At 33.1% G+C, this 288,358-nt stretch overlaps 1 protein-coding gene and 2 pseudogenes across 18 annotated transcripts; 2 read left to right on the top strand and 1 right to left on the bottom strand.

The window, feature by feature from the left end:
* Positions 1-51,704: 51,704 nt before the first annotated feature.
* Positions 51,705-255,636, bottom strand: GULP1 (GULP PTB domain containing engulfment adaptor 1). 18 transcript variants are annotated; one of them, XM_039844217.1, is made up of 16 exons: positions 255,102-255,616; positions 182,507-182,639; positions 179,047-179,140; positions 137,965-138,039; positions 128,943-129,004; positions 95,387-95,458; positions 88,346-88,444; positions 82,885-83,022; positions 74,236-74,352; positions 73,962-73,985; positions 73,466-73,558; positions 64,650-64,874; positions 62,850-62,988; positions 58,730-58,824; positions 56,915-56,925; positions 51,705-53,487 (listed from the first exon to the last, which is right to left on the bottom strand). In XM_039844217.1, exons 4-16 carry the CDS (start codon positions 137,990-137,992, stop codon positions 53,466-53,468), a joined length of 1,125 nt encoding a protein of 374 aa, XP_039700151.1. In that variant the 5' UTR covers positions 137,993-138,039; positions 179,047-179,140; positions 182,507-182,639; positions 255,102-255,616; the 3' UTR covers positions 51,705-53,465. The 18 variants fall into 18 exon arrangements, with proteins under 18 accessions (XP_039700151.1, XP_039700142.1, XP_039700133.1 ...); XM_039844208.1 differs by lacking the exon at positions 64,650-64,874 and having other exon boundaries at positions 73,962-74,042; positions 255,102-255,609; XM_039844199.1 differs by lacking the exons at positions 56,915-56,925; positions 64,650-64,874 and having other exon boundaries at positions 73,962-74,042; positions 178,962-179,140; positions 255,102-255,608.
* Positions 201,002-201,120, top strand: LOC120587758 (uncharacterized; annotated as a pseudogene).
* Positions 219,546-219,664, top strand: LOC120587852 (uncharacterized; annotated as a pseudogene).
* Positions 255,637-288,358: the final 32,722 nt, after the last annotated feature.

Raw genomic sequence — 288,358 nt, 5'->3', positions numbered from 1 at the left:
GTGAAGTGGAGCCAATGACTGTTGGAACAGACCATTTGTAGAGAAAGTAATCTGGTATATGACAATAAAAAATGGGATAATATCCTTTGAAAAGGGATTTTGAGAAGCACATGAGTCTGAGTCAGAGCTGCAGAAATAATCCATCTAAGACAAAACCATAACCGCACATTAAAATATATTTTTATATGTCTGAACATCAGTTTTTCACGATCTCAGTTGCTGTAAGAAATCACATCTTCAACATTCTTACCTCTCCTTTCTTCCCTTTCAACCAGTGCCCCACTGATATGTTTACTCTCAAAACCATTGAAGTAAGTACAGTAACTTGATATTTAAATACCAAACATAAAAAAAGAGAAATAAATACATAAATGATTTTTGGTCTACTAGAGTTAAGAAACTATCATTTATTTATCTAAATTACAGGGTTCAGGCCCTGGTAAAATTATCTATCCCAACAGTGACAGAGTGACTCAGATTCTTCCTCTAGCTCCATAAATTCACATGTTGCTTTGAGAGAATGACTAAGGGTCTTTTCCTAGTCATTTAATTGTATAGTATGAGTGAAAAAGACAGGGAGTTTTAATATCCTCATCCAAATATTGTCGGGTTGAGTTTTTCAAGCTAAAATACAGAGATTTTCGTGTGTCATACTTATTTCTTACTTTAAAATGTTTCTTTTTTCTATTTATTTCTTAATTAGAGATTGGTAGAATCTACAAAATTTTAAAAAATATCTGAAGATTTCAGAAGGAAAAAAAAATAAATGTGTTCTCTGTGTAAATTTCTCCTAATTGTACCAGCTGAGAAAGAGCACCCTATTTGCTTCTTCTTGTACCTAAAGTGAATCTCATCCATCAACATGCCCTACACATTTGCACATATTTCTGTTACCCTCAAATTCAGGAGAGAGGTCAGACAGACTGCAAAGAAATCTATGTCATCTACTTACTGTCAACATGGTTTTTTATTAATAAATATCAATGAGTGATCAAATATCACCAAATATTTAAGACCAATTAAAGTAAGAGAAAGAAATTGGTCAAAAAAAATAAAGATAATTCAAGAAATAAAAAGAATTTTAATATAAGTCTATATCCATAATAGAATCAAGGGAATATAACATTCATAAAATAAGACTGCACTGAATATAAACTGGAGCAATCAAGAGAAAAAAATGAGTGCTTTGGAATTAATTACACCATTTAAACTAAATAGAACAATAAAATAATAGAATAAACTTTATTGAAAACTTAGTCATATGGAAAGTAAATTCAAAGAAATATCTTAAAACATACAGCAAAATGACTTGAAATCGTGAAAGAATTATATAGAGGAAATAGAGACAATGGAGAGCAAGGGTGATTTTCAAGGAAATAACAGGGGATGATTTTTATTATTGTCATGAGTATTCTTCCTCTCTCTACCATTGCACTATACATTTCTGCCTTGATAAACACAGGAGTTGCAGGAACTCTCTTTAGTAAATTAACTGTTTGTGGAAGTAATGTGTGCCACTTCTGAAGAGAGGTTTAAGTCCATTTTTCTTTCCCCGCTCTACCATGAGACCTGCAATGTTCTAGTTGGAAGCTATGTCTTAGCTTAAATACTGGGGTGAACACTAGGAGGTTACTATTTTACAGAATATTTTGCCTTTGCATATTATTCCAGAATCTAATAACAGATTTCTCATCATTTTGCCTGGCTTAACTCTTGATGGAGCTTTATATACAGTGTGAGATAATAAACATTTTTACACCACTGTGTTGTGAGAGATTTGCTGAAGATTAACTGCCGCAGGCATAACTTTGTGTTTCCTGATTGATACACAAATTAGGTGTTAGCAGAGCAAAAAACCTCAAACATATGTCACTGGCCTCATGAGCAGCCAGTGGACAGGGAGAAAATTGTTACTCAAGTGATGGTATGCGGTGGTAAAACAGTCTTAAAACTGTCACCAGCTGTCATTTTGAAAGAAGATAATGTACTGACTGAGTTTGTGCCTTTGGACCATAGAGAAAGTGTTGGTTGCCTAGTATAATGTGGTTGGTTGCATTTAATAAGTTTCTTTAAGACAGAGATGAACTCAGAATTGAATTGGCTGGTTGGCAAGCAAAATTTAAGAGGGACAGCAAGTCAAAAAATGGACCCTTGTAGGGTTGGAATATTAAATAATTAAATGTTTAAAACTTCTAAATTATCAGAAGATAACATAACATATATATACACACACATACATATATATGTATTTATATACATACACATAATTTATATATATATATAAGCTCTAAGTAGAAGCCATAAAAGAAACTATCAACAGCTTTGACCACATGCATATTTCTTTTTAAAGATAAATTTCATAAACTAAGTTAAAAAATCTAAAACTGACTGGCAGAAATGTTTCACCATGTAAAAAAGACAAAGAATTAACACTAATCTTTATAAAACTGCTTCTACAAATTAATTCCAAAAAATATTTAAATTAATGGACTCATAAAAGAGCAGGAAATTCAAATAATAATAATAATAATAGTCAATAAATGTATAAAAAGATGCTCAATGCAAGCATTTACTGGTAAGATAAATATATTATAATCAATGTAAAATTATTTTATAATGCTTGATATTCTTAAATTGTAGAAACAGGAATATTCACATTCAGTTTTGAGGGGAATAAAAATTTGCATCATTTTTTAAAAGTATTTTGGCAATTTCAATTTCTATCACTTAAAAATGTATATGATCTTTGATCAATATTATTTCTATGTATATATCCCAAAGAAAGGTTTTGAATGTAAATATATTATATGGTAATTAAAGGCAATAATATTTGTAAAAGGAAAAGATGGTAACAAGCAGGATAGAATTGCTAAACAAATTATAATACATTCATATGAAATGACACAATGAGGCAGTTAAAAAATGGCAGGATCTCTTAAGGAAACATATTATCTATCTCTTCATAATAATAATGCCAAGGTATATCTGGACAAATAACATGAATTAAAATACAAAAACAATGGAAAATTAGAATGCTTCACCATAACACCAATTCAAAATCACTAGAATAAAATATATAATAAATATTTGCTTTAATAAAAATGCAGTTCTTTAGGATTATTTCAGGACTTACTTGATTCAATTTATTATAGATATGGCACACTAGATTTGACAGTCTTTTCTGTAATATTTTAGAATTTACATAGTTTTTGGTATATTTTAATTCGGTAATAATGGCAGTTAAATATATCACAAGGATCACAAAAGTGAATGGAAACACAAGATAAAATATTGCTACACATATATTGTAACATTTCACCAAGACTCAAATTGAATTGTGAAAAAGAACATAATTTTTTTTCTGTTTTTAATCAATTTCAATTGCAAAATTTTAAGTAGTTGTAGTAGTTTATTTATGTGTTAGCCGGAATACTGAAGTGACCATTAAATAATCTTTCTTTCTAAGACTGAGATCATAGACAGGCTGATGTTTAGATTCCCAGTGGAAATTTTCTTTCTTTCTCCTTTTTCTAGTTCAGTTAATTATTATATTTAGCTGTAGGTAAAGCAGAAACCTGCAAGATATAAAAGGGCCAACCTGGGAAAATTGAGAGAAGCTACATTACATATCTGTTTGAGCTACTAAATGAATTTCCTAAAATAGTGTCCATCTTTCTTTCTGTAATTTCTAACACATACCTAATCTTTGTAGGTGTTCAATAAATGTTCAATAAATTACTGGATAGATTCTTAGGACTAGACGATAGTGCATAAGCATATCTGTCAGCAAGTAACAATAGAAATTTCAAAGCTCAAAATTTCAGGAAGATATGGATCGCCTTACCTAAAAATGATCTGTATCCAACAATTAAATTATCAGATTGAAAAGCAATTTTTTAAACCTCATAATTAATTTTTAATTTATTATACTACTATGAAATAGTTATAAACTTAATTTTTTTAGTTGCTGGTCTAAAATTATAATTATGTCCAATTTTCAATTTCAATTTTCTTTTTTCCCCAACCTTTATAATCTTTTTAGTCATTATCATATATGTTCGTCAACTTATTTATTCATTCAATAAACATTTATTGAACTCTTTTGTGAGCAACATTATTTATGATTACATTCACAAACTTTCATATAGAAACCTTTGTTTACCAGACTTTTATATTCTTCACAAATAAAGAAGAATGCAGATGTTCTTTCTGTTTCTCTTGAAGCTAAAATGGGATTTCTTTCCAGAGAGTAAGTCAGATAGGGATTTTAGATGCATTCATAGCTACTCAGATGGAAATCTTAAACTTCGCTATCCTCTTTTAATCATTTATTTATTTTTCAAATTATGAAGTCATCTTCATTACACAGGTCACATCTGATGATTAGTAGTATAAAATTCAATCAGTCATGTAGATATTACTGTCTACACAATTTATCAGTCAGCTCTTTGGAAATAATATGACTGATTGATTAACTTCTTTATTCAAGATATTCAATAAATATCCTGGAACTGGAGTACTTTCCCCTAGGAAGGAAATGAAGTGTTAAAGATCCAACTCTTCTTTCAAAATTTCTCATGTGTGTTACAGGTGGGAGCAAAATCTAAAATAGGACATGTCCTGTGAGAGACTCCCTAATGACAGATGTGTACCTAGGGATTTTCACACAGTTTTTATGCCAAAACATTTGCATCTATTTGATTGTGATTTTAATTCAGAAAGTTTTGCTTTTACCTTGAGATTTTAATTCATACCCCTCAAGGTTTAGCCATAAATGCATATGTTTAAAAATAGTCACAAGGGATCTAGTTAATCCCTTGAATTCACAACATGAATAGTGTGGTACTACCACTGAAATTCCTCCAAGATTTTCACCTTCTTATCCCAAAAAGGTCATTGCTATCACTTAGACACTAAACAAATCAAATACTTGAAATGCCCCACAGCCATTTTTTTCTTTCTAGAAATACATCTACCCATGTTTTCATTTATTTCTAAACTGACCTTAGAAATTATAAAACACAAAGCTATTTTAAGATTATCTACCAAATCTGTTCTGAAATAAGAAACATTATTTATATACTAAAAAGTTCATTGTTATAGTATATTAAGGAAAATGGACCTTTTCTTAACTAAAATTATACATAAAAAATGACTTCTTAGTGTAGATTTGACAGCAAATGATATTAATTAACAAATCGTCCCCACATATATAGAGTTGTTTATGATGGAGATTTGTGACAAGATATGTTAACTTCAATAATATTAATAATAAAATTATATTAATTAAATAATGAGGATCATGCTAAGAAGTATTATGAATATAATCGGGTTAAAAATAAAGTGCACACAGGATTTGAGTTCTGATGTAATCTAAAGTTAGATCAATTGAACTGACATGCCAGAGATTTTGGACGTGATTTTGATCACAAAGGGAAACCATTAAAATATGCTAGGTTTTAAAATTTCCAGAGATTTGGGAAAATTTCCTGCAGTGGTTAAATTTTAAATCTGAAAATAATTGGCTTGACAACTATAACATGAAAAGGGCTGAAAGATGAGTTTGGATGAATGGATGGTTAATGGTTAGAGAGATGATTTCATGCACAGTAAGAGTGTTCAAGGAGCAATTAAATACTATATATAGTATATACGTATACTACACATATGTATTTTATATATATTATATATGTTATATGTATTACATTTTACACATACACGCACATGCTTAGAAGTACTTCTTGGTGAGTGTAAGTTGTCTAAACAGTAGAAAAATTCTATAATTTTATTGATATATAAACAATAGTTTTTGAAATTCCATCTTGCAATTTATTTCTTCGTTGAAGATTTATTGAATATCTACTATGTGCTAAGCCCTTTGTCAGAAATGGTGAATAAAGTAGACATAATTTTTGCCCTCATTGGGTTATATTGAGAAAGATAGATATTAAACAGTTGTACAAACAAATCAATGTAACATTGCAAGTTTTAGTAAGTGATCTAATGAAAAATAAGACGTCTGGCAAGTGAAAATGGATGAAAATTTTTTCCTTAAATAAGTTGCTAGGGAAGGTTACTTTGGGAAACTGACATTTGAGCTGTGTTATAAATAAGAGAAGCCAGATATATAACAGTTTGAAGAGTATTCAAAAATGCAAATTTTATATGTAAAGATCATAAAGAAGTTAAGAATATTTTAGGAATTCAAAGAAAGTTAGCATAGCTAAGACTGTAGAAAAAATGATTGGCATAACATGAAATAAGAATAGTAATGTAGAAGATAAAATATAGCTCCTAGATTTAATTACATTTTGAATTCAGTGAATTAAAAAGTTTAACTTTTTTGTGCCTCAGTTAATTTATTTTTAAAGTGATGACAATAATTGTACATCATAATGTTTTCATGAAGGTTAAATTAGTGGAAATGAGTTAACTTAAAATCATACCCAGTACAAAGAAAGCGCTCTAATATTTTATTATTATTAATTAATTAATTAATTAATTATAATAATAAACTATTGAAAGCTCTAAAAATATGTGTCAGTAGTCATCATTATTCAAGAAAGAAACCAAATAGAATAGAGACCAGATAGTAAATATTTAGGCTTTGTGAAACATATGTTCTCTATCACAGCTACCCAACTTTGTCATCATAGCACGAAAGTGGTAGGAGACAATATATAAACAAATGAGTAAGTTTGTGTTCCAATAAAATATTTCTTTACGAAAGCAGGTGGTGGGATGGGATTGGCCTGTGAATGGTAGCTATCACTTTCTGAATTAGAGGATTATCCAATTTAAATATCTGTAAGCATCACAAGTCCCCCAAAAGACTGAAGATCTGAGTCAGTCAACTTGATACTAGGAGGTAGATAGGGTTGGTCAAAAATAAAAATGAAAACTATTGGTTGAATTTATAATTTTTAAAAATATATTTTGGTTGGTAGCAAGAAATAACCACGAGTTTTTGCCCTCCTGAGCTGTATCTTGTAGTACCTAACCATTTTTGATTAGCAAGCTCGTAGGTAACCTGGCAACTCACTATAGACATATGATAAATCTAAGCCAAGATCAGCAGGGCCTGCCCAGGTCAGCATAATTGGCCAGCCCTACGGAAATTGGTGACCTACAAAATTCTGAGCTAAATAAAATTTTGTTTTAAGCCACTATATATTGGGATAGTTTGCTACACAGCGGAAATCAAATGACATAATAGTTAGATTCTGTACTAATTATCATTGCGTTAAATAGATGATCTGTGTTTCTTAAATGATAGCAAAGCATATAAAATGGAATGAATACCAATAACAATATTTACTGGGTGCCAACTCTGTGTAGGGACCATGCTTGAGTTGTGAGATGCATCAGGAATCAAAAGAATCATGTCACCTGCCCTCAAAGTTTTACACTTGCTATGTTCAGATATCAGATTGCTAGAATGGTCTGGTCTATAGTCAAAGATTAATTGTCTTTAGTAACAAAAATCAACAATCATATGAAATGAAGAAAAAATTACTTAATGTGGCTCTAATCAAGCTGAGCCAGAGTGTTTATGACATTTTAGATTTTTCAGAAAGTAGAAAATTGGGCTCCCCTTTTCTGGTTGCTTCCTAAATAATGAATAATGCCATGACCCACCCTTCTTTAGTTTTGCTTTTGTGGGGCGGTTTGTCTCTACATGTATTCAACTAAGCCCATTTTTTTCCCCTGTGAGTTTGTTGCAAGTGGAAGTTGTAGGTATGTGGGACTTGAACATCTTCAAAAGAGACTTGGCAGATCTCCAGTCCTTTGAAATTTAGTTCTGCTATGTTGTAATAGTTTCCATTTTGAATCAGCTTTAATATTTTGCATCTTATATTGTTTGAGGTTGGATTAGTTAAACTTAAAAATGTATCCACTTAATAAACAATGCAGCTGTGTGCATAATAAAAGTTTAAATGCATTTTGCTTACATACTCTTTTAAATTAAAAGTTGAGAGAGCTAAATGTCTTTATCTTTGTCAACTACCTAATAATAACCAATATATTAAAATGTGTCTGATAAAATATGCTTAAAATTATTTGTGTTTCTCATTTCCCAACTCTACAGAGATTCTCCAGCACATTTTTAACTGGAACTGAGCTTTGCTGCACACTTCCTAAACTTGAAAATCTCTGCTGTTTCTGAAGTAAAGAAAATAAGAAAAAGACAAAGCAGCTTGTCCATGATCATAAGAGTATATTCAAAGTAACTAAATCGTTTCCACAAAAATTATTAAATTTAATATTAAACACAAAGAAACAAAAATTTATAAGTATTTTTAATGCCTAGTATCTCATGACATCTATCTTTAGTAAAAGGAAAGCTTGAGTTTTTTTTTAATTTGAGAGTAAAAATCAACATAACTATAATTATGTTTAAAATAGTATTAAAAAGCCAAGAGTAAAATTTTTCTGTTATATAAACTACATAAATAGTAAAAAATTAATTTTAATATATAATTAGCACTTTTATTTGTATTCATTTAGAATACTGTTAACAGAAGTTACCCAATGTATTAGGTTAACATTATTTTTAAAGTTATTGTCCATGGGGTTGTGCATTAATATAACATCTGTATCATTCTAATATTTTCTCAAATCCTTCAAAACACTCTAAATTTCAAGCAATGAAGACTATTGCTCACACTATCAGTCACAGGTGCAGACTAGAAAGAAACAGACTAGAATCAAATCACATTAACTGTCCTATCTGCCTGTTAGTCATCTTGAAAAAATATTCAAAAAAATACTCACTGTGAGAACTGATTATTTATGAGTTCAAGCTCTTCGATCTATATCTTTCCCCACATTTTTGTATTTAAAAAAATCCATATTTTTTACTTTATTTTACCTTAGATAAATGGTCAAGGCTCATAATAGGCAAATCCAGTCTATTAAGACAACAAAAAGTATTAATTAAATCTCATGCCTAAAACCTAAATATTCATGTCACATATATTGTTTTATATTCTCAAAGTTTTGATCTAAAATATTTTTGTTTTACATTAAGATCTTGATTTTAAATTAGAAGTTCTGCATCTTAGGTCTATGACTCCTAATAGCACACAATATCTTTGAGGTAGTTTTCTAAACCACAGACCAGAGAAAGAGAGTCCAAGCAGAGAGTGGTCTTCTTTCTAGGAGGAATAAACTGAGATTAATATTTGAGTCTGCTGAAGCAGCGGGAATTGGGTGGTAGTACTAAAGAGGAAGGACCACAGAAAAGCAACCATAAAACCTGCATAAAATTTCCCTTCTTGTTCCTGGCTAACCCCTGAGCTGCAAATTCATAGGGTGAGACTCTAGGAGACCAACCTAGAAACAGCTACTGTGAGTCTGAGAGCTGAACAGAGATTTCAGAAGTTGCACAATGCAGGAAGACCTTGGAAACTGGGTATGGACAGAGTGAAGAGACTTGGCTGAACACTCTAGACATTTGACTGAGACAAAAAAGCCACATCTTTACTCCCAGAATTATGCCCTAGAAGTAAGTGCTAATTCCGACAGGACAGGTAGGGGCACATCTGGAATAGACCAGCCCGACAAAGCCGAAAACCAACTTTGCAGGAATCGAGTCATCATCCAGGAGGCTAATTGCTCACTAGAGCAGAACTCAACATCTTTGCAATGTGTAATTTATTAAAATTGCATGTTTTGCTAGTTATATAGAAAATAATCTCAAAATTTGCAATATGTGACAGGTTTTTTTTTTTTTTTACTGTTCTAGTTACACAAATATGAGTTAAAAACTTTTTTTTTCTTTTTGAAAATGTTTTCTCTTCAGTCATTCCAGCTAACCCCGCTTACATCAGCCTTCAATCTTCCCACTTCCCTCATAAACAGTAGTTTGTGCATAATGTGGTCCTCTTTGTTTTCATACATATCATGCATTTTTCATGAATCCACATTTTATATTTCTATAATTAGAATGCGCCTTATAATCAATGGTGATCAATATTTACTAGATAGCTTTTTTCTTTCTGATTGGTACATAAAATGATGTTATATAGTGCTATCAATGGAGTCTGAGAGTCAATGAAATATGATAAACATTTAGAAATGCAATTAGTTACCTGGTAGTAAATATATAAAACAAAGATAAAGATAAAGAAACTGCTTTAGAGGGTCATAAGAAAATAATTAACGAAGGATAATATATCAGCATCTCAAAGATCTAGATTTGACTCTTATGGCTCTGTCATTTGCTAGCTGGCAGACCTTGGATAATTTATGTGACATTTCTCGGTCTTGGTCTTATAGGTAAAACTACCAATAATAGTAGTGGACACCTCATAGAGTTGTGAGCATTAAACAAGAAAGAATATGTAAAGTGTTTAAAATAGTGCCTGGAATAAACTAAGTGCTCAATAAACCAGTAGTAACCGTATTTATTACTATGATGACAATGAAGATTGTGTTTTATTCAGTTTTTTGCATATATCATCAAAAAACATATATAAATCTTTCATTCTTGAATAAAAAAGATGAATGAAGAAAGGAAGGCAAAAAAGACAGGCAGGTAGAAAGGCAACAGAGGAGAGAAAAAGAGTTACTATTTCATTTATGAAGGAAACTTGGCACTGCTGCTGAGTATGAGAGTCTCTGGCTTGTGGATAAGTGAAAAATCATGATTCCCAATAGATTGTAAGCTCCATGAAGGTGGAGATATGTCTTTTTTTATTTTAAGTCAACAGCAAGATTATAATAAAAATGGAAAATAGATGATGAATGTTATGCATTATTAAATTATAATTTCTCGATAGAGGAAAAAAAACTTCCTTGTAAAACTACTGGTTATACAACTTAATAACAGAAATGAAGAAACATCTTTGACATGACAATATTCAATATATTCAGTTTCAGGCTTCTAAACACTGTTCTGAAACAAATATTTAAAAAAAATGAACATAATATCTAATGACAGGCAAAGTTGTCACAACTAACAAACTAAAGATTATTAGCAAATTTCAAACTCAAAATGATATCCACAAATTTTCATAATTATCTTTTAGGATACTTGTTGGTCTTCTTTGCAGGTTAGAAACAAAACTACAGGAAGAATAAAGAGATCACAGAATTACAGACATAGTAGCTATGAGAGAAGGAATAGGTGACTATCAGAGAAGTGAAAGAAAAACTACACCAGAAACAAACAAACAAACAAATAAACAAACAGAAACCCTGTGATATTTAGTGGTCACAAGGCAGGCTCTGGGGTCGGGAACAGCCAAGTTGACTGGGGTTCACATCCGGGTCCCCACTCCTGATAATATGACCTTAGGCAAGATCTCTTCTACCCCTTAGACATATTCTAAGATTTAGGAAGTGTAATCTATGCAAAGTGCTTAGGAGAACCCCTGGCATAAATTAATTCTCAATCAATAACAGCTTTAATTATTATTACTATTTTGCTAAATATGATTAAAAATACAATTTAGAAAAACATACTTTATCTTCTTCATTCATTGTTTTATTAAAAAAAAAAAAGCAATAAATTTTAGAAAGATTTCCAAGATCAAAGATGTTTAAAAACGATGAAAAGATTTTGTGCTTGGAAAAGCATATTTTGGTCACTTGGAAAATATATTTATTTAGAACACATTTAGTGTCTCCTAAAGACACTAGAAAAACAAGGACAGATTCAATTCCAGTAATAATAAGTGATAGTGAAGGAATATTTTGATTTTTGCAATTTGAAATATTCTTCAAAGTAAGTGTTTCAGTTTTACCAATTAGTATAAACAATATGAAAATCTATAGAGAGATGGAGAGTCATCCTCCCTTTTTTGCAAGGGGTTCAATTTCCTTGATCATTATTTTTCATCCTTACACAACCTCTGTGAAGTGGGGATCTGTGATGTGGCAAATTGGCTCAAGAAAGAGAGAAAACTGACCAAGAATTTGGACGTTTCTTTCTCCTGTCTTCAGAAAAAAGGCTCTGTCTTTTATGTTTTCCCCCTAAAACCACCCAGTTACTTTGCAGCCACTCCCCTTGGCTCCTAACAACAAGAATATGTCTTAACTCCCAAAGAGACAGCTGCATTTAGTTACTGTGCTCAAGATAGGCACACATCTCAAGTTGACACCTAATTAAATACTGAAATCATAAAAAAAAAAAAAAAGTTCAAGCTCTGTATGCTTTGGAAGAGACCAAAAGTAAAGTGACCACCATACATTATTTACTCATAAAATGAACAGTTTAGAGGAAAAGTTCACATTGAAAATGAAAACATGCACATGCATAGCAAGAGTTTCTCAGACTCCATCCTGTGAACCACTGAAGGGTAATAGCTAAACAACAATGCAACTGGTTAAATTTGGCTTTCTAATATATTATGAAATCTTTACTGTGCTTTGCTTAAGATCCTTGCTCTCCAAATGGTTTTAATTTTGTTATTCTTAATTTTGAAAGTGACTTAATGCAAATACCATTACATGAAATAGATACTAAAAAAAGAGTATTTACTAAATCATTTGAGTTGATCAGTGAATAAAGGGCGTATGATTCTTCAGCTATATTTTTTCAAAAAATAAAATTCAACAAATATCAATATATATATATTTAAAATATATTTTAATTTCTGTTATATAATAAACAATCTACATTTGTATCTATATATTATCATTTTTATGCACTCACATTTTTGTTATTTTCAATTTTAGTAAAGTCTCATTTGTTATTTGCTATTTACTCTGAATTGCTTATCTTGTGAAATCTATTACTGATCTCTTTGTTTATTTTCATGTTCTTTTAAAAGTGTTCAGTTTTAAAATTGAGGACCAGTCAAAATCTATTTCTGTGAGGTTACCCATCATCCCACATGTGGAAATAAGCAAAAAAAACAAACAAACAAACAAACAAAAAAACTTAGAAAGAAGTATGATTATAAGTATTTTGTGTGGAAACTACATTTCAGAACATTTTTTAATGATATCTTTTTCCCAAGCAAAGTAAGTATACATGCAAAATTATCTTTATGGGCTCCAGATGTGTTGTCAAATAAAAAGCATCTCTAGGGTTATTTGTTGTATTATATTCTGTTTCCACATTTATCAGGCAGAGCAAAACTTGACCTCACATTATAAATCTTCTTTCTGAAACTGTTAAAACCATCAGTGCAGCTGCTCATTCTATGGATTCTGTTTACTAAAAAGATTTCTCTTATAGGAAATACACTGACAGTGAAGACCCACAGGATCTCTAAGTGCATGGATACAGACCTTTCAAAATAAGCTCCTTGGGACCTTAAACTCTATCTTTAAGAATAGAGACCTACTAGTATCAGAGTGTGAAGTTTAAGCTATAGTTAAATGAAGACAAGTGTACCTATTCTTTAATTTCATTCTTTCAATGTGGATAATATTAAATTTGCTTAACACTGCTTATAATTCAATTATATGAACTAATGTATTTGTGTTAGTACTTCTTTATGATATGTAAAAGAGTATGCACAACCTCACTCACGTAAGACAGGTGTTAGATCTCTCCAGAAAACAACGTGAACAATTTGTTAAGTTTTCCAAATATTAGAACCCATTGCCAAAATACAAAGCAAAAAGATGGGATGTAGTTTTAAAAAGTCATTTTTAAATAATAGAATGTAAATTTTAAAAAGTATACTGACCATTTCATTAACAAGCTAACAAGGAAGAAAGGTACTTAATATCGAAGTTCGATAATTCAAATTTTACTTCACACATTTTTGTACTCATAAATTAGATTTTTATTTAACAATGCATGGGAGTGTTATATAATAAACAAGGGTAAACTAATATTAGCAGTAGTAATCACCCACAATTACTTAGGAAACCAGGAAGGAGATTGATGAATGGTATGGCAGAATATGTTCACTGTGCCCAGATGTGTTCTCCTCACTTTATGTTAATAAAATTTGTAAATGAAAGAAGAAAAATTAATTAGGAGCCAATTGCCAAAATATTTTATTCTCAAAGTTGAATTTTGAATCACGCCTGAATTTTCTCAAGGAATAACAGTGGCCTTTGTCTGGAAGGAGGTTCAAGAGGCTTGATTAATTAATTATTATTCATCATTAAACTCTATCTCTAATAGTAGAGACCAAGAAAAAGTTTCAATATATATGGAAAGATTATGACTATGTGCACTATCTGACAAAATATTCACAGTGAGTAAATTTAACTTCTAAATATTGCTTTTGAGAATTGTACAACATTTTATTTATATATCAAGTCTTTAGTATCTTAGTAAAATAATATGCTGTTACCCTCTATGAGAGTTATAACAATAAACCCAGAATCTGGTTTAGAAATAAGAGGAAAAAAAATCTATGTCAACTTTAAATAATGGTTGCTTTCCCTGAAAACATTAAAATATGCGTAACACCATGCAAGAGGTTTTAGGAAAAGGAGCATAAGGACTTTGGAATCCTAAACAGTTTTGCTATTTAAAATATGCATGTGTTTAAATTCTTCAAAGAGCAGTCTTTGCACTATCTTCAGCATGCATATATCTAATAAATTATAATCATATGTATAAGTCTGGATTTTTAGAGTTTATATATACTATCATTCTCTGCATTCTTTAAAAAGTTGTTTTAGTTTTTCACAATACACTAGTATTTGGTTTTAGAGGATGTGGTGAGATGGAGGACAGAATAAGTAATATACCAAGAAATCTGAAAGATTCAGGAACTCAAGGGTCTATTAACTCATAAAAATTACTTACCCCAGAAACACTGGGTGACTTATGGAACAATCTGATCAGTGGACACTATAGTGAAGCATACAAGGGCCTAGGATGCCGAAATTATCTATTCTCTTTCATCCTCATATCATTTTCATCATCCTTTAGCTAAGAACTTAATCTCAACTTCTTAATCATATCTTCATATTTTGTACTCTATTCAAGGATTAACATTTTTTAAGGCTCTAGAACATAGGAATTATTGTTTTGGATCACAATGTCAAAAATGAATCTATTAAAGTAATGTGTTCAACTTTAATTGGTTAATCTTCTATGAGTGCAAAACTCCAAAAATCATGTACCAAAATAAGCAAAATGAAAAAGCAACTGCTAACAAGTCTTTACGATTTTGTATTTTAGATTACTTGCTGTCCATTTAAACAAAAATATCTATAAATATATTTAAATTTAGATAAAATATAAACATTCGTATTACAGTATTTTTGTCAGTTTTTTTTTAAATTTCACTCTCATTTTGAAAAAAACACTTTCTTAAGAAGCATTATCTACAATTTTCTTTTCTGTTGATGTCTGTCTCATTTTGGTTTCAAGGTATTGCAGGGTCCCAAAAATGGTTTGGAAAGTATTTTATCCTACTTTCTGGAAGAGATTGTGTAGAATTGGCATTATTTCTCCTTGAAATTGCAAATGAAATCATCTGAGCTTGTTTTTCTTTTTTTGAAAGATGTATAAGTAGGAATTCAATTGTTTATATGTATATAAATATAATTATTCATATTATTATTACATATTAGTTTGTGTTTTTGAAGAATTTGGTCTATTTGTCAAATTTACATTCATAGAGTTGTTTGTGCTATTATTTTTTTTTCATTATCTGTGGGGTCAGTAATAATATTCCTAATTTTATTTTTTATTAGATAATTTGTTTTTTTTTTCTTGGTTAGTCTGTTAAGAAGTTTATCAGTATTAGTAATTATGCAATTATTTCCTGCACTTCTTTGCTCCTGCTTCTATTCTTAGTATAAACTCATATTTAGCTGACTAAACAAAGCCCATTTCTGTTACAACTGGAAACATTCTAATGTTCCTTATTTTAAGCAGTCTGTGATATGATAAATGAAAATCTATAAAGAATTTTGGAACAAGACTCCTGAATAAATGAAGCACAAAGAAACTAACTTGCATAAAGAAAAGAAAATACTTTGGGTAGAATAACTGCTATCTCTGTTTATCTTCTAAGCAATAATAATAATAATAATAATAACAACAACAACAACTCTGGAATTTTTTTCTTAATAAAAGTTGACAGTTTTTTCACAGAATTCTGTGATCTCCAAAATATGTACATATAAGAAAACTGATTTCTTAATTCTTCAAATTTTAGGTCTTGACCCATATTTTTAGAGGATATTCTCTTTTAAATAAAGCTAATTTATTTAAAATATAGCATGTTGTTAAAACAAATGAATAATCTTTTTTGGGAGAATGTTAACTTACTCTAGAAATATTAGGAAAAGTTTAGCGAGTCACAAGAATAGAAGACAGCAATGCCTTAATTGGTAAAGAGACTATATTTCGATATAGAATACTGTCCAAGTTGATAAACATTTATCCACTTAGTTTGGTAAAAACTACATTTCACAGTTAAAAATTGATAATTTACTTTCCTTTCACACAAAATAACAAATGCAACTCTTTTCAATGCCACTCTATATAACCTCGATGTGTTGATGACATCAAAAACATTTTAATAAAGAAAGCATTTTTCTTCCTATGGTACCATTTTTCTGACATGAAAACACAATTTGCCATCCATAGTTTCTGCTCTCACAACATGTCCAAATCATTATGATTTCCATAAATCGGATTTAAAAATAACAACTACCTATTGTGGCTACAATAAACATTGGACTGTATATATTTCTTTCAGATTCTGATTTCATTTTCTTAAGATATATATCTTGAAGTCAGATTGCTGGATCCTATGGTAGTTCTATTTTTAGTTTTTTGAGAAACCATACTGTTTTTCATAGTGGCTGTATTAATTTACATTCCCACTGACAGTGTACAAAGGTTTCTTTTTCTCCACACCCTTACCAATACTAATCTCTTCCTTTTTTGGTGATAACCAGTCTAACAGGTATGAGGTAATAGTTCATTGTGATTTTGATTTGAATTTTTATGATGATTAGCTTTATTGAACATCTTTTCATGTACCTGTTGGCCATTGTATGTCTTTGGGAAAATTCTATTTAGTTCCTCTGCCCATTTTTCAGTCAATTTTTTTTTTTTGCTATTAAATTGTACAGATTGTATTGAATTTACATATTTAGATATTAACCCTTTATAAAATTTATGATTTGCAAAACTTTTCTTCCATTCCATAGGTTACCTTTTCATTTTGTTGATGATTTTCTTTGCTGTGCAGAAGCTTTTTAATTGATGTAGTCCTACTTGTTTTTTTTTTTTTTGCTTTTGTTGCCTTTGCTTTGTGTCAATTCTAAAAATCATCACTCAGACCAATGTCAAGGAGCTTATTACTGCCTACGCGTTCTACTAGGAGTTCAATGGTTTCTGGTCTTATGTGCACGTGATTATTTCTGGAGTCTATATTCTCTTTTGCTGATCTATGTGTCTGTTTTTATGCCATTAGTATACTGTTTTACTATAGCTTTATAATATAGTTTGAAATCAAGAAGCATGATGCTTCCAGCTTTGTTTTGTTTTGCTTTGTGTTTTTTTCCCCCTCAAGATTGTTGTGGCTATACAAAGTCTTTTGCGGTTTCATACAAATTTTGTCATTTTTTTCTTTCTGTGAAAAATCTCACTGAGATTTTGATAGGGTTTACTTTGAATCTATAGAAGGCATTGGAAAGTATGGATTTCAATATTAATTCTTCGTGAACACAAAATACCTTTTTTTTTTTGCATCTTCTTTAATTCTTTTCATCAAATTCTTACAGTTTTCAATGTACAGATCTTTTACATCCTCAGTTAAATTATTCTGAAATATTTTGATGTTTTTGATGCTAGTGTGAATGAGATTGTTTTATTTTTTTCAGATATTTTGTTGTTAGTATATAGAAACACAACTGATTTCTGATGTTGATTTTGCGTCCTGCAACTTTACTGAAATTGCTAAATTAGTTTTAATAATATTTTGGTGGAGTCTCTAGGATTTTTTATAGATAAGGTTATGTTATCTGCAAACAATGACACTTTTACTTCTTCCAATCTAATTTAGGTGAATTTTTTTCTTTGTCCTGCCTAAATGCTCAGACTTGGACTTCTAGTATTATGCTGAACAGGAGTGATGAGAGTGGACACCTTCGTCTGTTACTCATCTTAGAGAGAAAGATTTCAGTCTTTCACCACTGAGTATGCTGTTAGCTTGTTATATATGGCCTTTATTATGTTGAGATACTTCCCTCCTTTACCAAGTTTATTTAGAGTTTTTATCATGAAATGATGTTGTACTACATTAAATGCTTTTTCTGCATCTATTGAGATAATTATATGATTTTTATCTTTCATTCTATTAATGCAGGGTGTCACATTTATTGATTCATGTATGTTGAACCATCCTTGCATTCCTGGAATAAATTCCCCTTGATCATGGTATGTGATCCTTTGAATGTGCTATTGCATTCAGTTTGCTGATATTTTGTTGAGAATTTTTCCATCTACATTCATCATGGATATTGGCCTGTAGTTTTATTTTCTTGTACTGTCCTTATCTAGCTTTGGTTTCAAGGTAATTCTGACCTAATAAAATGAGTTTGGGAGTGTTCCCTCCTCTTAAAATTTTTCAAAGAGTTTGAGAAGGCTTAGCATTTACTTTTTAGATATTTGGTAGAATTCACCAGAAAAACCATCTTGTCCTAAGAGGTAAAGCTCAAGTTTGTGTCTCTTCTTGGCCCACAGATTTGGCAGGCTTTCTGCACATGCTCACTAGCTGTTGGCCAAAATTTGCTTTCACCATCACAATGAGGAATGGGCACAGGGAGCTGGCTGCAAGAGGTTGTGTGTGGGTGAGGCATGCTGAGTGTTAGAGGTGCCTGTGGGCCTTCTGAAGGGATCTATGGGCAAGGCATCCCTAGAGACTTGTGGGCAAGCCTCTTGATATAGTCCATGGTATAGTTGGTAGTAATCAAGTCCCTTTAATGCCCTCCAAGAATTCTAGCTGTCGCTCTCCCAGCTCCCAACTTCTCCCCACCCCTCAGTCATTCAATTCATGATTTAGTATTCTGGATAGGGTGAGAGAGAAATGAGCCTTTTTAACAGTATCCTGCACAGCTGGAGAAGCCAGGCATTCATTCATTCTCATTTTTTGCCATGGAGAACTTACTCACCAAGAAAGATACCTTTTAGCCCTAAGCCATGACTCCTTGGAGGAGGAATGATGCAGGTATAGTCAAACTGTTCCTCTTATCCTACCCGTTGTGTTCAAATTCATCCTTTTTGATTCCAACAGTGTGTTGGAAACTTGGACTTCCACGAAAGCTCTTTCATCTGTAGGCGACTGTGTAAGACAATGTTTTCCAAGGGCTTCTGGATTATGGCCCAGAGGAGCTGGAGTTGGTTAATGGGCCATTGCAAGTTCTAAAGCCAGGGCCAAAGTCTGTATGCCTATTACCCAATGCACAGGTGAGTGAGACCCCTCTCGGGTCCCTTCGTATGTGTTAATGGATCTCGCAGCTTCCACAAAGGCATTACTGTCCATGAATCAATGCCAAATTTTTGTGCTTGGGGTATGGGAGGACATGAACGAAGGATGCTTTATTTAGCCATAATGCTGACATTACTAGATTTATCTGATAGTTGCTTTTCATTTCTATTTGAGGAAGTATTTAATCTAATATGTGTGTGTATGATGAGCTTGCTTTGACTAAACTATTTATGCAAATTTTGTAATTTCAAAATTGAAAAGATTGATACCATTCCAATATTTATACATATGCATCTGTCATCCTAAGAATTTTTTTTTCTAAGCAGTTTTCAATAATGCTCTTACCAGATTTGTTTTTCTTTCGCATCTGCTTTTTCACTGAGACTGTGCCTTGGGTAGCCACTGGTTCAAGGTGGAATAGACCTATATCTAATTCACAATTGGAGTCAAGCCCAACTGAACCCAGCCTTGATGTGTTAAAGCTCCGTAAACTCAAGAGTCATGCAAGCATATCATTTATGCCTCTGAGTTGGAGATGATTTGTTGCATGTATTGTTTTGACGATAATTAAATGATCTACAGTCCTCTGAAGGATAAGACCCTCTAAACTGGAGTGGAAGATAGGAAATATTGAAGAAAACAACATGTTAGAGGAAAAAAAAAAGGTTGGATATAAGTGGAAGTTTTCCTACTTATTGTAGAAATAGAAGTTTCCTATAATATTGTCCTGCCCTACGCTGATTCCATGGAAAAGTGTGGTGACTGAGAGACCCTTCTTTAAATTTAGAGATCCAAGATGAAATATACCTGTGCAGGTACTTTTCATATAGGGTTCAGGAAGATGTCAAGTCATTTAATAATCTCTTGCAATAACACTGTATGACTACTGTAGGGGAGAAATGGCAGCATACTATTTCCAAGTGTGAGAGGACAAGACCAGCACCCTCTCCTCACAGTAATAGTAGTGCAGAAGAGCATTCAACAGTTCTGCTCCACCCTCTTTCTGCAGAAAGAAGTGGAGTTTTCCTAAAAAAGTGAGGTTTAGGGGCCTGGACAAGGAGATGCCATAGCAGGAAATGCAGACTCAGTATCTAACTAGGGAATTAATAAGGATCTCTGTGAATGCCAATAAGGGATAAAATTATGCCAGAGGAGATGTCCTGTGTCCCAAAGGATGCCAGTGTGAACCCCGCTCCACAGTAGCATTTGCCTTTTCTTCTACAGCTTATTATTATTTTCAAGATGAGGATCTGAACTGAAAACTTCTTACATCAGAGCACATTAATTTGAATTTTAGATGTGAGATGTTACTAGGCCATAAAAGGGATCCTAGCAAACACCCCTCACACTAGAGTTTCTGTCTATCAGTTTATTTCCAGTCATCAAGGGAGGTTTCTTCAGTCATTTCAAGAGAAAACAAAGGGCTCTCTACCATTTTCTTTAGGCTCAATAAGAAAAAGCTAGGACAGCATATTATGTTTGGAAAGGAGCCAAAAATCTGGCATTAACACCATGAGGAAACCAGAATCTGAGAACTGTGTTGTACTGAATATGATAGTTTCCCTTCCAAAAAAGGTCTTAAGAGATTCACAAACCATATTACAATTAAAAATGCCTAGGCATGGGATCACCCACGTAGCAAAGCTGGAAAAAATTAAGCTATTTAAAACACACACAGAATTTGTTTTAAAAATTATTTTTAAATAATATACTGTAGGTCGACAGGAGAGAGAGATTTTTACATATATCAACTTCTTTAATCCACACACACACACATACACACACACATGTACATCTATGTGATGGGTCTGTTTTGTGGATGAGATAACTGAAACAGGCATCATTCAATGATGTACAGAATTGAATTTGAACCTGCAAGATTATACACCCGCAAGATAGATTAAGATCCCTTTTTACTTTATAGCTTTGAAATTCCTTGTGGTTGACCCTGGTGTTGTTTTTAATAACTGAAATTTGATTCCTTTAAAAGTCTAATTTTTTTAGGTCTTGTTGACATGGAGCTAAGATTAGTTCATCTATAGGATGGCATTTTTTTCTGTCATAATTTTGCAAATGAATCTACAGAAAAACATTTTAAAAATATTTCCAATTGCTTTGAAAAAGTACATAACACTTAGTTGTGTGCTCCAAACCCCAGTCACATCCTAAATTCAATAGGTAAAAAAGTTAAAATAATTTTTTAAATCTGTATTAAATGTATAAAGTGGAGGTACATGGGCCAATATTTTATGTCAAAGCAGATCAAATATACACTCCACATTTGATGAATATTCTTCCAACTATTTTAATGTAATATAAAAATAAGTACATACAAAAGATAACCTTTATTAAGTTCTGATTTAGTTCCAATTATTATAGTTTCAATTATTATAGTTCCAACATAAATGTTAGAATTAATGCTAGTGATAAAGCACACCTTTATCTAGAGAATAGCTCCATTCAATTTTTTTTAACGTAATGTTGACTTCATTGTATGTTTCTTAAATGCAAACCAATAAAAAAATAGTCTGCTAAATTTAATTTCAAGGGAAAAGTCTTAGCACACACTAAGTTATCTTTTAATTTTTTAGATAATAAAAACTACATGCATTAATATAGATTCTCTTCTCAAAGTTACCCAGAAACTTTAAATATTTTTAAATGCTATCATAGGCTTCAATTCTTAAAGAGGTGATGAATTTAATTTAATCTTATTGTTTCATTTTATTTCTATTGTTTTGTATCCCTCATACTCTTATTGTGCATTATGTTTAATTTTATAAGCATCTCTAACTAGTTTTAGAGATGAACAGAAAAATATAAGAGCCTGAAGGGGAAAAAAAAGCAATAAAACAGAGGGAGAGGGTATATAGGAGGAAGGAAAGAGGAGAAAAGGGGGTAAAAAAAATGGAGCAAGAAAAGGAAGCAGGGAAGAAAGAAGCAAGGAAAGAAAGAGGAAGGGAGAGATAGAGGGAAGAATGAAGAGAGGAAGGAGTAAGTTTTTATACAAGGTATGAGAAAATTAGTTTTTGTAAGAGGTGTGAGATAAAAGTCAAGTTTTCTTTTCTTTCCTTTTTTGGCATATGATTGTCTAATTGCTCCAGCACCAATTGTTGAAAAGGCTATTTTTTCTCCATTGAATTGTTTTTATACATGTGTCCAAAATATGTTGCACACATTTGTTTGGGTCTATTGCTTATTTCTTGGTTCTCTATTCTGTTCCATAGATATACTCTATCTCTCTGCCAATACCACACTGATTTGAACTATAGGCAGATCAAGACAGTTTTCTAAGTCTTCAAAAATAGTATTCTCCTTTATTTTTTCTATTCAAAACAATTCAAGTTTCTTTGTATTTCCATTAGAATAATGTTATCTATATCTAAAAAAAGTTTTTCTGCAATTTTTATTGGCATTACTATATCTTATTTTTTACATTGATTTGTCTTTTATAGCTCTACTTATTTGTCAGTTCATTCTCTCTTATATTGAATAGTGGTCTCTTATTATTGGTGTATTTCTAAAAATATCTTCTTAAATCTACCATGCTTTTTAACTTATAAAGATGACAACTATGTTATTTTGATGTGTGACTATATATAATTATTATATCATCATAACAAATTGTGATAGTTTGCATAAAAGTGTCCTTTTTAATACTGAATTCTAAATTTTTGATATTAGGATGACAGCCCCTGTTTTTTATATTTTATATTTGTCTAGTATAATTTATCTTTGCCCTTCCTTTTATTTTTAACCTGAAGCATGTCTTAGCATTTAATTAGTTTTGCTTTTAGATTCAAATTGAAAACATTTTTGAAATATGAACTAATTTCATTCACCTATATTGATGTGATATTATATTTGAGCTCATGTCTATAATGTTATTTTATGTTATAATTTTTATGAGAATCATGGCATATTTGTTGTGTTTATTTCTCTACATCTTGTATTCTCTTTGTTCTTATACTTTTTAATGTTTCTTTGCTATATAGAGAAGTTTTCATTTTTGTTCTAGTTGTTATTTTTTGTGTGTATACCTTCTTTAAAAGCTCTTAATTCAGTTTTTAAAAATAGTTTATTAACTTGTTTGTTAATTATTGATGATATCCTTTGATTTTCACTATTGCCTGTGCAAACAATGAGCTTATTCTATTGTCTTCCTTCTCTCTCCTTTATTCTATAATTATTTGCATTATTTAAATTCTGTTAGAATATATAACATTTGTATGTCATGCTTTCATCTTTGTCTTCACATTTACTTTAGTCCAAGATCTATATTTAAGTATACTAAATGCTTGCCATGAGGCCCCTGTCTACCTCTTCAATCTCATCCCATATGACTCTTTTCATTATATGCTATCCTTAGTGGCCTTCTATCTATTCTTCTACCACCACTGTCACTCTATGTCTCATTGCCATGATTTAATATTTTCTTTGTGTTTATCATTATCTGAAAATATCTCATATGTCAATTTATCTTTCATTTTCTGTGCCCCCACCCCTCCCAGCCCCAGACACATACGATTGATCTCTAGAAGAGTGGTTTCATCTGCCAGGTCCTAGCACATTGACAATCACATAATTGGCAGCAAGTATTTGTTGACTAAATGAATGAAGAGGTACTGGAACATGTTTGGTATCAAATTTTATTGTCAGCACCATTCTATCTCTTAAAGAAATGATTCTCCATGCAAGAAGGGGATGGTGACATGCCTCTGGTAACATTTTTTCAAACTAGACAGGACCAACCTTTTCGCTCTGAGAGCATGCCCTCCTTCAGAATCACTACTAATTGTTCACTGTTTTTAATGGAAATATCACAATGTTGTAAGTTAAGTTGAAAAATTGTTTTGAACCATTGTTTTACAGTGTACTTTAATCATTAGACAGTCTTCACAGGGAGATGATACTGCATCTAGAAAGAGAAGCCTGTAATTTGCATTGAATAATCTTTTTCTGTCATCACATCTTTCTTCACCTTCCCATACCTTACTTAAGTATAAGAAAATTAGATTAAGACTTAAAGTAGAGGTGAAACATTAAGGAGAAAACAAGATCATTAGCTACAGCGGAATGTACGCAAGGTCAAACAATGGTTAGTCTCTTCTCTGCAAAAGAATAAGAAGGAAAAGATCCTCTGGCAATGTTGAAATGGCTATAGCTCAGTTTTAGTATCTTTGGAAATAAGTCACACATTTTCCCAAAAGGAAATTCAAACCCATGAGTCCAGCTGCATTTTCATCTCTTGTACTAAAAATGTATAAGAAGATTTTTTTCCCAGAGAATTTAAATATGCCGTATTTACAAAAGAGAGCTAACCACTTCGATATATGAGGTGGTTGGCTCTCTCTGTCAAAAAGAAAAAAGAAAAGAAAGAAAGAAAAGAACCCCTCTCTTCTGAGGCCTCTGAATATAGTTTTCTGAATTCAGACAACACACACAAAAAGTTCATTATTTCTCTATTAACTTCTATTCAAAAAAGATCTACTAATTTAATATGTGTGAAAAAATGTGATAAACTAAAGAATAACACAAATTTATGGCAATATCATTTTTAAAACAAAGTTTCTGCTTTTGAGTAACAGTATTTTTTAAAAGCCTGGATTGAAATACTATTTACATTAGTAAATATCTAATAGAAATTAGGTAGAAGATTTATTAGGTCACATTTTAGTAAAAATATATTTGGGAATTAGAAAAAAAATAAAAGAGTCTGAGTAAGGCCTAAAGAAGGGCAAATATGTTCAGTGAAGTTTGGCTCTCAAAGTCTTATCATAGCAAGAATAAAGCAATCTTTAACATTGACCTCTGCCCACATTCATGACTACCTAAAAATAGGTGTTGGTTGCAATATAATAAATAGTAAATGCATTTTATGTAAGTTTATGCTTATAATTATATCTTATAGTTGCTAAATTTTGTCAAATAATCGTCATTGATAAATAGTATACATTTCTACATAGCTGTCAGTCTGGCCAAATCTCTGAATAAAGAAACTCTCAAACTTTGTAACTCTTGGGCCAGATGTTACCCTGATACCTAGTAAAGATTCAATAAATAAACATCAAATTAGTAAATAAAATATATTGATGAATAAATTAGTAAGGATTCTTGAGAGAAACAGAATCAACAGGGTATATAAAGATATATGGAAAGAGATTTATTCTGAGGAGTTGGCTCACACAATTATAGAGGCTGAGAAGTCCCATGATTTGCCTTCTGTAAGTTGGAAGCCCAAGAAAGCTGTTGAGGTAGTTCTAGTCCAAACCCAAAGGCCTGAGGACGAGGAGCACTGAAGTCCAAGGGCAGGAGGAAATGGATGCCTCAGCTCTAGAGAAAGCAAATTCATCCTCCTCTGTCTTTTTGTTCCATTCTTGCTCTCAATGGGTTGGATGATGTTGCCCACCTTGGCAAGGTAGTCTTTAGTCCACTTATTCAAGTGCTAATTTCTTCAGGAAACACCCTTACAGATACCTTCAGAAATAAAGTCTTACTAGATATCTGGTGTATCCCTTAGCCCAATCAAGTTGATGCATAAAATTAACGATCACAATGACTATCAACTATTACTGAAAATGACTCTAAGTAATTGTGTCACACTATTTAATCCAATATTTTTTGTCTAGAGATCTGTATATCTAAAACATATTATTAAGCCTACTTTAGTCAGCTCAAAAGGATAAGCTGAATTTTAAAATTCATCCCCATTTACAGAGTTGAGCTAATGAGAGGTAATAATTAAATTAGAAAGATTTGTAAAATCGGTGCAACAAAATATTAACTCAAATACAAACTTTCGCATGAACAGCTTGGTAGATTTTAAATCATGGCTGAAAGCATAAAGGAAAGGCAAAATAGAGTTAAATTCTATTAAACAAAATGAAATTTAAAAAGTTGTGCTTGACCTACTTATGAGAATATTTAGAATAATTTGCTCTTCAGAAAGGAATTAACACTTTCAATTTCCTAGAATGACACTTATGAGTTAGATCTATTTAATAAGTAGACAAAGCTAATGAAGTACAAAAAGTGAAATTTCATTAACTAAGCAGTCATTATTGAGATGTTTTTGTCATAAAATATATCATAAAACTATAATAAAATATTGCCTTATTTTTTGTATTACCTATATTGAATTCTAAAGTGTTATTTTTCCAAGGATATTTACAAATGTACCCCAAGAGAGTTTCCTTGTCCATGTGAATCTGATATGTAGACATATCCATAATATATTTCCTTTAATACAACATACAGATTTTATCTTACTTTTCAAATATATACAACTTTGATGGCAAGAGTTGTGTCTTTAAACTTTTTACCTCCCAAATACTCAGCACAATGTTTTGTACATAATTAGGTACAAAATAAATAACAGCAATGTTTGCAGAGAAAAGTTAAGGAAGGAATAGTTGACTCATAAAACTTAGAACATACTGTCATATTCTTTTCCACACTTGCATATGCCACTTGCATAATTAGCTCCTGGAATGTAAAGTTAACATTACATTTCAGAGAAAAAAATAATAAAGCAAGATGCTTGATTGAAAATCGAATCTTTGGTTTTTTTTTAACAGTATTGGAGAGAATTTTTATATCAATTTGCAAAGCATTGCAAGCATGTTTCAATAAAATTAAGAAGTAGCAAATTTAAACAACATGAAATGAATAGCTTACATTAATGCAAAAAAAATGTTTTAAGTTTCTGAAAACTTCAATTTAATGTAAAATAAACTTTTTGGTATGTACATATATGACACGATGTACATTTAATTACTGGTCATTAAATATCAGAAATTCACTGCTACTTATTACCTACATTGCCTATTTGTTCTCTGAATACATTACTTAAATATGTGTAAATTCATTGAAAATAATCCTCCAAAATAATAGACATTTTATTATTTCGTTTACTAGAAGCATATTATGTCTGACTACTGAAAACCATCTGTAAAAAACGGTGGTTAGCACTAAAATGTCCATACAAATTCAGCTTTCTAAATTAAGTCAAGTCTTGTGGATGCAAACAATAGACTTATGCAAGAGGCAACCTAGTTAATTTATTAAATTCTTCCTCTTAGATAATATCGATCAATAGTATTTCAGTATTGTCAAGGTAGAAGGATAGAACATAATTTTCTTAAAAATTTTTCAATTTGATTTATAACTTTAAATACTAAAACGTACGGTATATCAGTCTCCTTTTGAACCCATGCACTAAGCCTTATAAATAACAAATGATAAGCAATCATAGTCCAAATTCTGCCATACATATATTTATTTATAAGCAGACACAAAACAGTCGCATAATCTGTTGGATAAGCTCTGGTTTAGGCACCCAGCCAGTGCCTTGCATGAAAAGTTCTTTTGAGGCATATTCAACATTATTTCAAGGCAGGATTCTGCTAATCTAATCAAAGTCAGAGTAGAATTATCTGTACATAGCTTTGCACAAGACCAATCAAAATTCTTAGCCTAGGACATTATCCCACTGGATTCTTCCTTTCTCTTGATACAAGGGCTGAGCTGCCTGTCTGTTCTTTCTAGCCCATCTACATGGATTTCTATCATCTCTTATGAAAAAGTAATCAACTCTCGAAGTCAGTTTAAAATACAGTTATTTAAAATTCCTCTCTGTTAACTCCTGCAGAAGTAGGGATTTGTAATTAGGGTCTTTAAAATGCTAACTATCTAATCCTGAATTATATACTCCCAATTAAGGTACTTGTCATAGTGTATAGATTGAAATTTATTCACATATAGCATTATATATACTGAAACTTTACAATGGAAATTAAATACAGTATAATACACTGTTTTGAAGGACCTCACTTGGTTTCTCCTAAAGTTCTACTACAGAGCTGGGGCCTGGAGACCTAGAGCTTCATGTCTCCCTTTTCTTTCCACAGTCCCCTGCCCAATCAGCCATTGACTCTCCAGGTCTAGAACAGTACTTAGAGAATTCTCGTAGGAATCTTGGCCAAGAGCCATCTGTAAAACTAATCGAAATTGGCTGCCTTTATGTCAACACTAGACTGCTAAAGTATGACCTTTAAGGTCCATTTTTGCTTGCTCTCAACAGAATTATAAAGATGTTCTAAGATTCAGGAATGGAATGAATGCTGACTTTAACCTTCTTCACCTTCCGCAGTTGAAACTGAGAAAAAGTTTTCACAGTCTGAATATCAGACTTTTTTTTCTCTTTTCTTCTTTTTTTTTCTCCTTTTTTTCCCTTTCTTTTCTTCTTTTTATTGAAACAGATTCAGGAGAAAAGAGTTTTATAAGAACATCTCTTTTTAGGCCTTCAGGAGTCTCGTTGCTAGCCCTAATAATCACAGAATGTCAAAAAGAATAACGGTGCATTTGGTTCCCTGCAGAACCCATTGCCCTCAGATTCCTGCCTCCCTTCAAGGTTTTTCTTGACCAGGAGTTATACAAAGGATTGTGAAATGAGTATCAATCTACTGAGTTTATCCTAAACTCTCTATGCCTCTTTTCATTTATAGTCAACCCTTTTGAGTAGAACAAGGCCTTACAGGCCAGAACTTATGCCAAACTTCAAGAATACTACACCTCATGAGATGCAATAAACAAAGAAACAGCAAATTTTATTCTTCAGTTCACTGGCCTGGCTTGGCTTTCACTGTGTAGAGTTCTCAAAGTAGCTAAAATATTCAAAAGAAAAAGAACATCCTGCATTTTCTCTAACATTTCCCATCCACACCCTGCTTTCCTATACCCAGATGTCAGAAGCTGTGAAGAGAGGTAAAAAGGTCTTCATTTAAGGACTCACTTCTGTGCCAGCTGCTGCTCCAGAGAATGAAATCTTGGTTCACTTGGACTCCTCAGACTGGATCTCTTTGGCCCTCCCTTTCATTGCTCTGCTCTTGGCTGAGGGCACCTAACACTTGATTTGAAATGTTGGCCAGTAAAGACTTTGAACCACTCACAGTGTTTTTTCTTGCAGAACTGTTCAAATCCCTGAGGCCAGGGATGGAATAACTGATTTGTAAACAGAAGAGGAAAAACTGCCAGATTCTGGGGTCCGGTTACAAGGATTAAACTATGGAAGCTTAGGGGATAAGAGATGTTTAAATTCTGAATTTCATAAAGTCATGGAATGGGTAATGCCCAAATTTGAGACTTTTTGGTGTCTTTACCATTGGTTGTGTGCCATGTCTCTTGTTCCTGGTGTTCTCTGCCAACCACAAAAGAAACATTGCATGCTTCTGCAGTATTCTTTTCTTCCCCACTCATATTTTCTCAGACTTCTGGCTGATTGATTCTGTAACATTAGACTAGAGCCTGGAGATTTCCCACATCAGGAATATTTTCAGGCTCCTTATCACTGGGACTTTGAGGACTCAAAATGAATGTCCCTGAGATAAATGGCCCCACCCCTCATTTCTTTCCTGTTATGTTCCTTAAGAGGCAACATGGATTACATAGCTTATGAGACAAACAGAAATTATTATCTATTTTAAATTTAGAACATACATACATATATAATACATATACTTATATCTGTATATGTAAATATATACGATCAGAACTTAGAGTACAATTAGATTTCATCAACTGAGGAGTTTGTGTAATTGAGCTTCGCTGTGTCCTCTGGAAACTAGACAGTGGTTTTAGCAAATGACTCTAAGTCTCTGAAATTGGGACTTTAAGTTTTACTGTAATATAACATGACAAGAGATATATATGTATTTTTTTCTTATTTGTAATGGGAATGTGGGAGAGTGGGGTATTAGAGAGGTAGAGAAGATGAGGAAAGTGGGGTCAGCAAGAACCTGGAAAAGATGAATGTGAAGGCTGGGTACTCAAACTCAATCATGATACCTAAAAAAGTATAGAAATTGCAGCCAAGAAAAAATGTCAAACGTGAGACCAAGTAAAATACTCCTTCAAGGGACATTGGTGTAATGCTTGGTCTTACTTGAGCTTTAGTCTTCTTTTACTGACTGTCCATCCTTCACTCCAGTAGGTACACACAGTCACATGTATCTTGGAGCTATGGCAATTGACCAGCTCACTCACACTAATGAATCCCTAACTCTTCATCAATGGCCTAGCAGGAGTAACTCTTGTCTGTGCCACAAAAAAAATAGATAACCCCATAAAATCTCACAGCATCCATATGCATCAAGACTATAACTAATATGATGGTATATTGAGGTTAAGTTTGAAGGATTGAACTAAACAAACAGGAAGCCAATCAGCTGGAAGTGATTTGTGACATCTCCACCACATGCAGACAATTTAGAGATGTCTTTCACCCTCCAGGAACTTGAGCTCAATAATCTGGCAATAAAACCAGAAGAGCTCTGTCCTAAACACATAGATCCCAAAGGATGTTTAACTGTTTTCTGCCAAAGTCTTAAGGAATATACTATTAAGAGACTTTGTGAACACTATGGACTCAGAGCTGCCTTGAAAATGAACCTTTAGAAAGAATCCAATTTATTTTCCTAAAGATTCAGCCTTCTTGTGCATGGAGATGCAGGAGGAGACATGATTGAGAAGGCTGGCTTTGGAACTATGTTTTAGAAGGCACTGAATGTTAAAGATCGGAGGGGGCAAAGATATTGAAAGGTTTGAGCAAGGGGATAAATTCTATAAAAGAGGAGAACAAGGATTCCAAACTTAGAGAAAAATTCAAATGTGGCCTCAAAATAAAGTTTAGAACACCTATAGACGAGCAAAACTTCAAAATGATTTGTTTTATTGAGTGAAAGGTCTTATATTTGATTTCAAAAATAACTTACCCACAAGGAGAGTATTAGAACAAAGAATATAATGATTTTTCAAAATCAGTGTATATGACCTGTATTATTGAAATTGGGGCTATCCTTGAAAATTCACATATAGTTATAGACAAAGTATTTCTAATTTCTCTGAATGGAAAAAAATACCTGGAGGATAAATACATTCATGGCCTTATGACCTTTCAAAATCCATTCTATTCTAATTTTATTTAAGAGAAAGTAAACTCTCGTTAATAATAAAAGATAAAGTTCATAAAATTCAATACTAAATTTATACTAAAATTTATACTAAGTTGCTGTTTCTTTCATAGATATTTTAATTATTCTCTACACTATCTTATGAAATCAGTTTTCATTTTATAAAAGATTAAATTCATCATTTTTGTTCTTAAACCTGAATAGTAGGAGCTCTGCTAGCTGAAAATTTTTTTCTCTATTTTCCTTCCCACTAGGAAAATTAAGATAATGAAATATGAGATACAGAAATTCAAGTTATAAGGCTGTCACTTTAAGACCTTAAAGATTAAATAGTTTTTTAAAATACACATTTTTGTTATTTATGGATATCTTTGGTTGTATGCATCAGAAACTTGAATCTACTGGGTTAACCATTCTTCCCTCCAAGATATTCAGGGGTAAACAGCTTAGGATTTGTATGTGGGGGAGGGGGACAATGCCATTAAAGAAGGTTCGGTGTGTTTTCTGTTATCCTCAGTGTCCAGTTTTTACTCAGGTAATACAAACTTGGTATTGCATATCTAGGCAAAATGCCTATATTTCAAGATAGAAAATGGGGAAGGGAAAGATTATCTGACTGACTCTTTTCCTTTATTTTAAATATTAATATAGACTCTTCCATTAATGTCATATAAGGCGCATGAGAAAGTAATTTTCTTCAGGCATGTTACCATCTTGAACAGAATCAGAGCTCTTTTAGTAAGAAGGGGTGGGGAGGGAATGAATAAGCCAAAAGTAGTATACTCCATAATACTTCTTCTTAATATTTTAATAGCTTAAACTTTTGTTCAATTTTAGCTTTTATTGAAAGCTCAAGGGACTATTACATGTGCTGCTAACAAAAATCTCTTCATGTATCCATTTATTCACCTTTGAGATATACGAATAAAATGTAGGCTCTGTCCCAAATAGTACAAATAGTGTTTGTGTGTATATTATCTGGGTGAAGACAAAAAAAAAGTAAACATATTTCTATACAAATGATTCATTAAAACTAGTTATCAAGTGCTACTAGCGTTATAGTGTAAGTGACTAACATGGAGATAAGGAGGTAGCACACACGTAGAGAAGAATTTATGGACGAGCTGACAGGTAAGATTTATCACGTCTCCCAGGATTTGAGCTGATCTCCATAACGTCACCAAGAACTAAAGGCAGAATGAAAATAAAATTAAACAGCAACTCACATTGACTCTTTACCTTCAATATCTGGTCACAGAAAGTCGAATGTATGCTACACACTACTGATGAAATCTGCTTTTTGGAATTAGTTTCAATTTATTTAACTTTAATATCAGATAAGGACAATATTAAAAAGTTATTCGATGAAATTTTAACCTAGAGGGATTTTTTTTTTTGGTTGTTTGTTTAATTTTTTGATTATCAGATTTAAAAAACGGGCTATTAAACTGTTTGAGCAAGTGTCAGTGATGTTGAGATATAGGAAGGAAAATAAAAATTAGAAACACTACAGGTCTACAGAGTTACTTCCAGGAAAGAAAATACTAAATTAAAGTTTGCAAGGGAAAAATCTATTTCTTAATGAAGGACTTTTTATTTATATGCTAGGCAAGCTATATGCCTTTCATGTCAGAACTGTGGAAAAGCAGAGATTGATCAAGGCATGAAAATCACCAGATTCACGTCAATAAAACTCAACGGTTTTATAAGAAATAGACAGCTTACAGAAACTCAACGGTTTTATAAGAAATAGACAGATATTTTATAACAGCACTGTCTGAGGCTTACGAACCATACACAGAGGCTTAGATCAAAGCCACAGGACATGTTGAGGTTTAGCTTGTGCTTGAGCTTATCCAGAAACAACAGAAACATGATATCATGTCACAAAGTGGAAACAGCACAATTTCAGTAACAGGTTCAGTCTGTGGTCTGGCCACGCAAGAAAAGGAGGAGAATATATTCACTGTTCTGCTACAAAACTGTATTTCTCCTTGTAAAAAAAGTAACATAGAATCGTGATCCATAAGATCAGAGAGACATTACCAGAATAAGAAAACCCAGCTGTTAAAATATATTATATGCAGTGAGGTAGTTAGAATTTTATTTTCTCTTTATTTCCCAAATCTTATCTTTTGATATGAGAGTGTCAAGTTGCACATCAGGCCAACATGTATTGGTAAGGATTAAAAATGTGAAGTCTGCTGGAAGGAAAGCAATGTATTCTCTAGTTCTTCCAGATAACTATACAAAGTCTAAAAGACTGTTTTGATAATAAGCACAATTTATCTCTCGCAATCAAAAGGCAAAATCATTCTTCTTATACTTCCAGTGAATGACAGTTATACTATTTTGTACATTTTTAAAATTTTCATACAGATTTTCATTTTACCCTAAGCAAACATATTTAGTGTTCATTGAGTCAGATTCATATTTATTAATGAAATTTTATATTTAAATTGTCTTGATTTCTTCATAACTTAAAATGTACAAGGACAGTTTCTTGTATTTGATAGTTCTTTACAGTTTTAAATGTTTTAAGATCCATTGCTGTACTTATTACTCATCATCACCTTCTCGACTAAATACAATCTGCAACCCCCTCGCTCTTTTTATTAAGAAAAAGAAAGCCATGAAGAGGTTAAGTAACACTCCTAAAGTGACACATCAAACTAACATTGGACTTGAGACCAAAAGCCTATTTTCTTTCCCCAGACCCAGAAAACAAATGAGGAAAATTTGTAAACTTGTCATCTACATGCGTATACTGGGTTAATATGGCTGATCTGGGGTTACTTATTTGACTGCTCTATTAAACCACCTAGAACTAACTAGAATGTTTTTAATTGAATTGTACCAAATGTTTCAGTAATTTCCACCCAAATCAAAATTGGAAATATTTACAAGTTTCACCAAGAATCTCTTAGTTTCTCTATAATTGTTGGACACAACATGAAAATCAATGATTAACAAACTCCCTTTACTTTTCTTTATATGTCATGTCTTTTTTCCTAATCTTTTCCCCCTTCTACCTTATTTAAAATTGTTTCTTTCACTAAGAGAGTGATCAGATAAATTTACTCAAATTAAGTGCTGAGAATTGCATTTTTTTTAGAATGGAATTATTTTATTTTTAAAAAGTGAATCCTAGAGAAAGCAATGAACTAGTTTGAACATCAGTGATTAGTGGGTTACAGCTAAGAACCTACAAGTTATGTTTATCTGAGATTCAAATTTTATTTGATTAAAAAAAAACAAAACTCAAATGTTAGAATCTGCTTAAAAATGTAAAACCTAGAAGTAATTCTGAAGCACTAGAGGGACAACTGGGAAACTCCTGCTAAAATAATCTGAATAAAAATTGAACCATCAGTAAAATTAGCACTCATTCTCCCCAGCATGTTTATAAGTTACTTTAATTTCTTCCCACTACTGTTTACTTCACCTGATAAATTAAGTCTGTCTTGTGTCACTTGGACATCAGGAACAGAGTTTCTTTCATCTACCTAAAAATATGTCACAATACTTCAAACATATTAAAAAGAATAATAAAAGGTTATTGAATCAATTTTTTATCATAGCAAATACCTACAAGGTAGTAAATTTTACTAAGACTTTGTTACATATAAAACTGAAGCACAGAGAGTTGAAATAAATTCATATGTGGCAGAGATATTTCAATGTAGCAATAAAGCGAAATCCATTGAAACTATAACCTCCCACTCTCTAGATAAGAAAGTAAATCAAAAGCAATAAGTATCAAATTCCAGGAGAATGGCGGGTGGCAATGGCAATAATCAGTTTCATTCTTAAAGATTCAAAAGATGCAGGATTGGTGAGCCCATTAAATCCTCTTTTAATTCAATAATCTGGCCCTTACCAGATAGATCCTGGAAGTTGACAGTGCCTTACAACAAATTCAACCAGTCTCAAGTGGAGCTGCTATGCCAGAACAGATGAACTGAGTCTCAGGTAAACAGTATATGTTTTTATCTGGAGAATAGATGCTTTTTTACTCCACTGTCTAGCAAGAATATCATGATGGGCAGACATTCTACCCAAATGGGCAGATCTTTTATAATGCAGTCATCCACTTTATGAAGAGGAGTGACCTCTGGTAAGAGTATATACAGACTCATAGGCAGTGGTGAGTGAATTGGTTGGTTGGTCGGAGTCCTAGAGAAAGATTGCGAGATCAAGAACAAGGATATCTAGGTTTATGGTATGTGGATGGCACTATGTGTTTGAGCATGAAATGTGGACATTTTTGTATTACATGTTAACACTCATCAGAGATCAGCCACATGTAAGTAACAATAAACATTCACATCAACAAAACGACTTGACAAGTTTCTGTAGATGTAGGCGACTTCTGTCTTCAGCATAATGAGTACAAAAAAAAGTGGCATGGTGACATAGATATAGGCAATGCATACGTCTGGCAGCCTAGGCTCTCATTCACTAAGACCTATCTAGGCACTGCCGTTGCCCAATGTTCAACCTGCTAATAATGGAAAACATCCTAAATTCCCTGAATTGGCTCAATTTCCTAAGGAGAAAAAGTAGCATTTGATGGCAAGTTGATTATATTGGATCACTTTTACTATGAAAGGCATAACAATTTTCTTTACTAAAATAGATGTGTGTATGTATACATATGATATGGTTTCACCTTCCCTGACTACAAGACTTCAGAGTTTAAAAAGAGTTTATTCTATTGACAAAGAATTCCTGAGATACATCACATCAGACCAAGGGATCTATTTTATAGTGCAGAAAGTACAGCATTGGGCACATATCTATGGGATTTACTGGTCCAATCATATAGTATATAATCCAGAAACACTCCTGATAGCATGAAGGCCTTTTGACAATGCACTTAAGGCACCAATTTCAAGATAATTCACTGTGAGCATGGAGAGTCATCCTCCACAATGCAATATATATCTTCAATCAATGACCATTACTAGTAGTGTCACTGATAAGTAGAATATATGACACTCATAACCAAGGAGTAATGGTGGTCCTGTTTACAATTACTCCTAGTCACCCACATGAGGAATTTGTGCTTCTAGTTCCTGCAATTTTTGGCTCTATGGCTTCAGAGGTTTTGGTGCCTGGTGCAGAAGTGCTTCCATCAGGAAAATAGCAAGAGTTCCATTAAACTTAATGTCACCCATGCCATCACTTCCTTCCTGCTCCTTGTGCAAGAGATCTTTAGGCATGGAAATGAGTTGCTATCCTGGCACAAATAATTGGCCCTTCTCATCAGGTGGAGGTAGGACTGCTGTTACATGATGGGGTTAAGTGATCTACTGGAGCACTACTTGGTTATTCCCCTGCTATATTTGATGATAAATAAACAAATGTAAAAGCCATAACCTAGAAAAACATGGCACTCAGAGGCTCAGTCTCTTCAATAATAAGTGTCTTGCTCTCTCCACGAGAGTGAACATTTACATGGAGATGCCAGCTATGATGGAAATTTAGAATGGGTGGTTGTAGAAGATGATAATTGGCATCATTTGTTTCCTAAATCCCAGCTTCAGTGGTAGGAGTTTTAGTTTTTTTTCCACTAATCTTCCTCCTGTACATTTCTTCATGAAACAAAGACCAACCAAAATCATGGAGGAATTGTTCCCAAGTAGGTTAAACATATTAGACACTCACATCCTCCCATTAGGACATTCCCAAGGCACTCATGCTCCCAGTCACCAGAATTGTTGCCTTCTAATGGCTCATAGTCAAGTTCCTCCCCAGGAGTTACTTCCATCTGAAGGGAGATGTCACACCTAAAATAACTGTGGTCCCCAAAGCAAACTGCATATAATTACTAATCTATGAGAAGGTATAGAGTATCAGCCCCCTTTGCTCAATTCAGATTATCTCTGAAAGGTCGTCCCAGGCTCAGAGTTCCCAGTTAGATGGCTAAGGTCATTGTTGCATCACAGTTCAACATCTCCCTCTGCCCGAGCCTGCTTCTGTCACTTCTGCATAGATGTTATTACCAAGAGCAATCCCCAGCGAACCAATATTCCTCTCAGTCTTTTTCCTAGGGAACTCATGCTATCATATTATATCTCAATTACTTTAACATACCTTTAAAACATTAATCAGAACTTTCCCATTGTCAATCTGACTCTCACTTTTCAATGCCCCACTTTTCAAAGTGTAGGTCTTCCCCTAGGTGCTGATTCTTAGAATTGCCATAGGCTCCCTGTGTCATGCTTTCTAGCCGGGACTCTAAAGAAGTGAGGTCTTTTCCCATTAGGCTCATCCACTTGTAAAAAGTCGCTGCACCATTTATCTTTTCTTCCGATTGTGGGTGCTCATGAGAGATGTCTATTAAGTTAGGGCTCAAACTGCTTAAATTCAGCAGCTTCTCTTGTATTCATCCTCTTTTATTTCTCTGATCTGAAGCCCAGTTTGGGATTGTTTACTGCAGATCTTCCATTTTGGGTAATTTATCTTAATAATAATTCTCAAGTTTCTTTTACCCAACCTCCCACATTTTTGCTAAAAGTATCTGTGCTCTACTTTGACTTCATGAAAGGAAAGCAGCTTAGTGGTTTTAACCCCAGGAATACCTCTAATACACATTTTTAGGAAATTATATAGGACAAATGCAAATTTAAACTGTGCCTTTATTAGCAAGGTCCCACATCAACTGATTTTGAAATATTTGAAAATGATTTTGTTTCCTCAAAATTAATCAACTATTTCTCTGAGTCAAGCTTCAAATCATAATTACTTTTGAGGACAAATATTTTTTGCAGATATGATAGCAAAAAAAAAAAAAAAAAACCAACAACAGAAAAATGACAAGCAGGCAGATGAATTTATAAATAAAACACATGCTTATTAATGTGTTATGTTTATAACAGCACTGTGCTAGACACTGAAGGGCATAAAAAAGTGTACTTTATAATTGTTAACAAGCTTTAATAGTTAGATGGGAAGATGAAAAATATCACATAAAATAACAATTAATGTTAGAATTTAACAATAACAAGTAGAAATGGATAAAACTTTAAGAATGTGAAAGGAGACTTATCAATGAAAGAGAAAGAATTTGTACTTGTAAAAAATGGAATATCAGAACAATTTAGAGTCATGAAAACCAAATATTTAAATTTTCAAGAGGAAAAACTGTAAGGACAGTACACTTAAGCAATATGTTTACTTTCTATTCCATTTCCTATCATATTTAAGAAAGCAAAATTGGACAGACACTTTGTCAGCAGCCATTTACAGTTCAGCCTGAGTTGCCTAAGTGCTCATATTTTCTAAGAATTTTAGCCAATTTTGGTTTGGGTTTGAATTTTTCCTTGGGATTCATTTCAAACCATAGAAAAAGCACATGTTTCTTTGGCTTACCAGTTAGACAACCTGGATTATACTTTGTGGGACTATTGGTTCCGTAGCCATGCTCAGCACAAAGGCTTCTGGCAGACACAGACCCATTTCAAAAGCCATGCCAATGGCCACTATTGCAGGGGTAAGCCTTTCACTAGACCAACATTCCTGTTTCGAATTATGTAGTTCTTATGATTTATTCAGTTTTGGACATCCAATCCTGGAAAGATTGAATCTTTCAATAAAGATATCATATGGAACAAATAGGCAGCTCAAAGTTTTAAAACATTTTATGGGGCAGACAAAATGAAACTATTCTGAAAAAATATATTAAAATAATATTTGTTATTAAATCACTTAATGATATGTAAATCAGTAAAAGAAATACAAGTTTAAGCTCTTTTATATTAATTTCCTTAATGCTTTATTATTGCTTAAGACTTATTTGAACTATAAGACTCTTATGACTCTACATTTATTCGGTATTTATAATAATAGCTATCATTTAATTTCCTATCTAACTTTAAATGCTTTACATATTAATTTTCATTTACCCTTAACTTCATGACTAAATATTGTTCCTATTTTATAGGTAAGGAGATGGAGGCTTAAAGATGTGTTTTTTTACGATCACAAAGTCAACAAGCAAAAGAGGCATTTAGTATCAGGGATTACATCAATGCTTGCAAAGTTTTGTTTCCCTCCTTGTAGTTCACATTCTATATCCCTTTCCCGATGAACTCAGGAATAGGCTTGTGACTTTCTTTGTCCAATGAAACAACGTGTGCTCATTCCTGAGCAGAAGTGACCTGGGCCACTGCCAAGCAGAAGTGCTAAGAGTCAGCAAGTGACTTGTCATGCCTTTTTTCTCTTTACCACAAGATCGGTAATGCCTCAGTCAGACAGTTTCTTTAGCCTGCAGTAGAAGAGCAGCATTTTATAATGGACCTGTAGTGTAGGTGAGAAATAAACTGTGTTGTTTGCCACTGATACTTGAGGGTAACTTATTGACACATTATATCCTCGCCTGGATTGATTTACTCAAAGGAATTAACAAATGGAAAGTCACTTTGACCTTTTTCAATAGGCCTTTTTATGACTGATATATTAATTCCCTTTGAGTTGTTCAAATATAAACATCTGAAATCTCCAACTTGATTAAAATATTTTTGAAGACAAATATAATTATTATGTTTACATTTTCAAATTCCAACAAAATATTGCTCTACTCAAAGCATTTACGTGGCATATGCTATAATGAGATTACATTCATTTACTATCACTGGTTTTATTTTTTACATTTTTAATCTGTGATCACAAAAAAAGTGTATATGTCTTTTCTTGTGCATAACTATTATATTATATTATTCATTATATTATTAGTACCATAACTATTTTTCATCTCCCATGTTGTCTTTATTTACCTTTGGCAGACAATAACTCTTGAAATGAGGTAAGCAGAATCTTTGAATGGCATTGGAAAATACTATTTTGTAACATCTCTACAACTTACAAAATCTAATATTTCTATAGAATACTTGAAAATTAATGCCCACTTAATTCTGACTTGATTATCATCACTTCTCTCTCTATATATATCTGATGCACAGTTTTCTAGTATTATTTTTTTAGACTTAAATGGCCTTTCTTTTAGTATTTAGGTCTAGAGAAAAACTGGCACTTCTACAGTTAATCTGTTATTCTTATACATATATTTTGCTTTTTTAATATTTTGAGTGTTATATTAATATCAAAAAACTTTAGCCAGCAAAAATATAGGTTACCATCTCTCAAGAAGCCGATAAAATTTTTTTTTAAAAAAATTTGAATTTAGAACAGTGTTAGATTTACAGAAAAATCACATAGTAGTAAAGAGTGTTCCCATGTACCCCACGCATATGTCCTATTATTAATATATTTTATATAGTGTGCTTGTTACAGTTAATGAACAAATATTGATGCATTATTATAATATAAAGTCCATAGATTATTTGTATTTTCTTAGTTTTTACCTAATGTCCTTTTTTCTGTTTCAGGATCCCATTTCACATACCACGTCACATTGAATAGTCATCCCCTTAGGTTCCTCTTGGCTGTGACAGTTTTTCATACTGTCCTTGTTTTTGATGACCTTGACAGTTTTGAGTAGTACTGGTCATCTACTTAGATTTGTCTGATGGTTTTTTTTTTCTTTTTCATAATTAGAAAGGGCTGTGGTTTTATGGGAGGAAGTCCTCAGAGTAAAGTGCCATTTTCTTCACATCATTTCAAGGGTACGTACTATCAACATGATTGATTATTTTTGATGTGAATCTTGATTACCTGTCAGAGGCAGTGTCTATCAGACTTCTCCACTGTAAAGTTAATCTTTTTCCTATTTTTGATTATTGTACTTTTTCTCTTTTCATACTGTTTTGTACTTCTTTATACGCAGTCCACACTTAAGGAGTGGAGGGATATGCATCATTCTCCACATTTTGAGGGTATGTATCTACTACATAAGTTATTTGGAATTTTTCCGTATGCAATATTTATCGTTTCCCCATAATTTGTTAATGTATTTAATTACCTATTTATATCAATATAAAGTTGTGGATATTTAATTTTAACTTTGGCTCATAATCCAATTCTCCTTTATTTTGTTGCTCAAATTTTTCCATTTTTGGCCATTGGAAGCTCTTTTAATTGACTCCTGTGTCCCTTTGCTACACCTCATTATTTTGGTTTCCTTTCCTTTTCTTCCCTACCATTCTTTTAAGTCACTACAAGACATTTGAGGTTCATCTTGTATATTTCCTTCCCAAATTTTAGAAACAGCCAATTTTTCAAGTAGGAGCTCAGGTTTCTTTAATTGAAGAATAGTATTAGAAACCAAGATCTGGGAGACATGTGTGCTCATTATTACTAAGTTGTCACTGCTTCTAGATTCTCTCAGCTGACAAAGCTGGGAACAATATGTGTGTATACTAACCAGTACATACATGCATACCTGTAAATATTTTTATATGTAATTATTTCTATCTATATTAAGCTAAAATTTGTATTTATTGTCTCCAAATCTAATCCATTTCCACAAAGATCGTTCTAGCCCTCTTCCCTTGCTTGTCTGTAATCTTCCACTCCAACAGTGAGAAAACTTGTTACCACCATTGGCCATATGTTTTTTTAATTGTTCAACCCCAATATACATATATAGTGGTAGCAGAATTATTAATCTATGCTCCCATGATAAACAATTTTAACAACTAGCATATATTGCTATGTATAGTTTCTTTTACCTTTAGTTCTGTAGACCCCGTTCAATTCCAAGGTTACTTAGGTCATTTACTGTCACTCCTTTCAGTGAATTTGTTTTATACATTTGTATTAGAGTTAGATTATCTTGCTACATCCTGCATTTTATACTGGGATCTCCCAGTTTCTTATATAGTTTTTAAATTTTTGCATAGATAAGGTTCACTCCTGTGCTGTATGGTATCATACAAAATAGTTTCACTACCTTAAAAAATTTCTTATGCTTAATCTATTAAATCCTCTCCCCTTTCCAAAACCCTTGGCAAATCCTAATATTTTTACTGTTGCTCTAATTTTATCTTTTCCATAATGCCATATTCTTGAATTGATATAGTATATAACATTTTCAGAATGGTTTCTTTCAGTTAGATTTATGAATTTAAGATTCATTCATGTCTTTTAATGATTCAATAGCTCATTTGTTTTTTCTCTTAATACTATTATACAGATGTACATTGCACATATGTACCACAGTTTATTTGTACATTTATCTGTTGAAGGACATCTTGGTTGCTTCTAGTTTTCAGCAATTATGAATAAAGTTGTCATAAACATTCATTCACATGTAGGGTTTTTTGTAGATGTAAGTTTTCAGATCAGTTGCATAAATACATAGGAGAGTGATTGTTAAACTGAATGATAAGACTATATTTAGTTTTGTAAGTAGTTGCCAAACTGTGTCCCAAAGTCACTGTACCATTTTACATTCTCACCAGTAATAAATGAAAGTTTTAGTTGTGCTACATCCTTGTCTGCAATTGGTCTGTCGATGTTTTGAATTTTATCCAAATATTTTATTTAACATGGAAGTTAGGAAGAGACAGAAATCATAAAGAATAGCCAAAGCTCTAACATTTTATGCTATTTTTTTTTTGAGAATTATTAATCCAAGTAAGTTGCTTCAAAGTCCACTTCAGAATATTCTAGTTATTTTGGGAAACTCAGCACATCATTAAGTTATCTCTGTGCTTGAATGCAATTTTCACTATAAAAGCAGCTAGATCCAAACTTGAGATTAGCAATTAGAGGAATATGCTTTAACACATTATCAATGTCAAAAAAATCTCCACAATCTAAAATATGTCACTTGATTTGATATTAGAAATGTTTATTTCCATAGAATATCTTCAACTTATAGATTTTAAGGTATCTATATAGAAATCCACTTATTCCATGTTGCACTTTAATATCTATAGAAATAAAGGGTTATAACCTAGTAATCAGAGATTCTGACAAATTATCCATACTATTTCACCTATACTGTGAAAAACTTAAGCCAGAACAGTTAATAGTAAATGATCATAGGACTCATAAGATTTCTGTTCTATAGAATTATCTCAAAAGATACTAGATAAAGATTTTTTTTTTTTTGTCAATAATACCATATGTAGGGCTAAATTAGTAAGAGGTCAAAAAAGAGCATCATTTATGTGGATAAACTAATTTAGAAAAATTTTGTGTAGAACAAATTAGCATTATGTAACATTAAGAAATGTACCTGAAACAATGAAATGCATAGAAAAAGACATAGGAACTAAATTCAAGGACTTTGGACTTAAAGAGAATTTTATGAATTTAACTCAAAAGCAAGGGAAGTAAAAGCAAAAATAAATGAATAGGACTACATCAAACTAAAAAGCTTCTGCTCAACAAAAGAAATTGTCAACAGGGTAAAGAGACAACCATTCAAATGGGAAAATATATTTGCAAGCAATGCCTCTGATAAGGGCCTAATATCCAAAATATACAAAGAACTCATACAACTTAATAACAAATAATCTAATCAAAAAATGGGCAGAGGACTTGAACAGACACTTCTCTCTAGAGAACATACAAATGGCCAACAAATACATGAAAAGATGCTCAACATGGCTAGCTATTAGGGAAATGCAAATCAAAACCACAATGAGATACCATCCAACACCTGTTAGAATAGCTATAATCAACAGGACAAGTAATAACAAATGTTGGAGAGGATGCAGAGAAAAAGGAACCCTCATACACTGTGGTGGGACTGAAAATTGGTACAGCCACTATGGAAAACAGTATGGAGGTTCCTCAAAAAACTAAGAATTGATCTACCATGTGATACAGCAATCTTTCTACTGGGTATTTACCCCAAAGACTTGAAAACCCATATCCGAAATGATATTTGCACACCGATGTTCATAGCAGCATTATTCATAGTGGCCAGGACATGGAAGCAACCGAAGGGTCCTATGATAGGTGACTGGCTAAAGAAGCAGTGGTACATATATACAATGGAATACTACTCAGCCATAAGAAGAGATGAAATACTGCTATTTGCAACAACTTGGATGGACCTCGAGATAATCATGCTAAGCAAAATAAGCCAGACAGAAAAAGTTGAAAATCACATGATGTCACTTATATGTGGAATATAAACCTAAAAGCAACAAATGAACAGGACAAACAAACAGAGACTCATGGACATGGACAATAGACTAGTGGTTACTAGATGGTAGGGGGAGGGGGAAGGGGAGAGGTAAACAGGGTAAAGGGGGTCAAATATGTGGTGACAGAAAGAAATCTAACTATGGGAGGTGAATACACAGTGTAAACATATATATGCCTTACTGTTAAAGTGTACACCTGAATCTTATTGGATTTCATTAACCAATGTCGCCATAAAAAATTTCTTTTAAAAAAAGGACATGATGAAACATGAAAAATCAATAACAGAATTGAAAAGACTTTACTGCAAAATACAAAATATTTTAATACAAAAAAGAAATGTACATAAAAATGAAGAAATAGACTCATTTTGTGAACTTGTTTTTATAAAATCTTGATACAAAAACAAACATATTCCAAGACTATTTTGTTTTTAAAATTTGAAGTTCTTATAAAAGCTTGAACAACATTGGCTTGTCTGCCTCTCATCCTGAATCTGTCTGGAATATTGCTATAAATAAATAGAAATCACATTTTTGAATCCATAATTGCCTTGGCTCTAACTCATATTAATTTACAACTATTATGAAGTGTCAAATAATAAAGTCAAGAATAACTTAGGAAAAAATCTAATTAATGTGTACTTTAAAATAAGAAAAAATGTTTTCATATAGTGATCTATATTCTATACAAAGAAGACTTTCACGTTTTGTTATTAAAACTCATTTAGGCAGAACAGAGATATTTAGATGCAAAGCTCAGTTGACTAAATGTATAATCAATGGTTTTTGCAACTGTCTTTTGTTTGATACCCTACATCAAAGAAAAAATGTCATTACAAAATTGCTGTTCAATACTGTCTACTGTACTTTAGAACTACATTTCTGTAGTTTGCTAATAACATTTCTGTATTGTGCTGATTTGCAATTCTTGACCATATTTTTAACCCAAGTAGTTGGCAAAATTTCTAGAGTAACTGCTTTATTCTGGGAAATCTGGCTGCCATGATTAGTGGTTTGACTGCAGCATTTCCATACGAGTAAGTTCCCACCGACGTGCTTGCGGTTTCCCATATACCAAAAAATATTCTATGATGAGTAGTGGATGGAAAAGATTGTTCATCTCACAATGATATTTCTGGCCACATAGACATACCACAATCTGTATCAGTAATCTTGAAATTCTGGCAGTTATAAATATACATTAGTCTCACCAATATATATTCATTATTTATATCATTTTCTTTTGATATTTTAGCCTTTATAAAATGAAAGAAAAAAAGTCACTAAAACATCTTCAAAATTTTCATTGAAAACATTATGCTACTTTAATAATTGGCTTAAGCCTAATGGAGAATAACATTTCTAGAAACTTCTGTATATATATATATATATATATATATATATATATATATATATATATATATATATACAAAGAATTGCTGGAATGGGAGCATAGTTAGAGTGGAGAGGTAGCTTGGGTGCAGAAATGTCAACGGTCCCTTCAGAATATGAACAGTTAAGGCACATAAAAGAATCAGTGAAGAACAATAACTTGTTTTTCATCCAGTCTATACCCACCCAGAACACAGTCTAGTCAGCACAAAAGGACCGCATCAGAGAAGCTTTTTAACATAAAGCATCTGTCTTAAGTATTAAAAATGTGACTTCAGTTTTCCTCTTAAATACCATCACAGCTGACCTTTTGAAACAGCTGAAGTTTCTCTCTGTTTGAAATTGCTCATTCTCATGAAGAACAATAATCAATTAATGCATTTATTTTAATCTTGTTTGGCCTTTCTTGAGAGCAAGCACATTCCAAAATAGCTGTGTTCTTTAAATCCTAGTTACATTGTTTCATTTTATATCCTAAAAATGAATTTGCTATAGCAATTTTCCTGATAATTGTTAAAGAAAAAATTGCATTACATGACAGTTAATATTAAATATTATGAAATGAAAGCACTATTAAACGGCTTTTTGCATACAGAATTCAAAATGTTAAAACATAGTCTTCCTTTTACTTTTCCATTTATGTTGTTTTGTTAGTTGTTAGACAATTTTTATGCATTGCTTTGTGGAATATTTTTGTCCAATTTTCCCTTTACCTTTTAATTTTTAGCTGTGGAACAAACAGTGCAAGAAACAATCTGGTTTTGATGAATCCCCAACATTTGCGTGTGTGTGTGTGTGTGTGTGTGTGTGTGTGTGTGTGTTCTAAATAAACTCAACTAGGTCATATGACTCGTGCTTTCCATGGTCTCATTGAGTTTATGTTTACAAGCTTTCTGATTTTATTTGATCACATAGACACTCAGATTGCTTCTTAAAAAAAAACTGTTCAGAAAGAAGTACTGCTTTAGCTCTTTTTTTTTTTTTTGGTAAGTATCTTTTAAAGGTGTGTAGAAATTTGATCAATTTGCATAGCAGAAATAAATACTTGAGCCTCATGTGGTTTTCAAGGACAGCTGTTTCCTTTAGTTTTGGCTCTATGATTAAAGCTTAAGGAAGGGAAACAGAGTGATGAGAAATATAATTGTTGACTTTGGAAGATTTAACAGGTGTGCTGGAGCTTTTTACGTTTTCTGCGTTTTCTTTTCTTTATAGGTACAGCAAAGAGATAAGATTTACCAAAAAAGCTTTACAAATGAGCATAACTCAACATATGTCAAATTCAAGTTTTATTTGAATACATTTCGAGAAAGTCTAATATTCACATTCTCACATGAAGCTTCATTATAAAATTTAAGCACAGGCAAGCAGGATCCACTAAAATCCAAAAATATAACGAATTTTCTGTGAATCTAAAATTTTCTTTCCATATAAACATATTTAGGGACACTTGCATTTTGATATTTCAATACAGTATTATCTTATACATTTCAGCATTTCTTTGTTGGTATTTTCAGGATTTAATATTTATTTGTAAAGAAGGATGCCTCTGAATTCTTTTGAAGCATGCATTGTTTATCTTGAAGTTATTTTAAAAATGTGGCAAACCATTAATACTTTTGACAAGCATAGGCCCCATTTCTCCAGTGCAAATACACTCTGAGGTCTTTCGAAGTGTCATTAGGAGCAGGAAATGTTGAGAAAGAAGAGAATCTTAGAATCATGCTTTTGCCTTGTGTCCAACTTCATTATCAAAGGACAAAATTTTACATACAGATTTTTAAATAATAAATAGACACAAGGCCAGGATAGTTTTGTGGTGTTTGCTGTCCTCTTTAACAGGACTATTGCCAGCTAGATGCACTATTTATTTCTCTAGGAACCAATGAGTCAATATTTATTTATAATTAGTATATAAATAAAAGATTAATTATGTAGTTTCTATGACAATTTTAAAAAAATCTTTGGTTTAATTAGAGGACTTTCTTCTCTTTTATGCCAAGAATAGCTAATGTTCATGAACTTCATGAACCCTATTAAATGACTTTCCCCAAGTCAAAGATCAGACTAAAGCTGTAATGGTAACATCAAAGTTGGAAGTTTTAAATCATAGTTCAGTGGTTCTCTTTAGATCAAACTTAGATGTTCTAAAGCAAATGTAGTTTATATAAGTAATCTTTTAAAAAATTACTTAAACATTCAAGTAAGGTATGGTTTAGAAATTTTAAACTTAAGTGATTCTAAGAAAGCAATATTTATTTTTCTAATTCTCACTGATGGCAGGAAGTCATGAAACTAGTGGCCTGTTTATCTTCAGGTATTTTCCTATTTAATTCCTTTTATGTAGAAAAGATGGCATTACCAAAGAAGTAGGAGAAATTAAAGAGGAATCACTGTAGAGACAGCTTTTTACATAATTGCATCATACTTACTACTCCCTACCCTAGCCTGCAAATGGTCCAAATTGTCTGAAAAAATGAACAGGTCAAATATCCATGCACGCAGTTAGCCAAGTGTGGGTTAGTTGATATCTCTGAATATTTATGACTATCCTCTGACTGCCTATCTCCTCCCGTTCCCTGTCTAGTACAAGTTATTTGTTTTTTTAATTAAAGCAGATAGCAAGAATAAAATAAAGAACTAAATAGCTAAATGAATTGTGCATATGTGTGAGAATTTCGTGTATGCTGACTCTTTGCCAAAATTACTTTGCTTATACTTTGTATATATACTTAGCTATTTAATACCAATTATTTAATCATACTGATAGTAAACAGCTGATTTTTAAAAGTATATAAAAAAGCATAATGACATAGAGCACTGAAAAATAACAATTTTAAGTTAGTCTTAGAGTTATATTATTTTTATCAAATATTAGTTGATTTAGCCATAAAGTTCTTTTATTTTTTTTTCTTTTAAAATGTAGCCAAGACACAAACATCTTTCTTTGCTTTCTTTGCAGGAAAGAACCAGTATTTGGATTATTTCCAGGCCATCCAGACAGCTATTTCAACTGGAACAAGTGACCTTTGGAACAGACTAGAACATAGCAGCCTGGCCAGACTGAGGGGAGAGAGTAGTCAACTGGGAAGGGGCCCAAAATGTTCTTGTAAAATGTCATTTGAAGTAAGAGGACAATAAAAAGTTAAGGACAAATAAATGAACTTAAAAATATTTAAAACCAATGTAAACTGTGTGAACACAATATGAGATTCAAGGAAAGATACCGTTTGAATCTTTAGCTATCATCCTTTTATACACATGCTCAACAAATAGTTCTCCACCCCTTTGAGTACAAAAAATGTCCCTTAATTATACAACATTCATTTTTGAATCTCACTGCCTCTTTAAAGCTCAAGGATCATTTGTTTTTTCTTGCCTCAGTTGGGCTAGATTTCCTTAGTCTATAATACTATGGTGGTTGACAGATGCTCCTAGAGAATGCGAAGATCTTTATTTAGCAAGTTATTGCTGCAGTATGATAAAAGTTAAAATAATGGTAAAGATTTCATCAGAGAAGACAAAGTGATTATCTTCTAACATTTACTTCGAGGGCATGTTCTTTTCTTTCACAGAGAGCATAAAAAGTTTTAGTTCACATCATTAGCAAGAAGCATGCTATGAGAATTAGTCAACCTTTTACTGAACGCTTATGGATAAATGTTGTGATTGGCACCAAAGAGGATACAAAAATGTCAAGACAATCTTTCCCTTAAGATTTTTGGATAATAAATAAAAAAGTTTTTTTTTTTTAAGACACCATTAAAAATATTTTTTAAATGTTTACAAGACAGTATTTTATGGATTTTTGAAAAAAATACGTTAATAATGATAAGTTGATAAAAGGCAAATTTACGAAGAAAATTCTGTGGGATTTCAGAATGTCCTTCTACAGAGAATTTAATTAGGCCCAGCATATACTGGGGAATCCTTTTAAGAAAGTAACTCTTACAGCTTCCATCTAGCTTTCCTTTAATGAAAGCAACATTTAAAAGCCTGAATGCATGTTCCAAAGCACCTATAGATAGAGTTGCTTGCAAACTAGAAAAGCTTGGCTCAATTAACTTTGAGTGTGCATCTGAATGAATGCCAAAAATGTGGCTAAGGTAAATAAGATCAGTTTTTGCAGATTTTTAGTTATACTGTTATGATAGTAACTGACACAAAATCCAATGTTAGTGATATAGGAAAAAAAATCAGCCGTTTCAATTTATCATGTAATGTCAAAAAAAAGTGAAACGAGACTTTAACCTCAACCCCTTCTTAATTATGCCATATTTTCTATATTATTTAACTATGACATTGAAGTAGTGTGTCTTAGAACTAGAATGAAAACAAGTGAATCCAGGAAAAGGTCAAATCTTTTGTTTTAAATATGCATATTTTTAAAAATTCACTTGAAAGGGAAACAATGGAAAACCATAAATTATTTTAAGAGGTGGTCTCCTCATTAGAGTAAGGACATCCCACTTTGAATGCATTCCAGACAAAATATATTTTAAAGGAGGGATTTCTAGAAGCGGGTTACATTTGGACTTTAACATGAGATCAAGACATGGGACAAGCGTATGAGAATTAAGGTTTGTGTCAAATTTACGAGATGGGTATTGGAGGAGGAAGTTCTTGAGAAATGTCTGAGGTTATCTAGGAAGGAGAGAACACTTAAGTTAGGCCCTCCTTGCGTGAGACTGAGGAGTCTGAGGGCAATATTAGCCTTGCTCATCCCAACAGCGCGTTAGTGTCCTTTAAAGGGTGTAGTTTACGTGGAGTCGGAGATTCAGTTGTCAAAATTGAGTCCAAGATTCTTCAAGTAATTTAACAGAGGCTGAAACCCCAAATCATGAATAAATATTGAATTTGGAAGTATATATGGAAAAACTGGAAGAGAAAAATATTAACAGCCTTTTTTTTCTCATAGTTATAAGTAACATCTAAAAAAGTAAAAAGGTCAGTATTTAGAAAAACAATAACACAAAATCTATCAGAAATTCTATTTGAAGATGAATTACTATAATGTGACTAAAATGTTTTGAAAAATTCAAATCCAAAAAACAAGAAACAAAAGATGAAGAAAATTATTGTTATTTGCCTGTCCTGACAGGCTTCACACTGAATAATGAACATTACGCCAGCCAGTGCTATGTACCCAAACTTAAAATAGTTAAATATAAATGTTCTTGGGGAAGTTTTTGGTTCACAAATTACTTTAATACATATTGGTTTTCATTTATTAATTCATGTATTTGCCTTACTTTTCTTTTCCAACAATAAACTAACTGAAGACAGGGATCCTGTCATCTTCAATTTAACAATGTCTGTTAGCAAAACGACTAGACGTTTTCTTACCCACATAACACATGTTATTCACATAGAGTAATAAATAATTTTTTTGAATGGATTGATGAGTTATTCATTGGTGTGCAAAGGCAGTAAATGTGAGTCCTATGTGTCTTTTTTTATGGGCAGGTTAAAAACTTTTTCATGATATTCCAATTAGCCGTGACTCGAATCCTGTTATCAAGTCTTCCTTTTTAAGACTATCAGCCTAGACATGATTTGTATCATTACTAGGCTAAAAAGGCTCTCAGTTTTGAAAAGGTGTATTTATATAACACAGTTATCGCACCAGATGCTTCTGGTGAAAAGAACCAAACTATGACCTCTCTCACCAGCAGGATCAAGTCCATTGTTTTCACAACTGAATGATATTTGCTCATAAAGCTAAAATGTGTGTGGGCTGTAAGAAGTGAAGTTAAAGTCTTTTCTTTTACTCTTTTTCTCTCTCTTTCTCTCTTTTTCTCTCTCTTTCTGTCTTTCTTTTGGCTCCAATTTATGACCAGAAAAATCTGGCACATAATTAGCTTCAGAATGTGTCTAAGTTAATCAGAAATTATTTACTGAGTAAATTATACAATTTAATTTATTTAAAATCATTTATTCTCAGCAAAATCAAACATATCATTGAGTTTACATAGAAATACAATTTTCAACTGGATTTCCATAAAAATGCACTGGTGAAATAAATGTCCATAATTAATGACCAATTATGTATTATTTAATCATGCCAGTAGCAGAATTGATTTACCATTAAAAATTGGTAAAGTAACATTTAAATGTGCAAATATCATCTCAGTACTCTATTGTATTACCATTGATAATAAATGGCCACTAAATATATACCTATTACATAAAGCTTTTTAAAGTACAATAAAAATACAAATTCTATCTGTTAAAAAAAGCCATTGATATGGCTTCTAAACATCCTCATTATACAAATTCCAAAATACTATATGACAAACAAAATTATAAAGACTCTTTTTTATGAAACATATGCTACCCTCTAATTAAGGTACAACTTAGCAGATAACAGACAACAAACAAGGCTATATATACCATAGAACATATGGAAATACATACAAATATAATATTACATAAGCTATTTGACTTTTTTCCTACTGGTAATGTACCTTTAGCATTTGAAGAAAATTCCCATAAGTAAAAAAAAAAAGAAAAAAAAATCTATTTTTGAGATCTACTCCTAGTCTAAACTCAAATATTTTCATTAATTTATTTTTTCTTAAATGAGATGAACCAAATTATAAATTTTGAGCATAAACTTTTTTTTATGTTAAAAGATAAATAGAGCAGCAACTTGACTTTTGTGGAAAATGAGATTCTAACTTTGATTACAACAAAAAAATTAATTTGCTAAATAATATTGATTCACAACTAATAGAATCCATAGATTTTAAAGTATCAATGGGGCATCTCAATTATTTTGAGAAAAAATATAATTGGTAAAGTAAACATGGGTAACAGACATTGTATATGTTCTAAATGTTCTTTTAGGAAACATCAGATTAGATGATGTTTATACATTTAATAATGTAACATCTCATTAGAAATTAAATTTTAAGCATTTTGTAAACAGCAAATTTTAATTTTCCTCACAATATTTATTTATGAAATAAAATATTTAGAGTATAACTGACAATAACAATATTATCTTGCATTTACTAATACTCTAAATACATTTCATTTAATTATTATTGGAATTTATACTTTTATTTCACCTGCTAAAAATGACGTGGTGGCATTATAGCAAAGTTTACATTTTCTCAATTCTATGAACAACATTTCAGACATAAAATGATATCTGTTTAATGAATAGTAACATGTTTATTAGTTTGAATATAGTATTTAGTTTGGTATTGGTATATCTCTTTAGGACTTTGAAAGGTATCATTAAGGTATGGCTTTTGAGAAATCAACATAAACTAGCAGCTTGAATATGACACAAATTTCAAGATGTTAACTATTTAACTCAGACACAAGGCAGATATTTGGATAATTTGTCTTTTGATTACAAGTTCTTCTACAACAGAAACAAAAAAGAACATAGAAGTATGCTTTACTTTACAGTGAGTTGTTTTTAAAATAAAATGTTACAGATCAATAGTAAATGCATGAGGAAATTTTACTAAAATAATTTTCGGAAAGTGAAGATATTAAAAATATATATTGGCACATGTATAATACCTGTCATAAAGTAATAATAAATGATACATAAGTAGATTAAATAAATTTAACACGAGTCAGGATCTCTTGTTCTTGACATCAGCACCTGCTGTCTAATGGGTCGAGACAAAATACTGTGCCTTCAAGAGTTAGTCCCATTTTGAACCCCTCCTGTGAAACAGAGTAAAATCATTAAAATAGAAAAAGCTCATAGCAAAATATTAAAAAAATAAAAATCAGTAAATCAAAGAGTCTATAAACAGAGGTTGCAATCTTCATGCTTTGATTAACTAAAAAATACTAAATGTCAAATGTTGGCTTGTCAATTTTTTATACAGGTGTATGCCCCAGGCAGATCTTTATACCCATTAGCATTTTAATTGTTTTAAATTTATGTGAGGTTAGCATGCATGAGAGATAAAATAAAATAGAAATATATGGAAGTAAGCAGTTTCAAGACAAATATTTTTCAGTAAACTCTATACGTCACTCTTAAATCCTCTTGGCTTTAAAGATTGATATTCATTTAAATATGTCATATTTAAATAAAAGTAAGATAGTTAGACTTCGAGTTGATGAACAGTTCAAGATAACCTGCTAGTTTTTACCTTTTCTTTCTGTTACCACTATCCAGAGTCTGGTAACATATGTTTAGTAAACGCAATGCCATATTCTACGTGAAACACAGAACTGTAGACCACTTTGCCATGGAGAAAGCTTCCTTTAATAGTCCTATGGTTGCTTGTAGCTGCAAGTTTTGCTTTGAATTCCACTACGCCTAGCATGTTTTAGATGTTTTTGGAAATTAAGTTGCCTTTGATTTATTGAGAGCAAGTACACAATTACTGTGAAAGGTTATTTTTGTTTTTTATCCCTAAAATTTTGAATTAAAAGTTAACGGCAAAAAAAGCTCTCTTCTTTTTTGCATATGATAGATAATTGAACAATGGGCTATCTCCAGTCTTACCAACTCCCCCATCTCTACGTTTGCTTTTAATCTTTGTACAATGGCCTACAAAGAGATGAATTCCATTGAAATTGATCAATGGAAATGAATTAGAGGCCACATTTTAGGTTTTCTTGTTTAGAAGCAGTGTGACAGTCTCTCTTTCTCTTTCTCTCTCAGAGAAAAACCACTCATATGTAAAAATTGTGAACATGTTGATGAGAAAGAGAGAGATCTGTGTACTATGTCATCTAGTGGTGTATATTAGATGATAGATGACAGACAATAGATAAATGATAGATGATAGATGATAGATAGATAGATAGATAGATAGATAGATAGATGATAGACAGATAGATACTAGACAGACAGATAGATAGATAGATAGATAGATAGATAGATAGATAGATAGATAGATATAGGTTAGGTAGACAGATAGATGATAGGATATATATTACCTATGGAAAGGTTTGATAACTCACAGTGTTTTTTACATTTTGTCAGTTCATTCTGAAATTAAACCAGTATCACATCGATGACCCCGAAAATACTATTTATCAATGTGTTACCAGTATTTGAAAGGCTGAATAGTAAATCGAAGTAAAAAAAAAAGGCTCAATCATTATTTCAATACAAAAAAAAAAGTTCATATATCACTTATAATGTTATTGCCATGGTGATTTTAAAGGATCTTTAGATTATTAATCATCCCAATTAACAGACACATTGTTATATGGCACCTTGTTTTCTTATCTCCTAAGATAAAATTTCCCATACATTTTTCTGACCTTCTCTCCTAGGTCTCACTTTATAAATCAAGATTTAATAAACTCTTAATTTAAGATTTCCATATCTTCTGGATTTTTAAACTTTTAGATGAAAAGGAGGCTTAATTTATATAGTGATGAAAATTATCATAAACTAAAATCACACAAAAATGATTTTATTATTACTATATTATTAATATGTTTTTTTGTGAAATATGTTGCCCAGTTGCATTTTCTTAGTTTGAAATAGGGAGAAAAGCATATCAAGAAAGGAAAAAACCACTCATATGTAAAAATTGTGAACATGTTGAGCTATCTATAAATTTTTAAAATAATTTTGATAATATAAATAACCATATTTACATAACTTTCCATTTAATATATTATATATATTATATATTTTCCTATTTTTAGTCATAGTAGAATAAATTTTCTATATTATTTTGAGTCCCCATAAAACTAATTTAATGACTATATAATGTTCTATTAATTTTTAATATGATTTAATTGTTTCCAGTATTTTACAATTACTAATAAGGTTGACAGGATTTTTTTGTAAAGATTTTTCACATTTAAAATTATTTTCTGCTCAGAATACATTGTATTAGTTTTTGATGAAAAATAGAAATGCAAGTATAAATAACAAATTACCCTCCAAAAGAACGAACCCTGGCACAGCAATGATTTAGAGTGCTTGTTACATCACACTTGTACTAGTACTGATAATAAGAAAATAATACTTATAATTGGCTAGATAAAAAGCACTTATAGTTCTTTACTCAATTTCTATCTTTTCTCTGATTAGACTAAACATGTGTACATGTATATTAGTGACTTGCGATCTTCTGTTGTGAACTATTGTTTTTTTAAATTTATCTGTTGATTATTTAGTTTCTTAATCATTTGTCTACTTACTTTAATTATGTATATGTGATATATTTATATATTTTTAAAGAGAAAATTAAAAACAACTTTAGAAGTTTTTCTATAAAAGACTATATGTCTATATAAAATATGCCCTTAACAAGTCTGGTAAATATTCAGTTATATTTCAAATAATTTAAACTGCCTAATGCTTCTGAAATTTATTTGAATATTTGCTGTAAGTTTCAGCTGTACACTGATTTTTCTCCAAAATTATTGTCCAATTGACTTAACACCACTTAATGCATAATTCTTTCACTGTTCATTGATTGCCATGCTTTATTTTTAATATTTTAAAAGTTATTGTAACTTACAAGGTACACTTCTGGGTTATTAATACTATTACACTGTTTTTCTTGTTGGTGACATATACCCAGAAGTTTAAATTATGTCAAATGAAAAAACTAATTTATTGATTTCAAATAAATATCTAATTTGCTAACAATTCATAATAAAATATGGCTTAATATGTCTGCTTAAATTGTATGTGCAGGAGATATTTCTGTGATTTCCTCTGTAAATGAAAAATGAAAACTAAAAATCTCACTAAGCCTATTAACTCTGGTTTATATAACCCATTAGACTATGTAAAGTTTTTATATTATATGCAAAGTTAAAAATAGCTAGATGTGTGCAGGAGATTAATTAGGCTAACAAGATTAATAACAAAAGCCATCAAAGACTTTAGATAAAAATATTATTTTACTTTAGTTAAAGTGACCTTGCAAGTAAATCCTAGACTCAAAGAAACAGTCAAGCAATGAGGTAAACAATGCAACAATGACCACTTGAAAAAATAACTTTAAAATATGGGTTATGAAATTTCTTTAAACACAACTAATAATCAGACACATCCACATGAAACTGCTGCTTGAATATTTGTTAAAACATGCAAATATTAAGGTTTTAGCTTTGAGAAGTTATAGTTTGTTTAAAATTTTTATGAAAATATTATACCAACCATCTCTGGCGCTACCCACCATGAAAGCAAAAAAGAATAAAGAAGACATTGAGAAAATATTAGAAATGGCACTAACTAAAATAAAAGCAAAAATACACAGCTTAACATTATTTGACTAACATATCACTAAATTATTCCAATACAGTGTTTCTCAAAGTGGGTTCCTACAAAAATCTAAAGATGTAGGCTTATCTTCAAAAATCTATGAAAAAAATTTTTATTTTGTGAAAATCTAAAAAACATTAATAGAAAAGTACTATTTATGATTTGTATAACACTTGAGAACATCAGTGCCCATATTTGCATTTGTCCTTACAAAAGGATTAGTCCTAAGTAGAACAAGTCTAATTGGTAAAAACTAATAAAAAACAAAAGTGATTGATTTCATATGTACAAAATAAAGCATTCCCATTAAATTATCATGCACTCTTTGAGTGCAAGTTTCACAGTATTTGAAATATAGCAAAGGGATGGAAAAATTGTGCTATCAAGCAGAATACATGCTGAAATCAAAAGAAGTTTGATATTAGTGGTTTTAGTTTCAAACAAATAAAATCATCCATCCTGTTAGATTAAAGTTCTCAATCTGAATTTTATTAGGTGTTGTAATTTTGCTTTTATTTAATTTGTGATGTTTGAATTAATATTTGTATAAGAGCTTCAAGGATAAGTTGTTTATAATTTGCTGTAAATATCTAAGAAATGCTATCATAACAACTTAAATCAATATTAAGAATTTAAAATAATTTTTTTATGTGAAAAGGAATTATGAATTACCCATCAGGAGAAATATTATTTGAACATATTCTTTGAAAATCTCAAGGCATATGCTAAATAATCTAACTTTTAAAGGGCAGGCATTACTAAATCTAGAACAATAAGAAAAATCATATTATAACTAGAAAATAAGACTGCTTCATGGCTACAGTCCAAAATGAGCAGCAGAGTATTTTATTACCTTTTTAGGGAGGAGTGTTTTACCAGTGTTAGAAGATCAGAATACAACCATTAATTTTTCTTTTTTTCCAGTAAATGAAGCACAGAGAGGCCTAACAAATAGAAATGACTCCTCTACCTCTTCTCAATCAGCTTGATATAATTTGTCTCTCCCTTCATTCTACTATATGTAGTCTCTGATCAAAACTAGGATATAACTTAACCAAAATGTTAAGAGAAAATATTAACAGAAAACTTTACTGTTGATAAGACTCTTTATAATTGTCCATCTTACAAAGCTTTTAAAACTAATGTCTTCAAACTTTCAGAACAATTCACAATTGAAAAATAAAAAAGAGGGAGAAAAAGAAATGAAAGTCCAACTGAACTACATTCCTAAAGAACTTGTCACTGGGTGTCTGCTTTTTCAATAAGAGCCTCAGAGTTATGAACTATAGCTACAATGCTTCTTTTAAGAGAGACTGATTTTAGTCTTACAAAGATTTTCCTTCATCTACCCATTCACAATTTTGAAATTCATAATTGTTAAAACTGAGACCAAAGCTTAATCAACCTCGTGTAATGAGGTTTTAATTCTTGGATTTCAAAATAATGAAACATTAGAATCCATGTAATTTTGTATAAAAAAATGAGCCACCTTATTGCCATTGAAATTGAACCATGAAGAACAAAACAAAATAAAACCTTACCCTTAGCATCTGTTTGAGTATTTTTAAGACTAAGTGTATATTATAATTTTAAAGTAATTATTTTAAGTACGTTTTTATAGTGATAATAATTCAAGGAAAGGGTAGTGGGTATATAACATCCTATATTAAAAAGAAAAACTATTTATGGGTCAATATGTTAAATAGTCACCTGCATTTCTTCTAATTTTGATTGAATATCTGGAGGGAAATCTCCTGCTCCACAGTTAAATGGGTCAAAAGGTTCTGCTCCAAATAGGTCCCGTTCTAAATGGAAGAAAATAATTTAGTAAGAAATGACAAGATATGAGTTGAGGTAAGTTAGATTTTAAAGGCAGAATAGTATAAAGAAATACTTGTATGACCAAATAAGCTCCTATCCACACTTTTTACTGGGGTTTCCTGAGTTTAGACTAGTTAAATACCAACAAGGAAACAAAGACCCATTTTTTGATATTAAAAACTAGTTACAAAGAATTATTATCCAGAGAGGTTTCTGTGCCTTTAATTAAGACTTTTTAATATCAAATTCATCGAGTATTTGATAATCAATATATTACAATACCTACATTTTATTGAAGCAATTCAAATATACTAAAATTAAATGTCACTCATCATTGAGACTTTCCCATTGCATTTACCGATGACTTTGCAACACAATAGTGAAGCAATATGGAGGACTGACTAGATGAGTAAGTAGCTTTAATTCATAGTTCATGTACTTTAATCTCATCTTTTAGCCAGAAAAAATTTAGGAACACCATCTCATGTAGTATAAAATTATATCACTTTCCTAGATAATTACAATGAGACAGGTTGTTTAAAAGTGCCTACATCAGAAACAAATTTCTTTTTAAAAATATCAGTAATGGAGTGTCAAAAGCTCTCTGTATATATATTTTAAAGTATGAATTGTTTTTATACCTAAAAAAGTATCCAAGTTAAAATTAATGGCTGTAATTGATAAGACTATGGCCTATTATATGATTTAAGAAGTTTTTAAAAATGGTTGAGATTTCTTTTCTCTGAATCAATTCAAATAAAGCCCTAACTGACACACACACACAAAACTTTTAAATTATAACCTTTTTTGTTGTTGTTCAGACTCATATATTAAAGAAGTTAATAAATGTAAAATGCTTAAAAGTTCCTGGTGCTGGTAAGTATTGTATAAATAAGAAGGACATGTAATTTATCATCCAAATAAAGATACTTTAAGAGTGAAAAGAGTGCTACCAATAGTTAATCAGAACAAAAGGAAATAAGCCAGGACTGTCCTGAACAAGTGGGAATTTGTTGCCACCTTATATATAACTTATGGGTTTTATTATTGGGTTTACAATTTATTTCCTCCGTCTGATGCTGCTCAGGCAGTAAATGAGACTTTAGAGAGAGGGATTTTTCTTTAGAGGAGTATCCTGGTTACCGCCATTCAGCAAGCACATGGAACAATGCTTTATATGTGTTAGATGTTTGTCAAAAGAAATGAATTAATGAAGAAAAGGGAGTGCTAATGAGAGGAATAGATATTCATTACATAGATTTTTCTCAAGTTGGAACTCAAAATCACCAGAGATTTCACATGGGCTTAAAGGGATCTTTGACATTCCTGAAATGTAATGTGAAATTTTGTGTAAGTGGGTATATTGTATTTTTCTGTAAAGAGTTTTCCTAACTTTTATCACATTCTCAAATGTTCATGACTCCCACACACAAGAAATCACTACTATTACATATTATGATATTAATACCATGTAGATGAATAAACATTACAGAGCTCTTTGGCATTACAGAGCTCAGATAAATCTAAAACTCATAACAAAAAAAAATCATATTAAGTCAATTTCTAATGAAAAAGGTTATGTAGTTCACATTAATATTATTCAAGTCTAATGTAAGAGGTAAAAGATGAAAAACTAACAGGTAATAATTCATTCAGTCATTCTTTCTTTTATCCACTAATATTTATTGAATACATATTATAGGCCATGCATTTTGCTAGGAAATTTTTGCTAGGATTAAAGTAGTGAAGAAAGGACCAAGTCCCTTCTCTCATGAAATTTTAGTCAAATCAGGGGAAATACTATTAAACCAATTAATTAAAGTATGACACATATTCAAAGATCAAAAATATGTTCTTGTAAACTAGTAGGGTTCTCAGACAGTAAGGAGAAAAACTTAACAGCAATCTTGTAGGTTTCTGCTTTTATTTATTTAGTATAAAATGAAAAATAAATGAATGGATACATTTTAGATTTTATTTAAAGAAAAATTCCTATTACTAAAATCCCACTAGATTAGAGTTTTAGAAAATTTTACATTTAAAATTAGTTGAACAATTTGCCCTTAAATTATTAATTATTAATATAGATATAGTATAGATAGTATAGTGGTAACCAGGACTATCTTTCTATCTATCTATCATCTATCTAGTCTTTCTATCTACTGACATATTATTATATTTCTTAAACTTTGGCACTCAGGAAAGGAAAACATTTAAAAATGTTACTTCAGTTTCTTTCTCATTAATAAATCCCATGAACTAATAAAACTATTTGACCATCTCTGCCTAGATTTTCCAAAGGCATTTAAAACTCACTAATGTCTAAAGCGGAACTCTTTACTTTTTCCCTTTTCTGCTTCTAGTTTCCCCCATTAAGAACATTTCATCTAAAATCCAAACCATAATTTATTTTGAACTCTCAGTCACCATCCTGATAGATTATTCCTTCTAAATACCTTAAAATCTATTCACTCTTCTCAATTTATATTTTGACTTGGATTAAAATCCTTCATTGTGAACACATTGTTAATTTATATTTCAAGTTCCAGAATGAAATCCAAGTCTAGTGTATATGCTAAACAAATGCCCATTGAATTCAATAAATGAATGAGTAAATTAATGATGAAGTCCAAGGAAGTAAAAAACAGCAGTAAAGGAAGAGATGTGGGACACTTATAAGTACCAAAAATACTCAATTATGATATTAGGATATTGGCAGTACTTTGTAAAAACACACTGTCATGTGTATGCTATAGATTATTTCTTTAATTTTGCATTGGCACAAAATATATTCAGAGGAATTTAAATATATATTTCAACTTATGTATGAAGTAATGAATATTTCTGTAAATTGATTTAGAAAGTTCTAATGTTATTACTTTCTATTCACAAATTAGTCCTCTAAAACTTAATGAATCCCTAACATGTGCAATATACTTTGTTAAATTCCGCAAGGGGGGAAACAAATCAACTATAGGCCCTGACATGCTTTAAAGCCTTAAGCTAAAATTTCAGCGTTATATTGAAAATGTATTAACGTGAACCAGAGAAGATGAAATAAAGCATGTGTAAAACTCTCTTCTTCAGTTTCCCTTTGGATATCATGACTGATCATGGCCATTGGGAGCTATTCTTTCAGTTTCTGTGTCAGGGCACAGATCAACATACAGTCAAGATATTAACAATGATGGTAGTGACAAAATAGTCACAGGAATGTGAAATACAGCACAAGAAATATAGTCAATAATATTGTAATAACTATGTCTAGTGCCAGGTAGGTACTAGACTAATCCAGGAGATCACTTTGTAAGTTATATAAATGTCTAACTACTACCCTGTACACTTGAAACTAATATAAAATAATGTTCAATATCAACTCTAATTAAAAATAAAATAAAAAATATTGACAATGAATATCTGTTGGATGCTTTCTAATACATCAAAAAGAGACTCTTATGTTTCTTCTAGATATTCAGAAGGTAAATCATAAAAGGAATGCATTTTGACATTTTAGATATCAAAGAAAAAACACTTATATAGGGTTAATATAAATTCATGGACTTCATAGGTTTATATATTTCTCCAGCTAAGATTATCCATATACCTCATGATAACCAAAAATTTAAACTGAGCTCTATTAAACATGTGAAAAATCATTAAAATAATTACCATCGGAGTTGTTTTTAATGATCAAATTATTAAAACATGAAAAATATAGCCCTAAACATGATAAAAATATAATGAAATCTTTATGTAAATAATCCTATACCAAATTATTGTTTTTCATAACATAGTTTCAAATACAAAGTGATGTCTTTAGTAGTATACTCTGAATTATGAAGTAAAATATAACTAACTGAATTTGGCACATATATATATATATAAATGTTTTTAGTAATTAAAATTTTTAGTTAGCTTGTTAAAATATATAATTTCACATAAAGTATTAATTAAACATTTAAAAGTACACAAATGTAGTAAAGAATACTGATTTGGTTAGAAAGCTTACTAATCTCGGTAGATCTACTAGGTACTGGAGGTGGCTGTGTGCCATTGCGTGTAGGTATTGAAGATTGGTGTGATATTGGAGAAAATGGAATCATATCAAAGATGTCAGTGGAGGGTGACTTAGGTGTCACACTGCCTGCCTGCAATGAAGATAATATGAATTAGGGTATTATTTCATGTAGACACATTATAATGCTAAATATTTCATATATCTATAAAACATATATAAACAACAATAAATTCAGTTGAATCAAAGTAGTTAAATACTGGCAATTTCATATGGTTCAACCAGTTATGCAAATTGTCACTGGCAAGGAAGCAATAGAAAGTATCTGCAAAAATGTTCTCCAAGATGATGACAAACATGATGATGATATTATTCTAGATAGATATAAAAAATGTTATTGGATTTTTTGTATATCTAAAATAATTGCCATTTATGTCAGAGAATTAAAAATGTTAGAAATTATATGACATGATTTCAGTACTGGATTATAAGTTCTAAACAGAAATAATTGAATGTAAGTGATGTACCTTCTTAAATATAACTATGCAAATGTAATTGACAACAATTAAAAAATTTAAAGAGTATATTTTAACTTTTACTGATAAATAGAATGACAGCCAACAATAAAGTCACTGTAGCACCTTTTATTCCTGGATAAGATTTCATTAAGTTTTCTATAATAGCTACCTTGTAAAAGAAATAATTATAATCACTAAATATATTACCAAAATCACTAAGTTATCTGAACCAGTCTGGGCCAGGATATTATGTAAGTCACTTTGATTGTCATTCAGGGGGAAAAATACACACACACACACACACACACACACACACACACACACATACACAATCTATTAAAAAAAGAGAATTCTCATTTTGGAAAGGGATAGTGAAGTAAATTTCACTTTTCCTGTAAGAATAAGAAACACAGATTGTTTAGAGTGGTTGATATTAAAATTAGAGTACTCAAAATACACTCATTTTTCTGATTCACAGATGATGAAGGAAATGAATTAAAATACAGTGGCTCATGTGTAAAGAGTGATGGATTTGCTATTAAAATGATTATTAGTACATTTTTTCTTGCAGGAAAATTGCTGTCATCTCCCTTTCTTTGACAATCTGTTTACTTATCAATCATAAATACTATCCAAAGACTTGTAAGGCAACTTTATCCCTCAGCACTTTCCTCCTATTCAGGAATATTGTTCTCCTCATCATCCCATCCTTTTACCTCCCCTGGCTTCCATGTCTCTCCTCTTTCTCAGAATATAAAGATATTCAACCTCAATTATAGTTAAAAACAAAATCAACCAACCAAAAATGTCCCCACTCTTTTCCTCCTTACTCCTCTAGCCTCTCATCTCTCTTTCACTCTCCTTCAAAGTTAAGCCCCTTAAATAGGATACTACTACATTTCCTGCCTAACTTTTACTTCATTCGATCCTCAACTCATATCAATCTAGACTTTGTTCTTTATGCATTGAATTCTATCAAAACAATTTTTACCAATATTGCTGATGATCTAATTTCCCAACTGCCATATCTGAGGGTCCTTTGAACTGTCTTTTCTATTTTGTCTTTCTGTTCATTTGTACACCATCAACAACCTACTTGAAACCCTCTGAAATGAGGTAATCGAAACAAGCAAAAATGACACACAAAGATCCCAGATCACATCACATTTTTCAAGACATACCTGATTTTTTTCGTTACTATAAATGGCACATTTTGGCAGAATTAAAAAAAAAAATAAGTGAGATTATAAAAAGAATTTTCTGTTTAACAAATTACATGAGGTCTTGGGATGCTGCTCTCACTGACTGGCTTGGGAAGGCCACATTTAGAAGGTGGTGGTATTAACAGTCCCAATGACAGTCTGGAATCAGTCGAGTTGACAGGAGTGACAGTAATGGAAGAAATATTTAGGCAAGGAGATGAATCATCACTACTACGCCAGAAAGAGGATATGCATCTCTGAAACCCATGTTGCTCATGATCAGACATTTTGTGCAGCAGCTGTAAAGAAAGGACAGAGAAATATACTAAGGAGAAAAAAAGACATAGAGGAAAAAGGAAAAGTATACATGAAAATTTGTTTGTAAAATGATATTTTATGAAAAGAATAAGTAATTTCAAAATAACTTTACTAAAATTAAGACAAATAGTTTTAGTAGAGTTTAGTAGAGATTTTCCTATTGCAACAATCCTTAGATTCTGGATTGTCTAATTTGACCATTTTTTACTAAGATATTATATTTTTAGATATTTACATAAAATATTGCATTCATTAGAACTTGAGAGGAAAACAATGGAGGACAAAATAAGAAAAGCCTAAAGATGTATTTTGGAGAGAACCTCTGTGTAATGAGATTAAAAAAAAGGAATGAGGGTAATAAAAAAAAAAACAAACAAAATCATTGGAGTAGGAGTAAAGTCTAGTAAAAAGTTATGACTGCAGAATTTTCAAATAGGGTTGTAACAATCATTTCAGATTTAATCCTCAAAATGTTCTTTTGAATTCTTAGTGTTAGTAATGTTATATCCTTCTTATAATAAAGACAGGGAAATTAAGGCTCAAAGATTCTATGTGACTTGTTCCTACATGAGGTAAGCAGAGTCAAACTTCTAAACAATCTGACTCCAGTCATCATGCCTTTTCTATAGCTAGTGAATTTCAAATGGTAAGACCTTTCAGAGATGGGCAAGGGGAGTTGTCAAGAATGTGGATAAATCAGAGAAATAATAAGTAGTAAGATAACATGCAAGCAGAAAACTGTACTGGGTCAGAATATCAGTCTTTGGGTGACTTTTAGAAGCTATTTCTATTACAGCATGGAAAGCTACTGTTAAAAGCTGAGCTGGGGAGAGCTGAGCTGCCAGATGTCAGAGTGGTCAATTTAAACAACAAGCCAAAGTGAAAGTAATAATTAAATCTTTATCCACTTACTGTGACAGTATAAGAGGCCAGAAAGAAGGTACTGGCTCAAACGATGTCCCATTTTCCCCCAGGGAATGGCACTGGGCAAAGGTCAGGGTGTGAAGTGAGAGATTTAAGTTGAAGGAAGGGTTTGGTATGAAGCAAAATCTCTAACAGTCTAAATTATGTAATCTATCACTCTATTAATATGCATATAGTTATATACTTAATGCTTTCCCTATTGATTTACATAGTGATCTGTCAATTTATCTGTAGATATATGTATATACATGTGTGCATTATATATACACAATTTTAAGTCTATTTTATAGTCTGCATAGTTTATTATATAATTTTATGATTCATGACCATCTTTTACTTAATTATAGGTGACAACTATAAGCTTTTTGTGAACAAAATTTTGTTTCCCTAAAATACTATATATAATACATTAGAGTGCTAGATATATAATAAGCTGTCAATGACTGTTTATTATGTAATTTATACTAGAAAATTTTTTTTAAACTTGAACTATAAACTCATTAAGATGTCTGTTCTGAATAAAACACATAGTAAGACATTAAGTGGATGTTGTCCTTAGTATCATCTGGCTTTTATACCATAAATGAGAGTACTCCACATTATTTTATGACTTGTATTGGCCAAACTATCTTTACTAAGTGCCTTAAAACAAACTGAAGACCAAAATAACCTAACTTAAAAGTGCTCTAGTATTTTATTATGTCATTAATATTATATTATGCATCTACTCCCTTTGAGAAGATATACTTACACCAATTAAAAATGTATATAATATAAAAATAATATGAAAATAAATACCCCAGTTAAGAGGTTTTTTCATTTTCAAAATGGCAAAGCAGGGATATCTATCAATAGTTTGGGTATCTAAGACTCTAACATTATCTATCACAGGTATTCATCCCTAGGGTCATCAGTAGCCTAGATTTGGTCAACTGATATTCTTTCTTTTCATCACACAGGTATTTTTAAATACTGAATAAGTTGCTTGCAGATAATTATTAAGAGATTGCACATTAAAATCTAGAACTTTTCTTGAGAAGTTAGAAACACCTAAAAAGTGGGCCCCCAAACTTCCATGAAAAGAATTGTGCCTTGAGTACAGGCTCTCCAATTCATTACTAATACCATATGCCCACTTCGCACATTTATGTCACAGCCTGGTGGGCTCTGTTGACATTTGAGTTTGTGATTCCTCACTTAGAAACAATTCGAATCAAGGAATTGGATGTTTGTTACAAGAATGAAATTTAAGCCCGACATATTTAAATACATGGATATATTTTAATTTCATACCAAACTACTAGGCATATTAAATAAGAATAAGAACATGTGAATATAGCACTTAAATGAAATACAGTGGCATTTTTGGCACTTATAGTTTGAGTGGTGTCTCTAAATTTAAGGAATAAGACTTTTTTAACTCATTGAGGATATTTACTTTTTAAGGAATTAAATAGTTTAGATGAAAAGAGTTTGACATTTTTATTTTGAGCCCTCAGTCAGTATTTTGACAGATGGCTAGAAACCGAAATTTTTGGACTTTCCCACAGGAGTTCATGCACCACTGTTTAATCCCTTATGCTCATAATTCTAAGTGTTTTTGTCTTTGGGAAAATACATAGGATCTGAATTATACTAAAGGGAATAAGGAATGAGGAAATCTATGCTCAATAATTACATGTTAATTATGCAGAAGTTGTTAGGTTATTAAGACATTAATAATGGGTGCCCATATTTGAGATTCATTGTTCTTGTAGTTTTGTAGCTCTTTCTTTCAGATGATAACTTGGTGCATTTAGGCAATCATGATTATTTCAACCTTGAGCTTTGCCTAAACATAACAACCAAGTCAAAATGTCTTAAGGTTTGAATCCTATCAGTAAATGTTGAATACATTTAAAGAAAAAAAATGCATTAAAGAGTAAACATTTCTGTGGTAATAGCTATAGAAATATTAGAATGATACCAAAATTTTATTTTATGCTGTTTATTTGGCAATATATCTCCAAAGACCCCTTTAAAATATAAAACAACTTTAAGGTTAAAGTATAATTTATCATAATTATTAAAATAACAGAGGTTCAAAATTCTATTGAGAATTAAGTTTTAAAAGTAAATTATATTTATATTTTAAATATAGATGTCTAAATTAGATTTTTCAGGTTAAAAAAATTGGTAGATAATAACACTAAGGATGAAAAATATAATAGTAATGTAAAATTTTCTATAAATACTTTCTACACTGCTATGCTGATTCACGCTTTTAAAATTCACTGTTATGGCACATTTTCAAGATCACTTTTTAAATAAGCTTTAAAAGTAACAACTTCTAGAATTTAGAACTTATAGCACTCTGAATGTATTTTTTCAGATTTCTAAATCGACAGGTTGTTTATATTGGTCTTAGTTGTAAGAACTATTATCTCATGTGTCCTTACAAGAATCTTGCAAGTTGAATGGATATGATTATCTACATAGCTCAAAGAGGAAAACTGAAAATGAGAGATTAAATGATTTGAACAGGTATTCATGGTCAGAATTGGAATGAAATATATTTTTCTTCCCGTTAGACAGGGTTTACTTCTTTAGAATCATCTTTTGTGCAAGTAACAATTATAAAAGTGAAGCTGTGGACTGGTAATCATTTTTTTGTGGGCACCAAATGTTCTTGAATAGATGTTCATGTTTAAAATTTATGCCTTTGTTTAAAGATTCACAATTGGCTTGCTGTATAATTAAGAGTTTTCACAATCTACTCTTGCCTATCTTGACTTCAATGGTGTTTAGAAAACGTTAGAGGAAGATAAGTAGGCAGGTTTGTTTATCCACAATAAAATACACATTTTAGGTTATAATTGTCCTATCAAATCTAATCAGAGGCCACACAGTTGATTATGTAAAGGCAGAATTTCATCCAGTAACACTTGGTTTAATTGAAAGGGAGACACTTATTTTACTCAGCAATAGAAAATCCAGTATTTCTTAGGACTACAATTTTGTTCATTTAACTTCCTGGCAATAGTTTGATTTAGTTAAAAACTCCTATAGCCAGAAATGTAAAATGTAAGCACCCAGATAGAAGAATCAAGAGGAACAATTTGATCTAATTTGCTATGCCCACAACTTATAATGGAACAATCTTCTGGAGGCGTTCATGAGGCTAGGAGGGCAGAATAAACCCTTTTTCCTGATATAAATACAGGCGACACTGCCATGTGAATGTAATAAATGGAAATCAGATTGTTCCTAGATAATTAGTACCAAATGGTGGAAAACCCAACCTCTAATCTATTGCCAAACCACTAGAACACAGCAAAAAGCAAACAGCACAGTCAAGTAACGGAAACTTCTCAGTGTATCTAAATGACTGTATAAATAAAGACCCAATTTCTAAAACCAATGAAAAGATTTCCACAATTTCAGTATGATACAGAGGTATGTAATATGGGTACTATCAAAGGCTATTTCATTTGGCAGAAAAGAAACCTATGATTGAACCACTGGAGTGGTATTTAGAAGACATGTAAGCATTCTATTTGTTAAGTACAAGCAAAAAACTAGCTTTTTATACATGAGAAAATAGAAATGGTCTTCATTCACCATGCATATGAGGAATTGGATTTAAGTGAAAAAAGATTTGGAATATATATACACATATATATGTATATATGTATACATATATAAAAGATACACAATTTTTGTAGTTAGAAATGTCTTTTAACACTGAGCAAAAAAAAAAAAAAAGAAACCAAAAAAATGATACAGTCATTTTGTTTTCTTTAGCTAGAACTAAACTACTCTATAAACTTACACTGAGAAATTGCTAATGGGTGTATTGACTAAAATAATAAACAAAAGTCCAGACAATGAAAGAAAAAGAGAAATTTTTTTAATTCAAATACCATACGATAAGCCAAGACCTCCTCCTTGAATTTCAGATAAATATATGCAACATCTAATAAACATCTCCAGTTGGCTGTCCAGTAGTCAGAGTTAACATGAGTAAAAGTGAAGTACTGATTCTTTATTATTCACCTCCCCATAAGTTGTGTCTATTTCAGAAAATGACACCACCAATCCAGATGCTCAGAATAAAACCTTAAAAGACAATCCTCATCCTTTTTTTCTATTTTGCAGTACCCAACCAAGCATCAGTACATCCTGCAACCTCTAACTCCAAAATAGATTGATAATCAACCTATGCTCATCATCTCAACTGACAGAATTCTATACTAATTTACCCTTCTCCCTCTTCTACTCTACTGAAACAGTGTCCTAGCCTGCTTTGGGAACCTCACTTTAGACTCTTTATAGCCCATGGTACATACAGCAGCCAGATGATCCCAAAATTTCCTGTTTCGAACTTTTGAGTGCCTGCTCAGTGCAATTAAGAAAACAAAACAAACAAAATAAAACAAAACAAAAATCATCAACAACAACAACAAAAACCCTTTATCATGACCCATAGGGCCCTATGAAATCTAAACCCTGACTCTCTCTTCAACATCATTTCCAATTTTCTTGGTTCTTGATTACCATCTTTCAGGTGCAAGGTCTTGTTACTGTTTTCAGCTCTTAACTTTTATCATTCAGGTCTTAAATAAATTGCCACCTGCTCAGAAAGGGCTTCCCTGATAACTAATGCTCAAATTTCATAAGAACAGATATAAAACATTTCTAACTTAATAGAAATTTGCTTTACTGCAGATCCATTGCAAACTATTAAATAAAGGATACCTATATTTTAAATTTATATTTTAATTATTTCTAATTTTATTGTTTTTTAAAGTTATATTTCAAAAGTTTGAATCATTAAAAAATCTTCAACAGAGAAGATATTTATAAACATGGCAATATTTCATATTTACTAAATAATTATAGGTAATTTAATTTTATTTCTTAGTTAATATCAGAAAATTAAGAGTTCATTTTAACAGATGTAAAATAAATATAGATGCACTTGGTGTTATATTAATTTATTTCACAGCTATGTAACTAAAATTGAAAATAAAAGACAAAAATATTTGGTGATAGGCTCTTCAAAAATTTTTTTAAAACTTGCTAATAAAAACCTATAACAATATTTCAAAATGATTTGAGTTAATCAGATATATTTTAGCAATTTAAAAATGTTGAGTTCATTTTCTTTTAAGAATCAAATAATTTCTTATTTTTTTAAATTTTATTTTATTAGTTTCAAGTACACAGTACATTGACTAGTCTATGTTTTAATTTTTTTAATGTTTTTATCTTAATGAAGATGTGTACCCTCCAGTGTATCAGCAATTTCAAAAGTCTAATATCTTATTAGACTTTAAAAGCTGAAAAATTATGACAAGCAATTTTTTAAAAGTTAAAATAAAAATACAGAGAGAGATATTACCATGATAAGAGAATATAAGTAGATTATAAATTTATGAGTTATTTGCATAATGATCAATGATGCAATAATTTTTCTACAAGTGTATTACGTGCAAATAGTAGTTTAGAGAAAATGATTTCTCCTTTAAGTCAATCTTTTAGTTATAATCTTTGGAGCATTCTATTAATACACTTTCAGTCCTATGATGAACACAATATCTATAATAATTATTAAACAGCAACTTCAGGAGAGTTAATCCATTTTAATAACTGTCTATTTGAATAACTATCATTTTTTACATAAATGACTCTATCAATGAGAATTACTGAATAAATTAACATATTCAAAGACAGTGTGTGTTCATTTACATATCAACTTTTGTGCTCACTGCTTGTAATGGCTATCTCAGCCAGAGGGTCACAGACACTGACAGGTATCATCTCATTATTCCTCCTGCTCCTTGCCATTTTTGAAGCCAACTTGGTAGCCATGTGATATAACCAAGGCACATGCATAACCCCGCAATCTGATCCATTTTTTTTTCAGTTGCCCTAGTGCTTGTCCAGGGCAGTGTCTACTTTCAGGAGATATAAGAGGGGAGTGTTATTTTATCAACATGCCCCAAATGTCTCTGCTCCTTTCAAATCTACCTCAACATGATATCCTTAGTTTTCCTTCTAGACACAGAGGACATACAATGAGCAAGCTTTGCATTTGCAACCAAAATGGTGATAGATCTTATTTTAATCCTTTGTAAACATAAATACTCAAGTAAAGCTACTTTTCATATGTAATTAATTTTGTGAACAACTATCTTATTTAGATTGCTTGAAAAAGTAACCTCCTCTTTATTATCTCTATATTCCTAGTTATTTCACAGAATGCTTTATAATATGACTTTCAACAAAAGCCAAAAGGATATTGCTCGTTTTTGGGGACCGAGGTTAAAGAATTTTGAGCTGATGATCTGTTCCTTTGAGGTAGAGAGCCACCCCTCCACCCCCAAAAAAGTCATAATCTTGATGAGAAGCAAATAGTAATGGTGGTGAAGAGAAAAAAATAAAAAAGAATATTATAATAAGGCAAAACCTGAAGAGGATGCTCCAGTATCTCACTGTGTATAACAAAGGTACATGAGAATGTAGGAACCTCATTCTCATCCTCTCTTACCTTGGCTGGATCAGCCCTGCTGTCACAAACTATATGTCAGGCAGTGGAAATATGAACTGCTTCAGTATGGAAGATGAGAAAGTATGAGTTTAGAGGATTAAAGTTTTTTGACTCATTTCCAGGGAACACCAAATTTGAAACTCTAATTGTAACTTCTTATAGAAGCATTGCTCATAGTGATGAACTGGTGAAACATTCTAGTACTAGAGCGCTACACACACACACACACACACACACACACACATACATATATACATATGTACATATATAAAGTTTTCATTGAGTTAGCCTAGACACTGAACCCAAATGGACTTGCAAATAAAAATTTGCAACAAAAATTCTTTTTGAAAGTTTGCAAATGCCATAATTGTGTTTCAGTTTACAGTAACATGCTGTAAGTTATATATTAAATATCTTCAAAATATAAAATGAAATATACATTTTAATGGAGAATATCAGATAATTCAAAAAAGAAAAAATCTACTAAATATATTTTGCCTAGGAAAAATATTGTTTTAAATTCTATCTCCCTCCAAAAATTTCCCTTAGCCAAAATCACAAAATAATGGTATCATACATAGTACTGGGAAAGGAATTCAAATCTATGATAAATCAAAAGCAAATAATTTAACTATAAATGCTTGAGTGTTGTCTGCGAAGATTACTACTCATTTTAGTGTCTGAAATACAACTGTGTCACTCCCAGTGGGAACTTTTACTACATAGTATAAAACTGGGCTGCCTTGTTAACAGTTCAATTTCTAGAATAAAGTTCAATACTCCAACGGTAGATTGACTTAGGGCATTAAGTCTAACTTCAGTAAACAGTAATCAATAGGAATGAAAGAAAGAATATGCTACAAAGAGAAAAAGACCAAATTGAGAATTGTTCTAGAAACACAAGTGAAAAGAGCAACATGAAAAAACAACTCTGATCTGAGCTACTTATGTAATTTTAATTTATTAACTTTGTTTAGCACTTTTCATCTCTATTCATGTTTAGTTTTACTGATCTGAGTGTATTACTAGAAATATCTCAGAGCTGATAATCTAGAGATATTTTATCACCATGAACTTTTGTTTCTGAGAAAACATACACATGTTTTATACACTTACTGGAGATGTTGATACCTGGGTTGTTCTTAATTGGTTTTCCAAATCTTGTACTTTGTTTTTAAGTTCCATATTTTCTGTTTCTAAGTCTTGAATCTAAAAAGCAAATGATTATTGTATAACCTTCAGAAATTTACTCTTGGAAAATATTGGATTTTATAATGGCTACAATAATGAATTGGACTTCATATTATTTAAAACTTTAATACATTCTTTTGTGCACATGAGAGAAAATTATTTGATAAAGCTTGGGAAATAAAGAATTCTAGGTCACTTGAAAGACATATGACTAAATTTAAAGTATGTTTTCACATGTGTGCAAAATTCATGTTCCTAATACCTCATCTCTGTGTTTTCTAGTTGCACTGTGCAATCCGTACCCATAATCTTGGAGTATAACCACAAGACAGTGAAACTTGCTTATGATGATTTTGAAGAGAATGGAGAAAGGGTATAATTTAATTACAAAGGAATCTGATCTGCATGGGAAACCACTTACCCAGCATCTGCTGTTTCTGCTGCTCTGATCCCCATGAGAAGCATCAGGAAGTGAAGCAAAGTCACATGAGAACACTAAGTTCTTGTGGGAATTCAATATAAAATGGTTAAAAACTGTGCAGGGGATCAGGAATGAAAAATTATAGGAACACAGTGAAAGCAGTTCCAATCAGTGTGGGGGAAATTTAATGGCAGGCCTTCTAAATTTGTTTGATGATATGCAAGTTTCCCTGTATTTACATCACATAAATGTGAAACAAGTTTAGTTTACTCACTCTTTTCTGTAACCCTGCAATCTGTTTTCTTGTTTCAACATCTTTTCCTCCAGATTCTAGAAATTTCCTGTATGCCAGGTCAAATGCTTGGCCGATTGTTAAAGTTATCTCTTCAGCCTTTGTAAAAATAAAACAAAGATGATTTGCATTTCAATAATAATATGTCAGACTATTCTTTGAATCAAGAAAAACATTCACATGAGGTACTTCAAAAGGGCAATGGATGAGGGTAGAAGTGTAGTAATTGAACAAAGTTGGCTCTGCTAACAAAATAATTAAATGCCTACCCATGCACAACATAAAAAAAAAAAAATGTCTTGGCAATTAAATGAATAGCTGTTGAAATTGAAAGCAAGAGTCCTGTCCCACTCCTCATCTCTTTTATCACGGTATTTTTTTTCCTAGTTTGTTTTCCTCTCTTCCTCAAATACTTAGTGCCTATCAAATGAAAGCATAGTGTCAACTGCGGTTTCTCTCATTGCTTTGCTACTTATTTCCTCTTCCTAGTGAGGAGGGTCTGTTAAACCTGGCAAGTAGCTTGAATGAGGTTGTCTGGGTGGTGCTGTAGAAAACTTGAGATATGCCCTCTCTAAATGGAGCAACTGCTGCTCAGTTCCAGTTAATTGTTGGCTTGCGGAAGTAAGCAATTCTGACACAGAGCTGTCAGATTTTAAATATGCGAGATGAGGTCATAAATCTGAATCTTTATATGAAAGCTCCCAATTTTAAGTAAACATTATTTTTGTAAAACACTGTTGATTGAACAATATATATCTATCATCTGTATTTGAACTGGTAAACAATTTACAACTTGAAACTGCCACAAATATCCTAAATCCGCCTGGTCATTTCTTCTTCCTTCATAACTCAACTGATATAACAGTGTCTTACACAATGTAAACATTAAAGGTTTATTTACTTTATTAACATTATAAACAAATTTAGTAAATAAATTAACTGAATGCATCACAAATACATCACATTCAATTCTAAGAACTTGACATGACATAAAAACTGCTAGTAACATTAAATCTTGAAAGTACTATGCTTTCACTAATCTACTGCAAATCCTAAAACTTTCTGCTATGCTACAAGCAATCTAAATTAAAACTATGCTTTATTAATAAAGCTTAGATTTAATTAAGAAATTGTAATTTTTGTAGTTCACTATTTGTTTAAGACTTTTAGCCATAAAAAATATATATATATTCATAGCATTCAACCCAGTTAACTAAAAAAGGCAAAATAAACATCTAAATTACATTGCAAACTGTCTCATGAAAAAGCAGAAAAAAGAAATGTCTTTTTAATTTGTAGTTCCCTTATTGTATTAGCCTAGTTTCATGAATGACTAAGCTAAGGGGATCCATTTAAATTCAAAAAAACTTTATTTCAAAAAATGTTCTCAAAGCAAACGTGAAATCTAACAAGAATATATAATAAATAGCTTACAAATAAATACACCTGGTAAAAAAGACTGAATGCAATGATTCCTTCTAGTAATAATAATGTATGATTCTTTTGACACACGAATCTTTCTTTACAATTAGTTAATAAGAGAGAAGTTTTAAACTTTGCATTATTTTACATTTCATTTCACATAATTAAAAGAAAACATGTAGGTCTCATCAGCTTGTTGGGGCTACTATTTAAATTTTATCGAGTGCAATATCCAGTGAATAAAATATATGTATTAACATTTGAAAACAAAATTGTAAAAAATACAAACTATCAAAATAATGACTAAACAGTTGACAGTGACTATCTTTCTCTTAAAATAACCAAATCAATCACATTATAATATGTACTCATAGTCTAATTTTATTTTGTAAACTTATGAGTATAAAAATTGTGTAAATATTAAATCTTAATAATATGATATGATGATACTAATAAAGTGAGTTCCAGTTTCTTAGCATACTAAGATAAGCCATTTAAATTTCAAACAAGTTCTTAGAAATTCACAGAAATACTAACTATATCAAATACAACAAATGAATAGAATGAAGAGCAGAAGGACTCCAGAGAGGTCACAATCATACAGGTAATATAATATGACAGGAAGAATGTAAAAATAGGAATCTAGGGTCTTGGATTGCAGTTCTGATTCTGTTGCTATATAGCTTTGTGACTCTGGAAAAGGCACTAAATCACTCTGACCTAGATTTATTTAAAATGTGATCAAAGGGTTGGTCTAAATAGTTCAGAATTTATTTTCCAGTTTTTTTTTTTTTTATTAAACATTTAATTTTGCAATAATTTTAGATTTATATAGTTGTAAGAAATAATACAGAGAGATCTTGTATACCCTTTAAACACTTTCTCCCAATGTAAGACATAAAACTATCGTGCAAATCACAACCGACTTAGTATTGTCAAGATATAGAATAATTCCATCAGCATGAGAATCCCTCATCTTGCTGTTTATAGCCACATCCTCTTCCTCTCTATCCTACCCTGTCCTTAACTCCTGGAAAAGACTAATCTGTTCTCCATTTCCATAATTTCGTTATGTCAAGACGTTATACAAATGGAACATACAGTATGTAAGCTTTTGGGACTGACTTTTTTCACAACATATCTGGAGAGTCATCAAGGTTGTCATGTATATTAACAGTTCATTCCTCTTTACTGCTGATAGGAAGTACTCCATGGTTTGAATGTACCATTGTTTGTCGAACCATTCACCCATTATCTAGGGTTTTGTAGTTTATGACTATTATGAATAAATTTCTATATACATTTTTGTGTAAGTGTTTGTGTGAACGTAAGTTTTGATTTCTCTGGAGTAAATGCCTAAATGGGTCATACAATAGTTGCATGTTTAGTTTTGTATAAAAGTGCCAAAAATTTTCCTTAGTGGCTGTACCATTTTATATCCTCACCAAAAATGTACACATAATCCATTTTCTCACATTTTTACCAGCATTTAGTATTATCACTTTTTTATTTTAGCCTTTCTGATGGATATCTCACTTTGATTTTAATTTGCATTTCCCCGATGGGTACCAATGGTAACATTTTTTCATATCCTTATTTGCTATCTGACTATCCTCTTTAATGAAATGTTCCTTCATATCTTTTGTGCATTTTCCAACTTGATAAATTGTTTTTATGCTGTTGATTTTTGAAAGTTCTTTATATATTGTAGACACTAGTCTAATGTCTGATACAAGTTTGCAAATATTTTCTCCCAGTCTTAGCTTGTCTCCTTATCCCCTTCATAAGGCCTTTCACAGAGAAACTGTTTATTTTTGATAAAGTCAAATTTGTCGCTTATTCCATTTACAGATCTTGCTTTGGGTGTCAAGTCTAAGAACTCTGTCCAGCCTGAAGATTCTCCTTGTGTTTTGTTCTAAATGTTTTTTATTGTACATTTTACATTTAATCCATGATACATTTTCAGTTAATTATTGTAAAAAGTGTGAGGTTTAGGTCAGGTGTATTTTGCTTGTCCATGGAGATCCAAGTTTACCAGCACCATATGTTGAAATGGCCATCTTTTGTATTTGCATCTGTTATGTTGCTTTTGTACCTTTGTCAAAAATCAGTGGGGTATATTTGTGTGAGTTGATTTCTGTGATCTCTATTCGATTCCATTAATGTATTTATCTATTCCCTCACCAAAACTAGTCTTGATTACTTTAAGGGTATAATAAGTCTTGAAATGGGGTAAACTGATTTATTCCATTTCTTCCAAACTGTTTTAGCAATTCTAGTTCATTTGCCTTACCATATACATTTTAGAATGATCTTATCTATATCTAACAACAAATCTTGCTATGAATTTGACAGAAACTGTGTTAAACCTGTACATTACTTTGGAGAGAACTGATATATATACTAGACAGAGTTCTTGAATCCATAAACATGGTATATCTATTTATTTACATCTCCTTTTATTTCTTTCATCAGTGATTTGTAGTTTTTGACATACAAGTCTAATACAAGTTTCACATGTTAGGGTTATAAATATGTACTTTTTAAAGTAATTGTAAATTTTGTATTCATGTGTTCATTGCTAGCATATAGTTATACAATTGATGTTTATATGTTTATTATGTGTTCTGCACCTTACTGAACTCACTTAATAGACCAAGGTATTTTTTGTAAACTCATTTGGATTTTCCCTGTAAATAATCATGTATCTGCAAAAAAAGGTCTGTTTTATTTCTTCCTTTATAATCTGTATGCTTATTTTCTTTTCTTGCTTTATTGCAATGGCTAGAACTTCCAGGACTGTGTTTAATAACAATGGCTGAAGTAGAAATCCTGGCCTTTTTCTGACTTTTAGGAAGAAAGCATTCAGTTTTTCACCATTAAGTTAAATATTATCTATAGTTTCAATTTTAAATGCTCTTTATCAAATTGAAGAATTTACCTTATAATCCTATTTTCTGGCAGTACTTAATCATAAATAGAATTTGATTTTTTTCAAGCATTTTTAAAGCACTAATTATATGATCGTATGATTTTTCATTTTCATCCTGTTAATATGGTTGGTTACATTGTTAGATATTTGAATATTGAACAAGACTTGCATGCCAAGAGCAACCTCTACTTCATCTTTGCATATTATTATTTTTATATTTTGCTGAATTATATTTGCTAATAATTTATTAGGAATCCTTGCATATACATTCTTAAGGGATAAAATTTGGTCTGTAATTTTCTTTCTTTTATGTACTATGTCTAGTTTTGCTATTAGAAAAATAATAGTTTCATAAAATGAATTGAGGAGTGCTCTCACTTCTATTTTTTTGAAATAGGTTGTATAGAATGGTAATTCTTTAAGTATTTTATAGGTTCCTCCAGTGAAACTATCTAGGCCTGGCGATTTCTCTTTTAATACGTTTTAAATTATAAGTTCAATTTCCTTTATAGTTATGGGGCTGTTCAAATTATATATTTAATATTAGGTGATTTAACGTAGTTTTTGTTTCTTGAAAAGTTAATTCAATTAATCCTTGTCATCAAATTTATGTGTATAGCTATTTATAGCATCTTATTATTCTTTTGCTATCTGGAGGGTCGGCGATAAAAATCTCCTATTTTATTCCTGACATTGGTAACTTGTGTCTTTCCTTTTTTTTTTCTTTGCCAATCTTACTACATTTTTGTTACTTTTATGATCTTTCAAAGAACCAGTTCTTTGTTTCATTGTCTCTATTCGTTTGTTTTTAATTTCATTAATTTCTTTTTCACCTTTCTTATATTCTTCCTTCTGCTTACTTTGAGTTTATTTTGATATTTTGTTTTCTAGGTACTTGAGGTGGGAGCTTAAATTATGGATTTGAGACATATTTTTTCCTAATGCATTAACTTAGCTGTTATAAATTTCTGTCAGCATTATTTTATCTATAGCACAAAAATGTTATGTTCTATTTCATTTACACATAGTTCACTGCATCATAAATTTTTTCCTTTGTAAATTCCTCTCTGACAGATGGAATGTTTACAAATGTGACGTTTCATTTACAAGTGTTTCAAGATTTTTCTGTGATTATTCTGTTATTTTTTTAGATTGATTTCTTTGTTGTTCTTTCTTAGTTGCTTCAATTCTTTTAAATTTTTGAAATTTATTTTATATCTCAAGATATGGTCTATTTTAGTACTGGTGTTTTCTTTATATCTTCTACTTCTTTGCTTAGATTTTCTATTTCTTTGATAAAATTTTCTTTAAAAAATTGTTTTAGTTGTGCATATAATTTTTAAAAAATTATCTTTATGATGTCTCTTTAAAATCTTTGGTAATTCTAATATTCTCTCATCTCAGTGTTGGGATCTATTGGTCATCTTTTTTATTAATTTAGTTTAAGATCTTGTTTCTTGATATCCTGAGTGATTTTTAATTGAATACTGGGTACTTTACATATTATCTGAGACTCTAGAAATTATTTAAACTTTTTGTTTTGGGTGGTTCACTCTCATAGAATTTCAGTAGGAGAATGGGAATGGGAGAGCACTGCCTCATCACTGCCTTGTGGGAATAGATGTTCAGCTTCCTCACTTGGCCTCTCTTTATTACTGCTTGGCAAGGCTTAGTACTCTAGCTCCCCATGTGATCTTCATTGTCACCACAGAAGGAGGAAGACTCATTAACACAACATGATGCTGTTAATAAAGTAGTGAATTCCAGCTTCATGGCACATTATGATGGATGCCATCTATCTTTCAACTCTCAACAATTTTACAGAAGTACTGAAAAGATAAAATGAGGAGATAAGACAAAGGCCTCATTAAAAGCAGATGGACTCTGGAACAGGTCAGTTATGAGAATAATACAGCATAATGCAACAAAAGCTTCAATGCCAATCTAATGTCGAATTTTAATCTTGATTCTGTCACTCTAAGATTAGTTGTTTAAAATTAAAATTAAAGAAATTAGCATATCGAAAATTCTATGTACATTTCAAAATCAATTTTATAAATATAGTTATTGTTATAATTACAGCAAATAAAACCTTGAGGTGAATATAACATAACGAAACTTTGAAGAAACATGTCTTCTTTGGGCTCATGAAAGTGATGCTGACTGTAGTTGGAGAGATATCTTGGATCCTTTCAAAGTCCAGACTTCTGTCTGCCTGAAGCAGAATCACTTGGCGAACTTATTAAATGTAGATTTCCTGAGCTCCAGCCCCAATTAATATGAACTTATTTTTTGAGGGCTTTATTTTCAAGACCCTTCTTATGAATATTATGCAAAATAATGGTTGTGAGCCACTGCTATAGGCTTCAAGAAATTATTTTCAAACTTCAAGAAAAAAAAAAAAAAAAAAACACTAATAGGCTATATCCAAAGGAAATAATGGATCAAGAAGTTGATCACGAGATAATCATGCTAAGCATAATAAGCCAGACAGAAAAAGTTGAAAATTACATGATATCACTTATATATGGGATATAAACCTAAAAGCAACAAATGAGCAGGACAAACGAACAGAGACTCATGGACATGGACTATAGACTAGTGGTTATCAGAGGTTAGGGGGTGAGGGAGGAAGGGGGAGGTAGGTGGGAAAAAGAGGGTCAAATATAGTGGAGTAGGGGGAAGGTGAAGTGGGTAAAGGGGATCAAATATATGTTAGCTAAAGGAAACTGGACTTTGGGTGGTAAACACACAATAGAACATATGGATGTCAAATTATAATGTACACCTGAAAATTATATAATTGTATTTACCAATGTTACCCCAATAAACTTAATAATAGAAAAAAAGAAATAAAAAAATTGAAATTCAGGAAATCAAGTATAGACAATTATGATCAGGAGGAAACAATGTAACTACACAGTGGCAAAAGATTATTCTATCTTACACATACATCTATTTTAATTTTCTCAATCACATGGAGAAAAACATGCAAACAATCATGGTTAAGAAGCACTTGGAACATTAAATATAATGCATTCATTCAATAGGATAAATTTAAAAAACAACTTGAATTTCATATAAAATTGTTATCATGCACATAGTATTCCTTATATAAGTAAGCATATTTTTCTGATGTGTTATTCCATAATGTTCATAAAATCCTCAAAAGATATTTTGACATCAAGTAGCTTAGCACATTAGTTTGCCTTTTTAGAGCCTTATAATTTAACAGATACAGATAACTTGTTCTACATTTTGCAAATTTTTCCAAATAGTATTTTTTTAAGGAAAAATTTACAGAGCATATATTGTCTACCTGACGTGGAAGCTATATGGACAAATAAAAAGATATTTGTTTTGAAGGTCACATACCAAAACCAGAAATAAATTACATAATAGGGATAATAATATTAGTCCTCTGGTATTGTTGACAGCATGAAAAATGAACAAATAAATGAATTAAGTTCTTTTTCCTGTTTAAGCCAAGAATGTTGTTGAGGTTAGATGTTCTTCCTTCACTAAAGCCACCAATGCTGCAATGTGTGCTTAAAATTCACAACTACGTTTTAAAACAGGACCTCGGACTAGGTTATGATTAGCATTAGCTTATGCTTATAATCAAGACACAGGGTTTTCCTTAAAATTCCAGAAGATGAAAGAACTATGGCAGAACTTAACTTTGGAATTCCCTGATTGTTCTTACTTACTAAGAACTTTAGATTACATTCACAGGCTAATATGCATGCATTCATGTAGCACACAAACGCACATACAATTCTATTACCTTTCATTTAAATTAAGTTTTCTGAATAATGAAAGTTAAGAAACATATTTTCAAAGTATTGGAGATTTTTTTAAGGATCCATACACATTTCATTTCCTGGAGTTTAAAATATTTATTTTCACCAGATCAATTATATTATAGGAAAAATAGCTTTGCTCACCATTACTCTTTGCATTATGTACATATTACTAACTCATATTTAATATTCAAATTGCAAATAAATTAAAAGATTATAAGAGAAATAAATGCATAAGATAAGCAGGCATGACATTCTAAGAAGAAATTCGCATGCAAGCTTGTGCCCCCGGAACATGAGAATTTAGTTAAGGATGAAATCCTGAAGCATATTCTCATGACAGGATGGATCTATTAGTGTAGCTAAGTATTTGCAGGCTTTATTCATTTCCAAATACTTTACTAATGCCGGAAACAAGATAATTCCTGGCTTGTAAAACAGAACAAACCACCCTAAAACATCTGGCATACTTACACACTTTTCGCTGTCAAATACATAGCACAAATGTTTATTTGACTCAGAATCTTTGCATATGAAAGTGAATATCCTCTTGTCAGTTTTATCATCTGCACAAAATGATATTCTATGAAGCTGGCAATTGTGTTGGACTTCCTGTGAACACATGTAGAAATAAACATAGCTGAGTTTTTTTTTCCATTTTCTGAAATGGAAAAAAAGCTAGTGTTAAGAACATACAACACATGACTTTAAAAGCGAAACAATATTCTGTCAAATTTCGATTTTATAATTACATATACCCCAAGCTTAAACAAATACATAATGGAGATGAACCCCTTGACTTAGGATAATCATTTCAATGGTACTTAGAAAAACACGAACAAAATATGAACGATCAGAATTTCATGGGTTTTCAGAGCTTGCTGACATTTGATATATCATTCTTACTCACTTTACTGTTTATCAGACCGAAATGAGATACACAAATAAATGCTGAGAGAATTTGTCTACAGCAGTGCATTCTTTCCCTGCATACAAACCAAATTGTAAGTCATCAAAGGGTTGCTTGGCAAGCACGAAAATTAAAATGAGGAAGTATATTACATGATTGTCATTTTTTTTGTCATTACTAGATAGACTGATCCATCCATTTCAACAGCAGGAAGGAACATGCTAAAAAGAAGGGCTTAACCTACTAAGGCTTTGGATGAGAGCATCTTCTCTTTCTTGTGTTAGTGCTGAGATGAACAATGACCACATCTGTCTGAAACTGTCCTATATTTTGTCTGATCGACCAGTCTCTTCTTATTGACATATTTGTTTTAATGTTAATACAGTCAATCAAACAATAGCCTTCAGTTGCATCGTAGCTCTCAAATAGTGATAGCAGGTCTACATCAGTTTATTAATTATACGATCATGTTAATGATACATAAAGAGGAACTATCATTACTATAGGATACAGAAAAAGATGATTTTTTTTCCATGTATAAAAGGAATAAGTAATATGAAAACATACCATTCACATAGTTGGTGGTGAAACCTATGCAATTCTTTCATTAATTCACATACCAGTATGATCTCAGAAAGCCTTTGGTTATAAAAGCTGGGAATCACCTTCATTTGTTTAGATTAGCAGAAGTATCGTCCTAACAAAAGAAGACTAAGGAGCTGAAAATTACAATTTTATATTATTTGTGTGGGATTTTTGTTGTGATAGATCTTTATGGATTTTAAATGTATAGTACTAATTTTTTGTTGAGACAGGATAAAGACTTGGGAACACAATAAACTATCGTGAGAACACATTTATCCTTTAATATTGATGACATTTTATTGGAATTGGAACAAAAAGTAAATAAACCCTCATTTCACCTATAATACCTCTTCCTAGCACAGCATAATCTTCATTTGGAGGACAAGTGAGAAAAGCAGAAAGGGGAAAACACACAGAAAGCTACTGGAGCCAACTGAGATTGCTTTTTACTTCCATTTTCATCCATCCATATGGGATTGAAAAAGTCTATTTCTATCAAGTCCATGTTAGATTAATACTGAATTTTTAAATCCTACCTCCTATATATTTTACTATAAATAAATTAGTCTGAGGAGCACCATATTTTTCCCCTAAATTACAACTTTTACCCAAAATAAAATGAATGGCAGATATTTTTTGGTTCACTCACATCTCCTCAATGGTTCCTAAATGCGTATCTATGAACAGTTTGCATCAGAATCACCTGGTAAGGTTTTGTTTGTTTGTTTGTTTGTTGTTTGTTAAAATACAGATGTTAAGTCTTGTTTTGCAGATTCTAAATCTGAAAGGCTTAGGTGGATTCTAGCAATAGGCATCTATAATCTCCTAGGGGCACTGATGTGCAGAAGAGCTGCTATGGCTCTGTTTCAGAGTACCCACAGTTTTTTATGGATTCAAAAAATGGTACATTCTATGTGCACACTAAAAGTAAGATATTCTATGTTCATATGTAATATATGGGTAAAGAGTCAGTTGCTCTCTGTTCATATGTAATAAAATTGAATTTATAAGACATTTCAAAGATTTTAAAACTTCAGATAGCTCTTCAAGTTTGGTAGGAATAAAAACAGAGATGCTTTTTTCCCATTAAAAGCTTAGATAACTTACTTTTTTGGGGGAAATTCTATTGGGCCTTTTGAAAATTAGCTATCAAGTATAGAAAATAGATACTTTGTGACAAAAGAAAAGCACTGGTGTTATTGATTTGGGTAAAGCAAAATACGGTGATCAAAAGTCAGTTGTATAATTACATTGAGTTGAATCCTACCTTGTTGATGTTTTGTAAATGGGGTTTAGGTTGGGGGAGGTATGGAGATTTGACAGTAAGAGTTTAGGGAACAGAATGATGTGGTTGACAGGCTGTTTGCGGAAACTCATTATTATAGGAGACTGATGGGGAATTCTACAATCACCAGCTGATAATATTATGTTACATTTGCATTCACATGATCCATCCCTGTCTCTGCTCACCATTACTTTTTGCATTATGTACATATTACTAAATCATACTTGAGATTATAATTAAAAATAAATTAAATGATTATTAGTGTTAGTGATCTTATAGTATCTTTAAATCTTTATATTTTGTGCTTTTGTAAGGATATGCCATTAAGAAACTATCAATTCTAAACACTAAAGAAGTTTTCTCCATATACTGCATGAAATCATATTTGCACTTTTTAAATACTTAAACTTTGTATTAATTAATGAAAAAGTTGAAGCATTATAATGTTCAATAACAATATAATGTTCAATAACAATATAATGTTCAATAGCATGGTTTTATAGATTATAATTCATAGATTATGGTATTGGTGAAATTTTTATAGTTTAGGATATATTATGGGTAGGCTCAAATCAAAAAGAACAAGAACACATATAAATGATACATAAAGTGTATTATCATATTTCAAGGTGTAGTTTGACAAGTCCTAAAGATTCATGTAAGAAACTGAGTTAATAATTAATTGTACACGCATACACTCCAAAACAGTTATAGGATCTATATGGCTTAGAAGAAGCTTTAAACATGGCCTACAAATGACGTGTTCTGGCTGAACATTAGCTACATAATTTTAAAAAGGAAATGTAGGACTAGGATTATTATTATTTTTAAATTGTGCATAAGACTAGACTTTGGTTGGTATGCTTTTGGTTGCAGTGTTACTTTTATTATTTCCACAACCTACCGTTCTTTTGTAACTATCATTTGCTTAATGAATTCATCTCAGCCAACCCACCTGTTCAACAGATAATGCCTCACTTTTAACGGCCTTGTTTCCAAGCAAACTATACACATACCGCACGCACACACACACACACACACACTATATTCAATTATATGCTTGAATAGAAACCTCCACTATCCTTTCACTACTTCTTTGTCTGCTTTCAGCCACCTCAGCAGTAGTTATTTAGGGGTAGCTATAACCAAAGTAGTGTCCAACTTTTTGTTACTTAATACTAAATGTGAATAACAGGAATAAATTAGACGGGATAGTTGTGGGAGGTCTTATATTCATGGCTGGAAAGTCTGAAGGAATGTCATACATTGTTCTTTAATTTGGAATTGAACAATAACTGTGGGTGCACCCATGCCATAGTCCAGTTATCCTCAAATACATTAAAAATGCAGAATTTCCACAGAGATTCTGATTCTTTAGGCTAAGACAGGGCTTTAGAACTTAATTTTGCAAACGGCTCAGGTATTTTTAATGCAAGTACTCCATAGACTATAATTCGAAAATGTGGGCTACTGATGTAGCCAGCAGACTACGACTACACCGGAACTCCTTGAATTCAGCGTACATAAGAATCACTGTATTTCTTCTTAAACTGCAGATTCAGATTCAGTAGGTCTGGAATGGGACCTGAGATTCTACATTTCTAACAAGCTCCCAGATGATGCTGGTCCACAGACACCACTGTTAGGGATGGTATGCACATAGATGAAGGTATCAATGGCAAATACTGGACTGGTGTAAAGCTGCAGAACTGTGGAAAATAGTCTCATAATCTGTTTACAGGTCAGGGTTTCCTTGATGATTTCAAATTGAATTAATTTATCAGTAACCATGCTACAGTGTTAGAGGAAAGCACTCGCATTATGTATTTGTAAAATAATTGGAGTTGAATGTTAATCAATTTTTCCAAAGTGATGTTCATGGTCTTATCAAAATTTCTAAACAATAATTTTAGGCATTGCAAATAAAGTACTATATTAGTTTGCTAGAGTTCTCATAACAGAAAACCACAGACTTAGTAGCCTAAATAACCAAAATTATTTTCTCACAATTCTAGAGGCTAGACGTCCAAGATCAAGATGTCAGCAGGTTTGGTTTCTGCTGGAGTCTCTCTCAGCTTGCAGATGGCTACCTTCTTGTTGTGTCTTCATATGACCTTTCCACTGTGCTCATGCATCCTTCATGTTTCTCCCTTTTTAAATAAAGACACCAATCACATTGGATTAAGGCCCCATTTAACTTTAACCTTAAAGGCCCTATCTCCAAATTCAGTCATATTGGCGGTTAAGAGCTTTCACATAGGAATTTTGGGTAGGAACAATTCAGTCCATAATGAGTACATATTAATAAATGTGAAGCCAGAATAGGTTTTGTTAAAATTTTTTCATTGGATTTTTAGGGAAAAAGGCTCTTAAATATAAGAAGTTTAAGTTTATACTGTGTTAATGGGCTGAATTGTGTTCCCTTTAAATTCATGTGTTAAAGCTGTAGGCCCTCGTACCTCAGAATGTGACTGTCTTTGGAGATAAACACTTGAAGGAGGTGATTAAGTTAAAATGAGGTCATTAGGGTGGTTTCTTATCCAATCTGACTGGTGTCCTCAAAAGAAAATTGGACACACAAAGAGACGCCAGGGGTGGTGTATGTAGATGACCATGTGAAGAGGCTGCAAGATAGCAGCCATCTGCAAGCCAAGGAGGGAAGCCTCAGAGGAAACCAACTTCAACATTCAGAATAGTGAAAAATAAATTTCTGTTGTTTGAGACATCAGGTCTGTGGTATTTTATAATGGCAGCCCCAATAAAATACACAGTGATGATGTCTACAGGCAATAAGAGTCAGTCCAGGATGTTTTAAGAAACAACACACAGCTTTTGTCTTCTCTTATACTCAGTGAGCCATACTTTATGCATCTCCTTCACAGCAAGTGAAGGAAAATTCCTAAATATAAGACTAAGTACTACTGAATGCACTTAATATAAATTATTACATCTCAAACACAGGATGAAGAACAGACCACTCAGAGCATAAGTCCAAAAGTTGTTTTTCTTCCTAAATTAAATATCCTAGTTTTAAATGATCATTAACTGAGAACTAAATAGTTCCAGTTGGTAAGATATTTTATTTATTAAAATAGGAATATAATTACAATTAATTAAATATTAGAGTGCTTCTGACATTCAAAAATAAGCCTTACCTTTGTTTTGGGTTCTAGAATTTTTACTCCATAAATTGATATCTGCAACTCAACTTTAGGAATTTTCTGGCCTTCAGATTTCTTGATATGCCTTGCAAACTACAAATGAAATATTATTCACAAAACTGTAATTCTGTTTCTATGGAGAATGAACATGAACAAATATATAGAGTCTGAATTCAGTATTGAACTTTCATGAAATTATTGCCCATTATAAAATATTTTATGAACAACAAATAGCTTTAAAATTTTAGAAATCAAGTAACTTACCATTATCATCATTAAAATCAGATTACTTTTTAATAACTTTTAAAAAACAATTTTAATGTACTTCTTTCATGGTATTTTAAAAATTGTATTCATATCAGTTGAGAAAAAGAAAAATCTTTCGGGGAAGATAAGCAGAGATAAATTATTTTGTCCTGGGGATCTCTTGATTTTAATACCATTAGAAAACTTGAAGTCCATCAGTACTGGATGTGCCATCTTTGCAATTTCTAGACTCACCTTGTTTGGTATACAGTCTTACCTAACCAAACCAATGAATAAAAGGAGACAGATTACTATATTCAAACTGAAGCTAAGAAATGATGTAATTATTCCAGCTAAAATATAGTACTCAGAGTTAGACTCAGCCTAGAATTACAAATGTAGTGAGTTTCTTGAAAATGTAAACTTTTTTTAATGCTTTCATAGTAGTACTAATTGTATCTTCTTAAGTGTATGAAAATGCTTGTTAGGTTCTGTTAAAAAAATCAAAAAGAAAGTCAGAATAATCATGTACTTAAGCATATGAAATGTCTGCCTCTCTGATAGCATTGTCAGATTTAGTGCCAGAAAAAAAATTACAGGAGCCCAGTTAAATATGAATATTAAACTATGAATACATTTTTAAACTTTTATCATTTTAGAGTACACATATACATTCTATATGTATACATACATAACACATATATGCTATTTAATATAAACATATCCCACACAATATTTGAAACATACTTATACTAAAAAATTATTCATTGTTTATCTGAAATTTAAAGTTTTCTGAGTGTTCTGATCTGTCTAGCAATGCTTTTCTCCCCCTACATTCCCTCTTTCCTCCTTTCCCCACCATTTTAAGAAATGAAAAAACCTATTGAAAAGAATAGGATTTCTTAGTCCACTTTTAGAACTTCCAAACATCATTTCCTAATATAGCATCTTTTCCGCATACGATCATCTTAAACTGACTCAAAATAGATTGCACATAAGGCAGGGTAGGGTTTCAGTTTTCTTTTGTGTGTCATATTTACTTGCATTGTGCATTTCTCTCTAATTTAGGGCAGATGTGAATACACATGGTATAGTTCAATCCTGGAGCAGAGAGTGGATAAGGCCTTTTTTTTCTTTTCATGGCCTTGCTCTGACATAGAGAATAATATAATTAATGCATGTACGAATGCCTTGAAGTGTCTCCCTTTATATGCCAGGGGGAGTGTCTCCCTTTATACCCATTTTAGGTGGTATAACTTTTTAGCTTGCTGTCTGTTATGTTCTATGAATGTAGGCAGCTTTCTTTCTTTCCTTTCTTTTGTATCCAGCATTCTTACATTCTGCACATGAATTCTAGCAATATATGCCAGAGAATTTTTTTTGTCTTCAAGAAAATTGTTTTGCTTCAGTGAAAACTGTTAAAAATTATCCCGGCTCTCTCTCAAAGAAAGTGGATTAATTTTGTTTCTCTTCCCTTCATAATCTCCTTCTTGCATTTGCATAATTAAAACAATTTGGGGAAGTTCACATATGAAGGCTTAAAAAATCCATCTATGTGAATGAACATGAACAACCATTCCCATCCCGGGCTGCAGAAACACTAAAAGCTACAGTCCTAGGGGCTGTTCTTCTCCAGAAACAATGAGCACTGGCTCTTGAGGCCTTTTTCACATCTGGACACAACCACTCCTGTGACCTCTTTTAGTTTCCAAAAAGTCTATCACAAAACAACTGTTAATATTAAACTTATCTGTTGAGATATTTCTTTTCTGCCAGGAAAAATAAAGGGAAGAAATAATGGGAGAAATGAAGAAAGGAAGTAAATAGGGACTGGAGGTAGAAAAAACAAAGAGAGGAAGAGAAGAGGAAACAAGAGAAAGAGATAAAGAAAGATAAACATAAAATATCTGATCTAAGGCATGTGAAGCCTTTTTCTCTGCTTCATAGCAAGATGAAGCAATTGTGTTCAAAGATTCGTAAGTCATCCAGTCTAATACCTTGGTCAATAAAATGGGTCTGCAGCAGTCAGACCTACAACCTAGTTGTGCAGCTACTCATCACTAAATAACTCTTTTCTTTTGCACAACAGATTTTCTTTATTTAGAAAATGAACTTCCCAGTTCTATTCTCACGTGTACCAAGGTTTATACTGGTTATTGACCTTGACTGTTGAGTAAATGTTGCAAGACACTCATGCTTAAGGTTATATTCATTCAATCTGTATTTTAGACAGAGTATAATATTCTCATTCAACCCATTTTTCTGAAATTTAATATTACTGTATTCTATAGTTTACATGTTCCCTCTAACTCCAAGTCTCTTCTCTTACTTGTAGACCTCTTAACTGTATTCCAAAACACTTGTTGAAACTTCTATGTTGAAGACATGCTCATCATTCTAACTTACAGTACAGTCTTTTCTCTCCCTATTTACTATTTGAAGATTAACGCTTAAAGACATTTTTTGCAAATTTCTTTCAACTTTAGCTTAAGGGAATTCATTGTTTGATCTTCTAAATAGTGTTCTACCCTTAAAACTTGCATGTAATTATCCAATAAAAATTATTTAAAGGGGAGTAAAGTTTAAACATCTTGGAGAATAGCTGGTTACAACAAACAAAAACAAACTTATCACCATAAAATGACGGGAAAGATGAAGTATTACTCAAAATGCATAAAGTACTTAGTGAAATATATGTCCCTGGAAGTAAGCAGAAGAGCTAAAGAAAACTTAAAGGAGCACTACTGAGTTTAAATGTCATCACCACACAATTTGTATTCATTTCTCAGAGTACTTTTGAAAAAATGAAATCTAACTATATAACTAATGAAATATACATCATTAGGCAAGAAAATTAATAAATTTTTCACTTTGGGCCAAATAGTCTGAGCTATTATTCCTCTTTGTGGTTCTTATATTTAATTGTTAATTTATTCCTATAGGGAATATTTTAAAATAATTTTAAATCCTACTTTTAAATTATTTTAAAATCCTATAGGGAAATCAGCTATGTATGTATGTTTGTAATTAAATTAAGCTCTAACCATTTTATTAATTAAATGACTGTTATGAAGACCAGAGCAGTGTGTCATACCATGGGGATATAATGTACAGCATGGTGACTGTGGTCGGTAGTTAATAACACTGCATTGTATATTCAAGAGTTGCTAAGAGGGAAGGTCTTAAAAGTCCTCAACATGAGAAAAAGCATTTTCTGATTATGTATGATGATCGATGTTAACTACTAGACTTATTGTGGTGATTATAAAACTAAAACAAAACAGAGTGTCATGTTACACAGAGAAAGTGAGATCGAATGAAAAATCTTCTGGACCTAGATTTAATTGAACTCAACAGTAATCTCCAAGGCCACATTCCTTGAGGTAGCTTCAAGTAATTCTAATTTAGCTCCATCAGGGTAGGGGTCTCTTCTCTAAAACTGAGGTCCAGGAATGCTATCCCCTTGCTATCTCTCAGAGAAATCAAGAAGATTTAGATCTATGCATCAATATTTATTCACATGTAAACTTAAGCAGATTGTTTAGGATATATATTGAGTCCTCTAACATTTACATTAGTTGTATTACTAAAAACAAAACACTTAAAAATTAAATTCATTACAATTACAATGATATTAAATATATAGAAGTTGAAAGGGTGTTTAAATGATTACATTTTAGAAAATTTTGTATTTTCTTAAGTCTTAGGCTAAAACATGATCAAGACAAGAAAATATGTTGTTTTGACAAATATAGAATCTGAAAGTAAAAACTTTAACATTTATAAAAATGAGTACATGTAAGAAAAATTTATAAACTATAAATTCTCCACTAAGTGACTGAAAAAGAGTACGTAATAAAATAAATCAAATTTTTAAAATTTTTCTTAAAACATAATCAGGCATCATTGAACATAGAAGCATGAAAAACTGATTATTGAAAACGTTTAAGTTTTCCATCATATTGCATTCTTAAATTGCAAATTCTTCTTTAATGTCAGAAGCCAACATATTAATATTGCTAACTTTTGAAAAATTTAGTAAATATAAATAAAAAGTTACTTTATGTAGCAAATAAAATAAAATACTAAACTATAGCGGTTAAAAAAGCAGTCAGAATACATGTTTAAGAAAATTAAGCAGGAAATTAAAATGGGGGATGTGCACACAAAGCAGACTTAAAGAGCAAATTTCTTTTCTTTTAGTAGTGCCATAGCACCATCTTCTGGCCATTTTGACATGACAACAGAATTAAAGAGGAGAGAGGGCATGAATTATTTTTTTTAATGTAAATACTCATACTTTGCATTGTAGCCTCTGATGCACACATAAAAAAATAAATGAAAAATAGATTTTAAAAAGCATTGTTTTATTCATTAATTCATGAATAATTACCCTCAGATAGATTTTCCTGATCTACAAAATTTTTGCAATCAGTAGAGCAAAGATTGCTAATTATATATTCTGGAAGATATCTGAAGGACAAAACTACTCTTAATGAAATACGCATTTTTAAACTGTACTTTGTAATTTTTATCTTATTGGAAATCACATTCCAGACTCTGTAATTTTTATCTTTTTGGAAGTCATACTCCTTTCTTAACAAAGTATATTTCCAAACATGAAAAGACATAGGAAATGCACATGAAGTCCCACAAAAATCTATAAAATCTAGCCACTGTTTCTAAATCATTTCATTGCAACTATCTCTACATTTTATCTAGCCATTATGTAATTGAATTATTTTGGTTTTGGATCTGGTTGACTGAATAGAGAATTTTCTAAGTATAAAGAAACATTAAATATAAATACTATTATTCTTTTATAAAACATTTTGACTATAGTGAAGCTGGACTCATGCTCAAAAGTGTGAAACATTCCGAACACTTAAATAGAATCTTATTCTAAATTCTCTGCTAGTACCTAAAAATTCTGGCAAAAGAAGGGCAAGTCTGAATTATTATCTAATGAGTAGTAGAAAGAAATGGTTAGCTAGTCTAAATGGGAGTAATATCACCTTAAGACATTTTAGCATATGTACTTAAAACATTAGATAAAATATTTACATATAAAATGAATGGATAAAAATAGTATCCACTTTTATTTCTTCACCCAGAATACAAACCATCCCTCTTCAATTTTTCTCAATTTAAACACTAATAGATTAATATGACATTCTCTAAGCAAAGTAATTTTAGTGTTTATGACTTTGCCTGGCACAATCTGAGACTTAATCTTCCTGTGAAACAACTGTGTAATCTCTGAACTAAATAAAGTTAGAGAAGAGCTGTTTCTCAAAAATATTGTGAGAACAGCTACAGAGAATAACAATTAATGGTGTAAATGAAGTACAGTAAGTCCTTAATGTGTCAATAGGTCCCTGAAACTTTAGTGAAACGATTTATAATAAAATTAATTTCACCAGAGGCTAATTGATATAAACAAGAGTTAAGTTCCTGCAGCATCTTATCATTATAACAAAACAATATTGAGTGAAATGACATAATTTGAGAATCTGTTGTAGTGGTATGTTACATTACAATTTTCTTTTTCTCAATAAGAAAAAGATGAGAATTCTGATGGAAGCAACCTAAGTGTCCACTGATTGATGAGTAGATAAAGATACATATAATGGAATATTATTCAGCCATAAAAAGAAAAATATCTTGCCATTTGAGACACAGATGGACTTTGAAGGCATAATGCTAAGTGAAATAAGTCAGACAGAAAAATACAAATACCATATAGTCTCACTTATACATAGACTGTAAATAATAATAATAACTCATAGATACAGACAACAGATTTGGTTGCCAGAGGGGGTAGTGGTGGTGGGGAAGATAAAAAGGTACAAAACTTCCAGGTATAAAATAAGTAAGTCCTGGGAATGCAATGCACAACATAGTGATTACAGTTAATAATACTGTACCATATATTTGAAAGTTGCTAAAAGAGTAGATTTTAAAGGTTTTCATCACAAGAAAAGATAATTGTAACTGTGTGCTGATGAGGTTAACTAGATTTACTGTGACTGTTTCATAATACATACAAATATCTCATTATTGTGTTGTGTACCTGAAACTAATGTAATGTTATATGTTAATTATATCTCAACAAAAAAGATGAAAATTCTTGCTGAAAACAATGTCTTTGCAGATGTCATACAATTAAAATGTTAAAATCTTGCTGAAAACAATGTCTTTGCAGATGTCATACAATTAAAAAAAAAACCATTCAAAGATGTGTGATATATAAGATTTTTCTCAGGAATTTGCTAATTAGAAGTATGTGGAGTTGCTTATTAAATGTCTTTTCTGGCTCTTAATCTCACCAGTTTCCCATGCTCACTCATTTGTCCATTAGGATTTGTCCTCTTGGATTTGTCCATTAGGACATCTTTATCATACAGTGTCACTGCAAAATTCTGCTTTGGAACAACTCTGAACTCCACATTTTCAACTGGTGGGCATGATATTCTAACTATTAGAGACAGTTGTTATACCATTCCCAATTTATGAGTTAGGACATGAGTCCACATTGTCCAAACAAAGTAAAGGCAAGATACTGAATGTCAAAAACTACGAAGAGTATGCCACATTCAGAAAAATAATGATGTGTACATACTCATTATTAAATATATTTCTTTGATCTGATGATTTATTTAATAGTTCATTTTTAACATAATGAAGCCATACTTACCACAGTTATTCATGTTTTGAATTTCCATCAATCTACTGATGACTGAAGACAGGATCAATACACTAGACATTTATGTGAAGGGCTTTCCCTACCTTTAGTTTCCTTACAGCATCCCTCACAACTTCTGTTCCTTTGGGCTGCTCCACTTCCGTACTGCCAAGAAACTGAAAATGGTCATTTGTGAGACACAATGTAGGCTTTACTACATCATATATCATTATATCATTTTGAAGTATAACACCACATAACAGAATGATGTTGGTAATACAAATCTGAATCCTAATTAAATACAGGTTATTAATTTATATTATTTTAGGTTATATAAAAATGTCCACATATATTCAATCGCATACAATTATTAATCAAAGATTTTTTAAAAACACATTTTCCTAAATATTTTACTTGCAAATTTTTACTGGAAAGAAAACTCTAACTGAAAAGAAAAAACGTTTTATCATTGGGCTCAAAAGAATAAAGTTGACCTCAAATTTTAATATTTAAAACATATTTAAAATTTTTTAAATGTTATCTGTAAATTTAAAGCATATAAATGCTTTTGCTACTTTACTTAAATTTCAATGGTATATTTAAGATATTAATATGGTTTAATATACTTTATAACCAACATTTTTCTGTTTTCCAATTATAACACTCATTAGCACATAAAACTTTAAAAGATAAACTTTAAAAAATATCCAATACATACCATCCACCAAAGCTGTAAGCTAAGCTACATTAAAAATAAAACATACATGACCTATAATTTTTACTAATTTTTCAAATATCCCTGAAGGTTTTTAGTTAAAATGTGACCTATCCTCCACCAAAAAATAAAAAATAAAAAAATAACAAATAAATCATAATAATTAACATATTGTAGTAAAATCTCTATCCTGGAGAGACATTCCTCCTAAACAGAAGTCCAATATCGTAAAATGTTCAAGACGAATTAGAGTTGAAATATGAGTATTTTATTCCATAAAATTATTTCTATACAAATAGAAAATTATTAAATTCATTAAGTGTATTTAATTTTCCAAAGACTTTTGTCACATACTACTAATTATCCCAAAATGAGTCATAATTAATTAATCACCTTTTATATTTATAGATATGTGTGTGTACACTTTACACCAAATGATTAAATACAGTTTTTTTTCTGTATTAGCTCATAGAATGGAAGAGAACAACAACAAAAAAAACCAGTAATGTCATGGTATCTTTTCAAATCGCATTTTATTCCTTTCATTCTTGAAAAAAAATAACAATAAAAATGAAAGAAATTAGAGTCTTGCTTTTCAAAATAAGCTCTCTGTATTAACTGCATGAGAACTTACACAAGGAGCAGGTTAAATTATAATAATGCAGACTCCATGGTCAAATAAATCAGCATCTTTAAGGGTAGGGCTAGAAAATCTATTTCTAAAAGCATCACAGGTGATTCTTTGTACTAAAGTCTAAGGAACAGAGTTAGAAAATAGTAACAGATCAAGAAGATAGTGGAAGGAAGATACAAAAGATGAGCTGAAAATACAGGAGGTTACTGATGATCTCTGTTCTGATGAGCTCATGATGGAGAGAAAATGAAGCTCAGAAGCATTAACGCCAAAAAAAAAAAAAAAAAAGAAAAAAGTTTTACTTCTCAGATTCTATAAGCTACAATAGTTCTTTTTCCTAATATGTTCAAACTATATCAAATCGCTCGCTGCTACTAGGGCCTAGATACAATATCATAGGCACTTGGTTTGCTCAGTATGACTCAAGTTGGTTGACTAGGCCTGCAAAAAGACCCAAATCAATAGAGAAATTCTTAGCTTAAGAGGAATTGAAAACCTGAAGCTAAAATGTGGGAGATAGCCAAATCTATTCTGACACCAATAGAACCGTCACATTTCTTCTGTTTCAGATCCATGTATTCAATCTTGACTGCTCTATGATAGAATCACATAGGAGTTTCAAACTTAGACCAGTGCCTAGGAGTCTGATTTAATTGGTCTGGGGCAATGCCAGGGCATCTGTGTATTTTCAAGCTCCAAAGGTGATCTTAAATGTGCCACCAGGTTTGAAAAGCACTGTTTTAGATCATAAAGGATAAAGAGTTCAAGTGACAAAAGAGGGGTTAACACAATTGGAACTATTCAGTTCTGAGTAAATCCATGGGGTAAATTCCCATCCTCAGCATCTTTGAATTTATCATTGAGAGATTCCACATGAGTGGGTGGTCTAGCGCTGACAGGAACAGGGAGGCAAAGGTAGGCTCTTTATTAGTAAGTGATTCTTGAACTAGAAGAAGGAAGTGTCTGATATGTCAATAACAGACTGTAAGAGTTACTGGAAATATTTATGGGAAGAATAGTCATACTTTGGCAGAAATGTCATGAGTCGTAAGTATTATATGTAAATAGGACCATATGGGAATATTATGGAAAAACTCCAAGAACATTCTAAATGAATCAACCTCTTGCTGTGCTCCAGGAACCTTTTAATATATTTCTTTCGCATTGGCTTTAATTAAACCATCTGAGTAATAAAACACAGAGAGAAGCCTTGAATAATGGTGGGAATGAATCTGTATATATAACTAATAAGGAACTTGCCACTTAACTCAATTTTTCTATGTAACGTTAGATGACCTAAATGGAAATAGTTTTCAAACAAACAAGTAGATTATTCTTTATAATATTTCCTGAATTTTTAATAAAAGTCATCATGATTCTTAGATTAAATAAATCATATTTACATGCTTTCCATATGTCTACATAAAATATTTATAAAACTCTTAAATATGATGCAGCATGCGAGAATAAATTCCAGGCTTAGAATATGAAGAGGTCAGAAAAGTCACTTAATCTCTGCTTTATTCGACTCTTGAAAAGTAAGAATAATACTTCTCTTTTCTCATTACAAAATTGTTCTGAAGGTCAATTACAATGAAATGAAATAAAAAAACCCTCTGTAAAATGCAAAGTGTTTTATAAGTATGAGGGATTGCCATTCCTTTATTTAATGATTAGGGAAGACACTAGAATTTTGTGGGTACTGTTGGTGCCTACTCAGCTCTCCTTGGATCCATTTTACTAGCGCTGAGGCCCATCCACTAGCTTCCGCATGCTTTGCTGGTAATGGCTCACACTCAGGACCTTCAGAGGACTCTCCCTGGGCAATGAGGTCATGTTGCCATCACTAAAAGCTGGAAGCACCTGGGAGTTTTTGTTTCTCCCACATTCTTTAGCCAATGGCTGGTGTGGAAATACAAAGACCTGGTCCCTTTGCTTGGAGCTGGGGTAAACTCTAAGGTGTAATGTTAGCTTCCTTAGGAATCAGGCTGAGGCTGGGGCTCCACCTGACACTGTACTGTTGATTTCTATCCTTTGTCTGTCCTGATTTCCCATGCTCTTACTGGTTGGTGAGTGACTGATTATACAAATATCTGTACTAGGAATATTACTCAGCAATAAAAATGAATGAATTCTTGATACATACAACAACTCGGTGGATCTCAAGAGAATTAAGTTGAATGAAAAAAAGTGAATCTCAAAATGTTTCTGTTCTGTTGGGTATTTACATTTTATTTTTTATATTCTCTAAGAAAATGGAACATTGGTATAATTAACATTTTAAACTAAGTAAAAATAATTGCCTTTATATTTTAGTAACTTTAATGTCTTAGCTCCTCTATGTGGCAGAAAAAAAATAATGATGAGAAGAGAGTATCATATATCAGACTGTTTTTGATTTATACATGTAGATTCATTCAGTGTTATTCTTCAGTGTGGCAAAGAGCAAACGAAAAAGTTATGTTTTCTGTGGCAAGTGGTAACAGTTGGTGCCATTTTTTATTACTTTAAGTAGTCAAAATGTTATCAATTATTTTTCTTCATAGACCGAAAACGATGACACTCAATTCAGCACATATTTTTTCTTGTCTAATGATCAGGCATTAGGCTTTCCCTAAGTACAATTGTGCAAAATGCTTTGAAACTCTGCAACAAAATTTTTCAGTTTACTTGTTACCACTAGGGTGATGTGAAATTCACTTGCCCCAGTGGCATGGGGGAGGAAGAGGACAGTGGTGTTGTGTGTTGTCCCTCAGTTCTTCCCCGCCAATGTAGCAAAGAACTATAGGTTGGTGAGATTTAGAAAAAGTAAGTTTTATTAAAAGTACAGTTTAGATGGAGATGGTCCATGCTAAGGTAGGCTGCAGCCCTGTGGAATTTGGGAGGTAAAGAGATAAGACAGAGTATGCCTCAAGTAAGGAGCAGGTTTTCAGCAAAGAGAGCTGTAACAAGGCAGAAGTGGGAAGGTCTGCTTATATTTGGGACCTGATAAGTGGTTCCAAAGGGATTCCTAGGTGATTGGCTCATGAAGTATTAGGATGCAGTCATCTGTGGCCAGATTAAATAAGCCATAGCTTATGGCCATCCAGTCCTACCAATAGGGTGTTCTTTGGATGGTCTCTAGGCTGTGTCCCTGCTTGTTCCCCTGTCGCTCATGTCTGACTGGCTACCTAACATTATGAATAAATATTTGTACTTTAATAGTAATGTATGTTCCCTATAGGAAATTTTAAAACTACATAAAAGTGTATCAATAAAAATAAACATTGACTTTTATCTCACGACCAAGAGGTAAATATCATTGAAAATATTGTTTGCTATCTTTCAAATTCATGTTACAAAAAAAGTAAGAATTAGGCAAACTTCTGAAAACAAAGAAAATTACTCTTTAATTATTGTATATGATTGATTTATTGGATGTTATTGTGTGTATACATATGTGTATATATATTTTTAATTTTGACTACTAGTTGAGTTATAAAAAGGGTTAAGATTAAAACACTGAATATGACTCCTAAGCAATATGGACAAGAATGATAAAAAGCACAAAAGGGACATTTAGAATATGTTAGACTACGAAAAGTAAGATGATAACAATTTAAAAATATTTTGTGTATTATTAGTCTACGTATTAAAAGGTCTGACAACATGGCAAATATTTTCCACAGGTTATACAAACTACAAAATATCTTTTAAAAATCTTCTATATTGTCTATGGCCATGCTACCCTAAACAAGCCCAATCCTGTCTCATCTCTGAAGCTAAGGACGGTTGGATCTGGTTAGTACTTGGATGAGATACCACCTAGGAAGACCATGCGCTGTAGGTGTAAAAAATAAAAAATAAGGGATTGTAAGCTGACGAGGTCTTTGCAATCTGTGAGTCAACCAAGGGTCGCCTCGCCTAAAAGTAAAATAAACAAACAAACAAACAAACAAACAAATAAATAAATAAATAAAATTGAAAAAAAATCTTCTATAAAGACATGGACAATTATAGAGCAAATTTCTGATACTACAAAAAGCTAATTATATAGTCATACAAATATTCCAACATATGCATCTCTCCACTCAATGCAATTGAAAACATAGCAGATATACCCACAGTAGGTATATAAGAGGCTGCAGTCTGTTGAAATGAAAAACATAAAAATGTCATCCAACTCATTATTCTATACAAAATACTTAGAGACTTTTTAACTAAAATTCTATTAAGATATTTCATTTTTGGCTTAATATTTTCCACAATTCCCATAATTTTTTTCAATTAATTAAAATAATACCAACTTTTAAAAACAAATCTCAAGTGATGTCTGTATTCATTTATTTTATTTCTTTCATTGTAGTAAATAATGTCTACAATAAGCATTTTGCAAAAAAAATGAGTGAAAGTTTGAAGATTCCACCTTCATTTTCGCATATTATTTGAAATTGACTTTTTTTCACTTTTAAGTCAAGTTTGTTTTATGACTTGCTTCTTTGCCAGTAGAGAGCAGTGTTGGACATCATATGGGCATTTATATTATTTACTTTGTTTGCTTCCTCAAATGCTTTTAGAATCACTCTCTGAATAATGCAGAATGTTATTTTTTAATGCCAGATTAATAATCACTAAAATAATTAACTAAAGAGTTACTAAGCCTAAATGCTATGAAGTTTGACACTATTTAACATATGAAGCTAACTTATAACAGAAATAAATGAAATGTTTTATTTATATCAAATTCAAAATATTGCAATTTATGTACATGTTTGCTATATAATTATTTTAAAATATTAAGGGAAAATAATTTCTACTTTTTACAACATAAAAGCTTTAACTAACATCAAGGTTAAATAACTATTGGTAGCATAATGACCACTAGATATTTTAATTATAGAAAAATAAATAAAATATAAATTTAAAAATATGTAAATAAAAAGATATGTCCCTATCTTTGTAACCAAGGCTGCAGAGCCTTAAACAGGATAGGGTTAATTTTCTTGGCATTAATTTGACTGCATATGTTTAAAAAAGTATTTAAACCTTCTAGCTACTCAACTGCACCCAATAGATAAGCCATATAAGAGTAAGCCAATTTAATTTTATAGTCTTTATTTGGCTGACTTGTGATACCACAGTGCCAAGCAATACAGGAAAAATCATTTTTAAAAAGCACATTGTAACAGTCAATTGCTAAAGAAGGGTCAAAATCAATCAAATTTAAACCTATTACTTAATTGTCAAAACCATAATCTTGAAAAAAAAAAGTAGATCCATCAAAAATAAAATTTGTACTTTAAATTTTAAAATAAATACTCTAAAAGTTATCCTTTAAAGGAGGGCCAGGAAATTTTGATAAAGATTTATAATAAAAAAATCTTGGGCTCAGTATTAAGAATTCTACATTTTATATTTGATTTGGTATTTAGGTTTCTCATTTTATTATAGTAATTTTGTATTAAATTACATCTGTTCTTATTTTCCATGGATATGGAGTATATTATTTTAATAAGCTCTCACTTTTAAAATAAGACTTTTAAAGTTTAAGCCAAAACAAACCTACTTACTATAAACAAGAAACTGTGCTCATTGCCCACTGTGCAAGGTCTCTCAAATAGAGCTTTGACTCACACAGTCACAATAAAAGGCAGCAAGTTCTTGTCCTTATCCCAGGGGCTCCTCACACAGTCAAACTTTCTTCACATCTTAGGAATGAGACAGGTGGAATGAAAGACAGGGCATTCATTCGCGTTATTATAAATAGAAGTATTACAAAAATAAACAAACTTCAACTTATACAGAAAACCAGCATGGGCTTTGGAGCTAGACAGGCTTCACAATCCATTTTCTCATGGAGAACCACAAGACTGTGGACTGTGGAGACATTCTCATTCTAACCCCGTTATTTTATAGATCTGAGGACCAGGAAGGTGAAGTGACTTCTCAAGGTCACAAAGCTTCTTAGTAGCAGAGGTAGGGCTGGGAATTCAGTCCTCCTAATTTTCTGATACATATTCTTTACTTTTGCTACCTTAAATAAAGCAGAAATAGAATGAAAGATAATATAGTGTACTGGATATATAATACTTATTTATGCCATATGCATTTGGCTAATTAAGATTTATGTTGTACATTTTCTCTACTATGAGATATGCCTAAAATCTAAGGGATTGGCTTTACAGTTAGGTAACCTGAATTTCCAAATACCATTTGTTTACTGAACCTCTCAAAGCCTCAGTTTCCTCATTCATAAAATGGAGATAAGCTCAGAGTGTTTTTGTGAGAATCAAATGAGAAAATCTAAGCAGCGACTGGCACAGAGTAAATATCCCTGAATTCATGCTAGAAATTATAATAAAATAACAGTCACAACAATGAAATAAAAAGAGCTAACCCACTTGCAATAGACTGTGAAGCAAACAAGAAAAAAATCTGTCTTAAACTACTATTATTTGAATTTTGGCTCGAGGCAGCTAGAATCCTTACCAAGACACATGCAGGTGTACTTTTTTCTAAACATTTTATTGGCACTTTAAAACATATATTCTTCTTAATTCTCACTGCAATTTAATCAAAACTTGAGACAAGTGAGATTTTTAAAATATCTATACACAATATGCCTATTTGTGGATACCTCATCAATAAGTATTTATATTGTTTTTCGGAAAGGCCAAGTACTATTTTTTGATAAATATATTCCTAGGTGCTTTATAGTTTTGGTAAATAAGATGTTCTTATTCTATATAACAAGTTATTGCTCTAGAGAAAATATTTACTCTATATTACCTTAATGAGAGAATATTTACCATATTCTCTTATTAAGTCTAGTAGTTTTTGTGTTTTCTTTTTTTTAACTTTGAGTCTACTGGATTATAATTATCAAAAGTGAAATACATTTTCTTTTTTTTTAATTCTGTGACCAATTGTTTCATTTTTCTTTGCTTACTGTATTAGTTACAAAATAATGATGAATAATAGAGATAATAAGTATCCATATCTTATTCTTAATTTTTAATGGAACTTAAGCTTTTGGCAATGCAATATACTGCTATTGTTCTAATTCAGGTTTAAACTTTGACAAAGTGATTGTCTCAAATCTGCTTGTGTTCCTGAACTCTGTCCAAAAAGAATATATTTATCTGAAGAAGTCCCTAATATATCAAGAACCCTCTTATCTCCCCTTATCTCTTTTTTCTCCCTTATGAAGAGAACATTATTTAAAAGCTCTGGTGTCTTCCTAATTCAGGTATAGCATTCCTAGTAGTTCTCTTCTGAGACACTGTATTATTAATTATTATCATCATAATAATCAATAACTATCATTATTATCTCCATATTTGTGCATCATCTGTGTCAGGTATTATTCTAGACAAGGGATACAGCAGTGAACAAAACAGACCCAAATCTCTGACCTATTAATGCATTTATAGGCTACACCTTATCTTCAATGACCAGAGAGGGTGCCTGTTTTTTTTTCTAATAGGTTATTTCATTCCACTCCACCTAGAGACTCATTATTTGAGTACAATTTAGATAGACTGTAACAACAAAAAAAGCTTCCAAATAAACAATAATTCCCATAGTGGAGTTTTCTGGCTGTAAGTGATCATTATTTGTTTGAAATCATAAGCCATTTTGGAGAAGATTGCATCTTTAGCTGCGAGCTGAACTTCTCCTTCACACTTGAATATCAGTGTGAATAATCACATTAAGAGACTTTACTACTCAAATTGCTCTCCTCATTTCTTTAGAAAGGGAGAAAAATCTACTTTTCAGATCTCGCTAGGCTGTGCATAGATTTTCTGAGTGAAAAATGAGTATGAATGAAACTTATTTATTTCTTTAACAGACTTTCTGTCAATGATTAATATGGCCTGATAATTCTGTGAAGTATTGCAGCATGCAGAACTTTCATTAGTGGGCTATGACGGTGCAAGCAAAGAAGACTGGATTCGATCCCTGGGGTTTTATCTCCTAGATTTAAAGATTCAAACACAGACAAGGAAAGTCAAAGAAAACAAAAATCAAAAATCAAAAAACAAAAACCTGAGATCTGGAACAAACCGAGACAAGCGTATGTCAGTAACTATGAATGTGCTGTTCTATCCATTTCCATCAGGTGCCCCCAGAGGCACAAGTGAGAGGAGGCTCTGCTCCAGAGCAGGCCTTCTTTTATTCAACAGCTGTTTACTGAAAGTCTACTATGTGCTAGGCACTGTTCCACATATTTGGGTACAGTGATGAAAAGAAAAGTCAAAGATCTCTCTGGAAGCAGCTTGGTGCAACCATGCCAAAGGTAGAGTCACATGAACATAGGGCTTGAATTCGGGCTCTGGTGAAACTTAACACCTCTGAGTACCAGTTTCTTCTTTTATAAAATGTAGATAAATATTCCTATACTTATAAGTGGGTTATGAGCAAAAGTTGTGTGGGTAGAGTGTTTGACAAATAGTAGGCATTCAATAAACATTTACTTTTATTCAAAAAATGCTCCTAAACGATGTTTAGTTTTGATTATTTGGTTCTAGATCCTGGAGTAATGTTAGAAAAGCAGGGTTTGTGACTGATTATTTTCAACAAGGGTCAGGGCTTTTTTTTTTTTTTTCTTTCTGTCTTATTTTATAGATTCAGCATAATTCTATTAATAGGGCTTAAATAATTCTACTGGGAAGCTGGTGACTCTCTGGCTAATTAAGTGACAGATGGGGAAATACAGAAGCATCAAGCATCCGGTAGTGGCAAGGTCCCGGCAATTCCTACAGTGGAGCAGAGCAAGGAGTGAATCACTGTGTTTTTGCATAATCAATCAAGTCTGTCTACATTAAGGAGTCTGCCTTGCAATCAGATGCTGAAGTGAGCACATATGCTGTTTTATTTCATAGCTAATAGCCTAACTCTCCTTTCTCCGTTAGTAAAAGTAAGCAACTATTCTGCTTCCGTTATCACAACTCTTCTTCATGCTCTTGTTACAATTAGGGCAATCTCGTATATACTTCTAACTTCAGTTTAACAATTTATATTTTAAAGTCCATGCTTTTTTTCTTTTTAAAGACAACTTTATTTATTTTTTTCAATACTTGAAGACATTTATCACTAATTAGCACCACTTTGTCTTCACCATAATTCTTAACTGGTTTTGTTTGAACCCTACTATATGCTGATTTTATTTGATTTTCCTTGGCCTTTAAAAAAATCAATCCTCACATATTCCTGGATAGCTTTTGAGAGTATTTTTCAGCTGCCCTTTGAAAATTCTAATCCTGGTATTAACATTAACCTGTATGTTTTTACTAGACTATGTCAAAAATTTAATAACCAGATTATTATGATTCTAAATTATATAAAAACTTCCCTTTACATATACAGAATTATATTACAGTACATTCCTTTTCTAAAAAATAATTATATACATTTCCATTTCCCATGATATATTTAATATCTCAAATACTTAAATTTGTTATTTTCAGAATGTAGAGCTGGTATTTGAGATGAACTCTTACCGTACATACCTGTCATTATTAATATGACTAAAGTTTACAGTAAGCTACTTATTTTTTAACCTAGTTTTAATTTAAGCATTTTGTGATTTGCTATTTCAATTCCTTGCCCATCAGGCTTAATATAAAGTGCATATACTGACTCAATCCTGAGATTAATTTGTTTTCATTTAAAAGCGATAAATGGCATTAAAATGAACAAATAAGTGAAGTATGGGCAAGGACATGATAGCTTTGGAATCATGAGACTTATCTGCTTTCATTTCAGGGCTAATCTAGCATAAATATTGAAATCACAGTATGTCCACAGAAATTATGGATGCTGCTATAGGTAAAAATTAGGAAACAAATGGCATTCTGTCTTTGCTCCAAAAATGTACATTCTGTTATTGAATATCCAAGTTGAAACATTCATACAAACCCAGGGAGCCTCACTCTATAAAGCCCCAATATACTCCATAATGAAATTTTATCAGAGACTCTCAGAGTTACTGTCATTTTAACATGATTAATTTTTTATCTGAAGGTCAGATAGCATTTCATATAGCAGTCAGCTTGGTGAAGGGCCTTTTTTAAGTCTTTGATGACATCTCATTGGAACTGGAGGGGCCTCAGTCACTAGAATCCCATCTGCCAAGCTATGTCTGTGGAAATCCTGCCAGCAGCCCTGCAGGAAGGAATGCAAAGTGGGTGAATGATAAGGAAAAAATGACAGGTGAAGGGCAAGTAACTTTTTCTGACTCTCTCAACAATCTTGCTAGCCGCTCCTCAGAGTACTTTGACTTCCTGCTGTAAAAATACTTCCTGGGAGAAGGAATAAGTTTAGGTAGTGGTTGGTTCTTCTCTACTTTGACTGAATTTTTGGTTTGTTATTGGGATAGCAAATTTACCAACTTCCTGTACACACGATGTATAAAATACAAATCCTCATGTAAACGCTGAAGTCAAGGGTTTTATTTTTGTTAATCCTTATTGTCATCAAAGATTGGCTATTTATTGAATGAGGAGGTCAAACTTTATTTTGCATAGTTATATAGTGCTTCAGAAGAATCTATGAACTCATGGAGATTAAGATTTGAATACTGGCTCTGCTGTTACTAAGTTGTTTTTTTTGTCAATCTACTATATATCCCAAATCCACTACTCTTTATAAAAAGTGGTAGTGATACTTCTATTTAGATATTCTGAAGATTGCTTGAGATAATAAGACAATACAGGTTAGTACTTGGTATTTAATAAATTAGTATTTAATAGATGTGTCTCTCTTAATCAAGTGGGAGAACTAAAACTATATTATAATAAAAGCCAAGGAGTCTCCTTGAAATAAATCGTTCCATAGTATATGATCCAGATGTTATAGAAAACAACTATAATCAATCAGTTCTGTTTTTTATCTGAAATTATATAAATGCAAGTGAAAAGGAAAGAGTGTCACAATAGTTCCTCAATGATTTCAATGTCCCATTACAACTGCAGGAATTTTGTTAAGTAGAAATCTGAAATTAAAAAAGGCTATGAAATATATATGTATATTAGCAAATATATCCATGACACTGTAGTTTACAAAAAGACAAAAGACAAAAGGAAAGAAGTGAATAAATAGGGTATTATTTATCAATTTTAGAGATTAAAATTTGTAGGAAACATTGCACTAAAACTTTATTAGGTGCTAAGTATGTTGCATTTGATAATTTCCAGAAACTTCTTTTCTAAATTTAATAAAGTAAATAATTAGATAAGTTACTATAATCATAGCTGCAGTTACAGTAAGCGGTCTAAGTGTACTATGTAGGTGTGTGGTGATATCATCAATGAGGTTGTGCAGCTGGTCAACCACATGGTACAAGTTAGTCTGAGGTAATCAGAGAAGCACACTGGTTCAGTCACTATAAACCGGTTAGAGTCTGAAATTTGCCCTGTTAAATAATCCAGTTTATGAAGGTCAAGGCATAGCATTCAGGAAATATGTAAATGATCTCAATGTCTCTAATTTATATGTCCCAAGTTTAATATATCGATAGATAGACGTATCGATTTGGGGACAAAGTATTTAACCTATTGGTTATAATTTTCTGTATGAATAGAATTGTACACCGATAAGTCCAGTGGTAGCTTAGAATAGCACATCTGCACTTAATAGGTGACTCAGTCATAGGCCTTATCCAAAGATTTGGCATGCTGTGTCTATTTGCTTGAGAAGATTTATTCACAGGGAGATCACTACCTCACAAGAGCATGTGTTCTTATAATGACCATTCTGTATATTATAGTATTCTTCCTTGTATGTAATTATTTTGGGTAAAATGACAATAAAACAGAAGCAAAAGTACTGAAGGAATGAAGGAGTGACCTGGGGATGTAGATGACTTCAATTAGGAGAGGGAGAGTGGCACAGTTTGATAACACAAGACTCAAGGCTTGGGGATTTTAAGGAGAAAGGACAGTAAATTCACCTGCCAGGCCAGGTGTTCTGGGGTGAGTTGTACAGAGGAAATATACACCACTTGTGAAAAACGTTCGAGGGTAGGAAAGGCAACAGAAGATTAAGTGTCCTCAGAAGACAGCCAGTTTTCTTTGGAGCGAGAAGCAAAGTTCAGAGGAGAGGTGGAGGATAAAGGGGGTTTTGCTGATGACTGATCTTGAATTCCCAGAAACCCAAACCCAGGCATAGTTCCTTCTATGGAACTGTATATATATACATATTCCACTATGTAGTAAAATGATTTAAAATGGTTTACAAGGAGTCATAAAATATGTATGCCAACTGTAATTGAAACATAAAAAAAATAGAAATAAGTAAAGTAACATCAGATCAATAGATCAGCAGTTCAATGACCCTTTTCTAGAATTATTTCTTTTTGTAGTGAGTTTGGGATTCTAAACTGATTTATAAGTTAACATCCATAGTTTAACTTCAAGATGTCAAATTCCTATTTGCCTAAGTTATATTCTCTTCATTTTCTCTTTTAATAAATATAAATTCTGCTTACAAAAAAATTCATAAATAGAAGATAAAATTAGAAAAATGAAGCACAAGAAAAATAAAGCCAGAATATAGAGTAGAAATAGGTTTGTAGTCAAAAGCCATGTAATCCTATAAATTTTGCTAGAGATAAATCATAAACTAGGCTACAAGTTCTTCAGCAGCAGCATAAAGAAATAATCAGTTGACTGAATGATTCACTGTTGACAAGGTAAAATAAACGTGTTTCATATATATGATGGGACTTTGATATACAACAGGATTAATATGTGATTTCACTGGCAGAGGTGTTTGATAGTTCATTAAATTTCAAATAGCCCACTAGATTTTTTTTCTTTTACAATAACTATGAATATGAAAATCAGCTTCACAGTTATTATCTTCATTTCAACCCATCATCTTCTTTGCTATTTTCAAGTCCTTTGGATAAATATCTATCACTTTCGATCAAAATGGGATAAAACATTAACTACTTTTGACTTTTCAGTCTGTCCTACACGGTTATCTATCTAAATAACTTTCTTTATAATTGTTATATCAACATTTAATTTATTAAACCAGGAAATAATTCTTGGGTGTGAAATGCACTTTGAGGCCTTGTAGAGTATGTACTATATAGCATATATGTAACTCAAACCCTGCTTTAAAAATGATTCTCCATATAGTTCCCACCTCCAGTAGATCTGCCAAGCTTTTAAAAGCCCCAGTGAACTTCTAGAGTCAAGTTTTGCCAATAGAAAATACATGAACCATGACATCTTGTCAATTTTATTTTTCAGGCAATATGTTCTTTTTGGAGCTATCCTGATCTCACATTGTTAATGTCAGAAGTTAGAAGCCACGATGACATTCCCTTTCACAGTACAGGATAGTGGCGGCTGAATTATTTCTGCTACTTAGCTTTCCTAGGGATCGTTGTTAGCATCATTTGAGATATTCTAGAGTACTAAATCAAAGGTGGTAATTATCAGGGGAAAAATGTGTTGGGCGAATTATGATAAACATTTATAAAGATATGTCAAGGCTTTATTTTATTAAGTATATGTTAACATAAAATTAAATCCAGAGAGTTAGGATACACGTGGGTATAGATTTCTGATAATTTAAACGTATATATATTACTAAACTTTATATTATACATTATTATAAAAAAAAAACCGATGATAGCATTATAAATTCAGGGATTCACAAGGCATTAGTTGGGTAATTGTGCACTCAGTCATTTACAGAAAGGATTCAATGTGTGAATACACAGAATATATTCGGACTAACTTCTTTTGTACCATATGGTTATGAATATACAGAAAGTCCATGGCAGCTGCGTTCATGTCTAGTTATGTTTATAGGAAAAAGAGACTTTTCAAGAAAAGTCTATTAGAACACCCTCTAAAAGCTCCTTCAAGAAGTTATACTCTGCTGACATTTTGAAATACTCAGTGATTAAATGAGCTTCTTGCAGATGGCTAGAAAGTATAGAGAAAGGGACAATTTCTAATATCTATTAGCCTTCTATTATGCGCCACACACAGCGGAAACCATTTTTAATATAATACCTCATTTAAGGGTAACAAATATCAAGAAGTGTTCCATAAATTTTTAAACTGAAGGCAGATAATTTTCACCTTTAGTGAAATATTATCCACTTCTACATAAATTAAAATTATAGACATTACCTTACAGATATAATAAGTAATTTAGCATATTCTTATAGCACTAATAACAAACATGCAATAATATCTTTATTAAAACTGTGTCTAGTTTTAAGAATACATTCTGATAAGTTAGAATATAAGTGTTCTAATATGTACAGATAATCTTCCCTTAAGAATTGCCTTGCCACCCATGGGATAATCATGACAAATTAAATGCCTAATGGAGCACACCACCTTCCATGGCCATCAGATGTAGCTCTCCTCCAGCCCCCTTCTCACTGGAACTGGCCCAATGTACAATCATCCATTCGACCTTAATAGCATTTTTCTCTATTCAAAGCCTCCTCACAATTGCTTCTTACCCTTCCAGGGCTTTCTTAGAATTCTAATAAAGTGTAAGTTAGGCTTTCTATAAAATCAGGGCAAATGAATAACAAATGTACTTTCTGGATAAAATGAAGTTTATAAAATTAAGTTGAGGGATAGAAAATAGGACATATGGCTCCAAAACACCTAGTGCACAAGAGGTAAGGGGGATATGATGAGAGTTCAAGGTTGGGAACTGTGGACTGGGAGAGAAGACAGCTTCCTGGCAGGTATCTTCTGGAAGAAGGCAGTGACAATAGGATACTTGTTCTTCTCTATTCTGTTAATTTCTCAAGAATAAATCACTAGACACTACCCATCAGAAAAGCAAGAGCCTATCAAGCTATGAGACATAGGACCATCCTTTTTCTAACAAATACAAAAAGGTCTTTACCAGGAAGACATCCTCTATTTACATATAAAGACTAAAGGCTTAACGTTCTACTACCTGGTGGCTTGCTATAGTGATTAGAAGCTCAGGCTCTAAAATAATGCTGTCTGAACTTGAGAACTCTGCTGATTGTTAACTATGTTAACATGAACAAGCTATTTAATTTTTCTAAACCTAAATTTTCCTATTTGTAAAATGGGGGCCATAAGAGTAGGTAAGTATGTATAGAATTGTTATAACTGCATTACCAACTGTATAGGGTTGACATGAGGATGAAGACAATATGTGCTTCACAAGTTATAAGCAGTCAACAATGCTAGTAGGATTATTATTACTGCTAATGTATGAGCTGATCAGTCAGCACATACCAATGACCAATCACTAACTCTTACCCAATCTGATTGAAAGTAGCAGGTCAGAAGATATTAATTCATGGATAGGGAAAGACCAAGGTCACCACTGAGGGAGTGTGAAGAAAAAATGGAGTAAAGCAGGGAATTACTAAGACAAGCAACTATATAAATTTACTCCATCAAGTCTTGCTAATCAGAGATGGACATTCAGAAAACCTTGATGGTGATATGTATATGTACTATGCAAGCACATCTAAGAACGGCTTAAGAGAAGTGTTTCCACTGCATTGGAAAGTTACTCCTTATTTTAGCAATTTTATTATGAGACCTTTGTACCCAAAAGGTTTATTGATCCAGGTATCACCAGTACAACGAATTATTCAGATCCTGCAAGTCTTTTATTCTCCTAAAGCCTCACCTTTGGATGGCTTTGATGCTTATTAATGCTGCCACAGCTGGTGTGCAAGAGCAGAGAGAACTGAAACTAAAGCCACCTGATTTTGCTGCTTGTTATTAGCTTCCTATAAAGACAGGTAGGGAGCAAGGTGCATGCAAACTGATTAAATAGACTTTATCTGTGTATTTCATTCGTTTTGCTACTTTGTATCCTCCAATACAAAGAAAACACCCTCATCTTTCCTAGAGCTTCTCAAGTACACTGAAATCAAAATGCAGGTTTCTAGGCTCACTTGAGGCCTACTAAATCAGAATAAGTGGACAGGAAATGTGCATTTTTAAAATGTTCCAGTTTAAGGAACAGCCATTCTAAATAAATCCAAATAAGATTAAATCTGCATATTCAGTGATAATGTTTCTTTGTGCTACAGAGTACTGTGACACCTCTTAATCTGGTCAAGGATATGCATGCCCTACTTACTAAAATGTCTATTTGTAAGGACAGTGCAGAAAGGAAGTGTACAGGTTTTTAAGAAAAAGAATGGGGTAATAGGGTACCAAGTAGCAGCATTCCCATGGATTAAGAGTCCACCACTCTCAAAAGGAGCTTTCTCTTTTTTATACACTTCTATATAGAAACTTGCTTTAATGTAAAATTTAAAATAAAAGTTGCATAAATTATAATAAAAATATTATCTTTACCTCTTTTAAAAAATGTAAGTGTAGTTAGAAAACATATTCCTCTACTCTTGCATTTTTAAAACTAGTGAAGGCAACTTGGAGAGGAAAAGCATGACATTTCAAATAGGTTAGAACCTGAAAGAACATTATCTGCGTGGAAGACCAGATTTCTCTTTTTATATGACCTTGACAAGTAATTCGAGTACTCTGAGTTTGTATTACTATTTGTAAGATATAATGGTATTAGTTCTGACTACCTCAGTGGAATGTAAAAATATAAACAAAAGTAAGGCAAAGAGACACGGCCATTTGCAAAGGTATAGAGGCCACAACTCTAAATGACGTGCAATTTCATAGTTCACAGGAAATGGCTTTTTGAAGTTTGTGATTACTTTTTAGACATTTAATCATGAGGCAGGATGAGGTACATATGCAATATAATATTGATGATCTTTGCTATTTAGTACATGAAAGGAAATGACTGGCTCATCACTCAGAACAAAAAAAAAAAATGAGTTTTGTGTTTTTTGCAGGTTTTAAGAAATGTTTCTTTGAAAGATATTAGTCAACACAAAATAGCCAGATTTGAAAGTTGGTACTGTTTGTCCTTTGAGTTCTAAGATGCAGTAAATTCAGAGTTCTTATATAAAATGTGCACTTATATGTGTGTATATCTACACGCGTGTAAATTATGTATATGTGTACACACATGCGAATTTAACTTCAATTAATTGTTATTTCAGAAGTCAATTAAAATCCTTGGATAAAAGAGAAAGGAATGTCTCATTTGACACCATATGGTGGAAAGAAGCCATAATGAAATTTTCAAGGCAAATTCTTTCTTCACAGGAAGCCAGCTTTCACCTGATCTGCAAGTGCCTTGTTAATTGAGAAAACATTCTTTGCTTTGATAGTGTTGAAACTTGAAAACAGTAGTTTGTTCACAGCATGAGACAGATTTAAAAACATTTTTTTTTTTGTTTTCCTATTTATAACAGGTTTCTACAGGAATTATTAGAGTTCTTAAAATGTAAGCTGACAGCATTAGTCTTTTAGTTGTTTCGTGTTTACTGAGTGGTCACAAAATACTATGCCCTTTTAATTATCTCTTGGCTTTTAATTATTTCTTGGATATCCCCAACCTAGATATTTCAGAGGATCTAAAATTCAATGTCTAGAACTAAGAGATGAATATGAGGAGTTAAGACCCCTTAGAAAATGAATTTATTTAAAAGAAAAAAGTTTTGTATGCTAGTTTAGACTAACAGCCATAAGAAGGAAGTCATGCAGCATCCTGTTAACCATTACAGAAATTGCTTAGCCTTGGGCCTATTAGACGGTAGGAAAAATAAATAACCAAGATAGCAGAAATAATAACAACATATAATGAGTAAGAGTCACAAGATGTATAGTGTCCACTGCTGCATGCCAAGATAACCTAGTAACATGCATTATTAAGATGGTTTTCAGCCCAAAAAGCAAACCACCAACTAAAACCAAGGGGTCTGGTTTAATGTATGATTTTGATTTAACATGTAGCCTCAGCACTCAAATCAGTTTCTTCACAGCATGCCCTGTAAACCTCAGTCTTTTCCCTTACCAGTCAGTTACACCCTTTGGCAGCCAGAAACAGTGGCCATGCCTTAACTAAGGGTCACTAGGCATGGGTTTCTGTTAAGATAAAGATAATATCTTGGCCTAAATTGTGTTTTAGCTCCTGAGCCCTAAAAGCTAAATGACCTCTGGACACATCCCCAGGAAACTAGACTGAGGGACACATAGCCAACTTTAAGATCTGAAATTATGATTTATTGCCCTTACCTCACTCTTGACCAATCAGCAAGACCCATGACTCCAAACCCCCTACTAGTGATGACTTGTGATTTTGGCTCTATAAAATCTCTTATCTATAAATCATCAAAGAGTTTGGGCTTTTGAGCTTTAGCTTCCCATTCTCCTGGGTGGTGCTATTCATAATAAAATAGCCAATCTTTCTCCACTGCAATCTTGGTGTTTAGTATTTGGTTCTGCTAACACTGGATAGACAAGCTATTTCAGTTCAGTAACAGGTATCTCTGACCTCATTATCTCCTCTATCTCAAGTTCAAGTTCATCACTACACTACGGGTCACCTGGGAATGCAATTGAGGAATTATCCTCATAATTCTTTATCTACTTAACGTAAACACATACTCTGCACTCCAGCCATATTGAACCCTTAGACTTTCTAAAACGCGCCATGTTCTAGGATGTCTCTGATACATTGTACATGCTCCTCCTGGACTGTAATGGCCACCTCACCTCAATCCCTAAGATTATTTCTACTGGTTCTTGATCTCCATTAGGAAATTTTTGTTTACCCTTCCTGTGGATTCTCCTCAGTATAACTCAAGGTGCCATAGTGTATAAGACAGTGAGCCAGCTATACACGTATCTCTGGGACGTGTAGAAGTCTCATATTTATCCTTGGCCAAGACAAGAACAAGGTCTTCTGAAACCAAAATTCTTTCCACATATGTTGGTGATTCATAATCTGGAGAGAAGTCTTGTGTAACTAACCGAGGACTCTAGAGAGCTGTGCCTATAAGCTTCTCAGTCTCCTGATATTTTTGTATTTGTTCTTTTTCTTGCTGTAACATTTTCATCGCTTTTACTAAAATCTTTCATGAGTAAGGACACACATGAGAACCAAGGGATCTCATATGTGTCCTTCTAATCATCCATCCTGTGTGATCCTTGGATACCATCTCTTTCATGAGACTGTGAAGCAGGCATGTTATACACCTGAAGCCTGGCACCTAGGTCATGCTAAAAAGAGGTAGGCAAAACCTGTCCATAAACAATTGTAAAGTAAACTTTAAGGCAAATATTAATGTCTTTTGTTCATAAATTATTCTGGAATTACAAACTTGACTCTTGGAACTAGGTTAAAAGATTGTTATTTTATGACCCAAAATCAAACTCACTATGGATACAATTATACTTATCATCACACTATGAAATGATTCATGATAAAACTGACAACAAAATCATTTAAATCTTTAATAACCCATTAACCATTTTTTAACTACAAAGATTTCTATTTTATATTGATGGCCATTAAAAGAGCAAACTGTACTTACTTAGTCAATTAATGCCCTGTTATTTGGATCATTTACTATAATGTCATATGTGTTTGCATTCTTTGCAATTTTTACTACACTATATGGAAAATATATAGGACATTACTTATAAAATTTAAAAAAAATGATAAAAGTAATTAATATTTATTCATTAATTCATTATAAAAGTCCAAGCTAAAGTTGTCAAAGTATCATTGATAAATGCTCATAGGTCTGTGCTCTATATCACATCTCTGCTATAAATTTTTCTCTCTTATTTACTTTTCCATAAAGGACAATTCATCAATTATAATACCTGATTTTAACCTGCTATGCCATACTCACACAAACATATAAAATTATCTGTAGAATTCTAATTTCATTTCTTAAATTATTTAGCTGTTGTTTCTTCACTCTTTCCACATACTTAAAAAAAACTAACTATATTAGCATATTATCCTAATGATGCTTCAGCATATTCAATCTCATTTTACCCCAACAGTTCCTATAGCATATTATTTAGTTTGAATGCTTGCAAATGCAAATAGCTTCTCTGCTTCTAAGACTTGCTTTGTTTTTATTCCGACATCTCTGGCAAATGTTTGTGTGAGCAAGCCTGGAGCAATACCACTCTAATGAGCAATAAAAACAGACATGTAACCAAGTAAGTGGTGTGGTAATCCTCAGAAGTAAATGAAAAACCAGATGAAGCCGGAGATCTAGCTTTAATTATTTAGGATTATAACTGGGGATCAACTAAAGGCAGATCAAGCCCCTTTATTACTTGCTTGCTTACTTCCCAGGGTACCACTTCTTATCTGAACCTACAGAGTCTGGGGTGGGGTGATGTATGCTTCTGACTCTAATTAACCACTGCTGTCTTGCCTATCACCAATCACCATCCGTGAGTAATCGCAGATAAAATTGGTCTGAGAGATAGCGCAGGGAGAGAGGAAGATTGCACAAGTCTATTCATCTTGGTTCTACTATTTCATAACACTGAATCTTGGAATAGGCATGCTATTCAAATATGCAAAGAATTGGAAACTAATCTCCTAATGAATGTGCTGTGTTGTAAAAACTCCAATCTGTAAGTTGGTTGCTGGAAATGATGGAAGCTTTTTACAACAGTAACAATGTTATACCAAATCTTTGTTAAATCTAGATATATCTGAAAGAGAGTAAAGAGGAAAACATTTAGTGAGCACCAACCAAGTGCCTGTCACTCTACATGTTATCTTATTTAGTTGTCACAAAAGCTATATAAAGAAGGTATCTTTTGTATTTTATAGATGTGAAAATTGAATTAAATACTAGGCTTGCCATATTAAGTTGTAGAATCTGCTTTCAACTTACTTCATTAAGACTCCAAATCCCTTGTTCTTTTGATTACAGCACACAGCTTTCCTAGATCCAACACTATCGGTCTGTTGTACTAAATAGCATAATAGCCCTTAATCACATACATATTTCTTTGAAGAAATTGAGTTTGTTGTTATATTTTTAAGGACACGGGCCCCATTTCCTACTTACTTCTCCTCCTAGGGAGCTTCATTTTTGGGTTCTAAGGCATTAGAGATATTTGCTGAGATTTAAGTTAGGTCCTCGTGCCATGTTATTAAAATTTAATGATAAAGAATGAAGTCTCAGGTATTCATTCATCCAGAAAAAGTAAAACAACTTCTGAGGGGAAACTGAGGTAGATTCAGATATTTTTCTCAACAGGAGAATGAGGGAAGACTGTGCAACCAGAACTCATGTTCTGAGGGAAATCAAAATCTAAGATGATAAATATTCTTAAATGTGAAATATCCCACAAAATATTGGAGTCTTTGAGCTTTTTTTGAAAAACTCCTTGAAGAGGAAAACCAAAATAAAAAAAAAAGATCTCAAAAGTAGAGAAGAAATGGTAAATGGAGTGATGGTGATCTGAATCCATTTCAAAATGTAATTAAGATTAAACTACTATTATAGTTTCAGAACATAATGTAAAGGCTGCAAATCCTGGCAAGTCAAACTGAAATAAGCAACAAAAACTGGGGAGTGGAGCATGCTAGAGGGAGGAAATGTAAGTAGATTATTCACCTCATCATTCATATGTGCACACTGTCGAAAACCAAAACGTGCTATTAAGGAAAAACATAAGGATGCCAAACACTTAATGAGTTTCATAATCATCTTCCTTTAACCCTAGAGCAATCTTTGGGAGCTAATATGTCTTTGGCAAAGATATACATATCTGAACTTTTGCAACTCTTTTGATTCACTTTGATTTCATTTTTTCTTCTGTTAAATTCATGTACAGTTCAATGCTTTTTATTGTAAAGTACCATGCATGTTATAATTTCCTTCTTATAAAAGTTGATTTTTCCTATCTATTCATCCTCAGTGTTACTCTCCTTAATTATTTGCAGTTTAATGTTATGATTTTGTTGTTTAATAGTCCCAATCTCATTGAGCATTTGTAATGATAGATGTAAAATGCTTAGATAATTATTGGTATAGAGTTATTTATGTAATGTTGAATGTTATTTTTTGCCTGTATATCTAGTCATGCATTGGTATACATTCAGAGAGAGACGCTTGGATCACTGTTAGCCAAAAGTTAACACTGGATTATTTCTCTCCGGTAGGATTCTGAGCTATGCGTTAATTTCTATACATTTGTGCTTTTCTGAAGTGCTTAAATTTTAATAATTAGCATAGATCATTTTAGGAAATAATAAAGTCATTATCCTTAGAAAATAATATAGTGAAGACCCAATAATTCAGGTGAACAACTGCTTCTTCAACGCTTTGTCCTGTGTTCTCTACACTTTGAGATACATCTTTTCTCAGACTATGGTTGCATAATTATATCGGATCTTTAGTTCCCCAATGGCCTTTATTTTTACTGCTTTGCTATGCCTGGACTCTACTTTTACTTTTTAAAATATGATTTATAAAGGTTCAGAAAAAAGTACTGATTAATTCCAGCAGGAAGAAAAACACAATGATAAAAATTTCTTGGAAACGTAAGAAATAAATAGGCACACAACAGGAGGCCATTCTTAAATGTAATAATATGCATAACTGCTCTGAAGATGAAGTTACTCATAGTTCATAATATTAGAAGACAGAAAAGACTTTAGTTCGATATAAAATATATTTAGTTATGTACATATTTCTTAAGAGATGAAAGATTATTTCCTCCAAATGTCTCTTAAAATTAAGAACACAGTGATCTAGAATCTTGGTTTGCCTTCAGCAGAGATTCTGTCTCTGAAGTGAGTTGGCTACTTTCCTTATCTCACACCACTGAAATCAATGACAAAGAGAAAACTCTGGACACAACTTGATTCTACTTAACATCTATCTTTCCAATCAGTATTTGAAATGCAACTCTCTCTCCATTGATAATGTTGACTTGATGTTTAAATCTAAATAATCTGCATAACCCCGGTGTTTCCTACTTTACCTTACCTCCTATAACAATCCCTTCTTCATTCCCATTTCTCATTTTTTCTAAGTCCTTTGTTTAAAAAATGCTCACCTCTTTATAATTTTCTTATATTTAGCATCTGCTTAGTTACTCAGAAAACTACTAATGAAATGATCTTGATAAAAACATTATGTTTTTAGCTTTTTCAAACATGTCCCCCAACCCCAAACTAAAATATCCCCTACCTGTCCTTTCTGCTTAGATTCCTAAATTTCATATTCTCAGCTTCAGAATGCTACTGCTTGACCCCTTTAAGACAAAATCAGACTTTTCTTTTTTCACGAACATTTTTTGACTATGAATGAGCTTTCCTGTTATTTTACCTAGTGCCAAACATATCATGTGGAAATGTAAAATAAATTATAAATGTATTTAACATTCAGAAAATTCTCTATTTATAAATAGATGTTCTCAAGTTAAAGAAGCATTTAAATATATAGATAACAACAAGGCATTTTTACCCAGGGATTATACTAATAGAAATATCATTAAGAAAAGCAAAATAAGGAAAATAAAAGTTTAAGTTTTTTTTTTAAAAAGCTTAGACTCAGTGGCCTCTCTGTCAGGGAAGCAAATATACAGACTTTATTTAGTCTACTTAGCTCACACTCCTGGCTGGACAGATTTAAATGATGTCTTACAAATAAATTTTCAGACAGTATTCCATAGACAAACAAATTTCACATATAACATATACAAAGGACAGACATATATACGTATTCTATTTCATTTTTGGATTCATTCATCTGCTGGCTAAGTAGATTATTTCCCTTAAACCTGGTTATAGAATATTATGATGAAAGAAAAATGGATGTTGAATAAGAGACTTGATTTCTATACCTAATTTTGCTATTTTGCTGTGTAATTTTGAGTAAATCACTTAACCTCTCCTGGCCTCAATTTATTTTATCAAGAAAATGACAGAATTATGTTGTGATTCCTGAAGTGCTTTTGAACATTAAAAGTCTTTGAATCTGTAATATCTTTTTAAGGAAAAAAGTATAGTAGTACATTGCGAAATGTTATAAGGAATAATTAATATGTAGTTTTTAGTTTTTGTTCGGTAATTTCTAGCAGCTTTATTATACTTTTTTAGAGCATTCTCATATGTAGAGTAATAGTTTCCAATAATGATGACCTCCAAAATTATGTTTAATAACTATTTGAGTTACCTGGGAAAACTTAATGGGAAAAACACAAAAGCATCCTGTTTAAAATAGGCATATGTTTTTTTAGAAATTAAATTGGTTTTATAAATTCATCTTGAGAACTGAAAAGTTAGTCATGTGTTTATCATCATTTCTCTTTTCCCATTTATTCTATATTTTAAAAGCATAATCCAACTACAAAGGCACAATTCAACAAGCTTCCAGTTATTAATATTTCTTATTTGTTTTCACATTTTTTAAAATGAAAAACACTCATAGCTTCCCATTCTAAGAAAGGTAGAAAAAATAACACTTTATAGCTTTCGAATTTCCTTTTAAATATGAATTAGTGTTGCTTTGGCACATAAAAGGACAGTTTATAATGGTTACAGATGCATAATTATTATAAATACTTATAATAGTATATATCATTCTTAATTGGAAGAAATGACAAGGTTCAATGTATATGTTCATTCTTAAATGTTAAAATGTTTGGAATAGATGTAAGTTGTATGTATTAGCGTTATGAAACACCAGTTGTAAAATCTAAGAAAACTTTTCTTAAAGGTCTATATAAGATTGATTCTTTTGAAGTGGTTCCTATGCTTTGAAGTTAACTAAAAACTCATATTTGAACAAATGAAATGAATTATATGGAATGCAGTTGAGTTCTTCGTGTGTTTTATATTTTCCGTGGTATCAATAACCAGGCAAATGTTTTTGCTTGCTATTACAAAGCTACTCTAAAGAATCTTGTGAATTTGGAATTCCAATCCATTTTAGATATTTTAGCAATGCACCTCACTGACCACAGGGATGTGTCTTTTGACCAACTTTTAATGATTCCATAAGGTTCAATGTGAATGGTCTCTTTGCTGATTTCCTTTTTTCTTTGACAGTTACAGATATCTTCACTTCTAAGACTCAAGTTTTCTCCTTTTAATTCATAAACCAATATTAACATTTCAGTAAAGGGTAATTTATCATATATTCAGCAAAAATAATGTTAAGTATTAGTAAAATGATTTAATTGCATTAAAACTTTTCTTTGCCATGACTCATTAGGACACATAATGTAACTTTCTCTCCTCATTAACTTCTTACCTATAAAACTCCAAAACAGCTTTAAAAAGTTTGCATTGACTTCCTTCTATTTCTATATTTGATTTTAAGACCAAGATGATTTGTGCATTCTTGTTCCAGAATGCAGTTGTTGAAAACTCAAGGTGATAGGAAAATACTATTACAATGATATTTCGCTTCAACAACCTAAGCTTTCTTTTGTCTTTAAACCTGTAAGTTTGGCAGTACTGAGTCTGCTATCATGCTTGAAGGAAAAGCCATTCCTTCTCCACTGTAATTCTTAAGCTGGCCACTGCAGTGAGATCTTAAGCTAATCTCACTGCTGCTGATGTAAACAGAAAATATACAATACCATTTAAACCTCTTAACAATCCACTGAGTTAAGTATAATTATTAATCTCATTTTACAAAGGAGAAAACTCGAAGATAAAAGTTATATAATTCAGATATTAGTTGGAAGAGCTGAAATTTGAATCCAGATAGTTTGATGAGAAGTAGCTACTCCAAACCTGTCATGAGATACAACAACTATGTGGCTATAAAATTCTGATAGTATCAGTGGAGTTGCTGGGGTTGAATACTGTCATTTGGGGTGCATCTGAGCATACCATATATCCAGATTCTAATTTCCCTATATCAATAACTACTGACAAAGTTAAGGTAGAAGTTTCAAATTTAAGTGGCTAAGATGTGGATTTCAACTACTAAGGGTTAGAATATTTAAGTTCTAATCACTTCCTTTCATATCTGAGACTGCATCTGCTTTGTTTGCTTGTGTTCTCTGTTGTTTTCTGTTTGTTTTTTGAAGCCAAGTAGGAGCTTATAGGCTACAAATGTTGGGGAAGATTAGGTTGTGGAAGTTGAGAAAGCGGGCTAGAAACCACACAACTCACTGAGTTAGAAAAATTTTGAAGGTAACAGCTCGGTCAAGCTTTCTCTCTTACCAAACACATGCACTGGCAAACAATGCATGTTTAATGTATAAGACTCTGATAACTCTAGAAATCATTAAAATATAACAAATTTTTCTTTTAAATCTCTCTTTGACATTGGTATTTTATATTGTTGATCATCATCTACTTATTTTTTTTTCCCAAAATTCTTTATTTGTTTTATGTGCCTGTTCTCTCTTCCAAGGGAAGTCATAAGTTTTCAAGGTCAAGGTCCTTGTTCCTATTTACTTTGGAATCACTCACTTTTAGAACTTGGAACACAGTGAACAGAAAATCAAGGCATGCTGACTCTCTTTATTGCTACATGGTGCAAAGTAATGTAGAAATCTCTTAAGAATTGCATTCTTATATATTTTAACAAAGCTAGATATTTCATAAAAATGTAAACACATCAGACTTATTTGGGATAGTTATACATTTTACAGTAAAATATTTAATGAGTGTTTTTATGAAACATTTGTCACAATTCTCCATCTGGGAAATGATTATCTCATACCAAGAGAATAAATTCATTAAAACAAAAGTTTTCCAGTATTTCACCTTTATAGAAAAGATAGTTCAGCAGTCTCTTCAAAAGTTGAGGGATGGAAAATATTATACTCTTCTTTATGGGTTATCAAATATTTTTAAGTTTCTGCTTTAATGTTCTAATTATAGCCAGCAATAGAAAGCTAATGCACAATCCATCTGTAGATCCTGTCAGCATTACCTTCAAACCATACCCAGATGCCCACTACTTTGCTCCATCAGCTCCTACTCAGCTTCAAGCCACAATCATACCTTCCTTGCCTAGACTCCTGCACTGGACTCCTGATGTGTGTTCACCTTTACTTCCTTATAGTCAATTCCTATTAAAAACTTGTCTCAGATCTTGTCACTCTTTCAAAACTCTCTAAATTGAGGGCTTCTTAAATTTTACACTGGCCTACAAGGCCTTATAAGCACTACCAGGCACCTGCCATCCCACCTGCTCTACTCTATGTGTGCCTTTCAGAATGCATTTATTACTACTTCCCTGCATTCCACTGCATTCCAGGCACTCTGGAAGCTAGCTAGTCATTGCCTAGGCAAGCATGGTCCCACCCTGCACATGCCATCCCATGCTATCCCATGTCTGGAATACTCTTCTCTCATGCAGTCACATGCTTCACTCACTTTCTTCTATTAGGTTTCTGCCCTCCTCAGAGATATTCCCTGACCACTTTATGTAACATAGCACTCTCTTTCCCACTTCTCCCAATCCTCAATATCCTATTTTAATTTTTTCCATCGCAACTATTACACCATGAAATACTGCTTAGTAAATAAAATATAATGTTAATACTATACTATATATACTATATTATATAATACTAATTAATATTATAGTAATAAATACAAATATAAATATACTTAATATTTTCTTATTGGGTGTCTCTCAAAAAAGGACCATTACTCTGCTTATTATATATAAGTCCCAGGAGGGCAGGATTTTATCTATTTGGTTCACTAATCAATTCTCATTGTCTAAATTAGGACCTGGCATATATTAGGAGCTTGAGTCAAATAAAGAAGTACATGTGTGAATGAATGAGTACACAAAACTATATTTATATTTTACTCTATTCCTCTACCATTCCTAGCATGTTTACATGCATATTTCAGAAATCATTTTAAGATGTTATATTCAATGAAGCCATATGGTTAAACTTACATGTGGATCATTTCTTCTATTAAAAATTAAATTGCTCTTTCAAGCAGCTCCCCCTTTTATTATTTTATGATTTAAAATTAGTTAAACCTGGTGAAGTCTTTAGTACTATTTAAAGGCAAATTACTGTTTAAAGTCAGTGGCTTTCAAACTCTTATGACTATGAACCACAATTTTATACAACAAATTGATGTTTACCATATGCATTCTGAAAATTTCTTTCCTCTTTCTCTTCTGTTCTATTTCATGTGTAAATGCCTCCCATGACCTGCTGCATTATTTTCATGACCCGATTTTTTTTTCATGGAGCATAATCAGTTGTCTGAAAAACATCACTGTAGAGTACAAAGGATAATATGCAGAATTCTCAGTGAATTAGTATTAATGTAACCAACTATTTTATACCCGCATAATCTGAAATAGGTACACTATGAATAGTAAATGTGATTCTTTGAAACAGAATGTTCCATAAAGTGAAAGAATGTGGAATTAAAATATGTATTTTAAAAAAAGAACTAAAGGAATTATGACATTAAAGCAGAAAACTATCACCTTAAAACTGAAAACATCTAAATGTAAATGTTATTATGTATTTCCTCAGGGAGAATTATAATTCTTAAACAGCTCTCTTAAATTTATCAGTTTTTATCTGTAACCAGTAGATGCCAAAAGTGAATGAAGAAGTAATGAGAATCTTTCAGTGGTATGACCATTCTCTCCCTTTTAGCCTGAATGAAAACAGATATATTTTGCCCAATGCACAAATTATTCCTCTTCTGTATTAATTCTTCCCCTGAAATACTTAGCACATTTTTATTTTCCACTATATGTTTATCTACTACCTTATATAAACTTATGACCACACACTTGGGTCATTAAAATACAGTAAATCATCACTTAAAATTATCTATAGGTTCTACGACTTTAAGCAAAATGATATATATAATGAAACCAATTTTACCATAAGCTAATTGATATAAAGAAGAGTTAAGTTCCTACAGCATCTCATCAATGTAATTATGAAACAACATTGAAAGAAATGACATTACAGGACACGTTGTAACTTCTTAAGAAGTTTACTGTTATCCTATCTCTCTTAATCTGAATCAACTTTCAGAATACTACAGATTTATTGTCCTAAACCCTATTTGATTAGTTTGATTACTCAAACTGCTTCTCCTGCCATGCAAAGCCTTCTCAAATTATGTTTTTGTTTTTAGCCTTGTTCAGCGTTAATATTTGTGATGGTCAGTGTTATGTGTCTCGTTGGCTAGGTTATACCATCCAATTATTCAATCAAATACTCATCTACATGTTGTCATGAAGTTATTTTGTAGATATGATTAACATCCACAATTAGTTGATTTTATGTAAAAGAGGTTATGCTGGATAATTTGAGTGGGCTTGATACAATCAATTTATAGACCTCAAGAACAGAACAGAGACAGAATCTCCTAAAGAAGAAATTCCACCCATGGTCAGCTGCTGCCCAAGGGTATTTAGCCTGCCCTTTCTGATAGCCTGCCATATATATGTCAGACTTGCCTGGCCAGACCCCCACAATTATATAACCAGTTCCTTAAAATAAATTGTGTGTGTGTGTGTGTGTACATCCTACTAGCTCTTACTAGTTTTGTTTCTCAGAAGGAATTTTGGCTGATAAAGTACTTTACCATTATTAGTACTTTATGCCGCAGCCCAACTCCTGTCATATTCATTTTGTGTCTTAGACCTTACTGACTCTGCTCTCATCTTCCTCCAGACATCTCAGCTTGAAATGAGTCAAATGGTTTGACCCTTGGAAATCCTACCGATTCAAAAATTAGAGATTCTATTCTCTGAATGTAGCTTTCTGTTACGTGCCATTTGAATGGCGTAGAACATGATGTCCTTTTTATGTTAGTTATTTTTTATTAAAGTATCTTATGACAATAAGATCCATAAAAATATAAACCATGTGTCATATAACTGAAGCTTCACCAACATTCATGAAATTTTAGCAATAACACTTTATACATAACAGCCATTTAAACGCATGAATGAATAATCAAGTGTTACTACATACATAAAAAGAAGCAAAGCTTTAATTCAGATAGATTTCAGAGTTTTAGTCTGGTTTTATCTTACTAGCTTTCCGACAGTAGGCAAAGTACTAATCTCTTATGTAAAATGTAAAGTTTTCTCTTATGTAAAGATTAATAATCTCCATAGTGGATCATGGCAAATATTAAACTAGATCATGTAAAAACACACCAGCATATTGCCTGGCATACTGGGACTAAATGCAATATAAGTATTTTGTAATTACCTTGGAAAGGTTATTATGCATTAATTCATCAAATATATATATGAGATAGACACTTGGTAAGTTCTGTGAAAAATTTTTAAAAAATGAATGATTGCTAACATTTATTGAATAATTCTTTTATTCCAAATACTCTTCTAATATTCATCTAAGTCCATTACACGTCTATACCAACTCTATTTAGCATTATTCCTGTTTCCAGATTGAATAACCATAGACAGAGAAAGGTTAAGTAATTTGCCCAAAGACCCACAGCTAATACGTGTTGGACAAAGGATCTAAACCAAGGCAATCTAGATCTAGGTCTGTAGTTTTTTTTTCTGTTGTGCTGAGGTACTTCCTGTGGACGTGGATCTGATTTTTAAGTGGCATGTACTCTAAAAAACTACAGAAGTTTTTTCAAAAATAACTACTAAATGATCAATTTTAAAAGTGCCATGAAGGAGGGAATTCAGAAAAAAAATGTTCTTCAAATAGTTTTAACATTACTTGGTATACGTGACATACATTATCACCTGGGAGGCTACATTAGAATAAAAATAAAACCAACCTGCTCTTCCATATTTTACTGACTCCAGTCTGGGAAAATATTTCTGTGCCCTCTATTTCATGTGGGATGACTTACAGCTGTTATGCACCTGTGAATTAGCACAGGCAACTTTTTCATGCAGACAAGCAGATCTCCATTGTCACGTGAACTCTCAAAGTTAAAGATAGTTCTAATTAGAATCTTTCAATCCTATATAAACCACGTTTTCAAGATGAGACATTTCAATCCCATATAAAAATAAATAATCTGCGGTGGTTTCACCGGAAGGATAGAATTCTAGTACTATCGATATTAACAAAAACTGAGCATGCACTTTAAAATAGTAGTGGTTTTCTAGATTAAATTTTTTCTATATAGTTTTCATATAGTTTCTCAATAGCTAAGGAGAAATATTTGTAGAAGAGATGGATAATATTAACTCAATTTTCACCTTCAGTTAACTAAATTTTTCATGCTAAGTTATAGCAAATCCTCATATTAACTTTACAGATAAATTCATAAGCATTGTAATGGTTTCAAGTACATTAGTTTTACAAAGATAACATATTTTTTTAAAAGGAAAATATTTTAGAGCATTTTCTTTGCTGCAAAGTCAGCAAGAAAACATAGCTGCTGCACTCTACAAACTCACTGTTGAGTAACAGATGTGGGAGAACTTCTGCATGGCCTTTTAAAAAAAAATTATTTATTTAAATTAGTTTCAAGTATAGTTAGATGGCCTTTTAAATGTTTCTTCCTGCTGATTTGGACTGAGACTAGCACTCTAGAGGTTCCTTATTAAACACCAATGACTTTCTCTTCAATAACTTTTTAAATTTTTTCCTGAAATAAATCTTCATATCTAATCTCATTATATCCCAGTATATACTTTACTAATCCATGAACCCTTAGATTCTCTTATAAATAATTTTACCATTTTCTGTTTTCTCCCATGCTGTCTCCAAAGGTTAGTTGCTTAAGTCTGACCCACTCTCATATTCCAAAACCCAATTCTTTAATTTACTTTTGTCTCTTACAAATTTAAACTCAGATTTCTCTGAAATCTATTTCAGTTTAGTGCTTACTAAACAAAAAATAACACTTTTCTTTAAAGACCATTTTGTAAATTGCATTCAGTTGTTTGTCGTGTTTTCCAACAACAATGAATCAAATCTTTAAAGACACGGAAAATAGATTGTTTCTATTTCTTTATTAAAATGAAGTAACCTGAACAAAAGATTCACCAAAAAATGTACTCCTTTCTGTTTTCTTAATAATTTTAGGGGGTTTTTTTTGACTCCTTTTTTGGATGATAATTACATTCATTAAAATTGAAGCTTACTTCTTTCATATCTGGGTTAGTTTTTATGTTTGTTTGTATAATACAACATTAAAATGTTTTTAAAGAACACTAAACTGTTGGTTATTTTATTTCCTATAGGCCATGATATTGCAAATAACTTTAACAACAGCCAAAATTATTAAAAGAAATATGTGTGTGACTTAAACAAAAATTATAAAGAATACTTTTTTTAAAATTACTTATTTGGAGAGAAAAATAACTTAACATAGTACACACTACGAGATTATTTTATTTATGCAATTTTGTCAGGAATTATCTACCAGGAAATGCAAATTCATAAACTTTCTAAGATCAATCATGAATGAGTAATAATAGTATAACAAATAAAATTCAATAATATCATATAAACTATTTTACCTTTGCATTATAGGGAATGTAATGTTTTGATAAAGCTTCAGGCGTATGCATCCATGTTTTGTCTGCAAAAAAGAATACAAAGTGTTAAATTAAATTATAGTTTCCAAGAGTGTCATATTTACGTATTAGCATTTGTAAGGAATATAATATGGGTGGGAGAATTTCTAATTCTGAGATTCTTTTGCTAAAATAAGAAAGAATAAGTAGCCAGATGTAAGAACGAGGTACCTGGAAAGTGATTATAGAATTCTCTCCTTAGTATAAAAGTCTCTGCTTTTCTTTTTAAATGTCTTCAAATGAGTCAAACATTACTGAGTTTTTTAAAAATATAAAGAAATAATAACAGCAGTTGGGCTATGACTATATCAATTATGTGATTAATTATGTAATATCTTTCTCTTTTTACTTTATACTCCCATGAATTACAGGATATTTTTTTTAATTCCCTAATCAATAAAAAGTAACCTTCTCTTTACTCATTATTATTATTCTTTAGCAAATAATTAACTATTTAGTAATAGGAAATTTTAATATTAAACTAACAGAATTATGGTTGAGATGGCAGAGTAGGAAAAACATTGTGCTAGCCTCCTCCCACAACCACCTCAAAATTGCAACTAAACTTCAGAACAACCATCACTGAGGACTGCCTGAAGTCTAGCTGAACAGAAGTGCTATGACTAAGGATAAACAGAAGTCACATGGAGATGGGTAGAAGGGGCAAAGATGCGGAATGGGCTGGTCCCACACCCGTGTGGTGTGGCAGTTAAAAATTGGGAGGGATATCTCAGCTGCAGAGGTCTTCTCTGAAAAATGAAGGGTACTACTAGCCTCACATCAAGTCCCCCAGCCCAGGCTTCTAATATGGGGAAGAGAAGTCCCCATAACTTCTGTCTGTGAAAAACAGTGGAGATTGTGGCAAGTGAGATTGGAGGACTGCTGGAGTCACAGGTGTTCCTTTAAAAGAGCCCACACACACATGGACTTACTTGCTGATGGACTGACTCACTCTGACTTCCAGTGCTGGGGCAGCAGCTCAAAAGACACCAGGGATATAGGGGAGGAACTAAAGTGACTGACTTCAGAGCAAGAGTTGGGAGGACAGCTTTCTCCAAGGCAGAAATGCTGACAAAGGCCACTATTCCTTTGTTGAGCCCCCACCCCCACCCTCACCCAGCCGGCACACATAGACTGGAGCCATAATTGAGCTTCCATCAACCTCGCTAATGGTGCACCCCACCCTACCCTGAGACCCCGCTCCCACCCAATTTGTGGGCCAACCCAAGTCACATCCAGTGGCTTTTCTATACAAATGATCTGTTTTGGCTCATGCTGTGGACTTTTATAAAATCTCTCAAAGATTCACAAATCCTAGTCAATTGGCATCTGCCCTCAGTGTGATGCTTACCTCTTGCTAAGCAGCCCCAAGTCAGGCTCTAACAGCAGCAGGCCTCAGTCCACAGTTTAGCCTCTGTTAGGCATCTCCACACCTAGCACAAGTGGCCACCATCTGCAGATCACTTTGTCGTTCATATCAAGTGGCCCTAGGCAGGACATAGGCTGACTTTGGCTCCCAAGAGGCTCCAGAACCAACACATCTGGTAGCCAGCTTCAGACCACACCAGAGCACCACCCAACCACCTCTACAAACAACACATCAAAAGGGCAGATTCAGCAGAGACCAGAGCCCCACTAAAGCAAATCCTGCTCCATAGGGTCAGCACCTGCACAATAGCTCCTCCACTGTAGTCACCTACCAGTTCTTATAACAAATCAGCCCAAGGGTCAATCCCTCCCATTGACATCCCAACAGCAATCAAGGTTCAACTACAACAGGAGGGCACACACAAACCCACACAACTAACACACCTGGAGCACCTGGCTCAGGTGATGAGGAAGACTGCACCGCTGGCTCCATGAAGCACCTACTACTTAGGCCACCCTACCGAGACCAGGAGACATAGCAGTTCTACTTAATAAGTAGAAACAAACACTGAAAGGCAGTCAAAATGAGGAGACAAAGAAACATGTCCCAAATGAAAAAACAAACAAAGCTCCAGAAGAACTAAACAAAATGGAGATAAGCAACCTACTACATGCAGAGTTCAAAACACTGGTTATAAGGATGCTCAATGATCTCAATGAGAACATCAACAAAGAGAAAGAAAACATAAAAATGGAGGTAGAAAACATAAAACAGAAACAGTCAGAAATGAAGAATACATTAGAGGGAATCAACAGTAAATCAAATGAAGCAGAGGATCGAGTTAGTGACTTAGAAGATATAATAGTAGAAAACACCCTATCAGAACAGCAACAAGAAAAAAGAATCCCCCCCCCAAAAAAATGAAGACAGTTGAAGGGGCATCTGGGACAATACCAAGTGGACCAACTTTCGCATTATAGGGGTAGCTGAAGGAGAAGAGAGAGAGCAAGGAATTTAAAACTGATTTCAAGAAATAATGACTGAAAACTTTCCTAACCTGGTGAAGGAAATAGACATACAAGTCCAGGAACAGCAGTGTCCCAAACAAGAGGAAACCAAAGAAGCCCACACCAAGACACATCATAATTAAAATGCCAAAGTTTAAAGACAAAGAGACGATCTTAAAAGCAGCAAGAAAAAAGCAATTGATTACCTACAAGGGAGTTCCCATTGCAATGTCAGCTGATTTCCTAAAATAAACTTTGCAGGCCAGAAGTTATTGGCACGAAATATTCAAAGTGATCAAATCTAAAGACCCACAACCAAGATTACTCTCTATCCAGCAAAGCTATCATTTAGAATCGAAGGACAGGTAAAGAGCTTCCCAGACAAGAACAAGCTGAAAGAGTTCATCATCACCAAACTAGTATTATAAGAAATGTTAAAGGGACTTCTTGAAGGGGAAAAAAGTCAAAAATATGAATAATAAAATGACAATAACTACATATCTGTCCACAATTACTTTAAATGTAAATAAAGTAAATGCTCCAACCAAAAGACAGGGCAGCTGAATGGATAAGAAAACAAGACCCTTGCATATGCCTACAAAAGACTCATTTCAGATTGAAAGACACACACAGACTGAAAGTAAAGGTATGCAAAAAGGTATTTTATAAAAATGAAAACAAACAAACCAAAAGCTGGGGTAGCAATACTTGTACCAGACAAAGTAGACTTTAAAACAAAGGCTATAACAAGAGACAAAGAAAGACCTAGCAATCCCACTTCTGGGTATTTACCTAAAGAAAACCAAAACACTAATCTGAAAAGACATATGTACCCCTATGTTCACTGCAGCATTATTTACAATAGCCAAGATATGGAAGAAACTTAAGTGTCCATCAATAGATGAATGGATAAAGAAGAAGTGGTACATACCTACAACGGACTATTAGTCAGCTATAAAAAAGAATAAAACCTTGCCATGTGCAACAACATAGATAGACATAGAGGGTATTATTATGAGTGAAGTAAGTCAGATAAAGACAAAAACCATATGATTTCACTTATATGTGGAATCTAAAAAAAACAAAATAAATGAACAATCAAAACAGAAACAAACTCATAGATACAGAGAACATTTTCATGGTTGCCAGATTGCGGGGTAGGGATGAGTGAAAAGAGGAAATTGGTAGTTGCAGGATGGTCATGGGGATGTGGGGTATAGTGTGGGTAGTGTAGTCAGTACTACTGTGTTAGCTATGTGTGGTGTCAGTGGGTGCTGGATTTGTCAGACTGATCACTTTGTGAGTTGTATAGGTGTCTAGTCGTTTTGTTGTACATTCGAAACTAGTATGATGTTGTATGTCAACCGTAATTGAAAAATAAATTCAATTTTAATAATAAAAAAAATTTTTGTTATTAAAAATAATAAAAATTAAAAAAGAAGGAAGGAAGGAAGGTAGGAAAGAAGGTAGGATAGATATTTATACTAAGAATGTAATGCTTTTTTTCCTGTAAGTTTATACTTTTCTGTTTCCTTATACTGTATATTTATTGTTTTTGAAATCAAAAATAAATGGTCTTCTACTGTGTCCAAAAAATAAACAACTGCATTTATGTAAAATTGAAATAAGTCAATTTAAGTTCTTTTAGAAAGCAATATAATATTAGAATAATTATTTTAGTCTAAATTTAGAGAAACATTGAGGATCTATTATCAGGATTTTTTGACAGAAATAATCTTAATTTAAGGTGTTCCTTAGTTTAGTATAATTGAATATTAGAAATAAAAGTAACTAAAATGATAGAAGATATTGAAACTAACATATATTATTGAATTTTATATATTCCACATAGCTTCTCAATTATTTTGTTGAACTCATAAGTGAGAAAAAAGCAAAAAATATTGTTTACATAAGCCAAATTGTTATTTTTTAAATGCATTTTTTATAGTAAAACTTCTCAATCTTCAAATATGTTGCTTCTTTTAGTAAAGTTTTATGAATATTTTATTCCTCAAGGGAATTAACAAATTTAGAATCACTATTATAAGGAGAATAATATCAGACATATTTTACCATGAAAAATATATATCCATACTGAAAGAAAATATTAGAATACTAACAAAGTGTTTTCAACATTCGATTCAGAACATTTGAAAATGGTGTTAACAGAACCTAGTTTGATAGCATTAATATGTTCTTCTGAAACTGGAAAAATGTAAAGACAGAAAAAAATGGCATATTTTTCTGAAATGTCAATTATTTTATATCATTTGAAGGATAATGCATTATATTTATATTAAACATGATTCTGGAGTACAATGCAATATTCACAAGAATTTCTAAGGCAAAACATAAGGAATCAATGAAATCCCATGTTCACAGTGTATTTCAGGACTATTCCTGACTATGGAAGTGGATATGTGATAGCTGTAGCTGGGTGAAACATTTTGAGAAGCAATACATTCCAGACTTTGAAAAGCAATATTGACATATATTGACATTGACATTAATGTGTAAAACTTTTGTTTCTCGTATGCATTTTCATTTTAATTATCATTTTCTTTTAAAGATTGCTACTGGATAGTGACACAATTAATTCAAGGATAATTTATACTTAAATTTGGGATATAATCTTGCCCTCATATATTAAAAGAAATAAATAACAATACAATAAAAACACCAAAATAATGAGAACAACAAACACCTGCTTTTAGGAAACTTAAAAAGATAACCAATTATTTTTTTCATCTCTTAACTTAATTTTTTGTCATGTTTCCTTTTCCAGACATACCACACTTCTCGGGAAGGATGTAAAATCTGACTGAAGTCTGAATATGTTGGCTCACTCCAATCCTGAGGCGGATAGATAACTGCTTTCTCCTGTAAGCCACTATTATTTGAAAACTGATATTACCTCTGTTATACTCTTATACTGCAGTGACCAAGAAAGGGAATAGGCATATCCAACTGTTACTGGTGACAGACTAAAATAATTACAATATTAAATTACTGGTGGACAAGCAGCAGTTGTTACAATGACAAAAAAATTATATCCACACAACAAGTACTGATAGTTCAGTGGTTCTTCATTACAAACCTCTAGTATAAGTAGTATATATATAGAACATGTTCCCTTCCTTGAAATTAAACTATAATCACATATTCAATAGTGAACATTCACATAAAAGGAGATGCCAGCATTTCAAAATATTTAACAATTTTCAAACCACTTTCACTGCTAGGTCAATAAATCTAGATATTCAAAATGCATTTAGATTAAGACCTCATAAAAACAGATGCAGCAATTTCTTTATTCTTGTCCTATCAGAGTTTAATGCTTTGAGTGTATTAAATTTAAAACTATATGTTGTTGAATGAATGGATGCATATGAATGGATCACAAAAAGAAAAGTAATATTTAAATACTGAATTCTAATCACGACTATGATTATATCTACTCATCAGTATGTCAATTGATAAGGATAATAAAGTATAATTAGTTGCATTATTTAATCACATTTATTCTCATGCTATGTTTATGCTTTTTTACTAAATTATTCATTTTTATGTAATAAATAAAATATAGGATTTTTTAAAAATTCAAAGAGAAAGCTCACATAGAGAAAGGAGTTATAAAACAATGTTGATTAAAATTTAATTAATGATTATGAATTTAGACTAATTTTTATATAACTATTCAAAACTGTAGAAAATGAGAAATTCTAATACATTCAGTCTTTTCAGAATCTATGAGCAGCTCTAATACTATTAGATCATTTGCAAAGAAATCAGTGAAATACCTAGCTAATTCAATCAAATAGCAGGCAAATTACTAATTGGAGAATTTAATAAAAAGAGAAAATAAAATTACATTTAGGTTTAAGATAACAATCTCTTTTCCTTAGGCTTCTGAGGCCCTGGATGATTTAGCAATGCTGCACATGATAATTAAGTAAATTGGATACCTATGAAATAAGAGATAAGTTTTTAGTGATAGAAGCCTGTCTTACTAAACACTGTGTTTAGAGTACGGTAACATGGTGTTTGTAGATGCTAGTTATTGAAAAGATAAATTGAATTATATATTCTCTAGTGCTATAATTAAACTCCCTATTGTCAAGACATATGAATTCTCTCATATAATTCAAGTTTTCCAACTCAAATTAAAATTCAATCAAATAGTGCTATTGGTTGAAACTAGGAGCGAGGCTCTAATAATTTTTCCCTAACAATCTCACTATATGAGAGAATCAGAAGCAATTGGTGAACTTAGGGTGGAATTTCCAGCATCAAGCTCTAAACTGGAATTCGAGTAAAATATTAATAATTTCCAGATAAGGATACACAATCATTAAATCGGAAAAAATAAGAGAAGTCAAAAGAAATTTAAATACAATGAAGCAAAGTAGGAAATAAGTACTTATGCTTCTTGATTCTCTAAATCGGAGGTCCCCAATCCCAGGGCCGTGGACCGGTACTGGTCCATGGCCTGTTAGCAACTGGGCTGCACAGCAGAAGGTGAGTGGCGGGCGAGCAAGCAAAGCTTCATCTGTATTTGCAGCCACTCCTCAGCCCAGCATCCCTCCTCAGCTCCACCTCAGATCATCAGGCGTTAGATTCTCATGGAGCACTGGTCTTTGGTGCCAAAAAGGTTAAATCACTCTAATTTTCCTCATGGTTGTTATTCCCACCATCTTCAAATGAGAAATATACAATTGCTAGTTACTCATATTACCATCTAACAGTTGGAATTTCTCAATGAAAAAGCCCTCCAGATTCCCTTCAAATAAAGAGTTAATCAGAAATGTGGAATTTCAACTTTAAAACCATCAGAAAGAGAATCGTAGGAAAATAAAAAGAGAAGGTCCAGAAGGGTTTTTTAAAAATAAGATAGTGTGATTAAAGTGATAAGTTGATATGTAAGGTTTTTTATTACTTTACTAGAAATACTTCATCTATTAGATAATTGTTTCTAGATTATTTTTTACTAGTAAAAGTAATAAACAAAGAAACATTATTTTACTTTCAGTATATGTTTTAAATCAGAAGCAAGCTACAGAGCACAATAAATGTCACTTTGCCTTTCTCTTATTCAGAAAAGTAAAATAATAAATTCCTATCTTCCAAGGGTTGAAAAGTACCTGAAAGATCACATTACCTAAATCCCTGCTAAATACATTAATCCTCGGTACTACATCCAAATAAACACCTCTCATTTCAGTTACAAAAAAAGTTAATACTTTGAGTAATTCCATTATATTTTTGCACAACTTTCTTGGAATTATTTTTCCAACATTCAATCAATGACTGTATAATTTACACCTATCTGTACTGTATTAAACTTAGTCCCATGATCAAATGATGGCCCTTCAAATACTGAAAGACAACTCTTGTAGAACCATACCAAGAGTTCTCAGCCATGCTTTCCTGTTGCAGGGCTGAAAGTCCTGAAGTCATCCCAGCCTTTCTCATCTGGGCATGTTACAATGTGTCAACTAGTCCTTTAAAGAGACTAGTTGTATCTGACTTGCATGGGATAGAACACAACAATCTATTCCCTGGGTTCTGGACTGTTCACTATTCATTCATGCATTAGAAAATGAACTGGAACCTTTGATAACGACACTGTTGACTTTATTCTTCGGCTATTTTTTTACCCACATAACACTTAAAGTACATCCTCCAAATAATAACATTATATAAATAACAATAAAAATGTTAGATTTCCTTAATCCATGTTTGGCAATTAACAGTATCTTATTAAGTTTATAGTGTATAATATGACCTAACCAGTCATCTCCTCCATACATATCTGTAATCCTATCATGTCAATTATCTTCTACAGCTTTCAATCATCTAAGAACTTGAGCAGCCCTGTGTGCTTTCTCTCCCAATTCAGTGACAGCATGTTAAACAGGAGAGAGCCTTGTACCCACCAGAGATGAAAAGATACATTATTTTACTTTCACTGAACTAGATAAAACTATCCAACTTTCCTATCTTTCCTATGAGTATATCATGAAATATTTTGTCAAGTGCCATTTATTGCCCCTTAAAAAAAAATAAAGCTGTTTCTTTCATTCTCGTAATGATATTACATTTTTGTTTATTTTAAATTCCTACCTTAAAATTGTAACAAACATTTTAGTTTCATTGCTATCAATTCACCTATCATCAATCTTCACATATTATTCAATTAAAAGTAAAGCGCATGCACACACATACACAAGTGAATTTAAATATAAACCCAGGGAATTTAGTATTATTGTATGGCTATGTGAGGTGAAGTTAGGATTAGTTTCAAATCACTTTATTTTTTTGTAGTTTCACACCACAAAATAAAATTGTCAGAGAACATAATGTCACAAATGTATTTTGAACTAAGTATATTAAGTCCACTCTTTCATTAGAGTAATAACCAAAAAAAAAAAAAAAAAAGGTTAATTGATAATGTGTTGCTCTCTTTTAACTTCATTCCTGAACCACATGGTTTGGTAACAGGAAAAAACTGATTTCTTAACATCTCTGCTTGCTTTTCATAGTAGTATTCATTTTGACCACCCTGGGTCCATTAAATGGGCACACTTACCTTTCTTTCTGCTAAAAGCACGGTTCATGATGAGAATCAGCCAAATAAATGTTCAATTCAATCACGTTTTATATCCTATAAAAATTAGAAAATATCGAAACATAAATAAAAGAATGTTAACCAACCTCTTTTATGAAAATGTATTTTAATCCCAAATTCTTTTAAAATATTTTAATGTTTACAAACCATATTCCAAAATCTTCCAGAGGACACTGGTTAGGAATAAACATAAGTACTCAGTATTATGAATGGCACGACAGATAAGAATATTTCAAATGAAACTTTCGAAAATTCTATAATCTTCTTGTCCTTTTCCTATTATACATCCATCATTAATTATATTTATCTACAAATTTAAGAAGAAAAACTCTAGTAAGCAGACCAAGACTGAAGAAAGAGCTACTCACAAAGTTTATAGAGGACAGTGCTTGTATCTCACACATGAGCCAACAGAGAGGGAGAGAAATTTCATAATTCATAGAACATCAATTAGACTACTTAAGAAGTATCTTGCCTTATAAGTAGAAAAAAGCTAAAGTTAGAATTAATGATGCTTTGGCCCTACTTAACAAGTCTTAAAAACAAGACTCCCCAAATTATACTATTTCCATGTAACTTCATTGTATCTCAAACTAAGTTCAAAAGAATTTTAAGAGATATAAAAATATTCAATACCCAACACAATAAAATTCACAATATCTAGTAGCCAATTTAAAAAAATCAGGTATGCAAAGAAGCAGAAAAATACAATCTACGATGGGGAGAAAAACCAATTAAAACTGATTCAGAAATGATAGATAACAGTAGTGGTAGGCAAGGCCTTCAGACACATTCCATATGCTCGAGAGGCTAAGAGATTAAGTAGTTAATAAGAGATAGAGAAGATATTAAAAAACACCTGAATCAAACTTCTAGAAATAAAAAACCACGATGTAGTAGATTTCAAAAAATACACTAGATGACACTAATGTCATATAAGGCATTGCAGAAGAAAAAAGTACTGAAATTGAAGACACGGACATGGAAACTATCTAAAATGTAACAGAGTATAACAGGAAGGAAGGAAGGAAGGAAGGAAGGAAGGAAGGAAGGAAGGAAGGAAGGAAGGAAGGAAGGAAGGAAGGAAGGAAGGAAGGAAGGAAGGAAGGAAGGAAGAAGGAGGAAGGAGGAAGGAGGGAGGGAGGGAAGGGAGGAAGGAAGGAAGGAAGGAAGGAAGGAGGAAAGGTCACTAAATTGTGGAAAAACTTTGAGTGGTCAAATAGTCTCTGAAGCAAAATAAAGAGAGCAGAAAGACAGAAAAATATTTGAAGAAATATAGGCTGAGAATTTTCCAAAAAGAAATGAACCCAGAGATTCAAGAAGTTTAACAAACCCCGAATACCAGAAACAAGAAAAAAAACTACACCATAACACATCAAAATCAAATTGCTCAAATCCAGGAACAAAGAAAATCTTAAAAGCAGCCCAAAAAAGACACATTATGTACAGAGGAACCAGATTAGAATGGCAGCAGTTTTCACATCTGAAATACTGCAAACTAGAAGACAAAGGAACAACATCTGCAAAATATGGAAAGGACCAAAGCTTAATCAAGAAGAAACAGAAAATCTCATTACATATGAGGGAAAGTAAAAGTGATTTTTTTAAGGCCTTTTTTGAATTTCTTTACAAAACACTATTATATATTTTTGCTTTTATCTTTCTTAAAAGTCTAGAGGAAAGACCCTATATTAAATATTTATGTTGTAAATATCATTAAGCAACCTTATTAATTCATTTGATATCTATAGTAAATCTGGCTATGTTCAAAAATATAAATGAAATATTTAAAGGTGATTGAGAAAACATTTTATAATTCATAATTTATTGAAACATGATCATTCCAAGTTTAAAGCCAATTGGAAAGAATTTTAAATCTCTAAATAAAAATTTAAAAATATACCAAAAACATTAAAGGTAGGTCATTAAATGAATTATTTTAATCCCAAATTTTATTTAAAAATCAGTAACCACATTGACAGAACACTGTGAGGCCAAATGGTATTCATTACCCTACAAATTTAACCTTTTATAAGCCTAATTTTTAAAAAAGTTTAGCATCGACAATCATTTTTTTAAATAAATCCAGCATATCCACGTTGGAAAACTGATTTACCATAGGAAATCCACTGATATTTATAGATTAGTTCAGAAGAAGTTTAGTGACTTTTTAATGAATGTCAGTTTCCTGCTTTGCAACCTGCTGCCCAAACTCTTATTTAAAAAAATAATAAATTAAATCATATTGTTATGACTGAAGAAACTATATATGGTATGAATATGCAAACCTGTAAAACAGCTGGTTCTGAATTTTATTTTTATCCTTATGAGTGCATTTAAAAGCAGATGTTCCTAGAATTCTTTCAAGGTTAAAAATTTTTTTAAAAATCTGAAAATTGATTGCAACATAGACCACATTAATGTAAGTCATAAATCATTTTAAAATCTTGTTCACCAAGAGATCAGAGATAATGCTAAAATAATGAAGTCTAATCATTAGGTTTAGTTCTAGGAAGGTAAACTAGGCGAAGTTAAAAAAAAGTTGCTTTTGTGAATGCATACAAGATGTATTTTCTCAAACTGTTTGTGTGCTTTTCTGAATATTTAATTCAAAAGGTAATGAGAAAATGTCAAGACAATTTTAGATCCTGCATTAATACCTCCAGGTTGCTAAATAATAAAGTAATGGCTAACTATTAGAACTTCATTGCTTGCAATGGTTAATAAAAGCTTCCAAATTCTACTTCACACATTTCTAACACTCTTCTTGATCTAGTAAGTGTCTATTGTAAAGGTTCTCTCCTTAAATCTCCAAATTGTAAGACATCTTATAATATTCTTTTTCATTGTATTTTATGACTGTAATTTGTAAAGGTCTTTACTTTTATAGATGAATACTATCTAAGTGTAGCCAAGAAAACAGGTGCAAAAATTGAGAAATTTCACATTACCAGGAGAGGAAGCCGTGTGATATGTCCTAAAGAATATACATTTATAATTTTCTGAAATTCCCTGACTTGGGATATAAATGATTATCATTATTTTCCTTTTTTAACAATATTGACCCACATCTCATAATACTCATAAAAAATCCTTTGGTCTTTCAATAGATACATTTTGAGACCACATTATGTGACAAGCATTATAGGAGTAAAGAAGTAAAAATAAATATGATATGGTCTTTGTTTTCAAAGAATTTTCCATCTTTGAGAAGAAGAGGGAATGGATGTGGGACTCTGTGGATAGAAACAAGCCTTATAGAAGCAGTAGATACCAGTGAAAATGAGTGAATGAAGCACAGGATGACTGCTATTTTCAAGGGGAAAGCTGCAGAATAGATGTAAACAGTCATTTCCCAGAGGGATAGCGGCTAAGGGTGAGAGGAGGAAAGAAGATTTCAGGAAGAAGGGCAGAACATGTATGGTGCGTGGTTATTGTGGGCAAGGGGCTCCTAGCCACATGGCTAATAGCCTTCAGGGAGCCATCCATGGTCCTCACTGAGGTCTCCTCTAGGATGTTCTCCAACACCCTTGACTGGGAGCGGGAGAAGGTCTACGGGGAGCACTTTGGGCACCTGATAGTGTGTCCAACTCTTCAGAATGGCTTATACATGAGAAAATCTTAATATACAGGATCCAGAAATACCAAATCTGTCAAACAAAATAAAAAGGATCTGAATTTCCAGCAATGCCAAGAATGAAGTCAAAATAAAGTCTAGAATGAATCAAAAAGAAAAACGGGCACAAACAGCCTTTCTGACAATGAAAGCTATGACATCTGAATCACTTTATTCTGACAATAACATCTGCTGTAATGATGATGTATATTCAAGTCATTTCCATAGCTGTAAATCTTCTTCGTATTTATTGCACAATAAATATCTCAGCAGTAATTATGGCAATGTTGGTATACCACAAAATTCCATGCAGAGATTGGGTACTCTAGAGATACCCCTTGTTCGGTGTATTGCACTGGAGGTGGCACTACTACTCAGATAATGAGGACGAGGACATTGATGAGTCCTTTTTGTGCCCTTAGTGTTACCAGCACTGGGGTCACTGACCCTCTGAGGATCGAAATTAAGAGAGTGGGCGAAATAGTTTTGCAAGGTTTATTAAAGCGAAAGCTTGATGTACCATGCGAGCGCACTCCAAGAGCATGGATGTGGCTCCCCGAGCTCCACTGGCATTGCGATGTTATGGGTTTGGGGGGTTAGGAGATGGGTTACCTTTAATTGAGGGAAGGAATATTCATAAATCTTTCTGGACTGTGGAATGGGGTGGGGATTTCTGAGAATTGGGTTGCCATCCCCTTTTTTGGTCACATATGGACTAAGCGGGAACTGTCATGGTGCTGGTGGGTATGTCATTTATTATGGTAATGAAGAGAGGTCAAATAGAGGACAATTCCTTCAATTGGTACTCATGCAAAGGCAGGTTTTGGTCACCTGACTACCGACTACATTAAGAACAAAGAGAGTGAAAGCTCCAGGGAAGGAGACGTATTGGAATTCTCAATCTTTCTGTGCAATCTCTTTCACATATATTTGATGAGTGTCCCAATATACTTCTATAAGTGTGTATAAATATCTGAGCTAAACTTTAGCAGACTTATAGCAGTCTATTTCAACAATTAGATACTGAGATTTTTCACAAAAACTCCATTCAATGATCAATTAACTCTTTCTCACTGAGTTTTCTTCATTATCTTGTGTCCTCAATGGGTGGTCAGCTATCTTTCTCCAAAATGAGATAATTACACAGTAAATAAATTATGCTAAGAGAAATATTTTAAAAGACAAAACTCTGTATATTGAAGAAATCATTATTTACAATAGAAAACACACGACTCTCCTATGTATAGACCTAAGAGTAAGCTAGGTTTAGTTTCCTTTTGAACCTTAGATATGAAGTTCTTTGTAGAAGTCCTACTCAATATTTTCTCTAACAGTATAATTTCTTTTTATTTTGATTGTATATAATAACTGCATCTTTTTTAGACCTGTGCTTTAGCTATTTCGCCAAGAACTGTGATATCCATAACCTAACTAAGAGTGATAACTTGTGGGATTCAACTATCCAGGTAGCATTATCTTTTGCAAAACTATATGAATTTGTTTGGAAGACTACAGTAAAATAGCTTGACCGCTCAATGCTGTTAGAGTCTAAGACTCAAGACTTTATGGATTTTAAGACTAGAATTTGTAAAATATATGTTGTGTGAAGATTCAGTTGGTCTCTACAAACAAAACAATATAAAATTTTTATTTCAGTTTCAAATTTTCTGCTTTTTATTAAAGTATTTCACTTGAAAAGAATTTTCTCATTTAAATCTCTTGCTTTAATATCAACTGTTTTTAGATTGGTATTTTGTAGAGTAAGTCCCATTTTTATCCTCACATTTAATTCTAACAATCAGTAATTATAGATATGTATAGACTTACCATTTTTACAGTTTTGTTTTAAGAGTTTTAATCAAGTCAGAGAGAGAAGTTATTCCTTTCATCATCTTTTAAAGCAGCCCTCAGAAAAAACTTCTATCTCTTCTCCCTTGATATGCAGAGCATCTCACAATGTCAGTGGTCTCATTGGAAGAGAACTGATTGGCAGAAAATCTAATCTTTAAAAACAAAGCTTCCAAATATTTACACTGGGAAATCATGCTTTTCTTACTGTGAGAGGCAGTGCTGGATATTACCACCACACTTGCCCACATACAATACTGCTTAGTCACAGTTAAAAATGAATTCTGCTTCTGTCACTAAAATCATGTATGCCCTATTTTTAACTTTAGTGGGACTAAGGTATTCCTTAATTCTATGGTCTTCTTCCTGTGGGTTTCGATCAGTCTTTCACATATAGCTGCCAAAACATTTCTTCTAAATCTCTTATCTTCATCTCTATCCTGATCATGTTGAACTTTATACTAGCCCAGGGATCCTGGAAAATAACAAATGTTAAGGAAATTCCTTCACCACTTTGTATTCTGGAAATGGCTTACTGCCAAGAACCACCCTTCCCCATTTGACATAGATAAGAGTCAGAGCACTACCCTTGTTTACTTGTGACAAGGCCAGACAAAGACCCTCCAAATTCCCATTCTTAGCTTCATAAATGATTAGCCATACTGTTTGTGCCACTGACTAATCTGGACAAGAGACCTGCTACCAAAATTTAAGTAAACTTCTCTCTTTCTCCCAGGGTCCTGAACTTTGACCCACTCCTCAGTTTAGCAGACTCAACTCTTCCTTCATAACCTCTCCTAAGAATAGGCTGACCTCAGGGCAAAAAGATCTTTTCCCTACACTACAGTCCCAACTGTAACACCTCAAATCATCCTACCTTCCCACATCCTATTCTTTCTCACATTATTCATTCCTCCTTATAAAAAGAGTCTTTTTCCGCCTTGTCTTTGAGATAGATAGTGGGCACATTCTCCCTATTCTAATGGCCCTTCCCCTTATTGCAATAATCATTTCACATAAGGACTCTCCTTACCTAAATCCAGATTTGTTTTTTATTTGACACTACATTTGATCAAATTCAGGAAGATTTCTGGCAACTAACCCCAACCTACTTCACTGAACTAATTTGCAAATTTTCCTTTCAATGTACCTACTCAAGTAGAGCTAGCTAGCCCTCTTATTCTCTGGCACTAATGGGTGTTTTCATTTCACCATCAACTGAACTACAAAAGCATGTCCTAGAAAAGTAAATGAATCTGTGTTTAAAAAATGTTATCTTTGCATCCCTAGCATCTATCTAGTTCATATCTATAGTAAATATCTGTTGAATTACAAAGTTAATTAACAAATTAAGGTTTCCAAAACAATACATTTTATTGTAATACAAACATATATCTTAGCTCTCAAAATTTGTTGAAAATGTATAACAATAAAAATAAATCATGAAAATATTTTTAAGAAAATATAATGGATGAAATTCTAAAAAGCAACATAAATGGACTAAATTGCACAATAGGTATAATTTATAGATAAATTATGGAGTGCAAAGATTAAATAAATAAACTCTCCATCTGAAGAACAAGTCATAGTGCTTAAACAAACTGAATGAATGTCCATATATCCTATAATTCAGACACTCCATTCCTGAGTATTCATCACAAAGGAATTCTCATAGATCCACAAAGGACTTCCGTGAGAAATCTCATTATTGTTTGTAGTAGTAAGAAGCTGGAGGCAATCTGGTCTTCGAGCACCAGTAGAAAATAATTAAATGTGCAAACAATAACATGAATAGATCTTAGACACAATGTTGATTGCAACAAACAAGGCGAACCAGATAACTCCCCAAATAGGCAATGCTTATATACAAAAAAAATCAATATTAAAAGAAAAATTACAAACAAAAATATGTACTTTAAACAACTGACTGGTAAAGAGGGGAAAAGAGATAAGGAATGGCATAAAAGGGAATAAAATAGAGGAAAGACAGCGACTTTGAATAGCCCTAAGGAGCAGGATTATTACAATGCTGTGTACCTGCCATCAATATATAAATCTTGGCACAAGGCTGGCACTCTTGTTCTTCTTCTCTATTTAGTTACCCAGGGTACATGGAGTTTTGTGGGCATTTATGGGGTGATGTCAGAGCCCCTGCCTCTGAGTATAGGAAAAAGCAGAAGCTCATTTGAGACTGAAAAATTATACTTTCCATACAACTAAGGCATCTAGACTGGGCCCTTCCAGATACTTAGTATTCCTTTTATTCCTTGTCCTTTGATATCTCATAGCAGCTGTTTCAAATGTTTTCTGCTCTTGTCAAGTCGTATCCTAGGTGATAATCTTGTCTCCTACTTTACTGAGATGATTGATGTCGGCCCTTTAATATTTCCTCATTTTTTTTTTTTATCTCCACTAGTCAACTGGGCAATGTGATTGCCCACTTTAGACTGAAATACAAATACCAGTCATTCATCTTTTTGCCTGTTCTCTTTACCTTCTCTCTTATCTCAGAGGAACAGAACAGCTTCCTCTTCCCTACATTTTTGCTTTGTTCTATTCAATCCCAGTTTCAAACACCTGATAGCATTATCATCATCCTCACTCCATTTCTTAAATACCATTAGAGCTATAGATATCTCTTTTAACTTTTGTCACAAAGTTCTTGAAATTTTGGTACCTTTTCCACTGTGTCATATCTTAAAGACCTGTGCAGTATTATTTGATTTATATTTTGAAGGGAGAGCTGACCAGTCTAATTGATGGATGGATATTGAGAGTGGAAGAGAAAGAGCTCAAGGACAAACATTACTTTCCTTTTAACTGAATAAAGTTCCATTTATGGAGAGGGGGATGCTTCGGGAAAACAAAGTTGAAAGGTGGAATTCAAAATCCTTGTTTTAGATGTTAGTTCTGAGATACCTTATTAAACATCGAAGAAGAGATGTTGAGTGAATGGTTGGATATAGGAGTGTGGAGTGGCAGGTAGCATTGGAATAGAGATATGATTTGTGAAGTAACCAGTTTACAGATAGTGAGAACAGCTACAAAGTGGGCATAAATAGAAAAATGATAATTAAGCCCAAGGCACACTACATTTTATAAACTAGTGAGAATAAGAAGATCAAGCTAGGAGAAGGTTAAGGAACAGCCATTGAAGTCAAGTGAAAGCCAAGAAAGTGTACACTTCTGGCATCCAAATGAAGAATGTTTTCATTAAGAGAAGATTAAATAATATGGAGTTGTCTACATAGAGGAAGCCTGAGAAATGGCTATTGGTTTTAAAACATGCAGATTTTCAATGACTTCTGCATTGTAGTTTCAGGGGTTAAGGGGCTCAAACAGCTTGATTGGTGGTAGTTCATGAGAGAATAATATGTGAGGAAGTAGAGAAACTCAAGGAATTTTTTGACAAATGAAAGCAAGAAATAATGCAAGACTGAAGGGTGACACAGACTCAGGAATAGACATTTTGTTGGGTACTATTGTACATCTTTTTATGCTGATGGGAAATTAACAGGAAAAAATTGATGATACAGAAAAAAGACAGGATAAATGTGGGAACGAATTTCTTGAACAGGCGTAAAGAGATAATGGTCAAATCCACAAGCAAAATGACTGTCCTTAGAAAAAAAGAGAGGTAGTTCACTCATTATAACAGATAAGAAGTCTGAGACATTTAAAATTTGGTAGTTCAGTAAATTTAGTGATGAGAAAATATTCTCTTCTCAAGAAATTTCTCATTGCATGTATTTTATTATTTAAATAAGTATGTCATTAGCTCTGAGTGAGGAAGATGAAGAGATTTAAGGATTAGAGAAGAGAAAAACAGAGGAGGAAAAGAGATGAGAGTGGAGAGGAGCAGGCAGAAAATAGTCATCTCGAATACAAGAGTAAATTGAAGAGGCCAGCCAATTGAATTCTGGGGAATTTTAATGACCTGATGAGGACTGCAATCTAAACATATATTTAATTTGTGTGTGCATGTGTTTGTTCCAGCCACATTACCTACTTAAGTGAAAAAGAGTATCTAGTCATCAACAGAAACTGGGATTTTTTTTTCAGGCAAGTAACACAGAGAGAAAAAAGGACAAAAATGTATTGATAAATTATATTTCATATACTGAAATAAGACTTGCCTTTGAAATTGGTTCAGCCTTAGAAGCTATATCAAACAATTGTTTTGTCTTTTTCATATCCCTTTATCATAATTAACATGAATATTCAGTTATAATTTTTTGCTTTAGAATTATTTTTGAATTATCATAGTGTAAAAACTTGTTCACAAATTAACCAAAGGGGAAGATATACACATAGGTACGTTCTAATACATTATGTTTGTCATACTAATACATTTACATCCAAGAAGGCTTTCTTGAAGATCTAACAGGAAAGCACAGTTACTGATTAACTTTACACATTAGTAACATGAGTTTTAAGTTTTAGGCTCCCCCATCATTTTCACCAGTAAGTCTTCTTGCCTAATTTCTAATTTCAATTAGACATTTTTGACCCTGATCTACCAGAAGGGAGTGAGCAATTCTGGGCTGGGGAGCTGAAGTCCAGTGGTATCTGCAGCTACAGAGAAGAGAGAAGGGGCCAACCGCAGGAACTCAGGCATTTGCACTTATAATGAGCAGACCACACATTTCTAATCTAGAAGATCTTTTCCTATTGGAAATCTTGAAATCCTGACCTCTCTTCATATTTCTGGCCTCTGACAACAGAAAAATTCTGGGATGTCCTAAATTAAATCATAGTGAGTTGGAGAGTGAAAGACAAGACTGTTTAACCAGTTAATAGCTGTGGGCCAACTAACAACAGACTGCTCACAAACAGTGTATGTTGGAGCTTTGAATCAATGTCTATAGTAACTACCAAATGCCACAGATTCCTGCTTATGCATGAACTTCCAGGACTGTTGCCTTCAACCAATCAAAAGTAGTAAATAGTTTTCCCTTATGGACTGTGCATCTATCCTAGAACTGTTCCCACTGAAGCTTTTCTTGCCCCCTTATCTGTAGCCAATGTGAATTCTTTCAAAGCAACTTTTATCTTTCTTCCCCGAAACATAAAGAGCCTGTCAACTCCAAGACAAAAGACATGTTGCCTTCTCCATGAAGCCCAGATGCTGGTGGTTTTTAAATGGCATGCCCCAGGACCTAGTTCTTTTCTGGATAGCATTTAGCTCAATAAACACTTTCAGGAAAGCTTTCGGCCATAAAAGTTTTTGTTTGGTACCTCCACCATTCCATTCATGGAATAATTTCCTTTTTTCCCTTGGACTACACACTAAATGGAGTGATATCAGGTTAATTAAGAGTTATGTTTAAGCAAGTTATTCTGAGAAAAAAAAAAAAACGAAAGTCCAAACCAAATATGGCCCTTGTTCCATGTCTTTGAATATGTCAATAATTACTTAGCTATTGCTCACTGAAAAGCAAAAGTAACCCTTAGAGCTCCCAGTACTCTGAGATTTGTGATGAACATTTATATTTTTACTCAGGTCTGGTTTTGTTTTCAGTCTCAGGAAATAGAGATTTTTGAGTCATATCTCCCAATCTATGTAGATGTTAATTCCTATAAAAGCACAGATTTAATGATATGAAAATATTCTTGTAAACATTTCCTAGAAAAGTTTGTAGCAAAATATGTAGCAAAAAAATCTAGAATAATAATTTTAGTGTGAAATAGTTTTACAGTGCAATAACAATTTTAATATTTATAAGCATTGACATTTCTAAATATGTCAATATTCTTGAATTCCCCCTATTTTATTAGTGTCCTTGATGTGTGCTCACATACAAAATTAAAAGAATCGTCAGTATTTTGTGAATTATCTAATTTTAACACATAAATATTTGTTATGATAAATAAATGGAAGACATTAGTGAGTCATTTATTTATCTCAAAAAGCAAGCACGTCTTTTAATAGCTATAGCCATTTAACTTCACTGTTTCACAGGCAATCCTCTGCAAAGTTATACTTGAGTTTTCCATTGTGTTACCACTTAATTCTATAATTTCTAATAGTCTTAAAGATGTTTACTGGTATTGAAATATGGCACATTGTTATATTAATAAAATATTAACATTCTAACTATGAAAAATACAAAGACTAACTTTGGATTACTTTGGACTAGAGGTTCTCATGTGGGGAGTGGGAGGGAGGAGGACATGTCAGAATGTCAGCAGTTGGAGCAGGACAGGGCACCTAGTATTTGTTGTTTTGAAAAACATGTGAACAGTATAATAATTACGTTCATGATAGAAAATACAAGAAGCTCTATAAAATCTTGTTGAGAACTGCAGGAAATAAAGTGAGAAATACTTTTATGTAATGTGGGTTTGAAAAGTTCATACATATGTTGGGGAAAAGCACGGTCTCCTTATATTCCTTGGCATTTTTAATATCTAACAAGGAGACTTGAACCATCTTCTTACTTTGTATTTTTATATCACAAAAATGTTGTCAGGCTCAATCATGGTAGGCTGTCTCTACTTTCAGGCCAATGACCTGGAGGTGAAACACCTACTTGTCATGTGATTTCTTTATAGAAACACATACTTGTTATTCTTAATATATAAAAATAGGAGTCACAAAAGCACAAGCTTAGGATTGACAACCAGACAGAGAAGAAACTAGTTTGTCTGAGAATAATAAAACAGGTTGGTATGTAGCCTTCTTTTATTTAGAAAGCAAAGTTTGTGTATTAAGACATATTGAATGTTATATAGTATATATACTTACTTTTAATGATCCAAATTATATAAATACTCAAATAATGATAAAACAATTCACCATAACTCTACATATATTTATTTTTTTAAATTTTACTTTATTCATTGCAGAACTGTTCTACTTTAAACATAGTATTTACTATCATAAACTGAGGTCCATCTATCTTAGCTCTGAATTAAAACTTTAATTTACTGTATGTTATGAAGATACGTATTTCTACATGCATAGAAACAAAGTGCTTTAATGTATTTGAATTGCATTGATAGAATCTGAGGTTTTTTCCTCTTTCTCCTAGTACACCTTAGCAGGGAAATCAAAGAGAAGAATAAACTGAAAAGAAAGACAAGATGTAAATTTCTCAGTGACTTTCTTTACAATCTGCAGAACAAGAACACTTTGTTTTCAATTACAGTTAATAATGAGAATAATAATAACAAGAAGCCTAAATTAAAATAAGCATTTTTTTAAATTATGGGAATATTGGCAAAGTAAAAATACATTTCAAGTGCTGGAAACTATCCACTTAACTCATATTACAGAATCATAATAATTATTATTTAATGATAAAAATACAGTATATGCACCATTATAAAGAAGTCTTGTCTTGGTGGAGGTGAAATCAAAACTTTTTTTAAGAAAATATAAATATGGCGTTCTCTCATGTTTCCCAGTGCTTTTTTTTTTGCTATTAACATTCTGTTTTCATAATGCAAACCATATGTAACAATATGCAGCCAACTCATTCCTTTAATGTTATAAATGTGTTCATTCAGCAGTCCAACAAAAGTGACTAAACTGTTGTCTTTGATCACTTCTATGCCAATGTTGGCCAGGTAAAGTAAAACAACAATGCATCTTTCTCCTGAAATATATCACGTTTTATAGATCATAAATTGTTAGAAAAATTCATTAGAAAACTAGCTGTTTAAAAATTCAAATTGAGAAATCACCAAAGTACAAAATTTACTGTTCAGGCATCAGTGCTGCTTTGTTTTAAGCTAAAATGAGTCATTAAATTCTACAGTTTAAATGAGTGTATATACTCATTCACTAACAGTAATTTTCTATAAGGTAAAGGTAAAACCTTTCATTTGCTTGGGAAAAATTGGGAACTGAGAAGACAGAAATGATGCTGAAGCTTAATGATGTTCAGCTGTGACACAGATGGTGCTTCACACTGAACTGTAAACCTTTTTGAATAATAAAGTCGAGGCTCCCATAACATGGAAGAATCCTACCCTTGTTTCTGCTGGATTCCCTCCTTTGGGCAATGAAAGAGCAACTTCTTCTGAAAGTTTAGTAAGTCCAAATATATCTACTAAAGAAAACATCTTTGGCTTAGAAATCTCATGTTCTAATATCATCTATTTCTATCATATTAAGTAAAACATTCTAAATTGAAGAGAGTTAAAGAAAATGATAGTAATTCATCTGAGTCTACAGGATGCACGGATTTTAACACTTGAGGAAAATAATATAATTACACACACACACACACACACACACACACACACACATAGTGAGACATTACAAAATTTGTGCACTAGTTTCCTCCATCTGGTTATATTCCAGGTCACTGTTATTCCACTAAATCAAAATATTGACTAGAAATGATTCAAAAAATATAATATGTAGAATTTAACTGTATTATACACACTAATGCTGTAATATTATTCATCATAAGCCAATAAACAATTAAATATTTTAAATATTAAGGTAAAAAAACAGTAGACAAATAAATACATGTGAATCTGAGAGAAAATCTCTACTTTCTCTATTAAAATCAGAATTATTTTTTATCACATTCTGTAAATCCTAAACCACCTGGTATAATGCCAGAAGTACAGTGCAAGATCACTAAAATATATTTTATAGTGTTGATGACAATAATGTAATACATATTTTGGGCATTTTCTTTGTATCATATAATTAATGTTACTTGGGATAATTATCAATTTGTATATATTAAAATGTAAGCCATTCATATTGCAATATTGGTTGGATTTAGATTAAATTGAATTAGCTGAAATATAAATGGATAATATTAGAAAAGAAAGAGAATCGGATGAGAATAACTATCTGAATGAATAAAAAATGAAAAAATATTCTACAGAGGCCTTTTGAACTACTGCTGCCCTCCACTTCCTTGACAGTTCAAACAAAACCAACTTCTCACTGAATTTGCCAATAATGTGGCAATAATTCATTTTAGTCATAGTCTCCTACAACCCTTCCAATGCATTATGTCCAGGCATCATTCCAAAACTCTGAATCCTAGAGTAGCGATGAGAATTGCTTTGCAATCCTTTGCATTAGCAGAAACATTCTCATTTGGAAAATCTATAGCAGAAATATCTATTTTAATTTTCTAGCTTTACTGCTGTTCTGCTACTCTATGCTGCACACATCAGCCCTCGGAAGCAATGATGTCTCACAATTCTTGTGCCATCTGTATTCTGATACTATTATATGTTCAGTTCCATAATAGTGTTACTAGAAGTATATTTACCATCCAATTAGTATTCATTGCTACACAATTTCTTTAGTGAGAAAAATACACAGATATATTGGGGAGGCAGGTAAAGCCGAGAATCAAAGAGAGATATTCGATGGAAGAGGAGAGGAATACACAGAAAAGTTATTGATGAAGATAGAAGTGAAAATAATGAAATAAATTTCCTACCCCAAGGATAACTTTACTACATGACAAGACAAATGACAGTGGAGTTACTATAGAACTAGCATATTTTTGCAAGATAAATATTTGGATTCTCTGCAAGGCTAGGGAAAATGAGGTAAGAGGAGACAAACACTGAATTTAAGAAAGATATGTGATTCAACAAACATCTACTGTGTGCCTATTTTGTGTCAGGCGCTATATAACTAGATGCTTTCACATATGTTCTCATTTAATACAGCCATTCTCAGAAGCAAGTAATACTATCTTAAATTTATTGAAAGAGATACAGAGATCCATATAGGCTATCAATAAATATTCCCAAAATCACACAGTTGGTAAGAGACACAGTAAATACTAACCCTAGGTTTTCTAATAGCAAGTTCAGGAGACATCTACACTATATTTCACACATGCTGTCCTTTATTTAAGCTTTTCATCATAGACCTTCTAAGATGCTTATAATTTTTTACCACTATAAAAGATCAAATGTTCCAGAAATTCCACTGTCTTAGAATCCAAACCATATCTCTCTGACTTTACTTCTTATTTCCGGACCTGACAGACTACATGCTCTGATGATTCAAGTTATGTATTCAATCTAGATGTCTGATTTTTGCTTTGACTAGAAGAAACTCTATATTCTTAGAGTAGCATCAATTACTGATACTTTTTATATTTAACCATGAAAGAAATGAATTTAAATGTTTTCTCCCAAAGGACTTCTTGTGTTCACTGGTAAGAAAACAAGACACATTTAGAGGGTCATACAGTCTATGAATATAGAATAAATAAAATCAGCATGTTAACAGAGTAATAACTAGAATTCCTTCCCTCAGTCGCATTTTCAGGGAGCTATGCAAAGTTGATGTACAATATATTTGACATCTAGTATGTGCCTGGCAATGAATCAATGCTTTAAATATAGTGTCTCATTTACTTCTCAAAATAATATTCTCAGAGTGGTAGCAATTCAATATGACAGTATCCACACTAATGTAGCAAAATGATTTACTAACATGTATGTGTCGGATCAAGTGGCAGAGTCAGATTTTTACTGTAAGTTGATGTGACTCTAATGAATGTTTGAGTTTCTTAGTATATTGGGCTGAGTCTTATCTTGGATTCATTATTATAAAGCATATTTCCTCCAAAATACCACTGGGTCCAATGAAAGTGTCATAACAACTCTTATTCCTAAATGTCTAACATCTAGCAAGAAACATCAATACATCATTAAGTAAAATCATGCTTCATATATACAAGTTCAGATAAGACTTTCTTTGTATGTAAATTGAAATTTAATGTTTTAAAGTCTTGCCTGGTTATCATACAGTGGGAAGAGAGGATCTTAGAGAACAAAACAAGCACTAATACTAAAGAGATTTAGAACAGACAAGTCACTGGTGGCAGGGAAGGACAGACAAGTAACCTATAACCAGTCAGAATAGCAGAACCCAAAACACAAAGATTTAGTAAGCAGGGCTGAACTCAGAATCTAGAAAGTTAGAAGTGTATCCTATGCATAATTTTATGCTGCCGTCTTGAGTAGCCAAAAAGTGGATATAGTTTGTCTTAGGATGCTTTGGGGATGCAAGTAAGAGACTGATTAAAATTGTTTTGCATCACAGGGGTTTATCATCTTACATAACAAGAAATGAGAAGGCAAACAGTGCTCAAGTTGGTAAATACAACAACATAAAGCTGTCATTAAAGTCCATAGTGCTTTCATTTCTTCCGCTCTCCCATTATCAGCAGTTTGGCTTTTATTGTTAGGTTGCTCCTTCACAGTGGCAGCTCCTATCTACCTAAACACATACAAATGTAGCTAGAAGAGTATCTCATTTTATCACAGGAAAAGAACCCACAAAACTTTCTAGAGGCTCCCAAGGAGAAGTGGGTCTCACAGGCATGAGAAAGTGAATATCAGACATTTTAGCTTCTTCAGGTGGGCTTACTGATAAGGATGTGAGAATGGCTGAAGGCTATGCAGATTCCCTACATATAAATCTATAATCATAAACAAGTTTAAATATCTTAAATGGTCATTCCTTGCAACAGAGGCTGAAGTTAAATCTTAAAATTACCTGACATGTTCAGTTTTGTTTTACTGCCTTTCCTCACCCATCCATAAAATTCATCCAGAAGAAACTTGTTTCAACTTCTAGGATTAGTAATAATTTAGAATGGAAAAAAAAAAAAAAGAAAGAAAAATAGAAGAACTGAGCATAAATTAAATGAAAATATCCTTGGTAATGCCAAACCATCCCAACCTAAAATGAGAGACTTTGTTAAAAAAAAAAAAAAAAAAAAAAAACAAAACAGAATGGGGCATTAATGTGTGCTACAGGCCCAAAGAGCCTATAATAAGAAGTTAAAAAGAATTATGCAGAGGACTTAAATATACTTTTTTTTTATTGCTAATCTTGTCTTCCAAAAATATTATATTTATTTTATCAAAGTTAATGACTACCACGGCGTTTGGTATGAAATCATATATTTAGCAGAATGGATAAATACAGCTTTGGCCACTCATAAATGAGCCTCTCTTGAGTCTTCCCTCACATTTAATGTATCTGAATCACTCTCTTAATTATTTACAGTAAAACACATGTTCTGAACTTATGTCTTCCTTGTCTGCTTTTATGTCTTTTTAACAATTCTTAATTCAAATATTTTTTGTCACTGTTGTTTGTTTTAATTTTTATTTATTGAGAGACCAGCATAGATGATGGCAGGACAGAGTTAGCAGCTTGAGGAGGAAACCTAGAACTGAAACACGGAATCGACTTCAAGGTTTATGCACCAAACAAAGCAAAAAACAATATAGGCCTGGGATCCACAACTAAGAATATTAAAAAACTCAAAGTTCTAGCTCTTCATGAAGTGGAAACCTTTCCCTCTTTGACAATTAGAAAGTTAAATTTTATTACAAGCTTGTCAAAACAGTGAGAATATTAACATTAAAAGCAGCAGGTGACTTCATCAGTTCAAATCTGCTTTGAAATCCCTTCGTATTTTTACAATTCTATAAATTCAAAATACATTATTAAACAAGATTCTTAAAAAAAAATTTTATAAGATAATGTCAGTTTTAGGTAGGAAGGTACAGAATACTTTTGTAGAATCTGTCTAAATCCTAGCAGGCAATTTGGGGAACATTTGCCAAACCGGAATGCACAACTGCAGAATTACTGACTGCTTATGATCAAACAAGCATGGAGCTTGGCACTTTTCAACATGCCAGCTCAGTTATGTGCTGATGTGCTGATGACAGAAAGGAATGGCATACACACAAACTGCTATGTGGTCATGGATAACTGCCCCGTGCCTATGAACTAGGAATGATCCCGAAGTTCAGTGAAGACAGGAATCACTCCTGGCTGACTTTATGGAGGAGTAAGCTCTTGCAATTAAATTTAGGGTAGAAAACGATACTTTGAAAGGTATTGATATTAGATATTGATCAAGGAAAATGTATCTTACCAAGAGTAATCTGGCAGCAGAGAACAGGATAATTTGAATAAAAAGACTTTACAAGGTGGGAAGAAGAGCTAAGGGTGTACTGCAATGGTCTGGGCCAGAAGTAATAAAGGCCAAAGTAGAATAGAAAATGGGCAAGACTATCAGAAACTGACCATGGGCACTAGGAGACAAACTGGGATGCCACAGTCAATTTTTTTAAAAAAAATTCTAAAACCATCTTTTGGAAAAGAAGAAAACATGTGCACTTGACTTTCCTCTGAGAGAAAGCAAATAGATTAGAATCATTACTCTGATATATTTTGAATTTCATTCTCAGCTACGATTCAAATTAGAAATTTCATATTTTGTAGTTGAAGCTATTTTATATAATCATTTTTTAACAAGAGACTTTCAAACAACAGTATGTAGGTTTGTAATCTAAACTTCTGATAATATAAACTGATAAAATCCTGTACTAAGTGAGAAATACTCCATTTAACTTTATATTTGCTTCACTCATTAGGTCCTAGAGTTGCAACCATTACAAACGTTTTTTTTTCTTATGGTGAAATGGTAGCCATTGTGTTTAGTGTTGACTAAAATGCCATAGGGAGTTCCCATTCATTGTCTACAATATAACATTATGTGGCACTAGATAAGACGCTGGACACTCAGAGGCCTTCAAGAATCAAGAAAGAAGTAAAATAAACATGTAAGTCATGCCAACTGCATCACAGGGCAGTGGAGTTTGTGAAGACCTGGAAATATATGTCCAGCTTGAAAACATCTGGCTAACCACTATACTGGCAAAAAAGTGAAGACAGGGTGGGTCCCTCGCTTTAGCCAGTTCTTTACCACATCTCTCTGGATATTTGCTAATTCTTATTTCCCTCCCAGACCATGATACAAACCAGTAGAGATTAAAATGTGAATAGTTTTAATAGTTAAAGCTATGAATGGTTGTTGAATTTTTGTTTTTTGTTTTTGTTGTTGTTTTCTTTATAGGGCACCCAGACTTTAAGTCCCTTAAGACTGTTTCCTATCATTAAAATAGTTGACAGCTATTACATTTTAATATAAGCCAAGCACTGTTTCTCACACTTTATAAAAATTACCTTCAATAATCCTCACAATAATGCTATCAGGTAGGTACTCTTATTACCTTATTTTATACACAAGGAAACAGGTTGAGAAACTAATCCACAGTTATTCAAATAGTAAGTAAGAGATTCAGACCCAGGCTCTCTAGTCTTATTTTCCTAAAAGCAACTCAGCCTTTACCTAGTAACCAAATTAAAACAAAACAATTTCCAGGTACTTTATATATTTTCTCTGAAAATAAGTTTCTCGAAAAGTATTTTTTGTATTATTTTTTATAAATATAACATCTAAATATCTTTTTATTTGGAAAGCAAGTTGGTTATACAGCATCACAACTTTATTCTTTCACTCTTCATTGTATAAAATGCCCAGAATGTGGCTAATAAAGTTAATGACTTTACACATGACCTAAAGACTCATTGACTTAACTCCATTTACCAGGTATAGCTAAACATCACAAGCAAAGACCAAAATAACAACGAAAAGAAGCTACATTACTTTATGGGCAGAAAATATACTGTTGTAAGAGGTTCTATGTTTTATTCAAAAACATCAAAGGGGAGAAAATTAATTTTGACATTTACACATAAACTTAAAATGCCACCACCACTGTTTCCATTCCAAATGTGTCCATTATTTTACTTTCCACACAAAGAATTTAACCTCTGTAATTATTATTAGAAGAAGAATTTCACTGGCATTCTAAAAATAAAAAGACCATTTTTATTAGCTGACATTTAACATTTTTCACCTAGTTTTTTTTAAAGGCTATTTTTCATATTTTTGAAAACCAATAATCTTAAACTCAATCCATCATCGTAAAGTCTAATTCAAAACGTCTGCTTTTGTAAACAGAAGCCATTTTATATCTGTTCCATTATTTTAAACTTACAGCCAGAGTTCTTTTATTTCTAAATTTTTAAAAAAATCAGTTCTAGCTTAAGCAAGAAAAGGAAGGTCTTTACTGGCTCATTTAACCAACCATAGAAGACAGAAAGGACAGTGGTGGACAGTGCTGGGCCTGGACTCAAGGTGGACCTGACAGCACCAGGCCTCTCTGTTCTCCATCACTTGTGTTGATGTTAAGATAATATGCTTTTCCGATTTCCCCTTTTAGATATCTTTCTAGAAGACTCACTGTGGGTGGACGATTGAGCCTGAATGCAAACACCCATTGCAGAGTCTCAGCTGCCAGGGAATGGGACCCAAGTCTGAGCAGAGCACCAGTGATAGGATTCCTAGTACTGGGAATTCACTGGTGGGACACTCACTGGACCTATAGGGCAAAATATGATTTCATTCCCAGCTACAAAATTCAGAGTGTGATTTAGGCTAAATATCAACCCTCCCTGGCCTCAGTTTCCTAAACATTAAAGGTCATAATAACCACTTATTTTTTAATTAGGGTTACATGAAAGAGCATGTGAAAGGGTTTATAGAGTATCTGATACATAGCTACCATTTATTATATGTGCTAGGAGACTTTAAATAAGAAAAATCTTGTGGTTTCTTCTTAATACATGGATTCTGGAAAGATCAAACACATGGGGAAGTATTTTGTAAATATTCAAGTGCTATGTAGATGTCAGTTATATTGTATTTATCTCCAAACTTTGATTTGTGAAGTGCCAACCCAGTGTTCCACATTTGCCCTCTGTGTAAGCAAACCAGGGTGGAGGCCACTTCTTACATCTCCTTTTCCCCATCCCTCCTCCTACAGTTCCTAACATCGTGCTGAGCATAAAGTCCCAGCATATATCTGAGGACTGATTAAAAACAATTATTATATCATCTTGCCATTAATAGAAATGAAAATTCCCAATGATGGGAATTTCTATCAAAAATAATCTTTAGAGTGAAGTACTGAGTAACAAAGTACATGATTACTTATGGTTCTACTTTCCAGTTGATAACTTACAAGTAGGTCTGGATGTTTTACATACCTTCTAATTCTTACAAAAATGGCTAGTGAAAATTGCTGTTAATCAAATTTTGTAGCCATAATACACAACAAAGGTGATAAATTAAAGACAGGAGTCATTACAAAGTTGAGATACTATAATATCAAATTAAATTCTTGTGTGTGTGTAATTCTGCACAAAATACATTAATGTCCTATTTACCCTTGAGACAGAGGTGTTCCAGATTGATAACTTCTCAGATAGTTTATGTCTATAGACAACCTGGCTTTTATCTTAATTTCAAAATGGAACTTCTCTACAGTTAAGTTTAGTAACAGCGAGACTTGAAAGGAACTTCAGTAGTTACCCACTCTGCCTTTCAGCTCAATGTAAAATGATCTCTATGGTCTCCCAACAAGAGATATGTTTTTATGTAATGGACACTATGAATTATGTTTCTTTATCTGTTCTGGATTTTAGAAATCTCAGAACTCATATTCGTGGCCTAATGTTAGCAAATATGCTAGAACACCAAGATATGCATTTCATAAACCAACTCACCTTTATTTTTACATATTTTCTTAACTTATTTATTCCCTCTGTGTTATTTTCTCACTTTTGCATTCTCTTAGATTTATGGTTATGCTCTGTTTTTGGGAAAATATACGACATGGATAAAAGAATAAGGTTATAAATTTCTTTTCTAACATCTACTACTACTTGATGCAACACAGTAAATTTATTTATGGTTTTCCTATATCACCTTTCTCATAACAAATGCTCAATATAGCTGGTCTCCTATATTTAGTATCCTATTTTTTCTTTATTTTTATCATGACTGACCACTTATCCCATGAGGTGTGCACTAACATCAGGTAGATAGTATCAGAATTAAATTGAAGGATATCCAGTTTGTGTCCTCCAAGAATCAGAGAATTGTTTGGTGTGGAAAAACTCACATATCAGTTATCAGATGTGCTATGAGTAGAAGGAAAGAGTCATTTCCTTTTAGAAGGACACTGAAAATAGGCCTTGAAGAAATCTCTCCTTCCATCTTCCCTTTGTCTCTCCCTCCCTCTTGTCCTTCCTTTCTCCTTTCTTTCTTCCCTCCCTTCTTCTTTTCTTTCACAAATATTTATTGAACACTTTCTTTATTTCCAGGCATTGATTTGAGTGCTGAGAAGATATATCTGAAGATAAACTCCCTGTTCTCATGGAGATGACATTCCAGGGGAGAACAGGAAGGGAGAGAGTAATTAAAAAAAATAAATAAAAGTATACATACACATATATATATAGTGACTTTAGGCAGCGAAAGTACTATGAAACAGGTGGACGAGGCGGGGTAACATGTTAGAAAGTGATATGATGGGAAACTATTTTAAATTGAGGGTTTGCATGGGGAAGATGACTTTTGAGTAGAGACCTGAGAGAAGTGAAGCGGTAAGTCAAGATTTCTGACAAGATCAAAAGGAAAAAAACAAGCCTACAAGCATTGTGAAAAGCAACAAAGAAGCCAGTGTGCAGTGGCTGCAGGTAAGAAGGAAAGTGAAAGGGGCAGAAGTTGGAAAGGCCTGATCTGTCAGGCTTGATAAACATGGTCAAGGAGTACAAACTCTGTTCTAAGAATAACAGGGAAGACACTGGTAAGATTTAACACAAAGGTGGTATGACTTTTTACTTAAAAGTATCATTGTGACAATGAATGAAAATAGACCACTGAAGGGAAGGAATGTGGTACAAGAGTGAAAGCAAGTAGGCGAAGTAGAAGGTCTGGTGGAAATGATACAAAAAAGTAGTTTGGCCTAAGGTATTGGTCATGCAGAAGTGAAAATTGGTCAATTGTGTATACAAAATCGAGAGTGGAGCCAAAAGTTCTTACTACTGGATGGACTGAGGGGTATAGCAGATTTGGGAGAAGGTGAGAGTTCCATGATCTGTGAGAGCCTGAAGGAAAAGAATGAATGATAAGGAAATGTGAGGGTAAATTGTGAGTCAAAGTTTCTATTTTGAATACTTTCTAAGCAATTCTATCTTATAGTTCTGTACTAATATTACTATAACTTTGGAAAAACACTTTTAAAGAAATAATCTTAAAGCAAAAGCCATGTACCTGTTGTTTTCTTTATGCCTGAGCCTGGTTCCAACTAGAACGAAGGGTCAAATGCAGTTCATGTAGCATGCAAAATAATCACTGTTTTTTAAAAATATTCAAGTACACATTAAAGATGATATAATTGATTGAATTATCTGGCATTTTCAGCTATATTTGTGATAATAAGATCTAATTTACAGATGGCCTGTAAAAATATTTTTATATTATTCAATGTTTAAATTTCTTAAAGTTTTAATTTCCTACTTTTTTTACATTCTTCAGTTGATTATTAATATGTATAAATTATTAATATGTAAAGCTTCGCTTCCAGCATCAATGTGCAATCCTTTTGCTTTTAGTTAATTTTATTTTCTTGAAATAATAAAATATTTTCATTAAAGGTGGATTAAATGTAATGGTTATAAAATAATGCTAAAGAAAATCATCAAAAATATCCATATAAATTGATGTTTAATTTTAAATCTTTTACTCAGGGGGGCAAAAAACACAACATCAACATATCGTTTTTTGTCAGCCAGGAAGTATGCATGTTTGACAGCTGATCTATAGGCTTAGGACTGTGTGCATTTGGGAAATTAATACCTATTTATGGATGATAAGATACAACATACTAGTAGCTGACCTTTGTTTGATCTCAAAACTGCTAAAGATTTTGAAGGGTTATTTTTTTTAAAGTTCCCTTTAGTCTTTTATGCTGATGTAACTTACAACTCCAAGCACTTCGATTGCCAAATATTGAAGCCAAGTGGAAAAAGAAATGCTGTTTCACCTCTAAATAAAACAAACAGATGATATCAATGTATATGTGTAATGAATTCTAATTTCAACTTGATATGTGCAACTGCCAATTAGATCATGTGGGCTCTGAATTTTAAAGAGGCCTAAAGAACATTTTCAAAAGGAATCAGTAATTTTACTTAATGCTCTTCATTCTTGGGGAACAAAACATAACCTGGAATGCACAAGTTCTACATTTCTATGAAAGATTCAGGGACATTGTCTTGATAGAGGCATGAACATGTTTCTCTGAAGGGAACTTGGAAGGAGCATCTAAGTTAGTGAGGAAGATAATCCCAAAATAAATAAAGGTCTAAGAGCCTATACTTTGATAAAATAAGATCATACCTGCAATGCTATAGTATCTTTTCTTATTTTGATAGCATCTCCTGTTTAATTTTGTTAACATAAAAATTTAATTATAGAATTTCTGGAAAATGTGATAATGGTGGCCTAGTTTGTGAATTCCTTTATAAAAAGAGATAGTACAACCAGGATAGCAAAATGAAAAATCTAGAAAAAAAATCTACAACAAAATTAAGTGACAAATGTGATGTGCAAAATTTTAAGATGGACCCCAAGATTCTTTCCTCCTAGTGTACACATCCTTTTTGTGAGTGGGCAGGACCAGTGACTATAAGGGAATATCACATTCACGATTACATTAAGCAATATAGTAAATATGGAGGGATTTTGCAGATACAGTTAAGGTCCCCAAACAGTTGACTTTTAAGTTATTTGAAAGGGAAATTATCCTGGGTGAATCTGACTTAATCAAGTAGAGCCCTTTAAAGAGAGACTCTGGGCCCTTTCTAAAGAGAGAAATTCTCCTTCTGGCCTTGAAGAAGCAAAGAGCCATGTCGAAAAGTGCTTGTGAGGAGAGCCCAGCCTTTCCCTAAATTCTCTAAGAAGAACAGATGTTGTCTCTCCTTCATTGGCTTTGCCATGAATTGTATAGCTGCAAGAAAATGAATTCTGACAACATCCTGAGGGATCTTGGAAGCAGATTCTTTCCTCACAGAGTCTATAGATGAAAATGGAGTTCAGCCAACAGCTTAATTTCAGCCTTGTGATACCCTAAGCAGAGGACCCAGCTGAGGATGCCTATGGGACTCTAACACAAAAAAAGTATGAAGTAATAAATGGCTGGTACATAAGCCATCTCCAAGAATCTCATAATGCAATTAGGTTAAGGTAAACCATTGCCAGCCAGAAACACTTATGATATCAGCATTAATGATGGAGAAAGTGAAGAAAATCAAATGGCCATTTAACACACCAAAATAGCCAACACGTTCTCAATAAGAACCACAGAAATTGAGAGGGCCTTTTCTATTCCAACTCAATGGGATGGGCAAGAGGTTTTTGTGTTTAGGTCCAAAAGGGCTGTGGTAATCTGGGCCCTATGAATTTCTCAAAGCTCATGTCACAAAGATAAATTCTGAGAATAGAAACAAATTAAGATACACTAGAATAAAAGTGACTAAAGGAAAATTCCAGAAAAACTTGAGGAGAAGACAGGGCCAGGATAAATCTGAAAGTATAAAGCTATACTTTTATCTTTTATAAAGCTATAATTTTTTCTTCAGGAAAATTATAGAACAGAGAGTTTTTGAGTTCTGAAGCTAAAGAAGATATTAAGCCACTGGTTTTTTTCTTCCCTGAAATTCAGCACACCTAATTGCATGCCAAAAATTAAAAACAAAAATGGGATTGTGTTCTAATCTCATGTAAAGTTGTAATAAGAATGTAAAAGAAAATGAGGAGAATAATATCTCTGCAAGTAATGAAAGCATGCCAAAAGTCCTGCCAACAAATCAGATTAAACTTTAACCTAACTTTCCAAAATGAGCCAAAAAATTAAGAAAAAAATAGAGGATATGAAAAAACACCATGAATAAGAACTGGAGATGGTGGGGTAGGTGAATGGTGTACTCATATCCTCCCATGATCGCATCAAAATTACAGCTAAACTTACAGAAACACCACTCTTGAGAACCGCCTTAAGTTTAGCTAAACAGAAGTCCTAAGGACATACAGAAGAAGCCACTGATGAAACTGGTAGGAGGGGCGGAGACGAGGAATGGGCAGGCCGCACACCCATGGTGTGGCGGTTAAGAAATGGGAGGGGTAGTAGCTCAGCTTAGGACGTTCCATGTGAGAAGCGAGGGGTCCCAGCCCACACCTGAGAAACGAGCAGTCAATTTAAAAGCAACCATGCTATGTCATAAGAGATAATGGAGAAAGGAATTTCCCATCTTAATGAGTAAGACAAGGCAACAAAAACAACCAAATTGACACTGCTTTGACAAAACAATAAAAACAAAATAACATTGCATTTGTATAATGCTACATATATTCTGATTGCATGGATTCTCACTAACTCAGTTTTGCAACAAAATTTAACTGTTTAAATATTTTGAAAAAATTTCTGATGCAGATGAAGACTATTTTCCAGGCACCCGAAACTTTTTCAAAAACAGAAAGTATAATTCTTTTTCAAAAAAAATCAGTCTTTGCCATTGTGAATTTAGCATTTACTTGAGAATAAATAAAACTTACTCAGCTTAAAAAAATAAATGTATACTTACCCAGCTATATCTGATTAAATGCAGTAAATGTTTTCTGTGATTCGATCACTTTTTAATTGAATACTATTTATTCAAATGCTTGCTACCCTGTGGCTTGTCTTCATAAAGGGCAAATCTTATCTTTGAATTATCACCGACAGTCTCCCTTTCCAGGATATAGGACGCAAAACCCACAAATTGATATAGGTGAATTAAAGCTGTGACTGATGCCAATATTCTGATTGTTCAGTCCACCTCTTCTATCACAAGACTAAAAAGTGCAAGATTGTTATCTGAAAGGCCATACCAACTGAGTCCTGAAACTGAGTGTTTAGCTCAGTGATATGTTGTAACCAATCTGAGATAATACTAAGCTAGAGTCCTTGTACTTATGTCAGTCACCTTAGTTAAATCTCTGGTTGGCATTTTACTTTTTAAAAACAGCTTGCTTAATATGTAATTTACATGCCATAGAGTCCACCCATTTAAAATATACAATTTAATGGTTTTTAGAATATTTGTAAGGTGTACAATTATCACCATAATCTAATTACATTTATGTAGAACATTTTCATCACCTCAGGAAGAGACCTGTTACTTCCATCCAACAGAAGAGCTGAAGAAAGAAGGAGGAAAAAGAGGGAGAGAAGAAAGACAAGAAAGAAGAAAGGAAGAAGAGAGGAGAGCTGCATAGAAAAAATTTCATTTTAAAGAGTAAAATCAATACTTATAAAATTGAAAAATCACTGGAAAGATAAAGTCAGTAAAATTTTAAAAGCATATGTCCCACCTTATTCTAGATGATTTTATCTTTCCTTCCTTTTCCATTATTAAGTATTATTAATTTTTAATTAGTCACAGAATAGGCAAAGGATTCCAAGAAAAGGGCTTTGCAAATGAACAGTGTTCCTGTAACACAGCACTAAGGCATCTTGGTTTAGTTTTATCATTCTGCAAAACATGAAATTAACTGAGAATGGCTGGACTCATTCTATGTTACCTTGGGATATTTTGAAACAATAAAAGTGTTTTCCTTTAATTCTTACTCTAATACTCAGTTTCAGGACACAATTAGTATGTCCTTTTGGTTGTTAACAATCTTGTGCTTTTTAATCTTATGATAGAAGAGATGGACTGACAATCAAAAAATTGGCATCAGTTGCAGCTTTAATTCACCTAGATTCATCTGCTTCATCTTTTCTAAGGGCATATTCCAATTCTTCTACTCTTTCCTTCTCCAATTGCAAACACCTTTTTCTCTGATTTGTTCTATATTGAAAAAGGATCTGGACAGATGATAACATTTCCTCTGAACTTAACTTTTCTTTGAACTTTGCTAAGGCAGAAGAATAGGTGTCACATTCTCCAAATTAGCATAGGACTCCAAAGAGCCAACTCCCAGGAATATTTCGGTATCTGGGCTACATTTATTTCACAGATGGATATATACAGCCCTGAGGTCTTCTGAGATAAAGTTGCTTTACTACTTAGATGAAACAGATTTTATCAAAGATCATTCTAGCTAGCTCTGAGATATAGAAACCATAGTAGCCTTCATGCTATAGTCTCAAAAATAAATAAATAAATAAATAAAAATAAAGTCCCCCAAATGTGCCCTTCCCTCTTATCTGAAAATGTGCCCTTTCCTCTTATCTGTGAAATACACGGTTACTTTAGATTTACTCCTTATTCTATCAGAAGCTCCAAAGGAATATATGGAAAAAATTCTCAAGACCATATTAATAATCGACAGTAAGGAATTTTAGTTATTTGTAAACAAGTGAACTTTGTCTAAGTTATTTAATGCTAAAAATCATCTTTAAATACTGCATTTCGACATCTTAAGATTTATTCCCACATGGTAACATATTTATACTTGATATAACATTATTTCATAAAACCAAAAATTGTAATTTATTACAAAGGAGTTGAAAGGGGCCCTTGGACATCACCTAATCACTTTGTTAGAATCCTCTTTTATAATTTTAAAGCATATTAAATCCCATGTTACCTTGGGATATTTTACGAAACTGTAAATTACTCTAATTATACAAGGTTTGTTTTCTGAAGAGACCAGAACTATTTCAGTCATCACATGTGATTTTAAAATTTAGATAGATTAAATAACACGGAAATTGAAATCTTCCTGTCACAAATTATATTAGCATAGAAAACAATTATAAGCCCCTGAAATATTATAAAAACTCTTTTTAGTAATTAATGAGTTGAGTTCTCAGAGGAATTGCCAAGTTTGGACATATTGAGCTTTTCCAGTCTCAATATTCTTTTGAGCACTCTGGGAGGGCAAGCATCTTATTTTTCAAGTCCTTTACTTAGTTCTTGCTAAATTAAGCTCTAAAAAACACATAAATTTTTTTTTCCAATGAAGATGACTGAAGTGTTATGACTTAGAACAAGTGTCTATCGGCTAGATTCATACTAATAAGTCATAAAAATTGTATATCTAATGGTTACACAACTGCAGGCAATATTTCAGTTAAAATATATATTCATGCAGCTTCGATGTAAAGAAAATCACAGATTTCACTAAACTAGATATATAACAAAACCTGGTCACCAACAGAAGCATATAAAAATCAATCAATAATTCTAAACACATTTTCCTTAAAAACAACACTAACTTTATTTTAATACATTAAAATATTAGTGTAACAAGCAAACTGAAATAGGAACATCTCTCAACACATATAACAACCCACTTATGTATGTCATTTATTCCCCTAACAGTTGTTTTAACATTTAGTTGTAATAGTGCATAAGGTGAAGGCATAGATTTTTTAAATTATACATATCTTTTATTTAAAGACAGTATCAAAGAATTTGAAAAATCCAAAAGGGATAAACTTACTTCTTTCAAAAAATGGCCTATCTTTAAAAATAGCAACAAAGGTATCTTTTAATCATTCAGTCCCTTATTTAAACAATATTTAATGAGAATTTATATTGTGGCTATTGGGTGAACAAGATTGAATTAACTTATGCTCCAATGGAGCCCACATATTATCTGGAAAGGCAGATATTGGGGTAAAATGTAATTACACAGATAATGAGAAGCAAAAGTAAAAAAAGATACATAAGGTGTTATAGTGGCATATCATTAGAGAACCCTAATTAGTATAAAGACATCAAGGGGAGCTTTTCTGAGGAAGCGATGTTTAAGCTACAACTTGAAAGATGTAAGTGAAGTTTACCAAGCAGAAGGAACATTGTGTGTAAAGATTTGAAGGTGTGAAAACATGGCATTAGAAGAACTGAAAATAGACCAATATAGATGAGCGGAGAGAAAAGGGGAAGGAGGAAAAACCTGTATATAGCTAAAGAAAAACTGACACCTCGAAGAAACCTGTTGGGCCTGTTAAGCCCAACTTGCAATGAGATGCAACTCAAGTTACCTAGGAGATAATAAATCTAAATGTAAATTTGCATATTAATGTATGTATATTTTTAAGTGAATACTACAAGAAGACTTAAAAAGCTGTTATTGTAGCTCAGGCAAATATGATGGTAGAGAAACAACGCCTATCTCTGAGAATGGGAAAAAAGTGAATGCATTACATTTAAAAGAGTTAATGGACTGCATTTATTGTCTGAAAGTAAGGGGGTGGTGAGAAGGCAGACAAAGTGATTACAGAATTACAATTCTGGAAGCAGTGTGATGCCCAGGTAGATCTGGAAGATTGGCTGGATTTCTAGGAAACAGGTATTCCAGGCAAAAAAAAAAGGTTCCTTTCACGACTTGATACAATTTTATATTAATTGTTAAATCAAACTTACTGATTACAGAGCTCAAGGCTTTTGGAAAAACTGAAAGATAATTGGAAACCTATCCAGACATTCCAAAGGAAAAGGTGAAAGCCATGGTGCTTTTCCATTTAAATGGAGAATTGGGTTAGTCATCTGTAAAAACAAGATTTTGTTATAAAATATTTATTACAGATGAAAAGGCATAACGTGATACTTAATTGGGTTTTGTCAAATCTCCATCTTCTCATAAAATTGATTACATAAATCCTGTTCCAATATGGAATACTGCAGAGATGAGATAAGTGATAATCAAGATGAACTCTAAGAAACAGTAAAAAGTAGACAGAAAATGGTCATAATTTGCAATTATAAGGCTAACTGAGAATTTCGTTATAATAATTTATGAATATGAAATATTTAAATATCACAGCATCAGGCAGCTCTTAACTATTGCTTGTATCTGTTAGGTGGTTGAGGAGAGAACACATACTATTCTGAGACAAAAACAGAAACAAAACATCTCAGAAGGAAAATGCTTCCTACTACTATATTGAAGTATTGGAGAAGAATCATTCAATCATGCAAATTAACATCTTGCACATAAATTGATGTTCTGTCTCACACTCAGCAGCAATTCTACAATTCAAGTCAGCAATCTCCTGACTTGAGTTGATACAGAAAATTCATAGAAATACACAGCTATAGACAGATTAGCTGAAAACAGTGACTATCAGTGACTATAAGCAGTAAAGTCGTCCCTTCTTTTGAATACAACTAGCTAATTCTATAGAAATAGCATAGAAAGTTCAAAAATATAATCAATAAAAGTTATTGATTATGGTTAAGATACAGACGTATGAGTAACCTCTCAGGGAGACCTCAGACATAAGAGTTCTGACAACATGAAAAGACCAATCCACAATGAGCAGAAATGAACAAGTGTGAAATTTCGAGGCATATAAGATATCAAGTATTTGAAGTTAGGGATGGAGTTGGACAGAACCCAGACAGAGAGAATGGCCTAGCTACCCTTGTCTATGTGTGGAAATGAGAAGGGATTGATAGTTAAATCCACAGCTACAGTTAGAGGTGGAACTTAACTTTCATTCCATGCTTCTGAACATTGTGTGTGGACACCTGTACAGAGTCTTTCTTGTTCTGAATATATTCTTTTGTATTTTAATGGAATGTCAAGCTATAAAATGGTGGTACTTGTCTGAAAGTCAACAATTTCTACAAGTTGGTCAGATTTGTCAATAGAACAATAATTGCACAGTTATTTGATAACTTCATTGCATTTTTCATTATTATTTTATTTTTTCAAATATGCAAAAACTGAAGAGGTTCTTTTTTTTTTTTTAAGGTTTAATTCTAGGTCATGGATCTGAAGGGGCAGGAGGCTGCAATGATGCCCTCACGCTGGAAAGCAAAGCCCAGAAGGGCAGGAGTTTTTGTCTATATTGTTTTATACTGACTCCATAGTACCTAGAATACTGCCAGGCACATGAAAGATGTTCAATAAATATCTGCAGAACAAAAGAGTAAATGAATAAATAAATACAATCTCAGATCAGAACTAGGTAGCACAGGTCCACACTGAAACCAACGATTCCAGCAACTCATAGCATCTGCCTAGGGAGGCTGAAATAATATCTACAGTCTAACTCTTGAGGGCTTGAGGCCGGGAGAAAAAATCAAGACATAGCATAGGAGAAGCCAGATCTTCGACTACACTCTTAGGCATCTCATATTATTTCGGAAAACATCAGTGGTATGCATTATTAATAAGATTTATTAAGAAATATTGAAAAAGAATGACCAATTTTCATTGGAAGGCTTGAGCTGAACTGTGTCTTCAGCGTTATGTTTGCTAAGAGTATTTAGGCAAGTCACTTAATTCTCTGAACCTCAACTTTCTCATCTCACAATGAGAAGATAAATTTCTTATATAGTGAGTTAATTGTAAGAAGAAAATGAGTTACTGAATACAGCAGATGAAGTACCAATGACACCAGTACCAGAGATAAAGCAGGCACTAATTAAGTGGGGTTTTTAAGTACAGGCTAAATAATATATATTATTGTTCTGATTCCTGCATTATACCAAATCATACCTACTTGTTAGTGAAATCGCTTAGTTCTGTACTACCAAGGACATTGGTAAAATAACAATTCTGCAATTTGGAAAGAACAAAGGAATCCAAAAGATTCAAGTTTCCTCAGCATGATACTTATCGCTACCAGGGGAAGAGGAAAAAATTGTCTGGCACGTCTTCAACACAAACTTAAAAGGGTTGTTTGTAATGCGATATTAAGAGTATGACTGGGAATCTGTTAGGCTTGAGAATAATAGGTTAAATAGTGTTAAAAAGCCAAAAATCTACAGTATAACCTTGGAATAAAAACAATGAAAATATTTTGTTACTATTTGAAAACTCCCAAAGCTCAGGAAATAGAAAAATATTCTTTATGCCCTATCACACAGATAGACCATGTGCACAGAGCTCTCTATTTCTAGAATAAAAATCCAGTCATTATGAAAGCCTGACAAAATAAAGTGTCATCTGCCACTTTTTAAAGTGGGTTCAATTTATTTCCTAAATAAGAGTTGGAGTGGAGATGAAAAGGTGCACTCTTTACTACTTTGAATCCAAACACTTTCTTTTTTTTTCATCAGAGTTTATTTTCTTCAACATTGTTTATATTGTCCCTGAGAAGTGAGAATAAATAAATGATACGCTCAAACTCTATACAGGCAAAATGTTTTTCACTCTGCTATTACTTATACTTATTAGAAAATAACTTTCAGAAACTCTGGTTATTATACTATTTGAGATTTAAATATTTTCTATGGTTAATGTTGAAATATTTGACTATGTTATAACAAAAATGGGATATACTGTAATTTTGGAAAGAATTACGCAAAAAAGTAAAAAAGATGCCATGCTTAAAAAATTACTGTTTTTTTTTGAAACCACATAATGACCTTTGTCCTCCACCTTCTTTCCTGATTTTTTACACTATTTCTAACATTTTAAATATACAGCAGAATTTTGGGTTGAAATATTTCTCATTTATCCTTTGGCCTAGTTGAAATGTTAAAGGAACATGATGGAAGTTTTTAACTCACTTGATTTTTGCTTAACTCTCCTCTATTCAAGTAATATCTCTCATATCCCTCTGCTGTGCATATTAATTGCATTCTGCTTATTTTATTTATTCTTGTTATCTCAGTTCTGTAATCTCTCTTCAGTGAAAGTGGAGGAATGGGCAAGCACAATGAATAAAGGGCAATTTTGGTAACTAAGTTCCTTGATTCCCTTCATCATCACTAATCATTTGAATACATCACTGTTTTTGTCTAATCTAAGATCACATCTTCACTGTCCAGACCACAGAATATAAACAGGGGTTCTGCAGGTTTGAATGCTTGAATCCTCTGCTATATCCCAACTAAGCAACTAGTTACCTCTCCCTAGACACGTTGCTTCTCCAGGAATCTGGAACCTGGCATTTCTGAGTATGGAGCATTCATGGTGCCACACCCACCGTCAGTTAACAGTCTTCTCCTGTACATATCTTGAGTCGTGGCTTCCTTCTCAAATCTGACACTGTATCCTTCCTTCTCTGGATAGCTCACACTTTTTGGTGTAGAGTTATCTGACTTGTTTTCCAGCACAATTCTGAAATGAATTATATATATTTATTTTGTGTTCAATCCAGGGATTTGAGTTTGTAAGTGGGATATTACTGGGAGTGTGCTTAGTTTCTCATAAAGAATAGAAAATCTGTAATTTGCTTTCAAAATATGCTTTAATACTAAGTATAAACTTAAATAATAAAAGGGCTGTCAAAAGCTCTTTTAATAATCTCATTACTCTGAAAACTTACTATTGGGGTTTGCATTAGTGTCAACCTAGGGCATATAACTCGTAGACTTGTGTTTTACACTCTCAAAATAAGAGGTTTATCTTGGAATCTCTTTATAATGCTACATTCTAGGAAACATGCATATAAAACTATAAAAATGAATTTTACATAGGTGAACAGAAAAGTTACACCTATCTGAAATGATTGAAACAGAAAAAAGTGAGGTACATACAACAGTGTGGGAGGAAATAGAATATGTAACTTGTCTAGCATAGAACTAAATGTCACAGAAGATGACAATGGAATACTAAGTGTTTGATATTTTTGGATTAAAATGCTTTCTCTCTTGTTAACATCTGTTTTCCTCACATAATAGAGTATAGTAGATAAAACAAGGACTCTATCTGGGTTCTAATCCCATCTCTGCCATTTGACCTTGAGCAAGTTTACTTCCTCTCTTTGTGCCTAAACTCTCTCATCTGTAAACTACCTCAAAATTCCTCCATGAGGATTAAATGTGTTCATTTGTGCAGTGTTTGACACAAACTATACAATAAGTAAACGTTGGCCATTGTTATTAATATTATTAATGCTGCTAAGGATCCCTTGACAGATTTTTAATACTCACTCAGGAATTTAGAAAACTCTACTCAATGAGGAAGAAAAGGCCCATCAACTTCAAGCAGATAGATTTTCTAGCACAATTACTATAGTACTAATTAAGTCAAATTTTGCATGTCATTAAAATATTTTTGGGATAAACAAGTTAAATCCCCACTGAACTGAGTAAAATGTTAAGCTTACGTTCCTTTTCTATTATAATTATTATTATATTTTCTTATAAAATAATTAACCAAGAAATTTACTTCCAGTACACACCCACACACACACATATACACAACTTGAGTATATTTGAAACTATTTTTAAAGAGGATCTGCTTACTTTATAGTCATTAGAAAGCCATACTTTTGAATTTTGAATTATCCTTAAATAGCAAAATTTTTATATTTCATCCTAGGTCAGGATTAGCAAATAATTTTATTAAATAGAATCAAACAATTCTATTTAAGCAATTATCAAAATTTGAAAGAAAAAAAAAACTCCCACATAAATGTCAAATGATTTTCCCTATTGCAAGTACTAGCCAGCATTCGGCCTTTTATGAAAGTTATTAGGAGGCATAAATTACCCTGTGCTACCCTTGGTAACTCAAAAAAAAAAAAAAAAAAAAGCCTAAGAATGACTTGAGAGTTTTAACTACACCATCATATCACCCACTATGTGTTAATGGAATTGCTTAATATTCTGAAACCGCATAGAGAAAACATAACATGCAAATATGTTCTGTTCTCCCAGCATGACCCTTGGATATGTAAAGTAGATTTAATATTACAGTTCTAATTTTGCATTCCAGAAATCTAAATACCACTCGAGTCTTATAGAAATTAGTAAAATCTGCACAGGAATGTAACATCTAATCACCTTACATAAGGCAACCTGGCATTACTAATGACAACTTACATAAAAAGATCAATTTATGTGTCTTATTAAGTTGCTCATAGAGTGATAGGGTTCTCAAAATCAAGTGAAAAATGCTTTCAATCTAAATTTATTTTCTGTTTCATGTCCAAAAGTAGTAATTTTTTCTCTGATTTATCAAATACCAAATTAATCGAGCTAAGGATGCACAATCCATATCCCCACATATATTATAAGATATTTTACGAAATATCTGGCTCAGCTGGTATATGTCTCTTCATTCACAACTTCTTTCCTCTTAAGTCAAAAGATACCCAAAGCTTAAAATCAGTTACATATTTTAAAAAATACTATGCTATAAAAATCTTATTTCAAGTACATTTTACGTGCTAAAATTTATACCCCCCCCCAAAAATATTTTTTTCTGGTTATAAAAGTAGTATATGTTCCAATGATCCACTATACTTTAAAAATAAGTTAAGGAGCATAAAATTAAAATCACCTAGAAGTAACCACTGCTAACACCTAGGTGTATTTACTTTCAGTATTTAATATTAAAGGGAGTCACATACATAAGAGGTTAAGATCTTACTGTAGATACAACTGTGTGTCCCAGCTTTGTTCTTTCACTCTTGTTCTTTTTGGATTTTAAATGGCTATTTCCTATGCCATTATATATTATTTCTAAGTGTCATTATTTCAGTCTGCATAATATTACTTTGTTGGATATAGTAATTTTTCAAATATCCCTAACAATGTCATGGACAATTTATATACTAAGAATTCCTTAATCAGCATCACCTGTCCCATATAAACAACTGCCTCTTGAACATACTCTTTTGGAAGTACCACAACAACCCAAGCTAAAAATCTAAAACTGAACCCAGTATTTTGTTCCCAGGTGTGAGTGTATCTGTCTCTTTCTCTCAATCTCTCTCTGTCTCTCTCTGTGTCTCTCTCTATCTCTCTGTCTGTCTGCCTGTCTGTCTGTCTGTCTGTCTCTTTCTCTCTCACACACACACATTTCCAATCTCAGCACCTATAACCATATCAACATAATCTCAGAAGCCAACAACCTGGGCCACTATACTTAATCCCTCTGTTTTCACCTTTTGTTTTTAATTCACACAAAATCCATTCCACTTTTGTAATACATCATATTTTCTTCATTCCCACCAGCATCTCCTTCTTCAAGCCTCCATTATTTCAATCTTGGATTACTGAAGAGTATCCTAGATAGCTTCTTTCTCCAGCATTGCGTGATTATTCTTTATCTCCACATTGCACCCAATGTGGGTTTTGTAAAACATACATCTTATTTGGTTATCTTCTGCTTAATTCCTTCTAGTAGCACCTCACTACATTTAGGGTAATGTCAAATTCCTTCCATGTCTCTTTAACCTCTTCACCATCATCTCTCCTCTCCACCTCTTACCCAGCCCTATATACTCTTTACTTCAACTGCACTGAACTGCTTTCAGTTCTTCCAATAAACGATACTTCCTCAGATGTTGGGAGGGTCCCTTCCCTTCTGACTGAACATTCACCCGTAGTTTAGACATCATTTCCTTTAGGTATTCTCTAACATGCACCAAGTATAGGCCCAGGGACCCTGCTAGGAACACGAGCAGTATGGTGCAACCCCTACAGTGAGTTTAGGAAGATCTCCCTAAAATTTACGTTCACTCAGAACTTCAGAATGTGACCTTATTTGGAAATAGACATTTTACAGATGTAATTAGTTCAGGATCTTGAGCTAAATCTAATGACTGACATATTCATAACAGAAGAAGACACACACCCAGAGACACACAGGGAAGAAAGCCATGTGAAGATGGAGCTAGGGATTGGAGTCAGGCTGCTACAAGTCAAGAAACACCAGGAGCCATCAGAAGCTGGAAGAAACAAGAAAAGATCCTCCCCTAAAGTCTTTGGCGGTTAGTGTAACCCTGTACATCTTGATTTCAAAATTCTAGCCTCCAGAATTTCTGTTGTTTTAAGATGCCCAGTTTGAGGTTCTTTGTTACAGTAGCCCTAGGAAACAAATACACCTCCTATCCTAGATTTATTGTAAAATATTAATTGTTGTATTTCAAATCTCACTAGACTATAAACTCCAGGCAAAGCAAAATCAGTTCTACTGTTTATAATTTTATGTTCACTGCTAAGTACATCAATTGGTATATAACAGGCAATTAATAAAAGAACAAATATATTTTTATAATAATACATATCTATCGAAACCTAAGTAACAGTATTATTTAATCTAAGTTAATTTTACTGGCGAAATCTTTATTATTTGAGAATTTATGGCCATTAGAATTTGATGGATTTTGAATGACGATTCTGAAAAAGAGTTTTAGCAAACATCAATTGTTTTTACTTGCCCCAGATCCACCCCTATCCTGGTCCCAAGAACTTTGAAGTTTTGGGAACCTACTTTCTCTGTAAGCACGCAGTCTCAGTCTCGAGAGAATTGTTAATCAAGTGCCATGGTTCCCTGCAGAGGGCAAATGATTCAAACTCAGCCATGCAGACTCCTTTTGTGAATATGGGAGGGAAAGCATTAAAACAACTATCAGTCCAGATTTAGCTCCATGGCAATACACTTCACAGTCTCTCTCTACTTCCTGCTTTCTGGGTCTCTGGACCAGCTTTGGCTCCTAGCTTTCCCTAGAACTGTTTCGTTTGATTACCCTCTGATTCTAAGAGCTAACCCATACCTCATTTCAGCAAAATGCCTTTTTTGCTTAAACTGCCCAGAACTAGTTTGTTACTTACAACTTAAAAACTGGAAGATATTTGACAGATTCTTCAAACGTAGATGTGATTACTACGTAATATGGATTACTTGTATAAATAGGTGTTGTTTCACAAATGGTCACATGATCAGAAAGTTTTCAGTTCAGATTCTAAAACCACTTAGAGATGAACTATGCAATTTAACATTTATAATTTGCCAATTTCCTTCTCTGAGCTAGCCGCTTCCATTTCTTCAGGCACCGCACACATTAATGTAAATCCTATTCTCTCTCGTTTATTTCTGTCTTTATGTATTAAAATTATCTTTTTTTTTAATATTGTTTACTTAAAAGATTTTTATTTTTAAATTTTGTCAGTGTAAACCACATTCTAAAAGCAAGTTAAACCATTTTATAAAGGTGTTACTTCTAAGTAAAGGCTTTGGTATAATAAATGAGACCCTTATAGCATAAATAATTAGTTTATACTGAAAGAGCCACAGTTTGCCACTTTTCAGCACAGAGACCAATATATTTGATGAACATCACTTTGCTAGGTTTTACCATTTCATTCAATAATAATTAATTTATGTCGAAATTATTCATTACAATTGCATAAGTATATAGAATATTGTTTTCCTTTAAATCTCTTCAATAAATAAAACCAATGTTAATATTATATACGCAAAAATTAACTTGAATATCATTATTATAACAGAAGCACCATTTATATAGAGAGATGTGCAAAATGTAAATTTTAAATGTACAACCTAAGGTCAGTAAAGCAAAATGGCTTTCTTCAATTTCTTCAATGACTTAAAGGTTATTTTCTTTTGCATTTAAATGTAGATAAAGCATAATACATCTCCTGAATAGGTTTTGAATTTGCTCTTCACGGAGGCATTTCCCTAGAGATTCTCTTCAGATAAGAGTGTTATTAGTCTTACTCATTAAAACACAGGAGGAAGAAATTATACTTCTACTATCTTAACACTGCATCATATTTTTTTGCCATCTATTCTACTCCTCACTATCTTGAACGACTTCATCCTCACACTTTCTGCCTAGTATATTGTAATGTCCATGAAGATGTATCATTTAATAGTCCTAAAAGTTTAAAACCACGTTATAATCACGTTTGAATCTAAACTTCATTTATGGTCTAAAATTCTGTCACACTCGCTTGACCTTCTACTTCTTCTGTATATTTACATTGAACATACATTTTACTTCATCTTACCCTTAAATTTCTCAGTCTGGCTCCATGATTAGTCCATAATTTCCCTTTCTCTTTCATTTGTTTCCATTTTAGGCTAGTATGTAAAACTTTAGCTATTTTGTTGTTTCAGGTGTCTTCTGCTCTCTTCAACACATCTTTGACATTAGTTTATAACAGATGAAAACCTATTCTGTGCTGGTCATTATATTAGACATTCTCTCAGTGCTTTGGATATAAAAACAAATAAACAAACAAACAAAGTACTTGATTACTGGAAAAAGAGACTCCCAAAGACAAGCAAAAATGAAAGAACATAATATATCTGGAAAATTTTATATACTTTTTTATAGATCTATATTAAGGAATGATTAAAGATGAAACTTGGATTTCAAAATCCAGATCACAAGTGTCTTCTGTTTCCTAAGAGTGCTAAATTAAAAAAAAAAAAAAAAAGACATAATCTCATTTGGGTTACAAAAGCCATTTTGCAGGGTAAAGTTTAAAGGGGGAAAGCTCAGAAACGGGTTTGACCATTTAGGGGCTATTTTGCTAATTTTCACAAAAGACAAAGTCTGTAAAAAAGTAAGAGACAGATTGAAAAGAAAAAATTAAGTAATAAAAATTTAAGAAATTGAATAAAAAGATTGGTTAATCAATTAAAGGTCACGAACATTGAGAAAGAAGGAATTAAAATTGACTCTAAGTTTTCCAATTTGATTATCCAAATGAATAGTAATTCTAATCAGAGAGGTAGGAAATATTTTTTTTAAATCATAATTTCTAATAATCTCTGACCTGCTGAGTTTGGCCCACCTACATAGCTATATCAAACAAATGGACGTATCTAGAAATCTGATAAAATAAGTAGCCTCTTAAGATGGCTTTCAATCTCTGCCTGCTGGTATTCATGCCTTTTTGTGATCCCCTAATCTAGAATGTATGCTAGACCCAGAGAATGACTTCTAAAAACTAAAAGACTGCAGAAATGGTGGTATATTAGCTTCCTGTGGCTGACATAACAAATTGCCACAAACTGTATGGCTTGAAACAACAACAAAAAAATTATTCTCTCACAGTTCCAGAGGTCAGAAGTTTGAAATCAAGGTGTCATAAAGGCCACATTTCCTCTGAAGGCTCTGAGGGAAATTTTGTCCCTTACTTCTTCCAGTTTCCTCTGTTTCCAGGTGATCTTTGACTTATGATTCTACTCCTTGCCTTTGTCTTTACACAGTCTCCTCCTCTGTGTAGGTTTCCTAAGGATGCATGTCATTGGATTTAGGGCTCATCCACTTAATTCAAGATGATCACACTCGAGACCTTTCATTTAATTACATCTGTAAAAACTCTTTTTCCAAATAATGTCACATTGAGAGGTAACACTGGTTTAACTTGAACATATCTTTTTGGAAGTCATCATTCAACTTACTATGGGTGGGATGACCCTTCTTAGATTTGGTTACAAAAGAATGTAGTTTCCACCATAGGTGCTCACTTTTGCTCTCTTGGATTGCTTGTCCCGGAGGAAGCCAGCTTCCATATTATGAGGCAGCCTTATAAAGAGAGACCCTCCCTGGCTGAATCCGGATGTGGACCCTTAGCTCAGTTGAGTTTTGGAATAAACCATAACTCTAGCAGAGAGCTTGACTGCAGCATCATGAGAGACCTAGAGCCAGAGATATGGGGTCAGCTGTGCCCAGGTTCAGGGCCCACAGAAACTGTGAGATAATACATGAGCACTGTTTTTAGGCTGCTAAGTTTTAGAGCGATTTATCACAAAGCAATTGATAACCAATATGGAGCTCAGAAAGTGTCTAGGATAGGTCAGCAATAATTAAGACAAGCCATGGAAACGAATTCAATTTTGCATTTAAGAAATATATATGAAGTATGCTCTATAAAACAAACATGGCAATGAGTTTTATTTAGATATAAATTTACATCAGTAATGATAAATGATGACTCAGCCCTCAAGAATCTTATAGTCTCAGAGAATGATAGACAAGACAGCAACGTATCATATGACAAAGAAGTATGAATAGTGTGTTAAGGTACACACCATAAAGGAGAAGGATCTGGTCCAGATTTCAAAAGTCAGGAAGGACTTCTTGAAAAAGCTGAATTTTTAACTTCCACAAGTTTACCTACTTAATTATTAACAAAGTTCCCTTTCCTTTTAACAATGCAATATTTAAGGTACTTCTAAGTGGTAAGAACAATTTTCTTACCATTACATTAAGACTCCTATAATAAATTTATCTAAGCTCTTAGGGCAATAACATATCCGCTTCTGTGACTTCTGGAAAGGCTAAAGTTAAATTATTAATATAAGGTGGTTATAAATCAAATCAGGTCTTTACATTGTATTTCATGTTTTATTTGTTGTAACTATTTTAACTTTTATACCTTAAGTTTAAAGAAACTCATAACATTGTTAATAGTAAATAAATGAATCCTCAATTACATAGAAATTGCAATGAAACTTAAAAAAATGTTGAGTGCTCTAGCAAAGGTATGAGCAAAATACAATGAGAGAAAAATGAAGAAAATTCTGTGTTCAAAACGAAGCCTATTATTTTACTAACACAAAAATCCCACTTTTGCTGTTTTATCTATTTCTGTTAACACTGTCAACATATCCCTTCTTGCCTAAGATAAAAGACCTTCCCCTTAATCTCACACTTCTACTACTACCAAATTTCATTTATCCATACTCTGTTTTATATTTATACTACTCTCACTCTAGATAAAGTTTCTATTGCTTCTTGTTTGAATTATTGCAAAGTTTAAAAACATTGCTTCTTAGGTAACATTGATCAGACTTGATGTCTTTGGGAGACCTTATCAATTAATAACCCAGTACCTGCATCCCAAGGTCATTAGTTACCAACTGGTTTTTCATTGAATATGATCCAGTTGTTACACTGTCATGGTGTATTATATTCATCTGTTTGTCACGGAAGTCTCATCTGCTACTCTATATACTCCTCAGAGGTGAGGAATAAGTCTTCTTCACCTTTGTTTTTTCTACAGTTCTTATCGTAGTGTTTTTGTAAATAGCAAGTGTTTAAAAAATGTTGATGAAAATAAAAGGAAAAGTGTACAAATTATTCGCCCTTCCTTTGGGTTTGCTCTCTCTTCATTAGTCAAACACACATATCACTTCCACATTAAGCTTCTTAAAGGACGACACGGGTCATCTTATTCCCCTGCTATTGTCCCTCACCATATAATGATGAAATATAAATGCTTAAATTTAGGTATCCAAATCACAGAAGGTATTCCCCACCTTTCCAGTTTCCTGAATATCCCCCGTGCTGTCTTGGCTCTGTACTTTTGCTCCAACTTGGACCTCTATTTAAATGTTCACCTGCCAAAGTCTTACCTACATTAAAAAGCACAACTTAAATTGGTGTCTCATTTGTTAAGTGTTCTTAGCCTTCCAAAATGAAAGTACTTTTGTTAGCAATTGCCCTTTCCTTTTACTTATTTCTTGGCACTTAGTACATCCTACCAGTACCTAAGAAACTGAAATATGTTTCTTATCTTACTATATTTTACTGAAAATTAGAAGAGGCAGAAAACTCTTTCTGTGCCTCCTGTGCCTAACGTTTACCATCACCAACATCATCACTCAAATAATCACAGTGGTTAGGCTTAGTGTAGTAAGTTTTCAATAAATATTAATTGAATAAATGTATACTTGCTACCAGTTACAAATGATATGTTTTTAGACACTGTAGAAGATTATGCAAATCTAACATTCATTTTTTTTTTCTAGGCTTAGTTATGTAAGGGATATATTGGCTAGAAATATGTGAGTATGGCATACTACTTATAACCAAAATTTAGAATCTTAATTTGAAATTTTTTCTTCAACACAGACTAGGTTTTTTTTATTTTTTAAAGAAATTCTTTGAATGAAAAAATATGTCAATGAGTCAACAAAAATTTTCAAAAATGGCTAATGAAACGGTAATTCATTACTACCTTGTGGAGGTAAATTCAACAATAAGAATAAAAAGCCTTTAAAGTATGGTAACCATTGAATCAGTGATGCTTATTTTAGTAACACTAAAATGAGTGATGTATATGTCAATTTATCTACAAGGATATTATTCTCACATCTAAAAATATTTTTAAATTATTTGCTTATATTAACAGATACAATGGAAACTATGAAACATGAATTCATATTCTCAATTAAAACAAAAAATTTAGGTGGATGGGGGAGATAAATGGGGTAAAAAAGGTCAAATATGTGGTGACATTAAAGAATTAAAAATTAATAATTTTTTAAATAAAGAACAAAATAGATTTGTTACAAAACCAGTAAAGATATTCACAGAGAATATATATAATATTATCCCAACTTTGTGTAAAGGAAAAAGCCAACAAAACAAAAATCAAATGATAAAGAACAAAATGATAGAAGTTATTTTTAGAAAATAGGCTCATTCATGATTTTAATTTTATTATGCTTTTATGCATTTTTATTATTTTCTGTAATAAAATTATCTATTATCTTTTAAAATTCTTGGTACAAAATAAAAACTTTTTTTGTAATTTCAAATCTTTTTTTCAAAATCGTTTAAAGTAAATAAACAATCACTTATTCTTACCTGGGTAGGCTCAAATATAATTGAAAGAATATGGATACTTGACTTTGAATAGTTTCAATCATACAGTTGCCATCCAAGTTCTCTTTCAATCCCTTTCTCTCCTACGTATATCATCAGATGGAATCACATATACCTAGAAATAAAATTTTAATTGGATTTAGTAGAATTAATCGATGATTACATTTATATGTATTTTAATGTAGAGGTTACAATACATGTTCTAAAATTCTAATTATGTTTCTTGTGAAAGTTCAAGAAAGTTACCTAATAATAGCAAAACAATGGTAAAACATGTTAAATTTTGAAAAGATAGAGTAAAAGAGTAACAGATTGCTATATAAGGGAAAATAGCAAAATTGCTAAATAAGTTAGATATTTTAACTCATGGATACATTATTATTAAAATATAGTGATGGTTGGTTGACAAGATACCCCTTTCTCCCTGGGGCCATACAACAACTAGCCCAGACCTAGCTTCCTCCTTCATATACTAGTTAAAAAGACTAACCAAGCCCACACCCTGCCCAAGAGTAAAAAGGTGAAACAGATTTTTAGAGAGAACTCATCTATTTTAACTTTCAAACAGCCTTGACTGCTATAGAGAAGCATTTAGGTAGCTTATCTTTCTGTTCATTCTCACGCTATAACTAAAACAAACATAGCAATTGGTTTAGATTTTTACATTTTTATTCCAACATACAAAAAGATTTCTTTCCAGATGCAATAGCAAAAATAACGCCTTCCTTTAATTTGATATTTTCAAATGCACCTCTGACCTAAATTCAGAGTAGCAGAAAAACTTACAGTATAGTATTTCTCCTTGCAAAAAAAGCAAAAAGAGCTTCTTTTTTTTTTCTTTTTGGTAAAAATATGAAAATATATCTAACTCTTTTGTTCTGTCTCCCTCCACTCCCTCCAGACCATTGGTAAAGCTAGACCTCTATTTTTAACCTTTTTTCAAATTATAGACTAAAAACATTATCTCAAATATTTTATTTCTGCCTCTGTTGGCATCTACACTATCTGAAAACTTTTTACATCTTAACCACCATTTCCTTTAGAAGCCTGTTTATCTATTTGTTGGCCCTATTCTTTTTCATTTTCTAAAATAATTTTAGGGAGAAAGAAGAGACCTTAGTTTAAGTTGGCCCCAGGAGCAAACTCTGAAGTAATAATTCAAGTAAAGAAGTTTATCTGGGACATGCTGAAGGAGAGGGGTTATAGGCAGATCATCAATAGTATCTACCACAGAAGACAATAATTTTAAAATTTGAATAAAAATATGAGTAGGGTATATTTTAAGACCACTTATAGATATTTAGAATTTTAACAACAAAAAAAAATGTTTGTTCCAGCAATGTTATTATTTATTAAGTCATACTGTATTCTTTTAGCATTTACTGGCTCTTAAGGTATATAAATGCTATAATTCATTTATCTTACCTTAAAACATAAAAACTGAATTATCATTCTTCCATCTCTAAAAATAGATTTGTTCACCCTGGACAGGATATTTCGAACAAGACATAGTTAAAAACTAATCGTAAAACTATGTCATGATTTCTAAAGCAATTTACCAGATCATTTTTTCTTTTTTGTCTGTCTTGGGGAGAGGGGAAAAAAGGAAAGACAAAATTCAATCCATTTTTTTTTTTAGCATAATGGTAATTTCTCTATTTATTTTGTGCAAACATTAGTCTTAGAAAAGAAATAAAGAAATCACCCAAGATAACAAAAGTAACCCTGTTAACCAGACTGTTAAAAAAATAATTCCAAAATATTATGCAAAGTAAATACTTTCTCTAAAAAATTCAACTTAATTCAACATAACATTCCCACAGCTTTTATTTCTATCTCATATTGACTGAAATCCAGTCTTACTGTGGGAAATACTTTTCAACTTAGAATAGTTTATGCAATGTGACAGAATAAAAGAGCACGAAAACACCCACATGAAGAAACGAGAATGAACTTGTGCCTACTTCTATCTTTCTTTTTGCAGAAAAATGACATATACTCTGTAGTGGATCTATTATTTCATGTCTGATATGATTAGATTTGTTCATATAAAAAGCATTTTAAATATTCTTACAAGAACTGAGATGTGCTTATGAGCTGCTCTTTCAAACATATTTTTACTTTAAAATGTAAAATCTTGATTTCCAATTCAAATGATTCTTAAATTTTTAGGAGCATAATATATTCAATTTTATACTGTTTTGCCACCATTTATTACATACTCATGAAATTTAAAGATGTATATGAAATTAAATGAAGCCTATCATTTCTTTATGAAACCTTTATTTTTCCCAACAGTATTAATTCAAGAAAAAATTATTAAGATTTCAATATAACTAGGTCCTTCAATTTGTTAATGCAACATATATCTTTAAATATCCCATACACAATAAAACCAAGGTAAATAAGCCAAGCTAAAAGGTATTTCTACTTGTCATCAAATGAAAGAGACTACCATTATCATCTTAAAACCTTTTCAAAATTATTTCACTTCTTACTCTTCTTTTTTTTAGCTATCTCCAAGAATTTAGCAATATTTCAAAATGTGGCAAAAATAGTCTTCCTGAATATTCATTTAACTCCTATAGACATCTAAAATCAAAACAAAAAATCAAATCTTTTGCCTGTGATTTTCTTTTTTCTTTTCTTTGTCCTGTGATTTTAATTAAGCAAACAGTCCAATTCTTGTTCTAATTGCTCAAGTCTGAAACTGGCATTACCAATCTCTCTTAATTCCCTTATGATCTACGTGCAGTTAAATAAGAATAAATTCAATTCCACTTAATACAAAAGACTCCCTTTTGTTTCTTCTCCAAGTTTACACCCTCGCCAAATCCATAAGTAGCCAACTATGGTTTCACTAACAAGTAGTTTGGCCATATCACCTGTTGCACAATGTCCGAATGCCTTAACATGCCTTAGAATTTTAGTCCAAAGGCCTTAGCATCTCTTCTTAAAGATGTCCTCTCAAATGTTTTCACCTTAGTGCTCTAGACAAAGGGCACAAACATAGTGACTTGGGATGACTGACATAGTGGCTTGGGGCAATCATTTCCAGTGCATTCGTTTTCTCATTGAGGCAGGACCATACCTATTGTCATCACTGTACCCTTAAGCTATAAGGAAATTAAAGTTGGGAAATTAATTTAGTTCATTAAAGGGATATTTATTGAGCATTTACTGAATACCCAATTGTATCAGTCATTAGGGAGAGGAAAATAAGTCTATATCCTCCTTTGCATTTGTCAATGTTTTAAGAACTACATTAATGGCAAGGTCAGGTTTGGAAGAAACACAGAAGGTGGAAGCTGTGACTCTTTAGTTTGTAAGTTGTTCAGTGAAAAAACTGGGAGAGGCCACAGAGTTGGCACAGGAATGACATAAACAAAGGCACAGAATATAAGAAAGGGCATGCCACCTTCAAGCAGTTATGTGGTTAGATATACACGATTTGAAAATAGGATGCTATGGAAGACTGTTTTATAAGAAATTTTAGTGGTAAAGAAAGGCCTTATCGAAAAGGTTCTTGAATGCCAAGCTATGAACTTGAAATTTTACTCTAAAGGTAATAAGAGTGTGATAAAACAGGGAAGTGGTACAACAAGATACATGGTTTAATAAGATTATGTGGCAAATGTGGCTCTGAAGAGACCATGAAAGAAAGGGGAGACAGGCAAAATTGCTTCTTAGAAATTCATGTGTATTTGTTATTTTGTAATGCAAAATAGAAAAAGACTCGGGGTATTCATATTTGTGAGATGTAAAACTGGAATGATGCTTGAGATTTAATTTATGTAGGAACAGAACAAGACCAAGACCACCCTGATCCTGGGCTTTCCTAATCTCAGAGATGTCAGTCTGGACCAGGAATTCATATCACCTATTACTGTTCCATAAACATTCTAAGTTCTCTACTCTCTGTTCTCAGTGTGGTAAAGAAAAAAATGACAGTGGATGAGACATGACAAACTATTTCTGAATTAATAATTTTAAATTTACCAAATTCAATCTAGTTCTTGACTCTACATTTGACATAAAACTTTTAGCAGTGCTTTGAAGCTGTCATCAGCAGGAAATTTTCCTAATTAGAAAAAGTAGAACAAGTATCAAGTGATTCACTCTTTCTGCTGAAATTAGTGTAAAACACAAGTCACTTCTGTGAAACTTTTTGTTATTATATTTTTCAGCCTAAGTAGGTTAAGGTAGAATCTTTGTTTTCTTTTAACATTAATTAACTCTTCACAAATTCTGCCCTCTCAAATATCTTATAGAATATGCAGCCTAAGCACCAAGGTGAATCCAAAGCAGTGATAACTGGTCACGGGTTAAAAATTTACTTGGGTTAATGAATAATATATGGCAAAGTAAAACTCATACCAGGGTAGAGAAACTTTTTTTTAAAATAAATTTATTTATTTAAATTAGTTTCAAGTATACAGTACGTTGGTTAGACATTTATATTGTTCATAAAACAATTCCCCAATTGCTCCCTCCCTCCTCTGGCCCTCCACTTAGCCATCATATTAATGCTAACTGCATTCTCTGTGCCATGCTCCCTATCCTCATGCTCAACTATCAACTACTAATTTGTACTTCTTTAATCCTTCACCCAATTCTCCCAGTCCCCTAATCCACCTCCCCTCTGTCTGTCCACTATATTTGTGTCTGTTTTTGATTAATTTGTTCTTTTTGTTCCTTAGATTCCACATATAAGTGAAAGAGAAACTTTTTTAATGCAATGAGAGTTCGAAAAAGAAGATAATTCTGACTAGGGAAAAAGATGGAAATCTTAGCAATATTTGGAGAAATGGGGGATAAAAGGAGGAAAAAGCAAGGGAGCCAGAATAAATATATACTTGAATCATTCCTTCCCTCAACCCCACAGGGCAGAGTCTATGCTGTAAATGAATATATGAAACACGTATAATGAACAAGCATTATATTTTTCTCAGGCTATGAACATCTTTCTCTTAAGCCTTCTTCATTACACATTTTCCTCATCAGAAGGGAATTATTTCTGTCTTGACAAGCATCAAAGATATCTCTGTTTTCAGTTATTCTTCAGTTACTCTGTGATAAATGAAGACAGTTTTCCATCTGTGAGCAAAGAAGATTGCAGTCATCTCATTTGAGACTAATCTCCCAAGGCTCCAAAACCCAATGATATGGTTTAGCTTAGGTATAGCAAGTCTTTTCTTTATTCACAGATTTATCAGAATAATTTTTAAAATGTGGAAATGACATGACACCTAGGTCCAGTCTAATTTCATTTGACAGTTAAACATTTTATATATAAGTTAGGTCAAAGTAACCTGCAGAGCACTTGCCACATGATGCTAATAATACCATTCTTCCTCTCCCCTGGGGGTATTTTCAAAGCAGTTATGTATGAAAGCACTTTCACAAGGATAAAGTACTATACAAATATGAGATCATGTTACTAGTCAAAAAGGATGCATTCCAGAAGTCAGGACTTGTTCTGAAAAGGTAAAATTTACAACTGAGTTTCCATTTTCCAACAAGTGATGGCAGAGTCCACACTTGCACGTAAACTCTTGCAAACATTTCATAAGAATTCAACACTGAGCCATAGAAAAGTAGAAAAAAGATCATGTAATACCAAGTAGATCTAATTTTCAAGCTACGACTAGATCAAAGAGCAGTCTTTATAATGCTCTGAATCTATTGTTAAGGGGAAAAGCACTAATGTCAGCCATAGCAGGTCACTCCTCCAGAGAACTCATGACTAGATAAAACTGGGCAAGGCAGTCTTTATCTCTTTGCTATATACACAAAAGCACTTAAAACTGAAACAGTACAATACATTCTTTCAGAAAATAAAGACTTCATTTAACACAGTTACTGAAAATGATATTACCAAGAGTATATTCTCTCTGTTGTGCTGTAACCATTTGGGGGGTGGGGGCGGGAGTTGGGCTGTAGCGGGGTGGGCAGAGTGAACTAAACAAAACAAAAGCTTTTCAAAGGGAAACAATGATCTAGCCAGATGTTTGATGGATTTATACTGCTCTCCAAAATATGACTGAAAGCTACTTCACTAGTTTATAATAATAATCAGACTGTGATATTACAAAGATGTACTTTCTTCATCTCCTTCCCAGTTTTACTGATACAATGAACATTTATTGAATACTTGATCCAGTACTGTGTACTGGAGATACAGATGAAGGCATGGAACTTCTAATCTAGTAGAGGAGTCAGACAAATTAACAATTTACAACGTTATTATAAATATAAAATAAATGTCATCCTATTAAGCACTTGCATCTAACTTAATTCTTAATTTCTAAATAGAGATCTATTTGAACTAGGTCAGCTGCTGATGGTGATGAATCTATAAGTCTTTTTTTACTTTTCAAAATATTTTCGCTGTTATAATGGAATTTTATTTTCAAAAAACAACCCAGTCCCATATAGAGATGTGTTTTCCTTCTTTTACCAAAAAGAAAATCAACACTGAGAAATGAGTTAGAAGCATCAGAGCTAAGACCACAACTCAGAAATTCTGAGACTTTTTATTTCCTTTTCACAATTAGAGGATAACACTCTAGTTTACATGCTAAAATCCTGTGCACTATTTGTCATTTTGTTTCACGTTTTTTGGCAAACTATGCATAGCAATAATACTGAAAAAGAAAAATCCTCACCCATTGTGACTAAAGCATGATTTTGCAGAAAAACCTATTCTAAGCTAAGAATTGCTTATTGTCAAATGAATTAATTTTTTTTTCTGTTAGTACATGCCAAGAGAACTTACTACAGAAGAAAACAGACATAGTGTGAGGTCTGAAAGAATATATCAGATGCTTGTGTACCAATGATAATTACTGCCTAATCAAGGAAACTAACCTTTTCAACCTACTTACATCTTGCTGGCAGTATGTCTGAATTAGATAAAAATGGCATTACTTCCTCTGTGCCTGACACATGGTAAATGCTCACTAGATATTTGGAGGAGGAAAGGCAAAAAAAGCACTAGAAGGGAGAAAAATCTTATCAATAGGGTCATCAAGCTCTACTTTTCCAAAAATCAAACAAAAAATCCAACAACAATCACACACACACACACACACACACACACACACACTTAAATAGAAGCAGCACATGCATTTGAAAGCAATTCATTTAAAGACGACTCAACTCACATTTTAAAAGTTCTAACTCTAGATTTTGCCAATGTTACCTGTGTAGTCTTTGAGTACCTGCTCAGGGACTTTGCAGAGAAATAATTTATCCAAATGAGAGACAACACTCTGAGATGCGATCTTTATCATTTTTTAAAACTGAAAGAGCCTTACCTACTTATAGATGTCACCATTAACAAGTAAGTTTAACTCCTTATAGAAGCTGTTTATGGATTTTTAAGTTTCACCTATAGGTTGAAATAACCCATAAAGTAGTGAATGAAAATTAAATTGGAAGAAAAATTGGTGAATTAAAATTGGTGATTTTTTTTTTAATTGATGACAAAACATACGCAATGAGATCCAAGAAAAGCCTTGAAAACTAAGTGAGGAATAGTTATTTCTGATTCATTGATTGCTTCAAGGTTAAAATTCAGGAAGGCCAAGTATGGACTGAATGCTGAGGACCTCCAACCACTACACTTCTTGCGCCAAAGTAATTCCTCACTATACTCAAACTGGCCATTTCAAAATGCCTGTCATGCCTATAAACCCCATCTACAAGGGTCCTGCCCTCATCTTCCTGCTGGAGGAATAACTTACCTGGAGGCACTCAGCATAACCCTTTTCGTCTGAAGAGCCTACAGTGAGCACCCCAGCTAAGACTAGATCATCTAAGACTTAAGTAAAGATCTCGTCAAAATCTTTGCCTAAACAAAGCAAAAAAACTCTGACATAGAAGAAAATCAAACTATTTGTAACTGTAACAGAAAACAAAACACATAAGGAAAAGATGCTTTACAGATGTTACGAGGCAGTTGAAGTCATGAAGAACACCACGAGTGATCAGAAACTGAATCCAAAGAAGGTAGAGAAACATGTAGAATAGAGAGACTGTTAGAAGAGGGAGTGGGGGTGGCACAGAAGGGACCTGCATCATTACAATGGCAGAGAATCGACTCTGTCACTAGGAACCTCAAAGAGATGCACTGATTACTTCCCATTTCTGTATCTCAGTCCATGTTTCCCCAGGTTCCCTTAAAGGCTAGCCACATGCATAGGATTCCTGTCTTCAACCCTAAACTTAACCTAACTGAGGTAACTGAGTGGGTCTTTTTCCTCACATCAAAATAATCTAACGTCACCTCTTCTGTCTGTTCGCCTTAGTATCCACCCAAGGAATCAGTCTTAAAACCACAAATGAACAAAATTTCATGATATATAACACTGTAAAAACAATATTTTACTCTATCAAATACACTCTCAAAGAATTATACTAATTGAATGAAAAGTAAAAAATAAAAACCAAGCAAATTTTTGTCATGAATTTCAAGTCACTAAAAAAAATGTAGTCTCCAAAAAAGAAAACATACTCTTCATTTGTAGACGTCTGTTCTATAGTTAATTCAAAAACAAAAACAAACATATGCTATGATTTCTCTCTTTCTTCCTACGAACAAAGCAAATATAATTTATCCATGGCTTCTGTATTTTCTTTGTTGTGCTTGAAACTTTTTTTTTTTTTTAACTTGAGGCTAAATAAATGTATTCACAGATTATATCAATGTAACAGGAAAGAATGTATTCTTTCTCCACTTCATGGATCTCTCAACACCAAAAAGCCCAGTCATTTTCCTAGATTATTCTTACTTACATTTTATTTTCCTATAATAAAATATTAGGTATAGGCATACTTACAAAATCACACCCTACAGCTAAGAGGAAGGAAGATGAGTGAGAAGAGTTAAGAGAAGGTTGAAAGGGAGAAGAAGAAGGGATAGGATATAAAGGAGAGAAAGAAAGGAAAAGGAGGCAACAGGGGAAGGAGAAAGGAGGAGGAGGACTCATGGTCACAAGTACACCCATGGAGCACTGCCACATCCTTATGCCTGGGGTTCACATCAGACCCGTGCCCAACCACTCTGGAGACAAAGCACGCTAGGGAGGAGAGCATCTAGACATCTCCGCTTCACATTCAGTGATGTTGGTCACTGTTCTTAATGGCTGAAGGACGATGTTATCGCTCTTAGTCACAGCCTCCTCTCATTTTGGTAAAAGCATGTAGAAACCACGTTCCTAATTGTGCATCCTTCCCATGGGCCTTGGCATGTAACCACTACTGTCTTGGTACCTGTTTCTGAGTTCTTCGGATAATACTGTACTTTTGTCACACTTTCCCTCCAGAACTGAAACTTGACAAATTAATCCTCCTCACTGGCATACGCTGACCTAGACCTCAAAAAGAACACTTGTGAAAGCCCCAGGTGTGTGCTATAAAATGCCATCTGACTCTCCATGGCCATGCCATATCCACAAGCCAAAACTCCCTGTTGATTCATTCTCAATTCCCGAGCTACTCTATTTCTTCAACAACGCCCAGAGGTAGTGTAAGGTAGCCTTCGACACCAGGCTTCTGTCCACCTGCTGGAACTCAACTGTTTACCCCACAGCTGAGGCAACTCCTCCAGCTCCTGCCTTCTCCTCTATCCATCCCGGCCAGTTCACAGACACGGATAAATGCTAAGCTAAGAGAAAAACTGGAACCAATAACTAAAATTCATTCATTTACCAAATATTTATTGAGTGTCAGGAATACCTCCAGACGGTAGTGACACAATGATGAACAGACAGATATCTACTCTTGAGGAATTCATGTCCTATTTATCTGCATAGATAAACTAAAATCTGACCACATATAAAAGTAAATTCATTGTCATTTTACATTTTTTTATACTTTTATACTTCCTGGAGATAGAACATTCCAAATTAGTTGGGCTTCATTAGAACAAGGATGCCGATGCTGAGGGCCTCACACCATGAAACTGGTACTCTGACTTTGCTAGTTTGAACGTAAAATCTTCACTTTCCATTATTAATTCTCGACACAGACATCTCTATACAGACAAGCAACTGGCTAATCCTGGGGGTCAGGAAGTGGTCTCAGTGGGCACTTCCCCTCCATGTAACAGACCTATGAACCCCAATGTAGAAAGCCAAAAGGGCTTCCTACTACTTGAGTACTGTGAGAAGAATGCTTGGATAGGAAACAACAAGGATTTATTTATTTACAGTAAACGACTCTCTTGAGCAACACAAAGGGAGGTCAGCTAATTCTAAATAAGACAGATGATAAAATAGCCATAGTACATATTAAGCCCACTGCATGTAAATAAAGGTTTGTAAAATATCTTTTGAAAAACTGCAACATTAGAGTTGATAGGTTTAATAGAACGCAGTCTGTAAAATTCAGTATTACACAAACATATAAAGTGTGACTAGTGAGACTGTTGACACTGGTCAGCTCCCAAAGGTGTCATATATTAGGCCTATGTAAATAAGCCGTTACCTTCATGACTGCCAAAACTACTCTGCTTCCAAATTTCTCACCTGGGAAAATGTTGCCAACTCTTCAAGTGACATCATATTTCTTCCCCTTATACAACTTCCTATATACATCTCATTACCACATCTTGTCCATCTGACTTTCGAAAGAGCTCTAGAATTTATTCCACTTCCTCCATTCCCACTGCCAGACATTAATAACCCTTTGCCTTGAAAACTGGACTCTCTTTACCTACACTGTTTACCCCAGTCCTTGCTTTACCTTTCGGCAAGCATAGCTCAAAAATGAAAATCTTTATTCTGCCACCCAACTATTAACCATGCTTCAATGTTTTCTTGGAAACTTCAAGATAAATTTTATACTCCTCCATAATTCAGCCCCTGCAAACACTCTAAACCCAACCATAGTCAACCATTACTTGATGTATGTACATTGCTTTCAACAGTTCCCAACTGTTGGGTTCAACTCCCTGAGTGACCAAAGTTACTGCAAAGTAGCTACAAATCTACAGGTGCACTGAGTATCTTCTATATACTAAACATGTACACAGAGACATACTATAATTCTTCAAAGGTATAAAAATGAACCCTTGAATATACCAAAGGCAATTAGATGTTATAATTCTGAATTCTTACAAATACAATGGACTAAAAATAATGTTTTTTACAAGGAAAAAAAGGCAATGATATTAATAGAAAAAATATTGAGATTGTGGAAAAATCACTTTTCAAAATTTAATATTTCTATAGCTCCTAGTAAATTAAGAGTGGGAAGGGCTTTCAAGTCACTTAGACAGCTACATTGCCCACGTGTCTTTACAATCTGGTTGTACTTAAATTAGAACCCACCTCCTATTAAGCATCAGTTTCCTTTTCTGTATTCTTTTCCCTTTAACTGATTTGAAGTAAGTGGTGATAGTTCCCCAGATGCTTTAATTGTTATACATATTCAGTGGGAAAAGCCACTGTGCACACTAAAGAGAACAAAGGATGTTCCACCCTCTTGGCCAGCATTGCCTATCAGCCTTCTAAATCAGATAATGGAGAGGAAGCAGAGAGAAAGGAGCCTGGCACTGTAATGTTCGGAGCCTTTTGAAAGAGACATAACCATTTAATATCTTGGCATATGGCTAGGAGCACTGTAACCACTCTTTTAGTGAAAAGGCCTGGAGTCATCGATAAATTTAAATTTAAGACTTTAGAAGAACAAGCAAGAAACTATTCACAGGTTTATTTTTAAGTCCTGCAGGCACTAATAAGAGAATAAACTTCACATCTGTTCAATGTCAAAAAAAATCATAAGCCTTGACTGTTTTGTCTTGTTTATAAACATGTACAGGTGAGTGAGACATCAATAATACCATTTGAAGAAATAAAAGTCAGTTATATATGTAGAACAATGTTTCTAAAAATGAATTCTGAGAAAGGCTAGTTCTATGAAATATAAGAAGTGTTTTACACATGCACACGCACATACATTCAACAGGGTTCCATAGCCAAATAAGTTTGTAAAACATCTGGATAAATTTAAACAATGTTTTTACTGTGATATATCCCACATTTTTAATATATTATCATGTATTTAAATCTCCAAAAATGTATCATATTTCCTTATTTTATTTCACCAAGAAAATACTTTTTCATGGAGTATCTCCAGAGTTTTATTCATACTGCTCTCAAAAAATGAGATAGAGATGATTTCACGATTAACAGTTTCATCTCCAGATAATGAGCCTATTACTATAACTAAAGTCTTGACTGAAATGCAGATGGATATGACATGCAAGTAGTTATGAACATATTAAGTCAGGTTCATAAAAAAAGCCATGAAATCATTTTTATTTTTTTAAACTGACAATATATATCAGTAAAGAACATTTTGTCATTAAGAAGGAAATAGAATTAAATTTGGAAAGACAGGCAAGCATGATAGAAACTAGATTTTGTTACAAGTCCCTTTGATTTAAGAAAAATTTCATGGAACATAAATGACATGTACATTTTTCTTAAAAAAAAAAAAAAGTGCCTCCTCCCCATTAGAACAGGATAATTATCACCACATACACAAAAGTATGGTGAGCACCAAGTTGCTTCTAAATCTAGATTTGTTTTAAATAAGGATATCCTCCATATTTATTTCTTTAATGATATTAATGATAATCATAATGACATTCTCAAAATGCAAACAAGAGCAAACCATTTGATGGCTTCTGCTCCCACTTATAGACCTACAGGCTCTCCATGAGCTGTCTCATACAGAAACTAGTGTTTTCTCTCTCCCTCTCTTTCTCTCTCTCTCTCCCCCATCACCTTACCACCTCCCACTTTCCCTCCCTCCATCCCTCATCCTCCATTCCATCCACATAAGACTTCTTGCTCTGCCTCAAATATGCCAGAGTCATTCTCATTTCGGGTCTTTACAGGAGCCCCTTTCCCAGAACCTTCACAGAGCTCAAGCACCTACCCATCAGTCAACCCTTTCAATGCTACTACTTCCAAAAGGCTGTCCTAGCTTGACTGCTGCCCTCTCCTCTTATCCTGTTTTATTTCCCTTCTAGTGATTATCAGTAGCTTAAATTTTAATTCACTTGTTTATTGTCGGTTTCTTTCACTGAAATGAGAAAAGGGCTCTTATCTTTCCTCTCCACTACTAAAACACATGGTTTTCAAATCTAGTTGTATATTAGTAATACATTAAAGTTTTAACATGCACAAATGTCTGGGCACTATGTATTTCTGATTTAAATAGTCTGAGATCAGATGTAGGCATTAGTGTTTCTTAAAAATGATTAGAGAGAAAGATGCCTGGAACATAATAGGTGAATAAATAAATGAGTTATTGATGTAAATGAAGACATCTACTTCCTATCAAACACATTTGCAGATCAGAACATATTTTGAATGCTGCATATAATATTTAGCATTTAATATCTAATGGTCAAGGTATGTGTAATTGTCATCTGTTCAATATTACACAGTGCAGTGACATTTTAGAAAGGCAGAGCTTTAAATTGCTCATTTGTTAGAAAAATAATTAAGTGTTCAGGTTTATGCCACCATAAAAAAAAAAAAAAAAAGAAGCTATTTTTCCATGATTGTGTTGAATGATAATGGCTTTCAATTGTATGGTAACTAAACTTTCGTGATATATTAGTCAAGACTGTTATTTGAGCTACTTACATTTTGATTTTTATAATCAGATAATAAAATGAAATATTAACTTCCACAATAAAATTTTTAGAAGGCAGTTTGTGTTTTATTGCTCTGCACTAAAGTAAGCATGTCATGCCCTGCTATCCTTCTAAAAACAGCAGCCAAATGGTTTCCAATTAATCTCTTCCTCCAGCATCTCATCAGACAAGAGCACTGTCAAGGGTACTGTACACACCCTGACCTAACCAAAAAAAACAAAAGGCTCACCACTGACTTAATCAACATTAATAATTAAATCAATTTTCCTCTTAAGAAATCGGAATAAAGGTTTCACAGGTGGAAGCAGTTCTTACTGCCAAAGGGCTTTCCACAGTTTGACACATCCAAGAATCGATGCCAGAAAAAGTGATGAAAACCTTGGAATGCTTCTAGTAGTTTTCAGTTAGTAGAGAACATTTTCATTGCTTGAAAGTCAGTGCTAAAAAAACACAGAATTGTCTATGGTGCTCAGTTGAGATTCATTAAAAGCTAAGACAAGTAGATATTGACATTTTGGGCTGTGATTAAAGATCTTTCTCTTTGAAAATTATTAGCGGTTCAGAGTAAAAGTGAACCCTGTTTTGGTCAGAAGACATTCTTTTTAGTCATGAGTGACATTGTTATAGGATCATAACTACAGAATCTGAGAATGAAGTAGGTAAAATCATCAAAGTAAACCAGTGAGTCACTAACTACAGGTTGTCAAACAAAGAGAATTGGAGATCAAGAGGCAGCAGAGCATAATGCCAGTGAGAGAACAAAATTCTCCAACATGGAGTTCATATTCTGGTTACAAAATGTCAGCAAGTCTTGATAATTAAGATGTTGTTTAAGCAACTATGGTCATAAAATATAAAACAATCACAAAATAAACACCGACCCCCTCTACACTTAGCTAGCTTCCAACCTTTTCCCTAATCTATTACTTATTCTTTCCTCTCTGTGATAATGACTCATATATCACCTCGAACAATTCCTAAAGTTTACCAATGTATAAGCAATGTCTCAAATTGAGTTAACTTTTCTGTCTTAAGTATTCTTAATGTGATGTGAAAATCAAAGTATTCTCCTTCTAAAATTATAAGCAAAAAGAACAATTGACTATTTTAGACCTGTCACTTCTCTTCAGAGAAATTAAAATTAATAGTAAATGGACATCATTTTTTAATTCACCCTGCTCTCATATCCATAACTATTAAGCCACCACTTTTATTCAAAAGAATACAATGACAGCATTTTCCATGAGATAAATTTGTTCACAACCAAATTAAAGGCTTTGATTTTGCAAGTTTTAGAAGTATGAAGGAAATAAGACAACAGGAAATGCATTTATTAACCTGCTAGAAGGAAAACATTCTAGTTTAGTTAGATAAATAAGTTGAGTTAGTAGATAATAGCTTATGGCAGTGATTTTACTCTCATTTTAAGGACTGTTAAACACAATCATAGCACCATTTATTTCTTCTTCATAGCATGTAATCACTCTGAAGTCTAATTAATTGTTTGTAATGATGTCAGTTTTGCATACCATTACATCTCCAACATTTGGTGGGCTTTATCACCTATTCTCCTATTGCTTACCAATAGGAGAATCCTGATGAATAAAATTTACCAAGATATAAGGTTACAGAGAAGCCTCTGAATTTTGGTAAATAAAAAGGATTTTCTCCATATTCAGAACCATACTGTCCATGACCTAAGGTATAGCTAAAGAGTAGGAAATTCTGTTCCATCTTACAGTGTATCAGTAATGCGTAAGTTTATATGCATGAATGTAATGGTGTAAACATACAAAACTAAAAACTATAATTCATCACTGATATATATATATATTTACTACAGTAACTTTATTGTATTTCATTTTATTTTAAATAGAAAGTGAAAATTCCCAGTTACTATTTAATAAAAAGGTTTGGCAAATATTTTACTTATAACTAGGAACGAATTTCTGAAAGCTTTGCGATTATAGCTACATTGTTTTATAAATATCATTTTGAAATTATCTATGACAATGTCTTTTTTTTTAAGACTTATTTTAACTTTTTTGAAGTGGTTGTTACATGTATTTGAATATTACCACATGGACTAAAATTACTAATTAAAATTCTTATTTTAATATCTATGTTTAAAAAAGATTCCACAAATGGAAACAGAAAAATGATCTTTTTAAATAATATTTTAATAATGTTTAAAATGTCATAGAGCTATGCACTAATAGCACACAGTATTAAATGTATTCTAAATTTTAAAAAATTTCATTACTGAAAGCAACGTATTGCTCTTACTTGGTCTAGAAAGTTACTATTCATCTGAATCCCTGACAAGGTCTTTATATTTTCTGTTCTTCGTGTGGGAGGTTTTTTTGGTGTCCAAGTGGTTCACAGCCTACACAGACATGTTAAGAAGTCCCCAGATTGCCTAAAATTATATGCAATATTAGGTGTGTATATACATATTTTGATCATATTTTCAAAGGGACCTAGGCCCCAAATGTTAAGGATTGCTGTTTAGCATTTATTGCTTCTCCAGTGCACAGGCTGATGTGAATTTGTGAGTGGCCTAAATATACACACACACCTTTTTTATTTTCCTTACTCACTATGAAGTTAATGCTTAATTACGTAAACTACAGTGTATCCAGATGAAGTTTCTTCCCAAGTGCTTGTATCATCCAAAGTTTACCTAACATGTCTTAGCCCCCAAAGCTCCAGGCTGAGCTTCTCATAGAATAGTCTGTGAAATACAAGGCCAACAGTTGATTCTTTTGGGCATTGAAAATTTGTAAGTGCAAGCACACATACACACACAACATCATGACTTAAAAGATCTTAAAAAATATTTTACTGTTTCTGACTTAAATATTTTACTTTGTTATCTAGTACAGAGATAACAGTACCATAATAAGTAAAAGAGCCACAGACAAAAATTCCTTAGGGAATACCCTCATTGGCTCACCTTGCCCAGCAACAGTAATAGGCTGTATTAATGCTTTACTAATACATTACCCAAAGTCTAAGAGTCATTCTTATTTTTTGTGACAACAAAAATCTCATTGAAAGATCCAAACAAAAAAAAAAGAGCATAAGACCTATTTTTCAAAATCAAGTTTGATTGGGTATTTTGACAAGGAAGGATAGGAGGGAGGGAGGCAGAAAAAGTGGGTGGGTGGGTGGGTGGATGGGAAGGAGAAAAGAAGGAAGGAGAAAGAAAAAATAATATATTTTTTTTAATCCATGTGAATAAAAATATAAAAATAAGACCTATTTTTTAAAGAAGTTTGGCATTTTCTCAGGTTTACACAGTGGAAGAGATCTTTCACTACTGAATTTTTAAACTGTGTTCTGTTTGTACTCTTTTTGATCTTTTATTGTATTTTATTTTTTTATGAAGTAGTTGCTTATTTTACTTTTGTTCATCAGCCTTTTATGTCAGTTTTTTTAATTGTCTTTTGGAGTGGGAAGTAGTGGGAAGGCCTATCTGTCAAGGTCCCTTTATTACAGACATAATTTTTCTTATTTGATAACTTCCTGATTCATGTGATGTTTGTTCCTGTGTATCCTTTTGAACTTTCACAAATGCGTGCTTGAATTAACTATCAGAGTAAGATTTAAAACTAAAATAATGTACTTTTAAAGTTTTTAAATAAACAAAACATGAAACTTATCATCTTATCCATTTTTAAGTGCCTAGCTCAGTGGTGTTAAGCACATACATTGTTGTGTAACCAATCTCCAGAACTCTTTTCATCTTGCAAAACCAAAACCCTGTACTCTATTAAACATCAGTTCCCCATTGCCAGCCCTCCAACCCTTGCAGGCTCTGACAAAAATAATCTATTGTCAATAGATGGGAAAGTATAGACTCCTCAAAGGAAATGAATGTCCTAAAACACATTTTACATTTCTTCAAAGTATTCACTACATAAAGGTCTTTCCTCAAATATGTGTTGGTCATTGACAATATCTCTTCATAATTAGCACAAAAACAGCATGTTGTTTTCCAGACATCAGTGGCACCTGTGCTTTGGGAGCTATTTCCAGTAATCCGGATGATTTCATGCAACCTGCCCACATTTTTGAAAAGCTAGTCCTTATTAATAACCTGAGATAACAACGGAGTGCCAGAAACTGCTTTGTGTGCTTTATAAATGTATTAGGTGTTTTATTTCTCACAACAAGCATATGAGTAAACACTAACATTACCATGATTTCACAGATGAGAAATTAAAGCAAACTAGCAGCCTATTTTTTATGAGTTCATTATATCAGAATTAAAAGTTTAAAGAGCTACCTTAGGCTGATGAGCATGTTGGTTTACATTTTTATGCTGCCAAGAAAGATTGTTTCTAGGGTCCAATGTGCTGCTTTTAGTTTGTGCACTTCTGATCTTGGCAATGGAGGGTGAGATGCTCATGGACTAAAGAACTACAGTCAAACCAATCTCTGTTCCACTGCTTGGACAACTCTGGACAAACTACATAAATACATTCTACCTGTAAAATGGGGATACCCTCACATGTCCTGCTTCACTAGGGGTGTGTGTGTGCGTGCGTGTGTGTGTGTGTGTGTGTGTATGAGAGAGAGAGAGAATATGCAGACAAGGACTTTGCTAACCACAAAGTGTTTTAGAAATGTAAGATAGAATCATGATTATTATGGGTACCCAAGAACACATGGAAGGCAGTATCAGGCAGATCCAGAGTATCTGGTTTAAGTATCAGTTGAGTGGCATTGTGGGTCAACTAACCTCTCTGTGTCTCATTTACATTTTATTTGTGAGGTTAAAAGAATACCATCATGTCTACGGCCATGCCACCCTGAACGTACCTGATCTCACCTGATCTCGGAAGCTAAGCAGCATCGGGCCTGGTTAGTACTTGGATGTGAGACCACCTAGGAATACCAGGTGCTGTAGGCGTTAAAAAAAAAAAAAGAAAAAGAATATCGTCACAACTCCTTGTGTGGATAAATGAATTAGTATTGAAGCACTTAGAATAGTGCCAGGCATACAGTGAATGCTTGGTAAATGTTAGCCTTCATTTTTTACTTAGTATTTCCTATTACTCAAATTGCAGTTTTTCTCATCCCTCCTAAGTCTTTTCCTAAAACAATTCATGTAAGAAGCCTAGCAGAACATTTTCACATAGTAAATACTCCAAGTATGTTAGTTTGATGCTATGCCCCTACTCATTTATACAATCCCGTGGATTTTGCAGGTTAATAGTATATAATAAGTCTTTGCACACAAAAGTAATCTGTCTCATGTTTCTGCCAAAACTCTAGCAATCAATCACAAAGGGGGAAAAAAAGGTTTTATTTAATTGATCTTACTAAAAGTATAAATACATTATGTGTCATAAGTGTTAAATCAGTGTTGTCCTGTCTTGTGAATTACCTAAGTTCTTCACCTCTATTTTGGATTGTTTTTTTGGAAGTTCAATCTATAATTATTGTTAATTTTGGTATCTGTATACTTAATATTTTCCTATTTCAGCCCCTCAGTAATGATGCTGAAGATTGAAGGTATGCATTCATATTGAAATTTTACAGAAACATGAATTTAAATGTATTACATGTAGGGTGACCATGTAATTTATCATCCAAATTGGAATACTTTTGAGAGTAAAAAGAGAGTTAACTAGATACAATATCAGGGCAACTAGTACAAACTCAGATTATCCCTGGTCAGGAAGGATGCAATGTTATCCCAACTGAAAAGTTACGAGTAGTTGCTTTCCAAGTTATTCACAGTTACATTGAAAATGTGAACTGAAATAGATGCCCAAATAAATACAATAGTGATTTTTAGCTAGTAGGTTACACAAGCTGTCTTCTTTTCACAAAGCCTTCATTTCTCCATGTGGAGCTTGGAATGTAGAAGCCATGAAGTAAATATTTGTTGAATAAATGAAGAAATAAATGCATGAAGTATATACAGAAATTCTCACATTAAAGAATATGACATGACTACATCAAGTACACTTTGCTCCTGAAGTATGATAACCCTTGGGAGTCCAAATTCATATGACTAGGTCACATGATCCTAACAAAAACACCAGTTGTATACTATGAATGAGAACACATTCATGTAAATTTTTAATATAAATGTTTGGTCTTTTCTTTTTTCCTACTTATTGTGAGCATCTCTGATTATGACCTCTAGAATCTGTGAAGTAAGAGCTCATGCTCCTCTGTTGTAAAGTGGACTTCAGCAAAAAAATGTAAAACACTCTATTTAAGAACATAGATTGAATAAATGATACACTATTGGAGATTTGGAAGACGTAATAAAGCCCACAACCCTCTAGGTACTCCTGAAATGCAGCATGGTATAAAGAGCACATGGTTTGGGGTCAGAAGTTTTATGCTGGAGTTCTAACTCTGCCATTCATGGCTTCAGGACCTGGAGCGATTCATAAGACCTTTCTCATATTTTTAGCTGGCAATATCAGTAATTTTGTACCATTCCTTCCCCTTCATTCTGCCATAGTCAATCTTTTACGAAGTTTTATATTTTGTCCCTCAGTAGTTCTCTGCTTGTCACTCTTCTTTTCTATTTATATTAAAATTACCCTTCTCACTTTATATGTCTTAGTACAAAGTATCTTATTAGTCTTCTTTTTTTAATCTTCCTCAAACTATATAATATATCCTCTGCATTATTTGTTTTTCAGAGTTAAATAGAACTTAAAAAAAAAGAAATTCCTCTATACTCTAGTCAGTTTCTATGTAGAACAACTTCCCCCTTATTCACCTTCACTGTCGAATCTCACTCATTCCTTAAAAGAATGAGGCTGTACCAATGTACAGTTTTCAAGTTAAATCACTGAAGCATTTTTATTACTACTATTCTGTTAAATCAGGATTTTAGTGCTTGCCATCACCCAATGAGAAGTTAAGAAGCAATCTTTCTGTGGAAACTAAGAATAATCGTGTACAAAGTAGAGAAATATTCAATTATGTGGCAACCTTCATATAACAAAACTTAGTTTAAAGATTTAAAAAAAATGCGGCTGTGTTCTGTCATTTCCATAGTCTTATTTACATCAGTTTACAAAAACAGTTTAGTTTTCCTAATATCCACTGAATTTGTATGTAGCATATTTTCTTTGGAAGTATTTCAAGCATTTTGAAACTTAATTTCTCTATGAAATTAAGTTTGTGGACAGAGTTCATTTTTTTTTTTGTAACTTTCACAACATATCCTACATTCCTGGAAGTAATGCTGCATTCAGTAAATATTAGCTGAAAACTGTATTGAAAAAATGAGGACAGTTTGCTTTCTAGGTTCATTCACTGTTACATTAAAAATGTGAACTGAAATAGATACCCAAATAAATACAATAGTAGTGATTTTTAAAAATGTGTTGCAATTAAATCTTATTACATATATTATAGTATAAAAATAAAATTTTCAAAATTAGTTAAGAAAAAGAAATAAAAGCCCTTCAGATTGAAAAGTGTTAAGGATGAATGCTTATGCCCCATCCCCCCAAACTCATATGTCGAAGCCCTAACCCAAAGTGCATTAAGAGGTGGGGCCTTTTGGAAGTAATTTGGTTTAGATTATGTCATGCCTGCAGAGCTCCCATGATGAAACCAGGTGTCTTGCCACCATATGAAGATACAGCAAGAAGGCAGCCATAAGCAAGCCAGGAAAAGCATCCTCTCCAGATACTGAATCTGCCAGCACCTTGATCTTCCCAGCCTGCAGAAAATGAAATGTCTCTCATTTAAGCCACTCAGTCTATGGTATTTCAATATAGTGGCTTGAACAGAATAATTCTAAAGGAGGAACTATCACTATTCACAGATTACCAGATCGCATATGTAAAAAATTCAATGGAAACAACCAAAAACCTTTGGGAACTAATAAGTTTAGTAAGAGAAATTTACAAAAATGAATTCTATTTCTATACAGTAGCAATGAACAACTTGAAAATAAAGTTTCAAAAACAACTCTATTAATAATATCAAAGAGAGTAAAATAGGATAAATATAACAAAAGAAGTGCAAAGTGTCTACATTGAAAACTACAAAATATTATTGAAAGAAATTAAAGATCCAAATAATGAAAGATAGCCCATGCTATGGATTAGAAGACTTTATATAGATAAAAGGGCAATATCTCCCATATTGATCTACAGATTTAATGCAATCTTTATTAAAATTCTAGCTGAACATTTTTTGCAAAAATCGACAAACTGATACTAAAATTCATAAAGAAGTACAAGAAACACAGGCTAACCAAAACAATCTTGAGAAAGGAAAATGTTAGAAGACTCACATTTCCCAGTGTTAAATTTTACTACAAAGCTACAGCAATTATGAAAGTGTGGTGCTGACATAAGGCTGGACAAATAAATAGATCAATAAAGTAAAACTGAGAGTCCAGAAATAAACCCTTCTTTTACAGTGAATTAGTTTTCTGCAAGGGTACAAAGACAAACAAATGAAGAAAGAAGAGGTTTTTTCAATGAATGATGTTGGTACGACTGGCTATCCACATGCAAAAATATGATATTGGACCCCTACATCATACTACATACAAAATATCATTCCGAATGGATTATAAAACTCTTAGAAGAAAACACAGGTGTAAATTTTTGTGACCTTGATTCAGACAACGATTTCTTTGACATGACACCAAAAGCAAAAGCATTAAAAGGAAAATATATACATTGGTTTTCATCAAAATTAAAAACTTGTGTTTCAAAGGACATTAAGAAAGTAAAAGGATGGCTCACAAAATGGCAGAAAATATTTGCAAATATTACATCTCATAAGAGAACAATTCAACAATAAATAGAAACTCAATTGAAAACCAAGCAAAGGATCTGAATAGATATTTCTCCAAAGAAGATGCACAGATTTCCAATAAACACTTGAAAAGATGCCCCTTTTCATTAGCCATCAGATAAACGCAAATTAAAGCCACAAAGAGATACCACTATGCACCTCTAACATGGATAGATGAACATTAAGAAGTATTGGCAACCATGAGGAGAAAATGGAACCCTTAAACGTGGCTGGTGGGACTGTAAAATGATGTAGCCACTTTGGCTAACAGTCTGGCAAGTCCTCAAGAAATTAAACATACAGTTAACCATATGACCCAGTAATTCCGCTCTGATGAATATACCAAAGAGAACTGAATACACATGTCCACACACACACACAAAAAAAATGTTTACAAAAATGTTCACAGCAGCATTATTCAAAATAAACATAAAAATACAAACAACCTAAATGCTCATCAATGGACCAATGTATAGATTGTGGTACATTAGAATGATGCACTTTGTAGAGGCTCTATTGTCATTGGAATGTGGAAGTTTCAAAAAACAACAAAACTTGGAATACATTCTGCATTAATGTTTTTTTTTAAAGATAAAATGTGAACAAGTTTTTTTTTTGAGATAGATTTTAATATTTGCCTTTTTGGTGTATCAGAAAGTTTCAGTAATTTTCATCTACAATTGATAAAAGGTATTAATTTTTAATATTTCCAAATTTGGTTCATACTTAGGCAACTGTTGCTTTAGATTATTTACTGATATAAGATAATGCACAATAGTCATGTAAGATGTCATCACTGGGGAAGCTGGTGATGGGTACATGGATGGGACTAATTTATTTAATTTTGCAACTTTTGTGACTCTAAAGTTATTTCAAAATAAAAAAAAAATTTCAACATTATAACTTCATTTTCACTTTTAAGTATTCTGATGTTCTCCTAGCTTGTTTCAGATATGACTGAAAAACCAATTCATGACTATGCTTTTATCTAAAACCTACTCTTTTTATCCATAAATGGTGTTTACATAGATGGATGTTTAACCTTCATTAACCTTCAGTTAATCAACAGTGTACTACAGTCAAATCAAGAGGCAAGACTGATATCATATCCAGCAACCACTAAATGGATTACATGTTTCAATGGGGGAATTAGTTGATAAAGGCCACACACAGGCTGATGCCCCAGTCAACAGTGACATGTTTGACCAGATAACTTCTTGGCATTATGGGTATGACATACTGACTATTTAAATATATATCATTGCTCAACAATGAGTTTTACATTTTTCTTAGATATATTTAAAAACAATTATATAACATTGAAATAATTATATAACATTGAAATACCTCATAATATATCAATTAAAACTTTCATTAAAGTAACTATTCTGAAGAACAAGTTTGTCGATTGCTATATAAATTCATCATAAATTTATCTTGTGCTCCTCAAACGTTTCATGATCAATCACTTCTATATTGAATTTTATTTCCTTTGATATCAAATATATCTAGAGTATTCCCAGTTGAAAATAAGTTCAAAAATTCACTTCCATAGATAATATCTACTTTAATTCTCCAATTAAACAAACAAAAACATTGTGAGAAGAACCAGTCACTAACTGGACACTGGAATTACATGTTAAAAGTGGGAATATATTGTTAGTCCACTGACCTTTTTGAGGGTATTTACATAACTATATTATGTAATACACTATTTCTGACAGTTTACTGTTTTAAGAGCCATAGGAGGAGAAGAAAGAAAACTTGTGTAATGAGCCTAATGAGGTAGTACAGCATTACAAAGGGGTTCAGATTGTCCTTGGGTCAGTCAGGCTAGGTTTGAACCGTGACTGTCACTTATCAGTCATGTACACTTGCATAAGTCATGTACATTTAGATAAGTTACCCTTCTCAATTTTATCAACCGCAAAATCTGAGTAATAACAGCTATGTTGTAAAACAAGAGCAATGATGTCTACTAAATGCTTTATAAATTATAAAGAACATGTATTCCAAAAATGTCAAACATTTTTTAATACTGTGATTTATCAAATACTCACTATGGATTTCGAAGGCTGTTGTTCCCCCAAAATTCTACAAATCTGTTTTCGTTTGTTTTTGTTTAACATTGTTAATTGTTCTCATTAAAATTTTGTGTTTACTCGAGTGCACTCAATTTGTGTCCACTCCAAAATGAGTACTTTATTAAGCATTTAGGAGCATTAATTGACTCATCAGGAAGTCCTTTTAACCTGGAGATTTTTGCAGTGCCTTTGAAAGTTTTAGGGGGCTCAAGCCAACTATCCTATTATAACACAACTGATCATTAGGTGAATTTAACCCTATTTCAGATTAAGCCATATTATCTTAAACAATAGAAGCACAATAAAACACTATGAAGACTAGGGCCAATAAAATGGGGATTATTTCTGTTTTCAGTGCCAACGTTGAAAAAGAAGTTCTGCTCTATGTGACTCACAGATAGATGAATCAAACCACGACTCTCAGAAAAATAGGCCACATTAAAACTCTGCTAAAGAACATGCTGAAAGCAGGATTGATCCCTATCCACACCATGTGCTACGGCATTAGACTGTAAATTCCAAAGAGCAAGATTAAGACCTCCTAGTTCTCTTCATATAACATCACGCAGAGTGACATATTTAATATGTTCAGACAATATTAGAGATTATTACTATTAAATGCTTGAAATAATGAGGAGAAATTCTGTTTCAAGAAGAGGGAATAGGAACCAAGACATATCAATTTTCTATAATGTCTACTCTCCTTTATTGGCTTCTTTATAAATATGTTCACATTTCTTTCATCTTCAATAAAATCTTAACTCCACTCTATCCCTTTGCATTCACATCTAACCTTCTAGAAAGAGTGGTCCACAACCAATATTTGTGTTTCCTCATTTCCCACATACTGTTGAAACCACAGCAATTCAGTTTACCTCCACCATTCTGTCCCGCTTCTTGACCTCTTGAGATAGACCACTCTCACTGTTTCCTGTGGGATCGAACAAGTTAAGTGAGGGGTAGTGAAGTTTCTCAGAGGGATTTGAGAAAATCAGTAAAGTAAAAAGGTTCTTGAGAACCTTTTTACAGTGTTCTGTTGTGACAGCATGGGCAATTGGCAGACGGTACAAATTGCTTATGAGAGTGGTGTATTGCTAATGATTTAGGAAAATCAACTTGCATAACTGAATTGAGAGGAAGAGGTACATTTGCTTCACAGCTAGCAGTAAAATCAGGTCAGGAAAACAATAAAGGAGACATATTTTCAAAACCATACTTAGTAAGCAAAAAATATATTTTTGGCTGAGCCTAAAATACATGATCTGAGGTTTTTAATGTGGCAGATATGTCTAAGCATTGCTTAGAGTTTTGGCATAAAGTTTGTTATTCATGAAAATAAGATCCTAATTGTTTTTATAATAACAAAGTTATACTTTAACCTTATTTTGCAAGATATATCGATAAAGACCCTATTTAGCCAAGCTTCGTGTGTGTGTGTGTGTGTGTGTGTGTGTGTGTGTGTGTGTGTGTTAGCCGTAATAATATCATGGAATAAGTATAGCTTTAAACTTTCCAAGAATATCACATCTACATTTCATCTTTGACTTACCATGCTCAAGTGAGATGAGATTGGCCACCCAGAAAAGACCAGTCAAGCACAGCTCTACAACCAGATGACCCAATGTTCATTGAATATTCTCTCATAACCTGAAATCAATGAGAATTTCTCTCCCCTTCTCTTTCAGTCCATGATATAAATGGAATGAATAATTTCTCAACCCAACAAGACACACAGGCACTCATCACCTTATCATGAATCCTTTTGCTATCTTGCCCTTCAAAGTTGACTCAAATCTAATTTTCTCTAAATCCTTTCCCCTTTAATTTTGTGAGACTTTTGTAGCACTTTTAAAGCTCATTTAAAAGAGCAGAGGTTCTAAAAACAGAGTTCCACTTAACTCATTCGCCACTGACCAGATTTACTGTGACTCTCGGTTAAAATGTAAACCATATCAACTGGTGTCCACAGCTAAGTGAAAACCCATAGCTACTAGACTTTACTAGACTTTGTCCCACATATCTTTGCACAGTTCTGTTCCCATCATGCTTACTGTATCTATCTCACACACACAGTAATCAAAATTGCTGTCTGTGAAGCATCCATTCCTCATTCTTCTTTCCTAATCAGACCACAACTTAGTCAGTATTCACTCCCCACTGTCACAGCCATAAAAGATTGGAACTAATTATTAAAACAGAAGGAATCTGCATTAAGGTCACTTATAAGTATCCCTCAGTCCTTCCTGCCATTTGAAGATGTAATCATCAGGAGGATTTGCAATGGGTATTTTTTAATGGAACAAAGTCTGTAGAATGCCCATCAACAGACTTATACTCAAAGGAAAGGCCTTAACTTGCATGAAAAGTTTGACAAACAAATACATGTGTATAAACTTTAAGTTAAAATAAAATAGTTTAAGTAGATATGCATTTTTTTTGTAATTATACTACCTTAATCACCTTTTATTGTTACCTTATTAACAATACTCCCAATACCATCAAATAAGAGAACTTCTACTCCAACCCTGTACTTAGCATCTCCTCCCTGGTATGCCACTAAACTTTCCAAAAACAAATCTAGTATTTCTAAGTTTGTATCAAAAATAATACTGATGGGGTGGCTCCATAGTGTAGTGGTTAGCATAGTGTAGTGGTTACACACAGAGGGTCCTGGGTTCGTGCCCCAGGTGGAGCCCTGGACCATACCCTAAGTGCACCATGCCCTGGGGGCACCAGGCCCCGGGTGCATGCTGCGAGCTGTGGGAGGAGACGCCCCACCTTCAGAGATTCAGTTCTTAAGGGGAAATGGCAACATCCATAGGTCAGGGGTGGAAGGCGAGGAGAGAATTAAAGAGGGGGGGAAAAAATAATAGCAATACTGATAAAATACTGATTGCCTTAAACATGGATAGAACATCTTATCATTTTGGTTCCCTCCTTTCTTATCTTTAAAAGTATATTCAAATTTTGATGTCCACATTTCTTCATGAATCACTCTTCCCAAGGCTCTTAGCAATTTACATGCTGTGGTCATCTCTCCATTCATTTTTATTCTCTAGAATTTTTTTTTCCTGTTCCATTGTGCAGAGCGGAAGATCCTATAAACTGCTGAGAATAGAATTCAGATTTCTTGATGCCCAGTTTGGTTTTTCTTAGTCGCACCCAATTTTGGCCAATCATCAAATACATATTCTTTGCCATGTCAGTATTTTGAATTCATTATTGCTTCACTAAATCTAATACTAACCTTCTATGTCATGATGGTGTTTTGGAATGAGAATCAGAATGGGAATCAATGAAATATATAATATCTTTTTACCATTTAGAGTCTCTTAAAAATAATTTCAAATATCAAAGTTTTAAGTAATAAGAAACTACATGTGCATAGCAATAGTATATCCTGGAAATGACTGAAAGATGATGATTAGCATATATTTTTACTAATGAAGCAGCAAAAAGAAAATAAAATTTAAGTATAAAATCTTTCAGGAATATCTCTGGCAATGATATCATGTATATAAAATAACATTCTTGTAGAAAATACACTTAAAGCTAAGTAATCTATTAATTGAGACAGTCTAAAACTAAAGTTCATATTGTACTTGTGTATTTCACTTCTTTGTTTAATACAAATTTTCAAAATAGGAAGTAGGTCAAACAGCGGCTCCCCCAAAATAAGATATGTCCAAGTCCTACTCCAGTACCGATGAGTTTGGCCTTATTTGGGAAGAAGATCTTTACAGCTGTAAATAATTTAAGTTAAAATGTTCAGATGAAATCATCCTGGATTTAGTGTGGGCCTTAAAGCCAATGACTGGTGTCCTTATAAAAGAAAAGGGTGATTTGAGACACAGAGAGAAAGTCACATGGTAGACAGGGGCAGGGATTGGAATTATGCAGCTACAAACCAAGTAAAACCGAGGATTACCAGAAACAACCAGAAGCAACCAGAAGCTATGAGAGAATCATGGAACTAATTTTCCCACAGAGCTTCCAGAAGTAATCAGCCCTGCCAACATACTGGTTTTGGATTTCTGGCCTCCAGAACTGTGAGAAAATAAATTTCTGTTGTTTTAAGCCACCAAGTTTGTGCTATTTGTTACGGCATTCCTAGGAACGTAACACAATATGTGATTAGTCATGTGCATTTATAATTTTTCATTTATATCCTTTCCATTTCCAAAAATTGACTTTTTGGACTATTATAATAAAAATCTCATGTGTGTCTGCTCACACAGCTAAATAAAGAAACATAAAGAGATAGAAACACAAAAATGTTCAGACCATAGGTCTAAGAGTTAGACCTATCATTTTTTGTTATATGAACTTGGGCAAAGTATTTAACCTCTCTGAACCACAATGACCTACCTTATCCATATAATGAAAGTTAATAATACTCCTTCATTATGTAGTTGTGAAACAGAAATGTGATAATTTGTTATAAATTTTGCACATTTCTAAGCATATAGTAAACTATGAATAAACATTATGTTATTAACTGGAATTAAATATTCGTAATGAGTTAATTATCTCTAAATTGATGCTTTAGAGCAGATGAAAATTCTCATGAGACTCCTTGAGAGGCTAGCCTGGTCTCTTTTCTCCAGTGATAGTTTCTCTAATTTTAAAGAACTTCATCCACAAAACCAATATTAACTTAAGTAAGATACTATTAAGAATGCTCCCAGTTAAGAAAGTTATCATCTACCATTAACTAAGATCGCCATTGACTTCACTAACACAAAAATAAAGGGCTAGTTGTTCTAAGTTGTGCATAATTTTATTCAACCATTTCCCAAGTGACCACCTTCTAAAGGCAACACATGCCCTCTCTTAGCCTCCACGACCCTACATTACCCTGATACAAAAAAATTATGCAAATCTTTACCCAGTTCTTTTTAGGTTAATCAATGTTGAGTGACACACAAAATTCTTTTATAATTAATACTCAACATGTGAATAGTATTTTAGAGTAGAGTCTGTACTGGAATACTAGAACATTCATTTCTGGATAAAATCCTAATCATACAAATGAAGTATTTATTCCTTTATTTATGAAATCTTTTTACAAATAAGGACACTGAAGCTCAGAGAAATCTATCAAATTGCTTTAGTCACAGGGTTACACTAATCTAATATACAGCATTTTCTTTTTAACTTTGTGTTATTAAAAAAAAGACATAAACAGAATATATATACATATCTATATTACCATCATGTACCCATCACCTAGCTGTTTATTTAGAAGATTTACTTTCAATTTCTCAAAATTGAAAACACATATCTCCAGCTGAAATGCATAATTAAAAAATGTACATCATGTATTAAGAGAAAGGGGGAATAGGGACAACCAGAAAAGATATTCCAGAATGAGAATTTTCTAACAAAGGCATTTTGTCTCTAAATCCATAAAGACAAAAAGAAAATCTCTAAGGCATAACACTCAAGTGGCCGTAAATGTGTCACCAAAAACTTACTGACAAAGCAAGAACTAAACAGAATGTCTGAAAATTCACTGGCAAGGGCAAAGCCTAAATATGCATAAGCCTAACGATTATCTCTCACATAAAGACGCTGAATCAAATATCTGCTTTTCAATTGCTATTTAGAGTAAGCTGTTCTTAAAAGTGTATACTGGTATTATGGAAGACAAGACCTTTACAAAATGGAGTGCACCTCATTTTTCTCCTATTTGTAACAATGAGCAATTTCCACTACGGTAAACAAGTATTTATAGGAATCAATCATCATTTTTACCTACATAGAGGTTGGAAGAGGATTTTCTTTGCTAGTAGTTATCATGAAGGGCACTGCACCCAATTGATATGTCAATGAAAAAGAAAACAAATTCAGCTATAAATATAAGAATAAATACTAAGAAATAAAATTGCCAGGAGTTAGTGAAGGTTCAGAACTTCAATATAGAGTGGAGAGATAGCCAGAGAGGCAGAAAATGGAAAGCCATTTTAGAGAACTAGCTACATTTTTAACAACCCTTTGGAGACCAGCCCTGGCACAAGTACAGGACAGATGGGGATACTGATAATTATAAACATATTTTCACCTTACTTTTGTACAGCTATTAAGAACCACTTAAATTTTAGATGTTCTTTCCCAGATGCAGCACAGTAGACCTCATAAAAGGCTGCTTACATATTTTATTGATATTATGACTACTAAACAGATATCAAAAATGCCTCTAAAATGCATATATGCTTAGGATTGTGGCTCTTAGTGACAAAGGGGTTGTCCAGGACAAAGTACCCCTTATCAGTGATGCATCTGGGAGACTGGACCTAAAGTCTAGTGGGAAGGTCTAGTCTAGCATCTTCGTATTAGACCTTGCACTTTAAGGGAGGCCAATAAGAGGTTTCCAGAAGAATATAATTGAATAATTCATCTCCTTCCCATGAGCCCAAACAATAAAGTGGGCTTCTAAGACAGAAACAAGTTTACCAAAACTAATTTTGTAAGTAAAAATATGAGAAATAGGGTTTTAAAATGAGCAGTGTTCACATCTCCAGGTCATTTTTGGTCCCTAATTAATCTAAGAATTTAAAGTTAGAGTGAATCTCATAGATCTAATGCTTCTCAGACATAGGTAGCAAATCTTCCTGACTCTTACTTTGAAGTTCAGGGCATTGACACAGGTTTCTTAACTGCAAAGAGAAATACTTTCCAGTTATATAAGAAATTTAGAGACAAATATTAGAAACACAGAAACTCCATGATGGCCAGAGAACCAAGCTATGCAGTCAGAAACAGTACTGAAATAACAGCATAGAAATGCCCACTGTGCTCAGCACTGCTACCATCACCAGGGACTCTCACCAAGGTCCACTTTGCGAGCCAGGACCTGGGCATCAGATGCTGTGTGAGAAACTCTGCTATAAGTACTCATAGATAAAATGTATCAGCCGTCATCACTGCCAGAATAGATTCCATGCTGCCTGTTTCTTTTCAGTAAATTCCAATTTGATGTCTTACCTGTGTGCATCTGACTAACAGAGCCTGGGTCATATGTGTGTATCCCTGATGCAAAAGAAGCTCGGGAAACAAGTTTCTGGCCTCTATTCTAAGACATTACTGATCAGAAAGGATATTCTTAAACACATGAAAAGAGGCAAAGATGATGGAAAGAAGTATCAAAGGTACCTAAGATGTGAGAACATCACTGTGGATTCCACTGGAGTGTCCGCACACTGGCAATTGAGAAAACAGCCTCTACCATTGCTGTAAGTCCATTATGTGAACCTGCCAGCCTCTCTTCTCTTCTTCTACTGTGCTCTTCCCACCAGCCACACTGGTCTTTACTGGCCATCCAAGGTGCAGAGCTTTTGCAGCTTTAGAATTTCTGCCTTTGAGCATCCCTCTGCCTAGAACTCTACACCCCCATATGTATTATTCATGGCTGACTCCATGCTTTGCTTTCAGGCCTCAACTTAAATGTTACTTCCTGGGGGAACACGTCTCAGACCACCCCATCCATGGATGTCCTTACCCTGCTCTAGCCACATTCTTCCTTTTTCACCCTGTTGTCTTTGCTTCATGGCACTGCGCACTATTTAATCTTGTTTTATCTGTTTATTTTCAGCCTCAATTGCCATTATGTAAGCTCCATGGGAGTTTGGATCTTGTCTGTTCTTTATGCTGCTGTATCTTCAGCACCTAACCTTTCAAATATCTGTTGTGTAATGAATGAACTCCTGATACAGTTTAATAGGTGTATTTTATAAATGTGGAGACTGAGGAAAAGAAATTCAGTGATCTGTATATGATCACACAGAAAATTAGTGATCAAAGGCCAAGTCCTTCATTCCCAACTACACAATTTCCACAAAGAGAAAGGTGTGAGCAGTTTCAGCAGCTTCTTAAAGAAAAGGAGGCAACAGGGAAGAGCAGAAAGAACACTGATTAGGAAAAAAGTATGAGTTCTGTAATCATACATTTCTGAATTAAAATCCATGCCTTCAAATCTAATATTAGCCTTAAAGGTTTTTTTCAGAGAATTAAATGTGACCATATATGATTATTCTACATATACATTATATAGAATCTGACATGTACAGGCACTTAACAATTGGAAGCTATAAAAACTATTGTTAATTTATAAGTAGTGATCCACCTTTGAGTTCACATTTTCTTAATAATATGCTAAAAGAGACACATCCTTAACATAATCTGTAACAGAGTCTTCATGTACAAAATGAGAATGTTCATTCTTTCATGAGACTAAAATTTACTGGGAATCTACTATACGCCAGGCATGTGTTATGCACAGGTTGAAGTCTCTAAATTTCTTCCTAGCTACTAATGCTAAGAAGTGCATTTCAACAATCTCTTATTGCCATCTCTAAAGATTACCTTATGACTGTAAACTAAGGGCAAAAATAGGTTATTATTTTCACTTCTTCCATTTATTTCAAAGCATTTATTGAGTCAAACACTTTGCAAAACACCGGAGACTCAGATGACACTGAAACAGAACCCCTGCCTTTAAGTTACTGTTTCATGAGAAAAAGACAAAAAGAAAAGTTAACAATGTGACATATACTGGATGCTATAGGAATCCAGAAGAATGGTATCCAACCTACACCATAAATTAGAAAGGGCTTTTTCGAAGAGGTGATTCTGAGCAGAATCCTAGCTAAAGGACGAGGAGGAATTAATTAACCAGGACTAGAAGCAGGGGTCAGACCAGCTCAACAGAGAAAACAGTACCTGCAAAGGCCTGGTGCAGACATTAAAGTTATGGGAGAGCAGGGTCACAACAGTCCTAAGAAGACAGAATTCCATAAAAGGGCCTATCTGCAACCCCTTCACAGTGCTAATGCTACAAATTATTAATTTCTCTTAATTTCTTTGCTTTTCCCCCCAAAAGAGAAATTCTTCCATTAATTATTATAGTACCTCTCTAGTCTGGCACTAATCCTCAGTTTTGTTAAGATTTATCATATTTTTAAAATATACACGTCTATTAAACATTGTATCCTCATCAGGGCTCAGTTTCATCTTTTTGTTTTTGTTTTTTCAGTTCCTTTTATATTAGCAACTTTTCTTAAAGAATTCTTTGCATCTTTCTTTGTGCCTGGAATGCCTTCAAGGCACCTTCCTTTGGCAATGTTCTCCAAGCAGCATTTTTCATTTCCTCCTATAAAGTGACAGCACTTTCTACATTACTTTCATTATAGCTTTTAGCAAATTACCTTTTAATAAGTTTCTCTCTCACAAGACTGAGCTTCTGGAGGGAAGGTTTTGATCTTTGTATCCCAAACATTATCTTTTTTCTTTTTTCCTAACATTTTCAATTTTAGAAGAGCTTCAGATTTACAGAAAAGTTGCAAAAGCAGTACAAAAAGTTCTCTTAGAGTTCTTTTTTAAAATTCAAATTCTGATACAGTAGGTCTGGGGAAAGTCCCCATATTCTGGATTTCTAACAAGCTTCTATTTCATGCAAATGTGGCTGGTCCAGGGACAAATTAGGACAAAGGTTCTCAACTCTGGCTGCAACTAAGAATCACCTGAAAGGTTTTTGTTTATTTTAAAATGCCAATGCTCGGGCCAACCCCCAGAGATTCTAATCTAATTCATCTACCATAAATCCAGGAATTAGTATTTCAAAAAAAGGTTTTCGAGTGATTCTCCCATGCAGCCACGGTGAAAACCACTTGTTCTTCTACGTTGTTAGACTCATATCCTAGCAGGCTCTCCATTTCCTTCTCTGTTAAATAGAAATAATTACAAGTATCTGACAAGGTGTTATTGGGACTAAATGAAACAGTACAAGTCAGCACCAAATTTACTGCTTATTAAATTCTAGGTGCTTGAAAATGTCAATTACAAATTCTGACAGGTAAAACATGTAAACCCACATTCTCATCAATACACCTCTGAGAATATTCTTCCAAAACTGTCTTCTAAGAGTTAGACCGCTCCCAGATCTCTAGCTTCAGAAGAACATTTAAAGGGACTGGAGTTCACAGTGTTAAGGTGGCATCACTAGTTTTCGCTAGTTTTGGGCTCCACAGCTGATCGTGGGAGTATAGGGAGTCCCTGCCTGTGTGGGACAGAAACAGCTTCCTATGAGGTCGGTCAGCAGGGTGTCTAGTTGGGTCTAAGCTGCTTAGTCCAGAATACTGAGTGATCACATCCAAACTGCATCTGGTCTTAAGGAGAGATCTCTGAGAATCATCTGGTTTTAAACTGCATAGGCTTGAGGACAAAGCTCCTAACAAAATGCAAAGAGTGTTAGTATGGTCATTAAAATTTGAGCAAGAGGACATAGTAGTTGTAAAACTACTTATCTTCTACTCTGGCTTTTTCGGACACACAGACCCTTCTCCAAATCTAAGGAATACAAAAGTTAAAGAGTTACCTTTTCTTTATGTTCTTCAATCAATAGTTTTTATCTGACTAAACTAAGGTTAGTAGATGCTTGAGATGATTAGAAAAGAGTTTACAGATAAGAGTTTACAGGTTAAGAAATGCCATAAATAATTACTATCCCCTTTGAGTTAGGGGGAAAAAAAAAAACTACAAAGAGAATTAATCCTGGCTTAACCTAAATCAATTACTAATTATTTAGTAACAGATAAGCATAGCTGTTCAAAATATCATCACCAGTTTGAATGGCTGAAATACTACTGACAATTGAGACCTAAATTACATGATGTTTTCCATAGCTGTTAGTTCTGTTATCTTATTTCACATTCTTTGAATAATATACTTTAAGAACTAATGAGTGGGCATTTATACAAACACATATACATATAGAAGAATACTCATCAAGTTGTAGTAAATTTTAAATTTTACTTTCATTTCTATATCTTAATTTTTTTCAGAAAAGCATGTTACTTTTAAAAATGTACAATAAATTTACTTTAAAGATATAGGGCATATGTCAGCAATTTCTATTTCTTAGTCTAAGTACAAGAAAATTACTTTTGCAAATCAACAGACTAGACAGATTACATTAATCGCTACCACTAACACATGGAAAAATCACTTAAGCTCATTTAGTCTTGGAGTCTTACCCTTCATGTAAATTTATCAACATTAAGTTTTAAGTAGCAGAATGGACCACAGAGCTCATATGCATATTCTGCCCGTTTGATAAATATGCATGGATTCTAGCCATTCAAGTACAACAACTAACTAGACATTGCCATTTAAATTATCTGCCATCACTGAAGAGCCAACATTTCATGAAACTTGTCCTTGTTCTGTCATATCCCTCTCATGCATTCTTGGAGTAACTTTTTGATTTTTTAAAAATGTATTAATTACACCTCTTTCAGAGTTACCTCTATATTCACATAGTATAAATGAAAAGTTATGAAATCATACATAATGAAAACTTCATAGGCCACAAGCTTCTGAGGCCTGGAAATGCTAAAATTAAATATAGAGATGGGCACATGGGAAACAATGTCCAGATGGTGAATTCAAATACTTTATTTTCTTCTAACATGCCATGTACTTTTTGCTCATTCTATACCATGGGAGAGTGGTAATATTCCAAATTGAAAATAAATGGCATCCTCCATTCTTCTCACCTGCTAAAATGGTGCTGGAATCCAATCCACTGAGAAACTGTCTACAAAAAAACTAGAAGTCATGACATCCTCCTCCCTCTTAGTTATCCCCATGCCCAGTCAGGATATCCTGTTAATTCCAACCCCTTAACAACTCTTGCCTGTAGCTATTTTCTTAGTACCAGAATAGTTTTCTAACTGGTCTCACCGCCTCCAGCCACCCCCTCCAATCTATCTGCCACACTGCTGCCGTGATATATAGCTGATAAGTTACTCACCTAAATTCCTAAATTCTTTAGAATAGCATATAAGATGTTCCAAAATTGGACTCCTGCTTACCTATCCAAATTACCTCTTACAATTCTCTCATGGGCATCCGGCCTTCTAGCTGTATCACATTGCCTGCAGGTCCCTATTTATAACACCCTAGGTCACATTTCTATGGCTTTGCATATGCTTCTCAAGGAAAAATCTCCACCACCACCACTCCACACCTGCTTAGATAGCACTGCTCCTCACTTTCAAGACACTTCATTCAACAACTCAAAACCACCTCAGAGTTTCCCAAAGAGAGACAGCTCCTCTGTTCTTTATGCCATCTTTGCTTCCTCTGATATAGAAGGAATTTGGTATACACAATTTTTTTTTTTATAGTCTTAGTTAGTGGCACAGATCCTAGAACATAAATGTTTGCTGAAAGAAAAAATGGATGACTGATGAAATGGCCTTGGACTAAATAATGAGATGACTATTTAGAGAAGATCATCCTCCTTTTAGAGAAGATCGGAGAATCAATATATTTTACCAAAGGACCTTTCCCCTAGGGTGCCCTGAAAGGACTCAGGAGCAATAAGAATGTTGCCAGACTAGAGAGGTCTCTTTTCATCCTTGTAAGTCTCCATCTTCTATAAAAATCACTTTTACTAGTCTACGGCCATGCTACCCTGAGCGTGCCCGAGCTTGTTTGATCTCAGAAGCTAAGCAGGGTCGGGCCTCGTTAGTACTTGGATGGGAGACTACCTAGGAATATCAGGTGCTGTAGGCATTAAAAAAAAAATCACTTTTACTATAGTAGTGGGGGTGATAAATTACTCATTAAAATTTACTATTTTTAATGATAAAAGCAATATATAATCATTGTAGAAATATCAGAATATAGAGATAAGTAAAAGCATAAGTTGTCCATTTCCCAATAAGCTGAAATAATTGACCATTTATAACATTTTGGGGACATCCTCCTAAACTGATTTTTTTATACATAGTCTATTGGATACAAAAATGGAATCATATTATATGAACTATTTTATAATTAAATTTTCCATTTAACAATATTCTATGTTTAGTTAGAATAACTATCTACAGTTGTAATCACATGAAATGTTTATTAAAAATGTAGTTTGCTGGACTTCATCTCTTCATCTGTTGAAACAATCTTTGGACAGAGGGTCATGGAATATTTATCTTAACCTTCTAAGTGATTCTTATGTACAGTAAGAGCTACTTTGAGAGCCACTAACTACGGACAGTGTTTTTAAATCACTGGTATAATGACAGAAAAGTGAAGGTTTCAAAGGTATTTAGTTTGGCAGCACATAAGAAAGCATAAGAGCTGTTACAACATGGAATGGGTTGCCATCCAAGCTGATGAGCCCCTGGCACTCTGCAAATAGATTTTGAATAACTAGTCTTAAGCATGGTGGTCATTCTGTATCTGGAAAAAGGCTGAAAGAGATAATTTCTAAGGTCTACCTCAACTGTAAGGTCCTGAGTGTCTATAATCCAAAAATGCTAAGGCTAAGTTATATTTCAGAGGCAAAAGAGAACAGTTAACCTGGGAAAACAATTATGGAACTGGCTGGGAATGTTTCTTGGGAGGCAGCAGTTTGGAGGTAAGGCAGCTCTCAAGGCTGACAAAAACTTTGCAGACGATTAATTGAAAATACTTTTTTTTTCCTAAAAAAAGATGAGCAATTAACTGTTTTCTTAAGACTTTGACACTGGTGACGACATCAAAAATGTCTTCCTTGGTAGCACTAATGCAGAGCAAGGAAAAGCTGAAGGCTCTAGCTGACATAGTGAGAATCCAGACATCCTTGGCATACGCGGCTCACTGTGACCATTCTGGCCCAGGGGGATCTGTAGAACTGTGGTAATACCAGTAATCTAATTTAACTTTTTCATTTCCAAACAGAGAATCTACAGATTAAGTCTAGGGAAGTTAATAAGCCTAGAGTGTGCTATGTTGTAAATTCTCATGTGGCTAGTTGGTGACAAAATAACTACCCTAGAAATCCACGGTTCTGACTCCTTAGTTAAGTGTTTTGAGTAATAAAGATTCTTTACACTGTAAGTTGACTTTTATCAAAAATCTTAAAAAGAAGGCCCAAGTGTTTGAAATTTTTGCATGTAAAGATGCCATACTGCAAACAAATGGCTTAAAATAATTGCATTTTAAAAGTAGATTGACATTTCAAGGATAGCTGCAATAATGCTCCTTATGTTCACTTCTCAGAGTTATAATTTAATTCCCTTTTTGGCAGGAAAATCAGTGATCGCTGTCACCTTCAGACACTTAAATAAAAATGTCTTTCAAAAAGACATAATACTTTCAAACAGTCCTTGTGTTATACACACTTCATATGTCTACCAATGAGTTTACATACACGTCAGTTTTTTAATGGATATGCACATTTATGGGTGCTTATGATGTATATATGTTAGTTATAGAAAATATATTCTTTATTTTTTATAAAATATTATATCTAATCTTAATAATGCTGTTTTTAAAGGTTGACTAGACTGATCCAACCACCATATATTTACAGTGAAAATTATATTTACAAATATCTAACTAAAGAGTTTAAGAATTAACAGCCTAAGTTTATTTTAATGTCTCAATTTTAAGTATAATCTATAATGTTGAGACTCCTAAATTTGTATCTCTAACCTTGGAACTCCATACTCAATACATTTACTTCAAGACATCTCAAACTTAACAAATCTAAAATCAAATTTCCAATCCTCCTTCCTAAACTCTTCCTCTAACAGTCATGTTCATATCAGAAATGACAGATCCATCCATTCAATAGCTAAATTTGTCATGATTCTGGACTCCTCTCTTAACGTCCTACATCCATTAGCAAATCTTGTCCAAAATACATCCAGAATCCCACCATTTTTTATTATCTTTGATGCTGCAATCACCATCATCTTTTCAGTCCTAACTGACCTCTTGCTTCCATCTCTTAATTTCAGCCACCCAGTCCACCTTGCTGTCCACCCAACATTACAAGGAAAAAGCTATTGTTTTTCTATGTAGAAGGTTCCTTCTCTACACATCTTCAAGGCTTTTCCCTCACCTCCTTCACATATCACTGATAATATCAAAGCATCATGGAAGTATTCTTAGACTAGCATTTTATCAGTCAGAATCCTAGAAGGAAATGGGTTCCACAGTAAAATTAAGGTAATTTGTAGAGAATTTAATAAAGAACAATGGTGTGGAAAGGGCATAGGAAAATCAAATGAGATAATGTAGAATCTCAGGGATAATGATGGTAGGGCTATTGCCACCTCCAGCCCTGAAGGAACAAAAAAGTGGGAAGACACTGGAAATCAGAAGAAAAGTCCAATAAAGAAGGCTACCTTGAGGAAAAAAAAAACTAAGTAATGATTAGAAGAATGTAGCAGTCAACCTGAGGCCATCTGTAAGAAAAAAGCTAAGAGAATAAATAACCTAAACTTACACTTCTCCCTTGCTCAGCTCTCTTCCCAGAGGGCTTATTAATATGGTCTATATTAATTTTCCGCCAAGGACAGACAGCAGAATGGAGAAGGATGGAAAATGGACCCAAAAGAGATAATCTGAAGATACTCAACACACTACCCCATTTCTCCCTAGCACTCAAATAATATTTGTGAAATGAATCAATATGAAGCAAAGGTGATTGCTCATTGAACAAGGCTTTGAAATGTGCTATGTAAACTATATTTCCTTAAGAAAAACTCCTTTTACTCTGGCTCAGAAGTACTCAGGAAGGGCTGAGGTCATCCAAAGGTGAGACTAGGTAGGCTTACATGAGCTTGATACAGTGAATAAGTCATGAGGCATCTTTCAGCCTCATATTCTGCCTTTATAGAACCTAAGATTGGTTATCACTTTTGTTGAGATAGGGGATTATAAAGAAAAGAAGCTAGGATTATAGGTGGGCATTACATTAAGGGTCCCCTCTACCCTGATGCCTTGCAGGTGATTTATGATGAGTTGATTTATGGTGTTTGATGTATACCATAGGTGTTTCTGATAAAAGAAACAATGGAAACAAAAGTCAAACATGTTATATATTCCAAAGGGTAAGGGAGTATAAAATGTTTAAATATCCATCCTATATACTTATATCCACCACAAATAAACCAAGCAAGCCTCTCATGACACACTTCATCCCCCTGGCATAGGATTATTTAAAAAAAGCTCTTCGAAGAACAAACATTTGTAGAACCTGTGATTCCTTGGTTTTCGAAATTATTTGTGACATTTTTGTGTTCAGCAACAAGAAAAGTGTTACCTCTTTTGTTGGAGTTTTCCAGACTCCTCAGAGTTGGTGCAATTAGAGGAAATGCTAAAACAAGGGGGCAGAAGAGCAAACATCTGTTTCATTCGTGAAAACTAAGGAATTAGTATTGATGGGAAATTTATTAAAAAGTAATATATTTGTTGATTCTAATAACACCTCCCAGGCCACTCCTGATGACAAGGCAAAAAAGAAAAAGTGATCAGGGTAGCATGTCATTAGAAGAAACAGACTGGAAAATACTAACAAATATCCTTAGAAAAGGGCTTTCACACTCACTCCTGGTTTCATTAAGAGAAGAATTTCATACACTGAGGTTCCCTATGTGTCTTGATTTTTCCTAAAAGGAAAGATGGTGATAAACAAGGTTGAGAGAAGACAGAGAGAGACAGAAATAGAGTTGTTATAGTTTTTCAAATTTACTCTAATCCTAACCGTAGAAACATAACCTTATATATTCTAGTATCACTCTTATAATCTATTTTCATCCTATTACATACTTTTTTCCTTTGAAAGTCAGTTATGTTATTATAATTGATCTCCAATTTAAGAAGTTGTAAAAATAATCTCTGAAAGAGCTCTGGATTCTTGGGGAAAATGTCTTTGCTATTGGGACCCCATTCTATATGCTTTCAATTTAGGAGAAGATTCAAGTATGATAAACTTCGAAGCTTCGATGATGGGGCCCAGGGGAGCCCTTTAAGAAAATACATTTCAAAATACCAAACAATAATTTGACAGTTATCACAAAAATTACAAAATCTAGAAAAATTGCATATATTTTCAAATAATTACTCGACATATTTCTGTATACTATTTTTTTTTTGGTGTTTTGTTTTGCATGGCTCATATACTTTGGTTGCCTATTCATATTTCAAAGATTTATAATATTTTCTATGGAGAACACAGAGGTAATTCAATCTTTCCTCCATCAGAGTCAAAGTTTTGTTGTTTTTTCTTTACCCACACGTTTTTTGTGCCAGGTGCTGTGGACACATGCATATCACAGAATAACCTCCAGCCATGTACTCTGACTCATCACGCTAGGTACACAGGTTCAGTGAGCAGTGGAAAAATTCCTGGAAGACACTCCTTTACCAGGACAGTAGAGATAACTTAATTATACACTGAATTAACTTTAAACCACATATGACTATATGAAATTGTCAATGTTCAATCATCTTCGAACTCCAAAAGTGACAATTTCATATGGCTCATACTGATATACCCCACTAAGCCCAAAATAAATGTATCTCCAACTCAGCCTCCATTAGCCAGATTCCAAAATTGACCATGGCCACTCTCACACACCTCACACTAGGTGAAATGTAACAGAGGAGGAGAGCAGGAGTACAAAAAAGACCACAGTCTCACCTGATAATGCATAAAACACCTTAACTGCAAATTTTACATGCGATTATGTGAATAAGGCCCAGGGCCTTGGATAGAGGCTGGGAAAATCAGTAGCCCTGAAGCCTAAGTACCACTAACTTCATAATAAATCCCCTCTGTAGTCCCACTCCTATCATATAAAGTTTTGTCATCTGAGAAGTCCCAGGGAAACCTACAAGGCACATCAGAAAGCAAACACACTTCTCTTTTCTCCCAAAGAAACAGTTCCCACATGTCACACGGAAATGATTTCCCAGTTCACAGGCACAAGCAGAGCAGGCCTTGTCCATTTATTACCAGATTCAAATAACCCTGTCCAAAATGATGAAAATGTCTGTGAAACAAAGAGTCCTCTGTTGATACAGGAGTCTCATCTCTGTATCATTATTCCCCTAAGGCATTCATCAATTGCATGTTCTGTATGCCAAGCATTTTGCCCTCATGTGAGCACTTGTAAAACACAGTGCCCTCTGATAAAAATGATTTCAATGCAAAATGTAAACTTGTAGGATATCTGGAATCCAACACCAGGCTATTTGCTAACTGGCCCTATGGTGAAATAGCTCTCTGGCCATATGCCTTTTAAATTCGACAAAACATGCTACACAGAGAAGACAACAGAGTTTCGCTAGAGCCCTCAACTCATTTCTTTTTTCTGGTTTTACATATAAATCTCTCTACCACAGACAGATGTCTTGTATAGACAGACTGTTTATCTGCCAGATTCTGCTGAGTCAGCAGCACAGTCCAGGAAAACTCTGCTGAGTCTACATAACAGCCGCCATCGGTTGCATAGCTTCTAGGAACAGTGTCATCAGCATGAAACAGTGTCAGCTCTGCTTTAGAAGTTAATATCAATGAAGACTGTTTTAGAAGACTGCTTTAGAAGTTAATATCAATGAATAAAATTTATTCCAGGTCTTAATACCTTGCTTCATTGAAAAAATTGGGAACACAGCATCATAAGGGTAATAAATAAAACTATATCATATGTTCACTCCATTTCAAAAGATATCAAATATAGTCACCATAAACTGTAAATTCAGATTGGGCAGAACCTCAGCTATGCCACTATCTGAGACACTGGCATTGATCAGAATAATAACAACAACCAATAAAAATAGTAATAAAGCTTTCATTTATTGAAAGCCTACTATGTGCCAGGCTCTGTGTGAGCTGCTTCAGACATATAGTGTCTTAATTCTTACACTAACACAATAAGGGAGGTATTATTATCTAAAAAGCAAACTATTTCAATCCTCTAAATTTCATTTTTCTCATCTGTAAAACGAAGATAATTTTACTTGCTTTGTAAATTTTGGTAAAAATTAAAGATAATAGAGGTAAAGTACTGAGCATTCAATAGCAGATGTATAAAATAAGAAAATATCCTTTATTAAAAATATCAAACTCCTAAAGTTTACATAGATTTTATATATACTAAAATACTAGCTGTGGATCCAACATGTGTAACTTAAAATATAAGAAACTTCAACCATCCCAGCAGGTGACCGAGGAAACTGCCTTGCTGATTCCACAGATTTACAGAATAAGCTAACAAAAACAAAACCGAGCAGTCATGTGGGTTATATCATTATTTAAATCAGTCAGCATGTATTAAAAGCCTACTGCAGTATGGTAGGAAGCTGCAAAGAAAGTAATAACACGGTCCTTCTGGAACTGTATTTTAAGTATACAGAAGATATACAGGTATTACACTATTCTGTTATTTGGATCAATGCATACAAAATAATGATTAAATGAGTGACAAAACAAAGCATGAGTGTAAACACTCAGAAATCAACACTCTATGAAGAGTAAGAGCTAAGAAAAATTTGTGCCTAGTGTATAATTTTCTGATTAAAATCTACCTTTAACATACAAGTAATGACTATGTGTTAAGTGACAAAGTTAGCTAATGGTTCTACCCCAAACAGTCAACACTACCCGTATGGGGAGCTAACGCCATCCTCTCCATGTATCACTCTTCCCTTTATACCTGGCCCTGCAACTATGAGTCAAAACACCTCAAAGGTGGAAAGGAAAAAGAGCACATACTGGCTCCAAAGGGCTAGAAATTTTTACAGTGGTCCTATAAGTTGAGCACAAAAAAATTGTAGCTGGAATTAAAATTACTAATAATGGAAAAGCAAATTCACCAGAATTCTTTGATTATCACCACCTAAATCAAACTAAAATGTCAAACTTAAATAATGAACATAAATATTCAAAAACATGAGATAAGAAAGCTTACCAAAATAAAATACACAAACAAACCAAAAAACACCCTTGCCCTCAAATGGTTTAGGAAAAAATGTATATGTATACATTATATATAATATATTGACATATTACATACATACATACATAAACACACAGAGATTGAGAGAGAGTGAATGATAATTAAATGACATAAGACATTAATGATAGGTTAATGTAGGTAAAGGGTATCCCTTCAACTATTCTTGCAAATTTATTCTAGGTTTGAAATCACTTCTAAATAAGGAATTATAAGAAGCAAGCTAGTGAAAAATATTTAACTATAAAATAAAATGAAAGTAAAATTTTAACATATTTATTTCTTCCTCTTAAAATCTAAGAAAGATTACTCTGATAATATTACTATCATTATCTAAAGGTGTATTCAAAGAATTTTAAAAGTTATGGTCAATGATGAAAACTGGTTGAGTACAGAAAACTAAGAGGTTTTTCCTTAAATAATTCTATGTATAAATATGAATCTCTGACAGAAAGAACAAAGAAAACCAAACTTAATTCTATTTGACCCAGCATAGCAGAAGATTGAACAAGGCATGTTATTACAACAAGGTATGATATTAAGCCATACTTAAATATTTCATTTTCCTTTTAATATCTGAATTGTATTCAGAGCTGCCAGCATCAAAAGTAATCAGGAATTATATTGTATACTCTAAGGAGTATGCCAACTACAATCATGACCTGGTGTATTTCTGGCAAATCTGGATGCCCCAGATTCTCCCAAATTAGAGAATATCAACACGATTCGGTATAATCTACTTTGAGGATATACAAACAGATGTCACTGCACAATTTTTGGACTATATATATTAATAAATTTCAGTATATGACAGCTTCATTTAGCACCAAAACATCTGTGGTTGATTCCAATAGATTAGAAAGGAGATGGTGCTCCTAAAGAAAATCCGTTTTTGAATTGGTTAAATAATTAAGCTGAGGTAAAAACTTAAAGATTTCTAAGTTGCTAGATTCAATGTCTTAGATGTTCTAGTTAAAATAAACAGGCATCTCGGAGTACCACCCAGGATCACATCTGAGGACAACACACCCAAAGGGCACACAGGGCAGGCATCAGAGCTCTGTTAAAGGGAATCCTGCTCTGTAGGGTCAGCCCCTGCACAACAGCTCCTCCACTGGTCATGTCCAATCATCACAACAATTCAGTCTGAGAGTCAATTCCTCCTACTGACATGTCAATAGCAACCAAGGCTCAACTGTAACAGGAGGGCACACACAATCCACACAAGGGACATACCTGGAACACCCAGCTCGGATGACCAGGGAAGACTGTCACTGGGTCCCACAGCACACCTACTATGTGAGACCACTTTACTAAGACAGGAAGCAGCCCTACCTAATACATAGAAACAAACACAGGGAGGCAGCCATCATGGGAAGACAAAGGAACATACCCCACATGGAAAAAACAGAACAAAGCTCCAGACAAAGAACTAAACAAAATAGAGACAAGCAATCTACCGGATGCAGAGTTTAAAACACTGGTTGTAAGGGTGCTCAATGAACTTAGGGAGAGAGTAGGTGAATTCAGTGAGAACTTTAACAAAGAGATAGAAAACATAAAGATGGAAAGAGAAAACATAAAAATGAACCAGTCAGAAATGAAGAATAAAATAACTGAAATGAAGACTAACTTAGAAGGAATCAACAGTAAATTAGATGAAGCAGAGGCTCAAATCGGTGATTTAGAAGATAAGGTAGCAGAAACACTCAATCAGAAAAACAACATGAAAAAAGAATCCCTCAAAATGAGGATAGTTTAAGGGGCCCCAGGGACAGCATCAAGTGTACCAACATTCACATCATAGGGATACCAGAAGGAGAGAGACAGCAAGAAATTGAAATCCTATTTGAGGAAATAATGATGGAAAACTTCCCTACCCTGGTAAAGGAAAGAGATATTCAAGCCCAGGAAGTAAAGAGAGTCCCAAACAAAACGAATCCAAAGAGGCTCACACCAAGACACATCATAATTAAAATGCCAAAGTTTAAAGACAAAGAGAGGATCTTAAAAGCAGCAAGAGAAAAGCAGTTAGTTACTGACAAGGGTGTTTCCATACCATAAGACTGTCAGCTGACTTCTCAACAGAAACTTTGCAGGCCAGAAAAAACAGGCAAAAAATATTCGAAGTGATGAAAAGCAAGCTCTATAGATACAGAGCATCTTGATGGTTGTCAGATTGTGGAGTACGGGGATAGGTGAATGGGGGAGGGGATTAAGAGGTACAAATTGATAGTTACAAAACAATCATGGGGATGTAGAGTATAGCATGGGGAATATAGTAGTAGTATTATAATAACTATGTGTGGTGTCATACAGGTACCGGATTTATCAGGGTCATCACTTTATAAGTTGTATATATCTCTAATTATTGTGTTGTATACCTGAAACTAATATAATATTGCATGTCAACTGTAATTGACATAAAAGTTAATAGAAAATAAATAAACAGGCGTCTGAAGGAGAAAATATCTTCATGTATCATTTCAAAGGAAGCTCTTGTGAATAATATTATTTTTGAAGAGAGAACATAGAAAAGTTTGTTGGCATTTTATATGTTAACTAAGCAATTTCTGTTACAGGTTGTTTCAGAATGTTCCCTGGGAAAAGATCAGGGACATCAGAGACTCTTCGACAAATTTATTAGTGCTGACATTCAGTCATTTACTCATTTAGTCCTAAGTAAATACAAAAAAAGTGTTCAGAGTAATCATAGACACCTCTGTGCATGAGTAGCATAAGCGTCCAGACTTCTTTAGAAATTAGAATGTCTTATAATTAAATTTCTTTTCTTATTTTTGTCATTAGCCCTTTGAAGTAAGTTTAAGACAAATATACCCAGTACTAAAGTTTGTTATGCTATGTTATATTGCAATAAGAAGGTTCCATTGAAGATACAAGCAAGTATAAAAGCAAGTTATTATATTCAGGAGCCTAACCATATAACTTAATTATTAGATTATCAAATTAATAAATCATTTGATATTCAATCTGCAAATATCATAGGTTTTTTCCTGTCTGGTAACTTGTTGCACAGAAAGAAGGTAAATCATAAGAGTGAGAGATTGGGATGCTCTATTATCTCCGGATTCCTTGCTATAGCAATTTCCCCCTTAAAAATTGAAAACTGACATTAGGAATCATAAGTAATCACAGATGGTTCTAGATGTTAGTGGGACTGAGGACATTTATTTGGGTACATACAGACTTGAAAAAAATAGGAAAGCAATGACTGATAAAAGGCACTTTCTCTTTCAACTTGTGTATGCACACGTGCGTGCACACATGCATAAACATAAACACAGAAGCGATCTTCAGATATCTCCTCAATGGTGCATTTTCATCCAATTCTCACACACAAACTCCTTAACTGTGCACTTTACTGGAGAAGGAAATTATTGCTCTGTGGGTGGCAAAAGCATTAAGATTCTTCATGATATTGTTTGAATATTAGAATAACATTCTTTCATAAATAAGTGGTTATTCAACCTTCAAACACTCATTTATTGCCAACTGTGACTGTGTGCAAGGTATGGAGTCCCCAGAATATAAAAGGAATGTAGAATGTATACCCTGCTCATGGCAGTTGCACAAAACACAGATCAGAAATCAGATAGATATGTCTGACTCTAAAACCCACGCCTTTCCTCTACACCGAGATTGCATCTAGCTATAAAAAATAATAAAAAAGTAGTACAATGGCAATTCAGGGAGAAGAGAGACAATGCTTCCTATTTGTGGAGAGTTAAAAGAGAACCCAAGAAGCCTAAGGTGGGGGGTAAAATGTGAGCTGAACCTCAAAAGGAGTATAAATAATAAAAGACAAATTAAATTGGTTTTCAAGAAGAGTAAGTGAACAGGAACAAGACGACAAAAGCAAAGGTAAAATCTCCTGAGGATTCAATGATTGTCCAGTTTCTGCAGAGTAGAAGAATAATGGGAACATATGAAGACGGCAGCAAATAGCGGGAATAGAAAATAGAGATAGAGGTCTTTGCTAAGAGTGAGATTTTGAAAGCTTTGGACCAGGGTAAAACAGGATCAGAGCTGCAATGAACTAGAGTGAGAAAATGCCAAAGGCTGAGAGAAAAGTTAAGAATTTCAAGCAAGGAGGCCAGGAGTAGTGAAGGCCAAAATAAGTGTCAGAGAAGTAGTGGGAATGGAAATTGGCTGGCTCTAATGTACCTCTCAATCATAAAGTCTACATTTTAAGTAACGTGACCTTTACTACAAAGAGCTAAGTGAAGATGGCATAAGGAATTTTAGTCAACATACATTTCCAAAATAAACCTCCATGAAACAGCTGAAATAACAAAAGTAGGAAAGAGTCACAGTGTTGTGAGAAACTGAGAAATAGCTAAAGAAATTCCTGGTAAAAGAATAACTACAAATGTGGAGTATAATAAACCATCATGAATATTATACTTATCCAAATGTTATAAACTGTTTTTAATGTTGGTCCTGTGGAAATCTAGAATTAAACAATCTGGATTCAGTTTCAACTCTCTCCTTTACTCTAAAGCATTACTGAAATTTATGTCTTAAGAATAAAACAAAATGAAGAGACCATATTATTACTTCCTTTACAACTCCAGCTAATAGCCAATGCCAAACTCCTCCCCTCCACTCCTCTGCCCCCTAAAAAAGTTCTAAGACATAAATATATTATATTCGATTATATTTTATAATGACTAGTATTTTACAGAGATCATCGTGTATAAAATTTCAAAATAATGAAGCGGAAGAGTTTTTGGTCACGTTCTAGAAAATTCCTCCTTCTATAACATGAAGCTGCTGCAATAGAAGGGTAAGTTTTACAATGCACAAATTATTTGCCTCAAATCAGTGTTTCCCACAATGTGGCAGATGATGACATACTAGATGACTTTAAGTGATTCCTGAGTAACCTTCTCTGTAACCTTTTTTCACTATTTCAATGTGTTCTGAAAACAATATAGGCCATGATATAGTTTTCTTTTAAATATATTTAATTTTTAAGAAAGATTTATTTGAATTAAAATATTAAAAGCTGTACAGGTGATACTCAGATATCATCAGTGACACAATAAAGACAAACATGAAAAACTTTTAGCATGACACTATGCACATAGATTTTAATATCCATTAAACTTAGTGGCATATGTATTTTTATCAAAATATTACTTTTTAATAATTCTTACTTGATCTCAAGTTTATGGGCAATCAGGTCCATTACTTTAATCAGAATCTGTCTTAGTATTAAATATAATATTGATATCTAGAATGCGTTTTATTATTAGTTTGAAAAAAAAAGTACCTCATTGATCGATCTACTGGATTTGCCATTTTCAAATCTTTTAAATTGAATTAAGTAGTTAAAACAGAAATTATGAAATCAAAATCAGAAAATACAGATTTAAAGTTGGGTGTACTGAAAACAATACCTTGATACATTAAAATTAATACAATGCTTGGATTTCAGACTCAGTTTTAACTTCAAAAATAGTTGAGTGTTGTTTGTGTAAAGAAAGTGATTTAAATACATACTGGGAAAAGCTTTTATAATAGCCTACAGTACAAATTTCTTTTAAAATCAACAGGAAATTAATTAAGTGAGACTGTATAGGAAGGGCTGAAATAAGAACATTAAGTCTAAAATACAGGAAACAATATTTGGAGTAGTCCAAATTTCATTGCTAAGGTCAGCTTTTTTGTTTTTGGCCCTTTTGCTGGGGAGTGCCAAAATGTTGTTTTAAAGATCAATGTATAGGAAAACGATTTCTAGATAGTTCATCAAATAGGATTTTTACTATTAAAAATACTTTTACTGAGTTTTGCAAATTTTAGATAAAATATTAAAATTTTTAGTTTATGTTATTTCCATTTAAACTGAGTATACTCACATTCATATATTTGAAGATAAATGTTGAGAGGTTATGAATTTTAAAAAACCCCATACATATTTAGACTTTATGATACAGCAACTATTCTGGAAGGTTGGTTGTATGGTTTAACACCTTCTGGAAAAACATATTTAAATGTTGCATTGCAATAGCCCAATGCATATAAATTTTTTTAAAAGTTCTAAGAGTTAAAGTGCTGAGTAAACTTTTGTCAAGACACAAGAAATAAGATCTGATTTCAGCTTACTGGTATTCATATAGATAAGTGAGAACATTTCTTTCAAGTTGCAGAGGTCTCTTCAGCAATTATCTTCATAATTTTCTTTTTATCTAACTATGCAACACTACTGCTAAATGAGTTAAAGTCAATTGTACATATATGCTGTGAAGGCTTAACAGTGTTGTAGTCACAATTTTAATGAACTGGTTTAGAGATAGCTACCTATCCCTGCAAAATACATGCCAGAAAAATACAATTCAGAATGCTAAACCATGGTTCTCAATAGGGTCGCTTTGAACCACATGGGGCATCTGGCATCAACTGGGGATGATTTTGCCTCCCTAAGAGACATCTGCGTCAACTAAGAGTGTTTTTGCCCTGGCAGAGGACATTTAGCAACATCTGAAGATATTTTTGGTTATGACAGCTGGGGGCATAATGCTGGCATCTAGTGAGGAAAGGCCAGGAATGCTGCTAAACATCCTACAATGCACATAACAGCCTCTCCCCCATCCAACAAGTAAGAATTATCTGTCCTGACATGTCAGCCAGTGCTGCCAAGGTTGAAAAATCCTACACTGAACTCAACACCCATCAAACATGCTCCAAAATGTTAGGGTCAATGACAGGAAAAGATAAGAAAAGCACAGGTCAAATGAGAGGGAAGACAAGATAAAAAAGAAAAAACAAAATAAAGAAAAATCTAAAGTATTCTAACACATTTACTGTATGGCTAATATGAGAAATGCAATATGGGGTCAAACTAGTAATGATCACAAACATACAAAAATAATGTGGGCAAACTCAGCAAAGATTGCTTTAAAAAAAATGGATATCTATTTCTTCAAGCTACATGTCTGGCTTGCTGATGAATGAACTGACTTCTATACAATTATTTTGCTCTCTTATGGACACGTTTCCCATCCCTCAGCAATGCTATGCCAAGAAAATGCTAGAATAAGGGAGACACACAACTGGGCAGCAGTGATAACTACTTGGGTAGATTGTCCAAATAATAGTGACCTTGGGTTATACAAATCATACTCTAATTTCAAAATACGTTGATCTCTTCCAACCTAAGTTAAAAGAATATACATTACGACCTCATTTTTTAATTTGTAACATTAGGTGTAGGTATTTGTAAATAGAATTTGTGTTGGTATGATGCATACTAAACTATGAACAGTTTTTACCTCTGAGGGGTATGGGTGTGAGAGAGTATGAAGGTAAACATTCATATTTTGCTCTCTAGGTCTTGGTAGTATTTGAATCTTTTATAAGAATACATTCATGTGAAATAACTTATTTTGTTTTTTTAAGAATGAGGTTTCCCAAAAGGAAAATGAAAACTTCTACTATAGTCTGTAAACACTCATCCAGATATCTTGCTTTATATGCAATACAAATTGTTTAGAAGTGATGATAACAGCTTTAACCATACCCCCCAAGAGAAATTTGCTAAAGAAATCCTACAGAGTTTATTTCATAGGTTTAAAAACTTTTTAGAGAACAAATATCATTCATAAATTAAATGATATATTGAGCTAAATTTCCTTATATGGAGTTTATTGAAAGAAAAGAACTGAATGTCATCAGCACACCATTGTTACTACTGGGGATTTGACTGACACTTTTACTTTGATACCTATCTGAAAATTAATCAGCTGATACCATTAGAGCATTTAGGCTATTTTTAGAAACTTAGAAATCCTCCTAGCAGTTATAAAAAACTTATAGCACCTCTGAAATGGATTCCATAAATGTTTTACAACCTTTACGAGGGTTACTCTAATTCATTAAAACAGCATCTATAGCAACATAGTCAATGAACAGTTAAAAAAATACTTTGAATTTTCTCTGTTCTGCTTTAGTTAAGTCTAAGCAAGAATAACTGCACTTTGCTATTTTATGATTGTTTTTTCTCATTTATTAGCATATTCTATTGGACAAAAAATGAATGAGAAGAAAATCAGTTATTTCATTCAACTAAATTAGGCAAATATTATCAAGTTTCTCACTCGTCGATTAGGTAATTTAAAACGAACAGCCAGGTGAAATTCTGGCTGATGCTAAAGATTAGCTTGCCAATGTGCAAAAAATGAACAGTAAAAAACTAGAAATGAAAAAGCTATGATTATAAAATTGATCTCTTTATGGAATTATAATTTTATTCTCAGAAAACATTATTTGTTCCATCTAACATTATCTTCTAAGCACTATATATATCTTATATATATATAACACAAGTCTACTAATACATTTACTAGCATATTTAAAATATATATTATAAATATGCCTTTATAAAAACATACTTAGTCACATAACCATATAATTAGGTATATTATTGTATAGTATAAATAAAATCAGTGTCCGCAACTTTTCAAGGAAGGTTATCCATTAATATGGCATCAACTAATAAATTAAAACACATTTACTCTTTATTTCTCATACTTTATTAGTAAGTAGCCTTTTTCACCAAAAACATTTTGACAGGTTGCACCCTAATATGGAGAAATAAACTTGAAATCATGTAAAAGATATATAAAAAAAAAAAATCCATGTAATTATTCCAACAAACATATGCAAACCAAGTTACTATTAAATGATGCTAAATATTCTCTTCGGTTATCACCACTTCTGAGAATTCGCTCACCAAATCACCAACTGAAATACCACTTGACTAAAAAGTGTCAGCTACATTTTGCTTCCAATATCTTTTGTAAAAATACAATTCCTATTTCATTCGATCTCAGAATATTCCAACTCAGTCTGAGAGGAAACATGATTTTAGGACTGAACTGCTCACAGAGGCATAATCATATATATCATCTTAAATAATCATAGGAAAAGCAGGCCAGGAAAAGTCTTGTGGTTCCTGTCAATGCAGTGAGATGAGTGATAGCTGAGGAGAGTCGTGCAGGGCTGCCTAGCCGATGGTAGGGAGTTTTGATTGTTTCTGCTAATGTCTCTTAGATAAATACTGACTTTCCAAGTACTAGCCTTCAGGTAACGAATAGGGTAGGGATTGATGTTGTACAGGCGTACATTTATTATACAACATCCGCATCTTTCTAACAGCTCTTCCCAAGGCATTATTTTAGTTATGCATGTTGGATAAGGCATACTTTCTCTTAAGATCTTGAATTCTTTGTTTCTCCATTCACTCATCAAATATTCAAATGCCTACTGAGCCTGGCCTATTACAGGTTCTGGGTCCCTAGGGATGAGCAAATGCACAGCGGTCTCTGCTCTTTTGGCACTTCTATTGCAGTGAGTAAAAACATACAAACATAAAAGTAGCTAAATACTTAATACACTATTATTTCTCATCCAGCTGCCTCCATCTGTAGAGAGAGACTAAGTAACTTGACAAAGGCTATCCAAAAATCAGAAAATTCAGGAGTACATAACTAAAATTGTGCTAAAAATGACTATATTGAAAGTGCTAAACGAATCTCTTTCAGTATTATCTCTAAGAACGGTGTCTTACTGAGTTAATTTATAAGAACCTTTTTACATGCATTTTTTTCCATTAATGGAAAAAATTTTAAAAAGAAGAAAATTAAAAGTCTCAGGTATCATCTAAAGTCCTGTTTTTTTAAAAGAAAAACTCATGACAAAAAGAGAATAATACATCTAGTTAGGTATGCTGTTTTCTAATTATATTGAAAAAGCTGTCTAAAAAACCTGAATAAAAGTAAGGTTTGCACTCTACTTCAATGCTCTATTTCTCTCAATTCTTTATTTGCTAGCTGAATTATTTTATAAAAATCAAGGTTGATTTAAGAAAATAAAAATGTTTAATAATTATATTCAAGATATAGATGCAGCCTTATAATGTTTATCATAAAATAAAATATTTTTCTAGTTAATATTAACATAACTTAATAGTAAATAGTTTTAAATACTCTAGGAAAATTCACTTTGTCAAAATTGGTTATATCCACTCATATTTATTTCTAAATATCCCTACTTCAGTGATTGTTCAAATTCAAAATGGTGTATAGGAATGAGCAAAGCCTAACTTGAAGTCACAAACAGGAACAAATAACTCCACAAAACAATTTTGGTTCCTTTTAAGAATGGCTTTGTGGAAACAAATTGCAGAGATATTCTTTAGGGAGTTAAGTAACCTACGGAGATCTGTAAAACCTCTTTTTCTGATCAAGAATTGGAATTCATTTTGCCTAACCTGTGAAATCCTTATTCAGTTTCTGGAGCAGGGTGGGTAAACAAGGAAAGCCGCAACTGAAAAATGAACATGAAGCCCTGGCCAGCTAAACTGGCCAATTCTAGAAGTACCTGCCTTGTATTAAGGTACGATTTGGTCTTTACCTTTAACAACACAGAATAGTTCTTTTAAAATATTTGGCAATTCAGTCTTTTCTGTCTCCTGTAAAATGATTCTCGTTTAGCTCTCTATTGTTTACCTGTTCTATTCTCAAGACTTACCTTTGGAATAGACTTCAGGTTCATATTTGGGTTGTTTCTTTTGATGGCTTTTCATTTTCTGATTCCCCTTAATCATTAGTGCTCTCAAAGGTCAGACCTTATGGCACTAACAACCATCCGTGCTGATAAGTTTCAAATCTTTATCTTCATCCAAGGACTTCTCCCTATTTCCAAATGGCATATCCAACTTACTGGAGGGGCATCTCCCCCATTATGGTCCCAAAACACCTCAAATTCAAAATCCAAAGTGGAATTCTTAGCCTTGTCCTCCAATCACATTCTTCATCCTGCATTTCCTTGTCTTGGTGATTATTACTGCAATCTAGTCAATCAATCCATGTCTGCACATGAACCTCTTTATTCTTTCTTCCTGGAAGGCTCACATCCAATCAGCTGACGATTGTATAAATTAAACTTCAGTCCAATTCATTTTTATCCAACCTCACTGTACCTCTTACATTCAGGCCCTCATCATGTCTCATCTAAACTATTTTAATATTTCCTTAGGTCCATACCATTATTCTTGTATGTCTTTATTCTATCTTGCCCAAAGCCATTAAGTTTCACAAATGCAAAGCCTAGCATGTCCTGTCACCACTCCTTTTTTGTTCTTATTCTGTTTGAAAACCTTGAAAGCCTTGACGGACTCACCACAGCTCACAACCATGGTACTCTAACACACACATACACACATACACACACACACACACACACACACACACACACACACACACACACTTAGGGAAATGTAACATCAAGCCAAAGAGTAAAAGAAGTAGCAAGATGAATACTCATAATCCTGGAGGACTGATATTGACACAATGTAATTAAAATACATCATTTTACTTTAAAATTGTGATCAGATTCAAATGAATTTGAGACTTCAAAGAAATTGCGCTTGCAGCAGGACGATTAAGTTGTGAGTCCACGTTTTTTTTACATTAGTGTACAGTAGTTTTGACATCTAGCACAGTAGCTGGCAGAGGAATCTAGCACAGTAGCTGGCAAGAATAGAGTTTGAAAAGTGTTTTGGATAAAAGAAGGTCTTCATGAATCCCAGTAGCTTTAATCCACTTAGCACAAAATTACTGGCTCTCCCTTACTTTACAAATGTTATACCAGAAAAATAATCACTCCATTTAAATCTCAATTATTATCTGTATAGACCTGACCCATAGCTATTCAGCCTCTCTCCAAATAGGTAACAGTAACAGAACATCACTATCGAATAACCAAACTTGAGCCACTGTCAGAAGCTTCTTTCTTACACTGGGTTGGAATGTGAAGATAACGTAACTTAATTTCTTCCTAACACAGAGGCCATTCAGGGTGTTACATCTCCATACAAGACTGAAGAAGAAAAATGCCACTGGATTCAAACTGTGGAAAGGAACAATTTCAAAAATAACAATGTAACAATAGGAACTTTATTACTGATTCTCAGAAGCCTCCTGGTAATCTGATTAGAAGCAGAACAAAAAAAAAGCTGATACTGCCTCCTCCCCAAGCCCAACAGAGACAACTGGGAACTCTTAAAGTCTTGGGGTCAACAGAGGACACACAGGAGAAAGTGACATTAAAATCTACTAGTTTCATTGAAGATTCTTGCTTTTATACCTCTCAGTGATATACATAAGATTCATGTCACTATCTTCATTTTACGTTCATGAAAAAAAAAAATCCAGAGAAGCTAAATAATCTCCCCAAGATCCCTAAACTAGTAAATGATGGAGCCAGAAGCAAGACTATAGATCAATGAAATACCTGTTAAGGGGCCAGGTTTCTCTGTTTCTCAGTAACTCTTCCATAACTCATCTATCTGGAGTCTTTCCTAACATCCCTCAAACTACACATTTCACTTCATCTTTTCTTGCAAAAGTTCAGTACATAAGATGTATGGAGGGAGGGGTACAAATATAATAGTAAAACAAAGCCCCAGTGCATTGTGGGGTTGTTTTCTCTTCGCTTCTTTCTTCCTTTCCTTCGTTTTCTTCCTTTACTTTCCCTTCCTTTCCCCTTCCCTCCCTGCTTCCTGCCCTTCCCCTTCCTCCCCTCCACTTCCCTTCCCTTCCTTCCTTCTTTCTTTTTCTCTTTTTTCTCACTATATAAACCTCTGCTTTGATGACCCTTTGTAAGCTAAAATCTCGTATGTGTAATCTGAAAATTTATATATGTACACAACATACACACACCCCACATATACCTATATATCACTAGCCTACACCAAACTCCTTAGCTCCAGACATATATGTTGATACATCAAATGACACTGGAAATCTACAATAGGATGATACAGAGACACATCAAAATGTGAGCAAAACTGAAATTATTATTTTCCTTCAGTAATTCTACTTCTACTGAATTTATTCTGTTGGTGAATACCAACACCCAGGCTGCCAAAACTAGAAGTCTTAGAATCTACATTTACACCATCCTCCTGCCTGCCTCCCACAGTCACTGAGGAATCAGCAAAATGTACAGATTTTTTTCCTCCTAAACATCTCTGGAATAAACTAATTTCTTGAAACAGCGCACAAATCACATTGACCAGCTTAAAACTGGTTCTGCTCCCTTAATGCAGATGAGTGATTAATGCAATCCCTGGGTTATTTTATAGAGATAGTACTGCACATACGCCACCCCTATCCTCCAGCTGCACCTGGAACCAAAGTCTTGCCCCTCCCCAGGGAACCAAAGCACCACAGAACATGACCAGAAGTTAAACACCAGAACCCTTTCAGAAGAGAAGGGTCCACTGTCCAGGAAGATCTGGTGCTAAAGCCCCTTATCATAAATAACCGAGTTCCAGGTTCCTCCAATTAAAACTTGTCCACCAACAACATTCCCAAATACCTGTTCCTCCTAACTCCTTAAAACCCTCTAATTGTAAGCCATCAGGGATTGGAATTTTAATAGATAACAATTTACCTTGCTTAGTGCTCTGCAAAACAAAGCAACTCTTATTTCTCTACTGTAAAACTCAGTGTTCAGTATCTGGCTCTGTGCACTAAACCGAGGGACTTTATGACTTTGATTAAATTTAATTTTAAATCTCAGCTCTAGAAATCATCTCTCTCTCTCTGCTCCTCAGAGACCTAGCTTCCCCCACTCCCTCATCACCCCCAACCCCCAATAATCAGCAATCCCCGAAGCAGCAGAAAATGGTAGCCTGGACCTGACTAATCCTGACTAATAATGGTCACATGGACTGGACCTCAGGCAGGCTAAAGATAACATCTTTACCTAAATTATGTTTCAGCTCCTGAGCCTTAAGGTGGAATGACCCCCTGGCTACTTTCCCATGAGGCCAAATAGAGGGACAGTAGAGTAGACCTCAGAGATGCCCTCAAGACTTGAAGAAATAATTTATTACTCTTTTCTCACCTCCAACCAATCAGCTCCAAACTAGACCCCAGACCCCAAAGCCACCATGTCTTGTGATCTAGGTGCTCAGGTTATTCAAAAGTATCACACTTTCAACAGTAAAGTGAACTACCAAAGGTAGTCTAATCCCCAGGGAGACTGCTGCCATTCCACAGCACACTTACTCAACTAGCACGGTTGTTAAGATGCATTACTTCCCATCCTATCTGCCCTGGTCCACTGTTTGCCAGCTGTGGAACCTTAGACAAGTTTCTTAATCATTTACAAATTATAAAAAACATTTAGCACAATGCATAGGACATGGTCAGCATTCTGAAAATGCTATTTGTATGGGAATAAATCTATCTTTTTCCTCTACCCTTCTAAGCTCTTGACTAGGACTACCTGTAACAAAAGACAGGTTAACAAGAGAGAAGCATACAAATTTATTCAATACAAGTTTTGTGTGACATGGGAGCCTTCATTAGAAAATGAAGACCCGAAGAAATGGTTACACCTGAGTATTTTCACGCTAGGTTTGAAGAGTTTCAAGTTGTTAAAGAGAAAACCACAGGCCCAAAATGGCATTACTCGAGCAAAAAGTCCACGATATCAAACTTAGATTTAATACCTGATCCAATTGCAGTTTCAACCTCTCCCATAAGCATAATCTTAATCAACCAGTCTGAAATGTTCTGGTCAAGCACCAGTAGGGTAAGTAGTCCCTTGGGCCATCTGCATCTCCCACAGAAAGAAGAGTCAATCTGCATGATAAAAACCCTTCTTATTTTCTTCCCCCAAAGAAAGAAGTCCTGGCCCCAAAGTAATCTTTTCTTTTCTTTTGTTAATAGCTCCCTTGCCCCAGCCTTCTTCCTGTAAAAATCTTCCATTTTGCAGTGCCCTCAGCAGTCCCCCAGATCTGTCTCTTGCTTTAACAGTGTTTGGACAGAACTGACCCAGGGATGTCCCTTCTTCCAGCCTCTGACCACCCTCCAATCTCTTTTCCAGTTGCAACCTTTGGAACATTCTCAGTCATCCTTGGCCTCCAAGACCAGTCAACACTGTTTTGAGATTAATTCCTTATTGCTAAACAATCATGAGCTCTCAAATCCATCAGTATTCCACCAAGGCGAAGGCTGCCCTCGACCACCTGGTTAACCTGCATTTGCAGGCCTCCTGCACTTAACTCTCTCTACACTTCTATTTCAACTGGAGGATATGGCTCCGGAAGGCGTGGGCCATTTCTTCCGCAAGTCGGCCAAGGAGAAATGTGAGGGCGCCTGGGGTCTCTTGAAGATGCAAAACCAGCGCAGTCGTGCCCTCTTCCAGGACCTGCAGAAGCCTTCATAGATGAGTGGGGTAAAACTCAGGATGCCATGGAAGCCTCCATGGTCATGGAGAAGAACCTGAACCAGGCCCTTTTGGATCTGCGTGCCTTGGGTTCTGCCCACACAGATCCTCCATCTTTGTGACTTCCTGGAGAGCCACTTCCTAGATGAGAGGGTGAAATTCATCAAGTAGATGGGCGAACATCTGACTAACTCTGCAGGCTGGCAGGCCCCCAGGCTGGGCTGGGTGAGTATCTCTTCAAAAGGCTCACCCTCAAGCATGACTAAAAGCCTTTGAAGCCCAGACTCTTTTGAGGGGCCCCTCTGCATCCCCCTGGTGTCGGCCGTGTGCCTGATCCTCTTCCTGCAACCAACAGGTAGCCTTCTAATCACTCTGGAGCTCTCTCCCATGCTTTGGACCAAATTGCGATAAAGCTTTTTGCAGCAAAAATCAATTTGTACAACCTTTGGAGCACACTTCCAGTTGCTAGATGGGACACTGCTTGATTCGTGAATCACTTAATAAAGCCAATTAGATCTTTACATTTACTCGTTTGAATTTTTTTTTTTGTTGTTAAATCTTGGAAAAATAAGACAGGACAAAGAGTAAGAGCTAAGTATAGTAAACTGGGGAAAGCAGAGCAAAATCATTCAGATTCTACTTAGTGTCCCTTTTCCTTCAGAGAAAAGAATGTCTTTTCCTCCGAGTTAGGGAGGGCATCTCTCACAAGATTTTATGGCCTGTTTCAGGTAAAGGTCAGAAAGTCTTCTCTCACTTGCCATTTCCCAAATTCTTTCAGGTTGACATATCCAGTAGGTGCCGAATTTTAAGACTGTGTATACTGAACTCTATCACATTCTTATTTTTTCTCTCTTGTTCAGAAAATCATTTGTGGTGTGGACTCATGGGTATAACAAAATAGGTTAGGAAAAGAGCACAGGTTCCAAAAAGATCTGAATAGAAACAATTTAAGGCGGGGGACTATTTTCATTTTATCTGATTATTTTAGCACAAGTGGGAGTTGGAATTTGAATGATCTGGATTCTTATCCTCTTCCTCATTTTATATTTGCTGTGAGCCAAGTTATATTTCCAAAATAGATCATCAGAGTGCCTTTATAATTGTTTCCATACCAAGAGGCATTTAATTCACATTTGAAAACCCACAAGAATGTGGCTTCCTTTTAAAACAGGAAAAGGTCACCAGAGGGCACTCCTATTCTGTACAGGGAAAGGGACGCCCCAGGACAATCCCTGAACAGCTTCTAGAAGAACAATAATCCTCTAAGAATTGCGGCACTTTGTAATCTCCCTCTCTCCTGCCTAGCTTTGAAGGAAGGTCATGATGTCATCGAGGAAGCATCTCAAGCATGTTTACTGCATTTTTATGCAGTCACAGTATGCAATTACTCAATCACAATAATGTAGAAGGTCTTGTTATTTAGGATACCTCCAACAGGAACTACTTTTCTGATGTCTCTCACTTTCCTCTGGTATTCAAGTTACTGGCTATCTATGTCCCTCTCCTACCCAATCGCCATGCTCTCAACATCCACACTGATATGAGTTTTAATACAGAAGCCTTGCTCTTTCTTGACCAATGACCCAGGCACCACTCTGCTTTGCCGAAAGCTTTAAACATCTGTAACATTCCCACCTTTCATTTCACCAACTGCTCTTCATCATGTGCTCTGCCTACACAACCTTTAGCTTTCTGTTTCTCACACCCCCTCATTCTCAACAAACCTGCCCATTGTGACATTTTCCCATTTTCTGAGCCTGTTCAATTATACATGATTTTGCTTGCCTCCACCTCCTGCTTAAACCACTGGTTAATCATTTCCACTAAGTATAGCATTAATGCTCTAAATACTTCTCTTTTGTCAATTCTCAGCTTTGGGTAATTCCTACCACCTTTAGAGCAAGAGGAGAAAGATTCAGATATATTACCATATTTTATACAGCACATCACAAAATCCGATATGCATAATCCTAAATCATCAAAATATCAAACTCAAGAATATCTTGGCAAAAAATAGCTAATGGTTCCAATGAACTAGAGTTTTATAAAACTAGTTCTTACTCAAAAGTTTATTATATATCTGAAGTTTTTATACCTCTGTGAATGGAATTGCACTTCACAATTTTCTTTCATTTTACCCTTATAAGCTTTATCTTTTATATTTAAATAGCGATGTTAGTTTTATCATCAAACTCCAAGCTTGAAATTATTCAAACCAGGCACTGAGATTCCTTTAATGTTTCTTAATGTATGTTTAATGTTTCACACTAAAGACACTACTAAAGAACCAAATAAACAGTGGTATAATTCTATGGATTAATTAGATTAGGAGTTTATATTTCAAATTAGTTTGTTTTTATTGAATAATGTATTTCTGAGCTATATGTAGAATTTATTCACTTCAAAATAAATTTAGTTAATGTCATTAATTTAGTGTATTAAAAACATAATAAAATTTGGTGATTCGAGTAATAAAATACTTTTATAGAGTAATAGCACTAATTATATCCAAAATTTATAAAATCCAAGTAGTCATAAATTTTCTTTAATAATCTAAATTATTTCCTAAAATGTACTTTCAAATTAAGAACATTTAATAATTGTCCTAATTAAGATACTTCTTCTGTCAAATAACTAAAAATTCTAGTTCGAATTGGTGTGAAAAATAAAGAAATTCATTAACTCACACAACAGTAAATCTAGAAATATGGTAGGCTGATTAAAAGACCCAACAATGCCATCAAGTACCCAGGTTCTTTACATTTTTTATGCCATTATTAATGCATATGTTTTGCCCTCAAGCTAGATCTCCTTGCTAACCAAAGATAACCATAACCCCTGTAGCCATTTCAAGCCTCCATTCCAGAGAGGACCGATATCAAGAGCCAACATATGTCTTCTCATCCAATGTCCCCTTTCTAAGTATCAAAAAATTATTTCTACCCCACTTCCTTCCCCTCCAATCCTGTCTTCTCATATAATTAACTATGACTGGGACAAAGAACAAATGCCTTCTCAATAACCAATCACTGACAGCAGGAATAGAAACACCATGATTATTAACTTAACCCAAATTTCTCTTAAATTAGTAATGAATTGCCTTCCTGATTCATGTGAGGAAGAGTGGACCTCTGAATAATATCAGAGTTCTATGAGCAAAAAGGAATAGGAAATTATTCGGGTGGACAACCAATAATGTCTGCCACAATAAAAAAGAAGGTGATATGGCTTTTAGAAGTGAAAATATGCTTCTTATGAACAGATGTACAAGAAATGGAAAAGAAAATTAACTTAAGGTAGAGAATCACACCTGACTTAAGCCAGTGTCATTCAGGGTCATTCAGGGAACCTGGAGATCCACCATGGAAGGGAGGCAAGAAGTGCCATTGATGCTTGATGCTTACAGTTAGAGAAGGCACAAAGTGGAGCCAAAAACAAGAAAGAGACTCAAAGACAGTCATCTCATTGTGATCTTCAAGTTACTAACAATTTTCAAGTACAAAATTATTACCTTAGACCCATACCTTGGAATTTTAAAGTGGTCCAGACCTACTAAAATTGGATCGACTGATTTATGAATTATTTTATAAATGTGAAAATCCATATAGTAGTTATCTTAAATTAATAACTTTAAAGATTATTTTTATTATGTATTTCAAAAATAAAATTGAATTATCAGTTTCAAAGAAAGCAAATATCAATAAAATAAGAAACCAATTTTTTTAAAAAAAGATGTATCTCACAGAATTGTTAAGCCAAGCATAAAAAAAGAAATATACAGTAATCAATTAATCATATGTTTCAATAATAGGCTCCTTCATAACACAATAATTTATTATATTTTTATATAATAAATTATATTTATGATTTAGTATATTTTATATAATAAATTATATTTATGATTTATTATATTTATATAATAAATATATTTATATATATTATTTTCCAAAATTCTTGGCACACATTTAAATTTTTCAGCAATAATAGTAAGTGATGGCCACATCATATGACCAAATATATAATCTTAAATAACTCAGGTTTCCATATGTACAAAAATTATTTTTTCCTTAGTATTCATGAGAAATTGCTAATACTGGCACAGTTACTTGTTACCGAGTAGGAATTAGGAAGAACTCTTTAATGTATTTCTTCTCTGAAGAGGTTTATATATGCAAAATAAACCAGTACCACAAGACAATATCCCCAGATAAATCATAACCCAAATATAGTTTACCACTATATATGAAAAAGATAAATCTTTTAAATTTACATGTTCTGAAATTAAATACAAATACGTCTTTGCTGAACTGTATCATTAATCAAAATAATCAAGAATGGCACACATGCTTCTTGAATAAAGAAAATTATCTGGAAAATAAACATTATTAACTGGGAATTAACGTCCAAAAAATTTAGGACATCTCTGTATAACTAAATGCTAGCAGATAAAGCTGAGTTAAATAACTTGAAATTCTTTTAACCTCATTGAATGACAGCACGATCCATGGCTACTTCTTAAGAAATCAGTATAGATTTCCAGGGGTTCTTAACCTTTTTATGCCATGAATCACTTTGGCTGTCTAATGAAGTCTATGGACTCCTTCTCAAAAACATGTTTCTAAATGTATAAAATAAAATATAATTTATGTAAAAGACTTAAAGTAGTTATTAAAATGTATTAAAAACAATTTGAGAAACAGTTACATATCAATAAATATATCCACATATTAAAAAAACCTAGAAGCAGGTATAATTATTATAATTTCAAACTAGTGATAAATATAAAAATATTTCCAAATATGTGCAGCCAGAACAATGATATGACAACAAATATCTGCAACTTTTAGAAAGTTACAAGTACTATTAAGACCATAGTATATGTGTGTGTATGTATGTGTGTTTTTCAACATTCAAAATTGAAAGATACTAAACTTAATTAGATGTTCATGGAAGTAATGATATTACTGTTTCCTATCTAAGTTCAAAGGCCCTCTTAGAGTGTGAAATAGAGTGCATTCTCCAATTTCTTGTGACTCCAATTAAATGTTGGTTAGATCTGGACAAATGAAAAAAATAAAAATAAGATAGTATTTTTATTTTTAATAAATAAGATGTTTTTAAACATATTAACAGAGTTAAAGTTCATAAACTCCTATATGCAATTACTAATGATTATGATGATCAACATGAAGACAGAAAGGAGAAATATCTCTGCAATTCCAAAATTCACAAGTTGTTCTGTTAAACAATTTAAATGGTTCATGCCTCCTTGCCTTTACCAACTGCTCTATCTTAAACTTTTCCCCTTCATTGCCTGCTTAACTCATCTTCATTTCTTGTCCAGGAATCGCCTCCACACTTTTTTTCCAGACACTGATTCCCTTCACATTGATGAATAAACCCCACTCCTTCTCCTTCAACATCCTCTCCACTGTAGCACAGAATTACAGGCAATAACGAGTTCTATTTAAGTCAATTTAAGTTAATTCGAGATGTCTCTGTTGCCTACTACTAAAAAGGACACACAACTACAAAACAAAAACAAGTGGTGTTCAATAAATATTTATTAAATTCAACTGGATCACATCAAACTCCCTCTATTTGTTGACTCACAATTTAAACATAGTTACATTTTCCAGAATGAGAAAAGGTGGGGCGCGGAGGGGAGGAGGTGCAATTTTTGTAACAACTTAAAAGAAAATAAGTATCATATTGAATAAAGATGTCCCAAAGAAAGATTCTATCAAGTCATAAAACATTGTTCTTTAAAGCCTCATCTGCACTATTCTAGGAAATAGTTCCAAATTTATCATGTGTCCTAGTCTACTTAATTTAAGCAATTAAGCCTATGACAATTCAGATGTTATAAATTTAGTAGTGGTTTTTCCTTTTAAAAAGAATGACAATATTAGCAATATAATAGTTCTTACTAGTTTGCTATTAAGAATTGTAAAGGCTTTTCTCATATATGTCCAGAATCACAACACATGCATTAAAACAGAAAGAATAATTCACAAAATTTCAAAACAATATCTACCCTTATTATAAAGTAATGCTATTTTATAGATCTGAAATGTCAATAGACTTTTGCCATTTCAGATGGCATTTAAAGAATTTCAAAGACAACTCATTACTCAAACGTGACTCCCTAACAATTCTCTCAAACTTATTTTGCTAGACTACACCACATAAGCTGCAGCATCCTCTTACTAACTACACTCAACTGAAATTAATTCAGTTATACAATTGTTCTTTACAATAAGCTAAACTTTCTCAATATTTATGCCTACTGCCAGCAACGATGAGGATTTATGTTAGAAGAGATTTTTATGATTGTAATAGTGCAGATCCTCAAGGAGGTAATAGGAAATTTCCATCAGTTAAAATTCTGTATTTACTATAAAGTTCCTCAACGGCATACATAAATTAAACAGATACAGAGAATAACACATGCCTGTTGACCCTTTAAAACATTTTACAAAGTATTTTGTCTTCTTAAGTAAAATTCTTACCAGTACTTAACCAACCGATGCTTTAACTCACCCAAGTGGAAATCTGAATATATGAACCTATTTGCTGTTAAAATTTTACTTTAAAACATGGCACTCTCCCGATGGTTGTAAATAGCTATGAGAGAAATCTAGAGGCTAAAATCAAGTTTATTCTCTTATATCAACTTTTAATTATCCCGAATTTGGAGATTTGCTACCACAGCACAGATGGTTCTATTTACTTTTTTTTAAAACTAAAATGCTATCTAAAATCAGAATCATATCACTTAGCACAAACTAAGTGACAAGGAGATGATAACTAAGGAGAGCTTAGTTATCATTTGATGAAATATTATATAACTATTTGAAAATGTTATACAACCAAATCCTTAATGATTCAGTTAGAAAGTTATTTATGCTCTAAGTTTTCTTCTACCAAACCTCTCAACCAGCTGTGTTTTGGTCATTTAAATAACTATCATCATTTTTACAAGAGAGCGGACTACAGACTGAGCCCAGATCATTCAATCTGCTCTTCTTTGGTAACTCTGGCAGAGCTTAAGCTCCCTGAAATTCTTTGGTAAATGTTTCAGGAAACAGGTCAGTGATAACATCTGATAATTTTAAGGAAAAGCTATACAATAGCAAGAAAACACTAGATTTCCACACAATTAGTACTTTACAGTACTGTATAAAGTTACCAGTAGTATTTACATTTGCCTGGTTCTACTTAAGAAAAACAGAAAAGGCCTCTGTAAGGGTTCAGAGCTATTCACCCCAAAGTGTGCTTCTGTGGTATGGGATTGTTCTGAGCTCAAGGAAATTAGTTTCAGGAGCAAGAGAACTTTAACTACTTTAACTACTTAGAAGAACTCTAATTAGGAACCTCGCCTATAATAAGAGATTATCAGAGATAACCTCTGTTGACTTGTCCCTCAGACAAGACAAACTTCTGTTTGCTCAAGCATCTGCTCTTCTCATCATCCTGCAATGACCTTTCGAAGCCCCCTTACCTCATCCTTAGCTCAGAATGACTTACATACCCATGTTCTCTTTCTATCTCTGAATCTCTCATGTATGCAGGGTTCCCATACCTATGTATGTATTAGATTTGGTTATTTTCTTTTGTTAATCTGTCTCATGCCTATTTGATTATTAGATCAGCCAGAAGAACCTTAAGGGTGGAGGAAAGTTTGTCCCTCCCCCTCACCTCTATGATTATGTTATCATCAGAGTCATTAACCAAGAATGTGGGTAACATCTTTCCAACTACTTTTCTCTAACTTTACAAGTATAAATAAAAGCCTAAAAACTCCTTTATAATTTGAAAACCAAAATGTCTTTTCAAGGATCTCTAGCAACCATAATCTAGAAAATACTTTAATGTTTAAAATTGGCTCCGAAATGTCAAGAGCAAGAGAGAAAATTGGGGGGAGTCATCAAAGGCATGTAAGTTTCTAAGTTGTATTCTGAATTTCCCTTTCGAAGGTGTGTGATGAAGATAATGTGTACGTGTACCTATACAACATTAATAGCAAAAAACAAACATGAAATGAAGGTAGCCGTTACTATCTAGAAATGCCCTTTTAGGTGGACTTTAGAAAATATATATATATATATATATATATATATATATATATACACACACACACAGTGTTATATATATATACACACACACAGTGTTACTCTTTTAAGACTTCATATTAATCTTTGCAATGTAGCACAAAATATAGTGGCAATCACAATTATTACATAAGTTCACTTATTCATATTATGGGAGCAAAGTGGAGAAGCCTTTCCAAAATTATCCTTAACTACACAATATGAGACAAATTAAAAAAACTGAAAATTAAGATTTTTTTCTCCTGTACGATATTTGATTCGATTAACTGTCTTCCCATGAAAGCATTATTAGGGTGGCTGAAAATACTTTCTTAGCATAAAACAAACATAAAACTAGCAAATAACAGAACTTAAAAAAAGTATAAGCACTGTTTTCTAAGCCTAACTCTGAGACACTGACTTTTAGCCATTATCTATGAAAATAAAGGCTTAATTTCAATTTCATAGCTCTCCTGTTTGGAAACAATGCAATTTCTCTGTTGAAAGTTTATACTGTTTTTCCTCTTCCAATCTGAATATATTTAAGCTCCCGCAGAAACAAGTTTAAGTTTCCTGATCTCTAAATGCATTAAGACACACACTATTAGATCATTAGATCTACCAGCCTCTAACATGTTTAGAGACCAGGGCTCATGGTAGCCATGCAGTTGGTTCCTGAAATTACTTTTGAATTCATTATTACATTCAAATAAAGTAACTTTTTTTTTCCTTTAGAGGTTTTAGAAAACAAATTGCAATTTTGCAGAATGGGTCACAAAGAGTTCTGCTAAGCAAAATTTAAATAAAAATTACCTAACATTCAGCAATGGAAATTAAGGTTTTAAGATTTTTAACTTAAAGTTAAAAGCAAGATTGGATATTTTATATTAAGATTACTCTAATACATCCTTGAACAGTCACTTGTTCTTTGACTTATTCAAAAAATTATCTATTTTGTTAATATGACCATAAATTCAACTATTATTTCCTGTACACACCTACTTTTTGTAAATTCACTATTAATGATAAGGTGAAGTCTAAAGATAAAAGTTGTAATTAAGTATTTTACTAAAATATTTTATTCTTTAAACTATTTACCTGAATAGTAGTTCCCCTTATCCGTGGTTTCATTTTCTGCTGTTTTATTTACCCTCAGTTCACCACAGTCTGAAAATATTAAATGGAAAATTCCAGATATTTTGAGAAAGAGAGAAGGAGACCACATTACCTAACTTTTATTACAGTATATTATAATAATTGTTCAATTTTACAATAACTAATATATTGTTGTTAATCTCTTACTGTGCCTAATTTATAAAATAACTTTATCATAAGCAGGGATATATAGGTAAAAACATAGTATATATAGGGTTCAATACTATATGGGGTTTCAGGCATCCACTGGGTGTCTTGGAATTTATCCCCCACGGATGAAGGAAGACTACTATATTTATTCTGTTTTCTTTCTCTAACACATTGATTTATACACCTGAGAAGGAGTTAAGTTAAATATCCATGAGTACAGCATAGTACATTAAGCTACAGAAATAGTTTAATTGACATGTCAAATGAAAAATTAAATATTTCACTATCATCATGCATGGATCAACACTTAACCAGTTCATACATTACAGATGACAATAAATTATATGTTGGTAAAATGTTTAAGAAGTAAAATATATGCACGAAATCAAAGTGTTCAGAAGTGCAGTGCTGAGATTGAATTCAAGGCTGATGGTTTCTGGGACATAAAAAGTATGCAACAAATAATGGTTGAATCAATTAATCAATGGCTCTTAAATCTACCGTGTAAACTCTTATGGAAGTCATTGTGGCCACCGGGAAAAGAAAGTTTGTTTGTACATCCTAAATGTATTTTAGTCTCTCAAGTGTTACTTCCAAGAAGGGAGCCAAATTCTGCAAATATATCTGGTAACTTCTCATAATGACAAACTTGAGCTGAACTCAAAAACAACCAGTCCTAAGTATAAATATAAACTGAAATAAAAATAAATGAATTTGCTGATTGTTCTTTTCTCTAGATGACTCGGCTTTAACCATAACAAAATCTCACCTAATAGTCTCAAAAATTAAAGTTTATGATTAAACTACAACTATGATTAAAATGAAAAAGCAGTAATTTTTATAAATTAAATACAGATATATCACTACTATATGTGTGTTCTAGATATAAATATTACTATGTTACCGCTATAATCTCAAGTAAATCAACTGAGAAACCCTATGACCTTTATGGCTAAAAACATATTAACATAATTTCATCTCTTTAATGCTCACATTAAAAGTTGTAATTATATAAAGGAAAGTTTCTTTACTTTGCAAGTGGAAAAACTGAAATCATAGTCAGGGAAAACATGTTGCCAAGGGTGATTCACAAAATCAACCTCAGAGAGCAAGCTGATAATTCACAATCTCAAACTCACCCATCCAAAGGAAATAGAAACCATGTTAGTGCTTTTTTACCATTCAATGCCCAAACACACAATAGTAGACCTATGTCCCTGGAAAAAAAAAAAAGGTAGATATATGACACATGAACAATTTTAATGCATAAAAGTAGGATCTGAATTGCAGATAAAGCTCTGAGTTCCTGGCTAGTCTGGAACTTAGAAAGCAGCAGGGCTTTTAGTATTGGGCAAATATGTGTGAAATACCGAGATCACTCAAGTTCTACTTCTTCAAGTGCAAGAGCAAGATCTGTTTATCAGGATCACTTTTGACAAATACAAGGAAGACATGCTGGAAACGTTTTTCGCTTTAATTCCATGACCCAAATCTGTACCTTTTGAGAAATACCTAATTGAATTATTCAATTTAGGTGGAAAACCACCTGCTCAAAGCCCAAGTCTTTAGTTCTTACTGGCTATGAAAACAAAGAAGGTCAAGACCAAGGGACTGAAGCTGCAGCAAGCCTAGTCCACCTTGAGGAGGCAAATAGCAAAGTGTGAACATATGCAAAATATGATTAGCACGAGCAGCATCAGGCCCCCAGCTATTCATTCCATTGCAACACAGATAAGGATCAGACTACTCTTGGAGCACTTCTTTCAATCTCCTGTCATATCCAACTACACTCTATGCTTAGTTTATTTTTTTGCCAAGAAGACTGATCTTAGTCAATCACATAGGAATTTTCACTGCAAAAGAAACCCCTTGTTTAAACCCAAGAACAACCAACAGTTCCTTTCCAATTATCCCCCTGCAACTCCTTCATTCTCTTTCATGCCTGGCTACTGAGCTCAGTCCAGTATGGCATCTGGCCAGGTTCTTCTCTTCTTTCCTTGTCAGTCATAAAAACTTGGAAAACACTCCTGGACAGCTCAAGGAGACCTTTTAATTATGCAATAAGGCAGTACCTTAGCCTGTTGGCTGTTTCCAGCAAGGCTTGTAGTCGCCAGAGACATCACTCTCCCAATTGGTGGGTTTTCTAGCAAGGCTACTTGTTTATGTGGGGGAAGGAGGGTAAGACTGGCAGAGAAATGAGGTGATCTGCAAAGCTGAAAATTTTTCAACTCTGACCTCCCAATATTCACTCTATCTCATTACCGCGCCTTTAGCACCTAATCACTCATCTGATAACACAGACACAAAAACATTAGCATGGCGGTCTCCTACTAGTCCAAGAAATTATCAAATGGTATCAAAACTACAATATTCTCCAAAAACTGTTATCTTCAAGTGTTGGTTAAACATATTTTAAAAAACAGGTCCCAAAATAAATTTATTAAATCCTTCCTAATTGACTGCATTATACTTTGTCAAGCTAGCAAACTGAAACAGTGCGTGTAAATGTCTGACGCAAGTGAAAGTAAGGACAGTTTAGTTGGGAAAAACTGCCAGGACCCAGGAAGGGGTACCTTGACTGCCAGCCTGCATTTACTCGTAGTTTGTCCAATGTACTAAGTGGACTCGCTAAGCGCAACACCAGCTACATCTTCTTTACTCTGCCCTGGTGCCCTAGTTCAAGCTGCCGCATCCAGCTTCCTGTTCAAGTCCCATTCAACATTGTAAACACATTCCAAGAAAACCAGCCTTCCCCGAGTTCCCTCCCGCACACAGGGAAGTCAGCGCAACAGCCAAGGAGCCACAGGGAAGAACCGATCGCGCTGGGTTCTGATCCATGTAGTTAGTCAATCCACAGGAAGAAGGACCTAGGCAAGAGAGCTTGGCTACCGGACCAAGAGCCCAGGGACTCATCATCCTGCCGCGCTGTGCGCCCCTCTAATGCAGCGCGCGCCAGGAGTTTCTCGACCCACCCAGCCAAAGGGAACCACGCGGGCGCCGCCCGAGAGTTGGGGCCCTCCCAGCCCAGGGCTTTAAAGAATCCTCGACCGCGCCTGCGAGCTTCGCTTCTCCCCGCCCCCATGCCCACACTCTCTCCCCGAGCCAACAAAAGGGAGGTTACGCTAGAAGTTTCGCCCCTGGGTCGCCTTGCTGTTGACCCAGAGATGACTTGCCTGCTCAGTCCAGCCGATCCACGCGCCCTCAGCCTTACTGATCCACGGGCGCCCTTCCGCTCCGCTCCGGCTCCTGCCCCGCGGGACCAAAGTTACCACAAAGGACTACAGGAGGCTCCAGGAGTCCGGAGCCAGCTGTGTCCCCGACCTCGTGAGGCGCCCCTGTCGTCCCTGAAACACTGCCGTAGTAGTCGTCAACAGGTCTTAGCCTCTTTCGTGCCGGACGACATCCGGAGCCTTTCACTGTCCTAATTTTTGCAACCTGCCCGGCGGCCGCCGCGGTGCCGCGCAGCCCCTCTCCCTCCCTCCCCAGCACCCGCGGCGGTGCTAACCACCGCCTGCCGCCTCTCAAAATGTCACTTTAAAAGAGACTGCACTCTACCTGGCGGAAAGCTGGGCTGGTAGCCAAGGAAGACCCCAGACAGATCGCAGTCTCTCGGTACCTTACTGACTGATGCAGTCGGGTCAGGCTTGGGGCAGGGGCGTGGAGAACTGCGGTGTCCTCAGAGCCGGGAGATCTCCTCTCCAGCAGAGCCGCGGCGACGTTTCCGTGGCGGATGGGGAAAGTTTCTGTACGTCAATGTGGTGCTGGACTTGGGACCCTCCGACTCCGGACCCCTCCCTCTTCGCCCTCGTTTCTCTCTTCTTCCTCTTCCTAATAGGCTGGAGCCAAAACTGGCGCTGGTGGCGGCTAGGGCTGGAGGCTCGGGACTCCGGATCGCTCCCCGCTGGGAAAGCGGGGCTCCCCCTCTCGGCCAGAAGGCAACTCTCTCAGACTCCGGCTGGCGCACTTCTGGCGGTCTCCTAGGACACTTCCACACCGGACGCCAGTGTTCAAGCTCGCTGACTTTCTTCAATCTCTGATAGTCGTTTACTATGGCCTGGTATCTGGCGCTAGCACGCAAGACCCAAGGGGGCGGGTTAGGGTGGGGGTAGGGAGGAGTGGAATGTGACAGAAACCCGACTGCAGTAAGAGAGGCCTTACCTTACCCTGCTTTTAACCCGGACAGAAGCAAAAACACAGTTCCCTACACCCCTACCTCTGGTCCCCAGCCGAGTTTACTTTTGAACCTCGTCCCTGAAGCCCTGGATCAGGACTATTTTCCTTCCCTTATCTCTATGTGTTTCCTAACAATTTTAAAACACCTCTGCTGCTTAACAGTAATAAAGTGTCAAAAGAAGCACACACATGACTACGATCAGAATGCCCTCTTTACAGCCTTTATCAAGAAAGCATTAATAACAGTTGTTGCCGCTGCTCAGAGGACACCTCTGTAAACATTTTTCCTTTATTTTTTCTCATTTCTTTAAACTCGGCCTGAATCTCTGCACTTCGTTATGCCTTTAAAAAAGAAAAAAGAAACCTGCCTCAACCACCAGATCATGTTCATTTGCTCCATTCAGATATTTGCCCCTGAACTGAAGACTTCTGTAAAGGCTCTAGGGAAAACGCAACAAACAATTCTTAAAATCTCTGTATGAGAAGACCGGCCAGGAGAAGGAAGAGTATCTTCATATAAGAGATCCTTAGTGGATAAGAGGAACTTTAACTAAAGTTTTATGAGACGCTGCTCAGAATTTAATTTACTAAATTTCAAGTTGAATGTGCAAATGTATGGATAAAGGGAATTTTTAAAAAGCATTTTGCAAGGCTAGCAAATATAATGTGTTACAGTGGAACCCAGGGTTTAGAATCAGACAAGCCAGATTCCTTTCCAGACTCCATACTTACTCATTCTGTGCCCTAGGACACTCAATGCAATTACAACTGCCAGAAGGAATTATATAATGGAACTCGCAGAGTCACGGTCACATTTACAGGAGCTGGAATAGTGTCAGGCAGAAAAGGTACTCAATAAATATTTGGTTCTTACATCTCACTGCTTGACTGTAATTAGAAGAAGATGGCTCTGGAAATTTTCCCCAAAGACCTTTTTAACTGAATCAATTTTCTTCTCCCTGATGCTTTTTCCATTTAAAAAGATACAGCATCACAATTTTTGAAATAGGAACTAAGTTTAGGGATCATCTAACTCTAGCCAAACTCCCTTATTTTGAATACAAGGCAACTGAAGTCCAAGAATCTTAACTGACTTTCCCCAAACCTCACTGGTTAGGAATTGCTAAAGTTAGGGCCAGAAATCAGGCCTCTTCACACTTGGCAGAATCCTCTTTTAACTATATTTTCCTCTTTATCACAAGTCAAGTACACAGTAAAATAATTACATTGAAAACATTAATCTGACGACCATACTAGTTGCTTTTTTTGTGCATGACCTTTGATAATGGAGAAAATGAAATGGAATAAGCATTGCCAAAAGAGTCACTTAGAGTGGAGATGGTATTAAGGAAGTAAGGTTTACATACATGTTGTGCCTCAGTTGTCAGAGCTACTAAGTTGTTAAACCTGTTAATAAACTCAGCTCAAGGATGAGGCATAAACATTCAGGAACAACAACGTCTAAATGGGCATATATGGACTTAACTTCCTTCCCTGTAGTTTCTGTCCTTTGCATATTGGAACCAACCAATCCTCGTTAACTTAGCCAGCAACCCTTCATTTGCATTTGAAAGATTTACATTTTGTGGTTTTTGCTTTTAGAAACCCTGCTTTTCTTTGTCCTCTCCAGAACACAGTTTGGGCTGCTACCTTAATCTGCATGCCTTTTGTTCTTCATTACAGCCTGAACCTTTTATTTGGTGAACACCTTTAAACAATTAATTTATAAACAACTGCTAAGAAATAAATGATGCCACTTTAGGTGATCCCTTGGTATCAACATAATTATAAAAATAAATCAAATGGTAGCCCAATATTCAGGAATAAGGAATAATTACATTACATAATTACATATATGTGTTTAACACAATTTTTAAAAATTCTGATAGAAATCTCTAGACTTCCAAGAATACATCAATAAACCACTAGTATATCTATAGATTCTACTTTGAGAAACACTAGATTAGTTTTCAATATGCTACTACAGCTCCACTTGGACAACTTCAGAGCATGAGAATAAATTAGACTGCAAAGAGTATGAACAAATGGAAAATTTTGTAACATAATGTACTTATTTCTTATTCATTTGCCTCTGATATCTTTAAACAGAAGTTTTTCTAAACTCTTTCTCACCTTACTCAATACTGAAAATCATTTGGACTTTTATATAACTCCCAGGTTCTCAGAGATAAGACCCTACATCCTCCTTCTAAGTAAGTGTTCTCTATCACTCCAGCTTCCCCCTGAATTAGCCACTAAAATAATTTCTTGAAGGTATTTCATAACCTTTTCTTTAAGTTCTATGCTTCCTTTCCATAAGACTTGGAAGTTTCCAAAAATAGAAAAAATTATAGCTATAAAGTATGTCCACCATGGATGGATAAATGGGGATGCATGAATCCCCATAACCATCTTTTCCCAATCATTGCATACATTGCTAAAGATTAATCATTTTTATATTTTCTTCCAGTATTTACAATCTTTCAACTTGCTATTCTCTAATTTTTATCAATTGACTTTTGATATGAATTGCTCTATAAAATGACTTAAAAGTATAAAAATCTCAAGGATGTCAGAACTAAGTTTTTAAAAACACTAAAACCAAATAGAATAAGATTTAAAATCAGATTTATGGCATGCCCCAGGAACTGAAGAAGGGCGATGCCAGGGAGAAGGGCTGCAGAGGCCCTGGCAGGGCATTCCCATTAAAATATGCCTTAATCTACCGATAGCAAATGCTCAGATTTCGATTCGAAAATTCTTCACATTCATCATAGGTGCATATGGACTGAGATAGAGACTCAGCAGCCTTCCAATATTTTTTAAATTAATTTTCCGGCTCAAGCCAGTTAGAAGTTTCTCTTACTTGAACTAAAGGAATGTTGACTAAGACAGACAACCACTTGTTATTTATGTTGAGAATAACGATTTTATTGCTGATTGTTACAAAAATACACAAAAATATACTAACATGCTTGTTGTTTAGCTCTCTATTACTGCAAACCCATCACTTAAAGTATTTGACAATATTTTTAAAAAAGGAAATAACAACCAAGACAGAATTCAAAATCACAGTTGTGTGAATTAAAAAGTGGCTTATTACCTTTTCTCATGTGCAACAATGGCCAAATAACCCTTGAGTTCCTAAGTGGATATGGGTTCTAATGTTAATAAGTGCTACATTCATTTCGATCTTCCATCATTTTATCTCTCATTCTATTTTGGTCCTCCTGATTAAGAACATGAAACATACTCAGCCCCCCCCCCAAAAAAAATGAAGAGGAGGAAAACAAAAATAAATAAATATCGCTTGTGTTTCCACTACCCAAAATACCATTGCTAACATTTGCTCTATACCCTCCAAGTATTGTTGAGGTCTCTGAGAGACTCTCTAATAAATAACATCCCTTGTTTATGCCTGGGTTGGAAATAAATTGAGAAATAACACAAAATTAAAAATAGAAGCTAAAATATTATTTGTATTATTGACAGAGACCTGGTTTGAATTGGTAGATCTAAAGATGAACAACCAAAATAGCAGCCTCGGTCACATGCCTCCCTACCTAGGGGGAGACTGTCTTTGGAAAAGGAGTTAAATTGTGTTTTCTGAAATCTATTCCTAGAAGTGAGGGGGGGGGGATGGAGGGAAGGGAGGAGAGGGAGGAGGGGGAGGGGGGAACGAAGGGAGAGAGAGATATGTACCTGAACCCTGCATGCTCAGTTAAATTTTCTGAGGTTTATTCCTAAATGTGTTTATCAAATATACCACACCTCCCCAGAGACAAATGAGTAAAGACCCAGAAAAAATATTTTAGCATAGAAGTCAGGAGTAGAGAAAAGGCATTACCCTATACAGCCATTTACATTTTTCTTTCCTTTTTTTCATATGAAAGTGTACTATACATACTTACTACATTATGACAATGTACCAGTATATCATGGACTTCTCCCCTAGCAGTATTTAATAACAATTTTTTCTTCACTATTAGAAACAAAGGAACTATGGTCATCTGTACACATATTTTTGTACATCAACTGTACCCATTTTTGCCAATCTTTTGCCTATTATTTCCTTAGAATAAGTATCTAGAAGTAGATTCTCAAGTTTGGGGAGGGGGGGCGGGGAATCTCAAGTTACAAAGAAGTTGTACATACAGTACAAATAATTATTTTCTTTCCTGAACCATCTGAGTGTAACTTGGCAACATGATACACCATCTTCCTCAAATACTTTTGCATACTGCCTACAAACAGACCTTTCCATAAAAAAAGTAAACCATCAAAAATCAGGAAATTAACAATATGTTTTTACCATTCTTCAATTATTCCTATTATGTTCTTTATAAAAACAGGATCCAGTTTGAGATCATATATTACATGTAGTTACCATGTCTCTTTGACTTTTATGATATTGATACTTTTGAGAATTGTTCTGTAGTTATATTGTTCTTTATTATGTTAGATTCAGGTCATAAATCTTTGGCTGGTAAACACAAAAGTGTGATACTACATTCTATATTTTAAAAATTCTACCAAGTTACACCCAATTTTAATTTGTTCTATCACAGATGATCTTCACTTGATTAAGGTAATGGTATATGTCAGGCTTCATTTCTGTAACATTAATCTCTTTTCCTTTGTCATTGGTATTTTTTAGAAAGGTACTTTGAAACTATGTCAATATTTCATTCCTTATCAAACTTTCAATTTATTCATTTATTTCTTTATATTAATATAGACATATTGTTTGCTATTTTATTCAACTGACTAGTATAGACACATGGTTTGCTATTTTATTCAAATAGTATAGTACTTATCTGTTATTACCATGATTTATTTTGACACTCAAATTGTCTCGAATTTGGCCAGAGGGAACTCTTTCAAGTTAATCTCTCTGTCCTTTTGCCATGTCTTCATCATTCAGGAGCAATTCCTCACTTTGGGGCACAAAAAGGTATTGAAGTCTCATCTTGAAATATCCCAGCTCCAGCCCTGGAATCAGTCATTTCTCCAAAGAAGTCAATCCCTTTCTAATAAAGGATGGTATTTGGAAGTGAATGTGTTCTGTGGAAGCCAGTCATGACCAAAAGAAAAAACCTTGGATCTGCTTCATGGAAAGTCCTGGTTTAATGACCAGGAGTGGTCTCCTGAGATGTGTTCTCCTGCCCCAGCATTTGCAGGCCTGGAAAATTTGCTCAGAGCAGTTTTATTTGCACAAAAAAACTGCTAACTTCAGGAGAGTCACATACTTAAAATAAAAAAAAAAAATTAAAAAAAAAGAACAAACAGACATTTTATTGCAAATTGAATTACATTAGTTTTTCCTCAATAAAGTAGAAAACAATATATTATAGATTGCCTAAAAATTATTTTTGGCAAAAGAAAACTTTTTATTTCAAAATTATAATTTGTGGTTTTTCAATGGAATGCTAATTTCTTAAATTCCCTTCAAAATTCTATATCAGAATTTCCCAGGCCTGATGATAGGGTCTGACAGAAAAGCAGAGCAAAGCAAGGCACCTGTATGCTTGGGCCTGACATAATGTGGTTTGAGAAAACGGCATCATACTTTAAAATGCAAAGGGGACATTGGCTTCCATTACAATCTAACAACAAAAGACGTTCTCTCTTTATTACAGAGATAAAATAATTTTAACAATTGCTCTTCTGCAAAAGACAATATGTAGCGAGACTTGTTAGAACACTGACTTGTCATGTTGGTTCTGTGACAACAGTCTCTCCAGCTCTGCAGCCTGAGAATACACACAGATGAAGTGCTATCAGTAATGGAAATTGGCTGGTTTTTAAAGGGTGTGCCTGTGCAAGCCCACTGTCAATTTCAAAAAAAAATAAAAATAAAAATAAAAAAATAAAAATAAAAATAAAAAAGGAAGAAATCCTGCTGAAGCAATTTCAAAATTACACAAATCTTTTACATATACTGATAATACAGGTAAGGATCACCCATTTTCCACATAAAAATAAACCGCTAAAGATTTTAAATGAGCTCCAGTATCTATAAATATAAAGTTCTGTTAGAAAATCTATACATTGTATAAGTGAATACTGTAATAAACTAAAGTATCTAATTATTAAATTAAATTGTTTTTATTGAAAAATTTTTTGTACTGTGCCATGAGTTTGGGGGAGCATTAATGAAGCGTAAGTGACTGATAATATAAATTTATCTCATAAAAGGCAATTTTGAGAAACTCTCACAAATTAAATTGTATTTATTGAGTTAAATTTCAGGTATTTCTTATAAATGTGAACTTTGAGCTGTTGACTTTTGAAGCAAGAAGCATAGCAGTTTTTAAGCATGGGCTCTGGAGTCATAAAATCATGGGTTCAAATCTTCACTCTGCCACTTAATAGTTGTGGCACCTGGACAAGTAATGTCTCCTCTTTTAATATAAGTTTACTCATTTCTGAAATAAAGTTGTCAAAATTACTAGAGTTAGTATATGTAAAACATTTAGCAGCAGCTGTCAAATAAATATAAAATAAATGGTAGTACAAGGAAACGAAAAACATTTAAACTTTTGATATGCTAATAGAGATTTGTATTGAAACTGAATCAACATGGGCCAAAATAAAAGGGAAACAATAGCTTTGGCTAAAAAAATCAAATTATAATTATAGATTTTTCTTTGCCGCAGTAAAAGATATTTCTGACATTTTTTCGTCAAAGAAAGCATTTATGTATTTAAATCTTTTATTGAAATATAGTTAGCATATAACATAGTTTCAACATAATAATTGCATGTATACATATATATTGTGAAATGATCACTGCAACCGTTCTCTTTAATATTCATTACCATACATAGTAACAATTTGTTTTCTTGAGATAAGAACTTTTAAGATCCACTCTCTTAGCAACATTCATATGTACAATACAGTATTATGAACAATAATAGTCAATAATACTGTGTATTACATCTCCAATACTTATTTATTTTATAACTGTAAGTAAACCATGGGCAAAAGGTACCAACTTCCTTTATGTGTTGATTTTTATCTTTTAACTAATCTATGGCATTTATTCAGATATTGCCAGTTTTTCTAGCAATGTACATTTTCCGTTCCGAATTCCGCATAGCCTTTATGTCTCCTTAGTCTCTTCTAATCTGTGACAATTTCTTAGTCTCTCCTTGTCTTTCACAATCATGACTATTTTTAAGGCTGAGTATTTTGTAGAATGTCTCTCAAATCAAAATTATCTGATGTTTTCTCATGGTTATACTGGGGGTATGTGTTATTGGGAAAGATGCCACAGAGGCAAAGTGTCCTCATTGTACCATATTGGAGGTACGTGATATTGACTTGAGTTCCCACTGGTGATGTTAACCTGGTTAAGGAGGTGTCTGCCAGGTTTCTCCACCAGAAAGTTACTCTTTTTCTCTTTGTAATTAATAAATATTTGGGAGGAGATATTTAAGACTATACAAATATCCTTTTTCTCCCTAAAGTTCTGCCCAATAATTTTGACATGCATTGATGGATCCTGCCTATAGCAATTATTCCTTTAGTGTTCTAATGGTGATTTTTCTCTTTCCCTCACAATATTTAGAATTATTAATTGGGATTCTTTTGTAAGAAAAAGTGTTTCCTCCACTTCATCTAGTGTCACCATTTGACTGAATTTGGTTCAAATCTTAAAACATTGTCTGCTCAAAGAATTGGAGTAAGTATACTGCTAGGGAGCAGGAATGATGGAGATCAGACCTGCTCAGGAATTCCATTATCATTCATGTAACGTTCAGTATTGATTACCTCTAATGCCAGTCGCGGAGCTGGTGCAGAAGAAATGACAATGAATAAGCACTGTCTTTGTCCTTAAAGAACTCGTAGTTCAATAGAAGGAAACTGATGTAATAAATACATGCAGGTTAGGCACTAAAACAGAAATGTATTCCTTAGTGCTGGTGGCAGAATGTGCTAATAATTTAGAAACCAGGCATGTTTTCACAATGTGAGCTTGGTTTTGAAAGGTTATTATATGTGTAGCAGGCAGGAAAGATGGAGAAAGGCATTCATGGCAGAGAGAATGGCATGATCAAAGGTTGAGAAGCTTGAAATAGAAAGATAAGAACAAGGAAGTTCAAATAGCTTAGTGTGTTGATAAATATTCCATGAAGGCCTTGAACTTATCTTGTAGATCTTTGCAGTGAGAGTTACTCGAAGTCTTATAATAGGATAATTTTGTTTCAAAAAATATACTCTGGAACCATTTAAAGAAGATATTGAAGCTGGTGAAATTAGAGGTATAGGGACCAATTAAGAAGGGCTTTGTTTTGTTTTTTTTTTTTTAATCGAGTTTAATATCATTAGATATCTATCTGAGCACTAAATACAAGAAGGTGTAGAAATGACAGACTTTAGAGTAAAGTGATTCTTTATTGTATTGGAACCTGTCATAGAATCTTACAGTTTTGATTTATCTCAATAAATTTTGAGCCTTGCTCATGACCCTTTAGCATTTTGAGTATCTTAAATTCTACATTATTGGGGTTTCAAATACTCCTGACTTCTGAGAATAGTCAATGACATAATATGGTTATAGAAAAGCCAGACCTTGCAGCCACTGCTTTTGTCTAGCTACCTTATCAACTCTAAAATGTATATTTTTGTAATCTTTAATAGTATTTAGGAAATCAAAGTGATGTAGGTACTTCTTGGAACCTATTATCTGCATTCCTAAAATGACATTTATGCAGTAATTACCATCCTTTTAATTATTTTAAGTTAATATTTAATCTCAACTGTTGAGAAAATTTAAAGTCATGGGCATAAAGCCAATGGTTGAAGACATTTTTGAAATGATAAGATTAATAAGTTCATGAGGGAAGGTAAACAGTAAAGAAACTTTCTAGTTATTATTGACTAGTATGGATGCTAGATATACAATAAGGGGCTGATAAGATATAAAGAAAAATGAATAGTTCATGACAATTGAGATTACATGCTACTATGACAAACTAGCAATGAGTTGACCTTTGAGTTTATGTATAAAACACAAAGATTTCATAAGTACCAAAATATTAACTTACATAAATATTTTTTAAAGTATTTTGAGAAACTATATTAGTCAGAGTCCTGGAAAGAAACTAATCTCTTATTTAAACCAGATAATTTGAGAAGAGTTTAATAAAGAGAATATTTATAAAGATGTAGGCAGGGTAATACTTTGGGAAGCTGTTACCACCCATGAACCTAAAGGAGCAAGAGGAGGTTGAGGAAATGGTTCCTAGAACCTGGAGAAGATAACTATATGAAGAAGAATGCCTAATAGAAGCTGTGACTTTCAGTAAAAGGGCACAGCCAACTGCTGACTAGACAGGAAGAGAACAGTGGGAATAAATGTGCTGACCTCAGTCTCCTCCCACAGTTCCTTCTCCTTCTGGTGCTCCCCATTGCCCAACTGAAGGCAATGGAACAACTGGATGCAGTCTTGATGGGTCAGTCTTCTAGGGAGCACAAGAGGATAAAGAACGGAGAGTAAATTTGGAGAGTTAAACTGAAGATATTCAACACATTTTAACTAATATTTTGGAAGGTGCAAGAAAGTTATCTTTATTTAGATTGGACATTATTTTAATAAGACTCTAATGACAGGAATTTTAATCAATTTGAGTTTTTTGGTTTGGAGTTTATTAAATTTGGAGCATAGAACATAGCATGCTGAATATTTTTTAATCATTTTCAAATAAGCTTTATAGTTACTAGAAACAGAAGGAACATGCAAAAATATAGAAATCACACATATACTTGAGAAAGTATTTGTATATGTCAAATTTATGTAATGGAAAAATAAAATTAAATACAAAATGTGTATAGTTTATAAGCCTAGAAACTTCAGCTGCCTACTAGGCAACATGAAATCCAATTGACATTAAAATAAATATGAAAATCCACAAAAGATATTTAGAAAAATCATTTACATAATGCCCAAACATCAGAAACTACTTAGATGCCTACAGGCAAAGCATAATGTGTTTTTATGACACTAACATTTAAAATTTCTTCTTCAAGTGAAGTATACCATGTGGGAATCTGTGTGTGTGTGTGTGTGTGTGTGTGTGTGTGTGTGTGTGCAACTGTTGAAGGTCAATGATTGAATTGTCACAAGTATAACTGAAATGATATTGTCTCATTATCTGCTTCAAATAATGTTTAAAAGTAGAACTTGATTATAATTTTAGTAAGCCAAAAGTATTATAATTTATTATTTCAACTGACATACAAAAATAATTTTCTTTTTATTGTAAATATTTAAAATAAAACAATATTTAAATACATACTGAAGAGTAACTGTCTTAATTTAACTTATTTTTACAAATTTTGTGTTCTTTTTCAGAATATTTTATTTTGTATCAGTTAAAAATTAGTTTTTATTAGCTAGGCCCTGGTAAAAAGTAGTTTGTAATGTTGGCTCTGGTAAGTATTTATACAGAGAGAAGGTAATTTTCTCAGACCACACCACTAAAAAAGGCAGAAGGGAGTTTTAATCTATTTATTTTATTTGTTTACTGAAAGTCTTCAGGCTTTTCAATTGTACTGAGTAGATTATTTCTATAGCTTTCAACTTTATTGTTGGTTTTTGTTAATATGATAGTATTACTTTATTTTCTTGACAAGAATATTTAAATGTTAAACAAATGTAATAGTTACAGTCATAACTATGAATAATAAACCTCATTAATACATAATTGGTCTTGACAAGTCTAAAACAAATAATTTGAGATCATGTGTATAAGAAGTAATGTAGTAACAGAGAAAGAGGAAAAAAATTGTATGGATTGAAGTCAGAATAATCGAATTTGGGTCTTGGTTATGCTCCTCTGTTGCTCTGTGAATCAATTATACCATTCAGGATGGCAATTTGTGGTATTAAATTTTACAGGTGTCATTGTACCCATTGCTCTGGTAGCTCTATGTCCTTTTATTCTCTGCCTATATCCATACATTCTACCTTTTGAGCCCCTAATTAGGCCTTTAGAAACTCATCCTGCAAACAACACACTGAAAGCAAGTGTTTTTGATTCCAAGTGACAGCCTTTGTTGAGAGAGAAAAGGTTTAATTTGGAATTTCTAAAGTTGGGTAGGAAACTAAGGAGAAAAGTGTGATAATCTGTCAACTTTCCTGCTCAAAACAAACACACACACAAACGCTTAACTTGGAGGATTCTGAGAACAGCAGATATAGCTTCCTGGGTTTTGTGGTAGCTGCCAGCTTACCAAAGAATTAAGAGTAACAGTGACTGAGGGAGAGAGTGTCCCTCACAGAGAAAGAATGCCCTATCCTCTGAGTGGAATGGAAAGAAAATCTATCCATTAACTCTGCACTCCCCAGGAACCTGCTTTGTAGGTCTCAATTCTCTGCTTTGTAGGTCCCAATTCTCTCCCTATCTGGACTACCAGTAGGGGCTCTGTCTTTTGCTTCAGAGTTAGGAGTGACTGCACTAGTTGTGGGTGATTCTCTTTGGAATGTAGCTTAGCTCTTTACTACCTCTAGATTTCAGCTTGCAGCACAACAGAAAGGCAGAAAAATCCCATTCAGTATTCTGTTATGCAAATTTCTTAAAGATCATCTGGAAATAATTGTCATATATTTTTCAGTTACTCACAAATAACTTTTTAAAGATTGAAATGATGGGTTGAGAAGTTAAAATCATTTTAATTTCAATATATAAAAAAGTGTAATACATTTGAGAAAAATGTTATTACAAGAAATATGGAAATATTTTGGAAATTATTTTATTTTTGTGGATATATTAATGTAAAATATATACTAATATAGACTATTACTATAATTCCTTGTTAATAAGCACTCCTCTAACAACAATTGTTTACTTTCTTCTTGGTCAATATTTCTTGGGAAAAACAATTGTTCTTTGTTAATATTATTTTATAATGTTTCCTAAGTTGTAGTATAAAAAAAAATCTTTCCCCTATGTTATATATTTAAAGACATTTTCTTAAACAGTACATTATAGAAACTCAGCCTATTATAAGCCTCTGAATCAAACAATGAGAAGTTATGTTGTTAAAAATGCCCTCGAAGGAAATGGGAAATTGTTTAAAATAAAAGTCATCAGTAATAATGTAAAAACAACTTTAAAAACAATATATAAAATCCCCATATGTAAATGAAAAGATGCTAACATCAATCAAAGTCAGGAAATACTGCTTGAATTGGAAACTCCAGTTCTAAGAAATCTCCAGCAATGGAGAAATTAAAAACAAATACACACACACACACACACACACAGCTAACAAAGTTAAAAACAGCTAATAAAGTCACCTTTTCTTGGTAGTAATCAAATCCTCTCTCTACTACTTACTAGCACTGTAACTTTAAGAAAGGAGAAAAAATGCAATATTTGATTCAATAACAACTGATATTTTTCTAAAATGGACTTGAGAGGCTTGATGAATTCATTCAGGATAAATTCAGATAAAGTACATTTAGACAATTATATCAACAAAGATGAAAAACAAGTACAAAGACAAATCTTAAAAGTAGTTAGAGGGAAAAAAAGGCACGTTACCTTAAAAAGAGTAACAGAAAGACTTAAAAATGACTTTTTATAAAAAATTATGGAAACCAGCATATAATGGAATGACATTTTAACAGTGCTGAAAAAAATAAGACCAACCTGGAATCCTATACCAGTAAAACTATCTTCTAAAATTTAAGAAAAAATAAAAAATATTTTTCTATATAGAGAGAATCTGAAAGAAATTTTCAGCAGCAGATTCATCTAAATATGTACATACATACATACTGAAGTGAGTTGTTTTTCCTCCTCTCTTAAGTAAACTTGTTTACATTACATGATTTAATCTAAGCAATTATCTCAACTGTGAGGCTGCCCTGAGAATTTCCTCACCTGTCATAGAATAACATTTATTTCATTCTCTGTGGTCTATTTTTTCATACAATAAATGTAGTATTTCTTTGCTCGTAGTATAATAATTGTCATAATCTGACTCTCCCTTTTGTATGAACTTATGTTCATCTTTGTATCTCTAGCAGTTAGCATATTGTCTGAAGCATAGTATGTATTCTCTATGTATTTGATAAATAAACGAATGACTGAATAAATTAATGACTTCGTAGTAGAGGCTGGGATGGGAAAAGGTAAAAAACATAGCCTACCTTCTAAGTGTTTATAACATAATTAAGATGTCAAGACTTTTGCACATTAAATTGTTTGCAAATTTATAGGCTATAAATAAAATATGTAGACAAAAAGTTATTTGGGATTCAAGAAAAAATACTGTAGAAAGGAAGAAGCCAGTTAATTGGTCTTAATAAAATCTTACCAATTTTATGCATCCTGATTCAGCTTTCTTCTGAGTGATGTGGAAGGCTAAGAAGTTTTTGGACATTTTCCTTGACCTAAGGTATTCATAGCCCCCTATGCACATCAAGCCATTAGCCTTTGAGTGGACTTGTATCTTTTGCCTTCCTAACATACTATCCTGGTAATGGCATCCCAAATTTTCTTCAGAAAAAATTAATCCCATAGAGCGCCGGATTTGACACATTGTGAAAATAAGCACTTCAATGAATACTACAACTCATTAGAAGTTAGATTTTATATTTATGGCTCAAATAATATAAAGACGGCCAAGGATACGGAAGAAATCAGGTTAGTGGAGGTTCAGTTAGCACAGCTTCTCACGTCTCCCTTCTTCACCAGTGACTGTGCTCTTTGCTGAGGCAAAAGTATCCTCAATGTCTCTAAGTCTTACCTACTCATACGAAGCCATAGGTGGAATGTGACCAATCATCTTCAATCACTTTCCTTATTACCCTGAGTCTCCACAATTTTACAATTTTAAATATCATCTTTAATAAGTGTCACCTGGATCTAGTATCCAAATTCCTTTTCCGATGGTAGCCCTGGATATTTCTATTACATGAAAAAATAAATTCGCTTTTAATATTAAGCTTAATTGTTCAGAGTTTCTGTTGCTTGAAACCAAAAGAATTCTGACTCAAAAAGACAATATTGATGCTATAGGAGTTCAAGGACCCTCCTCCTTGAACTTCTCCTGCCTTATCATCCTTCTCTCCATTTTGATGCAGCAATAGAAAATCACTTGCATTGCCCAGACATATTATGTCATTCAGATGCTTCACATATCTACACTTTTTCTACTAAATTTTATGTCAAAGTCCATCACAACGATTATAGTTATGTTTTCTTTAGAGGCTTCAATGATGATATACATCTCCACCTCCTCACCTGCATAAAAACTTCATTTCTTTCTGTACCAACACTTTGCCTTTTACAGACCATCTCTGAACATATAACACTATATTGTAATTATTTCTTAATGTCTGGTTATCCCCATGATTGTATGCTTCTTGAAAGTTGTAATTCTGATTCACTTTTGTATCCACCAGAATCTAATATGGTGAAAGTAAAATGTATATTGAATGCATAAAAATACCAGAAAGGAAGAAAAACAAACTGAACACAGCAATGTATTGGGTATAACTACTCCCAAAGTATTTTCTCAACTAGATAGCTATGGTTTGAGGAACTATTTTCTTTTTTTATTGCTGTGTGGAATTCCCTCATCAGATTTTATATAATGAAATCTGAAAACTTTGGGGGCAGTTTAAAGCATTCCTACATCAAAAAGTTTCTTTATTTCACTTGGGTATTAAAACAGAATGCATACCTTCTCAAAAATCTTGTCTCTTCTGAGCCAACACATTATTTCTCTTTTGAAATTTACACATAGGGACCAAAAAATAAAGTGAGTGTACAGCAGGGAAAAATATACAATAACAATGTCATAAATGAATAATCAAATAGATCATATTCAAAGCTGAAAACTGTGACTTTGTTTAAAATCCAGCTGAGTGAAGTAGTTTACATGACTAGCAGTACTAAAAAATATGCCACGTTATATAAAACAATGACACACAAGCAAGCAAACAAAAACAATGAATAACAATCAAATATAGATAGATAGATAGATAGATAGATAGATAGATAGATAGATAGATAGATAGATATAGATATGTAATTATTTTCTGTTACTCTTGCAGGTTTTAATAGACGTGACTATCAGCCTTCGAGGTTTCATGCTACCCTCAGATGAATGGACGAGGGGTCACTCTGTTAAAGGAGCAACAGCGCTGTTGTACATGGGTCTGGTATCAAATGAAGTCCTTCTGAGTAAACTGGAACTCTCTCCTAGAACTGTGGGAGATTTAACTTTAAACTTTTACTGAAACAACTTTTTGATCATCTACTGTATTAAAGGAGAATTTCTTAATGAAAAATGAAAAATTCTAGCTATCTACTCCAAGTAGAAAAGCTATGCTGAACTTTAAATCTTCATAAAATATAAATAATTTTTTGCCAAACTTCACTAGTGAGATAGTGTATTTACGTTTTCAGGCTGCCATGACAAAATACTATAGACAGGGTAGCTTAAGCAGCAGAAATTTATTTCTCACAGGTCTGGAGGCTGGGAAGTTCAAGATCAAGGTGCCATTCCACTGGATGAAGTCAGTGGGCAAAGAGTTTGGGGAAATGAAGTTTCCTCTGACAGAACAAAGGAGAAAAAGTTGAAGAATAAAACTGAGAGCAGGCAAGCAATTGGCATTCATTGTGATTTTAAATAGAATAATGTTCATATTTAGTTCTTTACATTTACATATTCTATTTTAAGCCAGAATCAGATATATTTTATGATTTCATTTAAAAAATGTTCTCATAAAAATGTAAAAATTAATTCTTTGGAGCATAGACATACAATAACTCAAAGCAACATAAAACAGTATTGCACACCAGAAAGCTTAAAAGTCATGTGATTTAATACTTAAATGTGGTGAAAATATTCTAATTAACCAGAAGTACCTATCTTATGGATTTTAAAGATGTTCCTATTTTGTCACATTTGTGTCAGATTTGTCGTTAAAAAAAAGTTGTAGATTTGACAATTAAATTGGCCATTTCCCCAGCCAATCCTTACACCTCCCTTTGTGGAAACACATATTCTAACTATACGTATTTAAACTATTGTTTGTTATCATTTTAAATTTACATAAATTATACTAAGTGTGAATAAACCTTTAGAACTTGCTTTTTTACTCAATATGCTTAGATATTTATCCATATTGCTATGTCTAGAACTTGTTCATTTTTTCATTTTAATTGTGCATAGTATGCTATTGTATAATATTCTATTATGTGTTATCTTTCCTGTTGTTTTATAGGAATACGTATATTCTAGATTCTAATCTTTGGGTGATCATATTGCAAATATTTTCTTCCAGTTGATGTTCTTTTGGCTAAAAAGTTATAATTGGAAAAAAAGAAAAAACTTTCCTTACATATTATCTTATCTATAGTTAAGAAAAGAGAAAAAAATAAAACATTAGGTAAGACTACTAAAACATTTTTTGTAAGCTAAGGCAATGGTTTTGCATGTAAATATGCATAAATCTTCCCATTCATAGACATGGCATAATACAAAACCTTGGGAAAATGATTTAATTTGCATATATTACACATTTTCTTTTTTACTGGTTGATTAATGTCTGCAAGGAAACTTGAACTAATTTTATGTGGAGAACATTGGTAAAGGGTAAAAGATAAAAGAAATTCTGAAAAAGAAGTACCTTCAGATGGAGATTTTAAGAGTAAATTGGTTCTTATTAAAAGCTGTTTCTTTTCTGTGGTATATATTATAGTTGAGTATATGCATTTTATTACTCATTCAGTCATTCAATCTTTTTATTTTCTTCATTAGTAAAATTGATCAATGAGAGTTGAAATTTGGGACAAAGACCTATTTTGATTTAAATGGAGAGGGATATATTTTACAAAGGAGAAAAATGATTTGTAGCTATTTGTACCCATTATTTTGAAAATCTTTTGGATTTTTTCTCTTAAATTCTAGAGTCAGTTCTACTTTTTCTTATGGAATTTTGTGGTTATTATGTTAAATATTAGTGCATGTAAATGTCAATAATCGTACTTCTTAAAAAGAATAAGGATTTCAAAAAATCATCTAGTCAAGTCTCTTTCGTGCCTGAATTATTTTGTGTCCATGTAACTTTCCTTTACATCGCTCTGTATTAGTTTTCTTTAGTTTATCACTCCATAAATAGTTTTCCCATTCATTAATCATTCGCTCATTCATTTATATGTACTTACTTGTTTATTACCCCTTTCTTTAATTAAAATCTGAGCTATATGATGGAAATTTTGTGTTTTGTTCAATGTTGTGTTTCCAAAGCATAGAGCAATTTTGACTGACTCAAATATAAAACCTATCTTAAAAAAATAGAGTTGTATATTTATGCTCAAACTTTTGAGTACTTGACTTTAACAGGAAAAAAACAATAAAAAATTCAGTAATTAAGATTCTTTTTTTTTGCTGTTTAACAAAGAAGAAATTTTTCTCTTAATGGTAATATTTATCACTTTAAAGCATCACACTACTAAATCATGATAGGTCTCTTTCAGAAAGTATTAGACTATACATATCTGTGAAGTTTAAATAAATTTAATATATTATATTGCATATGATATAGATGTATGTATGTGTGTGTGTATGTGTATCTATCTATCATCTGTCTATCTATCTATCTATCTATCTATCTATCTATCTATCTATCTATATCTATCATCTATCTATCTATCTATATCTATATCTATATCTATATCTATATCTATATATCTCCATTAGGCTCCAATGAGAAAATCAGAATCAGTAGGATATGTATGATTACAAGACATTGCATATGCAATAATGAGAACTAATGAAGCAAGTCCTTCATTGTAGGGCAAGCCTCAGGAAGGAAGATCATGAGCAGGCTAGGACCCCACAAGCACAGGCTGAAGCTCTTCTTTATAAGGGGAATCGCTCTCCCTAAAGAAAGCCTCAGCCCTTCCTTTCAGGCCTTCCAACTGATTAAATCAGGCTCACCTAGATAATTTCCCTTACCTACAGGCAATTGATTAGTGACTTTAATTTCATTTGCCACATTCCTTCACAGCAACATGCAGATTAGAATTTGATTAAATAATGGTAAACGGTAGCCTAACCCAGCTCACACATCATAAAGCTATATATAATAATATATATATTATTTATACATCTTATACATTATGTGTTATGCATTTTATTTAATATATTAGGATTCTCTGATATATTATACTGTCACAAAACATCCTAATATATAATACCAATAATGGTGGTTTCTAGGTGAGACACTCAGTTTTTCTAATGTATGTCCTTCCATGTCCTTCTCCCCATTCATACGTGCATTTATACACACAGATAGTTTTGGTTTCTTGTTTGATTTAAAAAATTTCTTTCCTTCCAATGTAACTTCATTTACTATTTATTTATCCCTGCTGCCTCATTATTTTGGATTTCCATTTTTTTAGTTGTTAAAATTTCTTAACTGATTCTCATAGATATGTAACTGTCTACATAATATGTTTTTTTTTTTAAAAGATATTTTGTACCCCCGTCACCCCTATCTAATTCTCTCTCTCTCTCTCTCTCTCTCTCTCCTTCTCCAAGATTATTACTAACTTTTGCTTCCTCTTTATTTTCTTATTTTACATTCTCAGCTCTGGTAAACCTGCATCTTAATTATAATGTTTTTCTTAACTACTATTCTCAAATGATGAATGCACATGATAAACTCCCTGAATCTTTGGCTATCCAAAAATATATTTCTCTCTGCCAGGAGAGTGACACCTGGTCTGACTAAGGAATTCTTAGGAAATCATCCTTTCTCAGTAGTCTGAGTATTAATCCATTGCTTTCTAGCAGATAAGAAGTTGAGCACAAGTGATTATTTTTCTTTGTATGTGATTTGTTCTTTTTGTCCAAAAGGTCGTAGAATTTTTTCATAATTTTTGGAGTTTAAAAATTTTTACCAGAATATGCCTTGATATAAATCTATTGTCATCAATGCTACTTGGAATTAAAGGAAGAATTTTAATCAGCAAGCTTAAACGTTTATTTAGCTTGGAAATTTTTTTTTTTTACCATTTGTTTAATCATATATTCTTTTTTTCTATCTGCTGTAACTGTTATTCTTCAAATGTTATATAACTTGCCTCTAACTACCCTTGAAGTCTCTTATTGTCACCCGCATTTTCCATGTGTTAGTGCTTGTGTGTTGTTTTTTCAGTTGTCTCTTCCACTAGATCCTCTGTTTAAAGTTTCGACAATGCCCATACTGTAATTCATCTGCAGATATTTTTAGAGCAAGGTTATACATTATTTCTAGAAATTAGTTTCTAAAGATTCTTTCTCAGATTTTAATAAACAACTATAGCAAATGTTTTACTACTCTTTTTTTTGTACAGACTGCTGGACCCCTTGCATGAGTTGTCTTTGGTCTTTTCACTGTATTTCAGATACAGTTGCCAGAGGACTGTCACAGGTTAGGCTCCCTATGAAACAGAACTGGAATGGAGAATTAGGTGCAGGACCTTTATGAAGGAGTGACCTTTGGATAAACACTTATGGAAGGGAGGGAAAAGAAGCAGAATTGGGAAGAGGAAAAACTTGAGCTATAGTCAGAGTCCCAAAGAAGGCTTCTGTATCAGCCAATCCCATGATGAGTTCTGGAGCTGAGATCACCCATTCTGAGTGGGGGTGAGGGAGCTGGACTTTCGTTCTCTTGCACTGATTAGTAATTGGATGGGAGTTGCTCCCAAGCAAAGGCATAACTTTGTGTTTGGCAAACTTCTCCAGCTGAGACAATGCCTAAAGAGGCCTAATAGCTGAGAGCTGGCCTCTGGCAACACTCTGGCAAAAATATTTCTGTCATTCTTGAGGAGGACCTGTGTAATGCATCATAAAGTTAACCTTACACATCTAAGACCCAGTGTGGGAGGTATGCCAACTACCAAGGATATTCATTCCAATTATATTTTTAGGGAATGGGGAAATAACGGGAGGGTCTGTGGACCAACTGAACCCACTATGAATCAGATCTGGGCCCAGGGCCAGCCTTTTGGGTGTGCAACCTGTGTATTTGTACAAGGGCCCCATGCTTAGATGTACTCCATGCCTTGCTTAATGCTCCAGTGTTGCCACCTTAAAATTCTTAATAAGTTTTTGGCTAGGAGCCCTGCATTTCTATTTTGCACTGGGCTTCATAAATTACATAGCTGGTCCCACCTGCACTTTAGGATATCATTTATTACCAGGCCCACATGGCCCCACTCTAACTCATAGGTTATGATGACACAATCGTGTCTCTAGGTAACAGTGTTAACTTGGATCCTATGTTCAGCTGTCCTCTAAGCATACTCCCCTTTGAATTTCCAACTTCTAACAAAGGACATAATATATTAATTTACCATATTTATTTTAATGTGAGCCTCCCATACTGTAATTTAAGATTAGAAATATATATATCTTTTTCACTGATAACTCTCATGCATGTAGAAGAACGTATGACATCTGATATATAGTATAGGTAGAAATAAAGAGTGACCACATGAATAAATGAATGAATCAATAAATAAATGTAGAGGAGCTTAGATGATTTCATGCTGCCAGCTTCCTAGAGCTTCTGATTTTTTATACTTTGTACAATTTTTTTCTAATCTTCACAATGATCCTGCAATACTGGCATTAATTTATCCAACACACAGATTAAAAAACTAAGGCTTAGCTAATGAGTGAAACATCCAAGATTCAAATCTCAGTCTGTCTGGCTTCCAAGCTCATATATTGTTTGTTTGTTTATTTTTAGTTTCCCCACTCAACATCCTTCTAAATGCAATATAATTGTCTGGAAAATATTAAACCTGGGCAAGCCAGTCCTAAGAATGATTATTTCTTCTGTGAGTGGTTGAGATCTAGTCCTACCGAAGGAGATTAATCCCATGATTGGGGTGAGGAAAACAGGGCCTTTCCTTTCATCTATAATATTTTACACTTCTTAATTTCTGCCCATCGTCCTCACCTGGGAAACATTCATTATCTTGCCCTTTAAAATTGTGTGTGTGAAAGAGTTATTGGAGGAAACACTCTGAGTCCTTTGACCTTTGAGAGTCGCTCTCCATTATTCTCTTTACATAGTCAATAGAATCAGAATCCTGGTGCTGTTGCAAAATCTTTTATTAGTAGTACTAATTTCTCTCATGAAAGACCTTACTAGCAGCCTGTACATAAAGCAAACTTGCCAACTAAAGAATGTGTTAATACTTACTACTTATGAAAAGATTGTCCTTAATTAAAGGAAAAAAATATTGTTTTCAGTTCTTCCAGAAAAAGGACTATTAAACATAAATTACATTTAATATTATTTATTATTATTAATACAATATATTATAATATTTGTTATATATTATATATTTATGTTATATTTTTATATTGCAGGAATAACATGTGATTTTGTTTAGGTACTTTAAAAACATCTTTATTAAGACATAATTGATAAAATAAACTGCATACATTTAATGTGTACAAATTGATAAGCTTATGACGTGTATATCATAAATGTAAAAACTTCAATATCAAGACAATAAACATATCCATTATCTGCAAAGCCTGTTTATATTCCTTTTCAATCTTTCCTTCTAATTTCTCACTGTTTTCCATCTTCAAGGAAACACTGAGTTGTTTTCTATCACTGTAGATTCATTTGCATATTCTAGAATTTAATGTAGATGAAATCATATGTCGTCTTTTTCTTCTGGCTTCTTTCACTCGGTGACTTGTCCTGAGATCTATTTGGGTTGTTATGTATACCAATGGACCATTCCTTTCAATTGCTAAGTAGTATCACATTCTTCAGATATACCACAATTTGATTATTCATTCAATATTGGTGGAATTTTTATATTTTAGTCTTTGGCTACTATAAAGAAAACTGCTATGAACATCTATGCACTAGTCTTTGTATAAATGGATACATGCTTTCACTTCTCATGGGTAAATGTCTAGAAATGGACTAGCTGGTCATATGGTAGGTGAATATTTAACTTTTTAAGAACATGCCAAATGTCTTCTAAAGTAGTTGTAGCATTTTACATTCCTGTGTCTGAGAGTTTTAGTTGTTTTACTTCCTTATCAACACTTGGTATGCTCAGTCTTTAATTTGAGCTTCTAGTTGGTTTGTAGTTTTATACCCTTGTAGTTTTCATTTGCACTTATTCGATGACTAATGAAAGTGAGCATTTTTTCGTGGACTTAATTTCCATTCATATATTTTCTTTCACAAAGTGTTTGTTTACATATTTTGTTCATTATTTTTATTAGGTGGTTTGTTTTCTCATTTTTGAATATTTGTCTTTTTGATATGTTCTCTCTACTTAACATGTTCACTTTTTCATCTAATTTCCTGTATACATGAATACAGTTATAATAACTATTTTTAAGTGCTTGACTGCTAATTCCATCATCTTTCATTTCTGGATCAACTTCCATTGATTGATTTGTTTTCTTTGTCATGAGTTATATTTTCATGTGTTTTTGCACACCAAGTTGGTTGCAAACATTATGCATTTCACCTTATTGGATGGTGAGTATTTATTTGTTTCTATGAGTATTCTTGAAACTTGTTCTGGGAAATGATCACATTATTTAGAAACCATTTGATTACTTGAGTTTTGCTTTTAAGCTTTGTTAGCCTTTATAAAGCAATATTTAGTCTAAAGTTAATTTTGCTCTATCAGTGAGATTAAAACCCTTCTGAGTACTCTAGCCAATTTACCATGGATTATAAAATTTTTCCCTTATGGCTGTTGAAAAAAGAAACTATTACTGGCTTCATGCGAACTCCCAGGGATTACTTTTTCTAGTCCTTTTGAGCTGTTGTTTCTTTGGCCTTGGACAGATTTCTCACATGCAGGTGCTGATCAGTACTTAGCTGAAATTCAAGTGGGTAATTCTGGAAGGCTTTGGCTCTCTCTCTCTCCATGAAGCTTGTTCTTCCCATATCCAGCCCTAAGATCTCTAGCCGCCCTTACCTTCCTGAGCTTCCAACTCAGTGTGCTCAAATATGAAAGATCACTAAGTCCTTCCAGTGTTTCCTTTCCTGGCATCAAGGCCCAATAAGTAGTAAGGTAGGGCCATCACAAGTCTTATTTCATTTGTTTCCTGTCTCTCAGGAATCGTTTTTAGCTGCTGGACGTCCAACATCTTAAAAACTCATTGTTTTTGTATGATTTTTAAACATTTCATTTCAGCCCAAAGCAGAAGTTGAGAATACTCCATGTATTTTTTATTGACTCTTTTCAATTCCAAAGGTAAATTTCAAACAACACTACTAAATTATTCAAGGAAAAAAACTCAGATATTCCCCTAAATAGTCCAAAATTCATGTTTATATTAAGAACTTCTTTTTCCTTTTAAGAGAATTTGAATAGTGGTATAAAGCAGGACAATTCTTATTTACCCTTTATAGTTGTCAGACTTAATTTACAAATGGCATTTTATTTTAGGGTTTTTGCTTTTACTTTGAGGCTCTGTCAGAGACTTAAAAGAAAAAGAAAAAAAAATCAAAACACTTCTATGCTATATTGCTTCTCACTTTCAGCCTTGTAAGGTCATCAATTTAAATCAGTCTCAGGTCACATTTATAAACACTGAAACTTGCAGGATATTTTTAATAATTACAGTTAGAAACTTCTATGCTTGCTTTTGTTAGTCTTTTGATCTAGACCCCTCTAATATTTCCTTTATTTTAAATTTTGATGATTTAGTAAATACCTTGCTAAGTTGTAGGCAGTGTTTTAAATATCTTACATAGTACTAAAATGTCTAGTCTTAAAAACAACTTTAGGAGATAATTTTTTATCTTATTTTCTTTTCATTAAATGAGAAACTATAACAAAACAGTTTCTTGGCCAGGAAGTAGCAGAGCTGGTATTCAAACCTGTTATCCTATATCCGTCTCTCATTAAGATATCAGATTTCTGTATTTCTTTGCTTTTGATTATTTAGGATTTGAGGTTAAATTTTTATTAGATCCACTGACCAATATTTGTTTTATGTTAATGCTAAATAAGGGTATAAAAATTCTTATACAACGTCACAATTTTCATGGAGTAGAACTAATTGTATTCAATTTATTCATTTTAGATATGGAGATATGAAAATTTAGTCATATTACTTCATGTTGACTAGCTAAATAGGGTCAAACTGATTTATTATTACATAAATTGTTGTAAACCTTTTTAAAAAAAATGTGTGTGGCCTAATAAAGAAAAACTATCATTTGGATAAAGGAATGTTCATTTTCTTTCTTTCTGCTTGCCTAATTTTTCTCAAGTGGTTATTTGAAAAATATCTTTTTCTCACTCCATTTCATTTTTCCAACTTTCACTTCATTTAATTGAAATAGTACATTAAGTAACTTAAAGAGATTTGTATTATTTTTATTGTTACGTCACCTATAAAGAAATTATTTTGCTATTTCAATAAAAAGTACAATGAATAGTCAGTTAACTAAGGTAATGAGTAGGTCACAGATAAAACAACATTAGAATAGAACTACATCGATTTTGATCTTGCGACACAGTGGTATCAGGAAAGAGCTTCTTAGAAATGCAGAATCCCAGGCTCAGCTCCAGATCTGCTGATTCAGCATTTGCATTTTGACAAAATCTCCGCGTGATTTTTGCACACAAAGTTTGAGCAATATAGCTCATCCTTGTTTTGCAGCTGTGTCCTCCTTCTATTCATTTATCCCAAGTAAGAAGCTATAATCTGGCTAATTATCCTTGATTAGCAATCCTCATAGGGGGTGGGAGAGGGAAAGTTAAAGCTTAAACTCCAAATTACTGGTTTCAAACTGAGAAATATCACCTGCTTGATTCCCTAACACCTTCCCATTCTCGACCCAGCTCTTTCAGAATGTCTGAAACTGGTTAAAACTCTGAGCAATCAAGAGTTGTCTGTACCTAAAAATATCCAGTAGTACTGTTCATCTTTGTGATTTCTTGCTTCTCTTTCCTTTTCTACAGATTATTTTCTCTTTTAAAAATCTTTTCATTTAAAAATCTGTAGAATTTAAACTTAATATAATCAAAGAAGTTACAGACATTAAAATATTTTACTATTTGTAATTAAATTTAAATTTAAATCTCAAAAATTGTTCTCACATAATTTAGAATTTACTTGGAATGGAATTAGAAATGTTCCAGATATGATTAAAGTCAACTCCTTTGAAATATATCAAAGACTAAATAAATAGTGTTCTTGAGAGACAATATAAGAAATTAAGAGATAATTTTGAAACAAATTTTTCTTGGTTTAATCAAATAAATTCCAGTATCATATTATTCACATTATTATTTTACTTACAGAGAGAATAAATAGGAGAAATACATTACTGAGTTTCTCTGAGATCCACATGCTAAGTGGTGAAATACATATATATAGTTTTCTACCTTGGTATTGCAATGGCTCTAAATTCTGGCTATAGTTTACAATCATTTAGAGAGCCTAAAAATGTGCCAGGCCTCACCCCAGAGTAATTCTATTCAAATTTGTATATTTACATAGTATCTATATTTAATCATTTTTATAAGTTCCTCAAGCCCTAAAGGGATACAAACCAATTTACATACCTCAAATGAGGCAGCTTGCCAACAAAATCACAGGAATCAATGGGCAGGGATGTGATAATTTACTGGCAAGTAGAGATAATGGGACTTTGAAGCCTAGTCATCTTACTCTAACTTTTTTTTTATATTTGTCTTCCACATTGATTTTGTGTCTCTATGATAGTTACTTCTGTCATAGAGTAACTCTATGTCAGTAACCTGGTGCTCAGTGGCACAGTTACATATGTTGGTACCTAAGCTAATTTCAAGATAAAACTCAAATTTCTTGCCCTGAGTTTTGGTAATTTCTGGGAAGTATAGTCTCACAGTCCAGCACCTGTTCACGCACTAGCCTCACACTTAGGTAGTGCTTTGCTTTTTGTGCTTTTACTTTTTTTTTTTTCTTATCTCTTACTCTTCTTTTCCACTTTCAATTCCAAGAGTATTGGCTCATACAAGCAAATGAATTCCTTAAATCTTAAGTGGAGTAGTCATTTTAGTGATAACTGTAGAAGCATCTATGGTTCCATCTATCACTTCAGAGTTTTCAATTTTACTTCATCTGGGCTTATTAGAGCATGTCCTTGAAACATGCCATACTACTCTAAGGGATTGTATCAGTTCAGATAGGGTAGGGTTACACTGCAGTAACAAATACGCTTCAAGTCTCAGTAGCTTACTAACAAAGGTTTATTCCTCAATATATTACATATTCATCCTTGGCAAGTGAAGACTCTTCTTTAAGTAGTTTTTACTTCTGGATTCAGAATGACACTGCTGCCTCTAGCAGAAACATTAATAGTCAAAGTGGCAGAAAGAAAGAGAACTTGAAAAACCACATATTGGCTTTTAAGCTTTCTGTCTCTGTGTAATGTATATCGCTTAACTTTATATCCCATTAGCCAGTCAAGTCCTAAGGCCGCAAGTGACATCGATCGGTTAGGGGAGTTATGATTTCCCTTCCCTAACAGGAAAGGACAGCTTTTATGCACAATAATATACTCTACTGTGGAGGCATTATGACAAACAAAATTTTACCTACTTTAACACAAAATATTTTACTTTTTATACTTTTTTATTTATGTTTGCTCCTTCACAAAAGTGAGATTCCTTCATTCCCCAAACTAATTTTATTAGTTATTTGTTTCCTCAACTTCTAGTTGGTGCCTCATATACAGTAGGCATTTGACAACCGTTTACTTAGTGAATCAATTAAAGATAAACACTGTTAAATCACAGTTATATCTAGAGTTTGCTGAACACTAATGTTCTTATAATAAAACCATATGATTCTTATATACAAGCACTTCTAATACAAATAACTATGCACTCAGAGTATATCTTGATGTCATCTGCCAAACCCATCATATTGTGTCAGGCATGTGCCAGAACCTGTATGAGAATCATTAAAAAAACTCTCAAGGAGTTTGTCTGGAGAATAATAAAGTTTTTACTTCTGCCAAAAACATTATATATATGATTCTTAATATCTAAAGGAAAGGGAAGGAGGGAGTTTTTTGTCTATCTCACTTCTTTCATCAGTAAAATAAAGTATGTCACAGTCACAATGGAATTTGAAATATTTGTGGAAAGACACTAAATTGTACAGGGCACATCATTTACATTCTTTCTCAAAAGATAAGCCTTCCTTTTGCTTTCTCAAATATAAATGTCCATACTTTTATCTTCTTGTTGGATTAATTTCTATAGATTTAATTATATAGACTTATGATGTAAACCTGTATCATTTAAGAGGAATACATTTCTGAAATTATATTTGCTTTTACAATGTTAGGTTAAGCTATACTTCGTGATAACATGATGGTAATAGTAAACATTATTTTACATTTTGACATCCTATCTCAAAACAGGAAGACAGGGAGCAAAAGAATAGTTTTCTATGAAATTGTATAAGTGCATATTAAACTGTTACTATTTTTCATTTTAAAGTGTTGTATAAAATATGAATACATTTTTAAAAGTTATTACAACAGATAAGTATTAGATACTTATTTCCTATATGAAAATAGATATTATTTAGGTAGAATCGATATACATTAAGGTGAAGGAATTTGAATTAATTACATGAAATGAAATATATTAGCAAAGAATGCCTGTAGATTTAGACATAAGGAAAGTAAAAGCCTTAAAGAAAAAGAGAGTTAAGGTTGCAAATTTCCCACCGGCTCACTGATGCCTGAAATTGTGCTACGAAAGCAGAATTCATTCCACTTAAAGTTTTAGATTCCTGTTAAAATGCCTTTTATACCTCAGTAAAAATTACCTCTTTTAAATTGCAGATGACTTGAAAATAGAGACAGAATATCATCATATTCACACTAAGGTTTCTTATAGAGGACATTTAAATGTAGATGAAACATATTGGTGGAAACTTGACTCATCAGAATCTGAGCAATCAATGCTGCCCTTTGAAAAGTAATCAAAAGCTTCTTGGTCTTGCGGTAAGCAGCGGGTCATTTGGAGTAGATCACATTGGTTTAGAATTATTCAAGTGCCTCATTTTACTGATATGAATTTAGGGTGATGAAGATTTTGTTGTTGCTATGGTTGTCATTGTTTCCTTATAAAGATTACCCTTTAATATTCTTGTTAAGAAGAGTTCAAAGTTTCCTGGAAAGGATATAGAAAAATTTGCATAACACCTAAGGCGTCTTGCAGAATGAAGGATATAGAAATCATTCTTTTTTATGATAGAATTGTATTATCACCACTCTTGTGGTTCAAGTTGGTCCTTATGCTGGTCTTTTGAAAGCAAAGGACACTAGATGGTATCTGAAGAAATTGACCATGATGGCTATAGTAGGAATCAGGGCCAAGAAAAATGGAAGCTGGGTAGAGCTAATCCAGTGCTGAATGTGGCCAAGATGGGATGCCACTTCTGATCTAGCAACCTGAGCAAGGACTGAAGAGCTCACAATGTGATAAACCACGACTTTAGCAATCTATGTGTAAAATATCCTTAACCATGAATAAGATGGTAGGGTTAGGGTAGAAGGGTTTTTCTCCCTGGAATACCACTTCAACATGCTTCTGGTACATAAATGATATCAAATTGATATATTCATCTGTAACATTTTGTTCAGGATTATGATTTAAGTTATACCCATGTTGATAGATGAAGCCACTGCAAAGTTTTCTATTGTATCATTATATTTATTTATTCCCTTGTTGGTGGACACTTAGGTTGTTTTTAAATATATTCCTTTAGGTTTTAGAGATAGTATAGCATATAGGACAGGAGGATGGACTCTGGGGCTAGACTACCTATTTTAAGTTCTTGTTCCATCACTTATCAGGTATGCGAATATGGCAAATTCCTTACTCTTTCTGTGTCTTAAGTTTATTATCTGTAAATGAGGACATGATTAGCATCTACCTCAGACAATTGCTATGAAACCTAAAGAGTTAATATAGGTAAAACATTTAGCAGAATAAGATGCCGTATAATAATGTTCTCCATCATGATTATAAAATGGTTTAAAAAATCATTCTTATATATGTGTCTTGTACATAAATGTGTAAGTTTCTCTAGGATATATCCCTAAGAATGAAAATGCTGGGTCTTAGATCATGTACATCTCTAATTTTATGAGTAACTGGAAACATTACAAGATACTGCAAAATTGTTTTCCAAAGTAAATTTTACAAATTTATACTTCCCTCAACAATGCATGAGAATTTCTCTCCAATACCAGGCATTTAAAAAATGTTTCCCAGTGTTGAATGTGAAATAGTATTTTATTATGGGCTTATTTTTCATTTCTCTAAATACTAGAGAGGTTAAACACATTTTTTTATTTTTGTATTGACCATTCAAGTTTTGGTCATTTGCCTATTCTTACCCCTTATTGTTGTTTTTGTTTTAATTAGGTTGCTTGTTTTTATCTCATTGATGCGTAGGAAACTTAATATTTCTAACTATTAATAATGGTTAAAATGTTCACATTTTATTAAATAATTTTTAGTACTAAAGTTTTAAATTTCAGTGTAGTCAAAGTTATAATTTTTCTTGGAGAGTATAGATTTTATGTTTAATAAATTCACTTTATCTACTACCTTTATTTCTAGACGTGAAACAAAATTTTCATGTTAAGGTATTTACTCACCTGAAATTTAAGCGAGTTTTTGTATATGAGATGATATATTATATAGCATTATTTTATTCCGTATGGATTATCAATTTTTCTAGTATAATTTATAAAAGTCTATCAAATAGACATGAGACAGATTAGCAAGAAGAAATAACCAAATTTAACACATACATATGTATGGGAACCCCGCAAGAATGAGAGAGTCAGAGCCCTAGTCATAGTGGGGCTGCAATATTGTGAGGCTTACCACTATGAGTTTGGCCAGGTTCCCACAGTAAATATCAGACAAAAATTCCCTTCTGGGTACTGCAGGGGGAAGGGAAAAGAAACCATTTCGAAATAAACCAAAGCATTCTGTTCTTCTTAACAAGGCCAGCCTTCAGGGGAAACTATTTAATCAGAACTTAACTTACCTGAGGATAGAAAAATACCCAAACTCCAGCCCAAACTAGCCATCCTGTCCCACCTAGGAAGATGGGGTGGGGGAACTGAGAGGCTTGTGAAGTTCACAATCCAGAGGCATAGGCTTACTAAAAGCCTGAGACTTAAGCATAACACTGTGGAATGCTTCTCCTCATCCCACACCTTACTGCAACACCGAAGGACTGTTTACGGCAGATCCTTTTCCCAGTACATCATGTCCTGCTAGCAAGAAAAATTACAAGGTATACCAGAGGGCAAAAACACTATCTGAAGAGATAGAGCAAGCATCAGAAGCAGACATGGGAGGGATTTGGGAATTATCAGCCTGGGAATTGAAACATGCTGAAAAGGACATGAGAGGGTAAGTGGGCGGCTGAGATTCTGACTTCTCTTGAAGCATCATTGTGCTGGGATCTGCAGGACAGTGTGAAGAGTTGAAAATATAAGGGAATCAGAACTAGAATCTGAGGGATATCAGAAGACTGAAGTGCCATACAGAAGAGGTGTGACACAGCATAAAGGTGGTTAAGCAAATATAATGATTGACATCATTACATTGTGCTGTTCAGGAGAGCTGACTCTGGAGTCAGAAACTTTGTATTCTAGTTTAGCTTTGCTGCTGTGGGGAGTTTGAAGGAGCCACCCTGAGATGTGCCTCAGTGGTATGCTGCTTGTTTTGAGCTAAAGGCAACTTTAGCTGTGCTCCTTTAACTACCTAGAAGAACTCAAACTAGGATTACTGCCCATATAAGAGATTATCAGTGATGACTTCTTTTGACCTATCTGTAGGGCAGGGAAAATTTCTATTTACTAAACATCTGCTCTTCTTATCCTTCTGCAATGACCCTTTGAAACCCCCAAGGTTCATTACCTCATCCCTAGCTCAGGACACCTTATATACCACAATCCCCCTTTTTATCTTTGAACCTTCTCATGCATGTGGCATTTCTGACTCTCTCATGTATGAGGAGTTCCTATACATATGTATATATTAAATTTGGTTATTTTCTCTTGTTAATCTTTCTCAGTTGAAAGAACTTTGAGGGTAGAGGAAAGTTTCTTCCTCCTCCATGCTACTTATAATTTTATAACATTGGATGAACTTCTAAGCTATCTATGCCACATTTTACAACTTATAAAATAGTATATATGATTTATTGAACACTTAAATGCCAGGTACTATGAAAAGTGCTTTCAGACATTAATTCAAATATTATTTACACCATCTCAATGAGGTAGGCACAGTTTTTAATGCTATAATACCTATATGTTAAAGTTGTTTTAAAGAAGATAAAATCACATGAAATAATTCTGGTTACATAATAAACATTCATTAAATGAAAATGGTGAGATATAGAAGTTCTCTGAAACTTTAAAAGCAAGCAGCAGGCAAAGAAAAGCCATCCAATTGTTAAGCGCCATTGCCCTTCCTGCCTGTGACATGGCAATTACATTAGTTCGCTTTTATATAAAGGGGAATAAAATAAGATCGAAGCAAAGAGTAAGTGACTTCATGGAAATAAAAGACTTATTGTCGAGAGATAATTCTCCATGGCCCTTCTGCGTGTCTTGCATTAATTTTTATTTTGGACTATCTTTTCAAGGGTGTTTGTAGAGTAAACAGCCTTGGATGATAGATAATGTCTTTTATTAGGGCAGAGGCCAGGATTACTATCTTTTTAAGACAACGTCTCCCTCTAGAACAAAAGTTAGGCAGGTTGGCTAGCAATACTCTTTGAAAGATTGGTGTTTCTTAAACTTGAGGTTCCTCAGCTGTGACATAATCCTGTTGTTTGGGCAGCATCCCCGTGAGTCTGCCAACAGCCTGCCCCCGGGAAGTAAGGAGAATAGATGCAAACTATTAGAAGCTCATTTCTCCTACTGTGCCATAAGCAGTAAAGTTTTTTGTCTATGGCTCCTAAATTTATTCTTTCCCACCAGCTTCTAAGAAAATGTGGTAGGCTGCCTTATTAGTTTTAAGGTAGGAAAAAAAATCTCAGACCATTCACAGTTCTTGATACTTGAGAAAGTGCCACATTCTGAGTATTCATTAAATCATACCTTGTTAGCACTATGGTGTTTTTCAATGTGGGGATGTGGCAGATAATCAATTTAGTTAAGCAACTATTTAATGCACATCTGCTACATGCTAGTCATGATGTAAGGTATTAAGGTTGAAAAGATGAATAAGACAGATTCTCTGATTTCAATCTGGAAAAGAAGACATAAATATGCACACAGATAATAACGTGTCTAAATACTATAATAGAAATATGAATAAGGGTCTAGAGCTGCTTAAAGGAAGGAGCATCTATCTCTGCCTAAAATGTGAGATGAAGAAGAGGTATCAGGGAAGTTGCTTAGGGTAAATAATACTTCAACTGAGTTTAACAGCTAACAGTAAGTTTAGATTTGTCAATCACAATGGCAATAAGCACTTGCTATTCTTTTATTATTATTTAGTTACCATTTATTATAAGTTGAGTTATTCCCCCCTGAAAAGTATATGTTGAGGCCCTAACTCCTGGTACCT

Source organism: Pteropus medius, unplaced genomic scaffold (genome assembly GCF_902729225.1).
Source record: "Pteropus medius unplaced genomic scaffold, Ma_sr-lr_union100, whole genome shotgun sequence".
Lineage (NCBI taxonomy): Eukaryota > Metazoa > Chordata > Mammalia > Chiroptera > Pteropodidae > Pteropus > Pteropus medius.
Note: the sequence above shows the minus strand (reverse complement) of the source record. Positions and strands in the feature narration are given on the sequence as shown.

Coding starts and splice junctions, on each gene's coding strand:
- GULP1 (XM_039844217.1), bottom strand. CDS start 137,992: ATGAACCGTGCTTTTAGCAGAAAGAAAG. Junction 129,005..137,964: donor TGCTTTTAGCAGAAAGAAAG/GTAAGTGTGCCC, acceptor TCTTTTTTGCAG/ACAAAACATGGATGCATACG. Junction 73,986..74,235: donor TTGCAGGGTTACAGAAAAGA/GTGAGTAAACTA, acceptor CATGGGGATCAG/AGCAGCAGAAACAGCAGATG.